The sequence below is a fragment of the Carya illinoinensis genome, chromosome 6 (genome assembly GCF_018687715.1).
Source record: "Carya illinoinensis cultivar Pawnee chromosome 6, C.illinoinensisPawnee_v1, whole genome shotgun sequence".
NCBI lineage: Eukaryota > Viridiplantae > Streptophyta > Magnoliopsida > Fagales > Juglandaceae > Carya > Carya illinoinensis.
The window spans coordinates 3,646,547-3,934,904 of record NC_056757.1 but is presented as its reverse complement, the minus strand read 5'-3'; the positions used below and the strand labels follow the sequence as shown (position 1 = coordinate 3,934,904).

Here is a 288,358-nt window from a genome sequence, read left to right as displayed (position 1 = left end):
AGTATTAGATACTTGGCACAAAGAGAAACTATTAGATGGAATTGTGAAGGAAATCAAGGTGTGAAATCATGACACCTAAGCAAAATCTTTTCATCTGATCAACCAAATTGAGGCCCACTAAGACCCACGAATTTGGCTACCTTGGTAAGGCTTCTTGGAGAAGTTTCCTGCCCCACTTGGCAGATCATTCATTGCCACAAGCTGCACTCAATAGTATGGAGGAACCCACCCCATCAAGCACCATGTCCCATAGCTTTTGTCCTTTGCTCCCTACTATCCTTCACTTCATGTCACACGTATACCTCCACTCAATGATCATTAAGGTCCAAATAATCCCCTTACAGAAGTCTTGAGTCGTGCAAGACACACTTACTTCACTTTAATCATTTCTTCACCCCATTCTTAGAGAGAAACCCAAAAGAGTTCTCTCGGGTAGATTTTTGGATTTTTTTGCGTGGAGATTTTCAACCCTTTTACAATATTTAACATAGTATGTCAGTTGACTAAGCGACGGTGCGACGTGAATAGACAATATATTTAACATGACATACTTGCAACAGTGAATATTACATGAATTGACATACATGTAATAGATGACATATTTAGCATGACATATATGGTGTAGACTATGTCATGTTAAAAATGTTGTCTATTCACGTCACACCGTCACTTAGTCAACTGACATACTATGTTAAATATTGTAAAATGGTTGAAAATCTCCACGCAAAAAGACCCAAAAATCTACTCGAGAGAACTCTTTTGGGTTTCTCTCTAAGAACGGGGTGAATAAATGATTAAAGTGAAGTAAGTGTGTCTTGCACGACTTAAGACTTCTGTAGGGGGATTATTTGGACATTAATGATCATTGAGTGGAGGTATACGTGTGACATGAAGTGAAAGATAGTGGGGGGCAAAGGACAAAAGTTATGAGGCATGGTACTTGATGGGGTGGGTTCCTCCATACTATTGAGTGCAGCTTGTGGCAATGAATGATCTGCCAAGTGGGGGAGGAAACTTCTCCAAGAAGCCTTGCCAAGGTGGCCAAATTCGTGGGTCTTAGTGGGCCTCAATTTGGTTGATCAGATGAAAAGATTTTGCTTAGGTGTCATGATCTCACACCTTAATTTCCTTCACAATTCCATCTAATGGTTTCTCTTTGTGCCAAGTATCTAATACTATTAATTATGTGTGGTTAAGATCTTGCCAAGTATCTAAATAAAATTTCGCTAACCTAATTTGGACATTACACACTGTGATTTTGAAAACATTGCGCTTAGTACATTTACCGAGGTTGCTATTCACTCCAAAAATAAACGTAATAAACTTAGTACTGAAAAATCCTAAATATTCAATTAAACCTAGTGGTGTAGACTATAATGTATTCTGACACTTCTAACTATCTCAAATAATTAAAATCGCATTTCTGGCACCATAGTGAGTGATAAAACTAACTATGTTGACAGGCTAAAACCTATGCGATTAGTCGATTCGTAAAAACTTATGGAGTCTTCACCAGGTTCCTAAAGCTAATAAAAATTTCACAATTAAATTTCTAACGGGCTGTTACAATCTCCCCTCCTAAAAAAAAGATTTCGTCCTGGAAATCGAAGAAAGTAAGAAATAACAAGTTAAGGAATAAATGTTGCTTACCAACCTGGTGTCTATCCCGTATATATTTACCTTTGAGATTATGTCATTCCTTAACTCTCTTACTTTAATCAACAATTATATTATACTTCTTTCCACAATGTTGGCCAAGTTGTATCGACACTCTCTAAACCTAAAACTTCAAGTAAATAATTTTCCGAAACTCTTCTTTAGAAAAACATAGGCGATATACTTTAAGTGTTCTTGTAAATACCAAAGTTAGTAGAGAATTCATCAAAATTAAGGCGTTATCATTTCTCTCTCTCTTTTTTTTTTTTTAAAATCGGTGGCCCTCTGTTTTAGACCAGACAACTCTGATCCGCATGATTTTTATAGGTCTTCTGTAGCTGTCAGGCGCCGCATAGCTATGACACTACTTTGCTCTTCGTAGTTGTCAGGCGCCGCAGTTATGATACTACATTGCTCTTGTCTCTTGTTGAGAAAGGCTTCACGAGAGATGATTCATCATAATTTTCTCTATAAAAGAATTATTCAGTTCATCTTCTTTCGCATCTCATCTTCTTCACTTTTCTGAAATTAGTTTGCATTCTTACTCTGCAATCTCTTTCTGCTTACTCACTTTGCAATGGCTCAGCAATCTTCTCATTACCAATACATGAGGTATTCTGCACCTCGTTCACCAGTTATTTCTGCTTCTTCCGTAGGTGCTATAATGCAATCTAATAATGATTTGACTAATAAGTCAGATAATGAACTTATCTACGAGCTTGTGAGTCTCGGTACCCGATACTCATCAGCCATTGTCGCATATTCTCAGCGACTGCAATCCAGGACTGGTGGGGTTGACAAATTCCATGAGAATATTTCTATCCTTCAGAGGCTTCTTATAGAATCCAACATGAAGATAGAAGCACTAAAGCTAGAGAACAGAGATTTAAAATCTTTGCTCAACTCTTCTTTTCGAGTGGCTACTCCTTTAGATAGGAAAGACATACAGATTTTTGAAGAGCAAGAACGTTTAAAGATTGAGGCAAAAAGTCTCAAATTTCTGTAATTTTGCTTTATGATAATAAAATAATACTTTACAAATATTCATATTTGTGTTTTTATCTTCTGGTAGATGTTTTATGTGCTCCATTTTATTTCTTTCAGGGATTTTCATATATATGACATGATCCAATGACTCATATAAATATGCATTTAATCATGCATATCCAAACTCTCAGTAATCTTCAAGTTAATAAAAATCTCAAGGAGTTCTACTGGTCTAGGACTAGCTTATTTCTTTATAATCGCAACAATCAGTCCTCTTCCTAGGTGGTATTTCGATAACTGACTAGTTAATAACTTAAACTTGAGACTTTCTCTCTTATGATTGTCATAACTCTTTTATCCATCATGAGTTATCAATTATTCTAATTCTAAATGATTTGTTCCTAATGTTCACATAAATCCTCAAGACCAAGATTTTACTCCCCATATAATAGTCTTCAAAAGAAGATCGATCTATGTTTCCATAAAGATAGTGTTTTGCCAGAAATCATTTACTGGCGGCGTGGTAATACTATTATCATAAATGAATCCTACTAAGACTAAAGCTTCTCCTAATCAAATTACTCTTTCAAACACAATTTCTATCATATTCTCAGAATCAAAACAATTATTCAAATATGTAGAATACCATTCATCAACCCTAAATATCTTTTCTCATATTATTAAAAGGTATTCTATATCTACATTGGTATGAACAATAATACTTCTAATGAGAATTGTTACTCTTACCACTTGGGTAACAATTCAGCTTCCAAACTGAATTCTCAAGCACTACTTCAATTAATAGAAACAATGACTCGTTTGAATAAAATAATGTACAATTTACCAACCCCAATGACTTGACATACTCCAAAATAACCATAATGCAATACTACTATCAATTGTAATCAAATCAACTTTAACTATGTTTAACCACGCATAGGTCCTAGTAAAATACCAGTGACGATACCAGCTCCTGCAGTTCCTGGGGCGCCAGCATCTACGTCTCTCTGAGTGACAGCATATACTCTAATGAGTATGTGCATTTGCCGTAGTTGTGGATGTCTAAACACGTTGGTCAGCAAACTTACCACCTCAGCTAATCCTTCATCCATCAGGGAATTCTGATCCTCTTGATTGTTATCTCCCATAGGATTTCGATGTATTCTACCACGAGTCATATGTCCCTTCTTGAAACACACGAATATATGTATTAAAACCACATACTACCTTTCATACCTTAAGAAATTCAAGTCTACTGACGACTAAAATTTCAAGCCTAATGTTTGGTGCATTTCCTAAGGACATGTGGATTTACTGCCCAGAGACGTATTGCTCTGATACCACCCTGTGACACCCCAAATTCCGTTTGGGATCGGACGGACATTTGAAGCGTTGAGACATGCAACACAAGGTTACCTGCCCCCGTTCATGACATATAAGATGCAATGTTCCTAACATGCATATAACATTATGTAATATTCGCATCGGATAATTTTTTTCTTTAACAATACTATGCACCAAATTGAAAATATTCCAAATGCTTAAAACATACTTCATACATAAAGACACATTGAACAGATTACAACACTAGTCCAAAATGGTTATGATCCAAAAAGTACTAGAAATGCAACTCCATCGTACAAGTAGTAATTTACGTTAACTACTATATTAACATTGACGTCGCACCGTCGCTTAGTCAACTGTGTCTAGTTGATCAGTTTCTAATTCTCCTTCAGGTCCTGTAACAAGATTTACCATTCAGAGGGAATGGTAGTTGGGACTACTAAAGTGAGATTTGATTACAAATCTCAGTAAGTTAACAAAAACTTCCACACAAGCTAATGATGCATGGATGACAGTAAAAGTATAAATGCATAATCAAATTCATAAGTAATTAAAGCATAACTTGGCGTACAACATAGCATAATTGACATAACTTAAATTGAAACATGAACTGAACTTGACTTGACATGAACTTAATCTGAAACTTGACTTAGCATGAACTTGCTCTGAAACTTGAATTAACATGAACATGATATGAAAATTAACTTATCATGAACTTGTTCTGAAACTTGACTTAACATGAACGTGATATGAAACTTGACTTATCATAAACCTGTTCTGAAACTTGACTTAACATAAAAATACATACTCCACAGTTGTTGTGGCCCCATGTATTCTACACAAACTTGTCTTAACATGAAAAATACATACTCCACAGTTGTTGTGGTCCCATGTATTCTACGTGTAAATACATACTTCACAGTTGTTGTGGCCCAATGTATTCTACACATCACAATGCAGTTAAATACATACTCCACAGTTCTTGTGGCCCCATGTATTCTATGTGTAAATACATACTCCACAGTTGTTGTGGCTCCATGTATTCTATGTGTAAATACATACTCCACAGTTGTTGTGGCCCTATGTATTCTACACATCACAATACAGTTAAATACATATTCTACAGTTGTTGTGGCCCCATGTATTCTACGTGTAAATACACATTCCACAGTTATTGTTACCCCATGTATTCTACGTGTAAATACATATTCTATAGTTGTTGTGGCCTTATGTATTCTACATGTCATAATTGCTGTGTCTCACGTAGTGTATGCGTTACAATTGTTGTGACCCCATACTTCGTGTGCCACAGATGTTGTGGACCCCACGAAACTGAATGTACTCAAGATGAAATGTGACTGGAATACGAAAGAACTGAAATCCTGAGGTAACATAACGTGAGTTGAACATAACTTGAAATACATGACCAACTTGAGATAGAAACATTTTGTAGCGTGGCATAACATATAATAGACAACATATTTAACATGACATACTTGCAACAGTGAATATTACATGACTTAACATACATGTAATAGATGACATACTTAGCATGACGTAATTGTAAGGTACAGTAATACATGACAGAATATATTATGTAACAGATAAAAATTGATGATAGAATAAATTCTGTATAATAGAAAATTACGTGATAACTTGGCATGACATGACATATATGATAACACACATATATACACTGTAGTTCCTTTACTTAGCACACATACACAGTAGACTGCTAGTAAGTTAAAAGCTAACTTATCTTGATCTCTGCGTTTCTTATAAAACTTCAAGTGTGATCACGAGGAACTGTAATTAGTGATTCTAAAAGTTAGAACTAAATCACTAATAATTTGAAATATGGAAAATACTAACTTAAAGAGTAAAATTTCTATTTTACTCACTACATGTGGGAAAATAACCGTTTTACCCATAATTTAAGGATTTTGCATACTAACTCCAAAAGTTTTCAAAATTTACATTCCTCATATAAATTTTGTCCTAAACTTAAATATCAACTCCGAAAAATTTTAAACAAAACACAATTATAGAAAACACACTATAGCCGAAACATCCATAGGTCATTTCTCTTGATTTTTGTTGCAATTCCTTCCAACTTCAAAACTCATGCTTAAACCAAAATTTTGCAACAAACATCTTCCAATTTTAAGTTCAAAACCATACTTAAAACATCCATTTAGAAAAAGCTAATAATCAACACCAAACTTTTTTGTAAAAAGATCCAAACACTTGAATCATAAGTTTTGACCTTAAATCAAAACATTTCCAAGAATTTCAAAAATCAAATCTTACTTCTAACATATTCATAATATCATCCTAACATCAACCATGCTTTAAATCATCAAATTAAAGTCACCAAAATCATAAAATAACATTTGGAGTTTTTGGTTTTACACTTAGTCCAAAAACAGAAACTTTTTCCTCAACTAGTTTTGATAAATCTCTTGATCAATGGCTTAAGAATATGAGATCTTCGAAATAAAGCATCACATGGTTTAATGATGTGTCTTAATTAGGATCCAACCATTAAACTTAAAATCACATAGCTAGAAAAAAATAAACATGGATCTAATCCAAAAACATCAAATCTTAGCCCTAACCGAAATCCTCTTGCATAAAAAAATCATATATTTGAAACTAATATTAAATATCTCCAAAATAACATTCTAACATGAAAATAAGAGACTTAGGATCATCATATAAAAATATCAAAGCCTTTAAAGTAAGATCAAATCTCGAAATATTCAAACTTTCTCCAAATAAAAACCGTTTTGCCACTTCTAGTTTTCAAGTTTCTAGATCTAAGAAAATCTATCATCAAAAGCTTTAGTCATGCAACAAAACCTCAATGAAAACTCTTAAACACATGCTAAGAACACTCCATAAAATTTTCGGACCAAGATATGTCCATTAGATTGGTCAAAAACTCAAAAACATAACATACTCTCCAGATTCACGCCCAGAATGACCTTTTTATGGTTAAAAATACTTTTTACTAACCAAATGAACATGGAATGATACGAAAAATACATCTACGGAAACTAGACTCAAAGAGGAACAACTTTTATGAAGGAGTCATCGTGTGAAAATACTTACAAATGGTTGAAAATCTCCACGCAAAAAGACCCAAAAATCTACCCGAGAGAGCTCTTTTGGGTTTCTATCTAAGAACGGGGTGAAGAAATGATTAAAGTGAAGTAGGTGTGTCTTGCACGACTCAAGACTTATGTAGGGGGATTATTTGGACCTTAATGATCATTGAGTGGAGGTATACGTATGACATGAAATGAAGGATAGTGGGGGGCAAAGGACAAAAGCTATGGGGCATGATGCTTGATGGGGTGGGTTCCTCCATACTATTGAGTGCAGCTTGTGGCAATGAATGATCTGCCAAGTGGGGGAGGAAACTTCTCCAAGAAGCCTTGCCAAGGTGGCCAAATTCGTGGGTCTTAGTGGGCCTCAATTTGGTTGATTAGATCTGACTTGCACGACTCAAGACTTATGTAGGGGGATTATTTGGACCTTAATGATCATTGAGTGGAGGTATACGTATGACATGAAGTGAAGGATAGTGCGGGGCAAAGGACAAAAGCTATGGGGCATGATGCTTGATGGGGTGGGTTCCTCCATATTATTGAGTGCAGCTTGTGGCAATAAATGATCTGCCAAGTGGGGTAGGAAACTTCTCTAAGAAGTCTTGCCAAGGTGGCCAAATTCGTGGGCCTTAGTGAGCCTCAATTTGGTTGATTAGATGAAAAGATTTTGCTTAGGTGTCATGATCTCACACCTTGATTTCCTTCACAATTCCATCTAATGGTTTCTCTTTGTGCCAAGTATCTAATACTATTAATTATGTGTGGTTAAGATCTTGCCAAGTGTCCAAATAAAATTTCGCTAACCTAATTTGGACATTACACACTGTGATTTTGAAAACACTACGCTTAGTACATTTACCGAGGTTACTATTCACTCTAAAAATAAATGTAATAAACTTAGTACTGAAAAATCATAAATATTCAATTAAGCCTAGTGGTGTAGACTATAATGTATTCTGACACTTCTAACTATATCAAATAATTAAAATCGCATTTCTGGCACCATAGTGAGTGATAACACTAACTATGTTGACGAGCTAAAACCTATGCGATTAGTCGATTCGTGAAAATTTATGGGGTCTTTACGAGGTTCCTAAAACTAATAGAAATTTCACAATTAATTTTCTAGTGGGCTGTTACATCTTATATATCATGAACGGGGGCAGGTAACCTTGTGTTGCATGTCTCGACGCTTCAAATGTCCGTCCGATCCCAAACGGAATTTGGGGGCGTCACAACTTTAATGGTTGCTCGATCATTTGATGAGCAGAAAGATCTATTTCGTCCTTATAAAGACGATGAAAAAATTATTGGTCTTGAAATACCTTATTTCAGTGCAATTGGAGCCTTGATGTATCTTGCAAATTGTATTCGGTCTGATATTGCATTTTCAGTTAATTTACTTGTAAGATATAGTTCCGCATCAACTCGAAAACATTGGAATATCATTAAATATGTCATTCGATACCTCCGAAGTACGGTTGATATGAGATTATTTTATCAACATGGTTCAAGTCCACAATTAGTTGGATATGCAAATGTAGGTTATCTTTCAGATCCACACAGAGATAGATCTCAAACTGGATATGTATTTATTTATAGAAATTCTGCTATATAATGGAGATCTGTCAAGCAAACACTATCTGCTACATTTTCAAATCACTCAGAGATCATTGCAATTCATGAGGTAAGTCGATAATGTGTTTGACTAAAATCAGTGATTCAACATATTCAAGAAAAATGTGATCTTCTAGTGATTAATGATAGTTCAAAATTTTATACAAAAATAATGCTGCTTGTATTACTTAAATTAGAGGATGATATATCAAAGATGATAGAATCAAACATATTTCACATAAATTCTTTTATACCCATGAAGTTCAGGAGAAAGGTGAAATTAATGTCAAGCAGATACGATCAAGTGATAATCTGGCAGATTTATTCACAAAATCATTATCAATTGTAACATTTAAGAAACTTGTGCAGAATATTGGAATGCGAAGAGTTGAAGATCTATTATCATGCACTTTTCAGGAGGAGTAATGTCTTGAAGACTTATACTGATTCTACTCTTTTTCTTTCGCTAAGGTTTTATCCTACTGGATTTTCCTTTACAAGATTTTAATGAGATAATCTTAAAGCACTTAGTGATATACATGAATATTATACTTTTTTTCCTTTGTCATTAATTTTTTTCCACTGAATTTTTCCTTAGCAAGATTTTAATGAGACATATTCTTTATATATAGTCATCCAAAAGAAAATTGTTATAAACTTATTGTATGACCATATATAATTATTAATCAAGTTTTGCACTTGAATAACAACTATTTCTCTTATAATATATATATTTTTAGTTTTATAACACTTAAAACACTAATTATATATATATATATATATATTTGAAATAAAAACACTAATTATATTAAAAAAATTTCAAGAAATGAAAAAGCTCTCTTTTAAAAAAAATTTATGTATATACTTTTCTTGAAGCATCTGCCGTGCGGGCGTGGCCACCCTCGCGACATGACTATGCCAGCCAAGAATGTGCATGTACGGTATCGCTTGAACCTCTCTCGTCCTGACTTTCTTGAGTTTCTTTTTTTTTTTTCTTTTTTTTTTTCATAATATTTTCATCTCATTATATATAATTATTATAAATTTTTTAAATTTTTATCTAAAATAAAATAAAAAATTAAAAATTTTAAAATTTTAAAATAAAAATAATATATTTTAATAATACTTTATTCAAAATTTAATTTTTTTCTTAACTTCTTTTAATACTTTACTGTTTCGGGTTTGGGGTGATGCCACACTCACCAAACGGCAAAAATTTTTTCGTTTTTGTTTTTTCAATATTTTTTAAACACTTTATAAATGTTTTTAAAAAATATACAAAATTTATAAATTTATTAAAAAAATTTATTTAGCAATTAAGTAAAGAAAAATAAACAAGAGAAATACCAAATCTCTTGAATTCGGGAGTTTTTATCTTACCGATTTATTTATTTATTTAGTGATTAAGTAAAATTTTTTAAGTGATGTGGTGATTTTTTTTTTAAAAATATTTAAGAAAATAAAAAAAAAGTGATTAAAAAAAAAAAAAAAGCTGCATTCGGTAGCCTTTTTCGGTAGCTCTAGTGCTATTCAATAAGAATTCAATCGGTAGGTTTTGTCGTGAATTTTGTGAGGGTAGCGTTTTCGTTTGTTCATTTATGGATTGTTTTGGGTGCCTCGAAAGAATGTGAGAAAACTGGGAGCTTGTCAGAATTCGAAAGGGTTGTTCCACTGTAATGGACATGAGACGATAGAACATCAAGAAATGGCGCTCACTGTTCTGAATACCATTCCGTTCTTGCCGCAATCCTCCCGTGAGTAGTCATCCGACTTCTGTTGCAATTTTTACTCTTCTGTACAGATGTTTCTTGGAGATTTGCAGTTGAAATTTTTCATGCCTTTGAATATGACATTGATATCTGCTGAGTGCTGACTAAAATTTCGCATGGAAAACAAAGGAAAATATCGATGATTGGGAAAGTGGCCATATTTTTTTTAGTTAAACTCCATTTGGTTGAGTATTTGGAAGAAAAAATCGCAATGAATTTTTAGGCAGTGTAAAAGAACGTGAATTTTTCAGCGGTAAAAGAACTTGGATTTATCTAATACAATATGGTGTTAGAATTAATCTTGCAATAGCTAATCGTCTTATATATTTTTGATAATTAATAAAATTTGTTGATCCTCATAATTAGGCATAGCCTAAGTACACGGGTAGTATACAAGAGAGAAATACCTAATTACAACCTACAGACGAAAAAAGAAGCATACAAGTCATTAAAACTGTCACCCTCAAATACAATAGCCTTAGCCCAAAGAAACAAATATTGTAAAAATAAATCTCTAATCCTCCCAATGATTGTTCTCTATTTTCAAAACATCTTCCATTCCTCTCATTTCATATACACGGATACACCACATAAGGCATAGCGGCACCATCTTCCAAACATGGAGATTTTCCCGTATTTTACTCCAACAAGCCAAAAGATCCACCACTTTTTTAGGCATCACCCAAGCAATGTCCACCCTCATAAAAATTTCATCCCATAGAGCCTTTGCCATATCATAGTGGAGAAGAAGATGGTCCGTCAATTTGCCATTCCGTTTACACATAAAGCACCATTCCATTATGAAAATCCACGCTTCCTCAACTTGTTTATGGTTATAATTTCCTCATGAGAGGCCAGCCAACCAAAAAGAGCAACTTTTAGAGGCACTTTGCTTTTCCAAATACGCTTCCAAGGGAAGACAATGGGAGGATGAGAAAACATAACATTATATAAGGATCTAACTGCAAAATACTTGTTCCAATTAATGACCTTTTCCTCTGAATAAATGAGTCAGGCTAATAACCTCATTGTTTTCTTACAGTCAGCCACATTGAATGGAATATCATGGTACAATTATCTTCTGTTGAGATTGGCCTCATAGTGAGTTTAGAATTTCTTGTGATCATTTTATTTTGTGGGTGAACACAAGTTGTTTCTTGATCTTTTTTCCTGCTGATGGGAAAACACACACGCAGTCACTTGTTTTGTTTCTGATTTCATGATGCTTCTTTTTGCAGACTAGTGGCTCATTAGATAGTTCCTTGATTGGCTCTGTCTTGGCATTTGGTGGTGCTGACTTCCTAAGTTAGTTTCTATTACAATGTGAGCTATACAATTAATATTTGTGATATTTTCCATGTCTTAATGATTTTTAAATGATGGATTTGAATCAAACGAAGGAGAAGGGAGTTGACTGCAGCCGGAGCCGGTTTATTGTACTTTGTTGGAGCTCTTGTAATGGCATTAGCACTTGACATGGCTATTATGATCATTGGGCGCTATGTGTATGGCATAGGTATTGGACTTGTAATAAATATTATGCATTTTTCATTCTGTACAAATCACAAATGTAGAATTAAACGCTTACAAAAGAAAGACAAATGTCGGCGCACATGCACAGACATATGTATAAGCATACAAGATATAATAAATTTACGCATCATCTGTCCATGTTAATACAACAATACACATATCTCAACCATCCAATATTCACATGCATATTACTCATCTATTTTCCTTGATAACTTTATGTAAACTCATTTTTTTCTTTTTATATTTCTATGACTCATGATTCTTAGTTTCTTCTCTTTTTAGGCAATGCATGCAGCTCCTATGTACATTGCCGAGACAGCTTCTAGTCATATACGAGGTCAACTTATCTCTTTGAAAGAGTCTTCATAGTTCTTGGGATGGTTGTAATTGCTTCAACTTTGAAGGGAGGACTTTGAATTCTTTTTAAGGGTTTGCAGTACAAGAAATAAAGCCTTAGAGCTGTCTTGAATTTACCCTTATTTTTTCTAGCTTTCTCAACATATATATATATATATATATGGTTAGTGTGCCTGCTTATAGTCTGAAAACTAGTAAGGATGCTAGAAAAAATAAGGTAATCAGAATGTGGTGGCTACCAGCATCACCTGGGTGGATGCTTTTATGTGACATGCAGGGAAAAGGCAACATGAAGGAATTAAGAGATTCTGCGGTACGTTGCTTGTGTCAGCTTAGGGGTCCTGCCATTGCTGACGCAGCTCCTGAACAAGTAGATGAGATACTGGCCGAGCTTTCCTATGTTGGTGAATAAAAAGAATGTCTCTCAGGGAAATGTTCCAAGGAAAATTCTTGAAAGCCCTCACAATTGGGGCAGGATTAGTCCTGTTTCAACAGGTATTTCATGAGTTAAGAATGTATAAGAAGAATCCCTACATCCACTGACTATGCATCTTGCACTACAGATCACTTGGCAACTGAGTGTACTATACCACGCTGCATCAATCCTTCGGGTACATATTGATTTAGATATACGGTTCTGATGGTGTAATGACAGTAAGTAACCTTCTTACTGTTTCAAGTGTACTTGCACCCTTAACCCCATAGCCTGGTAGAGTGCAGGATGCTCTGCAGCATCTGATGCAACCTGCATCTCTGTTTACTTGAGGTGACGTCTCTTTTCACCGAGTCATTTGATATCTGCTAGATGCATATTTTTGTAGTTATTTCATTATCTTAGCATGTTTTTTAACATTTGAAATTGGTGACTGCAATATCTTATGTAAATCTGCTGGATTACATAAAACTAAACGGATCTCCCTCCCATTTGATTTATTTGGCATACAATTTAGTCCAATCCATTTCTGATATAGAGAAAGTTGTTATTGGCACTGTTAGAATGATTAGAGATGAGATACCAAAAATACCCCTAGTTTTGTTATTACAAGATTAACATAATTCTTTTCTGTTAGATCCATACCCTCTATCTTTCTCATGTGCAAATTATATTTCAATTTTTTTTCTCAAGATAGAGTGCGTCCTAGTATTTTGTTTAAAGAAAAAGGGCAGAATCATTCATTTTCATCTTTGTACCGATAAAATCCTCTGATATGGATTCAATTATAATTGTAAAATATACAAGGGAGCTCTGATTTTCTGCCAAAATTGGAAGATGTTGGACCATCCATATATTTATTCATACTTCAATCCATATCGAATGGAAGTTGGAGTATCCAGATTTATTTTGTGTTCTATACTGATCAGAAAAATGTATTAATTTGGATTCTGAATTGCTTATACAAGGTAGAAGTGGCTCTAGCTTTGGTGAAACCATAAGTGATTGACTCATGATTGAGGTGTTGTATATGCTTCAAACTACCATAGATTTTCATCATGTCCACTTTTTGTCCCTTATAACTTTGACATTCATCACATGATAAGTGATGACAGTTAATTGTACATTTTTCTTTTATCATATGAAAACAGTAAAAGTTCTCTTGATCTTCTGTTATGAGTAGACATCATGTTAGAGAGAGAGAGGTTATGCTAGAGTTTCTTTACATATCTATGGATACACGATCATATTTCATTCTCCCCCCCCCCCCCCCCCCCCCCCCCCCCCCCCCCCCCCAAAAAAAAAAAATTCTTGAGGTTATTGTTTTTTCTTAATTTTTTTTTTTTTCAAGAAAATGTTTTCTTTTGTTGTGTAGTTGATAATGACTGGGGCAGCTGTTTTTGTTGTTGTTGATAGACTTGGGAGGAGACCTTTATTACTTGGAGGTGTTTCTAGGATGGTAAGTCCTTACTTCTCTACATGAATGTTTGGTTCGTCGATTCTCAATTCCAAACCATTGAGATAAATTGAAGCAGCGTTTGACTTGTATACTGAAAATCACTAGTCTAGTCTGTCACATGCGATCCCCATTTCAAACTACTTGCCTTTAAACCTTCTGATAAAATTAGGTCTCTTTCTTTTCAAAAAGAAAAGAAAAAAGAAAATTCGGGGTGAGTTTAAGGCATGGGACTTGGGAGTTTCAATTGATCAATAAAATCTTATTTACCAATAAGAAAAAGGCATGGGAGTTCCAATTATTTGAAAAATGGACCTCTGAGCGACTTATTAGGAGCATCAATGATGCATAGACTCCTTTACAATTGAAGATAAAGGTCAAGAAACTTGCTATCATCCTAGAGGCGTTATATTCTCTCTACCAAATGACCCAACCATCCTAGCCGCTCTGCCCAGAGGGGGGTGGAGCTTTGGCTCCTTCCTCTCTTCCCTTGTTTGGCCTACGTCGGAACTATCCACTGTTTTTTTTTTTCTCAGTTTTCTTTAGTATTTTGTCCATAGCACCAAGATGTGCCGATCTGCTACATACCAACCTCCTACGACTGCCACGCACCCTACCATTAGATTCTCCAGCCTCCAATCTATTGGGCGGTAGAAGAAAATTGACCAAAAGAGCGCGGTTCACACCGATGCACCATGGGGAGTCTGACACCACCACGCGCGGCATCATTTGGACCAGTGGTTTCGGATCTCTCATATCCGACCTTCACCTTCTTTCCAAGAGTGGCGCGTGAGCTACATGTGCCTCCAGAGCTAGTGACGGCCGTTCACTGGTGAATCGACCCATCTTTTGGTTGTTACTTTCCTATGTTTCCGTTTTCCCTAACCAAGGATCAAGATGAAGTGGCCATGAAAGTCTCCTTCAGCCAGTTCAGACTAGCAAAATGCACCACACACCAATCCACTGCGACTTATAGTCATAGTGTTATAGTCTGTTTATCAGATTGCTAAAACCGCTTCAAGCAGCTGCCCCTTTGTGGGAAATGGGTGGGAGCCAAATTTTTGGCTCCAAATCCCTCTTTTTTATTTTTCTTGTGCTGCTTTTGTTTGTTTTGGGATGATTGTTGGGGGCTTCCACCTGGTTGAATCTAGTATCTTGTAACCACTTAGTTTATTTATGAAATGCTTGCTTTCCTTATTTCTTTTGGGGTCATGTTACCTTTTCCTGGATGATGTACCTATTGAGGCTGTAGTTGCTCTGCTTTTGTATGTTGGGTGTTACCAGGTAAATAGAAATTCTATTCCATTCTTTACTAATATTCTCATCCCAAAATTTTGTGCTTTTCCATGATGAAAAGGTTTTATGCTATTCACAGTGTAAAATATCATTTCGTGTACATGTGCTGGTGAAAATTGAGATACAGATCATGACCTTGTTGATGCCTGGTATTTGTTTGAGGCAGATTCCATTAGTTAACAGTGAAGACTGCTCGTAATGCAGTCCTTACCGCTACTGTTAAGTTATTGGCATATTCCCCTTACTGTTCTCATAGTACAGATCTTTCCTGAATTTCCATCAAAGTTGTGATAAGTCTATTCCTTCAGGATTAGAAATTCCCCTTCCCAGAAAACAGGATCTACATGTTAACCTTATTTATCCAACGTTATGCAAAATTTATTCAATATTATTTAACACTTCAACAACAGTGGAATTTTGGTGTCTTCTCTCTCATGGTCTCCTAGTGCATAAATTCTCAACTGGGAGACCAAACACATAAATAATTATGTAGAAAATTCTATGCAGCCTGCAATATAAACATCATTCCAAACATTAAGATTACCCCAAGCTCAAGGTTCAAAAAGTCTTCTGCCTTTGGAGGTTTGTCCGATTTTCATATTAAAAACAACTTATTTTTAGTTAACAGCTTTGAAGCAGAGATACTAGAAACACAAATATTTTACCTAGGGATGTCCTCATTAGAGTGAAGTGCATCAAAGTATGATCTTTTAGGCCTCTAGCGTACACTATTTATTTCCTAGCGTCTAAATTTCATCTTTCCTCCTTGGATGTTGTGGGTTTAGTATACTTTTGGAAGACAATATGGACAAAATATCAAATTTGATATTTGAGCAAGGCTGTGATCTTTCTGTGGAGTCATAACACATAACCGGGGAGTTGTATATTTGCATTTTCAATATAAATGCAATGTACAAGGGTGTTATTAAAAGGATGGTTATGTTCACAAGCACTTGATGCATCTCTCTGTAACAAGGCAATCCTCATATCTGTCACCTTCTGGTGAATGGTCATGCGAGAGATGTGTGCCCTCCAGTGAAGTAGAACTTTGTGCCATTATTTATTTATTTATTTTTTGATTGGCACTGGGTGTTAGTGCAATTATTAATTAGCTTTATGATCATGAGATGGTCGATAATGGGAGTTCTAGATGAGTTAGGAAGAAGCCATTAACTTTTTGCTCTTGACAACTTGCATGGTTGTCTCCATTGTACATTCTAGAGCCGATTCATGCAATTATAACATAATAGTAGGATTTTTCTTTAATTAGAAAACGATTGAAGATGACTGGGCCAAAAAGAAAACATAACTACTATTTGATAATAAACCCAGAATATCATTTTGTCACATGTATGGTGGAGAATTAACAATTTCTGTGGATCAAGTCAGATTATTGATTTTTTGGCCAAATTTTGAAAGTTTTCATTTTTATTTTATCCAAAAAAAATTTGATTCTTAACTTTTCATGTCCTCGAGCTTTAAGAGTTTCATTTCAAATATGTCTCATTCTTTACCACATAACAATGCAACTCTTGAAATTGGTCTTGCAGTTATCCTTTGGTCCGATTGGTTGGCTAATGATTTCAGAGATCTTCCCTTTACGCCTAAGAGGGCGTGGACTCAGTATTGCAGTGTTCGTCAATCTTGGAGCAAATGCTCTAGTGACATTTGCATTTTCCCCTTTGAATGTGCCTATTTTATTCTATTAACCAAAATGAGCTCTTTTAGATTTATAGGGTTAACACCATCCTTTAATATCTTCATCCTATAAGTAGAAATACAGTTATCAAGATTACCAAAAGATGCTATACCAGGGATTTTACTTTGTCGGCTTGAATGATTATCTATCTGCTTCATGTGATTGAGAGAACGTGACCATGTTTTTGATACTTTAGCTGGTTTAGCCGGTGGCACCAAAGAGAATCTTGTTTTTTGTTGTCTCTGCCTTTCAATGTCCCTTTGTAGCTAACACCTGCTCATTCCTGATGATCTCTTACTTCTATAATGGAAGATTTATGAGCCGACAGGCGTTGAGATGATGCCATAAAATGGGCACCGATGTTCATGCTGTCCAGTCCACCATGCTCACGAAGAGCCTTAGATTTTATTTTTCTTTTTTCGTTTGGAAAGAGTGTTTACAATTGTTCTACAAGGAGGGAAACGTAAGACACGGAAGAGTTATGACAATAGGTGTTTGTTTAGACCACTTAATCAAAAAAAGAAATGGTGTTTGGTTCGACCTGGTAAGAGCATTGGATTGACCATCCTATTCTTCAAAATTTGAAAAATGTCTTAACTTTTTCACTTTTAGCTAATCACTCAAAACTTGAAGTCTACATTAGATTAGCCATTACATTCTCTATAATAATACAATATTATTATTTTTTATTATTTATATTTCTTTAATTAAATTTTTGTAAATACTTTTATTTTTATTTTCATAATCTCCAATAATTCTTCCATAAACGATATTGCTTAAATAAATAGATCAAAGACTCGTATAGTAAATATCACAATTCTTCTAAAACTACATGACAAAGTAAGCATCATATGCAAGGATACATGCTAAAAATCTAACAATTTTGATGCATTTAGTTACACAGCAGCATTCACACCAAAAGTATTTACTGCAGCGGCATTCACACCATAATTATCAAAGTCATGCTTCGGTGCGTAATTCTCTATAAAGTCATACTTCTGTTTCTCTCTTTTTTCTTTTCTTGTTTGTCAAAGCAGTCTTGCTCATTGCTCTAAATTAATCAAACAATCCATTAACATTTTCACAATGAAATCCAAACCGTAAATGTAGAAAATACAATATGAGCCCAACCTCTAACTGTGAAATGTTACAACCGGGTAGAATAGAGTTGCTTTTTGTTATCAATGCAATACAAATTTTGTTTGGCAGGTGAAAGCAATTACTGAAGTCCAGGTTACCTTCCACTCATATTCCCAGCAATTTGATTCTTGCCAAATCGATACCTAAAAAATCAATTGCCAAGAAATTGAACTCGACATTATTCCTAAGTTGATCTCTACAAATGTGAACTATGGGAATTAGCAGGTTTCCTCTCTCCTCCTCCTCCTCCTCCTCCTCCTCATGATCACCCTTCAACTTCATAATTAACTAGGTTTCTTTGTTCTTTTTCTGTGGTTTATGTGGTCACTAATTTCTCAATTTGATTTATGTTAGATGCATGTCATTGAGAATGTTTCAGGCATTCATGTATTAAAATATTCATGTTCATACTTATTTTAGCACTTTTGTGCCATTTTTCTTTTGATCATTGAACTTAATTTTTCTGTATATATATATGAAATATTGCAGAAAAATCATTTTTACCGAGTAGAGACCTAGAATGGTATTTTTTTGGACCCAGAGATAAAAAATACCCAAATGAATTCAGAACAAACAGAGCAACTAAAGCTGGATATTAGAAATCAAACTTAGTTTTTGTTGCTTTGAATTCACAGGACTACAAACAAATTCAAATCGATGGGTATACAGAATGAATATCCTTAAAACCAGAGTAAAATGTCACCAAAAAAATCTCAACAACTTCAATAAAATCAAACCTAAATAACAAAATCAAGAGTAGGAATCAAGCTTAGGTTTCGGATTTTACTGTGTTGTTGGGTGTCGGTGTTGGAGTGAAACCGTGGCGGTGCCGCTCGAGAGAAGGAAGTGAAAGACGAAAGAGAAGAGCTGCAGGAGAGAGAGAGAGAGAGAGAGAGAGAGAGAGAGAGAGAGAGAGAGAGAGAGAGAGAGAGAGAGAGAGAGAGAGAGGGAAGAAGAAGAGAGAGAACGGAAAAAAATAGAAGAAGAGAAAAAAGAAAAAAAAACTGGAAGAAGAAGAGAATGTATGTGATACGCGGAAGGGAAGAGAAAGGAAGAGAACCGCGGGAGAGAGGAGCATAAATGAATAAACAATGTATTTGGACATGCTACAGGACTTTTCATCTTTGAAAAATAAGATGAAAATATTATAGCTTATAATTTATATGAAAGGTGTTTGACTAATCCGATGTAATGTTTTTATTGATAAAATCAGTCAAACATAAAGATGAAAAGTAATTTGAACAAACCAATATCAATGCTCTAACGATAATTGATCAGGTCCTTGTGCGGAGTTGACACTTTTCAAACTAGCCTCATGTGTCAATGAAAATGCCTTATCAATTTTTAAAAAATATTTAGCATTTTCACTTAAATTTGTTTTAGCTTATTCTCCACAATGTCATTATTTATTGTGTTTACACCCTTTGCACTTCGTAATAAAATTAGGAAAAAAAATGTATTTCCTTCCCAATCTAAATTCTAGTACTATTTTTTCTTGAAAATCTCGTTTTCGTGTAACTTATAAGTCTCTATCCAAACCTTCGAGCAGATGCGAGACGGAAAGACACATAATGAATGGATTTGATGATGATGATTATGATGATGAGCTGTCTTTAATAAAACCAGTTTTTAGTCAACTTTGTTGATGATTCCGAGTTTTTTGTCCTGATCAAATGGGACAAATAAAGCACAGTTCTTTGGTCATATTGGAAGAGGTCAATTGTAAGACACCCGGCAGTACACGATGTGAAAATGGCATATAATTCAGACATGGATGCGAGTGCTTTTATCAATGACGGAGGCTGCTTGGAATCAAATGTTAAATCAACTTAACCCAATTCAATTTTCTTGAAATGGGGAAGGAGATCGAGAATAAAAGGCCATTTTCCCATGCATATCATGCTTCCTGAAATACATCCTATATATATCCTCTCAAAATTCCTGACGGTCGATGCCTTGGCCCTTTGCATTGATTTTCAAAGTAGGTTTCCAAGAAAAAGAAAAGTCACGTTAAGGAGAATTTGTCTAATTTCATAAAAAGAAGAGAAAAGTATTCTGTTTTTGCCTTTTTTCATGCACAAAACTCATGAAATACAAGGTATCTTTTATGGGGAATCTCTGAAGGAACACGTGCAGAAGCTAACTTAATTATATAGGTTTTTTTTTTTTCCAAAAAAAGTTAAAAAAGATGACTTAAAACTGACTCCTTCAAGTTTACAAAATGTTCATGTCATTCACAACTGTCTTAGATACAAGATTTTACATAAACTTTATCTAGAACCAATTCTGAGCAATCTAAATCTTTAATGTGCAAAAGAAAAAAGGTTTTGTTTGACGAAGGAAACTCTCCACTTATAGAGCTATTGACTCAGTATGGAATGCTCTATCCTTGTGAGAATCAACTCCCTCACAGGAGTACAGACCCCCTTTGCACCTTCAATAATTGATTCTCATGCCAATCCATCCATAGCTTTAAGCCTCTGAGACCCACCACCGTCACTCACATGCCACATTGAACCCGCATCCATATGCCACATTCAATGATCCCTTCCTAGTGCTTTGTCTAGAGAGAGACATTAGCATTCCTCTACCGTCTATCTCTTCTCAAACATCCTAATATTTTACGAGTTTTATTTACAAGACAGTACGGAGGATGCACTCTCTCTCCACGCCTTCTTTTGTAAATCAAATCATATTATATTAGTGTTATAGAGAGAGTTAACTGTAGCATAGTCAAATTTAGCTGCACTCTTATCTTTGGCCTTTATTTGATTCAATGTGATTAGCTCTGTGATCTTTTGGGGAGTCTTTGTCTTTACTTTGATGGGGATGGAGGAACTAAATCACAGAGAAAACCAGAAGTTTACTGTGTTTGGAGCATTCATCACTCAATCACACTCATCAATTCATACAAATAAATAAAACTTGTAACATGATTCAATGCAGCCCTACAGCATATATACCCTACAATTCCACGTTTAGCTGCTTAGTCTATCGTGGAATATATTTTGTCCAGTCAATCACGTTTCTTGCTTAATAGATATGGAAGCAAGACACAATGCAAGGAATCATACCCCGTATGAAACCTCAGATTTCATTTTCAAGAGAAAGGTCTTATCTTTCTTCCACTTCTCAAGGCTTTTTTCAGTTCCCTCCCTCATTACTCAACTGATATTCGATTATATATATATATATATATATATAAATTGTTTAAAATAGAATATAAAAGACCTTAAGTAAATAAAATAGTATGTGCAATGCATGAAAAATATTCATCTTCATGATGGACCCACTTCAGACACAATGATCAGATGATCATGGCCTTTTGATGTGCTCCATTATTGAATGAGTATTAAAAGCATGCAGCTAGCCCTTGTGTGACTGTGTCCAGCTTCCTTGTTGATTGATGATGGGGAAAAAATTTATAACTTAAAATATGGTCAGTTATCCCTTTGGGTATTTAAATAAAATATTTTAATATTTATTATGAAGTGGCGCTATTGCATTGGTTGTAAAGTGAGTTATAAACTAATTGCATGAATATAAATAGGGTTATGCTACTCATCATCCCATTCCATGCACTATATATTTTTTAATTTTTTTTAAATTTTTTTATATTAAACTAATTAAATTATTCTACTTATCATTCATACGCCAAATACTTGTTATGGAAAAAAGGAAAAAAATTTAAAAAAGATGTATGTGGTATGTAGGATGCCAAGTAGAATTATTTGTATAAATAGGACCAATAGGTCCCATCAGGCAACTCTAGATCTGCCATCTTTGCGATCTAATTATACACTATACGACCATCTCATCTAAAAAAAGTTTCATTTTTTCTTTTTCCTTTTTCTATTTTATATAGAAAGGCAATAGCATGTGGAGAAACTTTAATTTTGGATTACTATTATAGATTTCAAGGTGTAGGTTGAAAATATTGGATTCTATATATATGTGACTTCTTCTGCTACTTGAAATCTTAACTCGAACACAGAAAAAAAAAAAAAAGAAAAAAGAAAGGGAAAAGGAAACCTTTGCACACAACTCCACCCTCCCTCCTTTTCCTCTCTCACACGCACACATATGCGCGCACACAGATACAGAAGGGGACACAGAGAAACTCACACAAGGAGAGCAGCCATGCCTACACATACAAAGAAGAGTCGCAATTCTAATGAGGAAGATATGGAGCTAAGGAAAGGTCCATGGACACTTGAAGAAGACAGTACGCTCATCCACCACATTGCTTGTCATGGGGAAGGTCGTTGGAATCTGTTAGCTAAGTTAGCAGGTAAACAGAACCATTCCATCACTTAAACAAGATATATACTTTGTTCTTTTCTTCATTTGAATTGATTCAACTTTTTTTCCTCTCCACTTTCAGGACTTAAGAGGACTGGAAAAAGTTGTAGATTGAGATGGCTGAATTATTTAAAACCTGATATTAAGCGCGGGAACCTTACTCCACAAGAACAGCTCTTGATTCTTGAACTCCATTCCAAGTGGGGTAATAGGTGAAATTTCTGCTTACCTATACACACACACACACACACACACACACAGGCCCAAAACCCATAGTATTCAGGACTGAAGTTTACTTTGAACTGAGAAGAGTTTTGGGTTGATTTTGCATTGTTTTTACAAATTTTGCTCGTCACGATTAACTTGGAATTCCATAATGGAAACCCAGGTGGTCAAAGATTGCACAACATCTACCCGGAAGAACAGACAATGAAATCAAGAACTATTGGAGAACAAGGGTGCAAAAACAGGCACGCCAACTTAATATTGAGTCTAATAGCAAGAGGTTCCTTGATGCAGTTAAATGTTTCTGGATGCCAAGATTGATACAGAAGATGGAGCAAACTTCTTCCCCTACTTCTAAATCTTCATTGACGTCCATGAATTCCTGGAGTTCTTCGGCTCCTTTGTCACCCAATCCGACAGCTGCTTCTCTTTCATCATCATCTCCCCCGCCAAGAAAGCTGATACACACTTCGAGTTATCCCAATGACAATTCATGTTCATTTACAAGTCCAATTATTCATACTCCAGATCCCATGAAAATCTCAGAAAGCACTCGAGCCAATGAACACCCGGCAGAAGATACCTTGGATGCCTTTGGCAACACGATCTACAGCCATCCAAATTTAGCTAATTCTTACTCTGTAGAAAGCAGAAGCTATGACATGGGGACTCTCATGCTGGAACCCATGTCAGCAATGATCACCTACGAGAACTCTCTGTTGGGTTGCCATATGGAAGGCGTTGATTGGCTTTCTAACGACATGGCAGATTCTTTATGGAACATGAATGAAATGTAACATTTTAAGGGTTTCAGTTGAGAGGAGCATCTTAATTGGGTGATGTTTTGATTATGTGAGGCTTGAGCCACATGTCATCACAATTTAGTTAATATAATAGGATTTGATACCTGATGTACTCAACTACTCCAATATTGAAGTTTGAAGAATGTCTTATGTAGCTCAAAATCTAAAGCAAATATGAATTTTAATGGTGCATGGTTATGTAGTGAGTGATTCCATAATGGGGTTTGTAGGAGTTGGACAAGATTGTATATAGATGAAGCAAATGTATCTTCTTTTCAGTTGGGTTGTTATACTTATCACTGCATTTTCAACAAGTAACTGAAATTATTTGCAACTTGACCACTGTAATACAAGCCATGGTGATATCAACTATGTAGCAGTAGCCAATCAAAGAAAGTAATAAAGGATCAAGAAGAAGTGACGTCAAAAGAGAAGAAAGGTGGAGTCACATCTAGTTATGGGGACACATATCATACGGACATGTTTCTTAGGAAAGGGCGGTGAATTTGGTGAAGGTGCTCTAAAGCAGGCAGGGGCCCAAAAATGCTGCTCTTCTTCAAATTATAACATAATGAACTGGTGCCAAAATTCACAGGAAAATTAGAAGTGGACCAAGTCATCTGCGGCCACTTTCTAAAGGTAGTTTGAAACCTTTTTTTTTTTCTTTTTTCAAGAAGGATGAAAGTAGCAGAGTAATAGAACTATAATGTCTTTTGTGGAGGTGCCTGGAAATTACATGGGTCATATATGCCTACCCTCTCCCCCTATCTCGATCTCAGAAAGGTAGACAACTTGCATCAAGTCTCATGCTTCCTAAAACACCAAGAATGCATCCACCTAAATTGCATATTCTAAATTCTTCAAGAATGCTTTTATCACCATATGCATGCTTCCATGCCGCCATTGAAATCCAATTAATATATACTTGACATGAGATGCTTCAAGTTTCCTATAATTCTGAATTCTGTCCAACCACCGGCATTTCCTCTGTGATGCAGAAGGCATCAATACCCATAAAAAAGGACTGGCTGCTGCATGACTAAATTATTCATAAAACAATTGTTTCCACATCCTTAATTTCTACATATCTGCCACTGTTAGTATACGCTGAGCTAAGTGAGCTCATAACCGTTCTTAATTAGGTTTTCAGAATATAGAACTCCAAAAAGGTTCAAGAAACTATGAATGCTGTTGATCTGCATTATGTGATGTTGATCAGCATTAGATGAGTGACTTCAATCATCAAAGTTCACGTACAAAGATGTGAGGGAAGTACAATAACAATAGAAAAAAGTATGATAAAGTTCGTCAAGTCAATTTCAGCAAAAATTTTCAAACCCCCACTTTGTGTTACTTTTTTTTTCCTCAATATCATATGCTTTTTCACAGGGGCCGCCCTAATAGATAGTTGATATGCACGTAGAAACTAGTCGTGCTAACAGTATTGATGGCTAAATTTGACTAGTCTGGTTAGAATTAAACCATAAAGCTAGCTACTCTGATCATCAGTCTTGGCTTAATTAACGGGATGATCTCGTAAGTCAACTTAACAGAAATCAAGGAAGAAAAGTATTGACATATATTGTAAACTCTGACAAATTATCTCAGGCAGATGAATCTGGGGAAGTACTACTGTGAACTTTGTTCTCTAGCAGTAAAATAAAGGCAATTCAAAAGCTCTCTGATCTGACAACCGAGGGGTTCCTAAGAAAATATCATGTAACATCTTATAATGTTAGGGTTACCCTTCACTTTCTGCTCAATGCTACTTTTATTACTTTTTGCCGTTGCACATAGGCAATACAACTGAGACAATTAGGTCAGCTATTTCACTTACTCTCCGGGCTTAGGGGAGTGAGCCAGACTTCGATTAAACACCTTGCATGTCATCGTCTTAGAGTTTGAAATTTCACTCCCTATCATAATCTCTTGCGTTCATCCTAGGATCCAAACTAATATGATGTGGAAGTGTAAAGACCATTCTTCCATGCTTTTATTAGAAAGTCTTACTTATGGCGGAGGGGTTATCATGGTAATAAATCGAGTCATTTTTCCATTTACAAACATTGCCGAAAAGTCTGAAAACAAGATGTTGAAGAAACCATCAAGTAACTCAAATCTCTGTTGATAATCAAATACACAGAGATTTGAGTTACTTTGATGGTTTCTTCAACATCTTGGTTTTCAGACTTTTCGGCAATGTTTGTAAATGGAAAAATGACTCGATTTATTACCATGATACCCCTCCGCCATAAGTAAGACTTTCTTAATAAAAGCATGGAAGAATGGTCTTTACACTTCCACATCATATTAGTTTGGATCCTAGGATGATCGCAAGAGATTATGATAGGAGTGAAATTTCAAACTCTAAACGAATGACATGCAAGGTGTTAATCGAAGTCTGGCTCACTCCCCTAAGCCCGGAGAGTAAGGAAATAGCTGACCTAATTGTCTCAGTTGTATTGCCTATGTGCAACGGCAAAAAGTAATAAAAGTAGCATTGAGCAGAAAGTGAAGGGTACCCTAACATTATAAGATGTTCATGATATTTTTCTTAGGAACCCCTCGGTTGTCAGATCAGAGAGCTTTTGCATTGTAGAAACTGGCACGGTGGCACCTCCACAGGTGCCAAATTGTACCAAGTTTACGTCAGAATCGAAACTTTGAAAGCGAGATGGATTAGGCACTCAAAAGATTAGATGCCCATCCTTTCACATTTCCATCAAATCAACCTTTCAGTGTCACATATAAGCGTGAAGAGACTAAACTCCCATATAGGCTTTTTACTTTTCTTAATCTTACTCGAGAAGAGTCCTAGGCCTCCCTTGTTGGCCATCCTACCCCATAACTTCCAGCACCCACCCTGAGCCATGAAGCATCCCAAGTCAAAGATTTATAGAATGCGAGGCTCGCTGATGTATACTACAATCAAGTTCAATGTGTGTATGTGCATGCATATTGATATAGAGGACACATAATCCACATCGTTGTCGTGATGAGATTTGATTTACCAGAAAATTTTATTTAAATTTATTTTTTGCAATGTTAATAATGTGAAAGACATGAATCATGATATCAACCATATTGACTTGAAGCGAAATTACTCGTTTAGAGAAATGATTTATACAAAATTTAATATTTATATTATATGAATGCCAACCTAATAGTGTTAATATGACTTGAAAGATAGTGGACAAACATGACTTAACTCCTCATGATTGGAAGTCTAAGAGAATGAAATTATGAATTTATTGATGAAAAAGTGAACCCTTTTTTTACGGGGAGGGTAGGTCCATTGATGTGAGAGGCACTGAAATTCAAGATGAATTTTCTAATGCCAGCACCAGAACTGTAAAGGCTCAAATGGGAGTAAATTAAGGATTGTTTGTTTCTTACTTTTCCACTTGGAGGGTAGATAAACATTGTAAGATCAACTTGTCAAGTGCACTTCGATGCACCACACTATGGTCAAGATTAGCAGGAGACAAACTATCCAGAATTCCATTCCGAAACACAACAATCCTTGAAGAACCCTAGGCACGGATTCCATCACTTTTCCGTTCGAAGACTATGGGATATCAGTATTCTGGTCCCAAAGAAACTTTTTTTAATTTTTTAAAAATCCGGCCCGGATGAACAGTACGTGCGTCGTAAATTCGAGAATAGCTTCCCAACAAATGCCTTAAGAAAAGAAACCTAACAGATTTGAATAGATTGTCCCCATATTAAAACACATGAAATAAAGTCGAGCATACTCGAGTTTATGATGTAGTTGTAGTGACCGTAAAAAAGTAGTGTAGGTATTTGTAGATTGTAATGAATAATTAGTGTTATTCTTTAAAAAAAAAAAAAAAAAAAAAAACTATCATGACCTACACAAAATACTCGCTAGTTCGTAGCTCCAGCTTGCCAAGTTTCATTTTACTTGCAGTTTCCATGGTCAGAAACTCACTTCCCACCCTTGCCATAGCTATCTCTTAGCGTGACTGTTCTATTGAAGACAAGCTTTTCAGGAGTGGAGTCTCTATCAACCACAAAGTAACCTGGAATTGCAAGTAGAAAACACGACGTGCTGAGAGGGTGGTATGGCAAATTCAAAAAATAGAGAAGACAATTGACAGAAAAACTACATGTCATGGATACACACATAAGTGGTGTAAGTCAATAATATGCATAAACCCCAATGGGGAGATATAATCTGCCATCCTAAGACCAACCCACCCTAGCAACAATAAACCCGTTGAAAAATGGCGCTACGTGAACTGCAGGAAACTTTCAAAATGATACAAAAACTAAAAAGGCAGTGAAATGGCTGCAGCAGGCTAGCACTTCATTGATCTGGGTTCTTTAAACAATTTAATGAATGAAAAAATGCCAACTTGGTGAAATGATAACCACAATCCATGACGATGTTTTCCAAAACCAAACTCTGTTGTTTGGCACTTTGAAGTAACCATCCTTGAGTTTTTGTGCAAATAAAAAATGGGATTGGCACTTGTTTAAATAATCAACTAATCAGAGATGAAAAAAGGAGACTTGAGAGGGAGTTCGTGAAATTGCATTGGCACGATTAAACCTGACCCGATTGGCAATATAGAGGACTGATATTGAAAAAAGATATATGAACGGAAAGGAATAACCAGTCAAAGGAACTCAAAACCTTCTGTTTCCAATAGAAATAGAAGAAAGGGTTGTGGCATGCTGTAGGTAAAGTGGTTGGATTTCTCCAGGGGCTATAAAATTTGGATCCATTTTATCAATGTATACTCACAAGCCCTGACATTGAAATCCAAATCGACCTTTCATGCCCATTTGGTATGAATGATCAGGCATTTTTTGTAATGCCCCAATAGAAGGCCCAAACCACATGGCCTATACTCCAAAAAGACTAGTCAATGATACAATTGGAGCCCCATTGGAACCTTATAAAGAGCAAAAACTTCTTATTCCCAAACAATATGGGATCCCATTCCCCACCTACTATCATTCTTATCATATGGGGTATCACATTTTTACCCCGTTGTATTAGGTTAGAACCAGATGCACATATGGATCCTATGAAAAGAGCACCCTAGTTTAAACTTCACAATTAGGCCACATATAAATATAATGGAAGGGTTGTGGAGTCTACCAAGCCTTTCAAACTGAAATCTGTCCCCAATTGCAGCATTCTGCACGAAGGGTACAGCATATGCACTGGGAATCAACACTTTGGACTGAGGGTTCAGATCAGCCAGCCAATCATCAAGTTCCGCTGGATTCTGATTCAATCATTAGAACACAAGTAAGAATACATTATATCTTCAAAAAATAAAGCAAGCACATGCATGTGCACACGCACACAGGAATAAAACAGCCATAGTAGATGTTTTCCAACCTCTGAACGGAACAACTTGTCAAACAATCTGACTTCCACCCTGAGTGGATCAACCCCGGGGGAAGGTTCGGCCACCCAATGAAGAACACCCTGCATTACAATAAATGGACCGAAAATGTAGGTAATAAAATGAGGAAAATATTTACTACCAAGTGCCAATTTTAATTTTGCAGTGCTCAAAGAAATTCAGGACAGTGAACCTTTGGCTTTGTCTTCTTGGAAGGGTCATACTCTGCCCGGATCTCAAGAACAGTTTCTTTATCATCAGCTAGGATAACATCAGTGCACTTTATGGGAAATGCATATCTGCCCAACAATAAGTATTCTCAGCATAAAGCCCAGACCTGCTCAATCTAAGAGACTTAGAAACTTCCAATATATACACATACCTGAGCAGGACAGATTTACCAGGAGCAAGCCCATAGTAATCCTTGGAATCTTTCATACGGAAATCGGAATGTTCAATGTACACAATATTGCAAAATGGGACCTATGGCAGAAGCAGTAAAAAGCACAACCAGAAACAGATTATAAATTAAACGCTCAGAGCAAAATATGGTTTTTAATTAAGATGAACTGAGCAACTGAAATAGAATATATGATACATTTGTGAAGGGAGCAAAGTTGTTCTCATAATTCAAATACGTTGACGGTGTTAGAAGACCCAGAGCATAAAGTATTGTATTAAGATTGATATGGCACCAATCACAATGAAGCATATACTCTCATGCCAAAACAAATTAACAACACATAAAGTTAAGCTCCTTCCTGATTGTTCAAATTTTATAAAGAGGCAGTACTGCTCTCTAGAAACTACTATAAATAAAGTCATAATAGAATCCAATGTCACCTTGTAAAAAGCGGATGCATCATCTGATTGTGCTTCAGGCCATTTCTTTGCATCAAGATCTATTATTGAGCCAGCTTCTAGGTTTGTGATGACAACCTTCAAACACAGAAAGAATCAGTTGTACTGGGAATGAAAACATGTTCTATAAAGAGTGCATAACAAGAAGCAGACCTTCAGCGGATGTAGCACGACCATTGCACGAGGCGCTGTTTTGTTTAGTTCTTCTCTTATGTGATACTCAAGGCGATCCAAATTTATTGTACTATTATCACTGTAGCAAAAGAAAAGGCATACTTATGTTAACAAGTAGTCATAGGTCCGGCACATTTCCATTTTTCCAATGCAAGCCCAAAACACATATATCAAACCTTCTAGTGATCCCAACTCCTCGAACAAAAGCATTGATTGAAGTTGAAGTCACACCCCTACGACGCAAACCGGCTAGTGTCATAAGGCGAGGGTCATCCCAACCATCAACCCACTTATCTGTTACCAACCGATTTAGCTGCAACAGTATACCATAGTCAACAGTTATGCGGAACTCATCAAGCAGGATAAGATAACGTATCTTTAAGCTTTCAATAGAATATGTTCTCACTGACCTTGCGCTTAGACATCACCGTGTTAGTAACATTAAGTCGTGAATATTCCCATACATATGGTTGGTAAAGGCCCAGTGCATGTAATAACCAATAGTATGAAGCACGGCGTGTCTCAAATTCAAGCGTACAAAGCTGCATAAAGCATCAAAAGTTGACAAGAAGAGTAGATCACCTCACATAATAAATAACAGTTCAACTAAAATCAGAAATTATCCCTAACAAGAAATCAAAATAAAATTCTATCTAAGTCACAAACTCAAAACTACAGAGTTGATCAAATACAAAAATATCTTAAAAAATATTTATGCCACTGATTGCCAGGGATTAAAATCAGATGGTGCAGAACACTTATTGCATAAAAAAGAGTGAATCAAAATAGGCAATGGATACGAGCCAAAAAGAGTTTTGACACTTCCAAGAAGCCAATAAGCCCTTTTCTTATGAAGAGACTAGTACATCACAATAAATAAGAGCTCAGAGATGTTCATAAAATGTCTTATTCAAAGCAACCACGGGCCAAATTTTCAAACACAAACTGCTACTAGAAGCCACTGAAGGTGCAAGTTTCCAGAAAATTGTCTGACCATTAGGACTGGAAGGTCAATCAGTGAGGGTGTTGATCTGATTTGTTTTTTTTTTTTTTTGATAAGTGGGTGTTGATCTGAAAATAATATTGATGATAAAGCACGGGTAGAAAGCCAACACAACATCACATAGCCAAACCCATCTTACCAACACATGAAGTAACAAGACAACCTCCATCACATAGAGCAGTTGCATGACATTCATCAAGGCTATGGGACAGCAACAACTACATTTATCTTTAAAAATTAGAAAAAAGGGGGAAGAGGACCCCTCCCTACCTGACTATCAAGTGGTGGCCAAGCTTAGGCTACCATGGTTGGCCAGATTTGGCCACCCATCCGGTGGCAGAGGTCAGACCACTATAGGAATACTGAGAAAAAGGCCACCACCTCGGCCCAGATTTGGCCACCCACGTGGTGGCTAGAGCTAGGTCAGATTGGTGGTCTAGTCTCCCCACCCGTTTTTTCTGTTTTGTAATTTTATAAAATAAAATAAATAAATTATGTTTTCAAAATTTTTTTAAAAGAAAATAATAAGCGGCAGTCATGCTTTTCCGTTAACCAGGGTGAACAAAAGTTGTAATGGAGGGAGCTGATTCAAAGGTTGTCATGGCATGAGGTTATTTAAAAAAAAGAAAAAAGAAAAAAAAAAAGGACAAGTGCTGAATCTCAACCTGGCCAAACCACAATAGGTGATTGACCCAAAATTCTGGGAAAAAAGAAGAAGCAAAAAACAAAGATTAAGTTGAGTTAAATCTAGAACTCTGTGAAAACCGAGAAATAATCTTTTTTTATAAGTGAAAAGCGAGAACTAATTTGGCAATTCTTTTTCCTTTAATTATAATCAGGCAACACCAAAGGAACATAAAATTATATAATTGCCACATGGAAAGACTTGTCTAAAAATCTTTCAATCCTTTGGCATCCATCAAGTGATAAGCAATCCAAGTACAATTATTGAAGCTACAAAAACTGGTGGCTATCACAAGAAATAGTTAAAAAAATACCAACCCATGCATCCATTATTTGATAACCAATACAAAAATTGAACTTATTTGTAAGGTAATCCATCATTTCATACACAATCTCCCCTACGATGAAATATTGAATTTGTTCGAAAAATAATCAGGAAGTAATACTTTAAGGCTGAAAACATACCGAGTGTGTAATATTCTCAAGAGAATCCACAATGCAGTGAGCATAATCATAACTGGGATAGATGCACCACTTATCTCCAGCATGTGGATGAGGACTAAACTGAAGAAAAAGAAATTTGCAGCATTGAATGGGGCCATTGCCATGAGTTTGAGTAACCAAAGAAGTTTAAGTGTGGTCACTTGCCTTGATACGATAAGCAATAAGATCATACATATTATAATTATCACTCTGCATGTCTTGCTTCATCCTCAGTGTTGCTTTCCCTTCTTCAATAAGTCCTTTTCTCATATCATCAAAAAGTTTCAATGATTCTGCAACCGGTCTGTCCCTCCAAGGACTGTTCATCTTTTTCTCCCTGTACTCCTTTATCTCATCAGGGGTCTAACACCAATATTTACAAAATAACTTTATCAACATTGGTTAACAAAGTAATCACATGAAGCAACATAGAAGGGCCAAGGTCTGATTCTATTTTTGTTCTTCTTTTGCTAATCAAATTCCATTAAGGAAAACATGAACAAAAGAACTCAACAGCAGCCACAGCTACAACCATTCATCCACCAAAGCAAGAATAAATATACGAGAATGACACAAAAGGATCATAGTCAAGACCCATGTTAACATACATAACTTCATAACTCGCTAACATCAAGTCATGCTATCTACATTGCCATAAAACCAATAGTGGGGTTGGATAAGTTAAATGGAAACAACAAGCAGCACTAAACCACACCCTTGAGACATAGCTAATTCACAGCAAACAAAATACTTAAATAAGATATTTTTTTAACAGATGATTAATATTTTCTACAATTATTTTTTTGATAAGTAAATATTTTCTACAATTATCAAGCAGCAACCTGATGATCAACGTATGCATGACCACAGCGTATGAGCTCCACAGCTAAATCATACAAATCTTGGAAGTAATCACTGGTGTAAGTGATCTGCAAAACTTTAATGTCAGCATGTTGCAGAAAGTAAGGGCAGAAGATCAAAGGATTTTCCATCAATGTAGAGCAACTGCAATACCTTTAAGGGCTCCCAGCCCATCCACTGGACAATTTCTTCTATATGATCAATATACTCTTTCTTTTCAGCTTGAGGATTTGTGTCATCATACCTAATAATTACAAAAAATCAGGGATCAAGCAAAACTTGGGCTGCAGGAAACTTTTATATATATATATATATATATCTATTTTTTTTTTTTTTATAAATAAACAAATTGTATTGATCAATGGCAAAGCCAGTATTACAACTCTAACGCCCTAACTAGGTAGGCACATTAGAGACGTATGGGATATATATATCTATTTTCAGCAGATAAAAAGCACCAGGAAAAAGAAAAAGGATAACCTACAATATTTTGTAATAAACAATAAGCCCAATTTTTTTTTTTTATTGGTACCGGGCCAAGAACAGTGTCCCGACTAATCCCAAGGGTGCACAAGCCCTCGGCAAGGAGTTTTCCGCAAGTGCATCTTGGATAATTCAAAGGAAAAATCCCCTAGTCCGATAGCCCCTAGAGATTGTTTGCACTCAAGGGATTTGGACCTTAGACTTGGGGGAGCATACCCCCAAACCCAAGGCCTTTACCACTTGAGCCAACTCCTAGGGGTTAATAAGCCCAAAAGTAATCTTCTAGAATATTATCAAGGAATGAACACCAATATTTTAGTTCATTAAGGGAATAAATAGAAGTTCTTTTAGTTTCACAGCATATGTTGTCAGCCATCTGTCAGTATCATGCTCTGCACATGCACAGAGAAAACCCTTCAGGGCAGGAGCCTGTATTTCAACCATGACTACCTTACAAAATCATGTCTTGTCATTCCTATCCTACCACGCATAAGGAGAACCAACCAGATTACAAGTATCAACACCTACCAGCTTTCATAAATGCTGACGTGTAAAAAATAACTTCAATATGTGAAATGGTGGAAAAGTTTTATACACTTTGACAGATGAAAATAGTACTAACTATACCCACACTTGGGGAGTAAACCTTAGATATATGACCCAACTGTCAGAACCATGTATCAAGAATTCCAGGAAAGCACCCAGTGAGGAATCAAAACCTTGGTCTATAAGTGATCACTACGCTGCACTCAGACGGTCATGCCAGGATATGACAATCAATGCCAATACCACGCAATTTCAAGATCCAAAACACATGTTGCAAACCAAGATTATTCTCACAGCTATAAATTATAAACATTTTCTTCATAAGTATGCTATAACAATTATAAATATCTCTAGCAGATTGTGCACTTGAAAAGTCAATCCATGATACTGGATTGAAAACACACTCAGACTCGACCTGAACATTAGATATTCATAACACACTCTACCAATAGAAGAAAGAAACACGGTGACAGCAACTAGATTAAACTTCCTCCATCCCATAATAAAAGTGTGCATTACCTTTTTCTTTTTATGTCCAAAAAAATTTGTCCATGACTTGAAAATGCAGGATATAATTTACATATTTTCCTAAAATAGCCTACTTTTTGTGCAAATTACCCGTGATGCCAATTACTCTTCCACTATTATAAATAATAGCGATAATGATGAAGATGAAGTTGGAAAACAAGTATGAAGCAAGTAGGTGAAAAGCATGTTTTTCTTTAAGATGTGTGCTCTTGACAAATGGACTATTTTGCAGGGCACAGGGAGTAGCAAAGTAGAGATGAGAAATTCTAACCTAAGGTAGCATCCTCCACCTCTCTCTTTTGCTAGTCCAAAGTCAATAAACATTGCCTGAGTAACCATTAAGTAACTAGAATAAGGTACAGCCATGGTCTAGAAAAAGATTAATTCACCTTAAATATAAAATAACATTATTTACCTTAGCATGACCAATATGCAAATACCCATTTGGTTCAGGAGGAAAGCGGGTTAAAACTTTTCCTCCAGTTGCTTTCAAGTGTTTTTCAAGCAGTTCCTTTGTATTACAACACCTCAGGACAGAACCATCACTGAAAAATACTTCAGTGTGCACCTGAAAGGCAGAAGTACTGTGAAACATCTTACAAAATTCTTCTGCAGAGCTGCAGATGTGCTGATGTGTAAAGGGATATCAAAAGTCAAGGAGCACAAACAGCAAGTAGAGACAATCATGAAATTGTCAACTGTTTAGCTTTATAAGCCTGAATCATGACAAGACAAGAATGAGCCTGATCCCAGATTTGAAGAATGGTTTAGAGAATCATGAATCAATGGAAGGTTAGCTAACAGCATCAAATCCCAATTTATTACAAATTATAAGAATCCAATTTCAATCTCTGCAAGTATCAACCTTTAAGTAGTGATGTCACTAAAAATGGTTACAAAAGGCTGTTCTCACATGGATATATAATGAAGTTAATAAATCACTATGTAATCAACCTTTTCTCTCATTTGTTGTCTTATTCTTCTTGGTGATTCACAAATCATATAATCACACCAGATGAAATCAGCCAATATTATGCAGCAGGGCAACTACAAAGCTCAGTTTTTCCTTTTGTGAGGAGCACTACAAAAATTAGTTTTTTAAACACGTATAGATGTTAAGTGACTGAAAAGTTGTACAAAAAAGAAGCTATGTGAAGTAATTATTATTTTTTTATCTATAAACAAAATTTTATTGAGCATAAAATAGTCAAAGGCCCGAGTATACGCGATATATACTATGTGCAGTAATTATGAACGGTGAATAGGGAATCATAAGAGATTAAAACAGGAAGAAACAATCATGTACCTGGAAATTTTCCTCTGGTTGAGGAAATATCAAAAATGGATTAAGCTCCTCTTCAGATGGCTGTTCTGGAGTAACAACAGCAACGGATTTAACCTACAAAAGCATAAAGGAGGCACAAAACTACCAGTCACATTACTTATTAAAAAAAAAAAAAAAAAAAACCAGTCACATTACTTATCAAAAAAGTAATGTGTCTTTTTTTTACTGATAAAAAAAAAAGTTCTTAAAAAGGTGTATGCTTTTGTATACCTCTAGTGTACTTGGGCTATGCCTATCCTTTTATCAATGAAATATCATATTACTTATCAAAAAAAAAAAACTTATAAAAAAAAACAAAAAAAAAACTTATCAAAAAGAATTATCAGTCACATTATAAAAGTGACAAGGAAAATTGGAAAAGAAATCTGCAAATGCATTCACCTCTATTTTATCAGGCTTATCCTTCTTCTTCTTGGAAGTCTTTTCATCATCAGCTGCCGTCCTTTCACCAAGTAGGTCATACAATTTTTTATCAACGAATTGCTGCAAAGAGAAAAAAAGGCAAGCAAAATAGTCTTAGTGAATTTTTTTTTATCATAAAAAAGAAACTTCATTAATGAGAATAGGCAGATTACAAGTACATGGGATATATACAGGAGCAATTAATACTATCGTTTACTTATAAAAAAAATATATATATATACAGGAGCAAATCAGTAGAATTTAAATTAGGTTAACTTCATAGCCTATCAAACTCCAACCATATCTTACAAAAACCCCAAAATATTTAAATGAAAAATACCTTGACAATCTTCAGATCAGCCCATGGGCGCCTCTTCCGAATGTGACCTAATAATTCACCCACTAGAGACCAAAAAAAGACATGAAGGTTACGTACAGAACAGAATGGAATGGTATAGCATAAATGGGGACGTTAAATGCTTGCAAGGAATAGCAGGCATACTCATCGATATCACAATATAGTGTATAAGACATCATGATGATGGGAATTGGATGGCGTGGCCTGAACTGAAGGGCAGGGCAAACATAAAAGGCTCACCAGTAATGCACATGCAAACAAAGAAATGCTGACCAGTAATGCATATGCACACACAATCATACGGGCAGATACACCCCTAATGTAGCCCCATGTACAATAACAAATTCAAACTGATTGTTCAAGCAATGATCCAGAGCAAGTGTAATATTTTTTAAGCATGTTGATAAGAATATTTTCTTTTGATAAGTAATCAAAAGATTTTATTAAAATACACAAAAGGCATAGCCCAGGGACAAGAATATGCCCCCATATTAACAAACTTAAATCAAAGTACATATATAAATTTTTTTTTTGATAAGTAAATCAAAGTACATATATAAATTATTAACAGTTTCCTGAAAATAAATCACTTACCATTTGTTCGATATCGTTGCTCCAAAATCACATTCTTATTCTCTTCAAAAACCTCACTAACAGTTTGTTCAATTTCTTCTACTGAAACCTCAACACCTAGTTGCAAAAACAATGAAGTTATGAAAGACAAAAAATAGAAGAAGGAAGAAAAATTCACAAACATACAAGCACGCAACATGAGAAAAATAACAGTACCTGCTGACAGTTGAATTAGGGCAAACAAAAATGAAAGCAAATGAGACTCAGGTGAGAGCAGAAAAACTAACTCCATGTTTAGACTTGATGCATCAGATTCGATATACAAGAAACATTAAGAACGAGGTAACCTAAACATTATAAACATGTGCAAAAGATGTTCTCTTTCATCATACCAACACCACATGCTTCTTCAAATTCATTCAACTTAAAATCATCCGAAGCAGTAGATGCAAAAAATGAAAGCGCCGAGTCTAACTGGGCTGTGGTTTTAATCTGTGAAACAAGAAGCGTGTAAGAATATTAGTACATCCAGAAACTTTTCTAATTCCATTCAAATTTTGGACGATATCAACCATTAGAATAATCGAATTTGAACGTCATGGTTGATGTTTTAAAGACAATTTAGCTGCAAACCTTCGAGGAAACAATGTATTCCAGCAAGGTTGGGCGATGCACAAGGGCGTTTGCTGGATATTTTGTAGCAACCTGTCACACAGGAGAACAAGGCAATAAGTCATAGATTGGTAGTAACAGTGTTGACACCTGACGGAAAGTTGGTTTAAGGGAAAAATATCATAGTCCAATTTTAGAACTTTAAATAATATATTGAAACAGTTGATAATTCAACGACGAAATTGAAAGACGAAACATAGTTAATCAAGTTTAAAACTGATTTTTTAGCAAAAAATGCAGAGCGAAAATCATTGCTTCAAGCATTTATCCTACCGTGTATAGGAGATTTCCGACGGTCCGATTGCATCCATCGGTGACATCAGCCTGGAAATCACAAAACAAACAAATAAATATTATAGAAACTAGATCATCAAATAGATACTTGACATGCATATGCATAAAGTAAACTGGTAGCTTCCAGAACAGAAAATAATAAAAGAAAACGCAACTGGGAAGGCTCTGTTTGGTCGAGAAGAAACTCAGCGAAATTATAAAAAATTAAAAAATGAGTCCAATTCCAAAAACCATGGTCCGATGGTCGCAGATTTGAGTTGAGTTTTCTCTTTAAGCTATTAAAACAAAAGAAGTCGAAAGCTTCGGTCGTAATTTGGTTTTCAATTCCTCAATTTTATCGGCAACCAAACAGAAGGAGACGGAAACATGAACAAATCAAATGCGTCTGGTCGGACGGGAAGTGAAGAATCCAATACCTCATGAATCACAGAAACCAGATTGGCCGTAACCTTGTTGTTGGCAACAGTGTTTCGCGCAGTTCGCTCGTCCAATCCGATCTTCAGAAACAGCTCCAAGTGCTTCTCCTTGTCGGAGCTGTCCTCCTTCCCCGGCATTTCTCCCGAAAGTAACGGACCTAAGGGCTTCGGAGTTGGGACTGCTAAATTGGTGTCTTTATCTGAAAGGGGGAGCCGGCTAAGAAATTGAGAAAAACCCTAATTAAACCCGAACATAAAAACAGAGAGAGAGAGAGAGAGAATCTGGCAGGGGGCGAAGGGGGTATTGTTGGCATTTCGGATACGAGATTCTATGGATTGGATTCCATAGGCTGCCGAATTATTTCGTCAACTCACTCGAGATATTTATTTAAATTAATTTATTAATTTCAAAAAATGTCTTGGGCCGGTCCGTCCGCAGCAACCGAAGTGAGCCCACCCGACATTTGTCGGGTTATTCGGATCCAACTCTCTTACGGGTTGAGATATGCTAACATTGGTCGAAGCCGATGGATCCGCTGTCTTCGTTTGAACCCTTCCTCTGGTTATACAAACCCTAGCCTCCAGTGCACCACGCCGTTCGTCTTCGCCGGTCGACTTCGCCGTTTGACTTCGCCGTTCGTCTTCGCCGTCCAAACTAGTAAGTCCCTCTATTAAACGCATTTCCCCCGAATTGAATGATGATTTTGTGCCCTGGATCCTTCCTCTCTCTGTTTGCAATTAAAAGATTATCCTCAGGGCTTGTAGAGCTTCGTTTCTGATTATTTTTTTTGGAAAGATTGTTAGTTTTATTTTCCTTTCTGATCAGTGTTGCATGTTTCGTCCATTTGATCATATATCGGGTTTCTTCCAATATTTCAAGCAGTAATTATAGCATGCATCTTAAAAGATTGGTTTTATGATTGCCTATATTTCTATATTCTAGTTTGGCAGACACGAGTAAAAGAGAATAGTATTTCATCAAAAGAAAGGATATACTTGTTCACCTGCATTTGGCAGTATGTATGATGGAACCCATTTACTACAAATTTTAACTTTGATGTTCTTTCTTTCTTAGATACTCAGATGAACAAACTACAAAACACAAATCTACCCTTTCCACCTTCATTTTGCATGGGAAAATATCTTCTTCAACCTTTAATTGATATGCGCTTTACACTTTGCAAGGGTCAGGATTATGTCAAGCAACCTATTTTCACTTATTTTTCATTCATCTTAAGGTCCAAAATTGGATAAAAGTGCAATTTATCAGTTTGTTTTTAATAACAAAAACTAAAAAATTCAGTCATTTTAATGTTTTGTTCCCAGAATCCTAGCCTTTATGAACATAATCTTGAAAGTCAGGGGGCCACGGCTAAATAAATGCTGAAACTATGTAAGATAGCAATGGAAGAAATGGGGATAATTATAATGATAGACCACAGGGAAATGATTGAGTAATCTTCTCATGGATGCCAGAGGAAGGTGGACTCAGCTATCATCGAGGTGACCACATATGGATCCATGTTAGAACCTGACCTTCTGTCCTCAAAATAATCTTTGCCAACTTTCTCTGTCTCTCTACCAACTCTAATGGTGGCTCCATTGCTTGCTACTCCCTGTCAATTAATCAGATAAAATGCATGGAATTAAATTAAGGAAACTGCCCCAAAAGATACCAGCTTTTTAAAATCTATTAGAAGCTGGTTCCATGGCACTGAAATCCTTTCCATACTGTCTCCTCTCCTGTCTTTTCTCACTCAGTGTTCAAAATCTTTTTGTTTCTCTCCTCTCCTCTGTCTTCTCTCAGTCATTATTCATGACTTTCTTGTTACTTCAGAAGAATTTTCTGAATAGAGGTATATGAATCACAAATCAAAACATAGTAAGCCCCTCCTCCTGCTCATCTTTTAATTGTTCCATTAGATACATATGGATTAGAAATCCTTACCCAAATGAAGTTGTTGATGTCTGCAGTCTTGTCCTTTCCAGTGAGACGGTGCTCGTTTCCTTCCTCATAAGTTGCAATGTGTTCCTTTTGCCTCAACCCTAGCTTTTCAATGGCCTTTTTATTGGTGGCTTCGTACCCTCCATCAGTGTCTCATGGACTTGCTGCTGAATTCGCCAGAAGCCAAACAAGAGGAGATGCCATAGCTATGTACAAAACTACAAAGGGAATTTTGCACAACTACGAGGAATTACCTTCAAGCCATACTATACTCAGGAAAATGTTTAAGAAAAATACCTACTAATATATCACATTCACATGATACCTATAGTTAGCGTGAGCACCAGCCCCATTCCAGTCACCCTGGAAATACAATGCTCCAATAAAGTTAATACACAAACAAAATTATAAGAATGAAAAAATAATCCCCACAAAGAGAGACTCAGAAACAATCTAAACTCAATATTGGAAACCTAAACTCAAAACATAACATTCAAAGGAAGCCAATAGATTGGATTAGACCAAAACAGCAGAATCTCATTAAAAACGAAAACAAAACCAGAAAGTATTTTTACTTGGCCTTCTCCATTGGTGCCGCTGATGTTGATGCCAGCATATAGATAGGCTTTGCAATGGGCATCCAAAATAATCATTTTAATAATCATCATGTGTTTTTTTAGAATTTGGTCCAAAATCAAGCTTTGCTTATGATGATGAGATTGAGGAGTAACTCAAGGCTTATAGTATGCATGAATGGTATGATTTTCATTTTCACTCATTTATATGATTTGCATGAATTAAAAATTCTGATTTGATTTTCCCTAATATTAGTTTCTAAACCTTTGATATTGGATTTGTAGATTCACTTGCAAAATGGTGGATTAAAATAGAATGTAAGTAGTAGCTTTGGAAACCCAAGGATGAGTGGAGGTTTTTGAATTATATGTGATGCAAAGAAATTTTGTTCCTGCCTTCTCAACAAATTATGGAAATGGTTTTAATGGTTTTAACAGCAATTGTATAGAAAAAGATTTTTATTTTGCAGTTTTTCTCTTGATAGTTTTGTACTAGTGTTTTGCTCACTCCATAGTAATGAAATTATATTTATTTGTATGGAAAACAAACCAAAGCAGGTGCACAATTGCAGAATTTCGTTAAAACAGAACCAGGGAAAAAAAAAAAAAAAAACCTATCCGTCCGTACAACCCGGCATGTACGGACGGTACGGGTCGGGTTGGCGCGCTTTGGGTAACCGGGTCGGATCCGACATGCAGAGAAATCGGCTTTGCTTCACGGGTTGCAGGCCTAATATAGAGTTCAAAAGAGAGGTAAGGATAATAATACGTAATATGATCTGTTAATTTAATATAAATATATTACAAAATTAGTAAATTTAGATTTGATGTTAACGGATTTAATTTAAAATGAGTTGATTCGTTAATACATGATTTATAAACGAGTCAATAACAGATCAACCTGCTTAATAAGAAATTAATCCGTTTTGATCAGTTTTGAATTTATTTCAAAATTAAAATTTTATTATTATTAAGTTGTAATATTGATATTTCTCAGTATGCTTATATTTTTATTGTTGAAATTATAATTTTAGATCTATGCTTACACAGTGGCGGAGCCACGTTGGGGCAGGAGGGGGCTATGGCCCCCCTCCAAATTTGAAAAATATATATATATGTTAATTTTTTTAATTTAATAAAATAATATTAATTTATTATGTATTGGCCCCTCCTCTAAAAATTATTTTGGCCCATTTATAAAATTTAATCTGATATAAAAATAAAATAAATAAAACACATCTCATATAAAATAAAATATATAATTTTTATTATAAATAAAAAAAAATTCTAACTATAATTACTAGTATTTCTAACATATTTCCATTGTCTATATTGAAAAGAAATAGTTAAGAATTTTGATTTGAATTTAATACTTGATGATTTTATTTGTTTAAAAGAACGCAAATTATAATTTTAGACACTTTATTTTTTTTGTTTAATATATTTGTATGAATGTCTTTCTATTATTTCAATAATATATTGTTCTTGACATATCAAATATTTTTTTAATACATAAGTTGTATTAAACGTATTTTATTTTTATTATAATCTTCCTATCAGATTATTATACATCGTAAAAAAAGTATATAAAAATAGAATAAAAAATATTTTATATATATTGTTCTAATTTTATTTGGCCCCTCCTCAAATAAATTCCTGGCTCCGCCACTGCGCTTACATTTGTTATTGTATGGTTTATAATATTAATTTTATTATATGCTAAAATTTAAAAAATATTGATATATATTTTTAAGATATCGTAGTTATTAATAAATATAAATTGTAATTTTTGTGTTAAATTATGTTAATAAAGTCAAATGAGTTATGTGTTTCAATTCAACTCATTTACATGAAACAACCGAATTTAAATGAGTCATGTTGTGTTAATATATTTCTAACTAATTATTAAACGGGTCAAACTAAGTGACACGACACGATCTATTATTTAAATAAGTTGGGTTAGAATTTAAAAATTTGACATGTTTAACTGAACGAGTTAAGTTCAGATTGACCTAAATAATCAAATGTTCATGATTGACATGATTCGAAAATACGATTTGACGCCCTTTTAAGTAAAAGGTAGTGAGTAAATTTTTTTTTTTTTAAAGGAGTTGTAATTAAATTGGATCTTATAATATTTGACAAATTCATTAAATGAAGTAATTTGGTTTAAAATATAATATTTTTCATCATCTTAAAATATTTCAATACTTTTCTTTTTTTTTTAAAGATATTATCAGTATCTTTCATTGATATTTTGTCAATGTGTAGAATATGAGACGTCATATATACATGGGCAAATTTACATTGGAATAGAAAATGGAGGGCAAATTTATGTACTAAAATTCATACGCCGAGCCATAAATATGCCCGCCATTTTTCCTCCGTTTTCTATTCCCGTGTAAATCCCCCCATTGCCTTCAAAGGATTAAACATTCATTTGATCCTTGTATTTGATATTTGATTAATGTTAAACATACCATGCCATCCCGTTAACAAGATTGAAATTCTCATAATTTGAGTCCTTCACTTTTATATAATTGTTCTCTAAGTATTAAAAATGTTGCAACTCTATCGTTACTCCTTCACGAGGGAGGTAGATATCAATTGCTTCTATCGGAAGAGCTCCATCTCCCACAGGATGGTTATGGATCCACCCCTCATTGGGACAGCTTCCACTCCTCCCAAAACTCGGGGTGGATCTGAATCGCATATCCTTTTATCTATTCATATATATTATTTAAGGTCAAGTATGGGTATCCCTCTTGTTACTGATATGTTTCGCACACTAGTCAAGAGTCTCAATGAACTTGTAGCACAAGAAACATGAAGTTTCGGTGGGTGGCAAAACACCTCGGATGTCTAAATCAAGTTCTCAAGGCGTTTAGAGTGAACTTGTATGTAAGAGTTTGTGAGAGAGTGTTTCTAACCTAGGGTTAGTCTTTTATACTCCATATTGAGGTGGGGCCCCGTTTCTTGTGTCAGGGGTGTCTATCTACTATACTGGATATCATGCCATCATATTTAATATGACGTGGCTTTCTCGGGTTATGTTGTAACAGCCCGCTAGAAATTCAATTGTGAAATTTCTATTAATTTTAGGAACCTCGTGAAAACCCCATAAGTTTTCATGAATCCATTAATTGTATAGGTTTTTGTCTAACTACATAGTTAGTGTTATTATTTACTATGGTATCAGAAGTGTGTTTTTGATTATTGGAGATAGTTAGAAGTGTTAAAATGTATTATGGTTTGTGCCATTAGACTCGGAGGGTTATTTAAAGTCTTATGGCGCAATAACATTTTTTTCATATTTTTTGACAAAACGTCTGTTCAAAACTGTAGATATTATTGGATAAAAAGAAATATCTTGAGGTAATTTTCATGAATATTATTGGGTAAAAATATTTTGAGTTGATTTTTATAGATATTATTAGATAAAAATATCTTAAGTTGATTTTTTGTAGATACTGTTGGATAGAATATTATGAGATAATCTTTTATAGATATTTTGGGTAGGAGAAAACTACACTCAACTCTCAACTACAGCCTCATCTCTTCCATATCTCATCCATAAGTATCTCCAGCCACCTCTCCCCACGAAATTATCTTCATTTACACTTTCCATTGAAAGAATATCAAACACTCTCTCTCGGACAGCTTTTAGGAGGTCTTTTGCACACCCAATTCGAAGCTTTTGTAAATATTTTATCATAAAGTCTCCTTTATATAAGTTGTTCATTTTTTAGTTTAGTTTACGTGGATATCTTATTTGTCCCATTTGAAAATCATTTGATCAGTCAAATATTGTATAAACTATAGAAAGGTCATTATGAGAGATAAATTGGAGAATATGTTATAGTTTGGAGTTTTTGACCAAGCTAATGGATAGATATTGGTCCGAAATTTTTATGGAGTATTGTTAACATGTGTATATGATTATTTGTTGAGGATTTTTGCATGATTAAAGGTTTTGATGAAATATTTTCTTAAATTTAGAAATTTAGAAACTGGAAGAGGAAAAACAGTTTCTGTTTTGAGAAAGTTTAACTCTTTGGTGGTCTAAACCTATTCCAATGACTTTGATAATTTTATTGGAGGATCTTAAGCATCTTATATACATGTTATATTATTATTTTGAAGATATTTTATGTTAGTTTCAAAGATATGAAATTTTATGCAAAGAGATATTCAGATAAGCCAAAGTGTGGATATTCTTGGCTAAATTTATGTTTTGATTAATTTCTAACCATGTGATCTTGAATTAGAAGCTTATATATATTTTAGGACATATTTTTAAACCATGTGATGGTTTGGTTTGAAGATCATATATTTATAAGTCATAGATCAAGAGATTTATCAAAACTAGTTGAGGAAAAAGTTTCTGTTTTTGGACTAAGTGTAAAACCAAAAACTCCAAATGTTATTTTGTGATTTTGGTGACTTTAGTTGATGATTTAAAGCATGGTTGATGTTAGGATGATATTATGAATATGTTAGAAGTAAGATTTGATTTTTGAAATTCTTGGAGATGTTTTGATTTAAGGTCAAAACTTGTGATTCAAGTGCTTGGATCTTTTTACAAAAAATTTTGGTGTTAATTATTAGTTTTTTCTAAATGGATGTTTTAAGTATGGTTTTGAACTTAGGATTGGAAGATGTTTGTTGCAAAATTTTGGTTTAAGCATGAGTTTTGAAGTTGGTAGGAATTGCAACAAAAATCAAGGGAAATAGCCTATGGATGTTTCGGCCATAGTGTGTTCTTCATAGTTGTATTTTGTTTTAAATTTTTCTGAGTTGATATTTAAGTTTAGGACAAAATTTACATGAGGAATGTAAATTTTGGAAACTTTTAGAGTTAGTATGCAAAATCCTTAAGTTATGGGTAAAACGGTCATTTTCCCACATGTAGAGAGTAAAATGAAAATTTTACTCTTTAAGTTAGTATTTTCCATATTTCAAATATTTAATGATTTAGTTCTAACTTTTAGAATCACTAATTACAGTTCCTCGTGGTCGCACTTGAAGTTTTATAAGAAACGCGGAGATCGAGGTAAGTTAGTTTTTAACTTACTAGCAGTCTACTGTGTATGTGTGCTAAGTAAAGGAACTACAGTGTATGTATGTGTGTTATCATACATGTCATGCCATGCCAAGTTATCACGTAATTGTATATTATACAGAATTTATTCTGTCATCAATTTTTATCTGTTACATAGTATATTCTGTCATGTATTACTGTACCTTACAAGTACGTCATACTAAGTATGCCATCTATTACATATATGTCAAGTCATGTAATATTCAATGTTGCAAGTATGTCATGTTAAATATGTTGTCTATTATATGTTATGCAATGTTACGAAATATTTCTATCTCAAGTTAGTCATGTATTTCAAGTTATATTCAAGTCACGTTATGTTACGTCAGGGCTTCAGTCATTTCATATTCCAGTCACGTTTCATCTTGATTACTTATGTATGGGATCACAGCAATTGTGACGCATACACTACGTGAGACACAGCAATTGTGACACGTAGAATACATGGGGCAACAACAACTGTGGAGTATGTATTTAAGTAGTTAAAGAATAAGTTTCCGTAGAATACATGAGACTACAACAACTGTGGAGTATGTATTTACACGTAGAATACATGGGGTCACAACAACTGTGGAGTATGTATTTTTCATGTTAAGTCAAGTTTGTGTAGAATACATGGGGCCACAACAACTGTGGAGTATGTATTTACACGTAGAATACATGGGGCCACAACAACTGTGGAGTATGTATTTTTCATGTTATGTCAAGTTTCAGGTCAAGTTCATGTCAAGTCAAGTTCAGTTCATGTTTCAATTTAAGTTATGTCAATTATGCTATGTTGTACGCCAAGTTATACTTTAATTACTTATGATTTGATTATGCATTTATGCTTTTACTGTCATGCATGCATCATTAGCTTGTGTAAAAGTTTTTTGCTAACTTACTGAGATTTGTAATCAAATCTCACTTTAGTAGTTCCAACTACCATTCCCCCCGAATGGTAGATCTTGTTACAGGACCTGAAGGAGAATCAAGAGCTGATCAACTAGACACAGTTGACTAAGCGATGGTGCGACGTCAATGTTAATATAGTAGTTAACGTAAATTATTACTTGTACAATGGAGTTGCATCTTTAGTACTTTTTGGATCATAACCATTTTGGACTAGTGTTGTGATCTACTCAATGGGTCTTTATGTATGAAGTATGTTTTAACCATTTGAGATATTTTCAATTTGGTGCATAGTATTGCTAAAGAAAAAAATTATCCGCTGCGAATATTGCATAATGTTAGATGCATGTTAGGAACATTGCATCTTATATGTCATGAATGGGGGCAGGTAACCTTGTGTTGCATGTCTCGACGCTTCAAATGTCCGTTTGATTCCAAACGGAATTTGGGGGTGTCACATATATCCCCTGCGACAAGTGGGTAAGTGCGACCACTATCTGGGCACTTTGTTAGGAATAGAGCCTCCCACTGGGATTTCTTGCCTGCACTTTGTATCTGTCTATTTAATGCGGCATGGCTTCCATGCAGATCATCTGAACATGGTTGTGTTAGAGTGAACATTGTCCAATATTCCCACGTTGATCCGTTTACTTGAGTAGGCTATGGGCCATCTTTCTCCTTTATCGCTTGGTGGGCTGGTGACATTCTAACTGTTGGACCTCTTAGAGCTAGTCCAAGCTTGGTTTAGGGGGGGAATGAAAATTAGGGGCGGGCAGCGGGGCTCCGCACCCCGCTACCTTGCCCGCGTTCGCCCCGCCCCGCATCTAGTCCTCCTAGTGGGAGCGGGGAGGGCCCAACCCCGCTCCGCATTTCCCCCGCCCCTCCCTCTACATATATATATTATATATAAAAATATAAATATTTATATATATATATATATATAAAAGCATAAATATTTATATATATTTAAAAGCATAAATATATGTTTATATATATAAATATATTTTTATATTTTACAAATTGTGTATATATAAATATATATATATTACAATTTGTTAGATTTGTTTACAAAGTATGCATTAACAAATTTAAAAATTATATTGTTTAAAACTACTACACTACAACTTACAAAAAATATGCACTAGCAAATTTAAAAATTACATAATTTTTAAATTATAGTCATATTTACAAAATTTAAATTTACAATTTGGATCTAAAAATATATTTTTAACCACTTTTGGATCTAGAAATAATTTTTAAATATAAAAAAAAAAAATAGTAATTTTTTAAAAGAAAAATGAGGCGGGGCGGGGCAGGTATTCGCTCCGCACCCCACCTAGCGGGGCAGGGTACCTCACCCCCGGGATGCTGGGGCGGGGGACGGATGGGAAAACCCCACCCCCGCACCATGCGGGGCGGGGTGCGGGGAGGGGGCTACCTACGGTGCGGGTAGCACCCCTAATGAAAATATCCCTTCCACCTCCAATACCTGCTTTCACTCTAACCCCACATGTAGTTCTGTTGATCAAACTGTTACACAAAGATCTCAATGTAGGCAGGCAAAAAGAGACCATCACCCTCCTCAACCATTCCTTCTTTGGATAGCCCTTGATTGATTGTTCACTTTCTATCAATGAATAGACAGGGTTTTAAAACCCAATACCCACGACCAGTATTCACTTTTTAAAAAATTAAGTTATACCCAACCCAGGTATAATTTAGATATCCCAATTATGACCCAAGTTAACTTGTAAAGTAATTGAGCTATATTACAAGCCTGAGTTTGGGTCTGGATATAGTTGGATACCCAGATTTATACCCGGGTGAACAGTCTTACTGTTAACATATATAAATCCATTAATGGACCCTACATCTCGTGGTCTATAATTGTTAGCCTCTCAATAATCAACCTTGTGCTTCTTATGGTTCCAACTGGTAAACAACAACTTCACCATCCCAATTTGAAATATATAAGTCGATGTGGATAACACAATATTTTATTTATTAAGGTAAAATTTGGAATACATTTGAATTATTCAAATTCAAAATACTCTCCTACACTAAAATCTAAATTCTCTTTTAAGTTTTGATTTGAGTTTTATTTGGCGTGGTTCCTTGAACTGAATTATTAAAAGCTTAAACCTTAGAATTTGGTCCTACATTATTGCTTAAGCTTTCAAATAACCCTTACATCTTGCATGATCACATATTTATGTCTCTATAGTTGTATCTTTGTTTGTCAAACTACTGGTGAGGTTAGAGATAGGTTTCTATAATAAGGTTCCCTTTATTTCTGTAATAATTTATTCGAATTGATATTTTTGTAATAATAACCCTCAAGATTCTATTAATAGTAGTTGCTATGTAATAGAGTATGAAGTTGGTGGTGGTAATAGAAGGCCACAATCTAAAGATCTCAACTTGGTAAAGAATAAAAGGTTGAAAGAATTCAAAGAAATAAACTGAGGTAAGAAATAAGTTTGTTTGGAATGTTTTTGATATCTAGACATTGAAACCCATTTGTGGAATAATTGCATGTTGGATAATATCTTAAATTATTTGAGTGATTTCTTATCATTCTTAAATAACATTTGTTTTTTGTATCATATTGTTTCTTTTCAGAAAGGACCCAAGAGTGATGAAGTACTTTAGTTGTGGGGAGAGATAAAGTAACTCTTGAAAGAAGCTTTTCTGAGTGCCTTATTTATTTTGATATTAGATCAAAACAACATTTCATTGGTTTAACATTTCATGATTCTTTTTTAACCATTAATGGTATGTAATTGCATGCTTTTCTTACACTTTGCTGCCCAATAAGGGATCCTCAACCAGTAGTAGATTTCTGTTTACAAGTTAATCTGCTTTTTTTTTTTTTTTAATATAACTTAATATGCTTTATTTTTTAAAATTTATGTTTATTTAGTTTCTATTCATTGTTGTTGGAAGAGTTTAGATTTATTTTTAAAAGAATACTTTAGCCTTAAATAACAATTTACCTTCATAGAGTAGATATTAAATATGGATAAAATTATAAATCTTTTCTGAAATATCCATATATCTATATGATTTGCTTCTTAATTTATTGATTATAGGCCATTCACATTCACAAATTGTGAGACTATCTGCAGCTCAGCTCATCAACTTACATTTACTCATTTTATGGACATGTTAGCATGTATAATCTTATCAATTTTAATTTCTTAATTGATTGATTTGGGCAGTTTAAAAATTCATCCGTATTATTGTCTTGAACCATTTGTTAGACTCTAGTCAACCCTTTGTAATTGATTCTGTTGGCAGCTTATGGAGACTTAATCCATCAGAAAATTTTTCAAAATGGTCATCATCAAATCAAGGTGAAAGAAATCAAATTTTTTCTGCAATTCAAGATTCAAGATGTGAAGAGTACTGACATTATATTAGTTTAATTAGTTGTGATGTATTATTATTTATTTTATTCTTTGTAAATTTATGTTTTACATTGTGATATAATAACAATATTATCTAGTTTGTATTTTTATTTATTTTGTTCTTCAATTTATTTCTTTATAAAATTCTTTTAAAGTGTTTTAATTATTTTTTTAAAAAAATCTGGGCAATTTAAATATGAGATCAAATTTTTATTTTTTATTTTTAAAAAAGTGCTATAATTTCTTTTTAAAGTTATAAAGATTTTTTTAGATTTTTTTTTTTTACAAAACCTAGATTCAATCCGGGTATAACCCGAATATCCGCGATTTAAGTAAAAAAAAAAAAATTCAAATATCTGGTTACAATCCAATTATCCGCCTGGTTTTTGAAATCTGGATCCGGTTATGGCCGGATATCCAGATCCGTAGGGTTGTTCATCAGGGTTTCGGACCGGGTATCCGGATATACCCGGCCCGGAATATGGATTCTAAACCCGGTCCGATTTTTGGCCTAATAGAGGCGGGTTACAACTTGGGCCGGAACCCGGGTGAATCCAAATTTTTTAAAACCCGGAATCCGGGTTCCGGACTGTACCCGGGTTGGGTTGCTTTTTTTTTTTTTTTTTTAACAAAAATCTATATTATTTAGTTTCTTTCAAGAAGCATTTTTCTTTTAAATCTAAGAGCCTATATTCTATTATAAATTTTTTAAGAAAAAATGTTGCAAAGCATATTCTTTCATATATAAAACTAATTGCCTTTTTAACTAAATGCATCTAAGAAAACATAATACAATCACTACATATTTCATTATTTGGTATTTATACATTACAAAACACAAATTATAATATATGAAATTACATATCAAAAGTGGATTACATAGAGCCACCAATACATAATATGTTTGTTTCATGCAATCAATGCATTCCTCCACAATTGAATTTAGTTTCTGATGAATTTCCTGTCTCAGAATAGCCATTGTTGGTCCAAGCTTATCTGCAAGATGTATTCAACAGAAAGGTTTGTGATTATTTGCATGTATGTAAATGTTGAAACAAAATCAATATATCATCTGAATTATTAAAAATTATTAATTGGCCTACTGATATTTTAAGTAAAGATATCAAACATAATCTTATGACTTAAAGCTACATTAATTAACCAAAAAATAAAGGTGAAAACTGCCACTCTGTGGCATTAGTTGAATCAGAAAGAGAAGAAAATGGTGACCAGAATAATACACTAGCTTTCTTCCGTTCTTAGCCTCTTATGAGCTAATCCAGACTCATCAAGGCAGCTGCCAACTACAGTATGCCCCGTAACTTGATCATTCAAAGACTCTGTCTCATCATCCTGAAGGAACAAAAGTTATTTTTTTATTAACATGTGAACTGATCAAAAAAATAAATATAAGCAGACACATCATCAAGCAGAGGAAAACCAGAAGTTAGCATGTGGACTAAATGACACAATAGAAATGAAAAAGGGGTATCAATACAACAAATATCCCCATAATATTCATTTGGGAATCATTTTCATAGCAACAGTAGCATCAGGGGTAGTAAGAAAGGGCTTCCAATTAAAAACAAACCTTTGAATTAGATGCTACACCATTCAGTCTGCTATTTGCAGGTTTACCAGCATTAATCTGCACTGAGATGCAGGCTTGTGACAAATCAACTCCAGAAGATTGCAGCGCTTGGGTCAGTGAATTCAGAATCCTATTCAACACCAAAACCCTCTCAGCAACGGCAAACACAATACAGTTTTCAGATATAACTAGTTGTTGCCCAAGAATGCCATGAGTATAAAGCTACCGAATGCAGGGGGATCAAATCATTATTTTTTTACAAGTAATGCAATTTTATCAAACAAGCATAGGGGCGCAACCCAACTACACAGGATAGAAGATTCAATATGGCTAGACAAAAATAACAATGTACCATCCTCTTTGTATCAATTCTAACATCTAAGGTAAGTGCCAAGAAGTGCCATTAACATCTAAAAGTTCCAGAAATTAGGGGCAATAAAAATTGATATTCTGAACTAAGAGAGAGAGGATTATCAAAGTGAGAGATAGAGGGTTATCGAAGTGAGAGAGAGAGAGAGAGAGAGAGAGAGAGAGAGAGAGAGAGAGAGAGAGAGAGAGAGAGAGAGAGAGAGAGAGAGAGAGAGACTTACTGATCGAAGTCCGGCTAGCGGTTATGCTTTAACCAATGATCATGAACTGATATCAATGATCATGGTGGTTAGGCTTTCCACAGTTCCACTCCCTTTATCTTTCCATATCTTCACTCTGCTTTAACCAGTTGTTCACAAAAAAATTGCCTCCCTTTATTACACTGCCTTCTAAAGCCTTTCATGCACTGACTAATTAGAAAATGTTGCCATATCTCGAGTTATCCACACTAAAAGAAATAGCTGAAACAGGCAGAAAACTCTTTGATGTTTACAGTTAGAACTGTCTCTCTCTATCTCTCTACACTTAACCCACAAATGACAAGGCTTGAGCACAATGTCATGGTCTTGTAAAGACTACAGATCTTATTTATGGCCTAAAAAGATTGGCTTTAAAACATCATTGATTGTGCAAGGAAAACCTTCACCCTTTCCTCATGTCCAATGGGGGACTAACATCCCCGTCAAATACAGTGCAAGAAATAACTCATTTTTCATCTAAACGTTGTCTGATTATTTGGTACCTAACATTCAAATGCATATTTGTCATCTTAGTATAGTTTATGTATGAATGGTATTACGCATTAGATATTTAATGGCTGCAACACATCCTAACCCAAAAAAGACCAAAAATTGACAAATTAATAAATATTCACACTCACATATAACCAAAATACTCAAGCAGACCAAGTAAACAAAAGCTAATATGCCTTCTGTTCAAGTTTTTATATTTAGCAATAAACAAAAGCTAACTTGCACAGGAAGTCATTAATGCAATAGAAAATCAAGTTTACTCTGATTCCTGATGGATTTAGTACAACTAACAGAAACCCTAGCTCTTTTATGTACATAGCAACAAACCTAGTCTTTAGATCTAAACCCATTACCCACAGCTCTAGCATTTTACAGCTAATAGAATACTCCTCAAAACATTCAAACAAATCAACATAAAAATACTCAAACCATTCAAACATTCTCATAAAAAAAAAAAAAAAAAAAAAAAAAAAACCCAAAATCATTTTCATTAATGATGGTCATATTTCTTTCCATTTGGAGCAGTAGTGTTTGTTTGTTTGTTTTTTTTTTTTTTTTTTTTATAAAGGAAATAAGATAAAAAAATTTTAAATAAAATGAGATGAACAAAACAACACCTTAGCCGTCTCGCATGTGTGATTCGTAGAGACTGGCATCGTGTGAGATACAAGTGCGCGCAGCTTGGTGGCTCGAGTGGGCCACACATTGATCTTTTGACAGCAGTACTTCTGTAACAGCCTGCTAGAAATTCAATTGTAGAATTTATATTGACTTTAGGAACCTCGTGAAAACTCTATAAGATTTCATGAATCCATTAATCATATAGGTTTTTGTCTAACTACATAGTTAGTGTTATTATTTACTATGGTATCAGAAGTGTGTTTTTTATTTTGGAGATAGTTAGAAGTGTCAAAATGTATTGTGGTTTGTGCCATTAGACTCGGATGGTTATTTAAAGTCTTATGGCGCAATAACACTTTTTCATAATTTCGGGCGAAACGTTTGTTCAAAACTGTAGATATTATTAGATAAAAAATATCTTAAGCTAATTTTATGGATATTATTGGATAAAAATATTTTAAGCTAATTTTGTGGATATTATTGGATAAAAATATCTTGAGTTGATTTTTGTAGATATTATTAGGTAAGAGAGTCCTACACTCCACTCTCACTTCGGGTAAGAGAGTCCTACACTTAACTCTCACTCCAGCCTCATCTCTTCCATATCTCATCCATAAGTATCTCCAGTCACCCCTCCTCATGAAATTATCTTCATTTACACTTTCCATTGAAAGAATACCAAACACTCTTTCTCGGACAGCTTTTAGGAGGTCTTTTGCACACCTATTTTGAAGGTTTTGTAAGTGTTTTATCATAAATTCTCCTTCATATAAGTTGTTCCTTTTTTAGTCTAATTTACGTGGATATCTTATTTATCCCATTTGAAGATCATTTGGTCAGTCAAATATTGTGTAAACTATAGAAAGGTCATTCTGGGAGATAAACTGGAAAATATGTTATAATTTGGAGTTTTTGACCAAGCTAATGGATAGATATTGGTCCGAAATTTTTATGGAGTATTGTTAACATGTGTATATGATTATTGGGTGAGGATTTTTGCATGATTAAAGGTTTTGATGAAATATTTTCTTAGATTTAGAAACTTAGAAACTGGAAGAGGAAAAACAGTTTCTGTTTTGAGAAAATTTAACTCTTTGGTGGTCTAAACCTATTCCAATGACTTTGATAATTTTATTGGAGGATCCTAAGCATCTTATATACATGTTATATTATTATTTTGAATATATTTGATATTAGTTTCAAAGATATGAAATTTTATGTAAAGAGATATTCAAATAAGCTAAAGTGTGGATGTTCTTGGCTAAATTTATGTTTTGGTGAATTTCTAACCATGTGATCTTGAATTAGAAGTTTATATATATATTTTAGAACATCTTTTTAAACCATGTGATGGTTTGGTTTGAAGATCACATCTTTATAAGTCATAGATCAAAAGGTTAATCAAAACAAGTTAGAAACAAAAATCAATGGAAAAAGCATATGGGAATTTCGGCCCTATGGAGTTTTTATAGTTGTGATTAGTTTTAAATTTTTCTAAATTGATATTTGAGTTGAGGATAAAATTTACATGAGGCATGTAAATTTTGGTGACTTTTGGAGTTAGTATGCAAAATCCTTAAGTTATGCGTAAAACGGTCATTTTCCTATATGCAGAGAGTAAAATGGAAATTTTATTCTTTAGGTTAGTATTTTCCATATTTCAATTTATTAGTGATTTAGTGCTAACTTTTAAAATCACTAATTACAGTTCCTCGTGATCGCGCTTAAGGTTTTATAAGAAACGCGGAGATCGAGGTAAGTTAGCTTTTAACTTACTAGCAGTCTACTATGTATGTGTGCTAAGTAAATGAACTACAGTGTATGTATGTGTGTTATCATATATGTCATGCCATGCCAAGTTATCACGTAATTGTCTATTATACAGAATTTATTATGTCATCAATTTTTATCTGTTACATAATATATTCTGTCATGTATTACTGTACCTTACAAGTATGTCATGCTAAGTATGCCATCTATTACATGTATGTCAAGTCATGTAATATTCACTGTTGTAAGTATGTCATGTTAAATATATTGTCTATTATATGTTATGCCATGTTACGAAATGTTTCTATCTCAAGTTGGTCATGTATTTCAAGTTATGTTCAAGTCACATTATGTTACGTCAGGGCTTCAGTCATTTCGTATTCCAGTCACGTTTCATCTTGAGTACATTCAGTTTTGTAGGGTCCACAATATCTGTGGCACACGAAGCATGGAGTTACAGCAATTGTGACGTATACACTATGTGAGACACAACAATTATGACGTGTAGAATACATGAGGCCACAACAACTGTGGAGTATGTATTTACACGTAGAATTAATGAGGGCACAACAACTGTGGAGTATGTATTTACACATAGAATACATGGGGCCACAACAACTGTGGAGTATGTATTTAACTGCATTGTGATGTGTAGAATACATGGGGCCACAACAACTGTGGAGTATGTATTTACATGTAGAATATATGGGGCCACAACAACTGTGGAATATGTATTTTTCATATTAAGTCAAGTTTGTGTAGAATACATGGGGCTACAACAACTGTGGAGTATGTATTTACACGTAGAATACATGGGGCCACAACAACTGTGAAATATGTATTTTTCATGTTAAGTCAAGTTTGTGTAGAATACATGGGGTCACAATAACTGTGGAGTATGTATTTACACGTAGAATACATGGGGTCACAACAACTGTGGAGTATGTATTTTTCATGTTAAGTCAAGTTTCAGAACAAGTTCATGCTAAGTCAAGTTTCAGATCAAGTTCATGTCAAGTCAAGTTCAGTTCATATTTCAATTTAAGTTATGTCAATTATGCTATGTTGTACGCCAAGTTATGCTTTAATTACTTATGAATTTGATTATGCATTTATATTTTTACTGTCATCCATGTATCATTAGCCTGTGTGGAAGTTTTTTTGTTAACTTGCTGAGATTTGTAATCAAATCTCACTGTAGTAGTCACAACTACCATTCCTCCCGAATGGTAGATCTTGTTACAGGACCTGAAGGAGAATTAGGACCTGACCAACTAGACATAGTTGACTGAGCGACAATGCAACGTCAATGTTAATATAGTAGTTAACGTAAATTACTACTTGTACTATGGAGTTGCATCTCCAGTACTTTTTGGATCATAAGCATTTTGGACTAGTGTTGTGATCTTAGTTGTTCAATGGATCTATATATATGAAGTATGTTTTAAGCATTTGGGATATTTTCAGTTTAGTGCATAGTATTGCTAAAGAAAATAATTTATCCGCTGCGAATATTGCATAATGTTAGATACATGTTAGAAACATTGCATCTTATATGTCATGAACGGGAACAGGTAACCTTGTGTTGCATGTCTCGACGCTTCAAATGTCCGTCCGATCCCAAACGGAATTTGGGGGCGTTACAACTTCCACTTGGCTTTCAAGATCGACGACCAATTAGCATGAGGACGATTTGGTGGCCAAAATGCGGTAGCTCATGCTTATTGTCGCACGATCAAATTCGGGTTCCGGACAAGACAAAAGCGCTAGCTCTTGAAGGGATGAGAGAGAGAGAGAGAGAGAGAGAGAGAGAGAGAGAGAGAGAGAGAGAGAGAGAGAGAGAGAGAGAGAGGATGGAGTTTGCATCGCAGAGGGGGAAATCTGAATGTGGGTTGGGGGGGTGGCGCGGCTAGAATTAGCTTTCGGGTTATGTTGCTTTAGTTTATAGAACTTGGGTACCGGGTTTTAAATCTGAGTCCCGGATTTAAAATCCGGTACCCGGACCGGATTAATTTGGTTTTCAAATCCGGATGCCGGCCCGGATTTGACCCGGGCCGAAAACCGGAACCAGAATCTGGCCCGGCTGAACAGCCTTACAGATCCGGATGAACACCCCTAAAGATGAGTTCCTGCCCCAACCCTTGAATAGCATAACATATTTTAGAACAAGATAATACATAATGGGTAATTGAGATTCTTTGTAATTTTTTGATTGAACCGAATGGTTCAATTGTGAACAGATATAAATACAATATTAACTAATAATGTGAGGTGCACACTCACAAAATCCTATATGAGCAATACTAATGTCTACATGATATACAATCACGTCTATATCTCTCTACATTGGAGCATCTAATTTACAGACAATTTAAAAAAGCTTCTTAATTAGTCAATTTCAACCGAAAAATCACATGTAAAACAGTAACTGAGCAGGTGAAGCCGTCCATATATCTCACTTTCATTCTGGATGTTTCCCATTCATAAGTAAAAAGTGTCTTTGGAAACCACTCAGAGAGGGATCCTTTTGTAGCCTTTCGGTGCTTCAGTCCAACTGCTTTCATCCTCTTTACTCTTTCTTTCTTTCTTTTTCCTGATGAAGACTTTGAACAATGGAATCAAACTCAATTGCCACACTGCTTAAACATCCATAATATATGGCACTCCTGATTTCTGAGTGTTTGAAAAGATGCTTATAGCTCAGACCAAAAAGAAAAGTCAAGGCTGCGATTCCTGACTTGTGCTTCTCATTTGCTTCCTTTTGACTCCAAATCTAACGACATTCTCTGCAGCTTCATTTTGAAACTTCTAGCGGCTCTTCTGAAATGAAACCCAACATTTAAACCAGCTTTCACTTCCTCATTATAGCTTTGGTTGTTGGGTTTGGGGGGCACTCGTAGTATAGCCATGGCAATCGATGTCTGCTCGGAGATTTCAAGTGCGGGAATCAGCCCCAGAATCTCGTTTTCATATGATCTGAACCGGCCAGATGTTCTGTCAAACGAAGATCACCGCCGGCGGTCGGACTTGACCCTCTTGGATTCCAGCTCCGACTTCGTCTTCTGCATTGGTAATAGATTTGCGCAAGAACTGGCTCCAGCTGACGAGCTTTTCTCCAACGGCAAGATCCGTGCCAAAGAAATCAAGCGAAAGGTCACTTCCCCAGATGAAACGTCAATCCAATCGGAGTCTGTCTCTTCTCGTCCTCGGCCTTCCTGTTCCGGGAACACAGAAAAGAAGCAGCTCAAAGAGTTCTTGTCCAACAATTTTGACGCGGAAGAAAAGCCTCCACCAAAATCTTTCTGGCAATTCAAGCGAAGCAGCAGCCTCAACTTTGACAGTGTGAGAAGCCGAAGCTTAATCCGCTCATTACAGTTCTTATCGAGAAGCAACTCAACAGGTTCAGTACCGAATAATTCCAAACAACCAACGACTTCGAAGGGAACCCAGAAGCCGCATTTGCAGAAACAACCGTCAGTGTCAAGAAGAAAGTCATCCGCATCATGTCCGACGACATACTATTCCTATAGTTCTTCACAGAGGCCTTGCACCAAGATCAAGAATTGTGGAGCTTATGGCGATGGGGTTCGAATCAGCCCCGTTCTAAACCTTCCACCACCATGCATTTCTAGAGTAACTGTAAGTTTTTTCGGTTTTGGTTCTCTCTTCTGTAATGGTAAGGCTAAAAAGAAGAAGAAATGATGCGTGTTTAATTCCGACTTCTTTCATGGCTGGTGTTCAAGTACATTTTGTTTCATGAATCTGCATGTGTGATCAGGCCCTGTAAATTGATTATAATTTTTTTGGCTGAAGGAAAAACAAAACAAATAGTAATAGTGTTTCAGAATTTACCTGGGTTATCATTCTTTTTTCCTTTTCTTTTTCATCGCATCATGTTGTTGGCTAGGGAAACAGATAAACAAGGTTCCCTTCTTTTGTGGCTGTCTCCAATCCCATGCTTTATCTCTTTTTTATCTTTTGAATTCTTTCTTAAATGATACAACACCAACTACCATATTCCAATTCAATTACTACTACATAATAAAATATTAACATTTTTTACTTTAATTCAAAATTTCTGTCTTTTTTTATTGAGTTCTTATTTTGGGGTTTTCCTAGTATGATTAATATAAGTAATGCAACTTTTGATCTTATATTTTATAGTTTCAAACGTGCAATTTCTTAAGTGATTTCATATATCAATCAATTAAATAGATAGTCATTAAAAATGAATCGCATTAACATATATTGTTAAAAATAATAAAATTTAACGGAACTCCACCCCACTCTACACAGAGACGAGGAGATTTTTTAAGTTTCGGTTAAGAGGATTTTCACGTGAAGAGGGAGGAGATTATTTTAAGAGTAATACTATATATAGTCATTTTTACGTATTCTTTGTACACTCTACTGATGTGATTGGCTATATCATTTTTTTAATATACAATCAATTACATCAATATAGTGCACAAAAGAGTATGATTGTATATAGAATTTTTGTTATTTTAATAATAAAATTTAAGATGAAAAACACAACTCATGAAGCGATTGCAAATATATCCGTTAATTTTGGAATCCTTAAATTTTGGTCTTTTTGTTTTTATTGTGAATTATTGGGACAAAAAACAGTTGCTACAAAGGGATTGGGATTTTCAAAAGGAGATCATTGAGTAAGTGGGAGGACTCCCCTTTTAACTTTAGCTTGCTAATATAAATGATTCCTCTAGTCTATGAGACACTTTGTGTTTCTTTGTTTGTATTAGCTTAGTTGTCACCACTCACCACCACCCTAAGCTTGGCCCCTTTCCTTTGTACCATCCAAAAATCTTCTCTAAGATGTTTTTTTTTTATCTCCTCCTCCTCTAAAGCTTTAGAGCAAACAGTAATAGAACAGTCAAAACATGTCTACTCCATAATACAAGTGGGTTGGGAATCACAACTTTATTTCAACCAGTCAATCATGCAAGGTCCCTAGAAAAACCAAGCCACTAATCATTAATTATTGGCATGAATTATATGGTTAGAGCTATTGAGTTTGATTAGATGTCACTAATTTTCAAACCCAAAACAGGTGATCTTCATAACCATTTAAGTCAGTAAAAAAAAATATATATATATTGAATATATCTTTTTTTTTTAAAAAGAAAAAGTGCACTTTCTGTTTTGGCTCATAATATTCAATATTATTTCTGATACCAATATGGGTATTTATTTTTTATTTTTTTTATAATATTATCTTTATTTTATAATGAGAATGTTTTTAATGTTTAAAGATATTAGATGAAACCTAACAATAAGATCTATTTAAATATAATAATTGATATATGTATATATAAATTTTATAAAGATATTAGCAAAAAGTCAAAGTTTATATATGAAGTTATAAGTTCAATACAAATAATATATTTTATCAATATGAAGCAACTTGTGAACACATTTGAGGAACATAAAATTTAACTCGATGAAAGTTATAGGAATAAAGCTTGACCACTTACTCCTCACTCGAAAATTGACTCGTTTGCATCTTAGGCTGTATTTGGGTAATCTCATGTTATCTTACTATTATTTAATATTTTATTATTATTTTTTACATACTTTTTATTACTATGCACCACTATTTAATATTTAGCATTATTTTTTTTTACAACTTTTCACAAATTATCTGATATCACTTCACTGCTCAAACGAAGACCATGAATAGTTCTTACGTGCAGAGCATACCCACAAACACAATCAGCTCAAATGTTCTTAAAAACAACGGAAACAATGCAAATTAAGCCAAAACATGGACCAATCTACTTAGAATAAGAAACAAAACAAGTAAAATAGGGTGGTAGTTGGAGGGAAGGAGAGGAAATGGTTATTGTTTCCGATTGTTTTCTTGGGATTAGTTCATTTTTTTTTTTTTTGATACAGGGGCTGGGAGTGATCCTGAAGTAGACCTTATGATCTGGTCTAAAGGACTTTGGAAAAATTAATTTAATGTTATTGAGACTAAGTTGTGTTTGGTTGGTATATATTGAGATGATTTCAAATGATTTGAATTAATTTGAAAATAATAGTATTTTCAAATAGATTGAGATCACTCAACCACCCAAAACAGTCTTTATCTCAATTTCCATAATAAACAGTAATCAAAATAACTTTCACCAAACTATATAAACTCTCAAAATATTTTGTTCTTTCAAATCCCAATAAAAAATTTGTAAAAACTAAAAACCTCTCCCAGTCTAACCATATTTTTAATAGATTCTACATCTTTCACAAAACCGCATAAAACCGATATTAATTTTTTTTTTTTAAAGTTTAAAATTTTTTAAAAATGATATTGTATTTAAACATTCAGCGAGACACCAAAAATTTGGAGGCGAAGACATGGTCAAACTTCTGGCCCATAAGAAAGCCAAGACAATGATGAATTAACAGCCTGCCAGCAATGGGTTGTTGTTGTTGAAGTTGCACCAAGTTAAGCGCGGGTCACCCCAACCCACCACCAAAAGGCTACGAACTTACGAGGCTAACTGCTCAAATTTATAGGTTCTACTCACGACCGTGAAGTTTCAAAGGAAGAAATCCCGTATTGACGGCAAGAACAGTACCCCATACATCCATGCATCCTCAGATTACTTCTGCCCGAAGTTGACGTAGAGGGAGGCAATAAGAAGAGGAGGAAGGATGTAATTACAAAAGATCTGTAGTAAACGAAAGAATAAATAGGTTTTTTCACTACTTAATGATATGTGTGAAGGGGAAAAGGGAAAGAATCCCAAGGATGCGTTCATGGATTGCAGTGAGTTAGAACAAAGAAAAATTGTCCCCAAAAAAGGGATTCTTTAGTTGATCAGGACTCTGCATAAAGAATCTCTATCCCCTCAAATTCAACTATAACCAATCAACTACTTATTCCTCTCAATTGTATATAGAAGATCATGAACATATGGTAAAAAAAAAAAGGCTTTGTAAATGTGTTATCCTCCAAACTCAAATAACTAAAGCAAGAATCCAACATAAGGTGGAGTTTGGTCTCTTAACTCCAAAGCTACACCACCAAGAGATAGGGACCTGGACTGGTATATAGAAGACACAGAACTATGCATTGTCTCTGATCAGTAGATGTCTTTATTCACCCTAATTCCGCACGACATGATAGTCCTCTAAAACTAGTATATATAGATTAGGAGAAAATAAAACAAACAGCAGAATTTTTCAAAAACTGGTACACAATAGTACCAATAGCTCTGCGTGCATTCCTCAGTTGATGTCATGTCAAGCCTCTTAAGTCAAAATAATAACCCATAAAAGTTGGGTTGCCTGACCAAAATGCAACTTGATTTAAGTGTGCTCAGAAAATCAAACTTGTACAAGGAGAAAAAAAAAGGTTCTCTTCCATCTAATAACAGCTACCAAAGCTTTCCTTTACACAAGATTATTATGATAAGAAAGAAAGAAAAACAAATCATAATTAAAGAAAAAAAAATTAGCATTTAAAAGAAACTATAGAAGAACCACAAGGAACTGGGAAATCTACACTTTGATCAAGTTCCCAATTCAGATAGAAGGTGTGGTATAGCACTAGTCAGGGTCACGAAGTCACCAGTACTCAGAAAGCAGAATCCTCGGAACTTTCCACCCAGGCCGCCATTCCCATTACTACCTCTGCAATTAAGAATGGAAGGAGTTAAGCTCACAAAAATTCAATGAAGCCAATCGAAAAAGGGTAGATGAATACAAAATCCACCGCTGAATAGACTCCCCAGACGGCTGAAATTAGCTCATAAGAGATGAAAATTGTTTCCCAGAATCGAAAACACGTAAGAGATGAAATGGAAAAACTTGATTAGCAATTACCTTGCCGTTCTCGACGGATTCAGGAACTTTGTATGAGTCAACTGTAATATCCGACAACCACAACCCCGGAAATAGCGACTGCGCAGAAAGCAAACATTAAGAAGAGAACACCCAATGAAATTACACCTCACAGACTCAGCGACACAATTTCATCAAAGAAAGCGAACAAATGAAGTTTTTTGAATTCTCGAACTTACATCCAATTGCTTCTGAACGGTCCTTGGCCGTTTCTTGGGCCTCCTTGGCGGCCTCTGACCAAGAATCTTCTTGAAATCGTCCTCGATCTCTTTCCTCGACAGGGACACCGTTAACTCGGTCCTCTCCTTCTCCTTCTTCTCCGACGTTCCTCCTCCGCACCCACCTCTCAACCTCGCGCCATTGTTCTCGCACCTCAACGGCAAGGAATTCACGTTCTTCTTCTCCTCAATCCCCACTATCTTTCCTCCGGCAATCGGAGCTTTACACGCGGCTCTTCTCGTCCTCAGATTCCACGGCCTCGCAGACTCCTCCACCGGAGGCGATTGGCCGACCTCCTCGATCTCCCCCTCATCTTCCTCTTCTCCCACCTCCATCCTAAAAAACGCGTCTTTAATCTTGTTAGCCTCTGTTTTCAGATCAAACAAGACCTTCTTTCTCAACGCCTGGATTCCCTCGCCGCCTCCTACTCCTCCGCTCTCGATTCCCGATTTCCAATCCCTCTTCCTCTTCCTATCCAATTCCCGACGCCGAGTGACTGGCGAGCTGTCCAGTGTCGGAGGAGGAGATCGCTGATCGACGTCTTGTGGACTCTCTTTCATGCACCGCAGGTACCTCTGGTTCCCCCACTTCAAAGGCAGCGTGAAATTATGCAGAGCCTTGGATCTCTCCGGTCCCATCGCCATAGTCGTGTTCTTAGGTCGTCGCACTGTCTCTCTCTCCCCTCCCACACCGGCACACACCATCTATCGGAAACACAGGCCAAATAGACTCCACAAAGAGAGCACTGAGATCAGAGCTCTCTATCTCTCTCTCCCCCTTCACCCCGGTTGCTTTCCAATAATTCTTAGGAACTTCTATCACTTCTTTTTTCTCGGAAAATCATGTTCTTTCTTGGTGTTTGTTGCCTCTCTCTATCTCTCTCTTTCTATTCACAATATCGCCGGGAAGCCCAAGTTTATATAGGAGGGAGAGAGAGAGAGAGGGGTCGGTTTTAACGTTCGGGTTAACACTCTGGAGTCTGGTCCCTAATGTGGTCGATGCTAAAATGCACCGCGGGTGCTTTTTATGCGCGCCGCTGGCCTTTTCCCGGGCGAGGCGTCGTTTTTGAGTGACGGTGGCAGTCTTTACCATTGGATTTAAACACTTTTTTTTTTTTAATGACGTCTTCTTATAGACGTAGGATTCTTTATTTTTTCAGTTTGATTTAAACTTTGAAGAAAAATTCCACAACTATTTTATAATTCCATTTAAAATAAAGAATAGTTATGTAAAATTGAAATTATTTTTCAAAGAAGTGGCACAGCTATAAATTTTAAGTAAATAGTACAATAATTATAAAATAATCATAAATTTACTATTAAATGACAAGAGTGCTTCTACTCAGTTTTTTTCGTTAACCCTTCCATTTAGTTTCCTTAAAGTTACCGTTGGTTCAATTTAATTTTTATGTGTTTTTTAAATATTAAAAAATTATAAAATAATCATAAATTTACGAGGCTAAGTAGCATTATTGATCAAATGGCAAAGGAAACAACAATTCGAATAGGACATCACATGGTGTTTTGAAACCAGAAAATATTAATAACTATTTACAATATTAATCAAAGAAATTCCCATGTTTTCGCTATAGGAAAAAAAATAGAAATTGCAATAGATGTAAAATTTGATAATTTTTATGTGTAATCATTTTTGTATATTTTTTAAATATTATACTGATATGATTGATTGCGTCATTCTTTTTAATATAAAATAAATATGTAAAAAAATATATAAAAATAATTATACGTAGCAGAATTATCAATTTAAATAATATTTAAAAAATTAAAAGTAATGGCACAATCGTCCATGATAAAGGGCGTGAGAGCCCCCATGGTCTAACACTCTAACCACTTGAGAGGGGCCAAGATTTGGCCAAGCCACCTCGGTGTGGCTAGGTGACAAGGTAATGGGAAGGGAGACTCTCGTTCAGTTGCATCTCTTATAGAGATGGTCGCGTGTGTATAAGAATTTTCTATCCTAATGTTCTGATTTAAATATTTTTTACAATTTTAAGAGAGATTACCATAACATGTGAAACTCATATCATGCAGCATAAGATAGTGGAGTTTATATACCGTATTAATGTCTATTTGAATTGTAAGATGTATTTGGGTTTGAGAGATCTCAATCATAATTGATGAGTCGATGACAACCTTTAGCTAAGCGACGACGGCAATGCAACAAAATACCGTTATACTAATTTTATTCAAAATAAGAACTTTATTTTCTTTATTTTTAGTTTTTAAAGTATTTTTAAGACGTATACTTCTTTTGTCATGTTCTATGCCTCCTTAGCATAGAAATGGAACTTTCATAAAATGATCAATTAGACATCTTTAGGGAATAACAAATTCAAATTATTCAATTAATTTCAACTCAAAATCTCTTTACACGTAAGATTCGTAATTTTTTTTTCAATTCAACACATTTTTACAAATGGGACCCACAATTTTTTTTCATTAAATTCATCTTAGGTGACTTATAAAACTCACTCCACTATCTCAACTCACTATTATTTATAAAATATTCAAACTCATCTAAACATCCAAACGGGATTAGTTTCCGCTGAGTTGGCTGGCCCATGCAAAACAATTAAAATAATTTCGACGTTATAATTAGATATGTCGATTAAAAATTAAATAAAAAGAGAGTTGGTGTTTGTTTTAATTAATATATAAGGAGAGGAACCAGCAAGATAAATTTATTAATTATTTTTTTTTTGTGGCTGAAAGAAATTATATGCCCGAAATGATCAAACAAGTGGCAAACATTAATTTAGTAATTAATAATATAGTCCTCCTAGTCCTTGTACTTATAGGAGCTAGTTAGAGCCAAAATGGGCAACCTTTTTTGTTTAAATAATCCAAACCATACATCGATAAAAAGCGAAAGGGTCCTCCCAAAATATTCTGAAAGGGTATCCATATTGGCTTGGTTAAATAAAAAGTTTAATAAAATTTTATATAATTTAACTCAAAAATTATTCACATTAGATTGGATAAATTTAAAATAATTTAGACTTTTGTTATAATAGTTGGCTAAAGATGAAATACTACTATTCATTCATCAAATATTAAAATATTAATTTCTCATTCCAAACAATTAAATTAAATTAATTAGAATATAATTAACATTTAACATTTAGAATATAATTATTATTAACATTTAACAATACTTTTTTTAATATTAATTTAATTAGAATATAATTATTATTAACATTTAATAATATTTTTTTAATATTAATTTAATTATAATATAATAATATTAATGTAATATAATATAATTATTATTATTAACATTTAATAATATTTTTTTATATTAATCTAATTAAAATATAATTATTATTAACATTTAATTGGTAGAATTAAAAAATGTAAGAAAATAAATTAAATAAAAAATTTATTAATTTAATAATATTTTATTATTATATACAAAATGAATGGTTAATCCAACATGGAGATTAAATTTTGATAAAATAAAAAAATATAAAAAAGTATTAATATTGATCAAATTTAAAGATAAATTTCATCAAACCAATGCCAATACTTTGAAATGGTCAAAGGAAACATAACTATTCATTTTCTGTACATAGTAAGGTCTGTACTATTCAAATAAGCCCTCCTACCCTTCTCTTTAATGAAAAAAGATATTTATAATTTATATTATATAATCGTTGCGTAATTATTTAAAAAAAATAAAATATGAAATTTGCATAAAAAATAAATTAACTAATTACCCTATTTCCTGTTTATCAATAAAAAATAAAAAACGTTGAAAAGCATGAAAAAAAATGGGGTCTGCTGGTTATAGAGGACTATACTAAACTAAAAGATAAAAAATAAATAATTAAATATAATAAATATAAAAAATGAAAAATTGCTATCAAAGTATCAATCCCTACTATTCATGAACAAGTATTAGAAGAGGAACTTCTTTTTAATAGAAGTTTTTAAATTTAAAAAAATGATACTTACAGTCATGAGTAATGATCGAAAACATTACTTTTGGCTATAATAGTATGTCAAGAGTGGCTGAGGTGGGATGGGCTAAATTTGAAAGATGGAATATGTAATTTATACATATTATATTTTAAAAAATAAATTGATAAAATAAATCTTATACATGAAATTTTAAATATATGTAGCACTATTTTTGAAAGCATTGAATGCATTAGTATGGTGCATGCCATCCGAAAGAAAGATGGAGAGGCTGAGGCCTATGATGCGTTAAGCGCAAACTAGGCAACGTGTGAGCATCATGTGCCGATTGTTTTATGAAACAGAGAAAATGGCATAAAAAGGCATGCATGAAAACAAGATCACCAAAAGGCAAAAGGCATTGGTCCAATTTGATTTGAGGACGGGTGCATGAGACTTGAATTACCATACATATTAAGATTTATAATAGACCTCAAATTACCGATCAAAATAATTAATATTCAAATCATCAATTAAATCGTTTCAACTTTCGAATATTAATTTATATATATCCAACATTTTAATAATAAATATATTCTGACACTCGTAGAACATGTTTGGGCTTGCGGTATAAGTCTTAAAAAGTATTTAAATAGTTTTAAAAACTTTTTAATGAAAAAATTAAATTATTTATGTGTTACATATTACTTTTACTCTTAAATAAGTTAAAAAGTATGTTTGAAGAAAATATGTATGTTTTGGATAATGTGGAATATAATTTGAGTTTTAAAAAGTTGTCGATGGATGAAAATATCTATATTATTTTAAGATAATTACAACTTTCAAATTTTCAAGAATATGGTCGAGTAGCCCTTAAGTGGAGGTTGGGGAGTTTAAGTGTGAAAATGTTGCTGTTGTGTGGCCCTTCACCATCTCTCATGATTGCTTGAAACTTTTATTCTCTTCTCTTGTCCACTGAGTTGGGACTGTCAAATTTGCTGTCAAATACAAACATGTTTTTTCTCAACCATACTCTTTTCAATATGCATGCAATTTCCTCTAAATCACTTTTCAGTAGTTGCTTAGCTATACTGTCCTAGATGTTATAAAAGCCAATGTCTATAGATTCCCACTTCTGCAAACACCTCAATGAATTTGCCCAAACATTTTGAGCAGCAGCACAACTCCACACTACATGACATATCGACTCCTCTTTTAGCTCCATATAGGACAAGAGCTTTGCTATTCATAAGTCTCATACACCACACACCACACAATTTTTTTAATTTAATTTTTTTTACTTTTATTCTTCTTTAAATAATTAAATTTTTCTACTCATTATCCATATACTACACATTTGGTAAGAGAAAAAAAAATTAAAAAAATAATAAAATGTGTGGTGTGTGGTGTATGAAGCTTATGAATAGAATTTTTCATAGGACAAAGTGCATTTTTTATAATTTTTCTTCTAAACAGATTCTTCTTTGTGGGAAGAGCTTCACTAGCTGCTTTCCAAAGAAATGCCTTGTCAGAATTTTGAACCTCTAACTCCCATATTTTCTTTCGACCTGAAGAAGAGTTATTGGACTACTCTCCCTTCCCATTCCTTTTAAACTGGATAGCCAAATGGTAAGCAGACTTCACAAAAAATACCCTACACTTAGTATGGCCCCAAATGAGCTTGTCTTATGCACCTCTACAACTAATTGGTAAGCATTTGATTACAAATGCCTCTTCAACACACATTACTTCATCAATCAAACTAGTATTCCAACCTTTATGATCATGAAGTAACTCTCTGACAGTTGCATCTCTTGGAAGGACTTTTGTTTGTGATTGCACTATGTGACTTATGGGAGTTGGTAACCATTTGTTACCCCATATCTTTATTTTTTTCTCTATTCCCTACTCTCGATCTCAAGCCTGCCATTACAAAGTAACTTGAGCCCAGAATACTCCTCCACACTTGTGATGGATCACTTCCAAGTTTAGCATCTAGTAAGTTCCTATTCTTATAGTTATTTTCTTTCATTACCTTAGCCACTGAAGAATTGGGATTTAGTAATGATCTCTAAAATTTCTTAGCCAATATTGCTTGATTAAAACAATTCACATCTCTAAAGCCTACCCTTCATGACATCTAGACAAACCAATTTTATGCCACTTCTTCCATTGAATTTTTCTGTTGTTATTCATATGGCCCTACCAAAATCGAGCTAGCATATTTGATATCTCTTTAGACAGCTGTTTTGGTAATTTAAAAATACCCATTGTATTTGTGGGTATTGCCTGAAGCACAACTTTTATAAGTACTTCTTTGCCAACTTGTGTTAAAAACTCTATCTTTGATGCCTTTAAATGCATTATACCTGGATTTCCCTATCATCGTGGACAAACCCAAGTACTTCTCAACATCCCCATAAACCCTTGCACCTATATCCTAAGCTAACTCATCTACTGTCTCCGCCTTAGTATTAGTACTAAAGTAAACTGAAGTTTTATGCATATTTAATTTCTGTCCTGATGCCCTATCTTACCTTTCTAGTAATTGTTTTATGGCCCTCCATTGTTGCAGGCTAGCCTTGCAAAATGGTAAGCAATCATTTGCAAAAAGCAGATGATTAATTTTGGTTCCACCCTTACTCAAAGCCACATCCCTTATGGCTTCTATTGCTTCTGCATGCTGAACGAAAGAAGTTAATCCTTTTGCACATAACAAAAAGAGATATGGTGACAGATGGTCACCTTGCCTATGTCCCCTTATAGGCTTAATCACCTCTCCAGATTGACCATTTACAAGCACTAAGTATTGTACAGTTGATATTGCACTTGTTTCCAAAACCTAGCTTATCCATTACAACCCTCAAATAATTCCACTCTACTCTATCATATGCCTTAGACATATATAACTTCAAAACCATACTTCAATGTTTCCCTTTTTGCCTTATTTTCATAATATGCAAAGTTTCATAAGCTAACATTATATTGTCTGAAATAAGTCTACCAAATATAAATACAAAGAAATAACTTTAGGTAATACCTTTTTCAATCTATAACTTCAGGCCTATTATTTTCCACACGCATGGAGGTTATTGAGGTACGTACAAGCTAGAAAACTCATCTTTGCTGATGAAAATGAAAGGAAAACCTGCTCATGTACATGTTCTCCAAGCACCATGATTTTTGTAAAGAAATCATGTTCCTATACAGTGCAGTAAAGTTGGGATTGGTTGTGTTTGGTCATGAAAAGTGATAGCCTTTCTTTCTTTCTGTAAATGAAAAAAACCATGAATAGAACAGCATGTACGTCTTAATTGTGGGGATAATCTTGTTTGGTGCTTGCGTAGTCATACTGACCGGCCAAAGCTTGAACAATTATGTATATATCTTTGCAGCCAAACAAGCCCGATCGATCGAGCTCCTAATTCTTCATTAGTGTTAGGTGGCACGCATAAAGTGACATGCTAACAATAACATTCCACTTGTGTTGAAAAAAGAAAACAAGACTTTAGACAAGAGAACGGTGAGGTATTAACGTAGAAACTTGTCTTGGAATATTGTCTAGTTAATGACTGTTGAGCTATCATTTTCGAAGATTAATTCATTAAGGGGTAGTCAATCAATTAATTAAGCGGATTCAGTACGTACCAAGATTTCATCATTTGGGTTTTTCTTGGTAATAATTATTATAGAACCATAATTTCCTCATTTGGACATGTTATATAATATATATGACATGGGATGAAATGACGTGACATGTAATTTTATGAATAATATTGAAATAATTTGTGAATAATAGTGAAATTATTTAAATTAAGATATTTTATTAGGTTTTGAGAAATATGAGAGAAAAATTTGAATACAAACATTATAAAGTGAAATACTATTTAAATATTATTTTTATTTTAAAATTTGAAAAAATTGTATTGTTTTTTGTATTTTATTTGGAAGTTTAGAAAAATTGTAATGATTAGGTGAAAATGTTAACGATTTGAAATTGAAAAATATTTTATATTTAAGTAATGTTTAGAAATGAAATTATGATCATGAATTTTATATTTAAGTAATGTTTAGATTTTGAGATTAGATCATCATGATTAAGTATGTTTACCATAAAGAAAATGTTCAAGTAGTGTTCCTAACAGAAGTAGGTAAAATCACAAAAAAAGAAAAATGGAGACAAGCTACTCATACTCATACTATAATTAGGAAACGATTATTTCAGATTTTTATTCGAGTTTAAGGGTTTTAAGTGGAAAAAAGAAGAAGATGGATACGTAGACATATAAAGTGAATCTTACTATATTTATTGAACATCATTTAATGTTATTTGAAGAAATACGAAAATTCATAAAGTTTTGTAAGATCTATATATTTTATGTCTAGATATCTTAATTATCTTATGCTTTGATCAGTACTTCAGACTAACACTTAAGAGATATTTTATCCAAAACTTATTATGATTAATAAAGATTAGTCAAATCCGTGTATAACGTCCTTTAACGGCTTCTTTATTTTCCAAATTATAAACAGTACTGATGAAATATTGGTACCTCTATTAATCAAGTTGGAAAATTATTACAAATCAAGTATTAACATTTAAATAATGTAAAAGATCTACTCTATACATGATCTTGAGAATAAAATAATTCATTTCAAAATACATATGACATGGTATTATTATTCAATTACACTATGTTATATAATTAAAATTACTTATATAAGTATTAATACATAGTGTTCTTATTCTAAGAATATCTAATAATTACTCCTGATCTTATACCAACCAAAAACAAGATATTTGAAATTATGAAATTATCACTTATTTTAAATTGAAAAAATCTAGTTACAAGAATAATTGTGCACTAATACGTGCACTAATATATTGTGATTAGATAAAAAGTAGATTTTATTGAAAACAATACTAATTTAAAATTTAATTATGAAAGAATCAATATTAATACGTAGATTAGTACGCGACTTTGCTTGTATGTAACAAAACTCTTTTAAATTTAAGATCATAACTCAAACTTAACCATGAGGTAGTGTCTACTACTTTTTGCAGCACATGACCTTAATCTTATGTTCGATTTACGTACTAAAAGCACGTAGAATATTAGATGAATGATATTTGTATTGATATAGTATGTAAATACTGTGTATTTTTTTTTAAAAAAAAAAGTGATTATATAACTCACATAAACAAATTAACTTTTTAATAATAAACTCAACTTTTTATTTAAAAGAAATGTGCAACCTTTCATAATCCATAATTATATCTAGTCATATTTAAAAAATAAAATAAATAATAATAAAAGAAGAAGAAAGAAGTTCAAACTTCAAAACTCATAAAACGGCTAGCTAGCTACAAGTTGGTTTGTGTTAACATGCCAAGTTGCGTCCACGTCATTTTACACCTTGGCTCTCCATTCCCCACCTCAGATCATTTCCTCCTAGATCATTCCCCTTTCTGTATCCTTAAAAACCTAATTCCCTACCCATGCCTCAACCTCTGAAGCCTTAACAATTCCAAGCCAACCTCTTTGTTTCCAGAAAGAGCGTGTCTCCGATTCTCATAACTCTCTTCCTTCACAATGCCCAGAAAAGACTACTGCTTGATCACCAAAAGGTCTCAAATCTTCTGAAGTTCTCCATTTTCATTGCCAAAATGAGATAACCCATAATCTCAAAACTAATCTTTCTTAAGAAAGCATGAAGGGGCAAGAGGTATTTCAAGCTTCTCAAGCTTTACATTTATGAGCTTCTTGAGGAGTACTGTCAGTTTTCTGCTTCAACCAACCCCACCATTCATTACCGCAGAAACCATTTCAAGAACAAAAGGTCTCGAGATATTTCTTCGATTTTCTTTCTATATAGATGCTGGTTCAGTTTGAGAGCTCAAGGAGTGGATGCAAACTACACATTCGAATCTCTGCCTGCTTTTCCTGCCATGGAAGATGACACTGCGGGGCAGTTTTTGGAGCGATCGAGTTCAGGGGCACTACTGAATTTGGTTTGAAAAATGAACTTCATAAAAATCCAAAATAAACTAAGTGTTGAGTTGAATTTTTTTATAAATAATAATGAATCATGTGGGATTCATCTCAGATAAATTTAGATGTTAATACGATTTTAGAAATATTTATGAGAAATTAATTTTGAGTTGAAATGAGTTTAATATTAATTTAAAATTTAAATATTTAAATATTAAATTCGATTTAAAAAATATAAAATTTGCAAACAGCCTTGCAAATACGTGGGTGATGGAAACAAGTAGTGGAGAGCACAGGGCACTGAATGGACCTAGTTTTCCATTTTATATCGATGGCTTTTAGCCTTTTGTGCTATATATAATAGATGGGTGTATCTATAGTCAAATAGTTTCATAAAAAGCTAGGACGACTTTCAAATTCACAAAAAAAAATAAAAATAAAAAATAAAAAAAAAATACAAAAACAAAAACAAAAACCCACTTAGATATATTTCGTGTTGGGTTGCTCGAAAATTTTATTAATAACTCCCATTTTTAATAGAAGTAAGTCTCTGTATTAGCAGCATATATAGCCTATGAATCGCACTAGCTTGAGATGGTACCCATTCAACTAGGGTATAAATGTACATGACTCTAAACTTCATTAGGTAGAGGAGAGGAACACAAATGTTCTCAAACTATTTTATTCACAAACAGTTTAGTACTACTATTCACTAATATTCATAAATTATTTTAATACTATTAATAAATGATCCAATATACTTTTAATATCCAAACAGAGTCTATTTAAAACCAATTACATATATACAAGTTTAGACATATATCGATATTGATCAAAATACATTGGTACGGTTGGTATTTGACCTAATACAAAACACATACTTCTCCTATACCTGTCACTGCTCCTGTAGAGTAAACACCGGCCATATCGGCCAGTGCGGCACAGTATTCAAAAGCTTGGTTGGGAGAGTATCAGAAGGCAAAGAACAAATCGGCCTAATATCTTGGTTTGTTATGCTTTGATTGCCTACATCATACGCACACGTGAACCATTTTCAGAATTTGGGTATACCTTTCACTTGCGGGTACCTGAAACTGAAAGTATTTACTTGCTAGAGGTTAGGATTATTGTATGTATAGATCTAATATCTCATGTTTTGCTCATTTATCAACTGAAGTACTTCTCAAGGAGGTTATATATAGTGACAACATTGCTTGGGAATACTTTCGATTGTTGTTTATGCATAACCGATTTGAACAAGGTATACTTCAATTATTATTATTTTTGTGTTGGTACTGAAAGCTCGGTATAAAGTCTCGGCTAATTTCAAGATCCTCGACATTTGGTAAGGGATTCTAAGAAGCACACTTCAGATAAATTCAAAAGAAAACGATATCTCAAAAGAATGAATGTGGAATTTCAAATTAAGAACATCCGATTTATATAACTCGTCGTAATAGCATTACGTCATCTCTTGGCCTTATGTATACTTTAATTAATTCACGAGTAGTGACATATTTCTGATTTTTCTAAAACTTATATTTTAAATGGAGAATGGTTACTATGTAGTGACACTATAACGTCGATTAAATGGTTAATAGAATTATTAAAAAAAAAAAAAAATCTATAAGTGTCATTGTTGTTATTATAGGTAAGGATAATATTTAAAAAAAAAATAAAATAAAGGTTAGGATGATATTTTGTAAGATCCAAAGTTATTATCTAAATAAAATAAAGAAAAATTATATCCATAAGCTTCTGCACACTATTCTTTCTATTATTTTTTAATTTTTTTCTCTTATCAAATGTGCGGTATATGGATGATAAATAGAAGAATTCAATTATTTTAAGAAGAATAAAACAAAAAAAACAAAAATAAAAGAAAGTGTAGTGTGTGAGACTTATGAATAGAAAAATTCTAAAATAAATACATAATTCTCAATTTTTTATGTCACAGATGTCTTAATAAATAGAAAAATTCTATTCATAAGCCTCATATATCACACGCCCACTTTTTTTTTCTCTTATCAAATATGTGATATATGGATGAAGAGTAAAGAATTTAATTATTTAAAGAAGAATAAAACTAAAAAAAATAAAAAAAATAAAAAATATAGTAAATAGTGTGTGGAGATTATGAATAACAAAACTCTCAAAAAAAAAAAAAAAAAAAAACAAAAAAAAAAAAAACAAAACTCCAATAAACGTGGCACATGCTTCATTCACCATCTTCATCCTCCTTTATTTCTGGGCTATTTTCGGTCATTGGAGCATTGGAACACAGAAAATGGGCAAAAACCAACAAGGCCCAAAACATCTAACTTGGCTTGTTTAAACTCAACGGCGATCTGATAGGCGTTCAGTTGCAACGGTCATAAGAAACGCCGTTTGTTTTTTTAAATTTTATGAAACGCCCATTTTGTGCGGCTTCATTATCATAAATTACTACATTTATTTACAATTACCATTAAATTACCCAACAACACGTTGTTATTTGCACCCAATAACTTAAGATATATAAAAGAAAAATTATATCACATGATCAAACGAATGCTAAAATCTTAACATTAATATGATTAGATGTTAAGTGACAATGCAATTATATGTTAAAATAACAGCTTTGATAGTTTAAATAATTAAAGTATTTTTTTTCTCCTTACCATTAGAAAGAATTTTTCTTACAAAGAAATTTTACATAACTTAATGTAATACGTTGATTTGTAAAATTACTTTTCTTGTAATTTATTTTAACATATCACATAAAATTATACCAATTTATGATTTTATTTTTATAAAATTTATTTGTGATTGTAGTAGTTTTTTTAATAATAATGATCAAAATTAATATTAATTTATTTTTTTAATTAGAAAATATTTACACAATTGTATAAAATATTTAATTAAGAATTTGAGTTTCATTAAGAAAATATTTAATGAAGGAAAGAGATAAGAAAGTGAGAATATTATAATATTTATTTTCATTAAAAAAAAGAGAAAATTATATTTACTCCCGGAGTTACTAGGAACTAATTAATTACTTGGTATAATGATCGTAGATGAAACACCAAGAATTAAATTGTATATAAAATAAAGAGTTTTGCTATATACAAGCAAAGTCACGTACTAATTTACATATTAATACTGATTCTTTTATATTTAAAAGTTAAATTAACACTATTTTTAATAAAATTTACTTATTGACTAATCATAATAAATTAATACACATATTAATACATAAGTATGCTTAGACTTTTTCATAAAATAAAGCAGGAATTTTAATTCGCGCACTGACAAATCGTAGATAAAATAAAACAGGAAACATGTAAAGGCCACGGCCTTGTACAACTGGACTGTAAAATAAAGACAACTGGACTATGAGAATTAAAGGGCCTGAGCCCACTTAAGCTTCTACAGACCATACTTAAATAAAGCTAACACGGGCCTAACTGCAGCCCGTCAATCCTGATGAAGCCCAGCCCCACGTCAACGACGAATTGGTACTTCTCACTTCAGAAGCCCCTCCTTCCCGTGTAACTTTCCGTCTGCATCTCCTCGGACCGAACCCTAACATCTCACTCCAGTTCACATCTCCTCTCCATAGCTGTGCCGCCGTCTGTTACAGTAAGCCCTATTTCTCTCTTCTCCGTTCCGACTCCGATCCGGTCGGTGACTTTTAGATTGTGTTGCATCGTTTGGCTGCAGACGCAGAGGGACGGACAGAGGGAGAGGGAGAAGGAGAAGGAAAGCGAGCTGTGTGTGGGAGCACTGGTAGGAATGGCGAAGGAGGAGGAATTTCGAGTGTACAATTCGTTGACTCAGCAGAAGGAGATCTTCAAGCCGCACGAGCCGGGGCGTGTTGGCATGTACGTCTGCGGCGTCACCGCCTACGATCTCAGCCACCTAGGCCACGCTCGCGCCGCTGTCAATTTCGACGTCCTCTTCAGGTTGTTATCCTTCAGTTTCGATTCTACCTGATTGCCCACTTATCTGATAGCTAATAGGATATGAACTAGAATATAATTGCGAACATGGATATTTGTCATTGCTAATTTTGCTACTGATCCGACAACTTCAAGCAATTTATTGCCAAGCAGTAAAAAATTTCTTGGTTAGCCCATCGTGTGCCTTAAAAAAAGGAACCTTAGTGGACCTTAATTTGAACCTGAAATTCCTTGGCCCATATGTGCTAATTTGAAGCTGAAAGTGACGTTAACCTTAAGGTTCTCACTGCAAAACTCATCCCATTGTTTAGCTCTTGCCTTATTTTACAATGTGGCTACTGTGCCCTTCGTTTTCGTACATGAATTAGGTATAAAGCAATGATAATTAATATGTGGATGGTAGTCATGGTTTTTCTTGGAATTGAACCTTGCAGATATCTTCAACACTTGGGCTATCAAGTTACTTATGTGCGGAATTTCACCGATGTTGATGACAAGGTGAGAATAATCAACTTTTGGATTGAAGAATTTTTTATTTGAAATGCTGTATCAAGACATGTTTGAAGCCATATAAGATGTAAAATGAAAACAGAAATTCCAACCATCCATTGCGGATAATGGAAATTCAATTTTGATATGAGCAGTCACTTTACTCTCTAAAATGTGGGAATAATAATTGACTTGATTGAGATGCATCCATTTGCTTGGCTACCTAACTGTTATTTCTTAAAATCTTCTTCAAAAGCCATCAAAACCCTATTGTTTAGGAGGAAATAATGATAAGACAGAACGTATGTTTCCCTTGCAAGTGTAATACTTTATTGATATGGAAGAACCCCTTCTTAGAAGGACCACTGCCCCAGTCAATATATGCTGAGAATCTATCTTTCAATAGCAGAGTTAGAACTTACAGAGGATTTTCAAATCTCGTGCTTTCCTTGTGCCCGAGAAGTAGAAACCCCTCTATTCTCAGAGCTGGCAGTATTCTATCTTTACCATTAGAAATAGTGGTTATTAGAATGGTTAACGTTTTTAAAACTTGTCTCAGATGTTTGGAAGAGAGAATCCTAGTGCCTTACCTGGAGGTCTGAGAGGCAAATTAACAAAACTGAATCTTAAAGAATCTTCTCCTTATGCCAATTTTTTTAAACAAAGATCCTCTTCTCTTATTAGGCTCCCAAATATTTTTTCTTTACATTTTCCACTATGTGATGCTACATGGATAGTTAGCCAAGAAACAATGTTTCCTGATTAATGGTAAATAACCCCTTCTGAGGTAAATAGGAAGTTATTTTCAGGAACGAGCTCAAGACTTCAAACACAGCTGTTCAACTTAGTCCATCTGCCAATCCCACCAAGATCATCCTTTACATCTGGCTAGTTGTTCATGGCCTCTGATTGGCAGCCTCTTGCAGGTTGCTTGTGATTCTGTGAACTTGAAAATTCCTGGTTCCATGGCAATCAGCACCCGTTCTGGAACTGTTTTGAGTCATTCACTAATGCTTAGTTGTTGGTCGACGTCCATGCCTCGTGATCCATCCTATTTGCTGGGCTTTGTCCACTAATTTCATTGGATAATTTAGATGTTATACTATGGTGGAGTTGATTTTTTTGTTTTTGTAGCAGTGTCAAGAAATTGCATGGAAATTTCCTTTTCCCGGGGGGGGGGGGGGGGGGGGGGGCAGCGATCGAGGATTTTTTTCTTTAGAACCCTTTTCTTTTGGAATTTTTGCCGTTATCAGAGATCTTCAGAGCCCTTTTTCTTTCTGATGTCTGCCCAGTGATGTTTTCTTTTCCTATTCATCAGGATTTTTTTTTCTACTATTGTTCTGTTGGGTGTATAGGCCCAGATAACATCTTTTTTTATTGGCACCGGGTGTCCAGGAACAATGTCCCGACTAATCCTTGGGCATAGGCCCTCGGCAAGGAGTTCTTTTATTTATTTATTTATTATCAATAAGGTTTTTTCTATGAAAACACTGCGTGAAAATAAAACAGTTTCCTTGAGAGAGAGAGAGGGGGTAGGGAGGTGGTCTTTTCATATATTCTTCATTTCTCATTCATCTAACTCCAAACCATAGAGATCGATAAAAAAATTAACTGATTAAAAGAACTAAATCATAGAGATTAGGGCCTTGTTTGGATACACAGTTCAGATGAGATGAGATGAGATATTTTAAATGGTAATGAAATTTTTTAGTTAAGATGAAATGAAATAGTTAGTAAAAAAAAATGTGTATTTGGATAGTGAGATGATATGAGATAGTTTTTAATTTTTAGGATTTGAAAAAGGTATGGGTCCCACTATTTTATAGAGAGCCGAATGGTGCACTATTCACTACTGTTTATTTAAGTGAATGTTTTTAAAATTTAGAGATGAAATAAAGTGTGTTTGGATAGGGAAAACTATTGTATGGTACAGTTGAGATGAATCTGTACCGTGCAATCCAAACTGGGCCTAGGATTCCACATTATATCAAAATCAAATTTTTAATAGTCACTTTTTGGACTGAAATTTGAATCCAGAAGTTCTTATGATTACCTTAAAAAAATACAAAAGTAAAAATGAAAAGATATGTCATACCCTATATAATGTGTAAGGGTAGGTGGTGTATGAGATTCCATATTGTTTGGGAATGAGAGTTTTTGCTCTTTATAATGGTTCCAATAGAGCTCTAATTGTATCATTAACTAGTTCTTTTAGAATATAGGCTATGTGGTTTGGGCCTTCCATTAGAACGTTTCAAATGGTATAAGAGCCTATCCCAACCAGAAATGTAGGACTTGAGCTAGGCCACCTATGATGGATTGGCCCGACGAGGACGTCGGGAATTTAAGGAGGGGGGTGATACCCTATATGATAAGGATAATGATAAGTAGTATATGAGATCTTATATTACTTGGAAATGAGAAGTTCTTGCTCTTTATAATGTTTCAATAGGGTCCAATTGTATTATTGACAAGTTCTTTTGGAGTATATGCTATGGGTTTGGGCCTTCCATTTGGGCGTTACAAATGGTATAAGAGCTTATCCCAACCAGAAATGTGGAATTAAGCCTTGCCACCTACGAAGGACGGGCTTGACGAGGACGTCGGGAATTTAATGGAGGGAGATTGTGATACCCCATATGATAAGGATAAGGGTAGGTGATGTGTGGGATCTCACATTGCTTGAGAATGAGAAGTTCTTACTCTTTATAATGTTTTAGTAGGGCTCAAATTGTATAATTGACTAGTCTTTTTGGTGTAGAGGCCATGTGGTTTGGGCCTTCCATTGGGGCGTTACAAGGGGGAGATTGTGATATCTCATATGATGTGTAAGGGTAAAAGGTGTATGAGATCCTACTATGTTTGGGAATGAGAAGTTCTTGCTCTTTATAATGGTTCTAATGAGACTCAAATTGTATCATTGATGAGTTCTTTTGAAGTATAGTCCACGTGGTTTGGGCTTTTCATTGGGGAGTTACAGGATAAGATCCATATGCTTTTTGGTTTTGGCAACAAGTAAGATTCCTATGTCGAAGGTAAACTGAGACGACCTTTAAAAACAATCTAATCGAAAAGCTTCCCACAACATGTGCAAGATGGATTAAGTGGACTTCAAATAGCTATGGTTAAATAAAAACCAGTCATGGAAGCTGCTGAAAATGTGTCTGGCTGAGAGTTGGGTTTATAGGATTCTACAATCTGGTTGGGTTTTAGTCTAATGGGAAATCTTCACCTAAATAGAAAAACTCTGCAACTATGCTTTGTTCTCCAGCTATGAAGACATATATCAATTTAAGAATCTTTCTTAATGATTCTTCCAGGATGCACTCTGTTTCTCGTGTAAACCTACAGTTCACTTTAATCATTCTTCCAAATTGCAAGTTTAGTACTGGAGTTTAGTTCCAGAATGCCCTTGTTGACTGAATATTTGTCTGATATGAAGGCCTTGTATTATTTTCATTGCCCCAATTTGCTTAAAAGCTCACTTGAAGATTTATGTTGGAATGAACCATAAAACGAATAAAGAAGATTTTTATGTTGAAACCTGTGATACCTCAGTTAACTCTTCATTCCTTGGGTTCTTAATGCTTATCTAGGCACTGCTAACATTTTTACATTTTTTATGCAGATAATTCGTAGAGCGAATGAGCTTGGGGAGGATCCGCTAAGTTTGAGTGACCGTTTTTGCCAAGAGTATGTTGTCGACATGGCCGATCTTCTGTGCCTCCCTCCTACCCATGAGCCACGCGTTTCTGATCATATGGAACAGATAAAGGATATGATAACGCAGGTTGGATTCCTACTATATAGTGCTCACATTATCTGATGATGTTGAGAAATTCTGATCTCTCTAACAGACATGCATATGCACAAAGGAAGGAAATTACTGCAAAATGGAGATTTTCTATTGAAAGTACATAACAGAGTGGTGTGCCTTTTGTTTATAATTTTAGTTATATATATATATATATATATTTTCTGTTGGCATGCACTCAGTGTTTGTCAAAATGAACTGTGTCCACGTTAATGTGCAGTAAGTATATCTACTTAGAAAAAATGTGTAGTGCAGTGTATTTATATGGTAATATTAGGGTAATTTGCTTTTCAGATGTAATATGCGAAGATCTAATTTCTTTAAAAATCATGAAACTGGTATTCTTCATGAATTTCTTTAAACATCATGAACCTTGCATATGATGATACACAATGGGCATGCGGAGTTCCTAATTTCTAATCATGAGTTTCCTAAAACATCATGAAACTCGTATATGATGATACAAAATGGGCATGAAACCGGAGTTCCTAAATTGAGTAGTAATTTACAATCTTCGTCATGTTATGGTGTATGTGGTTTTCTAATTTTTTTTTTATTTTTATTTTTTATTTCTAATTTTATCGTTGATATTACTTTCCTATCTCAAATATTGAGTTGGGCTTGACTTGCTAAAGCAGCTTGTCACAATATTTGACTAAGGATTAAATATGAGACTTCTTCGAATTCCCATTGTAGCAGAAATATACACATCAGAACTTATTTCTGATGCATTCTTTCCCCCTCTCCTTCTTGAGCCCTATATGTGGTCATGGCAAAGGCATCCAGTTCCATCTGGCTTTCTCACTAGGGATCCTGACTTCCTGGATTTAAGCTAATTTATTTTGGCCTTGATGGGATTTGTTCTTTGATGTTGATAAAAGGGAAATTGCTGTTTACTTGGGATAGTGGCTTCTTCACGATGAGGAATTCTTTATTTGTTTTTTAATATATGGCTTGCATATTTTGTAGATTATCAACAATGACTGTGCGTACACAGTTGAGGGAGATGTGTTCTTTGCTGTCGACAAATCCCTAAATTATGGCCAGTTATCTGGGCAGAAATTGGAAAACAACAGGGCTGGTGAACGAGTTGCTGTTGACTCAAGAAAGCGTAATCCAGCTGACTTCGCGTTGTGGAAGGTGTAAAAACCTTTGCAAATGACAAGTTTAAGTCTTCTTAATATCATTCAGTATCTGATATCCTCTAATAATTACAGGCTGCAAAGCCTGGTGAGCCAAGTTGGGACAGCCCATGGGGTCCTGGAAGACCAGGTTGGCACATAGAATGCAGTGCAATGAGTGCTCAATACCTGTCCTTCCAATTTGATATTCATGGTGGTGGAATTGATTTAATCTTCCCACATCATGAAAATGAGATTGCACAGAGCTGTGCCGCTTGCCAAGAGAGCTGCGTGAGTTACTGGATGCATAATGGGCATGTCACTAATAACAACGAGAAAATGTCAAAGTCATTGGGTAACTTTTTTACAATTCGTGAGGTAAAGTGGGGCTACACATTTGTCAATGCTTCTAAGAACTTGTCTTGTACGAGTATTTGCGTTTAAAATAATATGGTATCTTCTTGTAGATTACTCGATTGTATCATCCGCTGGCTCTGAGACATTTCTTGATAAGCGCGCACTATAGGTCTCCTCTCAATTACACAGTCTTACAGCTGGAAAGTGCATCAGATGCTGTTTATTACATATATCAGGTTTAAAGCTTGTCTTGGATTCCTCACTTTTTAGTTTTTATAGGGAATTCTACTATCTCAGTCCTTAGCAAATCAATGTGCATGCGCCTATGGGAGTTGGGTTATCTTGAATTTTTCATCCATTCAAGGTTTCATGTATGTGCATGCATGTGAATATGTATGTGTCGTTTGTAGCTTGGATTTTTTACTGCACCGGATTTTGAATGGATGCAACCCCTTGTAGAGTTGATAGAAAACTGTTGTTATGGCAGTGTTATCCTTGTTTTTCTTCCTGATAAGTAGACTTTGATTCCTTGTTTTTCTGAGTTGATATGCTGCAATATCATTTGATTTTATTAATTATTATTTGAATTTATTGTCACAAAAGGCAGATAAACTGTAAGAACACCCTTGAAAGGGTCCCAAGGTCCCATTTACCTTCAGAAAAATTGATACCTTACCTTGTGATTGTTAGACTTTGGAAGATTGTAGAGATGCTTTATCCCCATCACAAGAAGGAAGCCTCAAGGATGGCTCAGAACAAAAAGGAAAAACGGTCCGTGTCTCACCTGTTGCTCAAGAGTGCATCGGTAAGCTGCGCAGTGAGTTCAAGACTAAAATGTCAGATGACTTGAACACTGCACAGATATTGACCGGTGCTTTTCAAGAAGCCTTGAAGTTCATAAACAGTTCTTTGACCATGCTCAAGGTACATGTTAGAAACCAGTTCCAACTATGACGTGCTCTCTTTCTCTCTTTGTTATCTGTCTTTATTTCTATTTGTTCTTTTCCCTTTGTTAAATGTGATGTGATTTTTTTAATATTTTTCAGAAGAAGCAGCAGAAACAACAACAATTATCGATGATTCAGTCTCTTATTGAGGTGGAGAAAGAAGTCAAAGAAGTTCTTAGTATTCTGGGGTTGCTATCCTCTTCCACTTACGTGGAGGTGATTTAATTCGTGGCCTTTTTGTAATAAATTTAAAGATGCATGATTTATTAGAGTATGTAACATAGAAATTGCTTGCCATCTTATAGGTTTTGCAGCAATTAAAAGACAAGGCTCTAAAGAGAGCAGGGTTGGAGGAAAATGATGTGCTGCATCTGATTGAAGAAAGAGCCCTAGCAAGGAAAAACAAGGATTTCTCAAAGAGTGACCAGATCAGGGCTGATTTAACTGTGAAGGGCATTGCGCTGATGGATGTGGGTAAGGAAACTATTTGGAGACCATGTGTCCCTGTTGAACTAGAGCAGCCGGCACCTCCAGTTGAACAGGAGCACAAGGCCTTGCCAGTTTAACAGAGAACCGCTATCAGCATTGTTTGAATAAGAACGAACTCGCATCCATTCAAACAATTGCAGATGTTATCACCAATTGAACAAGAACAAAGTGGACTACCTGTTCACGCGAGATGGTGGAAAGCCTTGTTCCTACCCCGAGTCCCTGACCATCGCCTGCATGACTTACGAGTGATATGGTTTAAATTATTGTCAGGATCATGGTAGTAATTTTTGACTCTATTGATTAATGTTGTACCATTTGGGGCGCTATATATCTCAAGTTACTACATCCCTATTAGGCTGTGACCATGATCCATGTGTGTTAAAGCAATATTGTGCTCTTATTATGACCCGATTCATACTTAAAACACAGCTATTAAGGAAATAAAGCTAGCGTGATTAACAACGGCATGCAGTTAGGCTTAGAGAGATCAAGTTGCATGCAGTCTTAATATATAAATGATATTAGGGTGTAAATTAATAGTGATAAGATTGTTGGATCTTGAGGAAATTAATGGTAAACGTTGAGTAATCCCACGTACGTACCATGCATACATGCATGCAAAATGTTAGATCATTTTCTCAATCATCATCTGCACTAACCAGTTTATAAACAAAACAAAAGCCTATTTATTTTTTGGGCATGAAAAATTAACAAAAATTAATCGTGTATTTATAGATCAAAGTCATATATATATATATATATATATATATATATATATATATATCTGTTACGTACGTACAGCCAAGGATCAGGAAGGGAGGAAGAGGGTCGAGAGGCCATGGCCAAACAAACTCATGACCATTAGGACCAGATGACCCTATTCCCCTAAAAAAAGTTATACGTAGGAATTAAAATGATTCTAATTTTAGCTTTTAAAAAAATTTAGAACTTCCGAAGCTTTGAAAAAACTCCAATTTTGAAGGTTAAGATTCAAGAGATCGGGCATGTATATATGCATGCATACTAGTTTGTATTCGAAAACTTTCTTGACTCATCTTATATCATCATTATAACTTTTTAAAATTTTTATACAAAATATAATAAATAATTCAACTTTTTAAAATTCTAATTTAACTTTTTCAAATATCAAAATAATAATAACAATATTTTATTCCACTCATCTAAAATCATTTGATCTCTTCTTATTTCATCTAAATCCTAAAACAATTGTGATAAATGTGTCAACTATTTTTTTATCTTCAATCTGTTACTAACTCATCTTCATGCAGACTTTAATTCATGTGATAAGCAGCAACACTTATATGATCAATGAAGTAATGAGAACCTGCAGTGCTTTAAATGACATCCCAGCAGTTTAATAAACGGCACCCTATGCAGTGCTTTAAACGGTGCCGTCTCACTTAAAGCATGGGATTAATGAGAGCCGTTCGATTGATCTTTACTTCATGTATATATATGTGCTTATCGTGTTAGGGTTAAGTGTGTGATTCATTTTGTATAGAGGCCGTCTGAGAGTTTGGGTGAGTCCGAGTGAAAGAAAGAACTAGGGTTTGAGAGCGAAAAAGAAAAGCCAAAATCTTGTGGCTTTTCTTGACTCCATTGTAGTTCTATCTTGTACAATGGCATTTTGGCCTTGAAGATTCATCAATAAAGTGATCTCTGAGGCTGCTCCTGCCGTGGATGTAGGCCATTAGGGTCGAACCACGTAATCTCTGTTTGTATCTTCTTCTTTATTATTTTCGTGCATAATTTCTTGCTTATTTATAGATTTATTTGCTTATCTTGTCATCCTGTCATCCTGTTATCATTATCCTATCATTTGTATATCTCAACTGAGTTTCGGCTTTAATCAGTATCATATCATATTGAGTTTCCTGAGTTAAGTTCTGTTTTGAATCTGTATATATATATATATATATATTATATATATATATATATATAAATTGTCATATTGAAACATTGGATTGGATTTCTGTATTGGGAATCTTTAGATATTATTGTATATTCGGGTTTTAAACACAACAAGTGGTATCAAGAGCTTAGGTTCAATGGGGACCACGAAATTGATGTTGAGAAGTTCACGGGGGAAAATGATTTTGGTTTGTGGAGGATTAAGATGAGGGCTCTGCTAGTCCAACAGGGCTTGCAGGATGCCCTCACCAGTGATAAAATGGGCCCTTCCTCGAAAGAGGAAGGGAAGGTGAATGTCCAGAGGGACATTCTCCAAAAGGCCCATAGTGCTCTGATCCTTTCTCTAGGAGACAAGGTATTAAGGGAAGTAGCTAGTGAAGAAACTGCTACTGGTATCTGGTTAAAGCTTGAACATCTCTATATGACAAAATCCCTAGCAAACAGATTATATAAAAAGACTAGGTTATATACTCTTAAGATGTCTTCTGGAACTTCAATAGGAGAACATCTGGATACCTTTAATAAGATTATATTAAACCTAGCTAATATAGATATTAAGGTGGAGGATGAGGATCAAGCAATCCTCTTATTGAGTTCTTTGGACTCCTCATACCAGAACCTTAAGGAGACCATGATGTATGGTAGAGATGCAATATCTCTAGATGAAGTGCAATTTGTACTTCATGCTAGAGAATTACAAAATCAAGAAAATACCAAACAAGAACATGGAGAGGGTTTGTCTGTTAGGGGAAGACCAGAAAAGAGAGGCAAGAAAGGCAAAACAGAAAACAAGAAATATAGGTCTAAGTCTAAAGGAAAACAGTTAAAATGTTTTCTATGTCATAAAGAAGGACATTTCAAGAGAGATTGTCCTGATAAAAAAACAAAGATAGGATACAAGAACAAAGATAAAGGGGATGCAGCAGTGGTGTTAGATGGGTATGATAGTACTGAGGTACTAAATATATCTGATATAGGCCATGAAGGTGAGTGGATATTAGATTCAGGTTGTTCTTTTCACATGTGTCTTAATAGGGACTGGTTTGAAAAATTTTCTGAATTGGATGGTGGGCAAGTAATTCTAGGGAATAATAAATCCTGTAAAATCATGGGTATTGGGTGTGTAAGACTAAAACTACATGATGGTATGGAGAGACTTTTGAGGGAGGTCAGGTTTATACCTGACCTAAAGAGAAATTTAATTTCTCTTGGTATGCTTAATAACTCAGGTTATTCTTTTAAGTCTAAATCAGGGGTCCTTAGAATCACTAAAGGTTCACTTACAATTATGAAAGGGGTTATAAAGAATGGCCTTTACACCTTAGTTGGGAAAACAACTGTAGGGGAAGCATCCCCTGTACATAATGAAGTTGAGAAAAAATCTGTGCTATGGCACAGGAGGTTAGGGCATGTTAGTCAAAGAGGGCTTTTAGAACTTAAGAAACAGGGTCTGCTGAAAGAGGCAGACCTGGACAATCTACATTTCTGTGAAGACTGTGTCTATGGAAAGGCTAAAATGGTTAGTTTTAAAAGGGCAACTCATCTGACTACTCAGACTTTAGATTATGTACATGCTGACCTTTGGGGACCTTCTAGAGTAAGTTCTCATGGTGGAGGGAATTATTTTCTCTCCATCATTGATGATTACTCTAGAAATGTGTGGATTTACATACTTAAACATAAGAGTGACACTTTTGGAAAGTTTAAGGAATGGAAATCCTTAGTTGAGAAACAGGTAGACAGAAAATTAAAAACCTTAAGAACTGATAATGGGTTAGAGTTTCTGTCAACAGAGTTTAATAATTTCTGTCAAAAGGAAGGGATTCTAAGACACAAAACTATTAGAGAAACACCTCAACAGAATGGTCTAGCTGAAAGGATGAACAGGACCATTCTAGAGAGGGTAAGATGCATGTTGTCAAATGCTGGGTTACCTAAAACATTCTGGGCTGAAGCTGCTGCTACAGCTGTCCATTTAATTAATAGGTGTCCATCTTCTGCCATAGACTTTAAAACACCACAAGAAATGTGGACTGGGAAACCTCCTAGGTATGATTACCTTAGAATTTTTGGGTGTACAGCTTATGCACATTCAAAAACTGATAAGTTAGACCCTAGGGCAAATGCATTTTTGTGGGATATCCTGAGGGAGTGAAGGGGTATAAGCTATGGATAGACAAACCTGGTAGAAATAAATGTATAATTAGCAGGGATGTGATCTTTAATTAATCCCAAATGGCTCGGGTACAGAATACAGAAATAGTACAAAGACCTGGAAACACAGAGGGAAATGTACAGGTTGAGGTGGAGAGAGGAAACACCTCAACTGGTAGTAATACTGGGGAAGTCAGTAACTCTGAAGACCCAATTTCAAAGGACTTAGATAAATCAGGTCCTGACTCTTACATGTTAGTAAGAGACAGGAAGAAAAGGACTATAAAACCTCCCATTAGGTATGGTCATGCAAAGCTTACTGCTTTTGCTTTGACTATTACTGATGAGGTCATTTATCAAGAACCAAGGACTTATAAAGAGGCCATTGCAAGCCAGGATGCCACTAAGTAGATACTTGCTATGCAAGAAGAAATGGAGTCTTTAAATAAAAATAAAACTTGGGATTTAATTACAAAGCCTGCTGGGGTTAAGTTGGTTGGATCCAAGTGGATCTTTAAAAGGAAAGAAGGCATACCAGGGGTAGAAGGGACTAGGTTTAAGGCAAGACTAGTGGCCAAAGGTTTCACTCAAAGAGAGGGAATAGATTTTAATGAGATATTCTCTCCTGTGGTTAAACATAGTTCCATTAGATTGCTTTTATCCTTTATAGCATATAATGATTTGCACTTAGAACAATTGGATGTAAAAACTGCTTTTTTACATGGAGAATTGGAAGAGATAATTTACATGCAACCCCCTGAGGGGTTTACAAAAGAAATTAACTCTGATCAAGTGTGTTTACTTAAAAAATCTCTATATGGCTTAAAACAATCACCTAGACAATGATATAAGAGATTTGATACTTACATGCTTGAAAATGACTTTAAAAGAAGCAGCTATGACAGCTGTGTTTATTATAAGGATGTTAATGGAATATTAATATATTTGTTACTGTATGTAGATGATATGTTGGTAGCATGTAAAGATCCTGATTTGATTAAACAGTCTAAGTGCATGTTAAAATCTGAGTTTGATATGAAGGAACTAGGACCAGCTAGTAGAATTTTAGGAATGGATATTATAAGAAATAGACCAGAGAGATGTCTGTTTCTATCTCAAAGAAATTATCTATCTAAAATTCTTAAAAGATTTGGTATGGACCAAATTAAACCTGTAAGCACACCTCTTGGTCAACATTTCAAGCTGTCCACTACTCAAGCCCCTCAAACTGAATCTGAAATGGAGTTTATGCACCAAATACCTTATGCTAGTATCGTAGGAAGTGTGATGTATGCAACGGTCTGTACAAGACCTGATCTTATCTATGCTGTCAGTGTTGTGAGTAGGTTTATGAGTAACCCTGTTAAGGCACACTGGCAGGCTATTAAGTGGCTATTAAGATACATTTCAGGAACTACTGTTTTGGGCTTGAAATATGGGAATAATGTTAAAGAAGGTTGTGAATTGGAAGGGTTTGTAGATGCTGATTATGCTGGCAGTGTGGATACTAGAAAGTCTCTAACAGGATATGTTTTTACTGCTTTTGGGGGGGCTATTAGTTGGAAGTCAAATTTGCAATCTGTTGTAGCCTTATCTACAACAGAGGTTGAGTATATAGCTTTGACAGAAGCTATAAAGGAAGCTATATGGTTGAATGGGATATCACATGAATTGGGTATATTTAAAGGAAATATAACTATACATTGTGATAATCAAAGTTCTATACACTTGGCTAAAAACCAAGTATTTCATGAAAGGTCTAAGCATATAGATGTTAGGCTTCATTTTGTAAGGGATGTAATTGAGTCTAGAGAAGTTAGAGTGGAGAAAATTCCAAAAGAGGAAAATCCCTCAGATATGATGACTAAGTCCTTGCCATTAGCAAAGTTCAAACACTGTTTGAACTTAATTAATATGAAAACTGTTGGGGTCCTTTAGTAGAGGGACAAAGCAGGAACAACCAAGATGAGAAGTAGAATAGGAATGATGAATAAAATATTGTCAAGGTGGAGAATTGTGATAAATGTGTCAACTATTTTTTTTATCTTCAATCTGTTACTAACTCATCTTCATGCAGACTTTAATTCACGTGATAAGCAGCAGCACTTATATGATCAATGAAGTAATGAGAACCTGCAGTGCTTTAAACGACATCCCAGCAGTTCAATAAACGGCACCCTATGCAGTGCTTTAAACGGTGCCGTCTCACTTAAAGCATGGGATTAATGAGAGCCGTCCGATTGATCTTTACTTCATGTATATATATGTGCTTATCGTGTTAGGGTTAAGTGTGTGATTCATTTTGTACAGAGGCCGTTTGAGAGTATGGGTGAGTCCGAGTGAAAGAAAGAACTAGGGTTTGAGAGGGAAAAAGAAAAGCCAAAATCTTGTGGCTTTTCTTGACTCCATTGTAGTTCTATCTTGTACAATGACATTTTGGCCTTGAAGATTCATCAATAAAGTGATCTCTGAGGCTATTCTTGCCGTGGATGTAGGCCATTAGGGTCGAACCACGTAATCTCTATTTGTATCTTCTTCTTTATTATTTTCGTGCATATTTTCTTGCTTATTTACAGATTTATTTGCTTATCTTGTCATCCTGTCATCCTATTATCATTATCTTATCATTTGTATATCTCAACTGAGTTTGGGCTTTAATCAGTATCATATCATATTGAGTTTCCTGAGTTAAGTTCTGTTTTGAATCTGTATATATATATATATATATATATATATATATATAAATTGTCATATTGAAACATTGGATTGGATTTCTGTATTGGGAATCTTTGGATATTATTGTATATTCGGGTTTTAAACACAACAACAATAATAAGAATATTTTATTTCTTTGTTACCCTTGTGAGAGCTCTCAAAAGATAGGTAGGATTTAAGGTTGTAATTTCTTCAAATCTACATATACATGCATTGGGCGCTACAAAATCCCAAAATAAAAATCAGACAACAAATTAATCATCTTTGCGGTTACGGCCCCGAAAACATCATGTGGAATATTGATAACATATCATTATAAAATTCGATATATATATTTATATATATATATATAAAGTAAATCTGGAAAGCACTCATGCACGTACGTACAGGCTTTTAATTTTATGATCATGCATATTGTGGGTGGCTGGACGTGTTGGGCACAAAACATTTTAGCCTGAAATTAAGATGCATGGTAGCTAGCTTCAGAAGGAATCGAATTAAGAGTGGCTATGAAGGAATATATGCACTTTGTACCAATCAAAACAGGAGAATTAAATAATATTGTAGGAATAATGTACGTACAAGCTGCTGCTACTGCGAGTGTGAGTGCGCGCTACTTATAAAATTAGTTTTCTAATCATCAGGTTTATATATATGTATATAGTGACAAGATCTAGTGATCAGTGATTGATATAACATAATTAGGTCTAAGCCCAACAAGATCATCAAGCCTTTGGATCTACATCTCAATATTATATTTATATACAGATATATATACAAAACCAATTCACAGATATAAAAACAGATTAAAAAGAAAAAGAATGAAAAGGAAAGAAAAAGGAACTCACTGTTTTGACAACACTAATTATTTATGGTCCCGACAACTACCTGCAGGCATTTGAGATTGCTTGCTAGCTAGCTAGCTCCTCAATCATGTTTGAAGACACGTACAACTACTGATTATATGTGTGTGTGTGTATATATATATATATATATATATATAGAGAGAGAGAGAGAGAGAGAGAGAGAGAGAGAGAGAGAGAGAGAGAGAGAGAGAGAGAGAGAGAGTGGTACTACGGGATGTAGCCTGAGAACCCTCCAAAAGAGGTAAAAAAATAAAATAAAATTTTTATTTATGCTACAGATATAGATTAAGCTTATAATTCCCACTACAGCTAACTCGAGTTTAAAATAAAGATCATTTGATTGGATTTGGGAAGTAGTGGATGTCCATTTCGGTTAATTGATAAAATTGATGGGTCCATGTCCAACCCACAGCTATTATTATTATTATGGAAAGTTGTGGGAATTATTAGTTTTATTTAATTCTTAGATCCGCCTTATGGTCGAAGATTAGTTATATACTTTTCCAATGTCTGTACCCCATAAGTCAAAAGGTGATCCTAATTAGAAAAAGAAATTAACTTTTTTCAAGGCCACATGTTTTCAAATCTACGATTAATGATTATGCTTGCTCTTATACTTGTATCCATTGATGAATCATGCATGCATGATCTGATCTTCGATCTCAAACCGAACCAAAATTATTACCAAATCTTCAAGGAGAAGAAAAGAAATAATTAAAAAAAAAGGAGCAATTATTTAATTATTACTATAAAAAATACTTATTAATTTATGATCAGTTATTTGCTACGTATAAAAAATAAATAAATTTCTGTCCTAGTCTTTGTACGTGTTTAATTCCTAATTGAATCTAACTGATCCTGCAGTCAACCTCTAAGCTAGCTTGCTAAAAATGATCAGTTTTTAGACATGTTTGTGTTGGGGCAATGAAACAGCCAAAAGCTTTCTTTTTTATGATGGTTTCAATTCCATGATCACATAAGGTGCTATAGGTGCATGCATGCATGCTTGAAAGCAGTAGTACCGATCGACTCGATCTAGCTAGCACTTCTTCTAAACTTCACTTTCCACCGAAAGAAAGAACTAATGTTTTTGGAGTACCGACCTGCACTAGTTTTGACTGTTTTCATCATGATGATCTATCTATCTATCTATCTGTTATATATAAACTCGTGAATAATTCTAGAATTATTCATTAATTGGTGTGTGCTTGCGTGGCATGCATTATTATGATCTTGTTTTCATGCTTACACTTACTAGACTCCCTTAGTTTATTGAGTTGCTGATTAATTAATAAACATTAACACATTTAATTATTAGAATCTAGCCATTGCTCCCGATAATATAATCAAACTCTTATATATATATATATATATATAAACAACAAATTAAAGATTTTTGCGTTTCAATATATGACTCAACATGCACGATCCATGCTACATTAATCTTCTTTTTTTTTTTTTTTAAGAAAGAGACAAATGTCACCTGTTTATAAGTAAACCCTCTCTCAATTTTATTAAAAACCATCACTTATAGTAAAAGAATACCGTCATGCTGCATTAATCAATTACCTATATACTGAACTTAAACTGTTGGGCATGCAACAGTACAATAGGGTGGAAAGATTTTAGGCACCAAAAAACTATGTAACATGTACATCTATATATATATATATATATGTGTGTGTGTAGGTGTGTGTGTGTGTGTAATATATGTTATTTGGAATTCGTGCAGACAGACCAGATCAAACACTGCAATGTCGGACCATTTGGACGTTGATACGTACATTCAATGTACAATAGTGCGATCATAATAGTAATATTAATGCATCGAATCTATAAAAAATTTTCATGTTAGTCGTGCTTGGACGGTAATACTATTAGGATGGATGACCTTTTAGGAAGTGCTCATGTTGCATCTCTCATTATTTCAACCTATATATGAAAAATACTCATGGTACAAAGCATATTCCTCCCTTTAAAAACACGCAATTTTAGAAAAAAGAAAAGAAAAGAAATGATACTAAACTTTTCTTTCCTTTCTCTGTACTTTATAGGTCCAAAAGGAAGCTAAGATTTCACTCAGAAATCATCTCCTTGCTTTGATCTTTTCGTTCTATTCTCTTTTAGAACAATCAAATGGATTAATGGAGCATTAGAATGAAAATTGTTCAAATGTCCCAAACTGATCTCAGTCTCTCTAAAGCAAATGACATCTTTTATAGAACAAAAAAGTGCAAAAATTCCAAGCTCTCACTCTCCAAATCACTTTTTAAAAAAAAAAAAAAAATTAAATAAATAAATAGGGAAAATATACACAATATCTGGCTTGGGGAGATAAACATGGCTGAGATGAAGCGACCCCCATAAGCCACTATCTAATTAAACTCGAGTCGAAATCACGATGCGGCCGGGGCAAGGCTAAGATGCAAGTCCAAGTCCATTACGTGGTCAAAAGTGGGCCCACCATCCACTTTGGACAACCTATTCAATAACGGCCCATCAGGACTCCCATGGCCTTCCGTCTGTTCCACCTGCAAGCCCATATTGAATGAGGACGAATCGCCTACGGTACCAGCGCACAATAACATCCCTGCACCTCTCCCTCGCGTACTACTCGCCCTACTACTACCAGTACTCGTTGTGAACATGCTCCCGTGCGAGACGTGGAACGGCGGCGCCGCTCGTGGCACGTAGAACCAAGATGGCTGAGCCCCCGCAGCAGCTCCAGCCGGGACCACAACGGTCCCAGCTTGGGCCAAGAGGTGCGGTGGCTGCGCAAAGGCTGATATGATCGGGTTCCGGACGTACGAATCGTACGATACGGCTGCGTTTCGCGTGGCTTGCAACTGGGCCCGCTTGAGCTGTTGTCTCTCTTTCTTGTGAGCGTTCTGGTGGCCGCCGAGGGCTTGGGAGTTTGTAAACTCTCGGCAGCAGTACTGACACTCGTATTTCCGGTCGCCGGAGGTAGAAAAAGCACCCGAATCCGGTGGGGTACTCTTAGAGGAGTCCAAAGGTTCTTCATCTTCTGGGACGTTGAAGCCAAAGAGTTTCAAGCTTAAGCCTGTGCTGCTACTAGTGTTGGTGGGAACATTATTGCTTGGTTTGGTTGGGCGGTCGAGCTCTGCCATATGCATTTGTACGTGCTTTGTAGAGAGAGAGGGAGAGAGATGGGAAATGAGGATGAGGATACAAGGGAGTTGTTGCATGTGCAGGGGGGTATATATACAGATCAGTAAAAAGGACTTTCTATAATGTGTAAAGAAAGGAGTGAGACCAGAGAGAGAGAGTTGGTTGCAGACATACAAAGGAGAAAGTATGCAACTTTGGGAACACGACCAAGAACAGTACTTCCGGGACCCGAGAAAGGAATATTTTACCATCCCACCGATTCTCTCGTTCCATATTTTTTTCCTCTTTTATTTATGGTTAAATCGTCAGTTTGCCCTGATATGAGACCCTTGATTTGAAATAGGGGACCCATTTTGGTCTGTTTCTTTTAAATTTCAACTGATAACCAGTAATTTGATGGTCAATAATTATGCATCGGAAAACGTACTGTTTAATGAAGTAGTAATGGGCATGGAATATTGTGAGAGAGTAGGGTATATATATATATACACACACATTAAAATGACAATGATTGGCTTTGTCTACTGTTGAAATTAACAAAAAATTCGATCTCCCATCCCTTTTTTCTTATCATTTTGTTTAATGAGATTGGCGTCATATTTTTTAAGATAAATATTTATTTTGACCAATCACATGACTATAATATATAAAATATATGTTATATAAATCGAGAATTAAAGTCTCAATGGTTGCTGTTTTGCACCTATCTATCCTTATCATACCTGTGCATGCATATATAACAGTCATTGTTAGTTCAAAAGTTAGGGCACTTTAACAGGTTGGTGGAAACATCAACAACTCGGTGAATTAGCTGTTGATGACTAGTACTTATAAGCATACCTAATCAATAAACATGGGTGAAATAACTCACATCATGATATCATCTAATGCTACCATAACATTCATCCACTCCAAAGTCTCATCATTTTTCCTACACTAACAGTACTAGACTCTAGAGAGAGAGAGAGAGAGAGAGAGAGAGAGATCCAGATGTAATTTAATCAGTGTTTTTTTTTCCCTTGTTCACTAAGTTGGGGATCAACTTATTACAATTAGGTGAAAAGATAATGGATGTTATGGACCACTCCCTTTGATGTTTTAAATAAATAAAAAAGAAAGAAAAGAAAAAGAAAAAAAAAACTCAGTTGATCATGACAATTCATGGCCACTACATGCAGGACACATTTCCCAGCTAGCTTCTATAATATTAGATGAATTAGAAAGTAGAGATATTATTGGAAAGAGGAATGCTACACATCATCTCAAATACTTTATATATTAAAATATTATTTTTTATTTTTTTATTTTTTTATTTTATTTTATTTTATTCTTATTAAACTAATTAAATTATTCTATTTATCATCCACACACTATATATTTATTATAGAAAAAAAAATATAATGTGTGAAGTGTGAGAATGACAAGAAAATTTTTCCTATTAAAAAACTCAAACGTATATGTAAACGTAGCAGTGGAGTGTGGACCAAATCCCACGTTAATGAGCAACCGTGAAGCCCACACTCCTTTTCCTGACTGCAACTGCTATAACAATTCCCAAAATTAACCAATTCCATTTATTTTTCTCTGTTACTACTCCTTAGCTCTTTCCCAATTTGATTTTCTAATTTTAGTCCCCGGCCCCTTCTCTCTCTCTCTGACATAGAGTCAGAGCATCCATGCATGCAACAGTTTCACTGTCTGTAGGGCCCTAAATTGAGAGATCATGCAAAGAATTCATGAGATCTAACATTGTCAGTCCCGGCCACTAGTCACTTCCGCATGCATGGCCCACGTGTCACCATCGCATATCTAATAACAGATACGCATGTCTCAAATTCCAAACCCTCTCTCTCTCTCTCTCTCTCTCTCTCTCTCTCTCTCTCTCTCTCTCTCTCATGATGGCAGTTCTGTGTATAAATTAGTCAACAAGGGAATTAGCTGGGCTAGAAAAGAAACAGAGTTAGCTTGTCTGAAAGTGCATCGAATGAGATCAAAAGGGCATCATATGGATGAATGTTCAGGTGTGTTTACAACTTAGGGTTCAGACCCACCATCACGCACGTGTTCATGATGATGAATAATTGTTTAGGATGTTTGCGTGATTCACGTTGAGTTTCAATCTTATTGGTTTTCTGTGATCTTTGGGAGAGATTTCTCCGAATCTTGTAAACTACTAGTGCTTTGGTTTTGTAATCTCCCACTTAAAGAGCATAATAATTGTATGTTTCAATTGACATTGTTATTTCGAAAGCTCTTTCCAATGCATTCATCACAACCCCAAACATGACCCACTTTGTTCTTTCTCATGTTTGTTCCATTAATTAAAAGCCTTCAATTCTCACCTAGTCAATTTTTCCAATGTACGAAAATCCCATCATTTTTCATGAATTGTATGGATGGTGGTTGGAGGTGAAAGATTTTATTCTTTTGGATCGTTAGATTGCACAACTTATCATGATGAATGCCACTATATATATATATATATGAACTAACAGGGGTTCGTATATATATACACATACATGCAGAAAAAAATGTGTACGTGTTGATCGATGCGTACAACCATGCACATATATATAGATGAATCAGACATACTCAAATTGTCACGTGAACAGATAGCCATTTATTAGCAGTCCGTTAAAAGACTGGATCTACTTATAATTAGTTTCATTTTTCAATCTTTTATTTGTTCTAGTTTTTCCTGTAATTCATGAACTGCATGGGGAGTTTATATATCAGGGTCCTCAACCTTACTTTTCTAACTCTAGCTGTTTATGTGCCCAAACAGGGGATAAAAGAATATGAGAAATGATATATATTACTCAAGCTTAATTGTTAACAATGGCGGCCAGCCACTGCGTACAAGAAATACTTGTTTTACCCAGGGAGGATTTTGGTGGCGAAACGCATGGCATCCGTGGGAAAAAACCTTTTCCCACCAACTCACGTCGTGGAGACCTCATGGAATATAATTGGTGAGATAAGTTATCAATTTCCACGAAAACTTCAACTCATGGAAAAAAAGCAGGTATTTCCCATGAGAACAACCGAGGGAAAAATATATGCAGCTCGCCGCAATGCTTCGTGAAGTCTGAAACTTACGTGATATTTACTACTATTTGCCATGAATTTAGGTTGTGGGTCATTGGGAAACCCATGGAATCTGTTGGAGGAAATCCCACAAAATTTTTTCATGGGAAATGCTCAATGCCATCATAAATGCATGTGGGTTTTTCATTTCTTACACCTTAGCTAGGAAGTTGATCAGGAATAATGAAGAGTGGCATGCATGCGTGGGACCAGATGGATCAGTTAACTAGGTATCTACGTACTCTTATATATATATATATATATATTTGGTTTAGGGGATATATAAAAGAAGAAACAGTACAAGTACACCAAGGTAATGAATATTGAGGGGTTAAATATATAATATATAAGGCTTTGGGGTTTTATTGCAAGTTGGAGCTAATTAATTTGGAAAGTCCCAATTTTGGAGAATCTTGGCTTTTTTACCAATATAGGCTACCTAGGTTGTACCAAATCCGTAGCATGCATGCATATGCATATAGGGTTGGTACGTGCTAAGCCCTAAGAGCTAGATCCAGTACTTGTCTGACCTAGAATAAAAAAAATTGATATTTGTAATTTTAGGATAAAGTTTAGTATTTTTTTTTATAAAGTATTTAAATACGATACCTATTTAAAAAAAAATAGTTTTTAATAAGAAATTATAATTTTTTTTTTAAATGTAAAAAATTTGCATACTTTAAAATTATATAAATGTAACATTCCTTTTAAATAAAAATAAATAATATTTACAATTGATAAACATTACACAATTTTTTTAAAAAAATTAAATAAATACGAGATACATATAAAAATATTAATTTTTTTTAATAATAAACTATATATTTTTTTAAAACTATTTATATTATAAGACGTTTATATATTTCATAATCATACATAACATTACTATTAATAAATTACGGTAGGCGCCTGTGACCATATATTCGTGGTTGCTAGCTAGGTTTGAGACAAAATGGTCCCACATGAACACCTAACGTCCTATATATCTCTATCAATCAAATATCGAAGAATCTAATTAAGTAGAGTGTTGAGAGAATTGTCCAATCTCATGACTTTCCCAACAAGCTGCTAACAACTGTCTCCTGTCTTAACAATGGATTTTTTTTTTTTTAGCTTTTCGGTAAATATAAATGTTTCCACCATGCATCTTCATTTCTTTGTTGTTGATTGAAGTGATCCCGATCGATGTTATCCCTTTAAGATAGACCGAATCGTGATTAATTATGACCAACCAAGTTGTGGTAGCTAGCTCGTCCTTCGAGGGAAGTTAACCACTCGTCATCATCAAATATAATAAATTATTACTTTACCTTAATTTAGATTTACAAAACGTTTCCTTTAATCTTATAATTATAATTTTTTTAATTTTTTATATAAAATATAATAAACAATTCAACTTTTTAAAATATTAAAATAATCATAATATTTAAAAATAATATTTTATTCAAAACCATCTCATGTATAGCTACTAAGATTACATTAATATTCAAGAATATATATATTGTCCACATTTAAGTAATTAAACCATGATGATGGCGATGAATTCCATCAAATTCTAAAATTAAAAAAAGTAAATATGTTCATGAAATGAATCATGATGTGCTCCGACTTTGGAGTCATGGAAACTCAATTTGGTAAATCAGTGAGACAAACTAAATGTGCTATTTAATTAATTGGCTTGTTAATAAAGTGAGATCAAACACTCGATCGGATGTTTCCATTATCAAATGTTTTCCCTTTTCTTCTAATCTTTCCCACATCATGGCTTGTGATCATGATCATGTGTTTGGATTGTAGAAATTAATAAACAATGAGTAATGATGAACAAGGAGGAACAAAAGTAGTCATACGTATGTTCAAGATCTGAAATATTGCTTTCGAATTTTCGTGATCAAAATATTATTTTTGTGAAAATTTCTTCTTTAATAATCCAACCCACCCAGGATTCTGGAGGAAATTGTCACTTGGAAAAGTCCAAGCAACTCATGCAATATATATGGCCCTAATTATAAAGACATTGATCGAGATCAAGAAAACTAATGACTCCAGCACGTGCGACTTGCATGAACATTACTCTATCAATGGAGTAAATAGCCTCGATCGGTCTTAATTCATTTGGCAATGATAGTGTTGGAACAGCTTGTTGAAGCTGACTCATGATGAAGATCAAAACCAATTATCAGTTCCTGCAAAAAAGGAGAAAATAAGCAAATGAGCTTGCGGCCTGTGATTTCATGAATGGCTGGGGAAAACTCCTACGCCTTGTAAGTCAAAATCTTCGAGACAAGGTAAAAGTGATATTTCTAACTTGGACTTTACAGGCACATTTAATTATGTCTGGAAGTGGCTTAGCTTGGAGGGAGTCGTTTTTGTGGAATTAGTCGGCCCTAATCTTCTTGCCCTCCTTTCCTGGCACTACATCATGTCGTATGCCTCTAAGATACTTTCCATTCGATCTTCTTGTATTTGGACAGTCCACTTCAACTCGACTCGACTCTGTTAAAACTTTGATACTATCCTAAGAATCCATGAACTATTCAATCTTGTCCATGAATTCTTATAGGGTTACTGCCCGCCATGAAATTACTCCTTGCCCGTATACCTCACACTAATCATGTTGCCAATACTCCTCTTGGTCGTCAGTGGTGAGCCACTCGTGGAAGAAAAGTTGATACTCTTGAACAAACTGTCCATCAGTGACATGCTTGCCTTTATTATGTGCTCCATCTACTCGTACCTGTTTTGCAAATCTTTGAGATACAATCTCAACTAAATTTGTTTCCTCCCTATGGGTCAGGACTCGTATTTCCCATCGCCCCATGGTCTCATTTGTTTCTCCATCTTCCCCCAAATTTCAGCCCACTTTTCACATACTCCAGATTCCTTAAGGTAACAAGTTAGAAAACGATATATTGAAGAGAGAACTGATTTCTTCGTGCACATTATCATTAGCAGAGGATACTTCAAATCTTCGTGCACATTCATTAGAAGAAGATGCTTCAAGGAGTGAAGATTTCATTTTTACAAATAAAAACCAAAGAGGAATGAATCTACTAAGTGTCTTCCTTAGTAGCATCATGAATAAAACGGCATTAATACACATACCTTTAAAATCTCAAATGTTTTTACAACCAAATTGTAAAACCAGTAAGGGAAAACCTGTTGTGGGAGCTCGGAGAAAAATCGAACATGGAATTCAATGCAAGCCTTTGTAAGCAGCAACCTAGACGCCCAAACATATAAACTAAAGGATGGATATTCAAGCACTTGAATAATACAGAATAAGACGAACACCTTCTCAACCAAACTTTTTATTGAACCATTTCTTTTTGGCTGATTTATCCTTGCCATCTGAGCTTCCATCTTCCCCAGGACTCTCTGCCTTTGAATCTTCCCCAGTAATTTTGCTACTACTGCCATTACTTAAATTACTGCCACTCCAACTACCATTGGCTACTCTTGCTACAGAGAATGAAGAATGGATATTGTCTCGCTGTTTCAGAAGCTCATCCACCTGATTAAAAACCAAAATGGGGATATTAGAAGACGGGTCAGCTTATTTAATTATTCGAACAAAATTATTTAAAGTTTACACATGAAAAGAAAATAAAGATTCCATGTGTATCTGAAAGTACGAACTTTTTAGGTGCTAGGGTGCAGCACAGGTTGTTACTGAGAAACACAAAAAAAAAAAAAAAAAAAAGAGAGAGAGAGAGAGAATGACATCAAATATGAAGTCATGCTATGGCCTCCCCAGTTAACCCCAAAAAGAATAAAGATGGTCCCATTAGCTTCCTATCATACTAAAATTTGCATGTGTGTCGTGTGTAAGTTTTAAGGACCAGTGGGCAAGAAACCGGAGACAACAGTGTATATTAAAATGCAATTATGAAAAAGAGGAATATATAAAACTTACAGACAGCTTTTCCTGGTTGTATCTATTGGTCACTTCTTGAAAGCGTGCCAATGCCTATAAAAACATCAGAAGAAAATTGTATGAACAGGCTATTACCAAATACCAATTACAAACCATAACTAAAAGGCGGGATCTCCACCTTTCTGTATTCCGTCTCAAATTGACGTAGCTCATTTCTCTTTCTTAAAATCTGAGCCTCGATATCCTTCAGCTTCTCTGTTGTGTCCTCAAATGACTTTGTACAAAGCGCCTCAATCGTATAGCTAGCAGTCTTAAAAAAATTGTCTCCTGAACAAAATTCAGTGTAGGTCAGCATAATAGAATATATGAACAACTCAAATAGACATGTAGTAATAAAGCAATATGATGAAGGGAAAAAATAATAAGTTCACACCGTAAACAGCAAATATGTGAGTTCCGGCTTTTAGCTGTGAGACCTCACAAGGTTGAAGGCCTTCCAACCTTTTAAAGAAAGCGGCTTCAGGGTCCTTAGCCATTGCTAACTGCACCAACAGGATTAACTCATCACCTTTTCAGAAATGACAAGGAAAAATTTACCCACGTCCCTGCCCAACCAATTTGATGATGATGATGAGGTTGCAAAGCTTGCATACCGCATTCACAGTTGAATCCATTCTGTACACTTGAAAATGCAAAAAGTACATCCCTGCAGATGTCACCTTACCAGTCTTCTCACTATCTTCCTGTGCAAAGAGATACAGTATCTCAGGTTAACTGAAGTAACCAACCTTGAGAATCAATAAATGTCTGAAAAAATGGATGTAGTTCAATTGCGCAGATTTTCAAGTATTGGATTGGTATTGATAAAACAAAACCTGAAAAAAACAATCGCTTGGACGCCATTCTAGGTTGTTTAAAGGCAACTCTAATGAATTCAAATATTGAAATAGTTTGCATTTCTTTAAAATCGAACCGATTATAGGTGCATTCCTCGATTTTGATTTGAATTATGGAATTCTCTCCTAGAACGGCAGAAACAATTACTATTAGAAATTTGAATTACCAACTTTTGCACAAACGTGCAAGTGGATGAGGTCGAATGAGCAGTCTTAGTTGGACACAGGATTGCATGTGTTTACAGGTTGAACCAAATTCAAGCTTGGGAAATGTTTGAACTTTCCAGTGGTGTGAAGGGAATGGCACTGAATAATAAACCGATAAAAATACTCTGAAAGCCTTTTTCTTTTCTTTTTTTTTGATAAGTAAAAAAAAAACTTACTCTGAAAGCTGAAATCAGATGTTATGAGAAATATTTTCACGTGACAATTATCAAATGGAGAAAATGAATATAAATTTACAGGATGCTGCTTTTCAATGAATTGGCTGAGAGACATGCTCTAGGAGGCTCATAGTTCTACGGTGCACTGGGAACACTGAAGCTGGGTGAGTAAATGTTTCTGTTTGTTTCATCAAAACCATACTAAATTTCTGTTTGTTTCATCAGCACCCTACTAAATTGACACATAATAAGTATGTGTATTTTATAGACCACAGACTCGCATATCATATGATCGGGGGATATGCTTCTTTAGATCAATTCTCAAATGTGGAACAATGTAACAGGTGAATAAGAAGTGATACAAAATATAACACTTCACTCTCAAATAACAAATTGCATATCAACTTTCCAAACCAGTTAGATATAAATTATGACATATGAAGGGCACTAGTTTTTGTATTGAGACATAGAAATACTATTGCCTTGCCTTTGGGCACTAGTTTTTGTATTGAGACATAGAAATACTATTGCCTTGCCTTTGCTCCAGCAAGTGATACAACTGGGAAAGATGACTAAACACTTCTCTCTAGGTCACTAGAAAAGGTCAATTCATCAAAGGAAGAATAAGAACAGACACCATACACCAGCACTCCACAGGGAGTACGCTTGGGGCAACCTTATTTAAGAATGAGTACATTTCGCTCCAAGAAACTACCAAAGCCAATTCTAGACACAGAAATAATCTCTCCAATCCTAATGTAACACCATACAACCAATGAGAAATTCAGTGATATATTACTTGGGTTATTCTTCAGTTCTGGTCTCACATAAACAGGATCATGGAAAGGGAAACATGCATAATGGGTGAGCTCATTACTTGGGACATTTTTTAAATTCGGCAATCTCTCTCTCCCTCTCTCTCAAAAACACATACACATGTACAGAAACTTCACATTCATTCATGATCTCCCCTTTCACTCCAAAATTAGAATGAGAGAAGTATGGTGAACACAATTTGCTTTGTTTCTTCAAACATCAATTCCAAACACCAGTGATCATCTTAATTTGTTGCAATCCACAGTTAATCAAGCTAAACCTGCCCATTAAAACAAGAACATTTGGATGTCTCCCTTTGGAGAAGAATGCTGAATCTTGGAGACTTATTAAATACCATGGCTCTACAACAGCCATTTAACAAACTTGCTTCACTTTACCTCTTCAAATTCTCAAAGTTATTTCAAACACGTATTGCGAAAACCACAACATATAATTTCATACTCTTGGCCTATGTGCCAAAGAAACAAGCACCAATTTAGCATATATTCACAGCTCTACAAGCTTCAATTCTATTTAGCAAATTTTCCACTTACACAAAAAAATAACAAGAAACATAAGAAAAATATAAGAGGAGAAGATTCAGTATCGTGTCAAACACTATTGTTTTTTGGCAACTTGTATACCAAAATAACATGAGTTGAATGCAGGCATTTAAGGTTATATGACTGAACTCAAGTTCCAGAAAACTCAAAATTGCAGGAAATGCCACAGAAAACCAGGTAGTGTCAAGCGAGTATTGAGAATGCCTCTATACTATAAACTTCTGTATTAAACTAGCGGGATATCATATAACAACAGAAATCCAAACACTACATCAACATGAGATAAATTGAATGTGTCTTCTTTCTCAATTTAGAACAAACACAGTAAATAAAACAAGTAATGGGATAAATGATAGAAAACTGGGTTGAAAAAGCACCAAATAAAAATATATATACCTGTAATGCCAAGCCATAACCAGCATTTGCATCTTGTTCAAAATAAAGCAACTGGAAAATCAATTTCTTATGTTACAACTTGAAAGAATAGTACAGAGAAAGTAGATCCAAAGACAGACAGACAGGCACACAGACACATAGTGACAGATTGAGGGCCAAAGTCCCACAGTCATGCAAAAGTCTACATGATCTTATTGACAAATTCTTTCAAACCTTGAATTTGCTCTGTGAAGATGAGGTAACTCTTACTACAATCCCAGCCTCAGCTTGTTGCTCATTGATTGTTACACCAAAGAAGTGGGCACATTGCTTTTCTACCTGCAGCAGCATTCAAAAATCAGCAAAGGAATTACACCTGAGAGTACGGCCCCATATAGTATAAACTGTGTAGGCACCTTTCCACTAACTGCTGTTCCAATTGGGAGGGGTCTGACTGTAACAGTGCCATTTAGGGCTTCTTCAAGAACGTTTGCAGAAATTGTAGTCTTAATAGGGACACCCAGCTTGCTATAGACAAAATGAGAGGTTATTAAATCCCAATGACCCTGACAGCTCCTAGTTTAACAAGTAAGATATTACCTGAATAAAGCTGCAAACATTGTATTGACAGTACCAAGATTAGACAAGTCAATTTCCATATCCATGCCATCAGCGTCAAGAGCCTGAATAATTTAATGACTAAAATGTGATAAAAGATTAAAAAAGAATTCTAGTGGAAAAAATAAATGAGGAAATAAAAAGAAAACTCGCAAGAACAGAACCAACTGGCCCATATGCATCATTAGATCCATAAGGGCCTAGAAACATTAAGGGAAATCATATAGTCAAATGAAAACTATATATGGAATTAGTGAATCCTAATAAAATGTTGTTGATATACATGCTCTAAAATACTCAAAGAAAATAGAAAAATTGAAAGTGGTTACTTTTATCAGCAAACATGACATTAGGATTAATTTGAGATGGTTTGTGTGTATTTTTGCAATTATTGAGTGCTTCTTTATGGCCCTTTGGTGTTGTTTGAAGGTAGGTGGATTCAGACCAGAGCTGGATATGGTTTTTACGGTCCTTTTCTAACCATATTAAAGCTAGGGTATAAGGGGGGACATAGTCTTGGCCATGGTGGTAGCCAATGTGTACAGGTTGTGGCTGTGTGAGATTTTGGAGATGGTCCTGGCCTTGTGGTTAAATGGCATCGTAACAATTTTCAGTATAAGTGAAACAGCTAAAAACACTTCTTACATCATTTTTCAGAACAAATTTCTATCCTTCGTATTCATGTCAATGTGTGATACCCATGTTGTTATCCGCATATTATAATAATTTACATAAATTTGTGGTTATTTTCTATGTATTCATTCTTTCCTTTTTATAAGTAAAATGAAAATTCATTAATATGAATGAAGTAGACGAAGCCCATGTACACAGGAAAATTTTATTATGTATTCATTCTTAACCCTTCAATACTACAATTTTTTTTTTTTAATAATTAGGTAAAGTATTCACTACACAGCATTGTATTCATTCCACACCAATGTGAAGGCTATCCTACTAGTTCGGCAACTGTCAATTTCTATACTTTCAGGGCCCAGCACAGAAATTTTCAATCTTTATCCACATGGCCTTTTTTTTTTTTTTTTTTTGGATTGTAATCAAGAAATTTTATTCATAATAATAGGCAAAGCTCAAGTACATGGAGTATAAATGAGAAGTACCTAGAGTACTGAAAGTAGAAAGTCATGGACATTTAGTCCGTTACAAATAATAGCCCCCACCCAATAAAACAATGTTTTAAAGAAAAAAACTTTCAGCTCCTCCATTGTTCTCTCCTGATAGCTTTAACATATAATCTTTTATAAAATACTTTTATTAATGACCAAAAGGCACTGTAAGGTACACAAGATATGCTTTAGAGACTTGGTACTTTTTGGTTATTAATAAAATGATCTTCTATCTAATGTATAACCTTCGTGTACTTTACAACGCCTTTTGGTCATTAATAAAATATCTTCTTCTTTTTTCTTTATATAAAATATCTTATAAAAAAGAAAAATGTTTGGTCTACACCGAGATCTTTTTTTTTTTTTTTTGGATAGGTTGGTCTACACCGAGATCTTACAAAAGCAAACTTACAAACTAACATGTCTTGATGTGATACATTAGATTGTAAGACACTTTTTATCGTAAAGTATGTCTAACTAATCACATCAAACCACATCATTATGTAAGTTTACTTTTGTAAAACCTCTGTGTAAATCTAATAGTTCTCAAAAATTTATGAATTAAAGCTACCTAGGTAGAAAGAGAGACCTGACCAGGAAAAAATACATTAGCCACACCTACGTAGAAAGATTAAAAAGATTAAAAACAAATCCAAACAACTAAAGATTACGGCCATCAAATTATACAGAGATCTAAAGAAGACATCCTTTAGTTCCTCCATTTTCTTCTCAAAATTCTTTAAAGTATTCCTCTCCCTCCAAGTGCACGATGTGGCTACCAAACCGACTTTCCAGCAAAGAACACCAATTTGTCCAGTACAATTGGACAAAAACATGGAGGAATGACCGTACTTTCGAGAACACCAGTTGTCAATACCTTGCGAACACCAACTTTATAAAGAGTACTAGCTACTCCACAAGTGATCAGTTTCCCATCTCTCTTGTACATGCAACACCAATTTATCACTATTATTTGTCACTTCCTCGAGGTTTTCCATTGGGAGGATTTTCCATGGAGCAGCGTCCCAAGCAAAGACCTTCTCAGAGGAGCTCTACTCCTCCAAATGCTTTTCCATGGAAAAGAAGCCTGTTCATTGGGATACAACGCACAGTAAAACAATTTCAATTCAAACATCACCCTTTTGGATAGGACCCAATGCATTTTGTCTTCTATCCCATGTCTTATTCACACCGAGTACGATTGGACAAAAAAATAGGCCAACAAGTCCAACTCCTCATCGCACGCTACTTTCATAAAATCCACTTCTCAATGATTATTCCATCCAAATTCCACAATGTTTTTCCCACCGATGCATCTTTTCCCTAGAAATATTGACTAAGACAGGGAAGGCCTGAGGCTCCACATCACACATGGTGCAAAGGACTTATGTTATAAATCATCATTTCCTTCTAATTAACTAGGTACAAAATTTGCTTAGGGGAGACAAACTAAGCACAAAATTTCCATCAGTTTTTTAATAAGTAGCACTACATTTCCATCAGTTAACAAACAGAAATTTTGAATGGAAATATAAGAAGTCATTATAGTCACGACTAAACTTTAAAATTATTCCATAATTTACTGTAGTTAATGTTACTACTTCCTGCCAACACTTGTACAGGCACACATGCACTTAGAACACTCACATGCATGAACGCCACTGTCGCCACATTACTTCCCAGGAAGAAGTATATAATAGAAAGAGAAGAAAGAAAGCACCTCAAACCCTGAACTGTCATATTGCCTTTTCTTCTCAGGGTCAGATAAGATGCTATAAGAATATGCAACCTCCTTGAAAAGTTCAGAAGCCTCAGGATTGGCGGCATTCTTGTCAGGATGATACCTGTCCAATATTGGAATTCACGTTCACATTTTATGCAAAAGCTCAATTGGATAAGCATCTTCATCACCGGTGAAAAAGTTATTGAACGAACTCAACTGAGCAGTGAAGTCATAACACCACATTTAGGAGAGAGGTAGCATTTTTTTTTTTTAATAAGTTGGAGAGAGGTAGCATTTTAAAATTGATGTTCAATACATTTTATCAAATGGGTTTTGTTTTTCTAACCTATCCGAGAACAACAGAGTGACAAGGGTAGCATTTTTCGTTTGAATCAAATGATGAATCTATCAACTTGAACAATGACTTTCATCAAAAAAGGAAGTAATAAAACATCAACATCTTAGCAGCAGAATCGATGGTATAGGACTGGTTGCTCCCCAAAACCATCTGCCACAAACCTCCCAAAATTTATTTTGGGAGCTCAGTTGGTTAGGCTTTGGATTTGCTCTTCAATGGTCACCAGTTCCGAGTCCCCGCAGGGCCACTAGAGATTTACCTAGCCGTTAATTTTAGGGTTTGTGGGAGTAGTCAACGTGAGCGCAAGCTGATCCGGACACCCATGGATATCATAAAAAAATAAGCAAGAAGATATTTTATTGATATAAAAAATAGAATTCATTTACGAAATTCTAATCGTGATATCGTGTTCTTCAGAATAATACCCTCATTGAGCTAGAAACTAAGGTTGTAACCGAACTTAATAGCGCATATTATCAAACTACAATCATAAGTTCCTATACAATACCGTACTGGGCCAAACAGTATTTCCAGCACCGGAAACATATTCAAGAAAAAGAATCAAGAATTAACCATAAAAAAGAACAAATAAATAAATAAATCAAAAAAATATTGAAAGAAGCGAATTTTACTTGAGAGCAAGCTTCCGATACGCCGTTTTGATTTCCTGATCGGTGGAATCCCTCGAAACGCACAGTACCTCATAGGGGTCTCTCCGATTAGCTGGGGCCGAAGGTCCTTCCATCTTCGAACCCGTCCCCATTCCCTCTCTCATTCACTCTCCGTTTCTCGCTAATCAGAAAGTCCTATCTTTTCCCGTCGGGTGCTCCAATCGTAGAATATTTCCTATAAAGAAAATACGAATTCACCACCGAGAAAACCAAGGCCAATTTTTTCCAACAAAATACACGCAATTCAAAGCATCATTGGATCGCTGAATTTTCTCGGGAGTTTGAAAAGACGGAAACTGAGATTATGTAACATCGAGTAGCAAAGATCTAATCGAAGCGAGATCTAATTGCACATATTTAAAAAGGTAGATATAAAAAACAGAGATAGCTCTAGGGTTTAGGAATTCACGGAAATATATAAATGGAGGGAGCAGATATGAATATTTTCTTTTCCCATAACTTCTTCTTCTTTTTCTTTTTCTTTTTCTTTTTCTTTTATCCTTTTTCGTTCTTTTTTCTTTATTATTATTATTTTTTTTTTCCTCGGCTTATTATATTCCTTTCCTTGTTTGTTATTTCGTCCTTTGTTTTACAATCTCCTTTATCTATATACACGAGTAATGTTATTGGCTGTTATAAAATGTATAAATATCATATAATTATTTTTTAAAAAAATAAAATTTATTATTAAAAAGATAATTTCCTTTCACGTAGGTTTTGTTTTTATTTAATTTTTCTAAAAATAATTATACAATATTTACACTTTCACAACTACAACTATAAAAGATTATCCTTTCAAACTCTTTAGTGATATTACTAATTTCAGCTAATATATTAATTTTATTTATAATAAGTATAAATTAGTCTAATAAATTGGGGTTTGAAAATACCCAATTGTCATTATATACATCACTCAGCTCTATCTTCTTCTTATTTTTATTTACTTTTTATTTTTTATTTTATCTTATGAATATGAATTTTTGTTTTTGTTTTTACTGAAAATTATATAGTTTTCTAAAAGTGAAAATGAAGAGGATCTCTTAATTATTTGATATTATTAATATTAATGTTTGACAAAAGAGAAGATGTTATTACTTTAAGAATGCTGCAATTTACACTCTAAAAACATGAAAATTACATATAAAAAATTAATTTTGAAATTCATACAAAAAAAAAAGGTTGATTATGACCTGTTCTGGCAAGTAACTTCCTTATTAAGGTTACAAATTATAACAGACAAAACACATCTTTGAAACAAAATAATAATGGTGGGTGTTGAGCTTGCTTTCTAAGGAGGATTCAATCTTGATTAATGTACTATTCCATACAATCTCACCTACCATTCCTTTCTTCTTTTCTTTAGTGAAAAACTCTATACCATTGGGTGGGTCAAGATTTACATATACATACAAGCAATTTTTTAATTCATGAGTTGAACATTGTTGGAGAAAAGCTTTTGACTTAGGAAATGGTTAGTCATAATTGGAATATGGCTATCTTGAGAGTTGTTGGAAAGTTTATATATATATATATATGGAAATGATTTATACAGTCTTGAGATTTGTAATTATGTGCACGCTCTTTAAAATAAATAAATAAATATGAGATCCATATAAAAATAATAATTTATTATTAATAAGCCCATTCTTTTTCTAAGAAAATATGCACAACTTACACATCTTAAAACTATATCTAATATTACTCTTTTTTATAAGAGACCTACACTATATTATATGATAATTATAATTTAATTAGTTCTACCATTTACGAGTTGAGTTGGTGCATAAACATATAATTTATTGATAGGCTCAGAATTATAATTATAAAAAACTCAAATATATAAGAGAAATGATATTTATAGTCGTGAGTGTGTAAGTGCGGTGCAATCACTTTAAAAAAAGTAAATAAATACGGGATTTATATAAAAAATAATAATAATAATAATGTACTTCACTTTTTTTTCAAAGTGACTATACGACACTTGAACACTCTATAACTGTATATAACATTACTCAATATATAAATGGCTTTTTAACTAATTGATGTGACAAGATTCTATATTAATGGTGTATTTAGTATATAAATAAACAGATTTGTTTTGTATTTTATAGTTTATTAACCCAAAACAAAAATGTTTTGAATCGCATTTCACACGTCTGGAATCTGTGCATGCAGAGATTGTCGATCCTAAATCAAAGTCGACAAAGAAAATCAAATCATCTAGATAAAATTAGCAAGAAGTGCTTGTGATGAGAGAGAGAGAGAGAGAGAGAGAGAGAGAGAGAGAGAGAGAGTATTTAATATTTAACATTCCCCTCAAGACAATACATTTTCAATTTCTATATGATAAAGAAGAAAGCTGAAAATAAATATAAGGAACAAAAATCCACCAACCTTCAAATATTGGGGGGATCAAACCAGCCGACCTTATAATGTTGGGAATGCTCACCAGTTTTGGGGTACAAGTGTAACAAGTAAAATTCACCATTTTATGCATGTTGCTTTAAAAAACCATGTATAAGTGGCATCGCCTCCGAAAGTATTTACTTACATGCGGAGATAAAACCATGGGGAAAGACAGATGCCCTCACTCGTTTGAAGCTGAACAGTAAGAACTGGAATCAATCTTAATTACTCTGGTATTATAGGATCCACAAGACCCACACTTGTGGTGTAGCCAGTGGAAGGGTGCTGTCCCCTTCTTATCACAGTCATTGCACAGAATATCCTGTAATACCAAGATTGGTCGCCATAACATTCAGTAAACAATGATATCTTGATAAGGTTACCAAAGAATTTGAAGGAAAAAAGAAGTCTGAATGTTTTACCTGGCAGTGATCCCTATATTCGACAGGGAGTTCCTCGGAAGCCAATAAAGCATCAAGCATGCCGAAGTAAACCTGATGACACAAAAATAAAAATGAAAACACATGTAGCTGCGCATACACATGTAATTAGAATCACATAAATTTTAGTATATATTCTTTCTAATCTTCTATCTGCAGATGATATGGTTACCGTCAATCCACCATACAATCCTAACAAATTAGTCTTGACTCAAATTTATAATGTGCCCAGCCCAGAAAGCAGAAGTCTTAAGTTTTTTATGTTTAGCTGAATGTTGCGTTATAACTACCAAAGTGAAACACGCGCACACACTTCGATGCAAAACCCTGCATTCTTCACTTCTAACGAAGTACGAATATTGATGGTACTTGCTAATCAATCAGCTTCACTCCTACGCCCATCATATGTGTATCATCCAGACATTAGCATATAAAGTCAACACCAAGCATAGATCTTTTTTAATACTTTCTTTTTTATATAGGTAATCAAGAATTTTATTCATAAGAACAGGCGGCAAGCCCAAGTATCTTTTTGAAAGGTTAAAGCATCCCCCTTAAGCTTTTGTTCTTATCCTGATGTCCATTTACAAGCACTTGAACACTGGTTGGAAGTTAGCCCATAAGCAAAAGTCATACAGTTGTGAGAGACATAAAATCCCAAAATACCAATAAGATGAGGACTTTTTATTAAATTCTATAACAAAAACTCCAAGCCTGTACACCATTAAGATCAAATCATTCTAATTTTAAGTACAAAAATAAAAAAAGGAAATAGCAAGTTGATAATGCGTTGCCCAAAAGGTATCATCAATGAATCTTCCATTATTGGAACAATAGACTATTAGTGTTAAAAATAGTTCACTTACCGCCAGATCTCCCAAAGATTTGCTACAAATTGGGCAAACATAGTGGCTGCAAGTGTATGCCTAGCATAATGAATGAGGAAGTGGAATATAACATTAAGCACTGACAAAATTGTTTTCCTTATATAGACACCAAAAGTTGGTGCAAAATTTCAGTACAGGAACCAAAGCTGAGAATGGAATAAAATATAGACCTGGAAGCAAGCTGAATGCATAAAATGGCCACATGGGAGTGCTCTGACGCTTGCACTTGATGTGAACATAAAATCACAGCAAATAGGACAGTTGGTTTCCAAACCTTTCTCCCAGCACTTGTGATCCACTAAATTTCTTCCCAGGCAACAATTGCATGTCATGCAATGAAAGATGTCAATACCAAGCCCCTTCCCAAGACGGCATAAATTGCAGAAAGGGCAATGATATACTGTCCTAAAATAACAATATAGGGAAAAATAAGAAATTCACTTCAGAAAATCTTCTTTTTTGATTAAAAACAATTGAATCTGAGCACTAGACTTTTTTTATGAGTTAAGTTTACTACTTAGGCTCATAAAAAAAAATTGAGTGCTTACATTCAGTGCTGAACTGAACTGAACCAACATTTATCATATTCATACGGCCTAAATGGTAGTCTGTTACCATATTTATCGAAAAAGTAGTTCTGTTACCGTGGAAACTATAACACCAAAACTTATCAAAAAGTAAATGGACTGCATTCAGTTGTAACACGTATCCACACATATTTATCAAAAAAAAACCCTCAAATCTGCAATCAATCAAAATTACGCATACACAAAGACAATGATTTAACAAGAAGGAAAAAAATGATAAAGATGCACTCTATATTTGGACAATATATAATTTCAACTCAAAACCCACAGGTCTGCCCTACCCCACCTGCAAAAAATAATAAATGAAAACAGAATCCCTCAAAGACCTCAATTCCACTCCAAAAAATTAGCATTCTGCCAAAGCATCTAACCAACTCAAAAACTGATTTCATTAATGATAATTAGGGAGGAAAAAGTTGCAACAAAAAATGACCTTTCATCATCAAAAAATTTGCAAATACTGCAATAGTACTTTGCCATTGAGAGTCCACCACAGGAAGGAGTTGAGCAAACTGGTCCAACATCCTGAATTTTCAAGCACTGCATACACATCATTTCAGCTGTAGCCTTCCTGCAAATGAATTCATATTAAAAAAAATAAAACATCACATATAGGATTCCAGTGATAACCAATCAGAATAAATAGGTGCAAACTTACCGATCCATCGAATGGTCACTGACTTTGTCATGGCAGAACCTGCAGGTAAATAACTTGCCACAGCAAGCAGCACGAAGTTTGCAATTTCTTTTGTAATGCTCACACCCATATAACTGTTTCTCTGGATCGCAATATGACGGAGCACAATCAAGTATATCTCTTGAATTTGAGCTTTCACCTTCTGCTTCCTGAAGTAACTTCTGCTGAGATGCTATCCACCGACTACCATAACCCAGTAATATATATTAGAACATGAAAAAGCATATTAATATAAATAGTTGGATGTAAGTTTGGGTCACAGCATAAACTGACCTGGTCATAAGATTTTGAGTAAGATATGCTTTTCTTCTCGGATCAAGAGTTGGATCCCGAGAAACTCTTCTTATTTCAGATTCAAGCTCATTTTGATTCATCCTAAATATATCTTTCCATCCAGGCTTGAAAGTGAGATCACTGTGATCCAAGCTTTCATATGCATCAGTGCCTAATATAGTAAATTTTGAACTCATAAGAAGGAATTCTAACAAAGTGAAACCTAAAGCACACTTAGATTTTATAATGGCACCTCTAGAGATGATAAGACCATAAAATAAAATCACAAAAGCATAACTAACAAAAACACTGCACAAACCTAGTGAAATGCTACTCCTGGATGTTGTTGTATGTGGAAATGCAGCAGAAGTTTCTTCCCACCATTCGTTAAGCCACTCACTGAACATTGTATTTTTAGTTGCATGCTTCCACGTGTCCATCATTTTACTTTGCTCCTCCTGAGTAAGAGCAGATGTAACCCACGGCAACATTGACTGAAGGACCTCTGCACCTGTAGTACCGATTATTCTACCCACAATTTTGTCCTGTTCTTCAACTGAAAAATGTCTGTCAAACAGTGGCCACAATTCAAGTTCTTCACGGAAAACATGTTGATCCAATGTCACTCTGATGGATTTGCACATGCCCTGAAGCTTAGTGGAGAGCTCATCATACTTTCTCATAATATTATTGTGATCAGAAGGGATAAAGTTATTTCCAGCTAAATGATCCTCTAAGTTTTTACCATTCACGTGCTCATGTAGTTGAGTAAGCTCAGAAAGCGCAGAAGAAATATCCTCAAATAGTTTCTCTTCCTGTTTGTGGTCAAGAGTATATGAGTGGCTCACATTATGAAGAGCCTCTTTAGATTCTAGTGCTGGAAATACTATATCATCCTCTGCATTACTATGAGCTCTATATAAACCCCATAAAAAAAGAAATCTGCCAGTGAACTGCCTGAGAAAGGTCTCATTACAATCATTAAGCTTTCCAGATTCAACATCCAAATACTCCAAGTCTTTGCGAATGGCTTTATGAAATTTAAATATGTTATCAATGGGTCGCATTGCAGATCCAGCATTGGCAGAGGCTACATCTGTTTCCCATTTAAAAAGACTTGAGTTTAGAGAAGGAGCAGGACTAAAAGAAAGGGAGCGTAGAGACTTTCCTACAGCTAAAGAGATCACTCCTAGATTTTTGTCATTCACTCCTAACCCAGGGACACAGAAAGACTGATTGCTACAAGATAATTCATTGCTTGCAGTTCCTGAAAAGTGACAAGCATCACTGCCTTCCCCTGGTATTGTTTTTACATATTTGACTGACCCTATATTTTCATCTTCTTCTTGAATGATTGGAGATTTTTGCTCGGCAGAAGACAAAGAGGCACATGCACAAAGTGGTTCCTTAACATATTCTTCTATTCCTGTCACTAACCCAGCTGAGCCACAACCAATTGTACTTGAAGACAAGCACATATTTCTTGAACGACCTTTACATGCCCAGCCTGAGAAAAGTGTGACCAGCGCAGAATTGGATGCTGGAGCTGCATCAGACAACAACTCTACGAGTTAGGAACCAGTAACAAGGAGACTACATAATTTGTCCAGAACCCATCCATATCATCGAAAAAGAAAATTTTGAGAATGGCTATTGAACCTGCTATATACATGTTATGAAGAAGAGACCTAGCTGCTTCATCACCAACTGATCCTACCAGCCATGGTAGGACGCACTCAATCAATTTCAAGGGCATCACACATAAGCTCTTATACAGAAGTTCTCGCTGTTTTTTGTCACTAAAATGCTTTCGAGCGAGTGGAAGAACCTGCAAAGTACTTGTTAGATGACTTTTAACACAGCTAGGACGCTTGACCAAGTATTTTAAGCTTTCAATGCTGATAAAAGTGCATCAAATCGTAGGCACAATGCGCATAAATATTTCAGAACACGGTTTAACTGAATGTACCCTTCCCATGGGCTCAGCTCATAGCCATTCATGGAACAGAACTCACCTGAACTTCCTCTTCATGGAAGTGCTTCTGTATGGTGTCCATTATTTGATCAGCATGTGAGCACAGCTTTGTGCAAAATTCAGCAGAAGTTGAATTGGCTTCTGCACTTTGGATGCTTTCAATCAGCCCCCTAAGCTTGTCAAATTGAACTTTTTGTTCTGCATGCTCCTCAGCAAAAGAGAGTTTTGCATCTACAGCAGGGAATATAACTTTGTCCTCAGCAATGCTACAGACAGAGAGCAAGAGAAGCACATTTAATGAAATGCACGCACTCATTACATATCCAACAAGAAAGCGTATGTAATTGTTATGTGACCCTCCACTACAAATTAGTATTGCTTTCTTTATCCAAGGTTTGATGAGAAAAAAAAAAAAAAAAAAAAACTTCAAAAGAACCCAAGAATCCATGAAGGCAGAAAGTTAAAACATAAAACCTCATCATATTCAGAAACTCTTGAGTACTAAATCAAGCACCTTGAGGGAGTTCTGCCCCTGAATGGTGAAAAGTAACCCAAAAGAGCTCATTTCTTAGTCTCTAACAATGTCATGTATTTATGAATCATTCATTCTAATCTTTCTTTCTTTTTTCTTTTTTCTTTTTTCTTCTTCTCCTTTTTTTTTTTTTTTTTTTTTTTGGCATTTCCAGTTGCCGTTTTGGTGGCAACTGGTGTCCCTCACTGCTTGAAGTCTTCCATACTTGGAAAAGATCTTTGAAGAATAAAAACAGGTTTAAGACTTCCACTAGGCCATGCTACCAAGGACTGCCACATCGAAATTCCTAGTCCTTGTCCATAAGGGCTCATTAAATACAGCACTATTGAAAGTTTATATTCAGGCCTTGGGGACTCATATGTTCCAGTAATTAAAAATAAGAGCACCGCATAAAACCAAACCTGTGAAAGATGCAGACTTCTGCAATGAATTGCAGCCTCTTGTTGAATGCAAGCAGATCAGAAAATTTTCCAGATATTTGGATCGTCCTAGCCACCTTAGCTATATCATTCAACTCTCTTTTTATTGCATTATGCCAAAGCAATATTTCATCTATAGGATGAGACATACTGGGTTTTGTATGATCAAGATTTAGCTGCATATACTTCCTTTTACTGGTGTTTAAAGATTTACATGCACCGTGCCCTTGTTCAGTTTGACTGATAAAGGTGCTAGTCCTGGAATCTTGACATCTGACCTTAAGATCATCTTTGCAACTTTTACGCATTTCAGAGACAGTTTCCCCTTCAATCCAGGCAAATACAACCTTCACTTTAGACAAGATAAAGTTAGCATACTATTTTCATAAAAACCATTCAAAATGAAATACCACCAATAGGAGCCCTCACCTGCTGAAGAAGCTTCTCTTCTGGGATTATCTCACACAAACACTTGCGCATATCCTGACGTTCATCAGATGATATAGAGGAAGAAAGCCATGGCAGAAATTCTGCCATCATGTTCACAGGAATGCTACAAAGAAACTGCCACACCAAATTGGCCTGCTCTTCAATTGAAAAGTTCTCAATGAGCAAGGGGAAAACCTGCCAAACAAAACAAATGGTGATGTCCAAACTTATTTATGACTCAGCATGCAAAACTCTACATAAATGACTGGAAAAGTTTGAAGGTTGTATACGAACAGACTCAGTAGCATGTGTTGTGCAATAAAGAGCAACACACCATCCCAAAGACTTTTTGTAATATGCAGAGAGCTCATTATCATCGACTGTCAAGTCCATCGAGAGCAATACATAATCATCACATGCAGAGAAGTTGGAAGGAGTTAACCACCACTAATTTTGAATTTTCTTCAACTTACATTGCATTTAGAGATAAGAGGAAAAGAAAGGGGAAAGACTTCACTCTAGGTGATTTGGATGGACATGGAATGAAACATGGAAAGGAGAAGGGATCCTTTAACAACTCTCTTCCCCACCATACTTTTTCATCCAAATGTAGACAGAAGTAGATGGAAACAAATGATGTTAAGATAGATTCCAAAAACAAGTGCAAAATTCTGTCTTAGCATGCAAGTAGTGATGAGTACTAACCTTGGGCAAGAAGCCTTAAGAAAAAAAGTAGGCCATAGTTCAATAGCTTATTGTTAGGTTCCAGAATCATTCATATGTTGTAAAAGAAAAAATTGCAGCAGGCATCTGCGCATGAAAATCACAGGTGCCTGATACACATTATAGACATGTTTGGGATATATTACATCATGTTCAGAAGAAAGAAACTGTTGAAACAAGAGAAGAAGAGGACTCTCTCTTTATATATATATTTTTTTATTAAGTAAGAAGATATTTTATTGATATTGAAATAGGCATAGCCCAAGTACATAGGAAGTAAGATATTTTATTGATATTTAAATAGGCATAGCCCAAGTACATAGGAAGTATACAAAGCCTCTATCTTTATATATGTGATGAATCCAGTACGCATGATTGATTGTATATTTTCAAATTTATAGTTTAACATTCATCAAATCCAACAGAGCACATCCTAGACTACAATGATAATGAAGCAAAGCTGTCATTAGAAAAATGAGATAATAAATACCTGCGCCTCTTCCTTGGACATATGCTGGTTAATTGATGTTTGAAGAGCTCCAGTACAAGAGGCTAACTCCCTTCTATAGCTTTCTTCACTTTGCATATTTGACTCCAGTAGAGAAAACAACTGATCAAAAAGAACAATTTCTCCCTCATGTTCTAGGGAATAAGTTCGGGCAATATTCTTCACACGGTTATCTAGAGCTGGAAAGATGACCTACAATTTCAGATCTATAAAAGATATAATAATATCTTAAGAGATGTAAGGCATCTGAAAATAAAAAACATTGCAAAGGTGAACCAAGAGCTGCCCAATACAATCACATGTAAGGTGCGTCAACATGCATACAACAAAATGGAATTATCCAATTACAAAGCCTTAAACCATGTGAAAAAATAATCTATTGAGGTGACTGCAATTCTTAAAGCTTGGACATTCATTCCATGGTCAACAGTTAGGCCAAGATTGGGAAATTTTTTATTATAGATGTTTATTGGGAGACCTATGGATAAATTATATAATAGAATTATATAAAACTAAGACCAGAATCTGTTTGCCAAAACACTACGAATACCAAGACTTGGGTTCAGTGTCCACCTACATGAAGCTGTTCTCAAAACACCTCATACAATGGGTAAAAAAAGCACATTTACTAAATTAAAGAAAAATTAGGAATGTGATTCCAGAAAAAAGTATCAAACCTCATTGGTGTAACCCATAATGCAAACCAAATGGCCAGAGTCAAATAAACTCCATGCAAAATGAGAAAAAGTGTAAATTTATTGTTGAACACCCGTTCTCTCAAACCTTTGTTGAACCAAATTGGTGGGAGCAACATGTAATTTGTTCAAAGGCAACACCTTTCTTTACTTGTACTTGCAACTTGTTCTAAAGGAGCAAAATGAACCAACAAACTTTGGTAGACATGTACACCGTTAGAAATGAGGGACAACTGATGGTCCCAAATATAAAAAGAAAGTCGAATTTAAAACCAAACATATTTTCTTCCAAGCAAAACCCTGTAGCACGGTTTGAAATTAGTGATATCAATGGTCCTAAATATAACAAGAAAGTTGAATCTTCCATGCGATTATATGTTAATAAATGAGAGAAATATAAGCAAACATATTTTCTTCCAATCAAAGCTTACTTTCTTATCCAGCAGATTGCATACCAAGAGGCATAGCTTACAATTAGATAGTAGTTATTACCAAGACCATCTTTGGAAATCCAAAGATAGTAATTTATTGACCCAGCCACGTAGTAGTCTGGTATCCTCTCCCTTCTTAGTGAGGATGCTACACCCACAAATTTATATGGAGACACGAATGAACATAAATGAACGCAACTTCTATCCTTTTACATGCACAGCTCACATTCCACAAAAACGAATTAAGAAAATGAGAAGAGAATGGAGCCGCCAACAAGATCAATCAAAGCCTTCAGTTCGATGATAATTTTACCACTACGAAACAAGTAAATTTTTGATACCATAGCTTTGATACTCATCAAATTTGTAAATTAACTGAATAAATTATGCACGTAGAAAACCATAAATGAAATAAAATTGGATAATCGCAACGCCTAAACCCTCAAAACTGAGCAAACGTGAAAACAAAAATAAGCAAAGATACGGGGGAGAACATGTATCTGAAAGACTTCCAATCTGAAACAATAGCAACATGCAGACCTCGTCCTCCGCATTGCAGTGGTGCTTGTAAATGCCTCGGAGAAAATGGTACCGCTCCGACAACGGCTTGATATCGCCGCCGCCGGTAGCGAAAACCACGGCAGCACGATGGAGCCCCTCGAGCTCAGAGCGGATGGCCTTGTGGAAGAACAAGAATATTAGGATCGGGGGCTTGAGTTCCGGGTTGTTCTTCACCCATGCCTTGGACGTTGAAGGGTCGATGGGGTTCACTGGGCCCGACATTACAGCCACGGCTCCACCTCCGTCTCGGTGCTGGAGACCTGGAAATGGCGTCGCCATTTTTTGTTTCGTTACAGATATCGGATTCAGGTTCTCAAAATCCTAAAGTTCTTTCCGACTTAGCTAGATTTCTCGCCCCTCTCCCTCTCCCTCTTTAGCCATGAACCTATTGTAGTCTCCCCCGCTTCGTTTCTTCGTATTATCAATTATGTACTGCTCAAGCCTCAAGTTCAACGAGAACGGGGAAGCCACAAACGGAAGTTTCCACATATTGTAATATCGGGGCAGGTAAAAGTTGAAACTTTTACTTTAATATTGTTGGCCCACGTGGCATTGATGCCACGGTTTCAATACTGCTTTCACATTGATTTTAATTAAGAAGTCATTTTTATTTTACTAATCATCTTTTCAAAACACTATATTTCACAAAAATAATTTTTTTTTTTAATTTACTGAAGTGATTGAATAAAATAATTATTTTATTTTAAAAAATAATATAATTAATTATATTAATAGAATACATAAAAGTAAATGTAAATGTACATCAATTTTTTTTTTATTAAAATGTGTGTGAAGGTCAAAATGTAATTGTATACGTGAAACGGCGACGTGCATAAAAGTCATTAAGGTAAATAATTAAATACTATTATTCTCTCCTAAAAGACTGGACTTTCTCGGATGGTGACACGTAAGGATGAAAACCAAGACGTTGGACCGGCAGCAAGAACGTGACACGTGTGTGTTTGGCACGTGCCGCATGAACTGAACTTCGCTACGATCGTTTTGGGAGTCGCTTTGTCCACGTAAGTATCCACTGCATGAGGTAGATAAGATTCTAAAGCTATGGCATGTAGTATGTACTTACTTCGTCCGACTTTGATGAAAGCGACTGGAGAGAGTGTCTTTTTCGGTCATTTTAAATTAAAATTTTATTATAAAATATGAAATTAGGATCTCGGATGGTAAAATACCGACAATGATTTATATAATTTTAAAATATATAAATCAAACACATCTTTATAAAAATAAATTAAATAAATTTAAAATTAACATAAAAAAATATACCTTTGGTCCAATTATTTCACGCACATTAACAATATATTTAGCATTATTAAAAAAATTATTCGGATTTATTTTACGCTGACATGGCACGAATTAGAGTTAGGATATAGATTTGATATTAAAATTAACGCTGCTGAGTAGAGTATAGGACTTAGGAGACGCAAGGAAACACGCGAAATGCAGGTGCAGAGTGCGTGGGAAACGTTGGGTGGCAAGTGAGGGGCTCGTGGCATGACAAGTGGGAATCTGTCTCCTCGGCTAGAATGAAGATCCCAATGCTTTAAGGCTTTTGTTTAACTGTCATTATCAGCTCATTGCATCCTGATATTAAGGTGGACGGGTTTGTCCCAACGTTAAAGGGTCACGTTTCTTGACTTTGCATGCATACTCTTGTATTATTATTGGAATTAAAATTCTATATTAAGTATCTCACTTTTATCCTTTAATAAATATAATGTGTGACATATTTATTATTAAATAATTTTTTTATTATTTAATGACGATAAATATATTACATCTTATATAATGAGTTGAAAATAAAATAAATGTGTAGTGTATATGAAAAAAGTTACAGATTAACCATATCAAATCCTAAAATACACACCTGAAATGGATTTCCCTTAATGTTGATCGTTTCTTTTTTTTCCCGAGAGTTCTCTCTCTGTACTCTATTACCATCTCTCAAAAGCCAGCTTTCTTTATTAACAAGTTGCCTTCTTATTCTGTATATAGTTTAACATTGTATATCTCTCTCTTTGAATCAAAAGCCATGCTTATGAGGAGCTCCTCCACACTGACCTTAAACTCATGGATACCTCACACCAAGGATTCTTCCCAAGAGCTTGAACCAATTCTCCATCTTTGAAGAATCAGATCAATTTACTTGACAACATCTTTTCATCATTTCCCCATCGAGGACTCGACCAAAAAACTAACCCAAGCCTTGATAGAAAACCGACTTTCAATCCCCACTGAAGCCTAGAAAGGGGAACTCCATATCTCACTCCCATAAAAAACAACCAAAAATCACCATTAAAGAAAGTGAAGAAGAGGAACAAGAGTTAAAGTCAAACACTTTAGCCAAGTGAAGAAGAGAAGTTACCCCTATCAAGCTAAGTGACTCTTCTGGTAATTTTCACAAACAAGTGAAGGATACTCTGGACAATACCGAAGTAACGTAATGGTTGAAAGGTCCTTATTCTCACTTGTACATCAGCATCACAGAGTCTTCTAGAATACAATAGCAGAGAAAATTGTTAACCACTTTCTCTCAAGTTATTTGTAATAATTCTTCATTTCTTTATTAGTCATTTTTCGTGTATAAATAGCACTCAGTATCAATCAATGAAATCAGGAAAGTTTTTCATATCCTTCTATTCCATTCTGTTATCATGGTATCATGAGCCGTGTAAGGACTCACGTCCAAACTTCATCCATGGCTTCTCCTGCACATTCCTCTTCCTCACGCACCCGTTCCTCATTTTCCCACATCATAACCACAAAATTAACCAATGATAATTTCCTTCTTTGGAAAGTGCAAATTTTCGCCTATCTCCGTAGTCAAGGTCTTTTTGGTCATGTTGATGGTTCTCTCCCCTCCCCTCCTCAATTTCTCATTGACTCTTCAACCTCTCAGCCAAAAACTAACCCTGACTTTCTCACCTGGCAGCGCACCGATCAACTTGTTCTTAGCCTCCTATTTTCCTCTGTCTTAGACTCTATTCTTGGTCATGTGCTTTCTTCGACTACTGCATATTCTCTTTGGGCATCACTTTCCTCTATGTTTGATTCTCAATCTCACGCTAAAGAGTTCCAAATTCGTTTTCAACTCACAAATCTTTCAAAAGGTGATCAAACGATTTCGGATTATTTTGGGAAGGTACGTTCCCTTGTTGATTCACTGGTCTCGACTGGTAATACTCTTCCTGATAAGGAAATTGTCACTTACCTTTTAAATGGGTTAGGACGCACTTATGAGACTTTTATCACCTCAGTTACTACATGGAATGTTCCTCTTTCCTCCCATGAATTATTTCAACTCTTATTTATTCATGAAAGTCGAGCTTCTCACCAAAATAGGAGTACTATCTCCTCTGAGCATTATGTTAACTTCAGTGTTTCGGGACAACAAGATCACCGTGGCCGTGGTCATGGCTGTCAAGGCAGAGGACGTGGTCGTTCCTGGAATAATTTTCGTGGTGGACATTCTAATCCTTCCCAATCCAGCTACAACAACCAGCGGCCTACTTGTCAAGTTTGCAACAAGACGGGCCATATTGCTCTCCAATGCAGATGTCGTTTTGATCACGCATACCAGTACGAGGCCCCTTCATCCTTCTCGCACTTTACACTGCTCCAAGCTCCACCTCTGACGCTTCTTGGTACCCTGACTTTGGTGCTACACATCATCTTACAAATGAGCTGAGTAATCTGAACATCTCTTCAGCACCTTATACTGGTAGTGACTCAATACGCGTGGGTGATGGAACTAGTATCCCGATTCAAAATTTTGGTGACTCCTATCTCTCAACTCATAATTCTTCTTTTCATCTTAAGAATCTCTTACATGTTCCTGCTATCACCAAGAATCTTGTGTCAGTTCTTCGATTTTGTATCGATAATTGCTATTATTTTGAATTTCATTCCACTCACTTTTATGTGAAGGACAAACAGACGGGGAAGGTGCTCCTCACGGGGCCCACGCATAATGGACTTTACATTTTTCCTTCCATCTCTCGGCCTGCTTCCATTCCATCTAGTTACCTTGGTAAAAGAACAACTCCGGGCCAATGGCATAAGAGACTTGGCTATCCTTCCTTGCAACTTGTTTCTCGTATCTTACAATAATATTGTCTACCTACTTTATCTAATGATTATGCTTTCTTTTGCAATGAATGTCCATTAGCAAAAGCTCACCAATTACCCTTTAGTGCTTCACGAACGGTTTATACCAAGCCCCTTCAACTGTTATGTGCTGATGTTTGGGGCCCTGTGCCTCATACATCTAGACTTGGTTTCAAATATTATGCGTTGAACAACTTACCAGATATATATGGATATTCCCTATCAAATTAAAATCTGATGTTGCTCAAATTTTCACTACATTTCTACCTTATCTTGAATGATTGTTTAATACTAAACTTTTAACACTTCAAACTGATGGAGGTGGGGAATTCAAACCCGTCACTCAAATCTGTAACAAGTTTGGTATAACACATCGTCTCTCTTGCCCTCATACGCATCAACAAAATGGAATGATTGAATGTAAGCATCATCACATAGTTGAAACTGGGCTAGCTCTTCTAGCCCATTCCTCACTCCCTTTCTCTTTTTAGGCCGACGCTTTTGAGACTGCAGTTTATTTAATTAATCTTCTTCCCTCTCCAGTTACAAAAAATAAATCATCTTATTCTCTTGTTCACCAAAAAGAACCTGACTATAATTTTCTCAAAATCTTTGGGTGTGAATGCTAGCCCAATCTTTGGCCTTATCTTTCAAATAAATTAAATTTTCGATCAGTTTCTTGCTTATTTTTAGGCTACAGTTCATCTCACAAGGGTTACAAATATTTAGACCTCACCAAAAATCGCCTCTATATTTCACGTGATGTTATTTTTAATGAGGCATCTTTTCCATACAATAAATTTCGGCCCATTTCCAATTCACCACATCAGTCTGTCACCGTCCCTTTACCTATTATATAGCCTTCTCTCCTTGGGGCTGGCCCAAGCCCAATCATTTCTTCTAACCCCTCATCGTCTTCATCCTCCCGCACCCCTTCTCTAACAAATACTTCTCCCAATTCCTCAACTCCCTTAGCTCTTCCTTTCGACTCCTTAACATCCTCACGTCCCTTTTCTTTAATCTCTCCACCAAATCCCACCATTCAAATTCCTCCTCGATCACCCATAATTACAAGGGCTCACACCAACTCATCACGTCCTCGTGTGTTCACCGACGGAACAGTTCCTTATCATTCTCGGTCTTGTTTCACTACTACTATATTTGTGCTTGATGAGCCGTCCAGTTTTTCTGCAGCTTTAAAATTTCCTGAATGGTGGTCTGCTATGTGACAGGAGTTCATTGCACTTCAACAGAACCAAACATGGAGCCTTGTTTCTCCACCTCCCTCAACCAACATACTTGGTTGTCGATGGGTGTTCTGCACCAAAACCAAAGTTGATGGCTCGTTTGAAAGAAGGAAGGCCCGCCTAGTAGCTAAGGGGTACCATCAGCTTCATGGTTTAGACTACACGGAGACCTTCAGTCCCGTGGTCAAACCTTCCACAATCCATTTAATTCTCTCCATTGCAGTAACCCATGCCTGGCCCCTTCGACAACTCGATATTCAAAATGCTTTCTTGCATGGGTCGTTAACTGAAGATGTTTTCATGCAACAACCTCAAGGCTTCATAGATCCTGCCCATCCTGATTACATCTGCAAGCTTCACAAAGCGATCTACGGCCTTAAACAGGCCCCTCGGGCATGGTTTGCTCAATTAAGCACCTGGCTTCTTGATTTCAGGTTTACAGCATCCAAAGTAGATCCTTCTCTGTTCACTTTAATACATGGCACGGTACAAATGTATTTTCTCGTGTATGTAGATGACATTGTCATCACAGCTTCACACTCCTCTGCCATTGATGATTTAATCTCAGCCATGGGCCGTAGCTTTCTAGTGAAAGACCTTGGTCCTCTCTCTTTTTTTTCTGGACATTGAAGTTGACTACATGGCAACTGGTTTGATTCTTTCACATCGCAAGTATATCAAACAATTACTCATCAGAAGCAAGATGCTATTAGCTAAACCCATCACCTCACCCATGGCTGCAAATCTGAAGCTCTCCAAATTTGATTATCCTGATTTTGAAGATCCTACGCTTTATCGAAGCATAGTTGGGGGACTGCAATATCTGTCACTCACAAGACCCGATCTCTCATTCGCAGTTAATAAAATGTGCCAATTTATGCACACTCCAAAAATTGCTCACTGGACTGCTGTAAAATGCATCCTGAGGTATCTAAAAGAAACAATTAATCATGGTCTCATCTTCAAGCCTCAGAAAACGTTTAATCTTCAAGCATATTCGGACGCCGATTGGGGGGTCTGTCCCGATGATCGTCGTTCAACAGCCGGCTTCTGCGTATACCTGGGTCAACATCTAATTTCATGGAGCTCGAAGAAACAGAGCACGGTGGCTTGATCCTCTACAGAAGCAGAGTATAAGTCCCTTGCATCAGTGGCAGTAGAAGTCATTTGGTTACAAACTGTCCTTCGTGAATTGGGTGATTTTCTTCCCACTGCTCCAACACTATGGTGCGATAACATAGGGGCGACATACCTCACTGTGAATGCTGTGTATCACTCCAAAACCAAACACATGGATATTGATTTCCACTTTGTGAGAGATCGAGTTGCAGCCCAAACTTTGCAAGTAAAATTCTGCAGTTCTCAAGATCAATTAGCTGACCTTCTTACAAAACCAATTGTTGCGGATCGTTTTCTTCACTTTAGAACGAGTCTAAACGTGGTAGAAACCCCGTTCAACTCGAGGGGGCGTATCAAGCTAAGTGACTCTTCTGGTAATTTTTACAAACAAGTGAAGGACACTCTGGACAATATCAAAGTAACATAATGGCTGAAAGGTCCTTATTCTCACTTGTACATCAGCATCACAGAGTCTTCTAGAATACAACAGCGGAGAAAATTGTTAACCACTTTCTCTCAAGTTATTTGTAATGATTCTTCACTTCTTTATTAGTCATTTTTCATGTATAAATAGCACTCAATATCAATCAATGAAATCAGGAAAGTTTTTCATATCCTTCTATTCCATTCTGTTATCAACCCCAACAACTAGCAGGTAATTTCTCGTTCTCTCCATCTTGTCATTTTTGGAACTGAAAATAACCATATGGTAAGTCAGTTGCTTCACTGATGGTGTCGACCTTCGCAGAGGAGATGTGATTACTTGGCTTTACAGAAGAGAGGAAAAAAGGGAGGACACAAGGGCTCAAGTTTCATTGGAGAGATAGAGTTGCTTGGCTTCACAGAAAAGAGTGGTGTCAAGCTACACGAGAGAGGAGTTTGGGACAGAGTTGATTCATTTCTCAATGAATCCAGTCTACCATGTCAGGTGTAAGGTGTGAAATTATTGAACTAGCTGAAATGCACGAATTTTATTTATTTTTCACTTTTTTATATTAAAATTAACTCTGTAACAGCCCACTAGAAATTCAATTGTGGAATTTCTATTGACTTTAGGAATTTCGTGAAGACTCTATAAGCTTTCACGAATTCAGTAATCGCATAGGTTTTAGCCTGTCAACATAGTTAGTGTTATCACTCACTATGGTGCCAGAAATGCGATTTTAATTATTTGAGATAGTTAGAAGTGTCAGAATACATTACAGTCTACACCACTAGGCTTAATTGAATATTTAGGATTTTTCAGTACTAAGTTTATTACGTTTATTTTTGGAGTGAATAGTAACTTTGGTAAACAACTAAGTGCAGTGTTTTCAAAATCACAGTGTGAAATGTCCAAATTAGGTTAGCGAAATTTTATTTGGATACTTGGCAAGATCTTAACCACACATAATGAATAGTATTAGATACTTGGCACAAAAAGAAACCATTAGATGGAATTGTGAAGGAAATCAAGGTGTGAGATCATGACACCTAAGCAAAATACACATTTAGAAAATATCTTAAGAATAGAGATTTAAAATACACATGGAAAGATTTTAGCCACCTTACTCTTCCAAGTCTACTCCACATTTGGAAAATATCTAAAACTGATTTTTGTAGATATTATTGGATAGAATATTTTGAGATAATCTTTTATAGATATTTTGAGTAGGAGAAAACTACACTCAACTCTCAACTCCAGTCTTATCATCTTCCTTATCTCGTCCATAAGCATCTCCAGTCATCACCCACGAACTTATCTTCATTTACACGTTCATTTAAAAGAATATCAAACACTTTCTCTCGGACAGTTTTTAGGAGTTCTTTTGCACGCCCATTTCGAAACTTTTGTAAGTGTTTTATCATAAAATCTCATTCATATAAGTTGTTCCTTTTTTAGTCTAGTTTACATGGATATCTTATTTGCCCCATTTAAAAATCATTTGATCAGTCAAATATTATGTAAACTATAGAAAGGTCATTCTGGGAGATAAACTGGAGAATATGTTATAGTTTGGAGTTTTTGACCAAGCTAATGGATAGATATTGGTCTGAAATTTTTATGGAGTATTGTTAACATGTATATATGACTATTGGTTGAGGATTTTTGCATGATTAAATGTTTTGATGAAATATTTTCTTAGATTTAGAAACTTAGAAACTGGAAAAGGAAAAACAGTTTCTGTTTTGAGAAAGTTTAACTCTTTAGTGGTCTAAACCTATTCCAATGACTTTGATAATTTTATTGGAGGATTCTAAGCATCTTATATACATGTTATATTATTATTTTGAATATATTTGATGTTAGTTTCAAAGATATGAAATTTTATGTAAAGAGATATTCAAATAAGCCAAAGTGTGGATGTTCTTGGCTAAATTTATGTTTTGGTTAATTTTTAACCATGTGATCTTGAATTAGAAGCTTATATATGTTTTAGGACATCTTTTTAAACCATGTGATGGTTTGGTTTGAAGATCACATATTTATAAGTCATAGATCAAAAGGTTGATAAAAACAAGTTGGAAACAAAAAATCAATAGAAATAGCATATGAGAATTTCGGCCCTATGGAGTTTTAATAGTTGTGATTAGTTTTAAATTTTTCTAAATTGATATATGAATTGAGGATAAAATTTACATGCCTCATGTAAAGTTTGGTGACTTTTGGAGTTAGTATACAAAATCCTTAAGTTATGGGTAAAACGGTCATTTTCCTACATGCAGAGAATAAAATAGAAATTTTACTCTTTAAGTTAGTATTTTCCATATTTCAATTTATTAGTGATTTAGTGCTAACTTTTAAAATCACTAATTACAGTTCCTCATGATCGCGCTTAAGGTTTTATAAGAAACGCGGATATCGAAGTAAGTTAGCTTTTAACTTACTAGCAGTCTATTGTGTATATGTGCTAAGTAAAGGAACTACAGTGTATGTATGTGTGTTATCATATATGTCATGCCATGCCAAGTTATTACGTAATTATCTATTATACAGAATTTATTCTGTCATCAATTTTTATCTGTTACATAATATATTCTATTATGTATTACTGTACATTAAAAGTACGTCATGCTAAGTATGCCATCTATTACATGTATGTCAAGTCATGTAATATTCATTGTACATTGCAAGTATGTCATGTTAAATATGTTGTCTACTATATGTTATGCCATGTTACGAAATATTTCTATCTCAAGTTGGTCATGTATTTCAAGTTATGTTCAAGTCACGTTATGTTACGTCAGGGCTTCAATCCTTTCGTATTCTAGTCACGTTTCATCTTGATTACTTATGTATGGGGTCACAACAATTGTGACGCATACACTACGTGAGACACAGCAATTGTGACACGTAGAATACATGGGGCCACAACAACTATGGAGTATATATTTAAGCAGTTAAAGAATAAGTTTCCGTATAATACATGGGGCCACAACAACTATGGAGTATGTATTTACATGTAGAATACATGGGGCCACAACAACTGTGGAGTATGTATTTTTCATGTTAAGTCAAGTTTGTGTAAAATACATGGGGCCACAACAACTGTGGAGTATGTATTTTTCATGTTAAGTCAAGTTTGTGTAAAATACATGGGGCCACAACAACTGTGGAGTATGTATTTTTCATGTTAAGTCAAGTTTGTGTAAAATACATGGGGCCACAACAACTGTGGAGTATGTATTTACACGTAGAATATATGGGGCCACAACAACTGTGGAGTATGTATTTTTCATGTTAAGTCAAGTTTGTGTAGAATACATGGGGCCACAACAACTGTGGAGTATGTATTTACACGTAGAATACATGGGGCCACAACAATTGTGGAGTATGTATTTTTCATGTTAAGTCAAGTTTCAGAACAAGTTCATGATAAGTCAAGTTTCAGATCAAGTTCATGTTAAGTCAAGTTCAGTTCATGTTTCAATTTAAGTTATGTCAATTATGCTATGTTGTATGCCAAGTTATGCTTTAATTACTTATGAATTTGATTATGCATTTATGCTTTTACTGTCATCCATGCATTATTAGCCTGTGTGGAAGTTTTTTTGTTAACTTGCTGAGATTTGTAATCAAATCTCACTGTGGTAGTCCCAACTACCATTCCCCCCGAATGGTAGATCTTGTTACAGGATCTGAAGGAGAATTAGGAGCTGACCAACTAGATACAGTTGACTGAGCGACGATGCGACGTCAATGTTAATATAGTAGTTAACGTAAATTACTACTTGTACGATGGAGTTGCATTTCTAATACTTTTTGAATCATAATCATTTTGGACTAGTGTTATGATCTTAGTTGTTCAATGAGTCTTTATATATCAAGTATGTTTTAAGCATTTGAGATATTTTTAATTTGGTGCATAGTATTGCTAAAGAAATAATTTATCCGCTGTGAATATTGCATAATATTAAATGCATGTTAGGAATATTGCATCTTATATGTCATGAACGGGGGCAGGTAACCTTGTGTTACATGTCTCGACGCTTCAAATGTCTGTCCAATCCCAAACGGAATTTGGGGGCGTCACAAACTCTTCCTTTTTTTTTTTTTTGGGGAATAAAATCTCGACTTATACATTTATTTATTTATATATATAATTATTTATTTTTGAATATGCTAAGACACTCACCCTTCACGGAATGTTTCAACATTTGAGATTATCACAAAGTTGGTCAATTTAAGACGCATCAATTGATATGTGCTACAGTAATACCTTTTTTTTCTTTCTAAAAAATTCTTAATCGTTTATCGATTGATGAAATTTAATCAGTAACTTTTTCAATTGAAAGCTCAATTAAAACACGTTGTATTATTGAAAGTCGTCAAAGACAATAGCTTCAAGATATTGGACAATAAATTATAATAATATTATTGCTCTACGTAATATTATAAATAATTGAGAAATATTATTAATTATTAGTCTTTGTTGTCTAATTATAAACCTACTGATATGATCATATATATATATTAAATAATTTTAAATATAAACTATTTAAATAAATAATTATTTAAAATAAATGTATCACATTAATCCATATATAGCTAAACATGTTAAAATTTAAAATATTTTTTTTTTTTAAATAGTTTTGAAGTTAACTTAAAATGGACACATCAATCATTATTTATAATTCTTTTTTATCATTTTCACTTACTTTATCATTATATAGTTTTATTAACTATTCGTACTTTTACGTATGTTTGCATTCTACATAATTAGTTACGTACGTCGTCAAGCGTGACATCTACACGATTCAAATGCCTGTTCGGATTAAAATAAGATTGTCCAATAGTACTTCTTGTGTTCTGGCCTCTGGTTGCTCGACAATCAACATTTAGGTTACGTTTAGATATAGTAATAAGTTAGATGTTAATTTTTCAATTATAAATAGTAATAAGTTAAGATGATAGAGTAAATTTTATGAGACTCATCTAATATAAGTTTAGATATATTTAGATGTTAAGATTAGTTTAAAACTAGTTATGGGAAGTTAAAAAATATTATAGGTCCCACGTGTAAATATATGTTGAGTTGAAAAAAGGTTATGGGTCCTACATATACGGAAATTTTGAATTAAGAAGAGTTTAATATATAATTTAATAATTGTGTGTTTGAATGTTAAACTCAACTTAGAGCATTATTAATGGATTATGCATATGTAAAAAATAATTTTGATGAATGTAAGATGAATTTAGATTTTGACAATTTCATTTATATAAGTCTCCACATTGGAATAGTTTTTTTTTTATTATATAATAATAAAATAATATAAGATAAATTTAATTTTAGCTATTTTCATCAAATATTCTTCATATTGGATATCTATTTATTTATTATATAGTAATGAGTAATTAATAATTTAAAAAACATTTAATTTTTTAAATTATTAATTTATTTAATTTTATCATATTTTAATTATTAATTATTAGTTTATTTTATTTTATCACATTTTGCTATTTAATTTAGAGAAACTTATGGAAGTTTGTAAATTAGATAGAAAGAAGAGAGAATGTTATAAAAGTATAATAAATTAAGATTTACTCTTTATACAGTGTAGACCAAATTTAATCTTTTCTTTATCGATATTGTAACTAAAAGCTACAAATTTTGTTAATAGATAATTTATTGCAAGTGTGTTTTATATCTAATAGTTAAAAAGTACAATCTATTATGAGAATGCATAACCCGGTGAGAATATTCTTAAAAGTAGATTGAATTAAGTTAATTTTAGTATATTCGAATAACTAAACAATTTCGTATAAACGTAACGCGTGGATGGATATACGCGCCGCCGAATAATACATACATGCATGCTACGTACATAATTATAAGTATTTATTTATTTGTTCTAATTTATATTTATGGAGCTTATATATATATATATAAGGTAGCTGTTCTTAGTATATTATTATATCTTAATTAAATATCCTTGATCTTCGTCTTGAATTCAATGCGTCCACCTACTCTGCTCAGATTAATTAGTCACGCTATCCCAACGTACATGCCTGGAGTATGAGTTGCATCTCCAACACTTTTTATTATTAATTTATTATTATTATTATTATTATCATTATTGTTATATATTATTAGTATTATTAAAAGTTAGTTACGACCTATGTTTATATATATATATATATATATTTTGAGTATTGCCACATATAAGACTATACACCACACACCATGTATTTTTTTTATTTATTTTAAAATTTATTTTTTTAAACTAATTAAATTTTTTTACTCATTATCTATATATCAAACATTTGATAAAAGAAAAATATTTAAAAAAATATGATGTATAGTGTATAAGCTTATGTTTAAAATTTTTCATATATTTTATTCCACGAAATGAATCAAAGCATAAGCTTTTTCTTATTATCATGCATTAGATAATTTATTTTATAATAAAAGAGTTTTATAATCTGACATACAAATTCATCGATTTGTAATTATATTTTAAATATAATAGTTATTTTTTCTTAATAAAAAAGTGGGAAAAAGTTCTATTATCAAATTGGTACATAGAGTATATTATTTATATTATTTAAATAATAAGATTTAATTTATAAAATTTAAAATTTATTTTTTAAATCTAATTATTTCGTATAAATCCTTTAATTAATCTAAGACGTGTCATACCCACTTGCTTAATTGAAAAAATCACATCATGAATTGTGGTGGATGAGTCATCGGTCAATAATGATATCCATATCACCGATGAACATCATCATGATCTTGTTGTTAGCCCATTGGCGTACGGTTTACGTTCCTATCCTATCTTTTGGAGTAATGATTTCTTTAATGTGGACAGTGCTACCGGACTCATACATAACTGATGTCAGACTAATTAACCGATAAGGGTAAATGTATTTTTTTTAAAATTATTTTTATACAGTTTTAAATATTTTTTTCAAAAAATTATTAATTTATTAATATTTCCTTTCTTAGTTATTAAATAAAAGAATTAAAAAATAATAATTTGATCAGTCACTTTTATCAATTCAATTAACATATTTTTTAATATATATTTCTTATAATCTCTTTATAAAAAGTGAATTAATTCTACTATAAAAAAGCTTAAAATTTTTTTTTAGTGAAACATTCTATTTTACAAAAGCCTTTCACAAAATGTACACTTTAAACTTGTATCTAGCACTATTCTATCTTTTGTCATAAAATTTATTATTTATAATCACAAATTAATGCATGTTATATAGTATAATCCAATTAAATATAAAATTATATATCACATCAAAATATTATATGACAATTTAAAATGATATATATACGGATTAGTAATAATGTTTTTTTTTTTTTTATTTAGAAAGAGTATAGTCTGATTACACAAAAGTAATATTACAAATTGATGTAATTAATTGATATGATACCGAATTCATTAAATTGTAAAGTTTGACATTATTATTGCTATTGCTTGAGTGGTGCCGGTTTTGCAAGAATATCGGTCGACCAAGGATTACGATAAGTGATTCAGCGGTCATATGTATAGATGAAGGTCGATAGAATATATATGGACCAATGTTATCCGTTTTGGGTGGGAGCATTGCATGCATGCAGGTGCTTTTAGCCAGCTGTTAACGTTTTCCGAAAATGGGCTACTATAAATATATATATATATATTGGCATTTGATGATCATCTAAAGGAAGGAATCGATAAGGTGGAATTTTGGAGAAAATGACCGTTGCTAGCAGCTTGCTTATCCAATCCTATATGCATTAAATGGTTCCAACACTTGGAGCACAAGCACTGTCATGATCAACTAACTAGCACAAAAAAAGAAAGAAGACAAGAAAATATTAAGACAAGAAAAAAATTCCATTAATTTGTGTAGGGAGGCATTAACCATGCAATAATAAGTGGGTGCGTGTCCAAAAACCAACACCAGACATGGATATGATGGGATTCGAACCCAATATATATTTGCTTTGATATAATATAAAATTATTATTTATTTTAAAATTTAAAATTGATAAAAAAATGTAAGTTTAATTATTTATATTATGTTAGCATGATTCATACAAGTTATAACTCTTTCTCAATTAAGAAATAAATAATTATTAATGTATGAACCGGCCCCATGCAATATTAATGGATGATCATGATCTACCTCATTTGTCGCAAGTTATTGCCACCAATTTTACTAAAATATTAGAATATAGGTCCTAGATGTCATTTTAATAACAGCACGCATTGTGGGGAAAGCATGCATCTTTTTTCATCCGCATGTTATTCCATTTTTGATATTAGAGAATTTGAGAAGGGATTGATGAACTTAAGACCTCACTTATGGAGGTTGGGTCTCATGTCATCTAAGCCTAAGCTTTTGGCTTCACATGGTATTCCTAACTAATTAACAAAGAGTATATATATATTATATGTTGTCTTAGTACAATTATTGTGCGTATAATTTCGTATCTGTTGACTGCAGCATGCAATCGTCTGAATTTGCCTAATTGGTACTTACACTGTCTTTAAACATTTTACATAAAAAGAAAAAAAATGATAATCACGGGTGAGGTTGATCCAATATCCATTGTCTATATGAAAAAAGAAAATAAGTAATTTATTCATAAAAAGATTACGTACATATAAAAATAGACTCATAAAGTGATGTAAGTACTTGATGCAGTACGTTAAATTATAAAATTATTTTTATTATAAAATAAATCTAATAAATAATATAAAATCCCATCACTTTATAAATTTATTTAGTATCGACATCGAATCTATGGAAAATATTGGCTGCGATATTGTGGATATATAGGACGACGTACGCATTCACCAACAGCTAGCTTTCTGGCTGTCAAGGATTCTTTAAAATCTGTATTAATACAGATTTGGACGTACGTGCTTAAACCTGATAAAAGAATCATGATCCATGCACTATCACCGATTAATGCATGAATCGTTTCATGGTAATTGCAGTACCACTACTCCAAATACTCGTTTAATTAAGATCATGAGCATATAATATAATGCCATTAATTAATTAGTTGGGTCGTCCTGATCATCTCAGACGCTATCTAAAGTAGTTGTATACTTGTATTTCATGCGCAGATCATCTAGTACTGCAGTAGTCGTTCGTGCTAGCTAATTGTTTTAATGGCGGACCAGTGGAGGATTTTAATGGAACACGTCCGTACGCGTGGTCTTCTAATATTTGTTGGCCACGCAGCATAATGCACATCCCCCGGCCCTCCTCTTCAGAGCACCGGGGAGGGGTAGTGACTTTAGCTTTTATATCAATGCATGCAGTCCTAATATTTTTCTTATGCCTTTTCAATATATATATATATATATATATATTTGTATATAACTTTTTTCATCAAACAAGGGCCCCGAGTCCCTTGAGCGTCGTTCATCAGGAGTCTACGTACGTACCTTTAGTCCCATGTTACTAAACAAATTGAACTTATATATATATATATATATATATATATATAATATAGAATATAGAATTTGGGAAAACAACTCGTGAAAATATTAATGACCTTACTTTCTAACTTTAGGCACGAAGGATTTTTAGTTGAGTGGAACCGAAGATCGGTGCAAGACTTATAGTTGAAGCCCAGCCCAAAGCATTTTAAACGAGAAATGTCAGAAAGTTTAGAAGAGTTTATGGATTTACGATTATCGTCAAAAGTTAGCAGGGGTTTAACCATCTGAATGTGAGGCATCATGCGGAGCATCTGGCCCAGCAAGATAATTTACCGAAGGTAACTTTTGCTTTCTCAAACACCTGCATTTTCCATGAAGGGCTACACAAGTATAACATAATATATTAGTTGGTTAGTTTCCTTGTATTACGTTTCAAAGGGGTAGAGTTCTTGAGTTTCTCTTGATCCATGCAGTTGAAGTTTTACCTATTGTGTTAGACCTTTCTTTTTCCCAAAGGTCCGCCCCTGAATTATGGACATTTCTTTTGGATGAACCATTAAGGAGGACATTGCTTAACTAGAAGTTGGCAATTAAGTTTGTTCCTCTGTAATCTGCTTTTCCATATCCTAACATACACATGATAAATGTGATCTCTCCTGGCCCCCATATTCTCGTGTATATGAGCCCGTGAACCCCAAGGCTCATCACCCATGCATCCGTCCATGACAGAACGTTATTAGCCTTGCTATCCACACTACTCCTGGCACTTCCCATGTGCCCTTGCATTATTATAACCTTTGTTTGATTCAAAAGTTTTTAGATCCTGCCCGACTACCTTGGGTCATAGGTTAAAAACATGAACGTATCGAGAACTTGATCTTACATTAATGGATCAGATAAAGCTAGATAAAGATATGTAGAAGTGTAAGATCACTGTTTTGTTTGGAAAAGAACTCTGCCTTCGTATTATGAACGTTATAAGGGGAAGTAGTTTCCATGTAACCACCACCATCTTCTTTTGTCTGTCACTGACATTTTTAGTGATGACATTAGGAATTTTCATCAACAATGGTGTTAAAAAATTCCCGTCTTCAGATGAGTCTTACTTCCTAATGCCACCATTGCAGCCTTCATCACGTTCTTGCTGTCTCTGCAATAATTCTTCATCTGCTACTTCCTTGCAGCCCAACCTGTTCAAATATTCAAGTGGAAGTAGAGCTTTAAAGGATTGGAAGATAGGTCCCGAGGAGCTAATGTGGAGAGCATCAATGGTGCTGCGAATCAGTAAGTACCCTAAGAATCGGACTCGGAAGGTTGCGTTCATGTTCTTGAGCAGGGGAAGCTTGCCATTGGGACCATTATGGGAAACGTTCTTCAAGGGGCATGCAGGGCTTTATTCGGTTTACCTCCATACTGTTGAATAAACCCCCCAAGTGTGAAATGAGTTTGGGTTTGCAGTCACCAACTCATGCTCACCCACCACCACCAACCACCACCTACCATTCTTAGGCCACCCACCCTCTCTCAAGTCAGAAGAAACTGCAAATGGTGGGCTGCTCTCTTCTATAAATAGGAGAGAGCTCAGATGCAAAGAGAGCAGTGGGTGAGGAGAGAAAGAGGGACGTGAGAGAGAGAAATAGAATTTTGTAGAGTGTTTTGTAAATCTCGTACAAATTCTATAAAAGAGGCTCTAGTGGACGTAAGCAATTTGTTGAACCACTTTAAAATTGTTTTGTATGATTTTTGGACAGGCCGGATGCACAACACATACTTCACCTGAATTCACCAGAGAGCCACTAGAATCCTCGGTGTTTTATATGGGGAAGAAACAAGCAAGGTTATAAATTTATGATACGCTCTTCCATTAAAAAATGAAAGAGTTTTGAGATTTTTTTTTTTTTTGGGTTTCATCAGCAAAAAGGGTAGGAGAGATCGACCAAAAGTTGGTATTTTCTGTATGGTTGTTACCATGGTAGCACTGCACTCGCTCAAAAATTGAACATTAGAGCCTAGCTAAATGGTGCAATTCATATAGGGACGGCTTCTAGTACTCCCTCAAGTAGGGAACCAGAAATGCTTTTTTTAAGTCCTAAATTTTATTATTCCATTCATACTTGCTTTTGTGTCACATGTTATGTGATTGACACATGAAACCACTTAAAATGTATTACATCAATAAATATGACAAAAAATGACAAGATTTAAGATGCAAAATAGCATCATACACAACCAATTGGCTAAGTTTTTGTTAAATTTAATTTGGATTGTATTATGTTTTGCAGCACATGGAATGGGGACAAGCCACAATGATGGATGCAGAGAGGCGCCTATTAGCTAATGCCCTACTTGATTTCTCCAATGAAAGATTTGTGTTGCTCTCTGAAATATGCATTCCTCTATTCAACTTTACAACAATTTACAACTACCTCATCAACTCTAACCATAGTTTTGTTGGCTCATTCGATGATCCACGACCCATGGGTCGAGGGCGGTATAATAAGCACATGTGGTCGACAATATCATTATCTGACTAGCGTAAAGGCAACCAATGGTTTGAATTTCACAGGAAGCTAGCCGTAGAGATAGTATCAGATGTCACATACTACCCCATTTTTGAGGATCATTGCAATCCTCCATGTTACATGGATGAGCACTACTTGGCAACCCTTGTGACCAAAACTCACTCGGACTTCAACTCAAATAGAAGCATCACTTGCGTTGATTGGTCCAAAGGTGGGTCTCACCCAACAAGGTTTGTTAAGAAGGATGTGTCCGAATGATTTTTTAATTAGGTGAGACATGGATTTAATTGTACTTAAAATGGTAGCTTGACCACAGTTTGCTTTCTTTTCACGAGGAAGTTTCAACCAAACACCCTAGAGGCTTTGCTAAAAATAGCTCCAACATTGCTTGGGTTTAATCCTTAAGATAAATTTTAGCCCTGTAAAAATTGTATGGCCAAATTACTTATTAGCAATATCTATTTTTCAAGTAATATAATCCTTTTGCAAACAGATAAACTCAAATCAACCAAACATCATAGCGCCTTTGCTAAAAATAGCTCCAACATTGCTTGGGTTTAATCCTTAATATAAATTTTAGCTTTGTAAAAATTGTTTGGCCAAATTACTTATTAGCATTATCAGTTTTCCAAGTAATCTAATCCTTATGCAAATAAATCAACTCAAATCAAGGTTTTGTCCATCCTTGTGATAATACATAAACAGACCAAAATCAGCGAAAGCTTCCAAAAAAGGGTGAGGAAAATAATTCTAGTAATTATAAAACATATCATTTCTAGTCTCGATCAGCCCAAATAATATGATGGGACCGAGCTATCAAGCCAAATAATACTGCATATTTTAAGCAATCAAAGTTAGGCAAGTCTTCAACTGAAGGTGCATCAGCTGGCTAATATTTGATAAAACTAAAAAACATACACCATTGCTTTTGAGAATTAAGATTTTGTATTCAAGAAAAAGATTCTTTTTAGGGCACTATAGAACTAGAGTGAGATAGAACCATTGTAGTCGAAGAATCAGCTTCTAATCTTGACGGGGAAGACAAGAAAGGCTTAGGAGGGATTTGTAAGAAGTTAAGGCTCATTTCCAACATTTCGACAACTCTACTCATTCCAGGCCGGTTTGATGGGTTAGTCTGTATGCTCCAACATTGCTTGGGTTTAATCCTTAATATAAATTTTAGCTTTGTAAAAATTGTTTGGCCAAATTACTTATTAGCATTATCAGTTTTCCAAGTAATCTAATCCTTATGCAAATAAATCAACTCAAATCAAGGTTTTGTCCATCCTTGTGATAATACATAAACAGACCAAAATCAGCGAAAGCTTCCAAAAAAGGGTGAGGAAAATAATTCTAGTAATTATAAAACATATCATTTCTAGTCTCGATCAGCCCAAATAATATGATGGGACCGAGCTATCAAGCCAAATAATACTGCATATTTTAAGCAATCAAAGTTAGGCAAGTCTTCAACTGAAGGTGCATCAGCTGGCTAATATTTGATAAAACTAAAAAACATACACCATTGCTTTTGAGAATTAAGATTTTGTATTCAAGAAAAAGATTCTTTTTAGGGCACTATAGAACTAGAGTGAGATAGAACCATTGTAGTCGAAGAATCAGCTTCTAATCTTGACGGGGAAGACAAGAAAGGCTTAGGAGGGATTTGTAAGAAGTTAAGGCTCATTTCCAACATTTCGACAACTCTACTCATTCCAGGCCGGTTTGATGGGTTAGTCTGTATGCACCACAAGCTCACTATTGTCATCTTTTTTGCATTTTGTCGATCCTCTTCAGTCATGAGACCATTCAATGTTAGTTCTTCATCGAGTTCAAGGCGCCTATAAACCCAATATGGAAAGAATATTTCACTGGTACGATCAACCTCAGTGTCTATATTCTTTCTACCTCCAACCATTTCCAAAATCATCATTCCATAGCTATAAACATCTGATTTGTGTGAGACCCCTCCAAAGTTTCTACAAAATACTTCTGGAGCTATATATCCTGCAGTTCCTCTTGCACCCAACATTGATATGATACTTTGTTCTCTAGGGCATACTTTCCCGAGGCCAAAATCCGAAATCTTTGGGCAAAAGTTCTCATCTAAAAGAATATTGTGAGGCTTTATGTCAAAATGCAAGATTCGATTGTTACAACCTCTATGCAAGTACTCCAATCCTCGAGCTATGCCAACTGCAATCTTATACAATGTTTCCCATTGCAATTGATGATCAGATGGTGAATCTTTTTTAAATATGAACTTCTCTAGAGATCCATTAGGCATAAATTCATAAACAAGAGCTCTTTTGGAACCCTAAAAACAAAAGCCCCTAAGAGTAACAATGTTGACATGTGAGGTCCTACTAATGCTGGCAACCTCGTTTATGAATTCCTCTCCATTTCCTATTGATCCTTTCAAAACTTTTACTGCCACCAAAGACCCATCTTGTAACTTCCCCTTGTAGACACTACCATAACCTCCTTGGCCTAATTTATCTTTGAGGAAGTTGGTCATTTTCTTTATATCTGAGTAACTGTATCTTCTTATACCAAAGGGTCCATTATTCCTTAGAAAGGCTTCAACATTTTGATGTGTTAGACTTTCATTGTTTAAAATGGATCTAAACTTTCGCCTGAATCTGAGGCCAATAACTATTAGAACTCCAATGACAACAGATAAAGTGGCTGTAATAAAAGAAAAAAGTATTATGAACTAGCTCATAAATCAGAGTAACTCAAACAATGTATTTAGGGAGTCATGGAACTAAGCAAAATAGGCTTTCTTTAGGTAATTCCAGAGGAAAAATGAAGCAACAAAAATTACAAAGATGCCCTGATTCTACTATCTTAACGGGTAAATGGGTTAACTTTTGATTAACAAGTAGACGAGAAGCCTCTGAAGAATATCATGGAACTGGAATAAGTTATGAATGTAAGTAGGAAGTCTCTCACTAGATTCCTTATATAATAAATGCCCTATAATTATAGAAATGGAGAAAATTGAGCGATTGACCAAAGTTCATGACAAAATTAGGACTTGCAATTAATTTATATACCACGAAGACACAATAAACCAAGCATTTCTGTATTAATCTCAAGAAATGGGAAGGTGTGGCCGGATTTGGATCTCAGGGGCAGAATTATTTGTATTGTTGGTGCCCCCAAAGTTTAAGGAACTAGGGTTTTATTTTTATAGCCTCACACTCCCCCCTTAAAAAAAAAATAAATAAATACAACAAATACAAAATGAACATTCTTTCTTGTTGGGACTCTGCTTCTATAGGAGACAGGTGGGTGGGGGTCGATGACATATTATGATGGAATATTATGATTTCCATAAGCAATCAAATGGCACGTGTGAATATCAATTTAACAGAAACAAAAATTAGATTGAAGAGGCAGCTTACCCAAGGCTATCTCCAACACTTTACTCTTCTTCCCTGCAAAGGAGATACAACAAAATGGTGTTAGTTTGAGAAGAATTGGGCATCGATCCCTTGAAATCTTAAAAGGGTTAGTAACAAAGCAACGTCAGCCAGCTCATGTCGATCCCATACAGATTTCTTTCATTGCGACAAAGTTATTTCTAATATTTGATGATCTCATCATCTAAATTCAAAACTAATCCGAATATATAAAGCTTAGTGCTCATAAATATATATCATTGTACAAACACAGTACTCGCTAGCACCTGTATTAGTAATAACTAGAATATAAAAATTAATAAAAAAAGAAACTTTCTTTGTGGCCGTCTCATGAATGGATTTGTGTATCCCATACCTTTCTTTGGACAATTAAATTTTCTGTCGAGGTTAACCGGGCATTGACCTTCTCTCTCATCGCACTGGTAACAATCTTCCCGCACATGCACTAGAAGTTCGAACTCAGCGGGTACTATTGGTGGTCCTGGTTGATACGGGTCACTTCCCTCTGTCTTATTATATGGGAGATGAATAATGGAACATCCAGAAGGAATACTCTCTCTTGGAAGACGATCGTAGACTTTATAATTGTCGTTGCACTTAATATCGTTCGATTCTGTCTGGTCAATACTAGATTCGACAGTGTGGTTGCATTTGAACAGGGTCCGAATGGGTGAATCGAGTTGAAAAGAGATGGATGGAGAATTGGGGGGGATGGTCGGATTGGTTATGAATTCGCATCTACCGGAAGACACGTTCTCGGAAAGCTTCTGGTCCCAGACACCCAGGACATAAGCATTAGGCTGTTCATGACTACTTCTAATGCTTGTAAGTTCGTACTGTCTTCCACCGATCACCAGTTCGATCGTCTTGGTTTCATTTCTACAACTTACGATGCCAACACCACATTTCGAGGCTTCGATATTATTGATGAATGGGAAGCCGATCCTCTCCAGATCTCCACAACGAAATGGACAGAAGTTATGGGGGTATGTTTCTACATGTCCGGCCGAAAGAAGCAACCCGAGGTATGAAAGAAGAAAGAAAACAACAAGGGAGACATAAGCCATTTCCCAATTAAACTCCCAATTCCCCAGCAACAACCTATTACTCTACGGATCGATAAAACAGACAAGTGTTTGGATAATTATTTTTGTTGTTCCTGCTGGCTTCAGATATATTATGGAGTTTCTCAGTTTAACACGGCAGTAGACTCGGGAACTGGAGAAGGGGAGACTTGTAAAAGCAGGTCGTGGTCTGTGCATTTGGAAAATCCCTTCAAACTTACCACACGGCCGAAGAGTCCGAGGAGGTGAGGAAGTATCCTCCTCATTTTCTGCATTGACTCGGACGAGAAAGACTCGACTCCTTGACTCTGTCAAAAGCTGTGAACTTTTAAAGATTTCTATTTTAAATACAAAATTTTCATTTTATTATTATAATTTTCACAAATCTTTTTATAAAATATAATAAATAATTTAATTTTTTTTTTAATTTTTTTAAATCTTAAAAAATAATAATTTAAAATTTAAAATTCTTATATAAAAATTTTCAGTAGCCAAACCGAAACCATTTCTCATGAAAACCAAGGCGGTTGGTATCAAATTTTTCACCCTCGAAATGATCAAAATCAATCAAACAACCCGTAAAGCAGATATCATGAGCCACGTTCTGGTCTCTACTTCTTGTGCAAACATTGATTAGTTGTGAGCCGATCCTGACCAGATCTCCACAAGGTAAAGGATGATAGTTCTGAGTGTATGATTCTTCTTGTCTGGCCGACAGAAGCAACCCGAGGTATGAGACAAGAAAGAAAGAAAACAAAGAGGGAGATAGAAGCCATATCCCAATTAACGGAAATTCTTGTAACAGTCCACGGGCATGGCCTGCAAAAGCAGTCCTAAATGAAACGCTTCGTTTCATCAATAGATTAAACGGAGCGTTTCACAAGGAAGTGAAATTCCTTCCTTCCTAAGTGAAATCTAGAGCAAAGCAAAGGAACTCGCCGTCACCCTCGCCTTCACTTGAGCAGATCCCTTGGCCCATTGACGATGCCGTCCCCTTCTCTTCATTGGCATACATGCGTGTTTGCTTAGCACATCTGTTGCTGTCAGTGGCTCTTTCGAATTTGGATTGTGTGTAGCTTAGGAAATGGTTTATAAATTATGGTTTGAGGTTTAAGAAAGGTTATGGGTTTACTCAATATACTTCTTTTTGGTGTTTTTCTTTTGGTTAGGACCCAAAAACAATGAAGAAAAAGAAGGATGGCTTTGTTTTTATTTTGGCAAGTGGGCAATTCAGCACCCACTCAATCTACTATCAGGGAAGATCTTAAACTCTCTCTAGCCAAGGTTCGATGAAAAAAAAAAACTTCAAAAGAACCCAAGAATCCATGAAGGCAGAAAGCTAAAACATAAAACCTCATCATATTCAGAAACTCTTGAGGTACCAAATCAAGCACTTTGAGGTAGTTCTGCCCCTGAATGGTGAAAAGTAACCCAAAAGAGCTCATTTTTTAGTCTCTAACAATGTCATGTATTTATGAATCATTCATTCTAATCGTTCTTTCTTTTTTCTACCTTATTTTTTTTTTTCTTTTTTTTTTGCATTTCCTGTTCCCGTTTGGGTGGCAACTGGTGTCCCTCACTATTTGAAGTCTTCCATACTTGGAAAAGATCTTTGAAGAATAAAAACAGGTTCAAGACTTCCACTAGGCCATGCAAAGAAGGACTGCTATATGGAAATTCCTAGTCCTTGTCCATAGGGGCTCATTAAATACAGCACAATTGAAAGTTTATATTCAGGCCTTGGGGACTCATATGTTCCAGTAATTAAAAATAGGAGCACCGCATAAAACCAAACCTGTGAAAGATGCAGACTTCTGCAATGAATTGCAGCCTCTTGTTGAATGCAACAAGATCAGAAAATTTTCCAGATATTTGGATCGTCCTAGCCACCTTAGCTATATCATTCAACTCTCTTTTTATTGCATTATGCCAAAGCAATATTTCATCTATAGGATAAGACATACTGGGTTTTGTATGATCAAGATTTAGCTGCATATACTTCCTTTTACTGGTTTTTAAAGATTTACATGCACCGTGCCCTTGTTCAGTTTGACTGATAAAGGTGCTAGTCCTGGAATCTTGACATCTGACCTTAAGATCATCTTTACAACTTTTACGCATTGCAGAGACAGTTTCCCCTTCAATCCAGGCAAATACAACCTTCACTTTAGACAAGATAAAGTTAGCATACCCTTTTCATAAAAACCATTCAAAATGAAATACCACCAATAGGAGCCCTCACCTGCTGAAGAAGCTTCTCTTCTGGGATTATCTCGCACAAACACTTGCGCATATCCTGACGTTCATCAGATGATATAGAGGAAGAAAGCCATGGCAGAAATTCTGCCATCATGTTCACAGGAATGCTACAAAGAAACTGCCACACCAAATTGGCCTGCTCTTCAATTGAAAACTTCTCAATGAGCAAGGGGAAAACCTGCCAAACAAAACAAATGGTGATGTCCAAACTTATTTATGACTCAGCATGCAAAACTCTACATAAATGACTGGAAAAGTTTGAAGGTTGTATAAGAACAGACTCAGTAGCATGTGTTGTGCAATAAAGAGCAACACACCATCCCAAAGACTTTTTGAGTAATATGCAGAGAGCTCATTATCGACTGTCAAGTCGATCGAGAGCAATACATAATCTTAACATGCAGAGAAGTTGGAAGGAGTTAACCACCACTAATTTTGAATTTTCTTCAACTTACATTGCGTTTAGAGATAAGAGGAAAAGAAAGGGGAAACACTTAACTCTAGGTGATTTGGATGGACATGGAAAGGAGAAGGGATCCTTTAACAACTCTCTTCCCCACCATACTTTTTCATCCAAATGTAGACAGAAGTAGATGGAAACAAATGATGTTAAGATAGATTCCAAAAATAAGTGCAAAATTCTGTCTTAGCATGCAAGTAGTGATGAGTACTAACCTTGGGCAAGAAGCCTTAAGAAAAAAGTAGGCCATAGTTCAATAGCTTATTGTTAGGTTCCAGAATCATTCATATGTTGTAAAAGAAAAAATTGCAGCAGGAATCTGCGCGTGAAAATCACAGGTGCCTGATACACATTATAGACATGTTTGGGATATATTACATCATGTTCAGAAGAAAGAAACTGTTGAAACAAGAGAAGAAGAGGATTCTCTCTTTATATATATATATATATATATAGATTTTATTAAGTAAGAAGATATTTTATTGATATTGAAATAGGCATAGCTCAAGTACACAGGAAGTATACAAAGCCTCTCTCTTTATATATGTGATGAATCCAGTACGCATGATTGATTGTATATTTTCAAATTTATAGTTTAACATTCATCAAATCCAACAGAGCACATCCTAGACTACAATGATAATGAAGCAAAGCTATCATTAGAAAAATGAGATAACAAATACCTGCGCCTCTTCCTTGGACATATGCTGGTTAATTGATGTTTGAAGAGTTCCAGTACAAGAGGCTAACTCCCTTATATAGCTTTCTTCATTTTGCATATTTGACTCCAGTAGAGAAAACAACTGATCAAAAGAACAATTTCTCCCTCATGTTCTAGGGAATAAGTTCGGGCAATATTCTTCACACGGTTATCTAGAGCTGGAAAGATGACCTACAATTTCAGATCTATAAAAGATATAATAATATCTTAAGAGATGTAAGGCATCTGAAAATAAAAAACATTGCAAAGGTGAACCAAGAGCTGCCCAATACAATCACATGTAAGGTGCCTCAACGTGTATACAACAAAATGGAATTATCCAATTACAAAGCCTTAAACCATGAGAAAAAATAATCTATTGAGGTAACTGCAATTCTTAAAGCTTGGACATTCATTCCATGGTCAATAGTTAGGCCAAAATTGGGAAATCTTTTATTATAGATGTTTATTGAGAGACCTATGGATAAATTATATAATAGAATTATATAAAACTAAGACCAGAATCTGTCAAATGGATTCAATGATCCTTTCAGAGGATTTCCTCCCATTTTATAGAACGAATTTACATGGCTATGTACTGTCTATTTTGAGCGGGAATATCATCTAACATGTGATTCCTTCAATTACGTCTAATACTTGACAGCACTGTGTGTAGCACCACCTAACATGTGAGGCCCTAAATTACGCCTGATATTTAGCAGTCATGTGTAGCCTACAATCTACAATACTACAACTATACAATATTAAAAATAATGAGAGGATTGCTGTACGTTGATAGCCCCCCTCAAATGGATGCGGGTTGATCAACAAGCATCAATTTGCTACTTAGGAAGCAATGTCGATGACGAGTGAGAGGCTTGGTGAAGATACCAGTAATCTGTAGTTCAGTGGAAATATGTAGAAGAGTGATAACACGAGCTTCAAATGCTTCACGAATAGAGTGACAATCTACTTCAATATGCTTCGTGCGCTCATGATGGACAGGATTGGCTGTGATCTGAATAGCACTCGTATTGTTGGCATGTAGAGGCGTCGTATCGTTCTCAGAAAAATCTAACTCAGCAAGCATACCTCGAAGCCAAATAATTTCAGAACAAGCTAAAGACATGCTCGGTATTCAGATTCTGTAGATGACTTAAAACTCTGTCTTGCTTCTTACTTTTCCAAGAGATTAATGCATCACCTAAGAACACACACCAACTAGTGATGGAGCGACGTGTATCTGCACAACCAGCCCAATCAGCATCACTATAAGCAGTAAGACGAGTCGAATTGCCAGCCGGGAAGAATAAACCACAGGCAGAAGTATCCTGAACATAGCGTATGATCCTACGGACAACAGCGAAATGAAGGTGACGAGGAGTCTGAAGAAATTGACTGACTTGTTGTACAACAAAAGAAATGTCCGGTCTAGTAATGGTGAGATAAACAAGGCTACCCACCAACTTCCGATATAAACTGGGATCAGCAAGTAAGTCACCCTCCTCTTTGCGAAGCTTGACATTTAATTCCATGGGAGTATCAACAGAAGTAGCTTCCTGTAATCCAGCTGTAGCCACCAAGTCACTAGCATACTTATGTTGATTGAGTGAAATACCAGAGGAACTACGATGCACCTCAAGACCAAGAAAATATGTGAGAGATCCAAGATCTTTCATATGAAAGGACTCTGAGAGATGACTCTTGAGCTAGCCAAGTAAAACAGAATCGGAACCAGTAATCACAATATTATCAACATAAACCAATAGCACAACAATACCCATATCTGATTTCCAAAGAAACAAGGAAGTGTCATACTTGCTCTGCTTGAATGAGAATTCTAATAAATTAGTTCGAAATTTATCAAACCAGGCCCTTGGAGCTTGTTTGAGACCATAAAGAGAGCGACGGAGCTTACACACATGTGAGTTTGGAGAGGGTTCTAATCCCGGGGGTGGCTTCATATAAATACATTCTTTAAGATCCCCGTGAAGAAAAACATTCTTGACATCCATCTGATATAGTGACCAATCATTGGAAGCAGCAAGAGCTAAAATTGTACGAACAGTGGTCATCTTAGCCATAGGAGCAAAGGTTTCTTCATAATTGACACCATATTCTTGATTATTTCCAAGTGCAACAAGTCAAGCTTTATAACGATCCAAACTCCCATCAGATTTAACCTTAATGGAGTAAACCTATTTACAACCCAGAGGAACTATGGTGGAAGGACAAGGTGCAATGTCCCAAGTGTGATTGGCCTCTAGAGCAGTAATTTCTTCCTGCATAGCTTGTAACCAACAATCATGCTTGACAGCATGTGAGTAGCATGTGAGAATATTAAAATTGGACAATGTAGCAGTAAGAGCAGAAGCAAACCACTCATACCTATCTGGAGGTACAGATACTCGAGAGGAGCGACGTGCCGGGTGCTCTGAAGCTACTGTAATGGACTGATTGGATTAGATATTGGTTGAGCCACTGGAAGAGACTGTGGGCGGGAGCGTCTTGTATACACAAGACCTGGTTTAAAGCAAGAGTTGATTTGATGAAGATCTGAAAACTGTTGCTCAAAAGATGGGAGGACCACAGTAGAAGAAGATAGCACAGATGACACAAGAAAGAAATGTTGATTTTCAAAGAAAATAACATTTCTAAAAATGCGTGTACGATGTAAAGTAGGGTCATAGCAAACAAATCCCTTTTGACACACATTATATCTCAAAAATGCATATCTAACAGATTGAACAGATAATTTATGTCGCTCATGAGAAGGTAAATGAACAAAACATATACATCCAAAAATACGAAAATTCTCATAACTAGGTTGTGTAGCAAATAAGCGAAAATAGGGAGACTCCATGTGTAAAACTTGGGACGGTAACCGATTAATCAAGTGAGTAGTAATTTTCAAAGCCTCAACCCAGAACATGGATGGAACAGAGGATTCTAATAAAAGAGTACGTACCACATCAAGAAGATGACGATTTTTACGTTTGGCTACTCCATTCTGTTGGAGAGTAGCAGGACATGTACGTTGATGAATAATACCTTTAGAAGCCAAGAATGCCTGAAACTCAGTAGACAAATATCCACCACCAGAATCTGTGCGTAATGTCTTAATATTTTCAAAAAATTGATTTTCAACATACGCTAAAAACTTAGTGAAAGTTTGAAAAACTTCAGATTTAGCGCAAAGAAAATAAACCCAAGTGAATATGCTATAATCATCAATGAAAGTCATATAATATTTAAATTTTTCATGTGAACTAACAGGGGAAGGTCCTCAAACATCACTGTGGATGAGATCAAAGCAGTGAGAGGCTCTACTAGCATTCAAAGGAAATGGAAGAATTTTACTTTTACCAAGTTTACAAGAATCACACTCAAGAGATAAAGAGGGATGTATTTTATTATCAAGAAAATCCGAGTGCAAGACATGAGAGAAGATTTGAGTGATAGGATGACCTAAACAACGATGCCACACCATACTCAGATCAGGAACATTATTACAAGCAAAAGACTTAATTAACGAGACTGAAGAAAGTGCTGGAACAGGTAAAAACAATGGAAACAAGCGCCTCACTTTAGGTTCCTTCGCGATCGGCTTCCCCGTTACCTGGTCCTACATAACACAAGCATTACCAGAAAAATTAACAGCACAATTATTATCAACTAATTGACCACCAGAAATAAGATTTTTGGAAAGTTGAAGGGCAAGAAACACATCAGTAAATTTGGAAGAGACATCTCCGACAGCAGCGATGGGCAAAGAACTGCCATTGGCAGTCTAAATGGCAGATTGACCAGCATAGGGCCACACATGACATAGAGCACTGGCAGTATTCGTCATGTGATTATAAGCACCCGAGTCTACATACCAGAGTTTAGTATAATTTTTACCTTGAAACCCCATGGTAGATAATGCTGAAATTAGCATCTGTTGCACCATTTCTGGTGTGCAGTAATTTGTTGCGGGAGGTGCAGGATAAGAGGAAGCACCTGAGGAAGAGCCATGTGCTACAGAAGTCCCGACGGGAGGAACAATAACAGAAGTTTGAAATGCTTGGGCCTGACGATTTTGGGGGCGAATACGACAGTCTTTGATAATGTGACCCTTCTTCTTGCAATAAGAACAATATTTCTTAGGACAATTAGCAGCAATATGCCCATGATCCTTATAGTAGAAACACTATAAGGTGCTAGAATATGCAAGTGGTCCTCGTCGTTGAGCAGCATAAGCTACAGGAGCGGACCCTATCAGAGAAGCTTGAGTACTAAGCCTTTGTTCTTCACGAAGTAACTCACCAAAACAAACATCAAGAGAAGGAACAGGAGAGAGATTCAGAAGAAAAGAGCGAACAGATTTGTTGAACCCAAGGTTTCAAGTTTCATGTGATTATAAATCTACACATGGATTTTGATGATAACAAATGAATTCAAAGAATAAAGGAGTTTCAAACTCAAGTTGTTCACACAATGAAATCAAGCACATCAAAGAACCAAGTATGAGCAAGAAGGAAACAAGTTCACATTAAAGTTATAGAGTAATATTGTAAATCTTTTAAAATTCGAAATTAGGATTAATGCTCAAAATTAATATTTTATCATAAAGCATTAAAATACATTTTCCACATGTGCATGAATATTTTTGAAAGATGATTGATTGTCATCTTTTGCATGTGTATGCCTTGATTAAAGGGTTGAACTTTGAAAATATTAAAAATGATTGATTGTCATTTTTCACATGTGCATGTTTTATTTGAATATTTTCAAAAGGGATTGATGCTTTTTTAGACTTATACAAAAGATAGATGATTTTGTTTGAAAAATTTGAAAAGTAAAGTGTGCTCATTTTGTCATATACAAAAAATAAAAGATTAGGTTTGGATTTTTTGAAAAGGAAAGTGTGCTCATTTTGTCATATGCCAAAAGTAAAATATTAGGTTTGATTTTTTTGAAAAAGTGAATGATGTTGTCTTTGATAATTGAAAAAGAAGAACCTTTTATTTGAATTTTTTGAAAAAGTGAATGATATTGTCTTTGACATATGAATCTTTTTAAATTTGAATATGAAGTATCATATGCCTATAAATAGATCATTTGAGAACTTCACATTCACAACACCAAGAGCATACAATATTCATTCAGAGCTTTCATTCTCTCTTCTCTAAGCATTGAGCCTTAATTCTTGTTCATTTTGAGAGATATAGTTTGCGCTGTATTGTTCTTATTTCACTCATTGAGGAGTGTTTTCTGATAACCTACCCACTATCAGCTCTTGTATCAGAAAAAGGGTGTGTATAACCCTTGTGTGTGTAGAAAGTATTCTACACGGGGAATAATTGAATCACCACGTGTAAGGTGATTGCAAGTGTAGAGGGTGTTCTACACGGATCCTTTGTAGCGGTGTTGTTCAAAGGTGTAATAGGTTTCTATCTCCACCTGAAGGAGATTGAATAGTGAATTTGGGAATCCTCAAGGGGTAGCTTGAGGCGAGGACGTAGGCAGTGGGGCCGAACCTCGTTAACATACTGAGTTTGCTTCCCTCTTACCCTTACTCTTTATATTTATTGTTATTTCATATTTTGTTTATATTTTATATTATATATTTGATTTATAATTGTTATTTTTTTAATACAACTCAATTCACCCCCCTCTTGTGTTATTCATCTGGGCAATAATTGGTATCAGAGCTAAGAGCTCTATTATAAGACTAACTATCTTTTGAGTTAAGATCTTATGGCTAACATTTCAGTTTCGTTTAGTGAAGGTCAATCTAACAGCCGGCCTCCACTCTTTTGTGGAGATAATTACTCATTCTGGAAAGTTAGAATGAGAATATTCCTTCAGGTTCAAGGTCGAGAAATCTGGAAATGTATTGTAAATGTACCTTATATTCCAACAAAAGTGGTTGATGGAGTAAAGGTCAAAAAGGAAGAAGAAGAGTTTGATCGTGAAAACGATAGACTTTATACTTTGAATTTAACTGCTATGAATTTATTATTTAATGCTCTCAATGGAAATGAGTTTAATAGAATAATGACTTGTGCTACGGCAAAAGAAATTTGGGATAACTTGGAAGTTACTTATGAAGGAACTTCGCAAGTCAAGGAATCAAAAATTTATATTCTTACTCATGAATATGAAATGTTTAAGATGAATGATGATGAATCTATTTCTAGTATGCACACTCGTTTTACTAACATCATAAACAGCTTGACAGCTCTTGGCAAAGTTTATTTCAAGGTGGAGATAGTAAGAAAAATTCTCAACTCTCTACCAAAACGCTGGGAATCAAAAGTGACAGTGATTCTTGAAGCTAGAGACCTCAAGAAGTTCAAAGTCAATGAACTCATCGGGTCACTTATCACCCATGAGTACACATTGAAAAGAGGAGAAGAAGAAGGAAAGCCAAAGAAGAGCTTAGCACTTAAAGCTGTTTCTCATGAAAGTGAAAGTGATGAAGATGAGGAAAATGAAGATAAAGATGAAGAAGTTGCGATGATAACAAGAAGAATTCAGAGGTTCTTGAAGAAAAATAGAACTCCTCCAAGGAAATCTTTCAAAAAGTTTTCCAAGAAAGATTCAGGTAAAAATGACACTTTAATTTGTTATAAATGCAATAAACCTGGTCATATCAAACCAGATTGTCCTCTGCTAAAGAAAGATCGAAATAAGGGCAAGAAAGCAATGAAAGCTACATGGGATGATGATTCAAGTAGTTCAGATAGTGAAACAAGCAATGGAGAATCAACAAATCTTTGTCTTATAGCTAAAGATGACATTGACGTAACAAATCTTGATAATATTGAAGATCCTTCATATGAAGAATTGCAAAATGTTTTAGAAGAGGTATATGAGGAATTTGACAAGTTGGGTATCAAGTATACTGCTTTGAAAAAGAAAAATTCTTCTTTAACAAACGAAATTGAAATTTTAAGAAAAGAACGTATCATTTTGAAAGATGAAAATCTTGAATTGAATAAGAAGAAAACCGATTTAGAAAATATTGTTGAAAACTTTACGAATGGAAAAAGAAATTTTGAAAAACTTCTTGTTAGTCAAAGATGTGTTTTTGACAAGGCAGGTTTGGGATATATGTCAAAACAAAAATACAAACTTTATAAAAATTTCTTTGATAATCATTCTACATCAAAGACTAATATTCAAAATTCTTTTCATAAAAATAATTTTGTCAAAAAAGGATATTATTATAATCATTCAAGTTTTTCATATATGTCACATACTATTTACAATTTTTGTAATAGAAATGGTCATAATTATCATACTTGTCCTATTAGAAGAAATCATACAATGACTATTAGGGCCATATGGGTACCTAAAAATCTTGTTTCTTCTAATACTAATAAATAAAGGACCCAAAGAACTTGGGTACAAAAAAAAAATCATTTTAATTGTTTTTATAGGTATGCATGAAGTCTTCCACAAGCAAAAACAAATGATTTTTAGATAGTGGATGTTCAAGACACATGACGGAAGACAAGATTAAGTTCTTTGATCTTAGATCTAAAGAAGAAGGACACGTGACATTTGGAGACAATTCGAAAGGGAAGATCGTGGGAATAGGTAAAATTGGTAATGAATCTTCTCTTATAATTGAAGATGTTCTACTTGTTGAAAGTCTAAAATGTAATCTTTTGAGCATAAGTCAATTATGTGATAAAGGATTTACAGTTACTTTCAAAATGGATAAGTGCATTATTTTGAATGATCATGATTGTAATATTTGTTTTATTGCTTTTAGAAACAATAATGTTTATACAATTGATTTTGAAGAAATTACCTCACAAGATGCTATTTGCTTTTCAGCTCAAAATGAAACTAATTGGTTATGGCATAGAAGATTAGGTCATGCCAACATGGAACTTATTTCCAAATTTTCAAAAACTGATCTTGTGAGAGGTTTACCAAAAATATATTTTTTTAAAGATAAAATTTGTGATGCATGTCAATTTGGTAAACAAACAAAAACTTCTTTTAAAACTAAGAAACATATTTCCACTACTAGACCATTGCAACTGATACACATGGATCTTTTTGGACCAAATAGAGTTGCAAGTCTAGGAGGAAAATATTATGCATTTGTTATTATTGATGATTTCTCTAGATATACTTGGGTCATCTTTCTTGCTCATAAAGATGAGGCATATAATGCCTTTACCAAGTTATGCAAGAGAATTCAAAATGAAAAGGGCTATACTATTTCAAGTATCCGAAGTGATAGGGGAAAAGAGTTTGTTAATAAAAATATTGAAATATTTTGTGATGAAAATGGTTTTGTGCATAATTTTTCTGCTCCTCGAACTCCTCAACAAAATGGGGTAGTAGAGAGAAAAAATAGATCTCTTCAAGAGATGGCAAGAACAATGCTCAATGAGAACAACTTGCCTAGTTATTTTTGGGCCGAAGCGGTAAGTACTGCATGTTATATTATAAATAGAGTTATGCTAAGGTCTAAGTTAGATAAAACCCCCTATGAGCTTTGAAATGAGAAAAAGCCCAACATTGGTTACTTTCATGTATTTGGATGCAAATATTTTATTTTGAATGACAGGGATAATTTAGGCAAATTTGATGCAAAATCTGATGAAGGTATCTTTCTCGGGTATTCTACTAATAGTAAAGCTTATAAAGTATTCAATAAAAAGACTTTGACTGTACAAGAATCTATGCATGTAGTATTTGATGAATCTAATTCTTCACTCTCCAAGAAATCTATTGATGAAGAAACAGGAGGTATAAATAATACGAAAAGTCTCAATCTCAACAAAGAGAAAACAATAGAGGAAGTTCAACATGGAGCCATCAGGAAAGATCATCAAAATTTAATACAAGATGCAACCAAACAGTGAAAATTTATGAAAGATCATCCAGTAGAACAAATTTTGGGAGAACCTTCACAAGGTGTAAGTACTCGATCATCTCTTAGAAATATTTGCAATCATACTGCTTTTCTATCTCAAATTGAACCCAAAAATATTGATGACGCACTTCTTGATGAATCTTGGATTCTAGCTATGTAAGAAGAGTTGAATCAATTTGAAAGAAATGATGTTGGACACTTGTTCCTAGACCCAAAAATCATACTATTATTGGAACAAAATGGGTTTTTAGAAACAAGAAAGATGAGTCCGGAGTCATTACTAGAAATAAGGCTCGACTTGTATTCCAAGGTTTTAATCAAGAAGAAAGAATTGATTATGATGAGACATATGCACCTGTCGCAAGATTAGAAGCTATTCGAATGCTACTTGCATATGCTTGTTATAAAGATTTCAAACTTTTTCAAATGGATGTTAAAAGTGTTTTCTTAAATGGTTTTATAAATGAAGAGGTATATGTTGAGCAACCTCCAGGTTTTGAAAATCACATTTCCCCAAATCATCTTTTCAAACTCACAAAAGCACTATATGGACTTAAACAAGCTCCTAGAGTTTGGTACGAAAGACTTAGTGGTTTCTTGATTGAAAAAGGTTTTTCAAGAGGAAAAATCGACATAACTCTTTTCATTAAATATGAAAATGATGATATTCTTTTGATTCAGATTTATGTTGATGATATAATATTCGGTGCTACTAATGAAAATATGTGTCAAGTTTTTACTAAGACTATGCAGGAAGAATTTGAGATGAGCATGATGGGAGAACTTACATTCTTTCTCGGATTGCAAATTAAGCAAGCAAAAAGTGGGACATTCATCAATCGATCAAAATATATTAAGGAATTAATGAATAAGTTTGGGATGGAAAATGCTAAGGAAATTGGAACACCAATGAGCCCATCAACTAAACTTGATAAAGATGAATCCGGTAAGCCAGTTGACTCGAAGATATATCGAGGTATGATTGGTAGCTTATTATATTTAACAGCCAGTAGACCAGATATTATGTTTAGTGTGTGCTTATGTGCAAGCTTTCAATCATCTCCAAAAGAATCACATTTAATTACAGTTAAGTGCATTCTTAAATATCTTAGTGGTACAATTAACCTAGGGTTATGGTACCCTAAGCACACATCTTTCGATCTAATCAGCTACACAGATGCAGATTATGCTGGCTGTAAAATAGATCGAAAAAGCACTGGTGGAGCATGCCATTTCTTAGGTCATGCATTAGTTTCCTGGTTTAGTAAAAAATAAAATTCTGTTGCACTATCTACTGCTGAGGCAGAATATGTTGCTGCAGGTAGTTGTTGTGCTCAAGTTCTCTACATGAAGCAACAACTTGAAAATTTTAAACTCAAGTATAATCACATTCCAATCAAATGTGATAATACAAGTGCTATAAATCTTTCAAAGAACCCAATACAACATTCTAGAACTAAGCATATTGAAATAAAATATCATTTTCTTCGAGATCATGTGCAGAAATGCGATATAGTACTAGAATTCACAAACACATACGATCAGTTAACAGATATTTTCACAAAGCCTTTACCAGAAGATAGATTATGTATGATCAGAAGAGAACTAGGTATGATGCATGCTATGAATATCTCTTAAAAGATAGACTAGAGTCAATAAAAATAGAGATAGATTTTTTAATACTTTTACATAAACTTGAGATTCTTAGCCTCATGTTTGAGACGCTCATTCTCTTCATACAATATCATGTCATTCTTATCCATGGGAACCGACAAGCGGAATGAAGAATCTAATAAAGATTTAAACTGTTTATTCTTCTGCCGAATGATTCCTTCCCTTGTGTGAGACTCTTGAACAATTTGTTGAAGTAAAACAATTTGTTCTTTGAGCTTTTCAACTTCGTGATTTTTGGCTTGTAGCCGCTGAGAAAAAGCAACAATAGAGGAAGAGTAGCGAGTCCCAAGACTCACCAAGTCATAAATAGCATCAGAATCTGATTTATTAGTCAGATTATTATTTTCTTACTGCAACATGGCACCAATGACAGCTGCAGAAAGGACAGGAGGTTGAGGTGCAGAATGCCTCATGTATAGATCTAGAGAAATGTTAGAAGAATGAGTCATTGAGAAAAGAATAGAAGGCTTAAAACGAGAATGCTGAAGGAATGCAGATGAGTTATAGAGATGAGATGAAAACTTGATGCTGATTGGATAAACTTTAGGACTGATTTTATAGAGATAGCATAAAGAATAAGACAAACTATTGTCTCTTCAAATCTTATTTAGTTAAAAGAAATACAAGATATGCTGGATACACATTGTCAAAAGTTTTCTTACTAAGCCAGCGAGATTAACAGTAGATTGTCCCTATTTTTCTAGTAAACGATGAACCTCTGCTGTTATCTGCCGGACCTTGTATCTGAACCCTTTCTCGTTCCAGCTCCTCTATTCGTGGTTGCAGATTATGAGCATACCAATCTGCAATTTTTTTCAACTCTTGGTTTTCTTGCTTTAGCCTTTTATTCTCACTATCCTTATTAGCAAGCTTCTTCGTAACTCAAATATTTGCATGTTAAGATGATCAATTTCACTCACCCTCGCCATTAACCTCCGAGACATGATCGTAACAGAGGCAGCATATTGACTACTGAGCATTCTTGATTCTGCAATAATCTCAGAATCAGCCTTACTAGAAAAACGGTTCACTGCTCCTATCATGGTATTGACGGCCTCAGGAGAGAAGATTGATGATTGATGCGTCAAGGGTTCCTGATTCAAGTCTAGAACATTAGTGGAAGAGAATTGCTCAGCCATTCTATCGTTGTGGAAAAACAGAACTCAGGTCAAGAAGCGATTATTTTTTTGGCATCCGATAGATGAAAATGATCATTTTTTTATAGCAACTCAGAGCCTTCAATCACGTTTATCAACAACATCAGGTGATTGTTTAAATCTCCAGCCGCACTAAATTCATAGAGTTAGGCCTAAAGACTTTGCAGCATTTGTCGGGTCACGGACGGCTCCTTTTTCAACTATCTACAGTGACTATTAAACGCATCGTTTTCTTCAGTCCATTTACTTGCTGCCGATCCTTTTTAATGATGCCAAAAGGGGGAGAAGTTTTAGATTAGAACATTAACATTGTTTAAATTACTAAACTTGTTATATATGCTTGGAATTATATTTATATTTTTGCTTGAAAAACTAACGCATATTTTCAGGGGGAGCTTAAGTATTAATACAGGTTTCAAGTTCTATTAAGTATTTGTCATCATCAAAAAGGGGGAGATTGTTGAACCCAAGGTTTCAAGTTTCATGTGATTATAAATCTGCACATGGATTTTGATGATAACAAATGAATTCAAAGAATAAAGGAGTTTCAAGCTCAAGTTGTTCACACAATGAAATCAAGCACATCAAAGAACCAAGCATGAGCAAGAAGGAAACAAGTTCACATTAAAGTCATAGAGTAATATTGTAAATCTCTTAAAATTCGAAATTAGGATTAATGCTCAAAATTAATATTTTATCATAAAGCATTAAAATACATTTTCCACATGTGCATGAATATTTTTGAAAATTAAATTTGAAAATTTTGAAAGATGATTGATTGTCATCTTTTGCATGTGCATGCTTTGATTAAAGGGTTGAACTTTGAAAATATTAAAGATGATTGATTGTCATCTTTCACATGTGCATGTTTTATTTGAATATTTTCAAAAGTGATTGATGCTTTTTTAGACTTATACAAAAGGTAGATGATTTTGTTTGAAAAATTTGAAAAGTAAAGTGTGCTCATTTTGTCATATACAAAAAGTAAAAGACTATGTTTGAATTTTTTGAAAAGGAAAGTGTGCTCATTTTGTCATATGCCAAAAGTAAAATATTAGGTTTGATTTTTTTGAAAAAGTGAATGATGTTGTCTTTGACAATTGAAAAAGAAGAACCTTTTATTTGAATTTTTTGAAAAAGTGAATGATGTTGTCTTTGACATGTGAATCTTTTTAAATTTGAATATGAAGTCTCATATGGCTATAAATAGATCATTTGAGAGCTTCACATTCACAACACCAAGAGCATACAATATTCATTCAAAACTTTCATTCTCTCTTCTCTAAGCATTGAACCTTAATCCTTGTTTATTTTGAGAGATATAGTTTGCGCTGTATTGTTCTTATTTCACTCATTGAGGAGTGTTTTCTGATAACCTACCCACTATCAGCTCTTGTATCAGAAAAAGAGTGTGTATAACCCTTGTGTGTGTAGAAAGTATTCTACACGGGGAATAGTTGAATCACCACGTGTAAGGTGATTGCAAGTGTAGAGGGTGTTCTACACGGATCCTTTGTAGCAGTGTTGTTCAAAGGTGTAATAGGTTTCTATCTCCACCTGAAGGAGATTGAATAGTGAATTTGGGAATCCTCAAGGGGTAGCTTGAGGTGAGGACGTAGGCAGTGGGGCCGAACCTCGTTAACATACTGAGTTTGCTTCCCTCTTACCCTTACTCTTTATATTTATTGTTATTTCATATTTTGTTTATATTTTATATTATATATTTGATTTATAATTGTTATTTTTTTAATACAGCTCAATTCACCCCCCTCTTGTGTCAGTCATCTGGGCAACAAGATTCATACTCGGGACGAAGTTTCATAAGGAACTGATCACGACGACGAGTCTCGTGAATATTTTGAATAGTGGACAGAGAGGCAACAGGAACATCTGTGGTAACCAAATCAAAATATTCATTCCAAAGAGTTAGGAACGCGAAATAATAGTCTTGGATGGAACAATTGTCATGTTGAGACATGGCAATCGTATGCTCTAACTGAAAATGACGAGCACCGTTATCTTGATGATATACTTTTTTTTAAGTAAATCCACATTAATTGAGCGGTGCGATGAAGTCGTAAGTGTGTGATAATATGTGGCTCAACCGAGCCGAAAAGCCAAGACATAATCCTAGCATCAAGCATAGCCCAATCCTTGGATTTATCAGGGTTGGATGCACAATCAGTACCGTCAATATGACCCCAAAGATCTTTTCCCTTAAGAAAAAATTCAAATTGAAATGTCCACATAGAATAATTATTACCTGTAAACTTGGTACACAAATGTGTGAAGTCCATACTAATTAAATGGTACACACAAAGGCCAAAAATATCACAAAGGGCGAGACAAAAAGAATGGACTAAATGAATTATAATTATAAATATCACAAAGACCACGTGGAAGACTAATGGAATCCAAGACAAGACAAAAGAAAAGGATTATAATTATCAAACTATAATTATCACAAAGGCCACGTGGAAGACTAATGGAATCCAAGACAAGGCAAAAGAAAAGGATACAATTATCAAGACTCAATGGCCCACGGCAGAAAACAAAAAAGAATTATAGTCAATGTGTTTGACTATGCTTAACAGCCTGTACTCAAGCTGTATTCCATGGCAAAAGAAATGAGCAAATGGCCAAAAAATAGTATTGCCGACAGCAGGAAACATATTTGCAAGAAAAAGATAATCGGCTAGCAGAGTTGCTGAAAAAACAGAGAAATAGAGTTGCTGAAAAACAGAGAAAGAGTTGCTGAAAAACAGGAAACCAAGCTCAAGAGACGCCGAAATCAAGCACAGAACCAAGAAAATAAAGAAACAGCACAGATCCAGCCGAGACACAAGACCAAAGGTACCGAGGATACCAAATCACAAGAGAAATATATGAGACACAAGAGAGAAATCTAAAAATTCGAGAGAGACAATCTTAGGCTCTGATACCATGTCAAATGGATTCAATGATCCTTTCAGAGGATTTCCTCCCATTTTATAGAACGAATTTACATGACTATGTACTGTCTATTTTGAGCAGGAATACCACCTAACATGTGATTCCTTCAATTACGTCTAATGCTTGACAGCACTGTGTGTAGCACCACCTAACATGTGAGGCCCTAAATTACGCCTGATATTTAGCAGTCATGTGTAGCTTACAATCTAAAATACTACAACTATACAATATTACAAATAATGAGAGGATTGCTGTACGTTGACAGAATCTGTTTGCCAAAACACTACGAATACCAAGACTTGGGTTCAGTGTCCACCTACATGAACCTGTTCTCAAAACACCTCATACAATTGGTAAAAAAAGCACATTTACTAAATTAAAGAAAAATTAGGAATGTGATTCCAGAAAAAAGTATCAAACCTCATTGGTGTAACCCATAATGCAAACCAAATGGCCCAGAGTCAAATAAACTCTATGCAAAATGAGAAAAAGTGTAAATTTATTGTTGAACACCCGTTCTCTCAAACCTTTGTTGAACCAAATTTGTGGGAGCAACATGTAATTTGTTCAAAGGCAACACCTTTCTTTACTTGTACTTGCAACTTGTTCTAAAGGAGCAAAATGAACCAACAAACTTTGGTAGACATGTACACCGTTAGAAATGAGGGACAACTGATGGTCCCAAATATAAAAAGAAAGTCGAATTTAAAACCAAAAATATTTTCTTCCAAGCAAAACCCTGTAGCACGGTTTGAAATTAGTGATATCAATGGTCCTAAATATAACAAGAAAGTTGAATCTTCCATGCGATTATATGTTAATAAATGAGAGAAATACAAGCAAACATATTTTCTTCCAATCAAAGCTTTCTTTCTTATCCAGCAGATTGCATACCAAGAGGCATAGATTACAATTAGATAGTAGTTATTACCAAGACCATCTTTGGAAATCCAAAGATAGTAATTTTTTGACCCAACCACGTAGTATGTCTGGTTCCTCTCCCTTCTTAGTGAGGAAGCTACACCCACAAATTTATTTGGAGACATGAATGAACATAAATGAACGCAACTCCTATCCTTTTACATGCACAGCTCACATTCCACAAAAACGAATTAAGAAAATGAGAAGAGAATGGAGCCGCCAACAATATCAATCAAATATTACTAATTATTAGTCTTTGTTGTCTACTTATAAACCTACTGATATGATCATATATATATATATATATATATATTAAATAATTTTAAATATAAAATATTTAAATAAATAATTACTCAAAATGTCTCACATTAATCCATATATAACTAAACATGTTAAAATTTAAAATATTTTTTTTAAAATAGTTTTGAAGTTAACTTAAAATGGACACATCAATCATTATTTATAATTTTTTTTTTTATCATTTTCATTACTTTATCATTATATAATTTTATTACCTATTCGTACTTTTACGTATGTCATTCTACATAATTATAAGTTACGTACGTCGTCAAGCGTGACATCTACATGATTGAATGATTCAAATGCCAACTCGGATTAAAATAAGATTGTCCAGTAGTCCTTCTTGTGTTCTGGCCTGGCCTCTGGAACGTTCCTCAACAGTTAATATTTAGGTTGTGTTTAGATGTTGAGTTAAATTAAATTAAATTTTTTAATTATAAATAATAGTAAATTGAGATAGTGAAGTGAATTATGTAAAACCCATCGAAAATGAGTTTAAATATATTTAAATATGAATATGGATTTAAAACTATTTATAAGAAGTTAAAAAATATTATGGATCTCAAGTGTAAAGAAGTGTTGAGTTGAAAATTGAGATGAGTTTTTTTTTTTTTTTTTTTATTTTATTATTATTATATTTGAAATAGACTTTAATTCATTCTTGAATGAACGAAGTTACAGTTGTGACCAATAATAATAGATAACAAGCTCCGATTACAAGCCAACTACCCATCGGTTATACGCTCCCCCGCACACAACTTTTATTGCGTCGGACAATGTCTAAAATTTCTAAGCTCTCCAATGACAAAACCGTACTGAGATGCGAGACTCTATAAAACAAAAGTGTCCATCTCGACTCGTCTGCGAAAAAACAACATAATACATCTCCACCCTCCATGGGAGGAGAGGAACTACCCAACCTTCACCCTCCATAGGAGGATAGGACTCACAACCCTCATCCCGAAAAAAATAGAGGTACTTGCCTGTTTCAAAAATATATTTATTTAAACCTAAAATAAAAACAACCCTAACAGACCATTGAAAAAACAAACTATTTATTTAAACCTAAAATAAAAACAACCCTAATAGACCACTGAAAAAACAAACTAAACACGCACTATGCTCTCCATAGGCGCTGTATGCCCACTAGCCTTTCGCCTAACCACTTTCTGCACATGAGTTTTCTGACAGCACCCCACGATCTTCACGCGTAACCTGCAGAGCACTCCTCCACGAAGCACAGCAACCAACAGAAACATAACCACTACGTAGAGCAGCAAGCTTCTCACCGTCGCCAGCTCCAGCTCCGTCACCGTCAGCCCCAACCCATAACCACCAAGACAAGCCATCCTCCACTTCGGCTAGAAGAGAGACAGAAACCAGAGATGAAAAATCAGAGACCAAGCACCTAACCACTGAAAACTTATTTCTAGAGACGAAAACCATAAACGAGACCAAGAAAACCTCAAAAAACTGCGTCACCCTCACTTCGGCCACCACCCACGAGAATCTCAACCCTGAGCTATGCATGAACTCCACCCCAGAAGATCACCTTATCCCCCCATGCACCTCAGCATGAATCTTAAAAAAAACAAAACTCTGTTTTTCATGGATAAAACAGAGCACCTTAAACCCCACGGGATTACACCCAAGCCTACAAGCAATCCAAACACTTCTGACGGCAAAACACTCGGACTCTGCCCACACCAGAGACCCTTTGATTTCCACCATGCCCAGCTACGTAGTTTAGTTATGGTGGTCAACTTAGAAATAATCTTCAGACCACACCATTCCACGACCAAAAAATGAAGTCGAGGCCCTTCTCCTCCATCGCGCAAACATCACTCCGCCAACCGCAAGATTTATAATGGAGGATGACTTCGGGCTCTTTGGTCGGGAGGTGGAACTTTCAACCACCATATCACCGCCAAATAGATGCTTTATTTGTAAACAGAAGAAACTAAAGCAAAAAAACAGAGAGATGGAGGGAGGGGAAGCCTAGGCTCCCATCTCCCTCAGACGGAATCGATGCCTTGTTTTCTAGAGAGATGGAGGAGCTTCTCTCACTAGGGTTTTTTTTAGTGCAGATTTTTTTGAGATGAGTTTAATATATAATTTGATAATTGTGTGTTTAGATATTAGACTTCGTTTAAAATTAGAATAAATTGAGTTAATCTCAATATATTTCAATAATTAAACAATTTGGTATAAACATAACGTGTGGATGGATATACGTGCCTTCGAAGAATATGTACATGCATGCTACGTACATAATTATAAGTATTTATTTGTTCTAATTTATATTTATGGAGCTTATATATATATTTATATTATAAGTTAGCTGTTTTTAAGATATTATTATCTCCCTATTAAATATCTTTAATCTTCGTCTAGAATTCAATGCGTCCAACTACTCTTCTCAAATTAGTCCCACTATCCCAACAGCCTGGAGTATGACTGCTTGATCATTGACCCGCCCAATCAGTATTTTGGTCCGACCCGACGTGGCCCGCAACCAAGAACCATAAGAAATAATCCGATCTGACCCGAATGGTTTGGGTTGGGTAAACCAGCGGTTTTTGTTTTTTTTTTTTTTTGCCTGCTTCCTGCTCTATTTCTCCTCAACCCCGTAAAGCACCAAATCACCGCTTCCTTTGCATCTCTTCTCCAAAAGAAAGTCTGTAATCACTCAAAACATTCTTAACAAAAAATCCAATTCAGTGCCTTTGAAATCTCTCTCATCCCAAGCCACCTTAGCTGCCTTTATCTTCTCTACTATTTCCCCACAAGCTATCCTAGCCCTTGACAAGCCCGCACCCCCTCAACCCCCACCAGTAATTGAGGTCAAACTCACCAAATCTAGCCCCTCAAATCCCTCGCCTTTCTCACAAAACCTCCTCCTCACAATCCCAAATCCCCAATCCCAGAACAACTCTGACCTCCCAGAACGTGGCCAATGGTGATACAACGAATTCTTGAACGCAGTGAAGATGGGCAAAGTAGAGAGAGTTAGATTCAGCAAAGACGACTCTGCTCTTCAGCTCATCGCCATCAATGGCCGCCAAGCCACCGTAATTGTACCCAAACTTATTTTTTCCGAGGAGTATTAACTATAAAGCCCATATTTTCATCGTTTCGTGTATCCCAATAGAACCATAGGGTTTCTTATAAAGAAGTGAGACCAAACAGAGACATGGTGACAAAGCCCTCATCTTCTTGTAAGAGAAAAGGAACATACCTCCGTTGGAAACCCACGCCAAAGCTATTCTTGGAGCTACGGCCAAAGAGAGAGAGTGAGAGTGAGAGAGAGAGACCCACACCACCGTCTATGAGAGAGAGAGAGAGAGAGAGAGACATGCTAGGGTTGAAGACGAACGGAGATACTCAGATCAGAACTGCTATATACCCCCGGGGAGTATCCCCGCCGCGGCATCTCGGCTGACGTGGCAGTTGCCACGTCAGCCGGTAATTTAAAAAAAAAAAAAAAAAAAAAAGAAAAAAGTTCACGCGGGATTTTGGGTGGGGGGGGGGGAAAGCATTTCACGTGAAACAGAACTGTTTGAACTCCAGTTCTCCCACCTCGCCGACGAGCTGCATTTCACATTTTTGCAGCTGATTTGAGCTGCCCTGAGCGTGGGAAAGAGAAGAAGCCGAGCGACGAAAGCTGCGCAACAGCCCAAATCGGAACCAGAGACCGGAACCGACGAGCTTCAACTGGGTAGGCAGCTTGTTCTTTCATCTACATTTTTTTTGTTCTTTCATCTACATTTTCTTTGATCTGCATTTGTGGGTTAAGATTAGAACGGTTTGATAATGTGAAGTTGCTCTGCCGTTGTCGTTCTCTGTTAATATATATATATATATATATAAATATATATATATTTTTTTTGACAGAAATTTAAGGCCGATTGCTTAGTATTCATTTATATGACAAAACAAACCATGAAATGTGGTTTTTTTTTTTTTTTTTTTATAAGTACAGAATAAAAATTTACAGAATAAAAATATTTGCAATGGATACGAGAATCGGGAGTTATAAAGAGGAAGCAAATATTAATTTACCAACCAAACGAAGCCAAGAAACAAAGATTAATTTACAGATAACAATATTTCTTGAGTGAATTCAAAACCAAATTGTTCTTTTGATAGTAATAAATTGATGACATTACAACGCATATTAAAATAGGAATAGATGGGAAAATCTATTTATAAATTAAAATGGATTTAGAGAATAGATGAATTGTTTTTTTTTTTGAACAATTAGTTGATTGTTTATTTCATTATTTCATTAACAATAGTTGATTATAAATGGTTTCTATGTTTATTAGCATGCACAATCTGTTGTTAATATATAAATGTGGCACCAGTTAATGAAGATACAATCTGGCACCAGTTGATGAATATAAATGTTAATATATTCATGTGGTAAGAGACTTGAGGTTGCAATTAATACTATGTGGTCATATGATTAAATGGAATTTATCAAGTATTTATGATGATAGATTTATTTGTTTGACTTAATTGTTGACAGTTGTGGAATATTTTCCCAGCATGGAAAAGGAGAAAGAACAACCAACTACGCAGACATCCAATAGCTCAAATCCCCCATCTAAGGTATGTATGTTATATAATTGGAAAAATATTTAACATTTGTGCTGTTGATATTTTGTTTTGCAAAATACATTTTGAACTTTATCTAATAACATGTTAGGCCATACCATCAACTAGTCAGAACATTCCAAATTATATGTCTGGTTACTTTGGACCAGTGCCTACGTGGTCACCAACTTTTCTACCATATCCGGCTGCTAACCAATATCCAATCAACATACAGGTAGTGATAACTTATCCTAATTTAGTAGCCATAAGTAGGCTTTGTTGCAACTATGAAAAGAATCAGGTGGCTTAATTGCAATAGTTTAATTGATGATCTTTTATAATTTATTGCAGAATGGTGGTTACTCATTTCAACATAACATGGAACCGCCGAGTCACCTCAGCAATACAAGCTCTGCCACGAGTAAAATAGTTGGTTCAGGGCTGGATAATACTACTGATGGTGGGGAATCTGAAGCGCCATGTGGATCTCCTATAGTTGATGACTCGAATAATGGCAGTGGCGAGAAATCCCAGAATGTCCAAATGGTTAATGATGATACGATTGATGAGCCAAAGTCGGGAATGGAGTTTAATTCCGTTGAAGAGCTATTAAGTTATTATAAGGAATATGGTAAAAAATGCGGGTTTGGGGTGATGATAAAACGGACTGAGAGGGAAGAAGATGACTCTGTTAGATACGTCACTCTTTCTTGTGCCCGTGGTGGGAAGGCTCGGAATAGGACGCTGAATGTCGCCAACCCACGTCCGACAGGAAAGACGGAATGTAAGGCAAAGATTAATGCCTTAAGGCAAGATGGAGTGCTTCGGTTGACGACAGTACATAATATCCATAACCATGGTCTAAGTCCAAAGAAATCTCGCTTCTTTCGATGTAATAGAGAAGTTAGTGATGCCGTAAAAAGGGTCTTAGATACAAATGACTTGGCTGGCATCCGAGCTAGTAAGAGTTACGGATCTCTCGTTGTTGGTGCGGGTGGATTTGAGAATCTCCCATTCTTGGAAAAGGATTGCCGTAATTATATTGATAAGGCAAGACATCTGCGACTTGGGGCGGGTGGTGCTGGAGCGCTCCAACAGTATTTTTTACGGATGCAATACAAAAATCCTGGGTTTTTTTATATGATGGATATAGATGATGATGGGAGGTTAAAGAACGTCTTCTGGGCAGACCCTCGTAGTAGAGCAGCATACCAGTATTTTGGCGATGTGGTCACATTCGACACCACGTACCTAACGAATCGATACGGTATGCCGTTTGCACCATTTGTTGGTGTAAACCACCATGGGCAGTCAATTCTGTTAGGAGCAGGCTTGATTTCTAGTGAAGATACAGAGACATTTGTGTGGTTATTCAAGACATGGTTGCAATGCATGGATGGTAACGCTCCGAAGGCTATTATCACTGATCAAGATAGAGCGATGAAAAATGCAATCGCAATTGTCTTCCCAAATAGCCGGCATAGATTTTGTCTTTGGCATATACTGAAGAAAGTTCCTGAGAAGCTTGGCTCTTATGGTACGTACAAAACTGGGATGAAGAGTGCATTGATGAAATGTGTATATGACTCCCAATGTGTTGATGAGTTTGAGAAATGTTGGGATCAGTTGCTTACCACTTACAACTTGGGAGATAATGCGTGGTTGCAGAGCCTATACCTTGAGCGTGAGCATTGGGTACCGGCATTTTTGAAAAACTGTTTTTGGGCTGGAATGAGTACAACGCAGCGAAGCGAGAGCATGAATGCATTCTTTGACGGTTATGTACATTCTAGGACAAACTTAAAGGAGTTTGTAGACCAATTTGATAATGCATTGAAGAAAAAGATTGAGAATGAAAATCTTGCTGACTTCCAATCATTTAATGTGACAATCCCCTGTATATCTAGATCTCCGATTGAGAAGAGGTTCCAAGAGTTGTACACGATAGCTAAGTTCAAAGAAGTTCAACATCAAGTCAACGGTATCATTGACTTGAATCCAAAGTTACATAATTCTGTTGGTGCAATAAAGACATATATGGTTGAGGATGAAGTTTGTTTGGAAGAGTTCACTAAGTTGGTTAATCATTCTGTGGACTTTAGTGAGGAAGACGCAGTCGCAAAGTGCTCATGTGGCTTATTTGAGATGAGGGGGATATTGTGTCGTCACATTTTGGCCGTATTCAGGTGTAATGATATTAAATTTTTGCCTGATATTTATATTTTAGATCGATGGAGGAAGGATATTAGAAGGCGATACACATTAATCCACAGTAGCTACGATGCAGGGGAACAACACGCAGATTCGAGCAGATATACCAGTCTCTTACATATCTGTTATCAGATGATTACTTATGCATCGAGTACGAGAGAGAATACTGAGGATGCGAGAAATAAGTTAAATGCAATGATTGAGTTGTATCGTGCTAATCAAGAAGGCCCATCGATGACTCAAATTGGTTCCAATGTTGAGAGTAAGGCGAATGACACTATAGTTGGTGCTTCTGGGGAAGTACGTAGTCCACGTGTTGTACGAGGCAAAGGCAGACCTCCATCTTTAAGGAGAGCATCCAGGATGGAGATAGACATGCGGAAAGCTAAAGCAAAGGCGAAGAAAGCACCAGCAAAGGGGAAGCGTAAAGAGGTGACGGATTTTATTTTAGGCCGCATTTTATTTATATGATATTAATGAGGTGACGGATATTTAATGTATATTTGTTTGTTAATTAATTCTTAGCGGGATGGAGGAGATACCCATGTCGTGGATAAAGGAGATACACCTGTGACGGAAGTATACAGAAATTTATTTGGCCCTTCTGAGATGGTTGTCTCTAATGTTGGACACATGCAGGTATAGTAATAAGATTAATTTTATTAAACTTTGTTACAATGTATGGCTGTATAACTTAACTTGGTGAATCCAGCAGGCTATTCCCGAAAGAGGTGACGTGGCTATCGACATTACTGGAGCCCAGTCTCGAGAAATAGCTATTCAGAGTCAAGAAAGCGTAAGTAGTATCAAAGTTTTTCTATGAGTTTAATACAAATTTTCCATAAAGTACCAACAGAAATTTATTTTGTGTTTTATCTCCAACAGATGGAAATTGGGTTGGAAAATTCACAATTTGTGCACTTCCGATTGGACGGATCACAACCTTTGGAATGATGTGACGGACGTGTTTTTGATGGTTGGATAATGTGTGTAGGATGAAATATGTGTGTAATGAGAGATTTAGGGACAATCTTGTGCACTTGGATAATGTGAAGTGATTTTATATGTCGTCACAGTTTGATTTACTGATGGAGTGACATTTGTTGTGCACTTGGCTAAGATGCTGGGTTTTTTTTGTGTAGTTGATGAATTTGGATGGATTTAGGTAATTTTTGTATATTAAGTGCACTTGGATTTGGAAAAACTTCGGTTGAATTTTTTGTGTAGTTGATGAATTTGGATGGATTTAGGTAATTTTTGTCTATTAAGTGCACTTGGATTTGGAAAAACTGTATTTGAATTTTTTGTGTAGTTGATGAATTTGGATGGATTTATTTAGGTAATTTTTGTCTATTAAGTGCACTTGGATTTGGATTTTTTTTACTTTTTCTGTATTTGTCAAAGGAGATTTGGATGGATTGTGCACTTGGAACACATTCTAATTATTATTGATTGTATTTGAGGCTTGGTAGGAATTTATAGCTTGATTTCCGTACAAAACTGGTACATGTGGTTGTGCACTTAGTGTGTACATTTATTGGTTCCACTCGGCTTTCTACCAACTTTATATGCTGGTCTGGTATTTGATGTATATTACTTAGTGACTGGTGACAGTATCCTATTGATTGTTCCGAGCATGCATGGATGTATACGTTGATTTGTCAAATTGGTTCCCAATTGAGGCTGTCATTATTAGCCTAATCTGCACACTATGTCAAGATTATAATTTGACATCCAACTGCCGTAAAATTCAAATGCTATATGATTGCTAAAAGGCAATTCATATAGCATTCTGGAGACATCCATATATATTACCAAAAAATTCCATTTTGTAACCAAAATTATAATAGCAGATTAACCATATTAATGATTAAAAAAGTTCCTTCAACCTATCTTTCACATCCATACATATAAAACAGTAAATAAAGTGCAACCAGGGGCATATTTAACACATTGATCAACAACTACCACAAATCCACTTGGCATAAACACATGTAATAATTCCCAATATACCTAAACACATGACTACTAACAACAATCCCAAATTACTTATAAAAAACTAAGTAAAATGCATGTAAAAATACTGCACAACAATAAAGAGAAAGTAGCGTGCATAAACGCCTTCTTTTAGCTTCTTGTGCGTTAAGCACCAACTCCTTTTGCATAACCTCGTCGCTTTTATTGGACAGCACCATCTGCACCCTCTCGAGGCGCTCCACTATCTTACGGAGCTCAATCTCCCGCTTTCCGAGCAGCTCAAGTAGCTTCTCCACATCTCTCTCTTTCTTTAACAGTTCATCAATCCTTTCTCTATATTGTAACTCAATCACTTCATTACCATCCAACCACTTGAAAAACTTACAGTATGGTAAGCCCTGCTCAATTCATTTAATGCATATATTAGACATCTTTGAACTGTACAATATATTAATCATTAGATAAGAAAAATGTTTTACACAACAACCAAAGGCTATTACCTGCGTATTATACTTTGAACACCCTAAGAAGGGCCGTCTAGGATTTTTTGTAGTAGTTGACCATTTCAATGTGGCTTCCAGCTCGCAGAAGCACAATTCTTTTCCCAACGTACGTTTGGGATAAGATGATGAAGATATTGATGAAGATGATTTTGACATTCTAAGATGAACCCCCATAAAAAAATTGAATAACAGTACATAATGATGCTGTTATTAATGAAGATAGCAACTTTTACCAAATGTCTATAGTTGGTACAATATTGTGGAACCTTGAGCTCTTAATCAACACATTTTATCAAGCAATAGAGGAAATTTTTTAGAGGTGCTGGCCGGCCTCCAAGATTTGAGGAATTAGCTAGCTACCAATTAGGCCATCATGTGGCCCATGCACCAATTAAAAGATGACAACACGCAGCTGACAATTTGTGTAGTATATATTATAGCAGCTGACATTTTGAACATATATATATATATATATATATATGTCCAAGAAAATGACTAGCTAGATAAGTGGATATGGACCCTTATATTGAGAATGAAATGTATATGGTTAAAAGTGCATATCGATTCTTTAGAGAGAGACAGATCAGAAGCCCAAATAAAAGCACAAATGCAAGCAAAATAACAGCTCTTTGACATGCTTTATGGAAGCTAAAATTCCTAACAAAGCTTCTCAACAATTCAACTAAAATCACCAAAATCAACTAAGGGCCTTTCATCCGAACAGTGAATCCTGTATTCAAAAGACAATTAATTTTACAAACTAGACAATTAATTTCATGCCATTTATTATTATTATTTTTGTTTCTGATCTGTCAAGTCCTGTTACATGGCTACTCTCATTTGCCTTTCCCCCATCAACATTAGATTACTTCAGAAAGAACAGACTAAGCTTCTCAACTATATACACTTAAACAAATAAAGTCACACATCTTAATCCTTAAAAGAAATAAAATAAATACACGTCTTAATCCTAACTCAGAGAAGGGCAGACGATATGTCCAATAATGACTGATCAATCCCCAGCAATTTGGTGTTATAATGGCAAATCATAATGTTTTCCTAATCATAATACCAACTTGCATTCATAAAGAAAAATTCCAAATTTCAAAATATGGGAATAAACTGAATGGCCGATGATCCAAAATCAACTACTCAACTAATTAACACTTTCAAAATCAGAATCAAAATCACAATTTCTAGTTTCATTCATAAAACTAAAATCAACCAAAAAAAAAAAAAAAATTAAACCTGGGTTCTCCGAAGAAGATTCCAGCTTCTCGGGTTCGTGTCCCGACGGGGAGAGGGAGGCCGAGTGGCTTCACGTTCCTGGGTTAGGCTTGGTGTCGCCTTCAAATGGGTTCTCTGGGTTAGGGTTCCTCAAGGCTAGCGTCGGATTAGAGGGATGATGAGAAAGGAGAGATGAGAGGGATCTGAGAGGGAGCCGAGAGGGTTAGGGTTAGGGTTGGAAGGGTTCTCTGGGTTAGGGTTCCTCAAGGCTAGCGTCGGATGAGAGGGATGATTTTCCTGAAGAGAAAGGAGAGATGAGAGGGATCTGAGAGGGAGCCGAGAGGGAGCCGAGAGGGTTAGGGTTAGGGTTCGTGGGGATGGGGGATTGAGAGGGAAGAGAGAGATGAGAGGGGGGACGAGAGAGGAGTAAAACAAGTCTGGGGTGGGGGGGAGGGGGGAAGCAGACCCGAGCCAAAGTCATAATGTAAACGGCGTCGTTTACATTATGACGCCACGTAGGACTCGAGGCCGCACCGGGGATATACCCCGGTTGCATATAGAGTTTTCCTACTCAGATACGGGACCTACGGGTTGGTTTTTTGCTACAGTTTCGCTCGCAAATTTCTTTAGATGACCCGCTTATAATTTTAATCTGATAAAATCGGGTGGATCTGATCGGATCAATCGGGTCAATCGGTTTATATGTATTTTTGCATAGGCCTAAGTATGAGTTGCATCTCCAACACTTTTTATTATTAATTTATTATTATTATTATTAAAAGTTAGTTACGACCTATGTTTTTACATATATATTTTATCCCACCAAATAAATCAAAGCATAAGTTTTTTCTTATTATTATACATTAGATAATTTATTTCATACTAAAAAGAGTTTTATAATTTGACATACAATTACGTCGATTTGTAATTATATTTTAAAATTAATTTTTTATAGACCAATTGTTTTTTAACGTGAAATCACAAGAAGAAAAATAACATCATGAGTCAAATACGTACAATAGTTATTTTTTCTTAATAACTATTGGTATTAAATTAGTACGTAGAATATATTATTTATATTATTTAAATAATAATATTTAATTTATAAAATTTAAAATCTATTTTTTAAATCCAATTATTTCGTATAAATCCTTTAATTCTAAGACGTCTCCTACCCACTTGCTTAATCGAAAAAATCACATCATGAATTGTGGTGGATGAGTCATCGGTCAATAATGATATCCTTGTCACTGATGAACATCATCATGATCTTGTTGTTTATCCCATTGGCGTACGGTTTACTTTCCTATCATAACTGATGTAATACTTAACCGATAAGGGTAAATGTAGGGGTGTTCAACCTGGTATCGGACCGGGTATTCGGATATATTCGGTCCGGAACCCGGAGTTTAAATCCAGACCGGGTTCCAGCCCGGATATATCTGGGTTAAGATAATGTCCGAAACCCGGATTCATCCGGGTTTTTACAACCCGGAAATCCAGGTTCCGGACTATACCCGATTTTTTTTTTTTTAAAAGCCTCTTTTTTTTTATTTTATTTAAATGCCTATATTTATATTAGAGACTTTTCAACAAACATCCATGTTGAAGGACATAAATTCCTTTATGTAAAAGCCAATATTTATTAAAAATAATGTTGAAAATCATACTTTTTTGTAAAAGCCTATATTTTATAAAAACTTTTTCTAAGTCATATTAAAAAGCATATATCTTAACATTCTTCAGAATAATAAAAATATATAAAAATAAAAAACTAAAATGCATGCAATCCACTACATATTACATTATTTTTTTATTTATACATTACATTACAAAATTACAATATATGAATTACAAAATCATTAGGATGATCTTCCATCAATGATTTAATCTAACACCAAGAAGCAACTTCCAGTGATATGACTGAAAAAGGATCCTGCAAACAAAAAAAAATTGAATACTTAGAAAAGCTATCTAGTCTTTAATCTCACACCAAAATTGTAATGCCAAAATTGTTGATGAGAACAAAACTCACTTTAAGATAAATTACAATTCTTCTCTTTATGGAACAGCAAGATAAATTACATTTCCAAGTTATGTTCCTCACAGTTCATAACAATAAGAATGACAAGTCAACAACAGGTCCCAACAGTACTTCATGATCAGAAACACCAGGTAACAAAAGGAAGATACTCAAATAATAAATCATAGATGTCAACTGCAAAGCTTTTGGAAAGAAAAATGCTACCACCAAACAATACATTTGATCTCTCACAGTATGCTTAAAAAGGAAATAAAAGAAGTATTCACTTGATTGGTTTCCTTATGGGTCTTCTTATATTTGCGTAGAGGTTAAGATGGTCCCTCAAATTATTTCTAAAAATTGTTTCATGATGTACCTGTTAAATGGAATGGCACGTACCTATTAAGTCCATTTTATTATTTGAAATAATGGGCATAAGCATATTTTGAGTAACTACAAGTATGTATATTAGTCTACTGTTTGTACTTTTTTCAAAACATTTTGAATGATATTGACTGAAACCATTCATAAACCAGCAAATACATTGAAGAATTAAGACTGACACCCCTGCTTTTTCTACACAAGCACCTTATGCTTCAACACTATCCTACCCATGACATGCAACTACAAGTATGTATATTAAAATTGATGCTACTGCTCGTCTATTAGAACTAAATTATGTCTATTAGTACCTGTTAAATGGAATGGCACGTACCTATCCATTTTATTATTTGAAATAATGGGCATAAATATATTTTGAGTAACTACAAGTATGTATATTAGTCTGTTGTTTGTCCTTTGGTCAAAACATTTTGCATCATATTGACTGAAACCTGGGTAAAAAGAAGTTAATGACATAAAATAAACCTGGGTAAACTCATGTAGAATATCTCTATACCTTGCAAGCTTCTGAGTTACAGAAGTTGCTGGTGCAGCAGATGCAGCACATCGACTCGTTGCATCATTTATATCCAGTAGCTGACAAAAAAAAAGGGAAGATATTAAATTTCCATAAACATTTGTCCCTTAACAAGACCACAATCAGGGAGTAAAATCCAAGAAGACTTCCCCAGTCCCAAACTAAAAATAGCAATAAAAAAGAAAAAAATAAACAAAAATCATAGCTTTCCAGCCGTTAGGTCCCAAACCTGTTTGGTAGTAAGAGGAAGTTTCTGTTTAGACATGAAAGAAAAAACAGGTAGCTAGATCATCAGGTACTCGATCATCAGGTACTCGATCGATCCTGTTAATTACCTATTACCAATTTCTATCATCTGGGTTTTGCTCAAATAACAGCTTACACATTATACCCATGTTTAACAAAGTAACAAAAAATACACAGATCTTTCAAAATAATAGAATATACATACCCGTATATACAACCCCACTGAGGAATCATGTCTACGAATTTGTAGCAGACTTTTTCCTCCAATTTATTTAGTAAATAATAAAGCACGTACGAGATAATCGATCGAGAAACATATACATCCAAGAAATCATAGTAGAGAGCAAAAGCTAAACAAGCCCTAGTAGAGAACAAAAGCTAAACATATCCAAATCGACAAAAGGACCCAAATCGCAGAAAACAAACCTTTGGGTCACGAGGATGACGGCGATGGCAAGGGATTCGGCGCTCAAAACAGATGGATCATCTTCTTCCCATATATGCTTTCCTTTCCATCAAGAAATCAACGAGATAGTGAAAAACCCAGGGGGGACACGGCGATGGATAGGGTTCCAAAGCTAGATTTCATGTGAGAGAGAGAGAGAGGGAGGGAGAGAGAGAGAAAGGGGTGGTCGGGACTCGAGGGGGGGAGACGGGCTGCTTGTGACACTGCGGCGGCTAGGGTTTCTAAGCTCCTTTCGCTTGAGAGAAAGACAGAGAGAGAGAATTAGGCTGGGACGCTCGATCGGGGACCGGGGGGAGAGTTTTCCCTCTTTTATACAAACCCGGTTGTACCGGGTATTAAATACGGAACCCGGGTTTCATACCCGGGTCCAGACTGGATGTACCGGTTATTATCATTGCGGGTTTCGGTCCGGATTTGACCCGGGCCGAAAACCGGAACCGGAATCCGGTTATCCGGATTTCCGGGCCGGGCCGGATAAAATCCGGCCCGTATGAACAGCCCTAGGTAAATGTATTTTTTTTAATTATTTTTATACAATTTTAAATATATTTTTTTTAAAATTATTAATTTATTAATATTTCCTTTCTTAGTTATTAAAATATTAAGACAAGAAAAAAATTCCATTAATTTGTGTAGGGAGGCATTAACCATGCAATAATAAGTGGGTGCGTGTCCAATATATATCTGCTTCGATATAATATAAAATTATTATTTATTTTAAAAATTTAAATTGATAAAAAATGTAAGTTTAATTATTTATATTATGTTAGCATGATTCATACAAGTTATAACTCTTTCTCAATTAAGAAATAAATAATTATTAATGTATGAACCGGCCCCATGCAATATTAATGGATGATCATGATCTACCTCATTTGTCGCAAGTTGTTGCCACCAATTTTACTAAAATATTAGAATATAGGTCCTAGATGTAATTTTAATAACAGCACACATTTTGGGGAAAGCATGCAACTTTTTTTATCCACATGGTATTCCATTTTTGATATTGGAGAATTTGAGAAGAGGATTGATGAATCCAAGACCTTATTTATGAAGATTGGGTCTCATGCCATGATTGCCATCTAAGCCCTTAGGCTTTTGGCTTTGCATGGTATTCCTAACTAATTAACAAAGTGTGTATATATATATATATATTATATGTTGTCTGAGCACAAGGAATGATCAATAGATAATGGTTCTCCAACTCGATCAGTTATTGCACGTATAATTTTATATCTGCTGATTGCAGCATGCAATCGTCTGAGTTTGCCTAATTGGTACTTACACTGTCTTTAAACATTTTACATAAAAACAAAAAATGATAATCACGGGCAAGGTTGATCCGATATCCATTGTTATAATCTATATGAAAAAAGAAAATAAGTAATTTATTCATAAAAAGATTACGTACATATAAAAATAGATTCATAAAGTGATGTAAGCACTTGATGCAGTACGTTAAATTATAAAATTATTTTTATCGTAAAATAAATCTAATAGATAATATAAAATCTAATCACTTTATAGATTTATTTAGTATCGACATCGAATCTATGGCATATATTGGCTGCAATATTGTGGATATATATACATAGGACGACGTACGCATTCGCCAATAGCTAGCTTTCTGGCTGTCAAGGATTCTTTAAAATCTGTATTAATGCAGATTTGGACGTACTTGCTTAAACCTGATAAAAGAGTCATGATCCATGCACTATCACCGATTAATGCATGAATCGTTTCATGGTAATTGCAGTACCACTATTCCAAATACTCGTTTAATTAAGATCATGAGCATATAATATAATGCCATTAATTAATTAGTTGGGTCGTCCTGATCATCTCAGACGCTATCAAAAGTACACTACAACATTTTGTGGCTTTTTCCAGAATGGAGAATGGTCGGAAAAACGGAAATTAAGTGGCAAACAAATTTTTCCCACCAAAATTTTTCATGGGACGTTGGTGGTATATAATAAGTGGCGAATATTATTTTGCCACCAATTTTTTTTTTTTTTCATGGGAAAAGATACATTTTTTCCACGAATACAATTTGTGATAAAAACTAATTTGGTTCGTGGCAAAAGCAGTTTGGATTTAAGCCTTTTTGGTCCTTTAAATTTATTTACCCACTAATCCTTTTAGTCAGAAATAATACAATTCTCACGATAATATTCGTGAAAAGTATGGTAGCATAAAAGTTTTTGTGATGCATCTTGTTATGCCAAAAACATGTTTGTAATAGACTTCGTGGTGCCAATTATAACACAAACTGAATTATAGTTGTCAAACTCCATCTTTTTCCACCATCTTGTATGATTGCTAATCTTCAGTTGTCATGAAAGTCTACAGTTTGGTGGCAAATACGTATTAGTTGCCAAACATATAGTGGTAAAAAGTATTTGCCACAAGTTACATTCATGGCAAATGCTAAGATATTTTAGAAAAAAAAAATGAAAAAAAAAAGAGAAGAAGAAGAAGAAAAAAAAGATTTAACCAAAAATAATCATAACATATAGTCTAATATAAGTTTAAATAAATATATTCCAACATTAGAGAACAAAATTGACACGTATAATAATTTAAAAAGAAAATATTATAAAAAATTATATTTGTTTTTACAAACTTATCCATTCCCAATACATTCAAATTTTAGAAACCAATACCAAATCATGTCATACAAACTCAAAACTGCTCCATCACTTAATCCCAACACTTCAAAATATCTTAGCATTATCCAACTCCATTCCATGCTCAAGCATCAACACAAATGAAGCCAAATTACCTGTAAAATATTAGCTGCCTAATCAGCTTGAACTACAAACATACTAAAGTTCAACATTTATCAATCAAAAAGAAACTAGCAAAAAATGAACACTATTAACTTATCATTCTCAATGAACACTACTGCAATGAACACATTCTAATGAACACTACTACAATGAACACATATTCTAATGAACACTACTGCAATGAACACAAATGGATTGAGAATAGGTAAGAATACAAAAAGATACTGAAGTGAGCATTTAAAAAAAAAAAAAAAAACTTCAAGTGGACAACCCTGAATCAAGAGCTACTTTGGAAGAAACATCAATGCCTATCAGTTCAATATCAACTTCTAACTTATATCCTGCTCTGGTACAAACAATGGAACTTCTAAATTAATATAACATGCTCAACTAAGCTACTGCATCAATGATATTTTCTAAGGGTGCATGATAAGTTGCTTCAAAAGAGTAAATAAATAGGATTGATATTTCTTTATACAAATCACCAAGCTAGTCATCATTGATCCCATAAACATAAGTACTACAATAAGATGCTAACCTTGAGATGCCCTCTTTCATGGACCACGACTTTGCTAAGTTCAGTAAAAAAACTGCTCATTACTCGTCTGTTACAACTGCAGCTACATCATTAATCTGAAAATTAATGCCAGTATTCTTTAAAAAAAAAAAGAAAAACTAAGTTGCCAGCCTAGTACCAACATGACAGTTAGAACCTACTAGTTTGAACAAAATTGTTGGTTGCTTACTTAGACTATTAATCTTGAAGAAAAGTGTTAAAAAAATAAATTCTCATCTCCACTAGTTTAACACATAGTCATAAAGGTTAAACATAATCTGGGTTTGATTCAAACTCAATATTAAAAATAGAAGATCTTCTCAATATTAAAAAGAGTAGAAATAAGTATAAATATTCAAGGAGCCTACTACATATGTATCAAATACATATACAAAGTCTGATATTAGTTGAGATAAACTACTCCATGTGAAATCTAAAGCAAACCTAATTGTTTTCAGCCTTGCATATGGAAAGCAAAGCTTGTAGAACTCAAATAATAAATCAAGCATAATAAAACAATTGAGAAAAGAAAAATATTAAGTCTTTTTTGGGAAGGGACATTAAAACAATATTACGAGCTTCCACAGCACTTGAAAGAAAGTTGTAGATCGATGACTTTTTATAGTGGTAAAATGGTCAATCCATCTGAGCCCATCAGATTCAGTATTGCCTTTGGGGTTGCCCCTATTGTCAATCATTAAAGAAATCATTAGAATCATGTAATTTTTTTCACATTTTAATGATGCTTTTCCCTTAGTGTACTGGGCTACAGAGTGGACAATGAAGCATGCATACATTTGGCCTACTCTGCATTATTTTGTCTGTTGTAGTTCTTGGCAGGCAATTAAATATCAATTATATAACAGTGGAACCTTTTTTTTTTTGATAAATTATATAACAGTGGAACCTTAAAGCGTAAAAGTTACATGAATATTTAACTTTGCAATGGATTTGATAAAAAAGAACTTACCTCTCCAGACCTACAGTGCCCTTCTTGCATAGGAGCAATATGGCATACAAATAAGTAATCTGGGTGCCCCTGAAATGTTAGCCTAACACACACACAGAGCTCACCTAACAGTTTTCTGCCATTAGACACCCAAACCACATCCAATAAAGTTAACTCACCTAACAGTTTTATGCCATTAGACACCCAAACCACATCCAATAAAGTTAAGATATTAGCTTTAGAATCCGAAATCCTTAAATCTTATTAAAGCACAAAAAAAATCCATCATTTTTGTCACATTTCAATGCAACAGACTACAAAAAGAAGTAACAAATACTTATACCTTCATGCTGGTCACACGAAACAATAGAAAGAAGATGTAGAGTCAAACACCCAATCATGTACCAATCAGAAAAATTGAAATCCCTATAAGCCTCATTACTCTGTAAATGCAAAACTAGGGTGTTAGATACAACCTCTTTGTATGATATAGAAAGCAAAACAAATTGTCTATTTAAATATGAACTTTCAATGTTTGCAAAGATGGTAAAGCATAGGAGAGCATCACAGACACAAGACCTTGATTCTCGTTGTGTTCATTTCAACAAGCAAAATTGCAATAATAACACGGAAATTAGAAACAGAATAAATGTTCTTCGAAGAGCAAGAAACCAAAGTCCTTAATAATAGGCATTTGGGAAATATGTAAAGAAGCAATAGAGATTAGGGCTTCTTCCCCAAGTACCCATTTCTGCATCTGGGAGCTTCCTTGCGGCTGAGCTTTGTCTCTTGGAATGAAACCCTAGAAAAATGATGATCTACTGGTGTGCTTGCAAAGAGAAGGAAAAAGGAAATGGGTGAGGGTGGGGCGGCGTTGAAGGAGAATAAGTAAATGCGTTTTGTTTTAGGGCTTGGGTATGCGGGTTGCGACAGCGACGTGGAGAAGTCGAGAGGGAACTTGGCTCGTCTCGAGGAAGAGGAGATCAGGGAGAGAGAGGCGTCATGGGAGGCTGGGCTCGGCGAGGGGTAGCCGTCTGTGAGGTGATGGTGGCACGGTGCTGCAGTGATGGTGGCGGCTGGATTGTGGCCTGAGGAGAACAGAGGGAACACGGGAGAGAAGTATCGAGAGATAGAAAAGTTTTAAGTCTGATTTCAAATTGGGGAAAAAGTATTTCAGTTGCACTCAAACGGCGTAGCTTTGGGCGATGTTAATTTATTTAAAAATATGTAGAGCTTTTTTACTATGAGTAATATTTGTGGGAATTACGTATTTAGTAGTGGAAAAAAGTAGATAAGCCACGTAGATGAGGGTATAAATTAAATAATTTTTTGTGACGACTTTATTCCGTGGTAAAAAGACAATTTAAGTCGTCACAATAACTATTTTTCCATTAAAAGTTCATATGCTGCCCATGTTTATTATCCAGGAAACAAGTTGATCACAAAAACTTCGGAAGTGGTAGGAAAAAATTTTTTGCCATCAAACATTATCGACCACGACAATCTCATGGAAAAATGCCTATATTTATTCTCTCCAATAATTTTGATGGCAAAAGGCCACTTTTTCCCACGATAGTAAATTGTGAAAAAAAAAGTCATGGCAAAAGCCAGTATTTGTTGTAGTGGTAGTTGTATACTTGTATTTCATGCGCAGATCATCTAGTACTGCAGTAGTCGTTCGTGCCAGCTAACTGTTTTAATGGCGGACCAGTGGAGGATTTTAATGGAACACGCCCGTACGCGTGGTCTTCTAATATTTGTTGGCCACGCAGCATAATGCACATCCCCCGGCCCTCCTCTTTAGAGCACCGGGGAGGGGTAGTGACTTTAGCTTATATATCAATGCATGCAGTCCTAATATTTTTCTTTTGCCTTTTTAATATATATACATATATACACTAGTAGTGATTAGTGAAGCAAACGTCCATGGAACGTTTGCTCTAGTTGTGACAAAATAACCTAATAATAAAATAATCTACATGCCAAAATAAAGTAGCATACATATCATAATAACATACATGCGAAAATAAAATTATTTTCATTTGGTTGTATTTTTGTGTATTTTAATTAAATAATTATTTTATTTAATATAATTAGTGGTTCTGTTGTTTTAATTTTAACGTATTTTTCATTGTATTATTTTATAATTTATAAGTTATAAAATTTATTTTAATGTTCTTTCTTGATATTAATTATTATTTTGTATTTAAATTACTCTTTACTTTAAATTATTTTATTATTGGGTTTAATTATTTTATTTTATTAATATTGAGCTGTAGTGTTTTTATTTAATTTTTATTGTACTTTTTTACCTTGTTAGACTTATATTTTCAGATGGGCTTTGCTTTAGTGGATTTTTCCTTTATTTTTGGGTCAAGCCTTTTTAGTTTTCAGGCCCAGCCCGTGTACCTTAAGTCCAGGCCCCTTATTCCCTTAAACGGCGCCGTTTTGGTCCATGCCCCTTAGGGTTTAATTCTTTCTTCTTCCTCCTACTGGCGCCGACTATTTCTCCTCCATTTTTATTTTTTCTTCCTCTGTTTTCTGTGTGCTGCTGCTGCTGCTTCTCCCTGGTTCTTCTTGCTCTCATTTTCGAGCAACCAGCTGTGCACGCCTAGCTACCCAACCTCCACCAAAAGCCACAGCAGCCCAGCAACGCCGCACAGCTCTTCCCCACACGGCAACAAACAGAGCAAATGCTCCACTGCAGCTACCCAACCTCCACCGAAAGCCTCGTTTTGCTTCCTAAAAACAGAGCAAATGCTCCACCGCGGCTAACCAACAAGGGCACAAAGCTGTGGAGCCAAAGGGACCTTCCCCCTTAGGACGCTGTCCTAGTTAACGCTCACCCATTTTCCGTCGTTTCCAGCTGTCCTGGTTAATCCTCCCTCACGTTGATCTCTAAGGATGCAACGTTTGCGCTGTCGCGTGCACCACCGCATCTCTCTTTCCCTCAGGTCGTTGTGTTTTGTACAGACTGTATAAAAACTAAACATACAAATACACGGAAATGTAAATGGAATGAGAAAATACTGTTTATTCCTGTAGCAATGGGATAGACACTTATTATTATATTATAGATAGATGTATATAACTTTTTTTTATCAAACAAATGCCCCAACTCACTTGAGCGTCGTTCATCAGGAGTCTACATACGTACCTTTAGTTTCATGTTACTAAACAAATTGAACTTAAAATATATATATATATATAATATAGAGTATAGAATTTGGGAAAACGTACATGAACTCATGACAATATTAATGACCTTACTTTCTAACTTTCGGCACGAAGGATTTTTAATTGAGTGCATGGAACCGAAGATCAGTGCAAGACTTATAGTTGAAGCCCAGCCCAAAGCATTTTAAACGAGAAATGTCAGAAAGTTTAAAAGGGTTTATGGATTTACGATTGATCGTCAAAAGTGAGCAGGGGTGGAACCACTTGAATGTGAGGCATCATGTGAAGCATCTGGCCCAGCAAGATAATTTACCAAAGGTAACTTTTGCCTTCTCAAATACCTGCATTTTCCATGAAGGGCCACACAAGCATAACATAATATATTAGCTTTGCATCCACAGGTTTTAGTTGGTTAGTTTCCTTGAATTACATTTCAAAGGGGTAGAGTTCTTGAGTTTTTCTCTGATCCATGCAGTTGAAGTTTTACCTTGTGCGTTAGACCTTTCTTTTTTCCAAAGGTCCGCCCCTGAACCATGGACATTTCTTTTGGATGAACCATTAAGGAGGACATTGCTTAACTGGAAGTTGGCAAGTTTGTTCCTCTGTAATATGCTTTTCCATATCCTAACGTACACATGATAAATGTGATCTCCCCCCATCCCTATATTCTCGTGTATATGAGCATGAGCCCGTGAACCATCCATCCATGACAGAAAGTTATTAGCCTTGCTATCCACACTACTCCTGGCACTTTCCATGTGCCCTTGCATTATTTTAACCTTTGTTCGATTCAAAAGTTTTTAGACCCTGCCCCACTATCTTGGGGCATAGGTTAAAAACATGAACGTATCGAGGACTTGATCTTACATTAATGGATCAGATAAAGCTAGATAAAGATATCCAGAAGTGTAAGATCACTGTTTTGTTTGGGAAATGTTACGCCGAAAGCTACGGCCACGACCATGGTTAGCAGAGGAAAACTGATTTGGAGGACGTGTAGTTGTGGAGTGAGCAGAAAAGGACGCAGCAGAGAGAAGAGAATTTGTTTGATGATTAAGACGTGACTCATGATTGACGAGGAAGCTGTAAACCTGTGAAGTGGTAAGAGGTTCTGGTCGAGTGGTAATAGAGGATACCACCGACTCAAAATCTGTCCCTAAACCAGTCAAAAGGTAAATAAGAAATTCAGATTCTTGGAGGGGATGGCCTGCGGCATTCAAAGTAGCCGAAAGAGCCTTAGCTTTGTGAAAATACACAGAGATAGAGTCGGACCCTTTTTTAAGTGTGGCCAACTGAAATTTCGTGTGCATAATGTGAGCTGTTGATTGAGCCGAATAGAGACAATGGAGAGTTTGCCATATTTGACGAGAGGTAGAGCACTCTAAGACATGGGAGAGCACTGTATCAGTGAGAGAGGAGTTAATGGCTGATATGATTAATTGATCTTGAAGGATCCAGGAAGTATATTCTGGGTTGGGGGCGTCATTAATGGTGGAGGGAGGCATGGGTATAGTTCCATCAACATACCCAAAGAGCTGATTTCCTTTTAGAAATGGAAGAATTTGAGCTTGCCAAAGGAGATAGTTGTCGGTGGAGAGTTTAATAGTGATGATTTGAGCTGCAGAATTAGTGATAGAAGGATTGGGAGAAGTGTGTTTGGGTGCCATGATGAATCGGAGAAGAAAAGATGATGAAAACGGAGAAGAACGGATGGACGTTAGTCCTTGCGGGCTGCTGATACCATGTTGAAGTAAGTTAAAAATAGAGTGCACATGCTGTATTTGATTAAATTCATCAAATAGAATTCATCAACACAAGAGTGTATACAGAAAGGTATTACAACCGAAAATGGAAAGGATTTTTCTGCCTTCTGCTATGAGTACTATTCAGTATTTATAGACAAGTAAAACATTTTCTAGAATGTGCTAAAGGAATCTTATTTGTCAGAGTTGGTGCTGGCATTCCGTTGGGATTTTATTCTGGAAGCTTCTGATGAGGTGCTATTCTCTGAGGCAGGTGCACAGGCTCTAATAGGAAAGAACTCTGCCTTCGTATTACGAACGTTATAAGGGGAAGTAGTTTCCATGTAACCACCACCATCTTCTTTTGTCTGTCACTGACATTTTTCGTAATGACATTAGGAATTTTCATCAACAACAGTGCTAAAAATTTTCTGTTTTCAGATGAGTCCTACTTCTTAATGCCACCATTGCAACCATCATCATGCATGTTCTTGCTGTCTCTGCAATAATTCTTCATCTGCTACTTCCTAGTAGCCCTCCCTGTTCAAATCTTCAAGTGGGAGTCGAGGTTTAGAGGATTGGATGATATAGGTCCCGAGGAGCTATGGCATGATATGAGCAACGAGGAGCTAATGTGGAGAGCATCAATGGTGCCGCGAATCAGTAAGTACCCTAAGAATCAGACTCGGAAGGTTGCGTTCATGTTCTTGAGCAAGGGAAGCTTGCCGTTGGGACCATTATGGGAAATGTTCTTCAAGGGGTATGCAGGGCTCTATTCGGTTTACCTCCATACTTCACTTGAATTCACTAAAGAGCCATCAGAATCCTGAGTGTTTTATAAGCGGAAGATACCAAGCAAGGTTATAAATTTATAAATTTATGAATTCACTCTTCCATTCTGAAAGAGTTTTGAGATATTTTTGTTTGTTTTCTTTGGCAAAAAGTGTAGGATAGATAGACCAAAGGTTGGCATTTTTTGCATGGGTCTTACCATGGTAGCATCGTACTCGCTTTGAACGTTAGAGCCTAGCTAAACGGTGCAACGTGCATAGGGACCACGGCTACTCCCTCAAGTAGGAAACAACAAGCATTCTTTTTTAGTCCTAAATTCTATTATTTCATTCACACTTACTTTGTGGCACATGTTAGAGTGATTGACACATAAAACCACTTAAAATGTGTTACATCAATAAGTAGGACAAAAAATGACAAGATTTAAGACAAAAAATAACATTATACATGAACCAAATGGCTAAGTTTTTGGCTATTGCAAATTTAATTTGGATTGTATTTTGTTTTGTAGCCCGTGGAGTGGGGACAAGCCACAATGATGGATGGGGAGAGGCGCCTATTAGCTAAAGCCCTACTCGATTTCTCCAATGAAAGATTTGTGTTGCTTTCCGAAACATGCATTCCCTCTATTCAATTTTACAACAATTTACAACTACGTCATCAACTCTAACCATAGTTTTGTTGGCTCATTTGATGATCCACGACCCATGGGATGAGAGAGTTATAATAAGCGCATGTGGCCGATGGCGTAAAGGCAACTAATGGTTCGAAGTTTACCGGAAGCTAGTCGTACAGAGTATCAGATGTCAAACACTACCCCATTTTTTAGGATCATTGCAAGCCTCCATGTTACATGGATGAGCATTACTTGGCAACCATTGTGACCAAAACTCACTCGAACATCAACTCAAATAGAAGCATCACTTGGGTTGATTGGTCCAAAGGTGGGTCACGCGCAACAAGGTTTGTAAAGAAGGATGTGTCCAAAGCATTTTTTAATCGGGTGAGACATGGATTTAATTGTACTTATAATGGTAGTATGACCTTGGTTTGCTTTCTTTTCGTGAGGAAGTTTCAACCAAACACCCTAGAGCCTTTACTAAAACAGCTCCAACATTGCTTGGGTTTAATCCTTAAGATAAATTTTAGTATTGTAAAAATTGTTTGGCCAAATTACTTATTAGCAATATCTATTTTCCAACTAATATAATCCTTATGCAAACAGATAAACTCAAGTCAAGGTTTTGCCCTCCTTATGAAAATGCGTAAACAAACCAAAGTCAACAAAAGCTTCCAAAAAAGGGTGAGGAAAATAATTCTAGTGATAATTCTAGTGATTATGAAACATATATGTTTAGTTCTTGATCAGCCCTTAGATGGGCTTGATAATCCTGACATGGGATGAAGCCAGATAATACCAGATAATATGATGAGACCAAGACATCAAGCTAGATAATAATGCATATTTTATACAAGCAAAGTTAGGCAAGTCTTCAACTAAAGGTGCATCAACAAGCTAATATTTGATAAAACTAAAAAACATACACCATTGCTTTCAAGAATTAAGATTTTGTATTCAAGAAAAAGATTCTTTTTAGGGCACTATAGAACTAGAATGAGATAGAACCACTATAGTCGAAGAATCAGCTTCTGATCTTGAGGGGGAAGACAAGAAAGGCTTAGGAGGGATTTGCAAGAAGTTATGGCTCATTTCCAACATTTCGACAACTCTACTCATTGTTGGCCGGTTTGATGGGTCAGCCTGTATGCACCACAAGCTCACTATTGTCATCTTCTTTGCATTTTGTCGATCCTCTTCAGTCCTGAGACCATGCAATGTTAGTTCTTCATCGAGTTCAAGGCGCCTGTAAACCCAATGTGGAAAGAATATTTCACTGGTACGATCAACCTCAGCGTCTATATTCTTTCTACCTCCAACCATTTCCAAAACCATCATTCCATAGCTGTAAACATCTGATTTGTGAGAGACCCTTCCGAAATTTCTACAAAATACTTCTGGAGCTATATATCCTGCAGTTCCTCTTGCACCCAACATTGATATGATACTTTGTTCTCTAGGGCATACTTTTGCAAGGCCAAAATCCGAGATCTTTGGACAAAAGTTCTCATCTAAAAGAATGTTGTGAGGCTTTATGTCAAAATGCAAGATTCGATTGTTACAACCTCTATGCAAGTACTCTAATCCTCGAGCTATGCCAACTGCAATCTTATACAATGTTTCCCACTGCAATTGATGATCAGATGGTGAATCTTTTTTATATATGAACTTCTCTAGAGATCCATTAGGCATAAATTCATAAACAAGAGCTCTTTTGGAACCCTCAAAACAAAAGCCCCTAAGGGTAACAATGTTGACATGTGAGGTCCTACTAATGCTGGCAACCTCGTTTATGAATTCCTCTCCATTTCCTATTGAGGCTTTCAAAACTTTTACTGCTACCAAAGACCCATCTTGTAACTTCCCCTTGTAGACGCTACCATAACCTCCTTGGCCTAATTTATCTTTGAGGAAGTTGGTCATTTTCTTTATATCTGAGTAACTGTATCTTCTTATACCAAAGGGTCCATTATTCCTTAGAAAGGTTTCGACATTCTGATGTGTTAGACTTTCATTCTTCAAAATGGATCTAAACTTTCGCCTGAAGCTGAGGCCAATGACTATCAGAACTCCAATGGCAACAGATAAAGTCGCTGTAATAAAAGAAAAAAGTATTATGAACTAGCGCATAAATCAGAGTAACTCAAACAAAATATTTAGGGAGTCATGAAACTAAGCAAAATTGGCTTTCTTTAGGTAATTCCAGAGTAAAAATGAAGCAGCAAAAATTATAAAGATGCCCTGATTTTACTATCTTAACCCTTGAATGAGTTAACTTTTGATTAACAGGTAGACAAGAAGCCTTTAAAGAATATAATGGAACTGAAATAGGTTATGTATGTAAGTCGGAAGTCTCTCACTAGATTCCTTATATAATAAATGCCCTAGAATTATAGAAATGGAGAAAATTGAGCGTTGATCAAAGCTCATGACAAAATTAGGAGTTGCAATTAATTTATATGCCACGAACGCACAATAGACTAAGCATTTTTGTAATCTCAAGAAATGGGGGGAGGTGTGGCCTGATTTGGCTCTCGGACAGGGGCAGAATTGGTGTATTGTTGGTGCTCCCAAAATTTCAGGAACTCATTTTTTACAAGGGTAAAAAGGAAGAAGAGAAATACTATAGAAATTAACGTTGAACCCCACAATTTGGTTTTTTTTTTTTTTTTTTTTTTGCCTCACCCCTCCCTCCTCAAAAAAATAAAAAAATAAATAAAACGAAAACAAAATGAGCTTTCTTTCTGGTTGGGCCCCACAATTTTTTGAAAGGTTTTTTTTTTTTTTTTAAAGACCAAATTGACGGGGTCAAATGTAATTGCCATAGTATTTCTCTAATTTGTTTATTTTATTTTATTTTTATAGCCTCACCACTCCCCCCTCAAAAAAATAAAAAATAAATACAACAAACAGAAAATGAGCATTCTTTCTTGTTGGGACTCTGCTTCTCCGGGAGACAGGTGGGTGGGGGTCGATGACATATTATGATGGAATATTATGATTTCCATAAGCAATCAAATGGCACGTGTGAATATCAATTAAACAGAAAAATTAGATTGAAGAGGCAGTTTAAAAAAAAATAATAATAAATACAACAAATACAAAATGAGCATTCTTTCTAGTTGCGACTCTGCTTCTCCGGGAGACAGGTGGGTGGGGGTCGATGACATATTATGATGGAATATTATGATTTCCATAAGCAATCAAATGGCACGTGTGAATATCAATTAAACAGAAAAATTAGATTGAAGAGGCAGCTTACCCAAGGCTATCGCCAACACTTTACTCTTCTTCCCTGCAAAGAAGATACAACAAAATGGTGTTAGTTTGAGAAGAATTGGGCATCGATCCATTGGAATCTTAAAAGGGTTAGTAACAAAGCACCATCAGCCAGCTCATGTCGATCCCATACAAATTTCTTTCATTGCGACAAAGTTATTTCTAATATTTGATGATCTCATCATCTAAATTCAAAACTAATCCGAATATATAAAGCTTACCGCTCATATATATAGAGGAGTACTGAACTATATATATCTATATATATATGGCATGGTACAAACACGAGTACTAGCACCTGTATTAGGAATAACTACAATCTAAAAATTAATAAAAAAGAAAATTTCTTTTAGGCCTTATCATGAATGGATTTGTGTATCCCATACCTTTCTTTGGACAATCTATGTTTCTTTCGATCTGGCATTGTCCTTCTTTCTCATCGCACTGGAAACAATCATCAGACACATTCACATTCACTTGAAGTTCGAACTCAGCGGTTACGATTGGTGGATACCATTCACGGTCACTTGGCGGCGGCTTTATTGGGAGCTGAATAATGGAACATCCAGAAGGAATGCCATAGGTTGTTTGACGATCGTAGAAATAATAGTCTCCGCAGTTAAATTTCATCGAGCCAAGATGCTGCTGGACAGCGTCGCATTTGAACAGGGTCATCTGGGGTGAATTGAATTGAAAGGGGATGGATGAAGATCCGGGGTGTATGGTCATTTGGAATTCGCATCTATCGGACGAAAAGTTCCCCGAAACCTTCTGGCCCCGCATACGCAGGAAATAAACTTTACGCTGAGGATCAATTCTAATCCTAATCCTTGTAAGTTCGTACTGTCTTTCACCAATCACCAGTTGGATCCTCTCAGTTTCATTGCTACAAGTTACGATGCCAATACCACAGTTTCGGTGTGTGATATTATTGATGAATCCGATGCTGTCCAGATCTCCACAATGAAGGGGACGACAGTTCTTGGTGTATGATTCTTCTTGTCCGGCCGACAGAAGCAACCCGAGGTATGAGACAAGAAAGAAAACAAAGAGGGAGACAGAAGCCATATCCCAATTAAACTCCCAATTCACCAGCAACAACCTATTACTTTAACACAAAAAAAAAAAAAAAAAAAAAAAAAAAAAAAAAAAAAAAAAAAAAAAAAAAAAAAGAAAGAGAAGGAGAAGAAGACAGAAAAACCGCTTCGGATACTTCTTTGCTTCTGCCTTCAAAATACAATGTGAGATTTCTCAGAAAGCATGCCAAGGGTACCCATGGTCTTAGCATTAGGGAATCCCTTCATAATACTACGGCCCAAGTAAGGATGTTTCCTACCACGTTCCGCATTTATCTGCACTAGGAACTAGCTAGGAAGAGTCAGTGGAAGACTCCGACGACTCTTCAAAACCTTTTAAAATTCCAAAATTTTTGAAGGAATTATTTCCTGGAGGTTTCGCTCTTCCCACATATATGTAGTTGATACTGACGGAAACCAACCAAAAATTGAGTAAAGGAAAATAAAATAGACAGATAAAGAGGCAAGTCTTGGTTGTCTATTTTCCTTTCAACGTATTATTGGGGGTGGAAGAAAGATTAGAGGATGATGATAATAGAAATATCATCACGCGTCGGTTCGCTGGTGGTTGACGTCAGCACCAGAGACAGGGGCCCGCTCAATAATTCTAGTGCCTGGCGAAAATTCTGAGTGAAGCTCCTTTTTATATTTAAAAATTAACTAAATAAATTTTATCTTTACATTATGTTTTATTTAAAAATAATGATGTCTATTGTTTTTACAAATAAAAGTAATAATTACAATATTGTGGACCTATCACATTCAAACTCCTCCTTTCTCTCTCCGAAACCCTACATCCACTTTGTTCTTCGACTGGGGGGGGGGGAGCCTAACCCTTCTCTTCCCTCCCCCTCCCCATTTTTCTCTTTTCTTAGCTCAGTTCTCTGTTTCCCGTTTGATTTTGTTTTTAGTTTTTATTGTGTAGTTTGTGTTTTCAGGCAAATAAGGAGGAGTGCCGACCGGGTTGCCTTCTAGCCACCGTTCGCCAACAAGCGCCCCGCCAAGAGGTTTGCCAGTCGCCGATCTTCAAGTCCACCGAACGCGGAGCCAAACGGAGTGGCGCGTAACTCGCACGCTCGGGACGAAGCCTCGGACGCTCCAGAGCGTGGCCACCACGCGCCACCAGGGAACTACCAACCGTTTCAAATCTGGGCTTTTCTGGGACCCCAGACTTCGGGAAAGCACATTCCGACCGTCGGCTCTCCTCCAGCTACTCTCGCACCACAACCTCTGGTTTTTGTGTCTTCCGCCTCCGTTTCAGTGGGTCTGTTTGGTGTAATGTTCGTTAGTTGTATTTTCACTACCTGTGTTGCAGTGTTTTGTGTTGGTTTTGTGTTTTGTACGTTTGTTTTTTTGTAGTCCACGGTGAGGTGATGAGCTGTTGGGTGGCCTCAATCTGAGGCAAAGAGCTGAGAGCGGCAGGAGGTGTTACGGCCGACCTTCATTGAGGAGGTTTATGTGGTCCGTACGCAAGCCGGGTGCTCGTGCCGTTAGGGCTCGTAATGCCGATTGCCTGTGGAGGGTGTGCCGTCAGGGCTCACGCCGTGCTCGTGGTTGGTTTGTTTTGTTGGTTTTGTCGTATAGGTTGTCTGTGTTTTTTAGTTTTAGTTTAGGTATATGCTATTGGACTATTTGTTCATAGTAGTTGTTTCCGTATTCAGCCTCATTGGAGGTTGGAGGGGCCATCCAGTCTCTGGTCATACAGAGCGTTAACTCTCTCTTTTGAGAGTTTTAGAAGTTTTAGACAATGTCCGTCACTTTATGTGCAGGGAAGCTCCTGAGCAGTTGCGTTAGTTGATTTTATAGTCTGGTTCTCTTGACTTATAAGTCACAGTTGTAACTTCGTTTATTGAATGAATGCAATCAAGCATTTTTTCTATAAAAATAAAAAATAAAAAAATAAAAGTAATAATTAAGGTTTTATACACTATCTCATTTGAGACAATATTGTCAATCTAAGGTAGGATTTTATCAAATATAGTTTTACAGATTATTTTTTTAGAAGCAATTATAACTACTAGTGTCAATGAAATTCTAAATTATTTTGCTATTTATATTTTTTATATTGTGTTTTAAGCTGACAATGATAGAAAAAAGATGTACCCTTAGAATGATAGAATGATAGTACTTAAAATAATTATTATGTGGAGAAACGATGAAGTTGAAATCATACTTCTTGTCTCATTACCAAAAATAGAAATGAAAAGAAAGATGAACAAGAGAAAAAGTTTCATTGTCCTCAAGAAAATCCAAACATAATATAATTATGTAAAAGAATTCTAGCAATAACATATTTATTTGGAAACATCATCATAAAAGCTATTCACAAAGAAATAAAAATAAAAACCTCAACATCCTAGCGCAGCCTAAATTGCCTAGTGAAAGAGAAGGCAAGATTTCAATAAACCGGTTAGCTTTCCATTTTCTATCCTCTGGTGGGAAAGGTTTTTGAAGTCTTGAAATGGTTTACTTGTTCAAGCAAATATAATTTTATGAGTGTGTTTGGCATCCAACTACAACCATCACATTTAGTGTCTTTCAATTTCAATAACGCATCCCAAACCCAGTCCAGTTGCTTCTTAAACCTTCTATTACTTTAATGCTAAAACTATCTTACAATATTTTTGGATATCACATGTACATTTTATGCAAAATGTAGGAAGATTCAATCAATTGCCAGACTAAGAAAATAGAGATTTGAGTCTAAGTTCACAAGAAACTGAAATGATTAACACATATATCCCAACCTTGTAATAGGATGTTTCAACAAAAGTTTTATATCATAAATACTTAGAACCAGGTTGACTTTATATTTTAAATTTAACAATATGGAGTCATAGATGATTAACCAGTAGGAGAATTAACAAGGAATGTCTCACATCTAGATCCAGTATGCTATTATAGGTGGGATTGAGGATTCAAGATCATGTAAAGCAATTTGCGTCCCAAAAAGGAACAGTTCCTCTTCGGGCCGGTGTCACCTATAAACAACAGTTATTAGAGACCAATTGGGAGCTATCACGTAGGTGTTCTTCAGTTAACCATGTAACACGCACAGCAGGGGATCATTCTGCTTCTCCCCTTCCCGCTCGAGCTCCAGACCAAAAATCCCTCTCCTTCCCTCATCTCTCTCTCTCTCTCTCTCTCTCTCTCTCTCTCTCTCTCTCATGAACACCATAACTCAATCTCTTTATGTACTCAATTAAGAGACCCACCAACTAAGACCAGTGATCAAAGACAAACCCAGTAACCAAATATATTTCAATGATCTCCCATGGAAAATAAATCCAATTCTTAGATAATATAAAATCTAATCAAAGATAGGTTGGAAAAATGGGAAAGAGTAAAAATGAAAGGGGTGTTGAATGTCCCGATGAAATTTTCTTCTTTCTGGGTCTAGAAGGAGGAGATGGAAGATAAAGTGTTAGCAAGGGAAGTGAAGGTGAAGACAAGGGTTTGGTATGGCTTTGTAAGATTGATAGGCAGACCCATCTCTCTTTCCCATATTTCTAATCCCAAAACAAAACACCATCGTCATCATGTTCATAATTCCCCCGACCCATTCCCACAAACTATTTATTTTCTGAGATTATGAGAGTGAGAGAGCAGAGAGAGAGGGAGGGTTTTCGCCTTTCGGGATCAATAGAGAGAGTGGGATCGAGAGTGAGAGAGCAAAGAGAGAGGGAGTCTTTTGGCTTCAGAGAGGGAGGGAGGGAGAGCAGAGAGAGTGGGATCGAGAGTGAGAGAGCGGAGAGAGAGGGAGTCTTTTGGCTTCAGAGAGAGAGGGAGGGAGAGCAGAGAGAGTGGGATCGAGAGTGAGAGAGCAGAGAGAGAGGGAGTCTCAAGAGCCACAAGACTAATCATCTCTCTGATCCATGGCTGCATCATCTTCTTCTCCCTCTCCCATTCTCTCATCCTTTTCCCATATTCTCACCACCAAACTTTCAAATGAAAATTACCTTCTATGGAAGGTTCAAATCTCAGCTTACTTACGCAGTCAAGACCTCTATTCCTACATCAATGGGTCCCTTCCTTGTCCCTCTGCCTTTTTATCCGACTCCACAGATAGTGTTCCTAAAGCTAATCCCACCTTTTCCTCGTGGAAACGAACTGACCAACTTGTTTTTAGCATCCTCTTCTCTTCTCTCAGTGACTCGATCCTTGGTCATGTTCTTTTGGCTACAACTCATCAACTTTGGGCCTCCTTGGCATCCATATTCTCATCCCACTCTCAAGCCAAAGAATTTCAAATTCGCTTCCAGCTCACAAATCTCTCAAAAGGTGATCAATCCATTTCTAATTATTTTGAGAAGGTACACTCTCTCGTGGACTCCTTGTCCACCATTGGTAATACTCTTCCTGATAAAGAGATAATCACCTACCTTCTAAATGGATTAGGTCCCTCTTTTGAATCTTTTACCACCTCTATTACAACTCGGGCAGAGCCTCTTTTTTCTCATGAATTATTTCAACTTTTGCATATTCATGAGAGTCATACGTCTCACCAAACCGGGAGTATTATTTCCTTGGTTGAGCCTTATGTGAATTTCAGCACCTCTGGTTCGCGAGATAAAAGTGGCCGTGGTAATTTTCGCTCTGGTCGCCAGGGCCATTGCAGGGGTTGCTACTTCAACAATAGTAGTCGTGGAGGACGTAACTCCTCTAACTCCTTTTCCCAGCAACAGTCTCCTTCAAATCGACCTACATGTCAAGTTTGCAACAAGTTCGGACATGTTACTCTCTAGTGCTACCATAGGTTTGATCATTCCTATTAGTATGATGCACCGAAGTCATTTTCTGCTCACTATACTGCTCCTGATTATATGACTGATTGTGCTTGGTATCCAGACTCGACCGCTACTCACCATATTATTAATGACTTGTCTAATTTGAATGTTTCGTCTGAACAATACTCTGGTAGTGATACAATATGAGTTGGGAATGGTCCTGCTTCTCCACTAATTCTTCCACTTTTACTCTTTGTAATTTACTTCATGTTCCTGCTATAACAAAAAATCTTGTTTCAGTTTTACATTTCTACATTGATAATTCATGTTACTTTGAGTTTCACTCTTCTCATTTTTCTGTGAAGGACAACAAGACCTGAAAAGTGCTCTTCATAGGGCCAACCCATAATGGGCTTTATGTTTTTCCTTCTCATCCATTGCCTTCCTTCAGTCCATCAGTTCATCTTGGTGAACATACAAGTCTAGCCCAATGGCACCGTAGGCTCGAGCATCCTTCTTTGGAGCTGGTCTCTTATGTTTTGCACTCCAAGTGTCTTCCAGTTTCTTCAAATAATTCTGTCTTTTATTGTCCTAAATGCGCACTTGCTAAAAGTCATCAATTACCTTGTTGTAATAGTTGGACCCCTCTTACTGGGCCTTTACAATTGCTTTGTGCTGATGTTTGGGGTTCGGCTTCCTATGTTTCTAGACTTGATTATAAATATTACATTTCCTTTGTAGATCAATTCACACGTTATACTTGGTTTTTCCCACTTAAACTCAAATTTGATGTTGCAAATATATTTACCTCTTTCTTAACTTATATTGAAAGATTATTCAATACCAAATTACTTACACTTCAAATCGATGTTGGAGGAGAGTTTAAACCTCTCACTTCCATTTGTCAAAAATTTGGTATGACACACCGGTTCTCATGTCCTTACACGCATCAACAGAATAGCCTTGTTGAGAGGAAACATCGACATATTGTCAAAATTGGGCTAGCCCTTTTGGCCCATTCCTCTGTACCTTTCACATATTGGGCAGACGCTTTTGAAACTTTGGTCTATTTAATTAATCTTCTTCCCTCACACGTCACCCAAATTAAATCTCCTCATTTTCTTGTGCATCATTTTGAGTTTGATTATAAATTTTTAAAGGTTTTTGGGTGGGCCCAATCTTAGGCCTTATCTCTCTCATAAACTCAACTTCCGATCGGTTTCCTGCGTTTTCTTGGGTTATAGTCATTCTCATAAGGGCTATAAGTGCTTAGATGTGAAAAACAATCGGATGTATATTTCTCGGGATGTGATTTTTAATAACGCTTCTTTTCCACTTTCTAAATCTAAGCCCTATACAACTACTCATTCCCCTCATTCCGAAATGGTCCCCTTACCAATTCTACCTTCATCCATACTTGGCCTAGGCCTAAGCCCAATCACTCATACTCCTTCTTCGACCCCTCTATCATCTTCAACCTCCCAATCGTCTCTACCTTTTGCGATTAATTCCTCACCCATTCTAGCTCGACCAACTCTAATACCCCCACGTTCTCTTATCATCACACGTGCGCAAACCAACTCTTCTAGACCCAGAACCTTCACTGACTCATCTTGTTAATGTTTCACTACCACTGTTTCAGTTCCTAATGATCCATCAAGTTATTCAGTTACTTCAAAATTTGCTGACTGGCAAGCTGCTATGCATTAGGAATTTTCTGCACTACAGCAAAACAAAACTTGGAGCCTTGTTCCTTCTTTCTCCACAACTAATGTACTTGGATGCTGTTGGGTTTATTGTACTAAAACCAAAGCTGATGGCTCATTTGATCGAAGGAAAGCATGTTTAGTAGCTAAGGGATTTTACCAACAACATGGTCTAGATTATCACGAGACCTTCAGTCCCGTGGTCAAACCATCTACAATCAGATTAATCCTCTCAATTGCAGTTACTCGTGCCTGGCCATTGAGACAGCTTGACATCCAAAATGCTTTTCGGTACGATTCCTTATCTGATGAGGTATACATGCAGCAGTCTCAGGGATTTGTGGATCCAGCTCATCCAAACTACATTTGTAAATTGCACAAGGTAATCTATGGCCTCAAGCATGCCCCAAGAGCATGGTTTGCTCAACTAAGCAGTTGGTTGCTTATGGCTTCGTTTCCTTCAAGGCAAATCCTCTCTTTTTATACTCAATAACAATGGGGTTCATATTTATTTTCTCATCTATGTTGATGACATAGTGCTCACTTCATCCCATCAGTCTACCATCAACACTCTTATTCAAGATTTAAGTCGTGCCTTCCTAGTTAAAGATCTCGGCACTCTCTCTTATTTTCTTGGTCTTGAAGTTGACCACTTATCCACTGGTTTGCTACTGTCTTAGAGGAAGTACATTAAGTCACTTCTTTTTCAAAGCAGGATGCTTCTTGCCAAACCCATTCCTTCTCCTATGGCTACCTCTCTAAAGTTGTCCGAGTATGATTCACTAGATTTTGATGACCGCAATTTATATTGTAGCATTGTTGGAGGGCTTCAATACTTGTCTCTCATTTGGCCAGAAATCACTTGCCACTTCTGCCGCTGAAACCATTTGGTTACAGACTATCCTCTATGACTTAGGTGTCTCTCTGTCCAAAGCTCCTAATCTGTGGTGCGATAACATCGGCGCCACATTTGTCTCGGTGAATCCAGTCTATCACGACAAGACCAAGTATATGGATATTGACTTCCACTTCATTAGAGACCGTGTTGCCTCCAAAGCCTTACAAGTTAACTTCTGCAGTTCCAAAGATCAAATAGCAAACGTGCTTACTAAACCAGTTGTTGTAGAGCAATTTAATCATTTTCGAACGAGCCTCAATGTGGTTGACACCCCATTGAACTCGAAGGGGCGTATTAGCATAAATGAATCAGCACTTGAACCTTTCGACAAACACCAGGAGAGCATGCACTGCACATCTACTACAACAGAGAAGTTGAGTGGTGAATTACGCCAAGTATAGCAGGCACACAATAATCTTCTAGATAGTACAGTAGACAATTCTGTTATTAATTCTCTCAAGTTATCGTAACAGTAATATTCTTTTACTCTATCCTATTCTATGTATAAATACCACAATTGCTTAATGAGAAATTCAAGGAAGTTTATCCACATGTTCCTTTTTTGTTGACACGGGTAACTGCCATTTGGCTTATTATTTGGGAACTTAATAATGGTACATCCAGAAGGAATACCACTATTACCATCGCTCGGAAGAGGTTTGTAGACTCTATAATTGTCTATGCACTTAAAATCGCTTAAGTCAATATTACTGACAGTGCTGTCACATTTGACAAAGTTTCGATTGGGTGAAATGATTTGAAAAGAGATTAATCGAGATTGGGGGATAGTTGAATTCATTATGAATTCGCATCTACGGGAAGACAAGTTATCCAAAAGCGTCTGGTCCCGAATACCCAGGACATAAGCATTAGGACGAGGACAACTTAAGCTTATAAGTTCGTACCATCTTTCATTGGTCACCAGTTGAATCATTGCAGGTATGTTACTACAAGCTATGATGGCAACACCACAATTTGGGTGTGTGATATTGGCGAATGGGAAGCCGATCATGCCGAGATCATCTCCACAATGAAAGGGAGGACAGTTATGGCATGGGAGTTGTACGTTTTTTCTTGTTCGGCCGAAAGAAGCAACATGAGGTATGAGAGAAGAAAGAAAACAAAGAACTCCCAATTCACCAACAACAACATATTACTCTCAACACACAAATTTTAAAAAAAAAAAAAATCTTCATATATTCTGCTTCTCATGTCTTCAAAATACGATGTGAGATTTCTCAAAAAGAATGCCAAGGGTACTCATGGTTTGCATTGGGGAATTCCTTCATAATACTACGGCCTAAGTAAGAGTATCTTCATCAGCATACTAGGGCCCAAGTAAATGAATCCCTTCATAATACTTGGCCAAATGAGAATATTGATCAAAATTTGAATTATTTGTGTAAAAATGATCCAGATTAGACTGAGCAAATTTAAAATATTTTACATTTTTTCTATAGTAGTTAGCTAAATATGGAAGACTACATTCATTCACTATAGATTAAAATATTACTTTCTCATCATTATAATATAATTTATTACTTTAATTATAATATAAAATATAATTTTATATTATAATTATATGACATTTGAAAATATGATTTTTAATATTAATTTAATTATAATATAATTATTATTAATATTAAATTGATAGAATTATAAATTGTTTAAAAAAAATATTAATTTAATAATATTTTATTATTATATAGATAACGAATAGTTAATTTAATTTAGAAATTGAATTTAGATGAAATAGACAAATAAAAAGAAATATAATATTAACTCAATTTTAAAGATAAATTTGTTTAAGGGTAGGTTTGAGTGCTGATAAGTGTTAAGAATAATTGTGAATAATAATAAAAAGTAAGTAAAAAATAATAATAAAATAATAAATAGTAATATAAATAAATAATAAATAATAAATAATAATTAAAAATATTGAGAATACGAGGTGCACTCAATACCCAAACTCAGCGTAAGCGAACAAGTATACTCTCTATGTTTTCTACCCATCTTCCGCATTTATCTGCACTGGGAACTAGGAAAGACTTTGACGACTTTGACTCTTCAAAACCTTTGAAAATTCCAAAAACTTTTCGAAGGAATTATTTCTTGGATTTCGCTCTTCCACCCTTGATATATAGCTGATACTGACGGAAACCAATCAAAAATTAATGTAAAAAGGAAATTAAAATAGACAGATAAAGATGTCTATTTTCCTTTCAACGTATATTGGGGGTGGAAGAAAGATTAGAGGATGATGATAATAGAAATAGCATCACGAGTCGGTTCGCTGGTGGTTGACGTCGTGGTGGTCCAAGCACCAGAGACAGGGCCCGCTCAATTGTAAAAATTTCAGTATTGTAAAAATTGTTTGATCAATTTACTTATTAGTGGTATCTATTTTCCAAGTAATATCACACTTATGCAAACAGATCAACTCAAATCAAGGGATTTGTCCCGTGTTGTGAAAATACATAAACAAACCAAAGTCAATGAAAGCTTCCAAAAAAGGGTAAGGAAAATAATTCTAGTGATAATTCTAGCCAGGGATTATGAGACATATCTCTTTTGTTCTCAATCAACCCTTAGATAGATTTGATAACCCAGACAAGGGATGAAGTCAGATAATGCCAGAGAATATGATGTGATCGAGCCATCAAGCCAAATAATGCTGCATATTTTAGGCAATTAAAGTTGGGCAAGTCTTCAACTGAAGGTGAATCGACAAGCTAATATTTGATAAAACTGAAAAATATACACAATTGCTTTCGAGGATTAAGATTTCCCGTTCAAGAAAAATATTTTTTTTAGGGAACCTTAGAACCAAAATGAGATAGAACCACTATAGTCGAAGAATCAGCTTCTAATCTTGACGGGGAAGACAAGAAAGGTTTAGGAGGAATTTGCAAGGCATTGAGGCTCATTTCCAACATTTCGATAACTCTACTCATTGCTGGCCGGTTTGATGGGTCAGTCTGTATGCACCACAAGCTCACTATTGTCATCTTCTTTGCATTTTGTCGATCCTCTTCAGTATCGAGACCATGCAATGTTAGTTCTTCATCGAGTTCAAGGCGCTTGTAAATCCAATGTGGAAAGAATATTTCAATAGTATGATCAACCTCAGCATCTATATTCTTTCTACCTCCAACCATTTCCAAAACCATCATTCCATAGCTGTAAACATCTGATTTGTGAGAGACCCCTCCGAAGTTTCTACAAAATACTTCTGGAGCTATATATCCTGCAGTTCCTCTTGCACCCAACATTGATATGATACTTTGTTCTCTAGGGCATACTTTTGCTAGGCCAAAATCCGAGATCTTTGGACAAAAGTTCTCATCTAAAAGAATGTTGTGAGGCTTTATGTCAAAATGCAAGATTCGATTGTTACAACCTCTATGCAAGTACTCTAATCCTCGAGCTATGCCAACTGCAATTTTATACAATGTTTTCCACTGCAATTGATGATCAGATGGTGAATCTTTTTAATATATGAACTTGTCTAGAGATCCATTAGGCATAAATTCATAAACAAGAGTTCTTTTGGAACCCTCAAAACAAAAGCCCTTAAGAGTAACAATGTTGACATGTGAGGTCCTACTAATGCTTGCAACCTCGTTTATGAATTCCTCTCCATTTCCTATTGATCCTTTCAAAACTTTTACTGCCACCAAAGACCCATCTTGTAACTTCCCCTTGTAGACACTACCATAACCTCCTTGGCCTAATTTATCTTTGAGGAAGTTGGTTATTTTCTTTATATCTGAGTAACTATATCTTCTTATACCAAATGGTCCATTATTCCTTAGAAAGGTCTCAACATTTTGATGTGTTAGACTTTCCTTCTTCAAAATGGATCTAAACTTTCGCCTGAAGTTGAAGCCAATGACTATCAGAACTCCAATGGCAACAGATAAAGTGGTTGTATTTAAAGAAAAAGTATTATGAACTAGCTCATAAACCAGAGTAACTCAAACAAAATATTTAGGGAGTCATGAAACTAAGCAAAATTGGTTTTCTTTAGGTAATTCCAAAGTAAAAATGAAGCAGCAAAAATTATAAAGATGCCTTGATTCTACTATCTTAACCGGTGAATGAATTAACTTTTGATTAACAGGTAGACAAGAAGCCTCTAAAGAATATCATGGAACTGGAATAAGTTATGTATGTAAGTAGGAAGTCTCTCATTAGATTCCTTATATATAATAAATGCCCTAGAATTATAGAAATGGAGAAAATTGAGCGTTGACCAAAGCTCATGAAAAATTAGGAGTTGAAATTAATTTATATGCCACGAACACACAATAGACTAAGCATTTATGTATTAATCTCAAGAAATGGGGGGGATGTGTGGCCGGATTTGGCTCTCGAACAGGGGCAGAATTAGGTGTATTGTTGGTGCCCCCAAAATTTCAGGAACTCGGTTTTTTAATCATATAAGAAGAAATTAACTTTGACCCTCTCAGTTTGTTTTTTATAGCACCCCCTTTATTTAAAAATAAATAAAAATAAATAAATAAATAAAATAAGAGCTTTCCTTCCGGTTGCACCTCTGCTCTCCTGGAGATAGGGGCTGGGGGGTCAATCATCAATGCCATATTTTGATGGAATATTATAATTTCTAAAAGCAATCAAATGGCACGTGTGAATATCAATCCAACATAAACAAAAATTGCATAGCAGCTTAATTACCCATGGCTATCACCAACACTTTTTTCTTGTGCTTCCCGCCTGCAAACAAGATACAACCAAATGGTGTTAGTTTGCGCAGAATTGGACATCCTTTTGACATCCTAAATGGGTTCGTAACAAAGCACCGGCAGCCAGCTCGTATCGACCATCTAAATTCAAAACTAATCCGAATCAATCAGCTATATAGCTCATATATATATAGAGGAGTACTGAACTATATATATAGCCTGTATTAGGAATAACTAATACATGAGTACTAGCACGCACGTGTATTAGGAATAACTACAATATTAAAAATTAATTAAAAAGAAAAAAGAAATTTTCTTTGGGGCCGTATCATGAATTATTTGTGTATCCCATACCTTTCTTTGCACAATTAAATTTTCCCTCGTGGTCAAGCTGGCATTGACCTCCTCCGTCATGGCACTGGGAACAATCTTCAGACACATTCACTATAAGTTCCAACTCAGCGGTTACGATTGGTGAATACGGGTCACTGTCAGGCTTTATTGGGAGCTGAATAATGGAACATCCAGAAGGAATACTATCGCTTGGAAGAGGATCGCTTGATTCGCTTGGAAGAGGACCGTAGACTTTATAATTGCCTCTGCACTTATTATTGCTCCATTACTTCCAGCCAAGATAATTGACAGTGCGGTTGCATTTGACAAAGGTCCGACTGGGTGAAATGATTTGATAAGAGATTAATGGAGATGGGGGGGGGGGGGGGGGGGGGGGGGGGGGTGAATAGTCGAATTCGTTATGAATTCGCATCTACCCGAATCCAAGTTCTCCGAAAGCGTCTGGTTCCGGATAACCAGGACATAAGCATTAGGCCCATGACTAATGATGCGTATAAGTTTGTACTGTCTTGATTCATTGGTCCCCAGTTGAATCATCGGGGCTTCTTCGGTACAATTTACGAAGACAAAACCACAGTTTGGGTGTGTGATACTGGCGAATGGGAACTCGATCGGGCCTGGAAGATCTCCACAAGAAGAGGGACGACAGTTATCTTCTTGTTCGGCCGAAATAAGCAACACGAGGTATGACAGAAGAAAGAAAACAAAGAGGGAGACAGAAGCCATATCCCAATTAAACTCCCAATTCACCAGCAACAACCTATCACTCTATGGATCGATAAAACAAACAAACGTGTTCGGATAATTATTCTTATTGCTCCTGCTGGCTTCACAATATAATATGGAGTTTCTCAGTTTAACACGGCAGTAGACTCGGGAACTGGAGAAGGGGAGACTTGTAAAAGCAGGTCGAGGTCTGTGCATTTGGGAAATCCCTTCATACTTACTACACGGCCGAAGAGCCCGAGGAGGTGAGGAAGTATCCTACTCATTTTCTGCATTGACTCGGACTAGAACTCCTTGACTCCTTGACTCTGTCAAAAGCTTTGAACTTTAAACCATTTCTCATGGAAACCAAGGCGGCTGGGATCAAAATTTCCTCTCTTGAAACGATAGACATCAACCAAAAAACCCAAAAAACAGATATCATGAGCCACGTTCCGGTCTACACTTCTCGTGTAAGAGGATTGCTATGCATCAGCCCCTGTAGCAGCGCACTCTTCACACACCTTACGTGGCATCTGTTTTTTATTTTTTATTTTTAAAAATCCAAAGCTTGCGTTTTGTTGGTCTGTTTGTATTTCTTCCCCGATTCAAATTTGCCTCCCGCGTCCTTACCTCTCGATTTCTGCCTGCGTCGATTTTGCTCTGCCCACCACCACCGGCTACGCCGTCTCTCTTTCCAGCAACATCGACGCCATCTGCACAGCATTACCACTCCACTCGTCGCCCAGCTCTCCTCCCTCCCCGTCGCCAGCTCATCTCCTTTTCTTCCTCTCCCCACCCCCCGCGTCAGCCCCCACCCCCACCACTCGCGTCTTCCATCCTCTCCCCCACCCCCTTGTCGCCCAAACAATGCCCTAGTTGGCCTGCACCCCCTCTGCCTAGCACCCTTCGACCCTCCCATCCTCTGCCCATGCCTCTGTCCATTCTCTGTCGTAGTTTGAAAATGTGTTACTTCTACTGAAGAGATCTACGGCCACGGGCTACTAAGGTATTTATTGAGATAGCCTACCTTTTTTTCTGATTGCTATAGAGTTTCTTTTTCTGTCTCAAGTGTTTGCTATTATTAACCATTGGATGTGGTCATCCGATAAATGCCTTTATAATGATTTCATGAAGCTCAAATGTAAGCTTGACTAGTCCTTAATAAATAATCATCCTAATTAAGTGTTAACAAGATCATTGTAGAAAGGGTTGTATTGAAAAAAAAAAGATCACCGTAGAAAAGGGAATAAAATCAAGAACTCATTTTGACAAAATGATCAGTAGTTTTGGGATGTCCCAGATTTTGGTTCCCTGTAAGTTAAAAAATCCCAGATTTTAAAATCATTTTAACAAAATGATTGGAATGCATGGACATGCATCAATTATGATGCGGTTAAAGGTCTTGCTCAAGTAGTTGTATCAAAACACTTGGCCTGAATGCCAAGTATGTGATGGATTAATATTTGTCTCAGTTGATGCTATATAAGATTTGAGTAAGTTGCAAAGTGTTCTTGTAGTGTACTGATGCTATATAAGATTTGAGTAAGTTGCAAATTGATGGATTAATGTTTGTCTCAGATTAATAGCTGTAAAAAAGCCACAAAAAAAAAAAAAAAAAACAAAACAAAAACAAAAGTTTCAAGGGTGAAGAAGATTGTTGTGTGAAAAGATGAAATAAAGTTATTCCATCCAATTTCACTAAATAAAGTTACTTTCTTTAATACATTTTGTTCTAGTTGAAGCATCAACTTCAATTCTTGTTTCCATCGATTTCCATTTTTATTTGGTATAAAAGCTTTCGATTATAGTGCTTATCTGTGACTGTGAGACATGTGGATGATAGTGTGGTGTGCATACTGTATCTTTCATTTTGTTAGTAATTTGATATTGTTGTGAATAATTTATTTTGAATCTAACAAATTTACTGATCTTTAGTAATTTTTTGGAGTACTTTGCAGTATTTTAATCATGGGAGTTGTCTCTAGAGCAATTAAGGATGTTAGTTATGTGCAGATTGGTTTAATGATGGTGTTCTTGTTAGTTCAATCCATTTTCCTGCTTTATTGTTGGAATGAACTTATTTTTCTAGTTTATGAGCAATTGTTTCTGGTTTATTGTTTGTAGCTTGTATTTGGGTAAACTTGTTTTGAGCTATAACTCTCAAAATGGTTTTTGGTTGGAATGGGCAGGATAGCATTGTTGATATAGGCTACGATGAAATGTATGGTGTTTATGGTGGAGTTGCATCCAAAGGATTGTCAGAGGATTCACTGAAGATGCTACTATTGTTGCAAAGATTTGGATTGGATTTCACAATATTCATTCATTTTATGTGATTGGCATTGTACGGAAACAGAGATGCTATGTATTTAGAAAACACATATATTTAGTTCTTGTATAACTGGATATGGTATGTGGTTGCTAAGCATGCCTTGATCTTTGTATATATTGAGAGAGACAAGTCCGCTACGTTTGAATGATTTTAAGTTGGATATATACCATGTTCATGTGATCTTTCTTTCACTCAATGATTTTAAGGCCAAAAAAAATAATATCTATTCTTGACTTGAGATAATGTATCATTACAAGGGCTCCTAAAATAGCAAAAAATGTGAGATCAAACCATATGCACAAGTTGTTTTCATTACACAAGTTAATTTAATGAAATACAATTTACATACATAGGTTTCATCAAATTATGTGCACAAGCTGTTTCCATTCAAAAACCATATACTCTATACAACGTGCTATTTACATACAAATTATCCAAACCAAGCAAATGCTATTACAAATGTGATAACTCAATACAAACAAAATAATTTTCACTTTTTCTTTTGAATATTTGTCTCCATCTCTCTCACTCTATTTTCTCTCTTTTGAACTGTATATTTGTGCTGTAATATGTCATCCCACGTCTTCCAAGCCTTATATCTGCCCATACGAAGAATTTACATCTCGCATTTCCCTGCACACAATACAAAACAATGAAACAAGAAATATGTGGGCCATTTGAAAGACAAGCTTGGAATGGCACTTCAAACACATGATATAAGGTACTGTTAGTATCAACCAAAACACCAACTTCATGATCCTACTACCACCATTAAAAACAGGACAGCTTATTCTATCATAGAAACTTAAAAAAGATTATAGCGAAAATTATTTGTCTTAATGAAACTTAAGGTAGTGATTTTACAGATCACATAAAGTGGAACACCTCAATGACATTTTTTGAAATAGTCAATCTGCCATACCTTCTCAATGGCATGTTATTAATAATCAAATAATAAAGAGAAAATTCAAAAATAAAAAAGATAAACATTACTCATAATAGGGTGCTTGAGCATAATTATTACCAAGTTAGCTGCTTCTGGGATTTGCATAAGGCTGTAAAGACAACGACTTCACAACCCCCCATATCTTCTTATTCTTGATGAACTGTAACATTGCAACCAAAAAAATCATAATTTATTATTGTTGTTGTTATTATTATTGTTATTCTTATTTTTATAGTAACCAAAACAATCATAATGGAAACAACACAAATCAGAACTGGAAGAATTAAGTAGCTTTGGTCAACAAATCCTTGTCTGTGACATGTTATTAATTCAAGGAAGCTCTATCATCCCAGAGAAAAGTAAAATTTAATAATTTTAAAATTAAGAAGAAAAAAAAGCTGGTTATAAAGCAAAACACTCAACCAAACTTCCATTTTAGAAGCAACCAGAGGAGAAATTTTTTTTTTTTTGATGAATAACAACCAGAGGAGAAATTAGATTCAATATTTTGGCTAATTGGGATATCAAGTAGCTCGATCACTCAGAGACAAGAATACCTAATCATAAGAACTAGAGTTAAGGCAAACCAAACCCCAGCCATTGCATTGTACTGCACTAAATCAGCAGTTGAAAACTTTGTGGCAGAAACGTGGATTAGCAGAGATAACAAAGATAAGATGAGGAGGGAAAGTTTAACCCATTTCATCTTAGTGGCAGAAAGTTTAACCCCTCATCAAGCAGGGGAACGCATTCCAGAAACCATATATCCAATTCCAATTTCCAATTGGAAATCAAATTCAAAACTACCTCTACATTTAGAAGCGCAAGAGACTGGTACTAAAGTCGAAGTGCAATTAGAACAACAAATTAAATTTAAAGAACAAGTAAAATACGGAACTCCTCTTAACTACGCCATGTTAGGTTGCCCAAATTAACCTTATAACATTTGCCCAGATCACAAACCCTAGAATTTCATAGAATCTTTTTGAAGAAGATTATTTACACGAAAAAATACCTTAACTGCGTGGCCGCAAATCTCTGGATGCGGGTTCTCTTTTGCAGATCTGTGGGTGCACATCGTGGGGGCTGAGAGGAGATGAAGGATTTGGAGGAAATTTAATTCACAGAGAAGAGGGGGAAAATGAAGCACGCTGCAGAAGAGGGAGGGTGGTCATATGGTTTCGTGACAGGGAAGTCACAGATATTCAGATCAGATGAAGCACAAGATCAGGGGAGATAAAACCCAAGGCATGGAGGTGGAGCTGTAGATTTCGAGAGGGAGATGAAGGTTATCGTCGCCGAAGAGAAGAGGGGGAGATGACATTCTGAAGAGAAGAGGGGGAGGATCGGGGCGAGAGTGGGGTTTGAGGCAAAACCGGTTCAATTGTTAGTGAACCCGGTCTAACACGTCATGTGTGCAACGGCTGCTCCCAAATAGTGGCTGACGCGAAGATTAATTCATGAGGAAATACATAATGTGGCCCACCAATTTGCTATTAAGAGCATCCACATTGATTTATGCATATGCATATGCAAAATCACATCTTTTAGAGATTCAATTTGCCATACAAGCAAAACTCCCACATTGACTTATACAAATTTGAGACAAAATATTAATAAAATATTATCATTTTATTATTTTTTTTGCTTTTTTTTTTAAGAGTTTGCAATTTCCATGTATTGGGTTAATACATGTAATTAGCACCTAAAGAAATTCCATTAACACCCAATACATGTATTCAAAACCTGTGAGAGAGAGGTGCACGGGTTTGATATTCAAATATGTAAAATATTTGAGTAAAATATGTAGAAAGAGAGTGGGAGGAGAGAGAAAGAATAAGTAAAATATGTTTTAGAGAGTGAATAGTAGATCTTCAAATATGTAAATATACTATTCATAGCTATGCAAATATTTGAAGATGTATAATCCAATATAGATGGATTTAGGCTCATATTATGCAAATATGACTTTGCATATGCATATGCATAGATCAATGTAGATGCTCTTACAAAAGGCTAAAATGGAAAATTTGGTGAAGGGGCCGAGTGTTTGTAATAAAACTCCACGGGTAAGCCATTTATTCTTTGCTGAGTACGGCATCATCTTTTGTTGCGCTTCTATTATTGAGAATATGCATATTCAAAATATCTTGTCTATTTATAGTGCTGCCTTGGGACAACAATTGAATCGGGTGAAAAAAAAAAAAAAAAAAAAAACTTTTTTTCAATCGAAACACGAACGAGCAGTTATGAATGATATCAAGCAATTATGGGGTGCTCAAGCTATTCACCAATATATTAAGTATCTTGGATTTCCTTCTTTTGTTAGTAGATCAAAGGTTCATACCATTTGAGATATTAAGGACAAGATTTGGAAAAAACTGTAAGGATGGAAAGAGAAGCTATCATCTCAAGCCGGTCGTGAAGTCTTGATTAAGGTTGTTGTGCATGCTCTTCCCAACTATGCCATGAGTTGTTTCAAATTACCAAAAGGATTCTGTAGAGGAATTGAGGGATTAATTGTAAGGTTTTGGTGGGGCAACGAGATAATGAAAGAAATATCCATGTTGTAAGTTGGTGGGAGTTGTGCCATTCAACGTTTTTTGGTTGTATGAGATTTCAAGATCTAGAGGCATTTAATTTGGCTTTATTGTCCAAGCAAGGATGGCGACTGCAATTTTATCAGAATTCTCTTTTTTTATGATGTCTTTAAGGCTAAATATTTCTCACACTCTGACTTTGTATCTTCTCATTTGGGTTCTAAGCCGTCTTATGTGTGGTGTAGCATTTGTGAAGCCAAATTTGTGGTACAATCTGGATGCTTATGGTGCATAGGGAGAGGTGACCAGATTTATATATGAGTCGATAATTGGTTGCTAAACTCCCCAACCATGAAAGGTATTACTTGGTTCAATTTATTACCAATGGATGCGTGTGTCTCTGAATTGTTGGATCAGTCACAACCAGGCAGGTGGAACATAGTGAAGAAGGTATTTATCCCTCTTGAGGCCTCGAAAATCCTTGCTATTCCTTTATTCTCCCTTTTGAATGCTGATAAATTAGTATGGAATGTACACGTAATAGCAATTTCAGTGTGAAGTTAGCATATCATTTAGTAATGCAATCTAGAAAGGGGCATGAGGTTGGTACTAGTCTGTCTAATTCCTCACAAAGATTATTATGGAAGGCTTAATGCAAGATGCAAGTTCCAAATGAAGTTAAGAATTTTTTCTAGAGGGTTTGCAATGATAGCTTATCCACAAAGAGCAATCTTTCCCATCGTCATGTCATAGATTACAGTATGTGTGATTTTTGTCATAAGGTTGTTGTAGATACTCTCCATATCTTGTGTCATTGCAAAGGTATTTATCAAATTTGGGCAACATATTTTGATTAGAGATATGATTAAATGGGGATTACATGCTTGGTTTGATTACATGGTATAGGCTGTAATGTAACTCAAGGATCTCGACATTCTGAATCAGTTTGTGATTCTTGCTAGGAGCGCATGGAAGTTCAGGAATTTGAAAATTTTTCAGCAAAGTGATTTCTCTCCTCTTGATATAGTTGATAACTGTTTTTCTTATTTAGAAAATTATCAAATGATTTGTAGTCATCAACAAGTTAATAAGCAGCCATTTACATTTGCCTGGAATCCTCCACGAGTTGGAAAATGGAAGTTGAATTTTGATGGGACTGTCTTCACTCTACAAAACTTGTCAAGGATAGGAGCTATCTTGAGGGATGATTCTCTAAGTATGATTATGGCAATTTTGAGAATGGAAGCAGGTACTTATATGGTGGAGGAGATAGAGGCTCTTGCTGCTTTAAGGGGATTACAAATGATTATCCACATGGGAATATCTCATGTGATCCTTGAAGGAGATTCACTCACTGTTGTGGAAGCTGTTAGATCAAGTTGTGAAGAAGAATGCAATTATAGCCCTGATAAGAGATATTCAAGCTTTGTTATTGTACTTCCATTCATTTGATATTTTTCATGTTGCTAGACTGGGAAATGAGGCAGCGCATCAATTAGCCAGAAATATTGCACGATGGGTAGATGATACTATTCAATGGTGGCACAATCCGCCAAATTTATTCTAAGTAGTTTGGAAATTGACGTTAAAGGCCTTTCTATGTAAATTATTTAGTCATGTATGATTCAACTGGACAAGTTTGTTCTATGTATTTGGTTACTGCTATTGGATGAAGCAATCTTTATTCCTAAAAAAAAAAAAAAAAGACAACTAATTTAGATAAAAAAAAAAAAATACTCACAAACTAATGTAATCTCAAATTCATAGAAGTAATTAAACTCACAAACTAATATAACTTGAAGTTGTATGTCAGATTGTAAAATTATTTTTGTTGTAAAGTAGATATAATATATCACATAAAATCACATCAATTTATAAATTTATTTTTATAAAATCTATTTATAGTTTTTTCTTTTTTTGAAGAGTTGGTAGCCACCCACATAGCAGCTCCATCTCTAAACCCTCACTTATGGTGGATGATCATGAATACCGTAAAAATAATAGGACACTTGGAGTTTACACAATTATCAAATAAAAACCTCATGCATCAAACCAAGCAAAAAACTGAAAAACCAACTTATTCCAAGACCAACAAAGAATCCAACTATACAATCCTAAGAGTTAGAAGCCCCACTTTATCAAGTCTGGTAATGCCTTTCAAAAGCCGTGGTAAACTATGGGGGCCTTCATATCGAACATTCATTCTCATCTAAGCTTGTCGTGCTAGAAAGTCCGCCGCTTGATTTCCTTTGCGATATTGATGTACCACCATAAACGATAGCCCCTCAAGTGCAACCATGAAATCTTTCCAAAAATCCCATAAATACCACAATGTGCATCTCCCTTTAATAAGCCAATCCACTACCAAACTAGAGTCACTTTCAATAATAACATTAAAACAATTTAGTCTTCTGCATAAAAGAATCCCTTCTAAAATAGGTCTTAATTCAACTTCATTGTTAGTGCCAACACCGAAATGAGTTGAAAAAGCCCCCTTCACATTACTAGCTGTATCTCGTACCACACCCCCTCCTCCCAAACTCCCCAGATTACCACGACAGGTCCCATCACAATTCAGCTTGACCCAACCTGCAGAAGGTTTCTTCTGTTTCTGCCGTCTCACACCATTACTCGGACAATCTACTTGAAGCTCAGTCAAAATACGCAACTCATTCGAAGATAAAGGTCTAGATGAATTCATCACGAACCCAGTATTTCACGGACCACCACACTTGATCGACACTTTCTTGCACCCCCTCCATTCGTGCCTTGCATCGTCTCGTCCAAAGGCACCAAGTAATTAAACACGATAATAAACCCAATAACGTACCTGTTATGGACGAGTTTTTTGCACATTGTAATCACGCCGAGACCCTCGCCTTCCATGTAGTATGTCTTGAACAGGGAAAATCTATTTATAGTTGTAGCACTTTTCTTAAATAAAACTGGTGGTGGTTTACGTACGAGAGAGTGGGTCGACTCAATAGATTGTACATGTAGTCTTAGGTGAAAATTCTGAGCAGGCCCCTTTTTATATTTAAAAACTAATTAACTAAATTTAATCTTTATATTATATTTTTATTTAAAAATTATTTCTATCGTTTTTGCAAAGCAAAAATAATAATTAAGGTTTTATACACCAGCTCAATAGAGACATTGTCTATCCAGGTAGGATTTTATCTAATTTAATTTTCCTAGATTGTTTTTTAGAAGCAATTATAAGTATTAGTGTCAATAAAATTCTATAAACGATCATCTATTTGGATAAAAATGTGAGTTCCTGCCTTTTCAAAGAATTATACGAAAAGCTTTCTATGGATAGTTGTAAGAACAATCTCACCGGATTATTTATATCTAAAATAAACTGTACTTTATAACTGTTAGACAGAAAATTTTCTTGCAATGGATTAGCCAATATCAAATTTTGTAACTTTTAACTACAGTAATTATAAAGAGAATACCAAATTTGATATCTACTATTTACAGACCAAATATTTATTTTATTATTTTTTTATAACACTCTCTCTTCTCTTCATCTACATCTCCAAACTTTCATCAGTTTTTTAAATTAAATTGTACAATATGATAAAATAAAATAAATTAAATATTTTTTAAATTATTAATTACTCATTACTATATAATAAATAAATAGATAATTCAATGTGAAGATTTGATGTGAATAGTTAAAGTCAAATTCATTTGATATTATTTTATTGTTATATAATAAAAAATAGCTATTCTAATGTGGAGACTTATGTAAATGAAATAGCCAAAACCTAAATTCATCTTACATTTATTAAAATTGTCCTTTACATATACATAATCCATTAACAATGCTCTAAAATACATTTAAGGCTAGTTTGGATAATCAAGTATTCCAAAGCACTCCATGATTTTCCCTTTCCCAACATAATTTAAACACAAAACACTTTTTAATTTTAAATATTTAATTTTTTCATCTAATAATTACCTAATCATTACAAATTTTTCAATTATTAAACAAAACACAAAAAACAATACAACTTTTTTAATTTTTATAATAACAAAACTATATTAAAAATTTATATTCAAATAATTTTTATATTTTATAATATTTTCAACTTTTTCTATTTTCTTTAAAAAATTTAATAAAATATCTTAACTCAAATCATTTCACTACTATTTAAAAATCATTTCACTACTTTTTATAGATATTTTAAGATATTTTAAATATCCAAACAACCCCTCGGCGTCTTTCAATTTCAAGAACACATCCCAAACCCAGTCCAGTTGCTTCTTAAAGCTTAATGTTGATGGAGCTATTTTCTCATACTTAGAAAAGACTGGGATTGGGATGATTTTAAGATATAGTAATAGAGAGACAGTGATGGCAGCTACTGTTTCAGAAACTAAAGTGAATAACCTTCCTACAATCAAGTTACTTGCAGTCCTTGAGGGTATTTGCATTTGTCTGGGTATTCCTAAACTGATTATTGAATTCGATTGTTTACTTATGGTATCGGAACTACAAGATGCACATAGTCTCTTTCAGCTAACAGCAACTTAATTATGGAAGCTAAAAGATTAATGTGTCATTTCCAGGAAGTTACCTTTCAGCATGTGAACCGAATGGGTAATGGAGTTGCACACACATTGACTAGATATGCATGGAATGCATTTGATGTTCAAATGTAGTGGGTAAGTGTCCCTGTTTTTGTTGATCACGCTATTTGGTTTGATCAAGCTACCATGTAATTTGATTTGATTTGAATGAATTTCTGTTTATATATATATATATATATATATATAATTAAAAAAAAGCCTATCTTACATTATTTCTGGATATTACATATACATTTTATGCAAAAACGTAGAAATATTCAATCAATTTTCAGACTAAGAAAATGGAGATCTGAAACAATGAATCAAAAGGAAAAGAATCGGGTAAAACAATATAAAGAGTTATGCCCACCCACTTTAACTCCACTAGGGTGTTTTCCTTCCATTGCATCCTTTTTATTGCGACAATCAGTACAGAGGAAAGGACCTTGCCAGGGCTTTGAACTGGTGAAGAAAATAGCACCAGCATGAACAGAGATGCCCTCACTTGGAGCAAGGTCAACTTGGCATGCATACAGCACAGACGAAAAGGCCAGATGTCAATCGGCCTGCCCAATTCATTCTTGAGAGATACCTGTCTCTTCTTTGGAAATCATTTTCTTCTCAAGGTTTCTTGTCTTTACACATTTTCTTCTCAAGCTCAAATTGAATACCAATTTAGGGTGCAATTCTACTTAAAGTAGGTTTGGTTTGACATCAATCCCTTACCTGATTTAAGGATGTTGCTTATCACACTTCTAACCTAAGACCTTGTATTTGGGCCAGACTGTCATGATGGTGGAGTCTAAGTTCACAAGAAACTGAAATGATTTAAACATCCCAACCTCGTAACAAGATGTTTCAACAGAAGTTCTATATCATAAATACTCAGAAGCATGCTGACTTTATATTTTAAATTTAACAATACGGAGTCACAAATGATTAACCAGTAGGAGAATTAAATGGGAATGGATTCAGGTCTCCCACATCTAGATCCAGTACGCTATTGTAGTTGGTATTGAGGATGCAAGATCATGTAAAGCAATTTGCGGCCAAAAAAGGAAACATGTTCCTGTTGTTGGCAGGGATCAAATGAAACAGGTCAGACCTGAAAATATCCTATACAGCATCATGGCCCCATGGTTCAAGGACCAGGGCAGCATTTCCTTTATACCTACTTCATTTGAGACGCAGAATATGCTATGAGCAGTTTCCGATTCTATTCAAGTTTGCTCCTAGAATTGCTAGCTTACTAGATACGGGCAGATTTTTAAAATTTTGAAGCCTCTCCTAAGAGGGTTCTTCACCATGGGCATGCCCCCAAATAGTTGTAGATTTAGAGGCTTGTATCAATGCAAATCAGGTTAATCAAGTGCTCACCTGAACCTCATGGCAAAGGTCTTCCCCAAGAGAAGAGGGGCAGGGGGAGGGCGGGGTGCACGCCATTCTCTGTGAAGGTGGGGAATCTGATTTCAGGATTCTGGTTCCTTATAATAAGTTAGCTTGCAATTTCAAATTTTGATACCCGACTGAACGCCAAATACAATTTGGAGTAGCAAAACTATGCAAAAAATCACAAGCAGTAATTGACCGCTCATATAAAATCGAATCGAAATTTTAGAGAAAAAGGTCTAGAAGCAAAAATGCAGCAATGAGCATGGGTTATGACCAAAACATATTTTTAGACTGACTTCTGCTCAATTGCAAAACCTCACTTCTAAAATTAGTATAAATACAAAACCAAATTTGACACCCCAGTAAAGAATCAATCACTAGTTTCACTCCAAGAGTATTGTCAGTATATTTCAAGAGATGCAAGTGTAATGTATTCTTCTACTTAAGCCTTTTGAGCATGTCCTATGTTCTTATGACAAACGTAAATTTATTTTATGAAAATTATGTCTTGCCCAAATGTTAGAATTCAAGAAATAGTTGTTTGAAGCCGCAAAAAAATTTTAGTAGACGTCTTAAAAAAGGCTTTTTAAGCCAAATGAGTAAGAACCAAGGACCCCATTCACAAATTCAATCATGTTTTGTTTGTGGTAAAAGTGGACAATTTGCTCGAACTTGCAAGTTTTTGAAGTAATAAAATAATTCTCAAGTTAACGTAACTGAGGAACTATTTGTAGCAATGATTACAGATTTTAACTTACTTCATAAATTTGTTGAAGGGTGGTGGGCAGATTCCGGTGCCAATAGGCATGTCTGCTATAAATTGATTAAAAAAGAAGAGAAAATAAATATGCTTGGTGATTTAAGTAAAATCAAAGTTGTTGGGAGTAATGAGGTTGAGCTAAAATTAACATATGGACGTATATTGATGTTCAAAGATGTACGCTATACACAGTCTATGAGGAAGAATTTGAAATCAAGTTTTTTACTCAATAAAGCGGGATTCAAACAAACTATAGAATCTGATCAATATGTAATTACAAAAAATGAAGTTTTTGTAGGCAAGGGCTATGCTTGTAATGGAATATTTAAATTGAATATCGAGAATAAAGTATAGGATGTTTATCTTTATATGTATTTTTCTTTTTCGGCGTGCATGTTTATGTCATATTAGCTATTGATATGTTACATCTCAGGTAGTTTATGATTAATTCCCAAATTGACAAAGTTTTTTAAAAAAATGTGAAGCTTGTAGTCAAGCATATAAAAGTGTTGATGAGAAAAATACTAAATTGTTAGATTAAATTCACACCGATCCTTGTGAACTTGAAAGTTTTTTAACTCGTAGAGGAAATAGATATTTTATCAATATTTTATTTTTTAAAACAAACGTATGTTAATTTATTAAAATAATAAATTTGATGATTTTGGAAAAATCAAAGAATTCCTCTATGGAGTTGAAAAATCAATTTGGTATAAATGAGTTTAATTCATTTATTCAGTTATTGAGAATTATTCATGAAACTACCGCTTATGTCTTTTTTAGAGATGAAAGAAAAAATAGCAGTCCATAGTTTTATATATATATATATATATTGGAACAAAGTGATTTTTCTAAGAGGTGATTTTTTTTTTTAATGAAAAGGAGATTTATTTTTAAATCCAAAAATGAGTGGGGGTGAAGCTTTTGAAAAATAATTTTTTTTTTATCCAAAGATTTTACCCCAATGTTTTCTTCAAGTTTATTTTCTTTGAGTTTTGGGAGTAAAGTCAAAGTGGTTGAAATTTTGGTGTTTAGCGAACCTTTGTGTATGTTTAGTGCAGCAGGTTTAGAAGTAAGATGAGAATTTTGAGTTTGAGATAAAAATTTAAAATATTATTTTTTACTATTAATATTATTTTAAATTAATAAAAAATTAAATTGAGATTTAAAAAAGTTAAATTATTTATTATATTTTATGTAAAAAATTAAAAAATCCAGATCTTTTAGAAGAAAAACACATACAATGTTGTGAGATTTTTTTTAATTGATGGTGTTATTGATGTGAATTATGTTAATTAAGTCATGTGATAATCTTCCAGATCCATTAACCAAGGCCTTGACAAGATAATGGGTCTAGAATATATCAAGGGGAATGAAATTAAAACCCATAATTCAAGAGTCATGTATGAATATACCCAACCTAGGGACAAGAGATCCTGAGAATCGGATTTAATGGAAAAAAATGAATCATATAATGATTGTAAGAAATACACTATTTATTTTATTTCTCACTCCTATGATGTGAGTGCATTTATCCTGTAATGTTGTAGAGAATGAGTTTTTGAATAAACTCTTAATAAAATTCTATAATTCTTATGATAGGGTGTAAGAATTATAGGAGCATCATTGACAGATTTCACCTATGTAAGTGTGGGAGTGGGGCTGCTCTCTATAAAAATTGGGTTTATTCTCAAATACACATGAAACCGGGATTAACACAAGGCTGAAATGTGCTGGCTAATAAAGTTCATGTCAACACCTGGATTGCTATGTGTGAGTTATTATTCTTTATTTTCCTTAAACAGTCATAGTTCAAATTTGAGACCACTACTGACTATAGAGTACTAAATGTTGTTATTTTACTTATAAGTGAGGGTTCAATGTAAATCACACCATTATGATGCAAAATAATTCTTATTTGTCTGAAAGTATATCTCTTTATTTATATTTTTTATTTTCAAAAAATAGTGGGAGAATGTTGGTATTTCTTAATTAATAATATTTTTCTTACCATCGCTTATACGTTCTTGATTTATCTATTAACTTCTTACCGGCCTGTTAATTGTAAGTTCAATTGGCTTTGAGTTAATTGGTGGCAGAACTGAGTAACATTGATGGCCAACGTCTCTCTTCATGTTAAGTCTTTTTCATTGAATGCCCAGAGGCCATATGATAAAAACGGCTAGTAATTCTTTACTTTACTTGCTTGGTGAACTTTTCTGATAAAAGGGGGGCGTCTAGTGTCTCTTAAGAGGTTTTGAGGGTAGTGTTGTCTTAATATACAATAAAATAAAAAAGAGAGTTGTAGTAGATATTTTTTTAGATTTCTTTTCAGATAAAAAAAATGGGTTCTTTTGGTTGAATTCAGGTAAAAGAAATGTGTTCTTTTGATAGAGTTTTAAACTCAATCACTTATGCAGAATTAGTTTAGACAATAGAACGATCAGTTAGACTGTTGTATTTTGAAGGAGTCAAGTCAAGAGAAGGTAAACTGTATCGATTAATTTGAAACTTTGTACACTACAGAGAAATTAAATCACCTTAAAAAAAACGAGATTTTCGTGTTTTAATTCAAACTGATTTTGTTTAAATGTTAATTTTATTATAATTTTTATTATATCTATTTTATTATAATAAGCTGCTAGGTATCTGCTACATTAATAAACAGTAAAATTTTTTTTTTGTGAGTTTACTTTTTTATCCTTCTAATTTATTATCTTGTATGAGTTTATACGAGGGTTTATTTGTCTTTTAATCATATAAATGGTTCAGATGTGGGGTTGGCTGAAGGATAAGATGTCCGCCCTATGTTCTACATATTCTCATTCGCTTCTCCCTCCAAAACCAAACTCCTTTCCTTCTCCATCTCTTCGTCTTCTCTCTTCTTTGATTATTCTCTCTTCTCTTCGTCTTCGTGTTTGCATCTTCAGATTTGTTTTCGGCAGCGTTGGTTTTTTTTTTTTTTTTGTATGTGGTGGTAGATGTCGTCGAACGAAGGCCATCGCCTCCCGTAAGTTCCCCGTTGCAAACTCTATCCTTCTGCTCCTTGATCCTCAGTTTGTCAGCACTCAATGGTTTCTCTCTCTCTCTCTCTCTCTCTCTCTCTCTCTCTCTCTCACACACACACACACACACACATAACTTCCTTTCTCAGTGTTCAGTCGCGCCACCATAAGCTGGAGCCACCGTCGTCTGGCCACCATCGGGCAGCCCAACTCCTTCGCGTCACTTCCCCCACTGTGCCTCTGTTTTTCCTGGGGTAAGCCTCTGCCGCACACCTCTTCTTCGTCTCTGTAGCGCAGATGCACCAGCCTCTAAATCTAGAATTTGTTTCTTGTTTGCTGCGTTATAATTGCTTAGGGCTTCAGCCTTCTGTTTTCAGAATGCTTGTTTTATTGGCTTTAATCACAAGAATGCCCTTATACATTTAATCACAACTGTTTGTTTTCTGCAGTGTTGGTTTTTTTTTCCATGTCATTGAAGCTGGTTTGTGGTAGATGATCCAGGATTTGATTTTTCTTTTTTATTTTTCCTTTAAAGGATCCGATTTTTATGTTTGTGAAAAAAAATAATTGGGTGTATGTTGTGATAAATGGGTTTCTTTTATTTTACTTCAGATTCATATCTCTCCCTTTCTGTGGTTTTTTGGGGTTAGATGCTAGCATTACAAAAGGAGATGCAAGATTCGGGCTCCCTGGTGTAAAGGGATGTTAGGTTGTTAAGTAAGTTTTAATCAAGCAATGTTGTTTTCTTTTCAAGTTGGTTTAAGCATGGTAGTTCTTTTTTTTTTTTCAAGTTTTGATCTTAGTTTGAGGATTGTAGCTTTTGTTTTCATCTTGTGGTAGATGATCCAAGATCTAGTTTTTATTTTTTATTTTCCTTTAAAGGATCCGATTTCTTTGTTTTTGAAAAAAAAATATGTCGTGATAGATGGGTTTCTTTTATTTTACCTCAGGTTCGGATCTCTCACTTTCTGTGGTTTTTTTGGGTTAGATTCATGCATTACAAAAGGAGATGCAAGATTCGAGCTCCCTGCAGTAAAGGGATGTCAGGTTTGTTGAGTAAGTTTTAATCAAGCAACAAAACTATGAATATTAACAGGTTTGTTGGCAACAAACTTGTTATGCTCAATTTTTATATAAATAATATGTTTGAACTTGCGAAAGGTTCAATACATTTCACTGTTTTTGACCTGCTTACATGTTGCTACAGCTCAGGAGATGCCGGTTGCCCTAATGTGTTCAGGTCTGCCTGTTGTTCTCTGCTCTTTACTTTATCTGTTTTTCAATCTAAAAGTAACTTTTAAAGCTATTTGCATGTTGCATTATTTTGCTTGTCATGAGTATGATGAAGTCTTACACAAGGATGCATCCATTATGTTGTAATTAGACAAATTGATGATATGCAAGCAAGCAAGCTCGTGATTTAGTTTGGATTTGGTGAAATTCAGAGGTGCATCTGCACCAAATACAATATAATAATATTTTATATTCCTTGACGCCAAAGTTTGAGTTGGAACCTCTATTCCATCAAGACCCTTGTCAGACCATATTCAATGTGTTTCGTTTGATCATCTAAATTCATAGCTCTATAGTAATAATTTAAGAAAGAAAGCATCTTATTGATTTCCCAGGTAAATAAAATTACAGTCCAGACTAAAAGCACCTAATCTTTATGAACCAAAATTTAATTTTCCTGACAATTTGGAACCCATTATTAATAAAATTTGATAAGAATATTAAAGCAAATTTGAATTTCCCTTATGTTGGTGTCAACTTCTTGTTATTTTATACATATTGGATTGAATTATTTTTTACATTTTTTTTATTTTGGAGGAAGGAATGCAGTGTGGTGGTGGCGGCGGCTTAGATCATCATATATGGTGGAAGGGGCAGAGATAGTATTAGAACCACATAAAATGGGGTCATGATGCTGGTTGGAAATCAACTTCTTCTTCTCTTATTCTCTCTTTTTACACAAAAGAGAGTACCAAAGTTCCTTTTAGTAATGGAGTCTGCCACAAGAAACAGGTTTGCTTATTTTCTATTATCACCCATATTCAATTCAATTGGACAGGATGGGTACCTGTACCCAATAAATCATTTAGAGTTCGTGCAGACTACCAAACATCAAGAGAAAAAGGACCAGTAACATCAGAATGTCCCATCCCTCTCTTAGTGGCCATAAACTTTTTGAGCTGTCAACAGTTTGTGTGCAATTCTGGGCTTATTGATCCAGCCCCCACTTAAATTATTATTATTTTGTGTTTAATAAATGATGCATACTTCATGATATCATGTTCATGTTGATGTTTATTTGCTTAACTTACATTTTTGTTAAATGAGTGGATACAGAGATTCAAACTTCCCCATTTATGTTCATATTCTCTTGCGTCAGAACTTGTTGTTATTGAATGTTTCAAGTTTTCTGTTTTTTTTTTTTTTTTTTTTTTTGGCAATGGTTTTAGGGGGTTTCAACCCCTGAATTTTCTACTGTGTCCCAATGGGACAGGTGGAGGTGCATCGGATCAGAGGGCCATAACTCAGTGCTGGGTTGTTAGATGAATCATGCCAGATATATAATCTTGTGCAGTGTGTATTCTATATATTTTCTTTTGTTAGGTCAAAATATTTATTTTTATCTGATCTTCTCATTTCGTTTGAAGTATATGGTTTGAGTTTGAATATATTCTTCTCTATCAATCAGCTCCAGCTGAGAAGGGTTCTTCTAAAAAAGGTTACAATCTTTGATATGTAGTTATTGAAGAAGAATTGAAGACAGCCAAATTTGAGCATAGGAGTAATAAAGGATGTAATTATGGACCACTGTATGAGTGGGAAGTTTTGCAAGTGAGGGCCCTATCAATGCCTATATTCTATTTTTTGGTGCATTGCTTTCTCACTTGAACTTCTTACTATATTGAACTTCTTACTATATGTATGGTTTCAGCTGACACTTTTAACTAATAGCGTGCAGTGCACTTGGTGGCAGTCATGATGTTGGATAATTTTCTAGATTTAAGGTAGGGGTGGGCAGCGGGGCCCCGCACCCCGCCCCCGTTCGCCCCGCCCCCGCACGACGGGGTGGGGTACACCGCCCCGCATGGGCCGGGGCGGGGGCCCCCGCCCCGCATCTAGTCCCCCTAGCGGGGGCGGGGGGCGGGGAGGGCCCAACCCCGTCCCGCATTTCCCCCGCCCCGCCCTCACCTATATATATATATTATATATATATAAACATAAATATTTATATATACAAAAACATAAATATATGTTTATATATATAAATATATATTTATATTTTACAAATTGTGTATATATAAATATATATTATAATTTGTTAGACTTGTTCACAAATTATGCATTAGCAAATTCAAAAACTATATAGTTTAAAAACTACTATACTACAACTTATACAAAATATGCATTAGTAAATTTAAAAATTACATAATTTTTAAATTATAGTCATATTTACAAAATTTAAATTTACAATTTAGATCTAAAAATATATTTTTTATTACTTTTAGATCTAGAAATAATTTTTTAAAATAATAAAATATAGTTAATATTTGAAGTGAAAATAAGGCGGGGCGGGGTACCCCGCCCCGGGGATGCGGGGGCGGGTGGTGGGGAGGAAAACTCCACCCCCGCATAGTGCGGGGCGGGGTGCGGGGAGGGGGCTACCCCGCACCGTAAGGTGCGGGTAGCACCCCTAATTTAAGGTATGGAAGCAGGGCATATCATTGTTACAACTTGCTTTGAATATGTTAGCGTCACTCGTGGAACTTCCATTTTTTTTTTTTTTTTGTAGACAACAACTTGCCCATGAAGCGTTGCAATGGTACATATGTAGAATGGGAGCTTGGTTTGCAGCAGATGCTTTCGTTTTTGTTCATTCTTTGCTCCTTGATTGTGTTCCCATTTTATTTTCCTTTTGCCTTTTTATTAGGAAAATATATTCTTTTGATCATATGAGGAACAAAATAACATGTAGTTGCAGAGATGTGAATTTTATTAGATAAAGGAGTTCTTGGCTGGCTTGTTTTCATGTCAGTCTATGTTTCTCTCCCTCTCCTAAGACCCATGGATTGTACTGAAAAGTTACTAACATGATAAAATCAAAGGGTAAAATATCTACTTGTGATTGCTACAAAACTTGTGGATTGGAGTTATTTTTTATCTACTAAATGAAAAATTAATAATTAGAAAGAAAAGAAAAAAATGATGGGCAGGCTAGGTTTTGAGGATTTTAGAGGATATGAAGAAGATTTGCTGAAAGTGCAATTAGTGATTTTGAAAGCTAGATGCCAATGGAGAGGTTGCTTTTACCCTTAAAATTGAAAAATAAAAATCAGAATATTAAGATAAGAAGATTTTGACAAAAAGATAAATTATTATACTTCACTAATTTATTATTATCTAAATATATTTGTTAATTTTTTTGAAATTTTTATGTATTAAATTATTGATTAATCATTTGCTAGAATTTACATCTTTTTTCCTATGCATTAAATTATTAATTAAGATCATTTTTTATGAAAAATATATATTATTTTTTTAAAATAACTATTTTACCCAAGTAAACAACCGTGCTTTGACGTTGCTTTGTCCTAGTTATTAAGTATTTAACTAACGGATATTCTTTTACATTTTCCTCGAGTCTATGATCAACGGTTAAGGTGGGAACAGTGCCACCCAGAGCATCTAAAATACATCGGCAGTCTCCTACAGATGCAACTGTCACGGTCCAACCATCAACTATTACAAATGTAGCTGTGGTTCCAGATGTTTCTCCTAGAGAAAATGGGGTGAGGATAAGTGAATTAGTTCATCATTATGCCTAATAAATATGACTCGACTTGAAATAAATAGGAAAACAAAGTAGAGTCTCTTCAAAAGGTAAAAGCAAAAAAGAAAAGAAAGAGGCCAATTTCCATGCATCTGCTCTGGAATTCTTGTCAGTCTTCACAAACCAAGTAACCAACGCACACAGCAAAGCTAGAAGCCACTCCTCCCGACCAAGTTATAACATATTATTATTATTATTTTCATTAGATATGTTTTGAGGTAGTAATTTGTTTTGAATAGGATTTCTATACTGTTAAACTGGTTTATTTTATATTTCTGTTTGAGTTTCAGAGTGAGTAGTTTATTTGAACTAATTTTCAACTCAAAACACTTCAAAACTCTTATCCTCTCAGAATTTCTTTCCTCATGGTAGTAGTTTCCCAAAGTCTAGTTGAACTCAAACCTCTCGAGATTACTCACGATATCTCCCTCCCCCTCATCTATAAAACTCACCTGAGACCTTTAGAAATAAACCCAAGAAATCTCTTTTACACAGTGAAAGAAACCACTTCACAACAAGCCCCTCGTTGCAAACAGCACCGTCGAACCTTTCTCTTCATACTAGCCAAACCAAACTACCATCTCGCTAAAAACCACCACAAAGCATGCCAACGAGGACATCGAATCAACTCCCAGGCAAATCAGGAATTGTCGACCCGGCCAGTCGTTTTCCGTTAAACCCACACTTTTTAGCTTGTGTCACCGTGACTAGTTCTCAAATCCATCGCCACCCACAGTCTTCTTCTCCCTTGGTGAGTCCATCGCATGACCTTCCTCTCAAATGAACTCTTCGTATTTCATAGGTTAAATTCTTTAGCTTACTTTTGGTTTCTGCCTAGTGATTTAAATAATTTCAAAAAGACCCATCAACCCATGCACATGGCAATTTGCAGCCCATTATCCTTTGTCAAACTTTTGATGGCAAGTGTGAGCAAAATATCTTGTACATGTTTGACATCAAACCTTGGTAATTACAAATTTATCTTAATGCCCTTTTCCCTTAATGCCCTTGAAGACTTTTGTAAATCCTCCAGAAGGAATTTTTGGAGAAGTTACTTCTTTACCCTTAATTTACAACGTTGACTTATGTTTTAAGAATAAGAACAAATCTTCACAGCAGCCAATATTTCAGTGCAGCCATTGCACACATGACGTGTAGACCAGGTTCATTAACGCCACTGAATTAGTGACGTCGCGTTTCGTCTCTCATTCACCCATTGCCTCCTGTTAAGGACAGCACAGTCACTGCACCACTACAGCACCAGACGTCCAGTGCAATTACGTAAATCAGCAAACACGTCTTCACGCGTCCTCTGTACTGCATTTTTGTATAACAAACTCTTGTAACAAATTGCACCTTTCTCACATTAGAAGATTCTAGACTTTGTATAGCATACGCCTATAAATAGGCACTGTTTTATAATGCAAGAAATATACAGAAAAATACAAGGAAGATATTAATCTTCAACTTGGTATCAGAGAACCATAGGACCAACGTCCATGGCTGCTTCTCCTTCCTCCTCTCCTGTTCTTCCCTATCCAAATGTGTCCCATGTTATCTCAGTAAAGCTCACCCCAGAAAACTACCTCTTATGGAAGGCACAACTAGTCCCGTATCTTCGTGGGTAGCATCTCTACAAATATGTAGATGGTTCCTGCCCTCCTCCAAAACCCATACTCTCCGATTCTACCCCAAACACAGCCTATGACTCATGGCTTGAATATGACCAAATGGTCATGTCTGTTCTCATTTCGTCCCTCTCAGAAACTCTTATTGCCCAAGTAGTTGGTTGCAACACTGCTCGAGTCGTGTGGCTCTCGCTGGAGTCCTCTTTTTCATTTGTTTCTCAAGCTTGGGTCCTACAAACTCAGTATCAGCTAGCCTCCCTCAAAAAGGGTTCTGATTCCATTTCCACTTATTTTCGCAGAGCCAAAACTCTAGCTGATACCTTGGCAGCTGCAGGCCGACCACTACAGCCCTCTGATTTCGTACCATACCTGCTTGCTGGTCTTGGAAGTGACTATGATTCCATGGTATCATCAATCACTACCCGCATTGACCCTATATCACCTGAAGAACTACTCGGCCATCTCTTAGCTCATGAAGCTCGCATGCTTCGCCACTCGGACACTCAAGTTTTTCAAGGAGAAACTTCAGCCAATTTCACTGCAAAATCCCAAAATGCTCCAAGAGGCCGAGGTTACCGTGGAAATAGAAGTAATTCTCGTGGAAGAGGGACTGGCCGTTTCTACTCTCAACAAGGACGAGGTAACACTGGGAGCACTTTTTCTGCGTCCACTAATAATTCTGTGATCTGTCAGGTGTGCAACCGACATGGTCACTCTGCACTCAGCTGTTTTCAACGACTCATTCAAGCTTGCACAGCCTCACAACCAGCTGCAGCACATTTTTCTTCCAGCTATTCTCCCGATACAAACTGGTATTCGGATACTGCAGCTACAAATCACATCACCAGTGATTTAGCAAACTTGAATTTACATGCTTCTGAGTATCATGGTGATGAACAGCTGCGTGTTGGCGATGGGTCTCCTATACCCATATCTCACACTGGTTCTGCATCCCTTTCTTCCTCTACTTCTCAATTCCTTCTCAACAAAATACTCTGTGTTCCTTCATTTCAGAAAAATTTAATTTCAGTTCGGCAACTCTGTCTAGATAATAATGTCTCACTTGAATTTTTCTCTGATTCTTTTCTCATTAAGGACTGCAACTCGGGGACAATCCTCCTTCAAGGAACAACAAGTAACGGTCTCTACTCCTTTCCGTTCTCGCCTCCATCAGCTCAGACCAGTTCACTTTCAGTTCCTCTTTGGCATTCTCGACTTGGCCATACATCCATCAAGCTCGTTAAATCAATACTCAGTCAACATCACCTCCCATATGATCCTTCTCTAGTACCTGCGTTCTGTGATGCATGTGCAATGGCGAAATCTCATCGAGTCCCAGCTCACACACGGATACATCGCTCCACAGCACCGTTTCAGCTTATTTTCTCAGATTTATGGGGTCCTTCCCCACATGTATCCCATGATGGCTTTAAGTTTTACATTAGCTTTGTTGATGACTTTTCCCGATACACATGGTTGTTTCCTCTTAAAACTAAGTCTCAAGCTTTTGATACGTTTGTCAAATTTAAAGCTCATGTCGAACTTCAATTTCACACCAAAATAAAACAATTTCAGTCGGACTGGGGGGGCGAGTTTAGACCATTTTCTGAGTTTTTAGCTTCATGCGGCATTAAACATCGAGTTACATGCCCACATACACACACTCAAAACGGTGTTGTTGAGAGAAAATATCGTCACATCGTCGACACCGGATTAGCGCTTCTAGCTCATGCCTTCCTTCCACTCACGTTTTGGAATCATGCCTTCACCCATGCCGTGTATCTAATTAATCTATTACCTTCATCCTCTCTCAATAATTCCTCTCCTCACTTTCTTTTATATAAAACTCAACCTGATTACACTGGTCTACGTGTCTTTGGTGCTGAATGTTGGCCTTTAACCTTGGCATACAATGCAAATAAATTTGCTTTTCGATCAGTCCCATGTGTTTTCCTTGGTCTTAGTTCCTGTCACAAAGGCTTTATATGCTATAATCTTAAGTTGGGCCGAGTATATATCTCCAAGGATGTTAAGTTTAATGAGTCAAGGTTTCCCTTTGCCCATAATCAAAAACCAAACTCTACTCCTTTTACCACGCATGTTGCTCTACCAATTTTTCCAAAATCCATTTCCCCGCCACCACTGCCTACCTCTATTCTGGGCTCGCCACCATCTTCCTCGCCCATTTCTAATTCTCCATCTCCGTTGCCACCGTCGCCAACTCCTTCGTCTTCCTCTCCCTCTCCAGTGCAATCGTTACCGAGCTCCTCTTTGCTTGATACTCAGCAGCATGCACACTCAATGTTAACTAGATCACGTACCAATACATCCCGACCTCGACAGTTCACAGATGGCACTATCAAATGGCCTCCTCCCCGTGCACATGTCTCTGCCATGAACTATGTTCCTGAAACTCCATTTTGCTTTACAGTTGCACAGAAACACCAAGAATGGCGTGAAGCAATGGCAAGTGAATTTAACGCACTTCTAGCAAACTAGACGTGGTCTCTCATCCCTGCTTCTCATGCCACCAATACAGTAACCTGCAAATGGGTTTTCCGAACCAAACGGTTCGCTGACGGCTCCATTGAACGGCGAAAGGCTTGACTGGTTGCAAAAGGATATCTTCAACAACCCGGCATCAATTTTGAAGAAACCTTCAGCCCAGTCGTTAAAGCCACGACAGTTCGTCTAGTACTTGCTTTGGCAGTCTCAAAACACTGGCCTATACGGCAATTCGACGTGCAGAATGCGTTTCTGCATGGACCACTTCAAGAAACTGTTTTCATGTCTCAGCCCCCTGGATTCACTAATCCACAATTTCCATCTCATGTATGCAGGTTACACAAAGCCATTTATGGCCTTCGACAATCCCCACGAGCCTGGTACTCAAAATTAAGCAGTCGCCTCGTGGACCTCGGTTTTACAATTTCTGCAGCCGATCCTTCTTTATTTGTCCGAGAGGATGCTTCTTCTACACTGTTTGTCTTGGTCTATGTAGATGACCTCCTGATCACAGGGTCCTCTACCAAGTGTATCTCTGATCTTGTTGCAGCACTACGAATTGATTTCCCAATCACCGACCTCGGCAACTTGAAATTCTTTCTAGGAATTGAAGCAACGTTCAACTCTGAAGGCCTACTTCTCACCCAGCAGAAGTATATCAATGACTTGCTTTACAAGACCAACATGCACTTAGCAAAACCTGTAAAAACGCCAATGGCCACCTCTGATAAATTGAGTGCATTTACAGGAAATTTATTTGAAGATCCCACTTTATACCAAAGCACCGTTGGCTCCTTGCAGTACTTATCTTTCACACGGCCCGATCTCGCTTTCGCTGTTAGCAAGGTCTGCCAATTCATGCATGCCCCTCGCCTACCTCACTGGGCAGCAGTTAAGCGTATCCTCCGATACCTTAAACACATGTCCACTCTTGGTCTTCACCTCTCTCCTTCCTCCTCGTTCAACATCACTACCTTTTCTGATGTCGATTGGGCAGGTTGCCCGGACGATAGAAAATCTACCAGTGGGTTTTGCATTTTCCTCGGCAACAATTTGGTCAGTTGGTCTTCAAAGAAGCAGCCCACTATCGCCAAATCATCCACAGAGGCCGAGTTTAAAGCAGTTGCCAATGCTACTGCAGAAGTCATCTGGTTGCAGCACCTGTGCAGAGACATTGGCGTAAAACATACCAGCGTTCCTCTACTCTATTGTGACAATTTGGGTGCCACCTACCTTTCCTCTAACCCGGTCTTTCATGCACGGACAAAGCACGTCGAAATCGATTTTCACTTTGTCCGAAATCGAGTCCTCAACAAGTCATTGCAAGTGGCCTTTATTTCTGGTAAGGACCAACTTGCCGACGTACTTACCAAACCCCTCTCAGCAGCACGCTTCCAGCAGCTATCTTCAAGTCTACGTTTACATAATGTGCAGCTTGACTTGAGGGGAGATGTTAAGGATAGCACAGTCACCGCACCACTACAGCACCAGACGTCCAGTGCAATTACGTAAATCAGCAAACACGTCTTCACGCGTCCTCTGTACTGCATCTTTGTATAACAAACTCTTGTAACAAATTGCACCTTTCTCACATTAGAAGATTCTAGACTTTGTATAGCATACGCCTATAAATAGGCACTGTTTTATAATGCAAGAAATATACAGAAAAATACAAGGAAGATATTAATCTTCAACTCCTCCCCAACCCCAAGCCATCCCGTTCTGTCTCTCAGAGCTCGCGCGCCTCATTCAGCCATCGCCCCCCCCCCCCCCCCCCCCAAAAAAAAAAAAAAAACCCCAAGCCCTCAAAGCCCTAACCTCAACCATCGAAGCCAAGCACAACCCTCCCAAGGAGATTAGACCCTAAGCCCTCGGTTCATCAATTCACCAAGGAAGCCCTCAGTCCACCAACACGAAGCTGCCCTTAGTCCACCAAAGCAGTTAGATCTACGGGAGGGTAATGTATTGTTTCTTCTAAATAATTTTTTATTCTAGGGTTTAGCATTACTTTTTTCCTCTCCGTTTACTCCATCTCTTTTTTCTCTCTGTATTTGCTAGAAACTAATGGTACCCTTATCCAAATGTTGCCTCTCATGGCCTTGTGCAAACCTCTCTCTCGGCAGCTCTAAACTAACCCCACCAGTTTCTTACTTGTACATGCTTAAAGACTAAGCCCTCCCTGTCAGGAAGTATAAGTATAAGGTATCGAGTGCTTAACATTTGCATTTTTTTTCAAATCAGAGTGATTTTTTTTAATTGACGAAAGTGGAGTGAGACTCTGAAGTTTTTTGTCACATATGAATATAGTATCATTTGCTTGCATTTGCTTTTCCATTTTTTGAAAATGAGAAGAATAATCGAGTTCGTGATCTTTTGATTTTTTTCATAACCTGCTTATTTGATTTACCAGATTTGAGTATAATGGTTGCTTATGATTTTTTCCCACCTTCCCTTCACATCACATCAATACTCTCATTCTCTTTATTCGTTTAGAATAGAAGAATGACTGTGAACCTTAAATTGGAAGATTGTTTACTCCATAGTATAATTTCCTTCCTAGTAGTCTATTTTCTCAATCTTAATAGTAAGTAGGTTGAAATTCAAAAAAATGATTGCAATGGACCACACTGTTGCCCAGAACTCCTTTCATTTTGAAGAGACTCTTCCTCTGAAATTCTTGCCCAATCATGAGTTAAATGCATTGGAATCCTTCTACAGCTATCGATATCATGTTAATAAGGGTACTGTAATGTTGAAAATCATCTCAGAGATTGAAGGCAATTGATTTACAAAACGCTTGCCTCACATCTAGTGGTTTTTACTATCATTCTCATAAACATTTTTAAGTCTATAATATAGAGAATAGAGAAGGCTTCCCTCCAGCAATTGAATCTTCCCAAGGCAGCAATTGATCTTGTGTGGAAGCTAGGTAAAAATTATTGCTTCTTGTTTGTTTAGGCTACTTATTTTTTGCTTCCTTGTGCGCTGGTTTTTGCTCCTTGTTGTATGAATTTTTGAGTAATTTATGGGTTGTTCAAATGATTTTGTAGTTGGGTTCAAATGATTTAGGCTAGAAAACTATATATTCTTATTATATACACATCATGCTTAAATGTATACCACATTTTCTTTTAAAAAATAAAATTGTGAAAGATATGGAGTTAAATGGTAAAAGACAAGTTTTGATAGAAGGTGAAGTTCTTGTGTAGGCCTTAGATTTTTGTCTATTTTCTATGTTTAATTTATGTGAATACAGACACAAAATATGATTTTAGATTTTGAATATGTATAGCCACACTCTCTTGCTTGAGTTGCTAATCATGGGCTAGAGAAGTTAAAATATAAAACTTTACATTGTTGTGAAGGCTAACTTCACTGCATTGGATTTGTGTCTATTCTCTAAGTTGATTGATTTGAATGGTTCCAAAATATGAAGTTGAGTTTGAATATATATTTTCTCTTTCTTTTCCTTCAACACATAGAAAATAGAGAACTGAGAAGGGAGATTTCTCACCCCAGTTTTGAAATTATTATTGAAAGTGAAATCAGGTTCAAAAAGAGAAAGGGGGTTACCTTTTACAGCACTCTCTCATAGCACCTTCTCATCCTTTTTATTGAAGCTTTTCTTCTCTACCAACATTGAAAATTTTAAAATATAATGCCCACAAAGTAGAGAGATCTATTGAATGACCAATGGGCAGTTGGCATTGAGTGTAGAGTTCTCCTTACCTTTTTGATGTCAGTAAAAATACACTATAAACTTAAATTGAGTCTAGTCTTGGTTGGAGTCGAGGAATGGAGCAGATTTTCTCAATGAGTGCTTCTCATGCCTCAGATTTGCATAATTTTTCTAAGGGCTGATATAATTTGTCTTTGAATTAGTCTTTGGTTTTTCAGAATCATGCATGTGAATGGAATTTTTCTAAGGGCTGATATAATTTGTCTTTGAATATAGCTGGTGGAGGCATTTTTGAGCTTGCCTCTTTAATTAGCTTTTTTTGGACCTTTTAGACACTTGTGAATGGGATATGAGATACGGGTGACCCTTGATTGCTTTTTTTATTTCTTTATTTTCCCCATAAAGTCGGTTTTCAGTTCCAAAAGCATAATTGTCATATTTGAGTCGTCGGGGTTGGGTTTGGGAGACCCTGTTTTTTTTTTTCACACAAAAGGATGGCTTTTTTGCGATTTTTTCTTTAAGGGTTGCTGATCATCAGAGACTTGTGTGGGTGGGCTCAACCTTTTTGTTGTTTTTGATTTTGTCATTTGTTAAGATTGGGTGGCAGGACCCTATCACTCCTGTTGGGCTATCTAAGCTGGTGGAGGTCTCGGTAATGGGTGTTGTATTAATCAGCATATTTATGATTTATGGGCCACTTGATTTAGTACTTAAGGCTAACTGGGCTTGATCACTTCTAAATATACCTTGCAATATAAAATGAGAGAAATGGTAGTTGGGCACACTCTGAAGGGTTAAGTATTGGCGGGCCCTGTGTTTGATCTATTGTGCATTAAAGCCTTGCATTGTCGATTGGAGTTGTCTCCACTGAGAGCGATAAGGGGCCTTCTTCGTCTAACTCTCAGCTATTGAAGAGAGGGATCCCTCCAAATGCGACGCTTTTGTCAGAGCCTCGAGGGTATAATTTCCCCTAATGATAGGAGTTGCAATCTTGTCTTAGCTGATGATGGGATTGCATTAATAGTGAAATAATTTATTCACTCTGTTTTGTTTGGGTGGGGTTTATACCAACTGGATAATGCTTGGAGGGTTGAGGCTGTGTTACTATAGCTCTTTGCCTCGGATTGTCGAAAATGTGTTGTTATCCCTCTATGCTATGGGCTTCCGGCTTCATTGAGGTCTCCACGGGGATGTTTGGGGTATGCCCGAAAATTCATAGGCTCTTTTCATGGGTAAATTCTAACATTTGATGTTCTGGGTTACTCTACCTCTAGGTTTCAATTACCTCTTCCCCCAGTATCCCTGTCCACTTTTCATTTCGAGTAGAGTGTTGTTGATTCATCAATTGCAAAGTTTTTTTTATAGGAGTTGTACTTTGTGGTTTGTGGATGATTCAAATAGGTTTGAACTGTGACGTTGGTGGGTGCCAAGGGATGGTGGGGCATGGGTGTATTTCTACTTCTTAGCTCGGGATTAAATGGGTTGTAGGTAGGATTATCGGAGAATGATTCAAGTTGGAATTTTCAGCTCGCATCCATGGTCTGTATGATAGATCCATCGAGATTGATTTGTGGAATGTGCAAAATATTTGAGAGTGACCCAATCTGCCAAAAGCATAGCAGAAATCCGACAATCTTTCATATTGAAAGCCACCCACGTGTCAATGTTATAGAATCTGGAAAGAGTGAAACCTTACTGCAATGGATAGGTGATATCAATTTCCACTTTGATCCAGAAGAATTTCCTACATGTAATTCCAAATTCAGAGTCTTTTTCAATGTCAATTAGGTTACCTAGGGTCTTCCTAATTTGTGTAGCATTATCTTGTGTCATGTGGTCTAGTGAGAGGCTGTGGACTTGTATAGCTTGGTGGTTCAACTGAATCTCTTGCAGAGAGGAGCCAGGTGGCCATTGTTTGAGAATTAACAAGTGTCCTTTGAAATTCCGTAGGTGTGAGGATTGAAAGGTGAATAGAAAATAAAATTAGCTTCCAGGTCTTCAATTAGGAATCTTTGTAGGAAATTTCATGCAACTTTGATGCTTGCATAGATAGTAAATTTATTCAATGGGTGTACAACAACTAGACGCCCTACCAATGCAAGCTTTGATTTTTATTTTTTATTTTTTCACTTTTTCCATTACAGGTTCGAGCTTGAGGTCTTTTCAAGAGAGTACTTTGGTTTGCAAGATCAGAGAATCTATATTCATCATTGTAGTGGGTTTTAATGTTTGGTTAATTTTTTTGGAGGGTGAAAGGACAAACTCCGTTGAGGAGTGGGTTATCACTAGGCTATGTGGAGAGACTCTAGAGAGAGAGTGGAATCTACTATCTAACATTATTGGTGATAGATTTTGACGTTAACTTGGGTTGGAGGTTTATTTTTGACGAAGGATTATGGGGGAGAATTGGATGTCATTTGAAGAGAGATTCATGCCATCTTAATTGTAAGGACGCCATATATAATAAATAATAAATTAGTTTAACTTCAACACCGTTCATGGTTCACGAAGTCCTATATATAGTTTAACTTCAAAAACTAAATAACCCAAGTACTGTGAATATAAAATAAAAATATATATTTTTCCTTATAATTGTTTTTTTTTTTTTAAATTTTCAACTATACTTATTAATATGATATATTTTAAATGGTTATTATTTAAATAATAAATAAAATCATTTAAAATTTGTAACATTAATATATATTCGAGAACGGCATGCATCTTGTTGTACTTAAAATTTTTAGTAAAACGCTTTGGAACAGCCCAACTAGTAATGGGAGAAAAACAACCCTCCAATAACACAAAAACATGTTAGAAAGTGGGGAAAATACACAATACACAGACCCACACATGATTAAAACCCACAAATGAAAAAGGGAAAAGTTCCCCCCACTTCAGAAAGAGAAAATCTTTACATTGATATGTCTGATTTTTCTCAAAAAATAGCCTCCAATGATAATTTGCCACGTATATGATATGTCTGATTTTTCTCAAAAAATAGCCTCCAATGATAATATGCCATGTATACCTCATATTCAAACCATGGTGCGGTGCGGTTCATAGGAAAAAAAATTTCGAGCTTCTCCCCAAGCCTCAGCTGTCTCCACTTCTCTCTCTCTCTCTCTCTCTCTGTGAAACATTTTTGTATTTTTGACCTGGTCTGAGTTCTAAACTCTACTCTACTTCAACATGTGAAGTTCTTAACGGCCTTTTACTCCCCCTATTTTCAAAAAATTCCCTCCCAATCGACTCAAATTGGACGAAGCCCACAAAGAACTAGAAGTTCACCCAGTATAATCTCAAAGGTCTATCTCTCTCTCTCTCTCACACACACACACACACAATTTTCCTATTTTGTGGTGATTGTACACCTTCGTGTTGTTCTGATGGGTAATTCTTCTCTATTTCTATCTCTTATTGAGAGAGTGTATTATTTTCTCGTACGTAGATTCTGCTTTCAAATCGGTTTGTATAAGCTTTTTGCTTATTTTCTTCCATGGCGAAGTGGGTTGCGCTGGTTGAAGGGATTTTCTGGTCGAAGTGGGTTCGTCTGTCGTGAAGGCAATATCTTTTCTTTTTTGTTGGTGGGTCTGATCTGGAGCTTCTTCAATAGTGCCGGAGGTCATGCGGCTAAGTGGGTTGCACCAGTTTGAAGGAATTTTCTGGTCACAGTGGCTTTTCTATAGGTGGGTCCCCAAGGTTTCATCTCTTCCACTATGGTGTGATGTGGATCAAAATATTTCTATGTGCTTAGCTAAAGTGTCATTTGTTGGCACAAGTCATGTAATTAGCCAGCTATGGAAATCTCAGATTTAGGAATCCCTTCAATCAAGGGTCAAACATGATTATAGCCGTAGATATTGTATAGACGAAGAATAGCTTCCTAAAATAGTTTCTTGTATCTCTATATCTTGTACTCTATTTTATGGAATAAACACAAAAAAATTACGTTTGACATGGTATCAGAGCATGATCTTGGGTTCCCTGTTTCTTGATCAGGCAAGGGTCCAAATTGCTTGGCATCCATGGCTGACTCCACCGAAACGATCCTTGATAATCTAACATTGAAAATGACGGAGGTCTTGAGAAGGGCCCAGAGCTCTTCATCACCCATCACTGATTCCCCGATGGTTCCAATAAGCATCAGGTTGGATGGTTCCAACAATGGATTATGGTCCCAGGTTGTTGAGATGTACATCTCTAGAAAAGACAAACTGGGATATATCAACGAAGACTACCACCCATCACCAGAAACCGACCCATCATTTTGTAAGTGGCACACTGAGAATGCCATGGTGAAAATATGGTTGATCAACTCAATGGACTATTCCTTGGTCGTGAACTTTATTCACTACCCAACGGCTAAGCAGGTATGGGACCTGCTGCCACAACATACTTTGATGGAACTAACACATCGCAGGTATATGATCTCAGACATCATGTATCTTAGATGAAACAAGCAGGCAGATCTATAGAAAAATACTATAACGATCTACAAGGTTTGTGACGAGAGATCAATTTTCATCGTCTGAATCCAATGGAATGTGCAAAAGACATACAAAGCTACAACACAATTCTATAGGAGAAGCGAGTGTACATTTTTCTCGATGGACTAGATGACCGACTGGATCATGTCAAAGTGATGTTCAACAACTGAAACCTTTCCCTTCAATTGAGCAAACATATGCTCACGTTTGAATGGAAGATCTTCGGAAATCTGTGATGGTATCGGGAGTGGAGGTAGTGGCTAGTGGTGCTGTTATGGCCATCAAAGGTGGGAAATCAAGGTGCTGAAGTCTAGGACATTCTGACAATCCAAGGGTCATTCTGGTGGGAATAAGTACACTCACTGTGGGAGTATAAAAATACCCGGCACACCTGCTTCAAACTACATGGCTACCCAGACTGGTGGCATGAATGACAAGCCTGAAAGAAGCGAGATGCTCCTGCGATTGAAGACGTCATGGGTTGAGTAGCGGTGGCCATTGCTAACTCTCAACTGTCCCTTATTCCCAGGGCAGAACTTTCCACCTCAATCCTGGATCAAGGTAATTGTGGTCAACTTTTTTGTAGCTCTACTACTCAGAATCATGGCGCCTAGATTATCGACTTCGCGGCGATGAACCATATGACATTTGATCCAAATGACTTCTCTAACACAACTCAACCAAGGAAGACCTGCATTGCCAATGCCAATTGGGCAACTTACCTAGTCATAGGGGCTGGAACCGTGCCCCTGTCTCCCTCCCTATCTTTAGCTCACACGCTTCTTGTTCCATCTCTCTCCAATAAGTTGATGTATGTGAGTCAAGTTACTGAAGAGCTTAATTGTGTCGTAGTGATAGATATACTTTACTTTTTGTCTTCTTTAGGATGTTCTCCGCAAGGAGATTATTGGGCATGGTACTAAGAGGGGAGGACTGTATTACTTGGATGACTTCAGCCCAAGCAGAGCAAATCACATGCACCATCAAACAAGTTGCCAAGAACGACAGATTTGGCTATGGCATAGGTGCTTGGGCACCCATCATTTGGCTATCTCCGACATCTACTCCCAGCCTTATTTTCACATTTGCAGAATGTAGACTTTAAATGTGATACATGTATCAAGGCTAAAAGCCAACGAGTTTGTTATCCAGATAGCTTGAATAAAACTAATACTCCATTTGCTTTGATACACTCTGATGTGTGGGGACCATCCCTGATAACTACTTCCTCTGATTACCGTTGGTTTGTAATTTTTGTCGTCAATTGCACTCGAATGACATGGCTCTACCAGCTAAAAACCAAAGACAGAGTTTTCACCATTTTTCAAGCATTTCATGCCATGATTCAGACTCAATTCTCCTCCAAGATAAAAATTCTTCATTCCGATAATGGTGGCAAATTCATCAACCAAAGATTTCAGGCCTCTTTCCAACAACATGGTCTCCTCCATGAGACCTCATGTGCTCAGACAACACAACAAAATGGTGTCACCGAGAGAAAAAAATCGGCACATTCTGGAAACATTCCATGCTTTACTCGTTGGAGCAATGGTGCCGAGTTGCCATTGGGGGGATACTGTGGCTACTGCCGTGTACTTAATCAACCGTATGCCATCTAAAATTCTACACTTTAAAACCCCCTTACAAATCCTCTCTACTCATGTATCCCTACCTTCCATATTGATGCTTCCTCCTAGAATTTTCGGATGTGTTGCCTTTGTCCATCTCCACAAGAATCAACGTACCAAACTGGATCCATGTGCAGTTAGGTGCTTATTTTTGGGATATGGTTTACATAAAAAGGCTTCCGGTGCTATGATCCCACTACCAACCGAACCTAAATCACCATGGATGTTACTTTCCTTGAGTCCGAGAATTGTTATTCTTCACTGGTACCCAATTCTTCACTTTAGGGGGAGACTCAAGTGGAAGAGCCAAATTGGTTGATGGCTCCCACGGGTGAGCATGGAACTGGGAATATAGCAGTTGAACCGCACGATGTATCACTAGAAAATGAACATGCAGAATTGAGAAATGAAGAACCTGGAAATGAAGAGGCCGAAAATGGAGAACCAGAAAATACAAAGTCCCCTCACTCCTTAGTACCCGAAGACCCTCCTCCTCTTGAGAATGTCCCTGAGGTAAGTACTTCAACTGCACCTTTACATGCTAATGTCCTAGATTCTTCTACTGGTTATGTGTTCCCTTTCAGACATAATAATGGGAAACCACCGAATAGATACTCTCCAGATGAGGAAGAAAGAAAGTCCAAGTACCCAATTGCAAATTATGTGTCTACTCAAGGTCTGTCCAAGCCTCTCAAGACTTTCACTCAAACCCTATCCTCCTACCATATTCCCAGTAGTGTTAAGGAGGCGTTATCCGATCCAAAGTGGGCACAAGCAATGCAAGACAAACTAGAAGCCTTAAAGAAAAATAATACCTAGAAGTTGGTCCCATTACCGGATGGAAAAAAGATAGTGGGATGCAAATGGGTGTTCTCTATAAAATACAAGGCTGATGGATCAATCGACCGATACAAGGCAAGACTTGTGGTGAAGGGTTTTACTCAAACATATGGCGTAAACTATTTAGAAACCTTCTCACCAGTAGCCAAACTGAATACTTTTAGAGTCTTATTGTCTCTTGCAGCAAATTTGGACTGGCCACTACATCAACTCGACATGAAGAATGTTTTCCTTCATGATGACCTTGACGAGGAGGTGTACATGGATATTCCGTCAGGATATACAGAATCTGTTAAGACCAAAATTGTTTGTAAATTGGAGAGGGTATTGTATGGACAACAGTCATCGCGAGCTAGTTTGGCCTATTTAGTTTAGCTATGAGGAAGTATGGCTATCGCCAAAGTAACTCTGACCATAGTCTCTTCTTGAAACACCGACAAAGCAAGGTGACAGCATTAATAGTCTATGTGGATGATATGATAATTACATGGGATGATGCTGAGGAGATCTCGAGACTAAAAGAACAATTGTCTACTGAGTTTGAAATGAAGAACTTGGGAGGGCTTAAGTATTTTCTGGGGATAGAGGTGGCAAGGTTAGAAAGGGGCAATTTCTCTCTCAACAGAAATATGTACTAGACTTATTGACGGAAGTGGGATTACTAGAGTGCAAACTCGTGGATACGCCGATTGTGCATAACCATAGGCTTGGGGAATATTCAGACCAGGTGCCAACCAATAAGGTGAGGTATCAAAGACTAGTGGGGAAGCTCATTCACTTATCTCACACTCGCCTAGACATTGCTTACGCCATAAGTGTAGTAAGCAAATTTATGCATGGTCCGAGTGAAGACCATATGGGTGTCGTAATTCGAATCCTCCACTATCTAAAGTCATCACCAGGAAAAGGACTAATGTTCTCCAAGAATGAACTTTTGAATATTGAAGGGTACACGGTTGCAGAATGGGCAAGAAATGTCTTGGATAGAAAGTCTAGCTCAGGCTACTTTACATTCGTGGGAGGAAACTTAGTTACATGGAGGAGTAAAAAGCAGAAGGTAGTGGCATTGTCCAGCCTGAAGCTAAGTTTGAGGCATGGCAAAAGGATTGTGAGAACTTCTTTGGCTTAGAAGTTTGCTAACAGAGGTCGGTTTTCCTCCTAGTTCTGCAATGAATTTATTCTGTGATAATAAGGCTGCCATCGACATATCTCACAACACAATTCAACACGATCGCACCAAGCATGTGGAGGTGGATCGACATTTCATCAAATAGAACCTAGAAGAGAAGATCATTCAATTTCCTTTCGTTAAGTCTAAAGATCAATTGGCTGACATCCTTACCAAGGCAGTTTCCAGTAGAAGCTTCTATGACTCACTTGACAAGTTAAGCGTAGAGATATCTACACACCAACTTGAGGGGGAGTGTTGGCGCGAGTCATGTAATTCGCCAGCTATAGAAATCTTAGATTTAGGAGTCCCTTCAATCAAGGGTTAAACATGATTATAGTTGTAGATATTGTATAGATGAAGAATAGCTTCCTAAAATAGTTTCTTGTATCTCAACATCTTGTACTCTGTTTTATGGAATAAACACAAAGAAAAATTACTTTTGACATCATCTCTTTATTAGCTTCCGAGAAACCCATTATATAGGATCCACCGTTTCAAAGAGGAACTCAATTTGGACCCTCTCTTGCTTGTCCCTTCACCTTCTTTCTTCTCCACCAACCTCCCTACATAGGCCTCCTCGTTGGCCTGCTACACCTTCTATCTTACTTCTCACTCGCATCAGTCAAACCCGAGACATCATACTGAGCAAATATGGGAGAAGCAACATCGGGTGGTAAAGGATCTTCATTCTCATAAGCAAGTGAAATTTTAAAATTTTTGTTGTGGATAATAGACCTGAACATCTGTTATACGGGCCACCCCAATTATAATAGCAAAATTAGAGGAACATGTGTTGTTGAACTATCTTTCAATTTTCAACATCTGTTACAGCATAGATAAAATTGCTTTGCAATTTACCTTACTGTGGAGTTTCTTCATTCGTTGAACAATTAAATTGCTTACTGCTCTCATCATTAAAAAAATCAGGTCCATCTAACACAAAAACAAAATTGTAGGAAGAACCATCAACCAATGCTTATGATTTAGTTTGATTCCATCACTTAGATTCACAGCATGCAGTGTCGTACAAATTGAAGGGAGTCACTTGGCCTGTGTGACCGAAATATGATATTAGGTAATACCCACAACCAACGAAATCAAAACATAACAGCGAAAGTGTTGTGAAAAACGATGACAATGAATTGAAAAATAACACCGAATGAGAAAACGATCACACACGCAATCACACACGACACAAGATGTACGTGGTTCGGCAAATTGCCTACGTCCACGGGAGCTGCAGAGGATTTTTATTATTGAGGAATCACACTACAAGATGGGTCACAACACTGTTCATCCACAGTGTTTTCGTGGCTGCTCTGTTACAGACTTAAGAGGCAAAAATCATATTTATAGTTCAAACGGCGGAATCCCTAAATCGTATGTTCGCTCGAGCGGCGTGTCGAGCGCGCGTCGAGCGAACTTCCCTTCCGCATCCCGCTCGAGCCCACTGTCGAGCTGACGTCGAGGGTTCGACTCTGCCTGATTTCGCTCGAGCGGCCAATGCCTCCGCTCGAGCGAACTCCTCCTGCTCGAGCTCACTGTCGAGCCAACATCGAGCGTTCGACTCTACCTGACTTCGCTCGAGCGGCCAATGCCTCCGCTCGAGCGGTGTGAACCAGACTCCACATTACTCAACAATTCTCCCACTTGGAGACTGGTACACTCGCTGTATCACCGTCTTTCTCAAACATGATATCCTCCACCTCTGCAACTCACTGCTCCTGTCTTCATTCTAGAAGACCAACTGAAGTTGCGCACAACTTCAGTTTCTCAAGCGTAACACCCTTTGTCAACATATCAGCAGGGTTCTTGCTTCCACATATCTTCTCAAGTAACAACTGTCCGTCATCTAACAATGACCGTATGAAGTGATACCTGATCTGAATGTGCTTGGTCCTGGAATGGAATGCTGGATTCTTGGCAAGGAATATGGCACTCTGACTGTTACTGTAGAGAGTGCCTTTCTGATTCTTCTTACCCAATTCTTCCAAGAAGCCTTGTAGCCATACCATCTCCTTTGCAGCCTCTGACACTGCAATATACTCAGCTTCTGTTGTAGACAAAGAAACTGTTTTCTGTAAATTAGAACCCCATGACACTGCAGTACCACCAAGTGTATAAACAAAGCCCGTGGTACTCTTTATGCTGTCAATATCTCCAGCTAAATCAGCGTCAACATAGCCCTGCACCTCCAAGCTCTCTCCAGAGAAACATAAACAGGTTTCTGAGGAACCCTTTAGGTACCTCAAAATCCACTTCACTGCTTCCCAATGTTGCTTTCCTGGGTTACTCATGTATCTACTCACAACTCCCACTGCATGGGCAATATCCGGTCTTGTACAAACCATAGCATACATAAGTGAACCAATGGCTGAGGCATAAGGAACCTTACTCATGTAATCTCGTTCCTCCTCTGACTCTGGTGACTGATTCTTGCTGAGTCTGAAGTGACTTCCCAAGGGTGTGCCAACTGGTTTGGCCTTGTCCATATTGAACCTGCTGAGTACCTTTTTCACATACTCAGCCTGTGAGAGTCTCAACGTACCTCTGACTCTGTCTCTGACAATTCTCATGCCAAGGATTTGCTTTGCAGCTCCCAAATCCTTCATTGCAAAGTGCTCTGACATCTGCTTCTTCAGATTATTGATCTCATCAATACTAGCCCCTGCAATAAGCATGTCATCCACATACAACAGTAAAATAATGTAATAATTGCCAAAATGCCTGACATAGCAACAGTGATCTGCCTGACATCTAATATACCCTGCACTGTGCATAAAGCTGTCAAATTTCTTGTACCACTGTCTAGGAGCTTGCTTCAGGCCATACAAGCTCTTCTTCAGTCTGCAAACTGAACCTTCCTTTCCCTGTACCACAAACCCCTCAGGCTGGTGCATGTAGATGTCTTCTTCAAGGTCTCCATGAAGAAAAGCTGTCTTCACATCTAACTGCTCAAGAAATAGATCTTCAGTGGCAACCATAGCCAGTACTATCCTGATAGTTGTGATCTTTACCACAGGAGAAAAGATCTCAGAGTAGTCAATACCCTGCTTCTGCTGAAAGCCTTTTACAACAAGTCTAGCCTTGTACCTCTTACTGCCATCATGCTCAGTTTTCACCCGGTACACCCACTTGTTGTGTAATGCCTTCTTCCCTGATGGAAGTTCTGTCAACTCCCATGTCTGATTCCCTAGCAAGGAATCCATCTCGTCTTTCATGGCCAGCTCCCACTTGCTAGAATTCTCATCTTGCAAGGTTTCTTCATAACTCTGCGGTTCTCCACCATCTGTCAACAGAATATAATTCAAAGTAGGTGAGAAACGCTGTGGGGGACGTATAGTCCTAACTGACCTGCGAACTGCAACTGTAGGAGTAGACGGTTCTGAAACTGCCTGCGGAATAATAGGAATGGGTGTACTGGACCCACTCTCCCCGTCACTCTCATCTCTACACTGCACTGTGACCTCTGGTAGGTCATCCAATCCTACAAACTCGGACTCCTGAGGAGCTACTGCAGGAACTGTACTCGACTTATCCTTGTACATCATTTTCTCATTGAAAATCACATTCCTGCTTCTTATGATTTTCTGACCCTGATCATCCCAGAAACGATAGCCAAATGCCTCGTCTTCATAGCCAATGAAATAGCATTTCTTTGACTTAGCCTCAAGCTTACTGCGAGCATCAGAATCAACAAGCACATAAGAAAGACAACCAAAGGTTTTAAGGTGAGAAAACTTAACCTCTTTCCCGCTCCCAACCTCCTCAGGCAATCCACAATCCAGTGGAACTGATGGCCCTCTGTTTATCAAATAAACGGCAGTGCTGACTGCATCTGCCCAAAAAGTGGGTGGTAGTCCAGCGTGCAACCTCATGCTTCTAGCACGCTCATTAATGGTCCTGTTCATACGCTCAGCAACTCCATTTTGTTGTGGTGTCCCAGGAATGGTCTTCTCCATTCTGATACCCTGAGCTGCACAGTACTCCTTGAACCCGCCATCAACATACTCACCACCATTGTCAGACCTCAAACACTTCAGTTTCAAGCCTGTCTCTGTCTCAACCATGGCTTTCCAAATTTTGAAAACATCAAATACTTCAGATTTATGTTTCAAAAAATAAATCCATACCTTTCTACTATGGTCATCAATGAACGTAACATAGTAGCGAGAACCTCCAAGAGATGCAACTGGAGAAGGACCCCACACATCTGTGTGCACAAGATCAAGTCTTCCTGTCTTTGGCGTCCTGCCACTTTTCAAGAAGCTGACCTTCTTTTGCTTCCCCATAACACAACTCTCACACATACCGAGATCAACTGTCTTCAGTTCTGGTAGCTTGCCTCTAGACAGAAGTTCTGTCATGCCCTTCTGACTCATATGGCCAAGCCTACAATGCCACAAATCTGCTGTGCTCTCTGCAACGGTAGTAGCAATAGTGTCAATTAAACCAGTAGTCATATAAAGTGTACCAGTTTTCTTACCCCGAGCTAGTACCAATGCCCCTTTTGTGACCTTCCAGGTGCTATCTGAGAACACCACTGAATGACCACACTCATCAAGCTGCCCAACAGAAATGAGGTTCTTCTTCAACTCAGGAATGTGCCTGACCTTTTGCAAGGTCCATTTGTTCTTGCCAGGGAGTGCAATGTCAATGTCTCCCATCCCCACTACGTTCAAAGCCTCACCATCAGCCAAATATACCTTCCCAAAATCACCTGCAACATAATTCCTCATTAGTTCCCGGTGGGAAGATGTATGGAAGGAAGCCCCTGAATCCAGTATCCAGTCATCAACTGGACTATGAACTGCAAGCAATAGTGCATCCTGTACTTCTTCAGTTACCACATTAGCACTATCATTCTCCGTCTTCTTGGGGTTTTTGCAGTTTTTCTTTATGTGGCCAGCTTTGCCACAATTCCAGCAAGTTGCCTGCTGACCAGGTCTCGACTTGCTCTTGCCCCTATACTTTGATTTTGATCTTCCTCTGTTTGAATTCCTGTCATGTGATCTCCCTCGAGATTCAACATTCAGGGCTGAACTCAAACCCGAGGTCTCGCCTGAATCTTTCCTGCGCACCTCCTCAGCCAAAATCAAATCACGTATATCATCATATTTCAGTTTATTTTTACCAGCAGAATTACTAACAGCCATTCTCATGGCTTCCCAACTATTTGGCAATGAAGCCAATAGTATCAGTGCACGTATCTCATCATCAAATTCAATTTCAACAGACGACAATTGATTTGTGATAGTATTAAAATCATTCAGATGTTGTGCAACAGACGTACTATCTGCCATTTTCAAATTGAATAACTTTTTCATCAGATGTACCTTGTTATTCGCTGACGGCTTTTCATATATACCTGACAAAGCCGCCATGAGATCCGCCGTCGTCTTCTCCTTGATGACGTTGTGTGCAATGGATCTCGACAGGGTTAATCGAATAACCCCCAGAACCTGTCGATCCAACAGATTCCAACTAGCATCATCCATCTTTTTCGGTTGCTGCCCCAATAGTGGAAGATGGAGTTTCTTCCCATAGAGGTAGTCCTCTATCTGCATCCTCCAGTATCCAAAATCCGTGCCATCAAACTTCTCGATCCCCGATACCTTCAATTCATCTCCAGCCATCGTTTCTCCTCAGACCCGAACCTTGGCTCTTGATACCAATTGTTGTGAAAAACGATGACAATGAATTGAAAAATAACACCGAATGAGAAAACGATCACACACGCAATCACACATGACACAAGATGTACGTGGTTCGGCAAATTGCCTACGTCCACGGGAGCTGCAGAGGATTTTTATTATTGAGGAATCACACTACAAGATGGGTCACAACACTGTTCATCCACAGTGTTTTCGTGGCTGCTCTGTTACAGACTTAAGAGGCAAAAATCATATTTATAGTTCAAACGGCGGAATCCCTAAATCGTATGTTCGCTCGAGCGGCGTGTCGAGCGCGCGTCGAGCGAACTTCCCTTCCGCATCCCGCTCGAGCCCACTGTCGAGCTGACGTCGAGCGTTCGACTCTGCCTGATTTCGCTCGAGCAGCCAATGCCTCCGCTCGAGCGAACTCCTCCTGCTCGAGCTCACTGTCGAGCCAACATCGAGCGTTCGACTCTGCCTGACTTCGCTCGAGCGGCCAATGCCTCCGCTCGAGTGGTGTGAACCAGACTCCACATTACTCAACACGAAAGTTCTATATGCAGCGAAATTATTAATCGCGATAGTGAGAGAACGGGAGGGCTGTGAAAAACTCTCTTGGAGTCGAGCTTCGTTTGGGCCGGCTTGGGGGTTGAGCTCCGTCCAACACCTGGTTCAGGGGGTCGAGTCGTCGTCGAGGATGAGTGTGGGATCGAGATCTGAGTTTGAGTTAGGATGGAGTGGAAGAAGAAGAAAGTGATGGAGGCACGGGAAGGCTGTATGAGATGTTGATCGGGTGTAGGCAAATACAGAATATGTAAAATAGAAGTTTTACGTGGAGGACTTCTATTAGAGGGATGTTTATTGACGAAGAATAGTCGGACCGGCCTCCATGTTTTCTCAAATTTTTAACAGTTCTTCTACGGACAAGGAAGTTGGCGCACGAAATGCGCAGGAACTAGTTATTCTGCCACGTCATGTGAACTAAAAAAAAAAAAAGGAAAGATGAAATTGCCCGTGAATTGAACTGGGAGCAGATGTGTTTGTCGTTCCCTACCTGTAGAAGACCTGCAACGATTTCCTTCCCAATAACAATGAGGTCTATATCTGTAGTCTTGCGAAGGCTATCTAGCGTATCTTGTTTGAATGAAAAAGCTCCCATGACTGGTTGTTAGCCGCAAGGTAAAACTTCCACACAGCCTGAGGGTCGGTGAAGTTAACGAGTATCCTTTGTTACACCCAGTGATGTATAAGTTATTTTTGTTTCTCAATATATACTCAAAGAGCACAAATATTGCATATAGAACTAATTGGAAGTGGGTGTGGGGAATCAGCTCGAGTTGAGGGTCGCATATGCACTAGAGAAGGAAATTAAGCTGAATGAACAATAAATTCCTGAAGTCTATAGGCAAATATACGAAATTAAAAGCGGACACACTTTGTTCTTCAGTCTCCACTTTTTCATTCTTCAACTTGCAATACTCGTCTAGAAATTCCACCAACATCTTACGTCTGACAGATCATGTAACATGTACACAAGAAGAAATAAGGAAAATAATGAAGCTAATCACAGAAGGCAAACATGAAGAGAGAAAATAAAGATAATGGACAACCCAACCAACACAGATCAAAGGATTGAACCAATTTGTCAAAAAAAATGGCTGAGATCCACACCTATTCGTAAATAAATTGAACTAAATTGTAAAAGGGGGGATCAAGAAAATCTTTAATCAACCAAATACATCATTCCGGAAACGTCAAGCCCAAAAACTCATAGTTAGGTTTCCAAAAATTCAACTTATATGCAAAGAAGAGTCAACAAACAATAAACAAAGTCTCTCCCGTGTGTGTATATACGTGTATCGATAGAGGATGAATGGAATATTGTACGTGTATTTGCTTGGTATATTTCTTATCATAATGGTGGTTTTTCCTACACCATAATGCACAGGCAGCATCGGAGAAGACTTTTTTCTTCTCATCTCGAGAACGAGAACGACCCCGAGTATTTAGAGGGTCGCGACGCAGAGGAGGGAGGGAGCTGGCTCTCGATTTCTCGGTTAGAGTTTCTGGGTTCATAAACCCATCTTGGGTGGACAGTGAGAATGGAGGAAGGGAATGCAGAGGCTAGGTTTCAGATTCCCATATCGGTGGGGAATAACCAGAGATGGAGGAGGGAGATGGAGGAGAGTGAGTTGCGCGTTGAATGGAGGAGGGACTTCGAATGGATGGGTTCGTGGGAAACGCACCGTTTCATTTCCACATAGACGTTCCTGCGCGATCCCTGCGCGAAGTCTCCTGCAGATAGCGTTTTCCAATTTCAGTTTTAATGGTCAGTCTTTTGAGTTCAGCGAGTCACTCAATTCAATGCCGAGGTTATGCATACCAACTTAGGTGACCTCTTACGTATTTTCCTCTCATTCTTTCGTTTTCTTTAATTTCATGGAAAACAAATAGTCAATGTAAAACATTCCTGTTTGACTAGTTCTTACAAATTAATCATGTCCCTGCATGCATGGAATCAAAGACAAATCAGAGAATTGAAGAGAATATATATCTACAGTGGACCATTAATTTCGAAATTAACACCATTAATGCAGCTTTGGACGACCACATACCCAAACACTATTTACTATTCAAGCAACATTTAATGGTATTTTACAATGTCATATCTGGCTTTTGAGGAACAACATTTGTCCAAAGCAAATTCCACATGGTGGCTTGCCATTAGCTAGCCATAACTCCAATGACACCCCTCTGTATGCTTGGACAGCAAGAATTTCACCGAACGAGCCATGCATATGTTGGTGAAGCAAAAGTGGCCTTGATTACTATTATGGAGGCAGAAACTAGGGGTTGGTAAAATATCATTTTGGAAGAAGAAGTCATTTGACAATAGATTGGAAGACCGCTTTCCTTTGCTTATCCAACGCATCATAATGGGCCTCAGAAACTTCATTCATGCATTAATTTTAAAACACCACTCACCAGTAAAACACGGTGAAGCTTCCTCCTCTCCTATCTCTAGTTCAACTACACTCCCTAGTTCTCATCTTCTACCTTCTCCTTGTCCTTTCTCTATCTTTTTTTCTAGCTTTTCTCCATTTTTCTTTGACACTTGGGGATAGATCTAGTGCTTTTTAGGGATAAAAACTGAACACCTCGATGTGGTTTTGGTCCAAAACCAAAACCGCACCGATATGCTAAAAATATGTTTATCTTAATCAAAATTGACTGATGAAGGGGAAGAAAACGGTTGGTGGCGCGATGAGAGAGAGAGAGAGAGAGAGAGAGAGATGAGAAACACTGAAACAGAGATTCTGTAATAATCGGCTGTAGAGAAGACTTCACTTTCCCATTCTACATATTCTTCCCGAGCTTCTCCTTCATCTTCAACCTTCAACTCTTCTCTATAGGCGATTGTTATAGATTCACATTTCACAAATTCACTCGAGTCTCGAATGCAATTATCACACAAAAAACAAGAAAATGGATCCGTACCCTCTCTAGAAAATCTTACAACAAATATCACAAGATTGATTCAGAACAAAAATCAACAAAATGGATTGGCACAGAGAATCTGAGAGAGAAGAGAGATAGGGAGAGAGAACGGCGCAGAGAATCAGAGGAAGAGAGAATGACGCTGTTTCTCGGAACTAGGAATGGTCGAAAGGGATGGCTAGAGGTTGGGCTTCCTGCCGCTGAAGGCTGGACTTGTAGACTGAAAGTCTGAAAGAAGAAGAGGGCTTGAGAAGAAGAGGACTGAAGGCAAGGGGCTTTATTTTCAAACCTAGGTCGAAACAGTGCCATTCCATTTACTACTTTTTTGAGAAACTAAAGAACTAAAAAGACTATTTTCATTTGTTTAAGTGAAACGGCGTCATTTTCAATAGATATAATTAAAAAAAAAAAAAAAAAGGAGCAACTAACGTCGGCTGGTTCAACGGTTTGAATTGGGCTCAAACTAAGACTAAAACTGACCGACATCGGTTTTGTTGAAGTCCTACCGTCGGCCGACTAGTTCCCTACTGGTTTTGCACTCCGGCAGTCGGTTTGCATCGATCACGGCTGGTTTGACTGGTTTTTCTACACCCCTACGGCTTTCTGCGAGTCAAAATACCTCCCATCCACTACCATAGTCCATCGATCAGAATTGTCATTCTCTCCTCCATTGACCCAAAAACACTTAAGCTCTGCCGTAATGTGCTGCTACCTTGCGATAATTTTTGGACTCCATTTGATCGGTTGTTTTGTCTTACCAACTTTATCAACAAAAATCATCAAATGTACGTACTTCTACTATTATACTCAGGTGACAATTCTAGTAGCACTTCTCTTGAGAGAAAATGACTTTCATTGAAGCCTGTTTCGTTAAAGTTGTAGTAGATAATGATGCACCAAACTTATTGGTTCCATAAATTTAATGGAGCTTTCCAAACTGTAGTCCTTCGTAACTTTAGAAAAGAAAGTAAGAATGAACTCTTGCATTTTGCAAAGAGGAGAATAGTGAACTATCCTTTGAAAGAAGATGCAAAACCGCTAAGATATTGCTCGAGGTGGAGGCGCATGGAACCAACCTTAATGTTGAACAATTTGGCAATGGAGGTTGATGGATTGGCAACTGTTAGATCGAAGGAGGGACGCATGGCAGCAATGAGCCGGATGGATGGACGATGGTAGATCTTAGGTTTTAGCATCCTTACAAAGAGTGGGAGAAAAATAAAAGAAAAGGGAAAAAATGAAATAAAAAAGACTAGAAAATGGGCTAGAGACTAGCCCATTGGACACTACCACAAGCATTAAACCAGTGAAGAATAGTAAGACGTCAAGCACACAATCCACTACTTATTTAGTACTTGGTAGAACACAGATTAAAAATATTAACATTACTCGATCATTCCATTCAATATATACATTCCCCAAATTTTAAATTATCCACAGATGCCTTTTATGAAGAACAAATTAACAATTAAGTAGATGTGATGATAATGAAATCTCAACACATTATCTTATCATCTACTTGAAAAACTTAACAGAATGGAGAAGAAATTTAACCACTGATATTGGGTGTAGAGGATCTAGTACTAGTCCAGTTATCAGTCACAGCATTTGGTGAAGGTGGCAGCTCATGTATTTTGTCCGATAATACAACGTCATCACAATCCGGTGAAGTTGGTGGGTGTACATTTAAAGGTCCAGTATCCTTACCACTTTGAATACCCTTTAATGCCTCCAAAACCTCTACCATGGAAGGCCTAAGTTCCTGGCCCCCCTGTATACATTGGAAAGCCAAGCTTGCGACTGAAATGGTCATCCTTTTAACTTCGCCGTCTGACTGAAAGCCAAGATATGGGTCGATCAACTCATGGAGTGCGCGCTGTTCAATCTTGTTTAAGGCTAAGTCAGCCAAGTTTATTTCATGCCGATGCCTAGTTATATCAACAGCTGGGAGAGATGATATGAGCTCAATGAGGACAACCCCAAAGCTGTAGACATCGCTCTTTTTCGTAAGCTGGTAACACTGATGATATTGGGGGTCAACATAGCCCGGAGTCCCTTGAGGTCCTGTTGAGACATGGGTGACATCATTGGGGAAGAGTCGAGAAAGCCCAAAATCTGCAACTTTGACGCTAAAGTTCATGTCAAGGAGAATATTATTGGTTTTCACATCACGATGTATGATCTCAGAAGCATGGAGGAAAGCCAATGCACTGGCTGTTTCTATGGCGATGCCCATACGAGTAGGCCATGAGAGTGACCCAGGTGCTGCTCGATCTCCATGGATGTGATCTGCAACAGTGCCATTGGGAATGTATTCATACACGAGTAGTAGTTCACGGCTGCGGCGTGAAGTACACCCATAAAGGGACACTAGATTTTTGTGGCGCATGCGCGTGAGAATTTCAACTTCATTGATGAACTGTTGTACTTGTCTGCAGTTGTGCTCGTATAGGCGCTTGACTGCAACTTCCCGCCCATCACGGAGTTTCCCTAGTTGAGAAAAATAGCCATTGTAAGTCTGTAAATTGCTAGATGCATGTCAAGTCCTTTTGTTTTTTTATGCATTTGTTCTACACTTCTGCTTGGAAAGTTTATGCCGTGATTTAGTGATTGAAGCAACGGTTTATCTTACCATAATACACAGTCCCAAATCCACCATCTCCAAGTTCTTTTTCATCATCAAAGTTATTGGTTGCTTCTTGAAGTTCACTGTATGGGAAAATATGCACTCCAAAGTAGACACTCCCCACTTCCAGGTCTGATCTTGAGGATTGAACAGCATAAGTATTCCTCGCCAAAGAGTTTGAGGAAGCTTTTTTTTTCTTGTAAGAACGCCACAAGCAAATAATTATAATGACGATCGCTGGGCATCCAACACCTAAATGTGAGGAAAGGAAGAAGTTAAGTTTTAACTGAAGGGCAGCAATGGAGGAAATTAACAGAGTCGATGAATAAATTTGTAGTGTAGGCCAGTCAAAAGGGAAATTGTGCGCGACAGAAATTTGAACAGTTGACTCTCTTTTCTCTGTTGTATTTGAAAGGAGAGGTCATCTTCCAGAATCACGGCAGTGGCAATTTTCCTTTTAAGCAATGGGGAGGGAGGTCGGATTTGGCTTCCAGACTGGCAGAATTAGGTGTATTGTTGGTGCCCTCAAAATTTCAGGAACTCATTTTTAACACGGGGTTTTTTTTTTATTAAAAAAAAAAAAAAAAAAAAAAAAGAAGAGAGAGAATTACTATAGAAATTGACTTTGACCCCCTCAACCCTCCCCCTCAAAAAAATAAAAAATAAATACAACAAACAGAAAATGAGCATTCTTTCTTGTTGGGACTCTGCTTCTCCGGGAGGCAGGTGGGTGGGGGTCGATGACATATTATGATGGAATATTATGATTTCCATAAGCAATCAAATGGCACGTGTGAATATCAATTAAACAGAAAAATTAGATTGAAGAGGCAGTTTAAAAAAAAATAATAATAAATACAACAAATACAAAATGAGCATTCTTTCTAGTTGCGACTCTGCTTCTCCGGGAGACAGGTGGGTGGGGGTCGATGACATATTATGATGGAATATTATGATTTCCATAAGCAATCAAATGGCACGTGTGAATATCAATTAAACAGAAAAATTAGATTGAAGAGGCAGCTTACCCAAGGCTATCGCCAACACTTTACTCTTCTTCCCTGCAAAGAAGATACAACAAAATGGTGTTAGTTTGAGAAGAATTGGGCATCGATCCATTGGAATCTTAAAAGGGTTAGTAACAAAGCACCATCAGCCAGCTCATGTCGATCCCATACAGATTTCTTTCATTGCGACAAAGTTATTTCTAATATTTGATGATCTCATCATCTAAATTCAAAACTAATCCGAATATATAAAGCTTACCGCTCATATATATAGAGGAGTACTGAACTATATATATCTATATATATATGGCATGGTACAAACACGAGTACTAGCACCTGTATTAGGAATAACTACAATCTAAAAATTAATAAAAAAGAAAATTTCTTTTAGGCCTTATCATGAATGGATTTGTGTATCCCATACCTTTCTTTGGACAATCTATGTTTCTTTCGATCTGGCATTGTCCTTCTTTCTCATCGCACTGGAAACAATCATCAGACACATTCACATTCACTTGAAGTTCGAACTCAGCGGTTACGATTGGTGGATACCATTCACGGTCACTTGGCGGCGGCTTTATTGGGAGCTGAATAATGGAACATCCAGAAGGAATGCCATAGGTTGTTTGACGATCGTAGAAATAATAGTCTCCGCAGTTAAATTTCATCGAGCCAAGATGCTGCTGGACAGCGTCGCATTTGAACAGGGTCATCTGGGGTGAATTGAATTGAAAGGGGATGGATGAAGATCCGGGGTGTATGGTCATTTGGAATTCGCATCTATCGGACGAAAAGTTCCCCGAAACCTTCTGGCCCCGCATACGCAGGAAATAAACTTTACGCTGAGGATCAATTCTAATCCTAATCCTTGTAAGTTCGTACTGTCTTTCACCAATCACCAGTTGGATCCTCTCAGTTTCATTGCTACAAGTTACGATGCCAATACCACAGTTTCGGTGTGTGATATTATTGATGAATCCGATGCTGTCCAGATCTCCACAATGAAGGGGACGACAGTTCTTGGTGTATGATTCTTCTTGTCCGGCCGACAGAAGCAACCCGAGGTATGAGACAAGAAAGAAAACAAAGAGGGAGACAGAAGCCATATCCCAATTAAACTCCCAATTCACCAGCAACAACCTATCGCTCTATGGATCGATAAAGCAAACAACGTGTTCGGGTACTTATTTTTGTTGCTCCTGCTGGCTTCACAATATATTATGGAGTTTCTCAGTTTAACACGGCAGTAGACTCGGGAACTGGAGAAGGGAGACTTGTAAAAGCAGGCCGAGGTCTGTGCATTTGGGAAATCCCTTCATACTCACTACACGGCCGAAGAGTCCGAGGAGGTGAGGAAGTATCCTACTCATTTTCTGCATTGACTCGCATTAGAACGACTCGACTCCTTGACTCTGTCAAAAGCTTTGAACTTTAAACCATTTCTCATGGAAACCAAGGCGGCTGGTATCAAATTTTCCACTCTTGAAACGATTAAAATCAACCAAAAAACCCGTAAAGCAGATATCATGAGCCACGTTCCGGTCTCTACTTCTCGTGTAAACATTGATTAATTGTGGGCCGATCTCATAAAAAGACGAATGAGGAAAAACATCGCGTGGCCCACAAATGGCATCTTTGAAAAATCTTGACGTGTTGGCCAGGCCCGGGGGATAAGTTTTCTCGAAAGTTGGTAACTGGTACAAGTAAAGTTGATCAAACAATGAGCTTTTCATTTTCTTAGCCGTGTTGTGAGGGAAGTAGGAGACGGGGGGGCTAACGAGAGAACGTATTGACTGGGGAAAACGAATATGGAAAAGTCATGGATGGATGAGGAGTTGCAGGTCAAGAATCAAGATTACTTCCATAAAATTCTTTTCTGGGCTCTCTCACATGCTTCGTGAGAGGGAGGAAGGGCTGCCTTTTTCTTTCCTTAAACGTATGGGTGGGGGACTGGGGAGTTTGTACATGACATTTGTACTGGAGCTGGAGTGCAGGCTGCTGTTATGAGCTGTTTCCAAACAATCAAAATTTCAACCTTCGGCCTGCGGTTATTTGCTCTAATTGATTGGGCTTTCTCAGTTAATGTTAAGTCTCTACTAATTAAAGTTAGATAAATAATTAAAATCTTGTTATTTTTAATCATTTTAAATAATTTCACACCTCATTAAGCTTGACTGGAAGATAGCATTTTAAATGAAGAGTTTTGCTACATACAAGCGCAGTTGCGCACTAATCTGTATACCAACACTGATTTATTCATACTTAAAATTTAAATTAACACTGTTATCAATAAAATCTACTTTTTGACCAATCACATCATATTGATGTATAGATTAGTGCACAATTGTGCTTGCAACTATATTTTTCCTTAAATGAAAAGTAGCATTCTGTTGAAAGCTAGCTATAAGAAAAAAGAATGAAATAGGAAAGTTCGATGTATCTCTCGTATGCATAATGCAAAAAAGTTCCGCTACCATTAAGAACCTGATGCAACTCGTACTTAATATCATTGACGTGGGGAGTCCACGCTCTCAATAAAAAAAAAAAAATGTTAATGTGAATTCATCCAGGGTCAAGAGAAAAACTTTCTGTACGTCAAAGTTTTTCTAACCAATAATAATTTTTATGTACTCAAATGGATCACTAATATGGCCCATTATCATCGATGATGCTAACAGGCCACCCAACATTTATTATTGGCCTTATTGCGAGTTATAAATTTTTTTTGTTCTTTTTTTATAAATTTTTAGAGTATTTTTTTAAAATTTTTAATTTTTAAGAAAAAAATAAAAAATACATAAACCAGCTCCCACACCGCACGGGTTATTATTCAAAGTGACCAACATAAAAGAAAATCAACCTAAAAAAAACAGAGCAACATCGAATATACCTGACCCCAAAAGGTCAAGAGACTAAAGAGCATCAATAATGCAACACATAGACATTGTACTCAACTACGGCATCCAATGTCTTGAGATCAAATACGTGAGTCCTGATCTCGACATAACCTCTTGCAAACCGGAAAAGGCCAGTGTCGCCAATCACCAACAACTCCCTCACGTGGTGCAAGACTGGGTTCCTCCCTAGGATGGTGATGGTGCTACCATTGTACTTTCCTTCGGTGAATACAAAGTTCATAACCATTAACAGCTCCGACGGCCACCAATATGTCCATTACCTCAAATTGTATCATCTACATTTTCTTTTTCCCCTATTCTTTGATTTTTATCACTGGTTGTGGATAATGAGTAGCTGTTGCTTTGGTAGTAAAGCTCACGGCGGTACAATTTTAGTCATTTTGTATGTATATGTTTCATTAAACACACAATCATCTGGCTATATTTGTCTAACGGTTTTTAGGATGTCACATTGACATGCATATGGGGTTGTATACATGTAATTTACAAGGAGGGGAAAAATCGAACTAAGCAACACATTTAGCATTTAAAGTGAAACTCATATATCCACATAAATAATAGAAATTGTTGGTGCAAAAGAGCTAAAAAAAGAATAAAAATTTATAAAAGAAAGAGTTTGCTTCAAGAAACCTCTCCTAAAAGGATTCTTCACCTTGGGCATGCCCCCAAAATAGTTATAGAGGATTGTATCATTGCAAACCACGTTAATCATATGTTGACTTGAACCTCATGGCAAAGGTCTTCCCCAGGAGAAGAGGGGCAGGGGGAAGGGAAGGGTGCATCCCATTCTCGGTGAAGGTGGGAATCCAATTTCAGGGTTCTGGTTCCTTATAATAAGCTAACTTGCAATTTCAAATTGATACCTGATTGAATGTGCCAAATACAATTTGGAGTAGAAAAAGAAAGCACAAAATCACAAACTGTAACTGATCACTCATATAAAATTGAGTTAAAATTTTAGAAAAAGGTCTGGAAGCAAAAATGCAGCAATGGGCACCGGTCATTAAACTATTCGGCCAAAAACTTCAATATGGCATACCGCATTAAGGCATCTTACTGCAAATTTAATTTGGATTGTATCTTGTTTTGCAGTGGCATGTGGAATGGGAACAAGCCACAATGATCGATGCAGAGAGGCGCCTATTAGCTAATGCCCTACTCAATTTCTCCAATGAAAGATTTGTGTTGCTCTCCGAAACAAGCATTCCTCTATTCAACTTCACAACAATTTACAACTACCTCATCAACTCTAACCAAAGTTTTGTTGGCTCATTTGATGATCCACAACCCATGGATTGAGGGCGGTATAATAAGTGCATGTGGCCGATGATATCATTGTCCGATTGACATAAAGGCAACCAATAGTTCGAAGTTCATTGGAAGCTAGCCATACAGATAGTATTAGATGTCGCATACTACCCCATTTTTGAGAATCAAGGCAAGCCTCCATGTTACATGGATGCGCACTACTTGGCAACCCTCGAGACCAAAACTCACCCGGACATTAACTCAAATAGGAGCATCATTTGGGTTGATTGGTCCAAAGGTGGTCACACCCAACAAGGTTTGCGAGGAAGGATGTGTATACAGCATTTTGAATCGGGTGAGAAATGGATTTAATTGTACTTATAATGGTAGCATGACCGCGGTTTGCTTTCTTTTCATGAGGAAGTTTCAACCAAACACCCTAAAGCCTTTGCTAAAACTAGCTCCAACATTGCTTGGGTTTAATCCATAAGATAAATTTCAGTATTGTAAAAATTGTTTAGCCAATTTACTTATTAGTAGTATCTATTTTCCAAGTAAGATCACACTTATGCAAACAGATCAACTCAAATCAAGGGATTTTCCCCTTGTTGTGAAAATAAATGAACAGACCAAAGTCAGTGAAAGCTTCCAGAAAAGGGTAAGGAAAATAATTCTAGTGATAATTCTAGCCAGGGATTATTAGACATATCTCTTCTGTTCTCAATCAACCCTTAGATAGATTTGATAACCCAGACAAGGGATGAAGTTAGATAATGCCAGAGAATATGATGTGATCGAGCCATCAAGCCAGATAATACTGCATATTTTAGGCAGTTAAAGTTGGGCAGCGCTTCAATTGAAGGTGCATCGACAAGCTAATATTTGATAAAGTTGAAAAATATACAAACTTGCTTTCGAGAATTAAGATTTCCTATTCAAGAAAAATATTTTTTTAGGGAACCTTAGAACCAGAATGAGATAGAACCACTATAGTCGAAGAATCAGCTTCTGATCTTGATGGGGAAGACAAGAAAGGTTTAGGAGGAATTTGCAAGGCATTGAGGCTCATTTCCAACATTTCGACAACTCTACTCATTGTTGGCCGGTTTGATGGGTCAGCCTGTATGCACCACAAGCTCACTATTGTCATCTTCTTTGCATTTTGTCGATCCTCTTCAGTCCTGAGACCATGCAATGTTAGTTCTTCATCGAGTTCAAGGCGCCTGTAAACCCAATGTGGAAAGAATATTTCACTAGTACGATCAACCTCAGCGTCTATATTCTTTCTACCTCCAACCATTTCCAAAACCATCATTCCATAGCTGTAAACATCTGATTTGTGAGAGACCCTTCCGAAATTTCTACAAAATACTTTTGGAGCTATATATCCTGCAGTTCCTCTTGCACCCAACATTGATATGATACTTTGTTCTCTAGGGCATACTTTTGCAAGGCCAAAATCCGAGATCTTTGGACAAAAGTTCTCATCTAAAAGAATGTTGTGAGGCTTTATGTCAAAATGCAAGATTCGATTGTTACAACCTCTATGCAAGTACTCTAATCCTCGAGCTATGCCAACTGCAATCTTATACAATGTTTCCCACTGCAATTGATGATCAGATGGTGAATCTTTTTTATATATGAACTTCTCTAGAGATCCATTAGGCATAAATTCATAAACAAGAGCTCTTTTGGAACCCTCAAAACAAAAGCCCCTAAAGGTAACAATGTTGACATGTGAGGTCCTACTAATGCTGGCAACCTCGTTTATGAATTCCTCTCCATTTCCTATTGAGGCTTTCAAAACTTTTACTGCTACCAAAGACCCATCTTGTAACTTCCCCTTGTAGACGCTACCATAACCTCCTTGGCCTAATTTATCTTTGAGGAAGTTGGTCATTTTCTTTATATCTGAGTAACTGTATCTTCTTATACCAAAGGGTCCATTATTCCTTAGAAAGGTTTCGACATTCTGATGTGTTAGACTTTCATTCTTCAAAATGGATCTAAACTTTCGCCTGAAGCTGAGGCCAATGACTATCAGAACTCCAATGGCAACAGATAAAGTCGCTGTAATAAAAGAAAAAAGTATTATGAACTAGCGCATAAATCAGAGTAACTCAAACAAAATATTTAGGGAGTCATGAAACTAAGCAAAATTGGCTTTCTTTAGGTAATTCCAGAGTAAAAATGAAGCAGCAAAAATTATAAAGATGCCCTGATTTTACTATCTTAACCCTTGAATGAGTTAACTTTTGATTAACAGGTAGACAAGAAGCCTTTAAAGAATATAATGGAACTGAAATAGGTTATGTATGTAAGTCGGAAGTCTCTCACTAGATTCCTTATATAATAAATGCCCTAGAATTATAGAAATGGAGAAAATTGAGCGTTGATCAAAGCTCATGACAAAATTAGGAGTTGCAATTAATTTATATGCCACGAACGCACAATAGACTAAGCATTTTTGTAATCTCAAGAAATGGGGGGAGGTGTGGCCTGATTTGGCTCTCGGACAGGGGCAGAATTGGTGTATTGTTGGTGCTCCCAAAATTTCAGGAACTCATTTTTTACAAGGGTAAAAAGGAAGAAGAGAAATACTATAGAAATTAACGTTGAACCCCACAATTTGGTTTTTTTTTTTTTTTTTTTTTTGCCTCACCCCTCCCTCCTCAAAAAAATAAAAAAATAAATAAAACAAAAACAAAATGAGCTTTCTTTCTGGTTGGGCCCCACAATTTTTTGAAAGGTTTTTTTTTTTTTTTAAAGACCAAATTGACGGGGTCAAATGTAATTGCCATAGTATTTCTCTAATTTGTTTATTTTATTTTATTTTTATAGCCTCACCACTCCCCCCTCAAAAAAATAAAAAAATAAATACAACAAACAGAAAATGAGCATTCTTTCTTGTTGGGACTCTGCTTCTCCGGGAGACAGGTGGGTGGGGGTCGATGACATATTATGATGGAATATTATGATTTCCATAAGCAATCAAATGGCACGTGTGAATATCAATTAAACAGAAAAATTAGATTGAAGAGGCAGTTTAAAAAAAAAAAATAATAAATACAACAAATACAAAATGAGCATTCTTTCTAGTTGCGACTCTGCTTCTCCGGGAGACAGGTGGGTGGGGGTCGATGACATATTATGATGGAATATTATGATTTCCATAAGCAATCAAATGGCACGTGTGAATATCAATTAAACAGAAAAATTAGATTGAAGAGGCAGCTTACCCAAGGCTATCGCCAACACTTTACTCTTCTTCCCTGCAAAGAAGATACAACAAAATGGTGTTAGTTTGAGAAGAATTGGGCATCGATCCATTGGAATCTTAAAAGGGTTAGTAACAAAGCACCATCAGCCAGCTCATGTCGATCCCATACAGATTTCTTTCATTGCGACAAAGTTATTTCTAATATTTGATGATCTCATCATCTAAATTCAAAACTAATCCGAATCAATCACCTATATATATATATATATATATATATATATGAGTACTGAACTATATTTATATATATGGCATGGAACAAACTACAGAGTACTAGCATGCACGTGTATTAGGAATAACTACAATATTAAAAATTAATAAAAAAAAAAAAAAGGTTCTTTGGGGCCGTATCATGAATGGATTTGTGTATCCCACACCTTTCTTTGCACAATTAAATTTTCTCTTGCGGTCAAGCTGGCATTGACCACCTCCGTCATGGCACTGGGAACAATCTTCAGACACATTCACTATAAGTTCCAACTCAGCGGTTACGACTGGTGAATTCTGGTCACTGTCACTTGGCGGCGGCTTTATTGGAAGCTGAATAATGGAACATCCAGGAATACTATCGCTTGGAAGAGGATCGCTTGATTCGCTTGAAAGAGGATCGTAGAGTTTATATTTGTCTCTGCACTCAAAATCGCTCCATTGCTTCCAGCCAGGATTATTGACAGTGCTTTTGCATTTGACAAAGGTCCGATTGTTTGAAATGATTTTATAAGAGATGAATGGAGTTGGGGGGGGGGGGGGGGGGGGGGGGGGGGGGGGGGGGGGGGGGGGGGATAGTCGAATTCGTTATGAATTCGCATTTACCCGAATGCAAGTTCTTCAAAAGCGTCTGGTTCTGGATAAGCAGGACATAAGCATTAGGCCGATGCTTATTGATGCTTATAAGTTCGTACTGTCTTGATTCATCGGTCACCAGCTGAATCATCGCGGCTTCTTCGGTACAATTTACGATGACAACACCACACTTTGGGTGTGTGATATTGGCGAATGGGAAGGGGATCGGGCCCAGAAGGCCCAGACGATCTCCACAAGAAAAGGGATGGCAGTTATCTTCTTGTTCGGCCGAAATAAGCAACACGAGGTATGACAGGAGGAAGAAAACAAAGAGGGAGACAGAAGCCATATCCTAATTCACCAGCAACAACCTATCACTCTATGGATCGATAAAACAAACGACGTGTTCAGATAATTATTTTTGTTGCTCCTGCTGGCTTCACAATATAATATGGAGTTTCGCAGTTTAACACGGCAGTAGACTCGGGAACTGGAGAAGAGAAGACTTGTAAAAGCAGGTCGAGGTCTGTGCATTTGGGAAATCCCTTCATGCATACTACACGGCTGAAGAGTCCGAGGAGGTGAGGAAGTATCCTACTCATTTTCTGCATTGACTCGGAGTAGGACGACTTGACTCCCTGACGTATTGACTGGGGAAAACGATTATGGAAAAGTCATGGATGGATGAGGAGTTGCAGGTCAAGAATCAAGATTACTTCCATAAAATTCTTTTCTGGGCTGTCTCACATGCTTCGTGAGAGGGAGGAAGGGTTGCCTTTTTCTTTCCTTAAACGTATTGGGGTGGGGGGGCGCGGGACTGGGGAGTTTGTACATGACATTTGAACTGGAGCTGGAGTGCAGGCTGCTGTTATGAGCTGTTTCCAAACAATCAAAATTTCAACCTTCTGCCTGCGGTTGTTTGCTCAAATTGATTGGGCTTTCTCAGCTAATGTTAGTCTCTAATTGATTTCAACAAAAAAAAAAAAGGTGTTAAGTCTCTACTAATTAAAGTTAGATAAATAATTAAAATCTTGTTATTTTTAATCATTTTAAATAATTTCAATCCTAACTAAGCTTGACTGGAAGATAAGATTGTAAATGAAAAGCAGCATTCTAAAGCTAGCTATAAGAAAAAAGAATGAAATAGGAAAGTTCGATGTATCTCTCGTATGCATAATGCAAAAAAGTTCCGCTACCATTAAGAACCTGATGCAACTCGTACCTAATATCATTGACGTGGGGAGTCCACGCTCTCAATAAAAAAAAATGTTAATGTCAATTCATCCAGGGTCAAGAGAAAAACTTTCTATACGTCAAAGTTTCTCTAACCAATAATCATTTTTATGTGCTCTAATGGATCACTAATATGGCTCACTATAATCAATGATGTTAATGGGCCACCCAACATTTATCAATGGACGTATTGCTAGTTATAATTTTTTTTTTATAATTTTTTTAAAGTATTTTTTTAACATTTTTAATTATTAAGAAAAAAATTAAAAAAAATACCTAATTTATTTTATTAATAGTCACTTCCTTAACTATTAAGTAAAAAATAAATTTAAAAAAAAAAAACTTAAATATATAAGTAGTAAGTTTGAAAGGCTCCTCTAACATTTTTCATAAATAATATGAATCACAAATCATTTCATTATTATTTCTAAAATTAACAGGAGCAGTTAATAGTTAATAGGTATAAAATTAATATTTATATAATTCCTACAGAGTAAACTCCGATCCCGTGTACTACATCCTCTAAAGTTTCCCTCTACGGAATTGATTAAATTGCTAGCTTTTCATTAAGAAATGAGGCACGCTCCAATAAATTGTTTGCATCCATGTGGTGTTAAATCTTGAATATTGAACCTTGAATATTGAAGGGAGTGATAATCAAAGACCAATGCCTTCACCTCTTAGGCCAACCCATGGATTTCATTTTTGGATTTATTTAAAATCAAGATCACTTTTCAAGTTTTGTTTTGACAATTAGAGATCTTAGTTTTTAACTTTTTAACAATTGATAACTAAAAATTAACACGATTGACACGTGGCATATTGATGCATCACTTCAATCTTTCATTGGCTAACATTGATATTGATATTGCGTGTTGCATCACGTTAAATTAAAATTTAACAAAGATAACTAATTGAAAGCTTTTTTAAAATTTATTTATCAATTTTGCAAAAATGGAAAACTCGGGTCTTTGAATTGCAAAAACTTGATAACTTAGCTACTGACTCCTTTAATATATTTTTTAAATAATTTTTTCTATATGGTTTTATTCATGAAAAATTCCAGTTTTCGTTTTGAAATTTTCTATTAAAACAATGCTTTCGTTTTCAAAAATATAAATGGGAATTTATAAGACAATAATTGGATTTACTCGATTTTTTTTTCTTTAACTAGCCAATGTGTTGACATATAATTCAGAGTATGTAAAGACCTACTAGATACTTATTGAAATTGCTTTTCATAAGAAATTGTGTGACAATATGTACATCTCACAAACATGAAGACTATTTGGGAGAAAAATTTTGCAAGTTGGCTGATTTTGAAGAAAAGGCTTTTCAATGCTTCTTGACGTTTTCCTGCGAATTCTGTTCTTCTAACAAGAACGATTTTAAGGAGTAAATGCTACAGAAACACAGAATTAAAGAAAGAAAAGTTAAGGATCTAAGGTACATGCTACAGAAACCCAGAAGTAAAGAAAGAAAAGTTAAGGATCTAAATCATAAATCTACCTCTTTCCTATTGCTTGTTGTATTCATTCCTACACAAACCTACCTTGTCTACAATTTTCAAACATCTCCTGACCCCTCTCCCACTTGGGAGTACTTTTGCTAAGCTCACTTCCATTTCTGTGGAACTTTCCTCAAGAAAACGTCATCCCCGAATACTATCCTTAACATTACCCAACTCGTACCTGCGTGATTTTATAATGATTGTACTTATCCCTGGGTGATTCTCGTTTACGCCATCTCTCTGGAATGAACACTCATTTTTCAATCTCATCTTTTGCGCCTCTCCACGACCCAAAATCCACTCTCTCTGCTTCTCCTCTCCTAGTCTTCTATGGCACTATCTCACCAATATAATAAATATTTGTTGGGATTGAACCGAATAAACAAAGGCTAAGTTGAAGTAAATAATAGCAGAAGCAACAAAATAAACAACAAGCACACAAAGAACACCAAGATTTAAGTGGTTCGGCTCAATGTGAGCCTACGTCCATTGTCGAGGTCGGTTTCAATGAATTCACTAAGAACAAAGATAGAGTACAAGAGTATTGATCACAAAATCTTCAATCCCAAAGCCTCAATACACCCAATGGACTCTTAGGATTCAATACAAAAGAATTCTCAAAACTCTCTCTAACTTGGCTGCTCATCTATCTCTGAAATGAAGAGAAAATGATGCATTTATAGCACACGGAGCTAATTCAGAACATTCGCTCGAGCGGACAGTCAATCGAAGTGTCGAGCGCACGTTAGGGTTGCATTCCTGCTCGAGCGGAGACTCGAACGAGTGTCAAGCGAAACTCTCTTGATGCATATCGCTCGAGCGGAGACTTGAGCAGGTGTCGAGCAAAGCTCTTTGGATGCATACCACTCGAGTGGAGCCTCGAGTGAGAGTCGAGTGAAACTCTCTGTTTCCACTTCACTTGAGCGGAGTGTCGAGCGAAGTGTCAAGCTTAGCTTGCTTGAGCCATGGTCGAGCCACAGTCAAGCCAGGGTCAAGCAACAGTCAAGCCAAGCTCCAAAAAATATATTTTCAGCAGGAAATCAAGCCAAACTCAACAAATCTCCACCTTGGCTTGAATTCCGTCAAGCCTGAACAAAAAACCATTGAACAAGGAACCGACCCCCTCCACCAAATCCCCTAAGGGAATCACATACCCTGAACACCAATCAAGTCCAAGCAAAGTTTGAACTTGTATACTGGAACTGGTTTTGTCATCATATCTGTTGGATTCTCACTAGTAGCAATCTTCTGAATTTCTAACACGCCCTCTGTAACAATTTCTTGAAGGAAATGATACCTGACATCAATATGCTTTGTCCTCTCATGATACATTTGATTTTTGGTCAAATATATTGCACTCTGGCTATAACAAAACACTGAAATTGCATCTTGATGTAATCCCAAATCACTTATCAAACCTTTCAACCAAATGGCCTCCTTAACAGCCTCGGCTGCTGTCATATACTTTACTTCTGTAGTTGATAAAGCAACAGTAGATTGTAGTGTTGCTTTCCAACTAATAGCAGAGCCACTCAAAGTGAAAACATACCCTGTCAATGATCTTCTCTTATTCAAGTGAAAACATACTATATCAATGATCTTCTCTTATTCAAGTCCCCAACATAATTAGAATCAACATAACCAACCACCCTTGAATTGTACTTAGTTTCTCTATCAAATATTAAAGTAAGGTTCGAAGTACCTCTCAAATACCTGGGTATCCATTTCACAGCCTGCCAATGAGCTCTACCCGGGTTAGCCATGTACCTGCTAACAACACTCACTGCCTGTGAAATATTGGACGAGTACAAACCATTGCATACATAATACTACCAACTGCACTGGAATAAGGAACACTAACCATGAGCCATTCCTCCTCATCTGTCTAAAGAGATAGGGATGCTGAAAGTTTAAAATGTGTAGCAAGTGGTGTACTTACTGGTTTGGAATCAAACATTCCAAACCTTTGAAGAACTTTCTCAATGTACTTTCCCTGGGACAAAATCTACTTTCCAGCTTTCTTATCTCTGTGGATCTCCATCCCCAAAATCTTCTTTACAGTACCTAAGTCTTTCATTTCAAACTCATTTCTAAGTTGGGTTTTCAACAAACTAATGTCATATAGGCTTTTAGCAGCAATAAGCATATCATCAACATAAAGTAGAAAATAGATGAAAGACCCATCAGATAACTGCCTATAATAAACGCAACAATTATAGCTACTCCTCACATAACCATGATCTATCATAAATGAGTCAAAGCGTTTATACCATTGTCTCGGAGATTGTTTCAAACCATACAATGATTTCTTCAATCTGTACACATGATCTTCTTTTCCTTGAACAATGAACCCCTCCAGCTGATGCATGTAAATGGTCTCCTCCAGGTCACCATGCAGGAATGCTGTTTTAACGTCACGTTGCTGAAGCTCTAAGTCATGTGCTGCCACTATGGCAAGCAACACCCTGATCGAACTATGTTTCACAACTGGAGAGAAAACTTCATTGAAGTCGATGCCTTCTCTCTGACTGTAGCCTTTTGCAACCAAGCGTGCCTTGTTCCTTGCATCTGCAACACCTTAGATTCCCTCTTTCCTTTTGAAGACCCATTTGCAACCAACATTCTTTGTCTTCTTAGGCAACTTAACCAAATGCCAAGTTTGGTTCTTATGAAGAGACTCAATCTCCTCAGTTATTGATGCGTACCATTGTGTACACTCCTTACTTTTGACAGCTTTTGAATAACTGGAAGGCTCCTGACCATCTATGTCCTTTGCTGTAGTAAGTGCATACATCACCATATCTGCATGAGCATATCTTTGAGGTGGCCTGATCTGCCTCCTCTGCCTACTAGTAGCAATGCTGTAATCTTGCTCACCCTGTGCGCCATCATCAAAATCATGATCATGCTCATTTGAAATAACGTGATCTTGGGTGTCGTCTGCCACCCCTTGTAAAGCCTCAACTTGTAACTCCACCTTCTTGCCATTACTCTACTCTTCACCTGTAGACACAGTAAACTCCTTTCTCGGATTAAGCATGATTGTTCATCAAATACTACATCCCTACTAGTTACAAGCTTAGGTGATTTGGGATCAGTAAACCATAACCTAAATCCTTTCACCCCACTAGCATATCCAATGAATATGCCCTTCTTTGCCCTTGGCTCAAGTTTTCTATAATTAATATGGAAATGTGTAGGACAACCAAAAATTTTCAAATTTGAATAATCAGAGGGAGTACCAGCCCATACCTCATTTGGAGTTTTTAAGCCAATAGCTGTGGCTGGAGAACGGTTAACCTGATAGCAAGCTGTGTTGACTGTTTCAACCCAAAAATCTTTAGACAAGCCGACATTTGAAAGTATACTACGGGCTCTCTCCAATAGAGTCCTATTCATCCGCTCAGCTACTTCATTTTGTTGTGGAGTATGTCTCACTGTGCGGTGCCTCACTATGCCTTCACCTTTGCAGAATTCATCAAAATAACCTCTGCAGAATTCCATATTGTTGTCAGTTCAGAGTTGCTTAACAGTCTTGCTTGTCTAATTTTCAATCAAAACCTTCCACTGTTTAAAGTTAGCAAATACATCGCTCTTATGTTTCAGAAAATAAGCCCAAACCTTCATTGAGTAATCATCAATAAAGATAAGCAAATACAGGGCTCCACCTTTGGATGGAATTGAAGATGGACCCCAAAGATTAGAATGAATATAGTTCACAGTACTTTCAGTTCTGTGAACTCCTGTAGGAAACTGAACTCTGCACTATTTTCCAAACACACAATATTCACAGAATTTAAGTTTTTCTATCTTCTGATTGCACAACAAACCCTGCTTACTCAAGATAAACATCCCCTTTTCACTCATGTGACCCAAACGCATGTGCCATAGATGGGTATTGTTTGAGTCTGGATTATCTGAAACAGACACTGTAGCTGCGCCTGTCACTGTACTGCCCTGAAGGAAATAAAGACCATCTGTCTTATCTCCTCTCATTACAATCATGGAACCCTTACTGACTTTAATAGCTCCACCTTCACCGGTGTACCGGAAACCTAAAGAATCAAGAGTGCCCAAGGAAATAAGATTTTTCTTCAAATTTGGGATGTGTCGGACATTAGACAATGTCCTGACAATCCCATCAAACATCTTAATCCTAACTGAACCAATCTCAACAATGCTACATGCCATATCATTTCCCATCAAAACGGAGCAACTGTTGACTAACTCATAGGTAGTGAACCAGTCCCTCTTGGGATAGAGGAACTAGTGCCTTCCTCTTTGTTTTTCAGTTCAGGACACTCATTTTTGTAATGGCCAAATTTATGGCAATAATGACATTTAACATTTTTCTTATTAAATTTCGATTGTGAACTGCCCATGGATTTACCCCTATTCTTATATGAACTTCTCTCATTTGATCTTCCCCTGCTAGAGGAACCCTTAACAAACAAACCACTGGCTTGATTATTTGTCCCCTTCAAATTCAATTTAGTTCTCAATTCCTTAGAGTTTAAAGCAAATTTCACATCCGCTAAAGAAATAGTATCTCCACCATACAACATCGAATTCACAAAATTATCAAACAACATAGGCAACGAACACAAAACGATTAGAGCTTGATCCTCTTCCTCAAGCTTAATATCGATATTCCTCAAATCCATGATAATCTTATTAAATTCATCTAAGTGTTTAGAGATAGGAGTACCTTCCTTCATTTTGAGTATGTATAAACGTTGCTTCAAATACAAACAGTTGGTGATAGATTTCTTCATATACAAACTCTCAAGCTTAGACCAAAGACCAACGGTGGTCTCCTCATCAGCAACCTCCCTCAAAACTCCGTCCGATAATGACAACAAAATGGCACTATGTGCCTTGTCTTCATCTTCTTTTGCCGGTGCAGGAGAATCATCGGATACCTTCCCTTCCAATACTTTCGACAAGCCTTGTTGTCGTAACAAAGCCTTCATCTTGATGCGCCATAAGCTAAAGCTGTTTTAACCGTTGAATTTCTCCACTTCAAACTTTGCCATAGCCATTCCTCACGACTTTGCACAGAGCCTGGCGCTCTGATACCAGTTTGTTGGGAATGAACTGAATAAACAAAGGTTAAGTTGAAGTAAATAATAGCGGAAGCAACAAAATAAACAACAAGCACACAAAGAACACCAAGATTTAAGTGGTTCGGCTCAATGTGAGCCTACGTCCACTGTCGGGGTCGGTTTCAACAAATTCACTATGAACAAAGATGGAGTACAAGAGTATTGGTCACAAAATCCTCAATCCCAAAGCCCCAATACACCCAATGGACTCTTAGGATTCAATACAAAAGAATTCTCAAAACTCTCTCTAACTTGGCTGCTCATCTTTCTCTGAAATGAAGAGAAAATTATGCATTTGCATTTATAGCACATGGCGCTAATTCAGAACATTCGCTTGAGCGAACATTCGAGCGAAGTGTTGAGTGCATGTTAAGGTTGCATTCCCGCTCGAGCAGAGACTCGAGTGAGTGTCAAGCCAAACTCTCTGGATGCATACCGTCGAGCGGAGCCTTGAGTGGGCGTCCAGCGAAACTCTCTGTTTTCACTTCACTCAAGCGGAGTGTCGAGCGAAGTGTCAATCTCAGCTTGCTTGAGCGAGGGTCAAGCAACAGTCAAGCCAAGCTCCAAAAAATACAATTTCAGCAGGAAATCAAGCCAAACTCAACAATATTGATAAAAATAAGTGTAGGATTGGTTTTATAAGTTTCTCGCGAGGGAATATGGTCTCATGGTTTGGTGCAAAATGGAGGGATAAAGCGGGTTTGAAACAAGTGCAAAATGGTCCTATTTATATAGGCAAACACACTAGACACGTTTTGAGGCTTTCACTCGAATGGAGGAGCCTAGAAGGTGTCACTTTGTTCATGTCAAAGCGGCACCCCTAGGGGAAACCATCACCATGGTGGAGTTGCAAATGGAACGGGGTGACTGTTGTTGTGTGGTCACCCCATGCATCCATAAATATAGCTATGATTAACCTTTTGGACTTTAACTTCTGATTTGTGATATATCAGTTAATAAAACTTGTACTACAAGTCTATATCTAATGTCACTCTTAGTATATACACGTAAAGTTATCACATTAAAATTATAAGCCCCTAGTCTGACTTTCTCTGTTCTTTACCAATTTGTAAATAGAAATGAAAACTGGTACCCGGTTATCGACTTTGAAAGCCTACTCTTCACGCATCAATATACTTAGAATTAAGCCTGGCAATATGCTTTCAACTTCGTACGGTAGGAAAATATGTATATACAAGCAATAAAGAGATAATCATGAAGTGGTATAAGTTTTTCTCAGGTTTCAAATCTTAAGATAATGTTACCTGCATAATTTATGTATATATCTCTTAAGCACGCCTCAAGTTTATGCCTCTTTTTATCACTCTCTATATTATAATAATTTCCTTGCTTGTTACAAAATTGAGTCAGTGTTAATTAATATTAGCCCAAGTGCTTGTGCTCATTCATTATATATCCACTGTACTACTGTGGTAATGAAATAGTAGATGTAACAGCCCGCTAGAAATTCAATTGTGGAATTTCTATTGACTTTAGGAATCTCGTGAAAACTCTATAAGCTTTCACGAATCTACTAATCGCATAGGTTTTAGCCTGTCAATATAGTTAGTGTTATCACTCACTATGGTGCCAGAAATGCGATTTTAATTATTTGAGATAGTTAGAAGTGTCAGAATACATTATGGTCTACACCACTAGGCTTAATTGAATATTTAGGATTTTTCAGTACTAAGTTTATTACGTTTATTTTTGGAGTGAATAGTAACCTCGGTAAACGTACTAAGCACAGTGTTTTCAAAATCACAGTGTGAAATGTCCAAATTAGGTTAGCGAAATTTTATTTGGACACATGGAAATATTTTAGCCATCTTAATCTTCCAAGTCTACTCCACATTTGGAAAATATATTGAGCTGATTTTTGTAGACATTATTGGATAGAATATTTTGAGATAATCTTTTATAGATATTTTGGGTAGGAGAAAACCACACTCAACTCTCAACTCCAGCCTTATCACCTCCCTTATCTCTTCCATAAGTATGTCCAGCCAGCACCCACGAACTTATCTTCAATTACACCTTCCAATAAAAGATTATCAAACACTCTCTCTCGGATAGCTTTTAGGAGTTCTTTTGCACGCCCATTTCGAAGCTGTTGTAAGTATTTTATCATACAGTCTCCTTCATATAAGTTGTTCCTTTTTTAGTCTAGTTTACATGGATATCTTATTTGCCCCATTTGAAGATCATTTGGTCAGTCAAATATTATGTAAACTATAGAAAGGTCATTCTGGGAGATAAACTGGAGAATATGTTATAGTTTGGAGTTTTTGACCAAGTTAATGGATAGATATTGGTCCGAAATTTTTATGGAGTATTTTTAACATGTATATATGACTATTGGTTGAGGAGTTTTTCATGATTAAAGGTTTTGATGAAATATTTTCTTAGATTTAGAAACTTAGAAACTGGAAGAGGAAAAACAGTTTCTGTTTTGAGAAATTTTAACTTTTTGGTGGTCTAAACCTATTCTAATGACTTTGATAATTTTATTGGAGGATCCTAAGCATCTTATATACATGTTATATTATTATTTTGAAGATATTTGATGTTAGTTTCAAAGATATGAAATTTTATGTAAAGAGATATTTAGATAAGTCAAAGTGTGGATGTTCTTGGCTAAATTTATGTTTTGGTTAATTTTTAACCATGTGATCTTGAATTAGAAGCTTATATATGTTTTAGGACATCTTTTTAAACCATGTGATGGTTTGGTTTGAAGATCACATATTTATAAGTCATAGATCAAAAGGTTGATCAAAACAAGTTGGAAACAAAAATCAATAGAAATAGCATATGAGAATTTCGACCCTATGGAGTTTTAATAGTTGTGATTAGTTTTAAATTTTTCTAAATTGATATTTGAATTGAGGATAAAATTTACATGAGGCATGTAAATTTTGGTGACTTTTGGAGTTAGTATGCAAAATTCTTAAGTTATGGGTAAAACGGTCATTTTCCTACATGCAGAGAGTAAAATAGAAATTTTACTCTTTAAGTTAGTATTTTCCATATTTTAATTTATTAGTGATTTAGTGCTAACTTTTAGAATCACTAATTACAGTTCCTTATGATCGCGCTTAAGGTTTTGTAAGAAACGCGAAAATCGAGGTAAGTTAGCTTTTAACTTACTAGCAGTCTACTGTGTATGTGTGCTAAGTAAAGGAACTACAGTGTATGTATGCGTGTTATCATATATGTCATGCCATGCCAAGTTAGCATGTAATTGTCTATTATACAGAATTTATTCTGTCATCAATTTTTATCTGTTACATAATATATTCTGTCATGTATTACTGTACATTACAAGTATATCATGTTAAATATGTTGTCTATTATATGTTATGCCATGTTACGAAATGTTTTTATCTCAAGTTGGTCATGTATTTCAAGTTATGTTCAAGTCAAGTTTGTGTAGAATACATGGGGCCACAACAACTGTGGATTATGTATTTACACGTAGAATACATGGGGCCACAACAACTGTGGAGTATGTATTTTTCATGTTAAGTCAAGATTATGTAGAATATATGGGGCCACAACAACTGTGGAGTATGTATTTAACTGCATTGTAATGTGTAGAATACATGGGGCCACAACAACTGTGGAGTATGTATTTTTCATGTTAAGTCAAGATTATGTAGAATATATGGGGCCACAACAACTGTGGAGTATGTATTTAACTGCATTGTGATGTGTAGAATACATGGGGCCACAACAACTGTGGAGTATGTATTTTTCATGTTAAGTCAAGTTTATGTAGAATACATGGGGCCACAACAACTGTTGAGTATGTATTTAACTGCATTGTGATGTGTAGAATACATGAGGCCACAACAACTGTGGAGTATGTATTTACATGTAAAATACATGGGGCCACAACAACTGTTGAGTATGTATTTACACGTAAAATACATGGGGCCACAACAACTGTGGAGTATGTATTTTTCATGTTAAGTCAAGTTTGTATAAAATACATGGGGCCACAACAACTGTGGAGTATGTATTTACACGTAGAATACATGGGGCTACAACAACTGTGGAGTATGTATTTTTCATGTTAAGTCAAGTTTCAGAACAAGTTCATGATAAGTCAAGTTTCAGATCAAGTTCATGTCAAGTCAAGTTCAGTTCATGTTTCATTTTAAGTTATGTCAATTATGCTATGTTGTATGCCAAGTTATGCTTTAATTACTTATGAATTTGATTATACATTTATGCTTTTACTGTCATCCATGCATCATTAGCCTGTGTGGAAGTTTTTTGTTAATTTGCTGAGATTTGTAATCAAATCTCACTGTGGTAGTCCCAACTACCATTCCCCCCGAATGGTAGATCTTGTTACAGGACCTGAAGGAGAATCAGGAACTGACCAACTAGACACAGTCGATTGAGCGACGATGCGATGTCAATGTTAATATAATAGTTAATGTAAATTACTACTTGTACGATGAAGTTGCATTTCCAGTACTTTTTGGATCATAATCATTTTGGACTAGTGTTATGATCTTAGTTGTTCAATGAGTCTTTATATATCAAGTATGTTTTAAACATTTGGGATATTTTCAATTTGGTGCATAGTATTGCTAAAGAAATAATTTATCCGCTGCGAATATTGCATAATGTTATATGCATGTTAGGAACATTGCATCTTATATGTCATGAACGGGGGCAAGTAACCTTGTGTTACATGTCTCGACGCTTCAAATGTCCGTCCAATCCCAAACGGAATTTGGGGGCGTCACAGTAGATGAGGAGGATATTTTGTTCATTCAAGTCATCATCTACTGTGAATTAACTTTGAGTGGGATCTACCTAAATTAATGCATGGTTAATAATGAAACGCAGAGAAAGCATCTACTATGGGCACTAGAGTATCCTCATACCACTTCGTAGACAAGTGGAAATGCTTCTCCTATAATGCAGTGATGCACCCAACGCATTATCAAGTTCCATTGTACTTTTCTAAATTTGTGGAAGAGAAGATAAAGGAAGAATTCTTGGAGAGAGAGATAGAGAGAGAGTGACCATGGTGCACTCGCTCGCCTTCTATTTCACCAAGAACCCACTTCTGAGTGACTCTCTAATGTTACCCCCATGAGCTTCAACGGGTGCTACCACCCTAGTCGTGCATCCCTCTGATACGTACCTCTGCTTTAGGTCCTGTTCATGCAGAGCTAGAATTGAAATGTTCTTGTTTCTACCATCACAACCAGGATAAAAATCTAAAGCACCCCTCCCAAGTTGCAACCATAAAGCAGACATACATGGGATTGGTGCTAGCTCGAAACGGATACCATGAAGGGATATATTTTCTGCTCAAGGAATACAATCGTTGGTGGAATTGGAAAATGCGGCATTTGAAATGTGAAGGATACGACTTTCATAGGAAATAGGAAATATTGTGGAAGATATAGTTGTTATTAGATATGTTGATGGTGGGTTGTCCATTGTTGTTGCAAGAGAGCTCCAATGTTTAGTAACTAAATATCTAAAAATATTTCCAATCATGTTATATTTGTTTGGAAACAATTCATACATATATATATATATATATATATATTTTATAAGTGATTTTTGAGGTAGAAAATGACATAAAAGGTTATTTGAGATAGTCCTAGGCCTATGATAAGATCAAAAGGTAAATATGTAATTATATAAAAATTATATGAGTATTTTAGTTTATTGACAGTCTTTTTTAAAATTGGAACTTTCCACATTATTCAAAAAACATGTTTGAGAAAATTTTTTTTTTTTTTTATCTTTTTTGAAATTAAAAAATATTTTAATATGTAACAATCAAATAACTTAATTTTATCATTAGAGGGCTTTTGAATCTTTTTAAACAATTTTTATGACTTCTACCGTAATCCCAAATATATCCTTAATTATCTGACTTATATAGCTCAAGTTAATATTAGCCGGTGTTCATATTGGTTGCATATTTGATTCTTAGGTTGTGTTTAGTAAGTATAGATTATTTTATTATTATTTACAAGTGATTTTATTCATTGATCTTCTGAGCTTATACATACTACATACAAATGACACTAACACCCTCATATATACTAATTACAACCATACCCTCTAACAGCCCTAAAAACTTAAACTGAAAGGAAGACATGTGCTTAATAATTTAATTTAAATTTTAATACTCTTGCTCATGTGTGGGCAGGCTTCTACTAAATAAGTGGATCCAAGAAGTGAGATATCTATTTGAAATGAGGTGAAGTGTGAATTTAAAGTTTGAAGTTGAGAACTTTGTTACGATATTTTATTAGATCACTGTTTATTCCAAAAGCTTAAATAGATAAGAATGTTATTTTAATCATATAATCTCTCTTCTACAAGAGTGAACAGATTGATCCAAACTGGTTTTCAAAACTTCTGATGTCAAAGACATGTCCCTTTGGAAAGAGGCTATGAAATGACATCAGGTCAAATGTGTTGAAGTTGTCATGTAGATTGGCTTATGTGTTCTAAGCTCTAGGAACTGTTTCTTTTTAATCTTTTTTTTTTTTTTTTTAATAAGAAAAGTGTTTATAGTATATATAGTAATTAAAGATTTAGAAAAATGGGATAGGAAGTTGTTGCTGAATCTGTCTTCTTCAACTTATCACTAATATGTTATGACAAAGATTTTAGGGCTGGACATCTGTGTTGACACATTGGTGGGGGATTAAAAGCTCAAGGGTATTTCTGGGGGACAAAAGAAGCAGCTTACAACAGGTCTTTACCATGTATTTCTCTGCTAATGATATAGTAGTCAATGGTGTGTTGATTTATGCTTATTGGACAGATATATGATTTCCAGGTGAATTGCTGGTTGGTCCAGCAGGAGTGCTATACATGGATGAAATATCAACTGGGCTTGATAGTTCTACTACCTATCAGATCATCAAATATCTCAAGCATTCAACTTGTGCACTTGAAGCCACCACTGTAATTTCTCTGCTTCAACCAGCTCCTGAGACCTACGAGTTGTTTGATGATGTCATACTTTTATGTGAGGGCCATATTGTATACCAAGGACCTTGTGATGCTGCTCTTGAGTTCTTTGCATTTATGGGTTTTGGTTGCCCAGAGCGAAAGAATGTGGCAGACTTCTTGCAAGAAGTAGTGGAGAACTTTAGTCTAGTGGTCATCAAATGAGTAGTCAAGCATATTGAAGTCTATTTTTTATGAGTATGTGTGCTTTGGCGGGTGCTACAGGTACTTTTTTTTTTTTCAAACTTGATGGAGTTCAGTGAACTTCATAATCTTAGCAAGTAATCTGAGTGTTCCAACTTCCCCAGTTGATAACTCCTTTATAACTCCTCTTATGCCTTTTGGTTGTGTTTCTCTGGTATTTTCTCTATAAGTATCCTACGTTAACCAATAAAAAAAGGTATACTTGTGACCATCCGCTCTTTTTTCTCTCGATTGGTCATGATTCTTGTGTTTACGTTTTAAATGTCGAATCCTTGTTTTTAAATTTAGCGGATAATTTTATAATCGAGCCAAGTGTTTTAAAATCTTCTAAATATTTTTATGAGTCCAAAACTTATTTTAATGGGATATTTTAGTGCTATTGAACCAAACCTAATTTTTAAAATAAGCCACCAAAGTAGTAGGTAAGATCCCTCTTTTAATTCTGTCCAAAACTGTAGCATAGCGCCAAACTCTTTCTGCAATGCGTTTTCTCCTCTAAATTTATGCAATTGATTCCTTCCTACTAGTTTCTGTTTGGTTGACTCTCTAGCTTGTTTATCTCCATTTGATCACTTCTAAATCCTTGCTTGTGTAATTAGGACTGTATTAGAAAGAGGGAAGGTTTGAAAACAAGAAAATACACAAGCTCTTGGCTGTCCTAGTGCAGAAAAATTTCAGAAACTTCAACCCTTGATTCCTGTTAAGTTTCGGCACCTTAGTTTGCTTTTATTTCATCTCTTCAACTCAGCCTCAATATGTGATATTAGGACTACCAAATGACCTTAAAATGTCAGACCAAAACCAACTCTAAGTAGCTGAAACTGAGGGGAGCAGCAACACACACAACAACAGAATGTTGTAACGGACAACAGCGGTAACAGTTTCTCATTTTGTTTTCCCTCTCCTTCTCACATGTAATCTGTTCTCACTCCAAGAACCCTCATCTATTCAATATATTCTAGTCCAGTGGATGAATATTCGAGCTTAGAATGAAGCAAAACAGAAAACAAAAACATCCTATCTGTGGCAGCAGTTTTTTGTGGTTGTGTGGTTGTCTATCAATGGGGTTACGTGACCACTAAATAATTTTGTGGGTGTTTGGAGTTGTCTGAAAATTGCATGATCACAGTAAACATTGGTAACATATACTGCAAACCAGAAGCTGAGGTCGGATTAAATGCCTTGTAAGTAATGATTATAATGCACTCTATTAAACCCTGAGGGGTAGTTCAATTGGTCAGGCCTTGGGTTTGCTCCCCAATGGTCATTAGTTTGAGTCCCCTCAGGGCCACTGGAGATTTACCTGGCCGTTAACTTCAGGGCCTTATGAGATTAGTCGAGGTGCGCGCAAGCTGGCCTGGACACCCAAGGATTTCCAAAAAAAAAAAAAATGCACTATTAATTTCTTTGATTAGAAATATATTCACCTCTTATTTACTAACACTCATTGTGTCCATGTTTGGTATCCACCTTTCAGGTTGAAGCAGCTAAATAGTGTTTATATGGACAAGCTCCAGAATAGGCACTTGCTGGACACAAGACAATGCAGTTTGGGATGGGCCTCGAGACAAGGTTTTGGTTTTAGCTTACTTAAGTAGTTGTCAGTTTTTTTAGTTTAGTACTAAAAAGTGCACCCTATTTTCCTTTAGTCCTTTCTCCAAAATTCATTTGATGTTTGCTTATTTTTGGACTTTTAGCTATTGCAAGATCATTAAAATTTCTATTATATAGGAGAAAGTATGGGTGGCAGAGAATGAGATTTGGTTTTTGATTTTGATGTACGTGTAGCTAAATTAATTGATGAAAACTACATGTATGTTTAGATAGGGTTTAAGTTGGCTCTACGTCATTATGGGTTGCAATGCTGATATTTGTGATGCTACATAATTCATGTGTATGTCGAATGGGTTTTCCCTCTGGCATTTTAGTACAAGTCTATGGCAGTGTGTTAGTTATAGTATAAGGCGTATGGTCGTATGTTTATTCCTTAGGACTGGTATATAAAGGATTCACAAAGGGCAATAATAGTTTGGAGTTTAATGTTGTCAGGTTTATTGCACCAACTCATGAGCACACATCCTACTAGGTGGTTGTTTATCAAGCTACTATATATATTGGTTGCTGCCTTTTGGTTGATGCATGGCTGGACCAAAATGTATGTGTGAGGATGTGTTGTACTGGATGAAGGTTCAGGGATATTGAACCTGGATGCATGTTAGAGATGACTCTGTTTCACTGGGCAGTTTTTTGTTGGGGTACAATTCAACATGAACAATTTCATGGTGGTAGATAAACTCTGAAGTGGATCACTGCCGTGTGTGTGAAATTACTTGATCCTGTCTCACCTGGCCCTGCCAAGGCAGTGGATGTTGTTGCCTATAAGTGTTATGGACCATTTTGGATTCAGTTGATTATGTTAATATTGTATTACATTTAGAATTTGCTAAAACCTGAGATTTAAGTTTGTAAGGTTCAAGGATTTGGAATGTAAAAGTTAAAAATCTTTGATCAATTCCTGGAAAACTGATCAATGATTTTTAACAGTTTATGAATGAATGTTCACATGGTTCTCACTTGGAATTAATTATCTACTTTTTGTTTAGCTCAAAAGAATCTTATTTGGGATAATTTAGTAATATTGCTTATCAGATGAGATCAATAATATATAAACGTTTATATTCAAGATTTTATGGCCATGACAGCCATATAGTTTCATTAGTATTTTTTTTTTTTAAATTTTGTAATGGACTATTTGCAGTGAATTTTAGTAGCCGCAAAATAAGAATTTTTGTCGCACATACTTATTTAGGATGATTAACGTACTTTGCAAATAAACTTTTAGCATTGAAAATCTTCGATGAAAAGGGCTATAGATATTTGCGACGAATTCGTGATGGATGGAAATATATCATCACAGCGAATAATGTTCGTCGCAAAACGTCTTTATGGTTCTCGTAAGCTTTTAGTGGCGAAACACATATTTGTTGGAAATTGCTTATTTGTGGCGATTTTTTTTAGCATTTGCGATGATTTCCATTGACTAAGGAATGCACATTTGCAGCAAATTTTGAACCATTTGCGACCACCAGAATCGTCAGAAATAATAAGCTATTTGCGACGAATTCTGGCTATCGCTGAAATTGATCAGAAGTGAAAACTTAATTTCGTCGACGATGCAGCGAATTAAAAATCGCTGAAAAATGGGCAATTGCAGTGATTATGTAGGGTTTTTGCAACGATTTTGAGCATTGAAAAATGCCTGATTTCTTGCAGTGGTTTTTGTTTAGGCTAGTCTGCAATCAATCCACCACTTATTGTAGCACATTTTTTTTTCAACTTTTTTTGTTTTTATAAAAAAAGTAAGTAAATTGAAAAACTAAAATTAAAATTAAATTAAAAAAAAAAAAACACAAAACAATCCCTTTCCACCATGGGGCCATATTTGGCCACCCCCATTATTAATTTCGTGTTTCACATACCTTTAGGCCGGGTTCTCAGCAACTCGGGTCTTTAGTTTTGGGCTTGTGAATATAAAGAAAACACTACGAGACAGTAGCCATGATGGTGGCTGGAGAGTCTCCAATACCAAAGTTAGTATCATTTTAGAGTTTCGTATAAGTGAATATAGAGTTCAAATAGAGTTCTTCGTATTTGAGAATTGCCTTTTGTACCTCGTTCTTGAAGGCCCATGCCCTATGTCAAGGATATACGTCACCTTAGATGTCCCCTTGATTAGAGCCTTTTAATGCGGCGTGGCCTTCTTAGGTGGCACAATAAATGCAGCGTGCCTTCTTCCTCTGTTCACTTGCAGGCGCTCTCCGTCAGCTTCCGTGCACTTGCTTTTCAGAGGATCAAGGGTTCCCTGTGTTTAGGCTTGGCCGTATAGGTCCTCAGAAGCTAGGCGTCATAAGGTGAGGCTGGGCTGGGGGACGTGTCCCACGTTTTCCTATCTTTAGGGACTTCCAACATGATCGTGGCCAGTGGAACTTAATAGGCCAATGGGTCATTTGATTGGCTTGGGCTCCCTATGTTTGGACTTGCATTCTGGGCCTTAGGCCTGGGGGGAAAATCCCTTTACAATTATCCCACTAATTCCTATTGACTGGTTCGATGGGAATTTCTTATTGCTTTCATCTTCACATCTTCCCGTGTTTTCAGCCATTAGCTATCCTCTTTGTTGGAGTGGGAGGGCGTTTTCACTTCCCGACCCTTCCCTATGTCAGGCCGTGGGTTGTTCCCACTTGGTCTTTTTGTCTCCCAGTGCATGGGGCAACTGTTCCTATTCCAACTTTATTGGCATGTCTCGAATGGTTGGTTTCAGGCACTTGATTAAGTGCGTTATGTCCCTTTTGCATTGATGGTGTCAGGCGGCTCCTGCACATTTCTTTATGTAGTTCGTGCAACCTCCATGGGGCGCGTGTGTTCTCACGACTTTGGGATACAAACTATCACTTGGGCCTATATAAACTCATTCCCTTGGCTGTACATAGTCTCTTTGCTTCCTCCTTTACTCCCCAAGTGCCTTTTGCCCTTGTCTTTCTACCTAGAACCCTTTTGTGCCCCCTTTACTTTTTTTCATCATACACTCATGGCTTCGAAGAGCTCTTCTCGTATTTCCCCGAAAGGCACAAAAAACCCTAAGCCTGACAAACCTGTAGGTTCCCCTTGAGGCTTCAAGAATGCAGAACTGACAGGGGCCCCCATAAAAGCCCGAAGGTTCGACGGCTTCTCATGGCGATTGGTGGTGACCCCTAGCGAGTTGGAATCGCTAAACATCATGTATTGTGGTGGATGAGTCATCGGCCAATAATGATATCCTGATCATTGAACCTCATCATGATCTTGTTGTTTAGCCCATTAGCGTATGATCAAAACTAATGTAGTTTGATGTGATTTGTTAGATTGTAAAGTTATTTTTATTGTAAAGTAGACGTGAAATCATGTTTTGTAAGTATGGAAGAAAGCCTTTATTAATGCTAGTGCTTGAGTGGTGCCAGTTTTGCAAGAATATCGGTCGACCAAGGATTATGATCAGTGATTCAATCAGTGGTCATATGTCTAGATTTAGGTCACAAGAATATATATGGACCAGTATTATCCGTTTTGGGTGGGAGCATGCATGCAGTTTTGGCTGGGAGCATGCATGTAGGTGCTTTTAGCCAGCCATTAACGTTTTCCGAAAATGGCCTATGTTGGCATTTGATGATCATCTTAAGGCAGAAATCGATAAGGTGGAATTTTGGAGAAAATGGCCGTTGCTAGCAGCTTGCTTATCCAATCCTATATGCATTAAATGATTCCAACACTCGAAGCACAAGCACTGTCATCAACTAGCTAGCACCAAAAAAAAAAAAAAAAAACGGACAAGAAAAAATTACTCAGCTAAATCAGACGTGAAGAATTAGGTAGAACAGGATAAAATAGATTATGCACCATTAATTTGTGAAGTAATTCTACATACAATTGTGAAATGTGTAAACGTCGCGTAATTTTTTTTTTAAATTTTTTTAATGTGGATCCTATATTTTATTTATTTATTTTTAAATTGATTACACGATGGTTATATAATTCACGGTTGCAAATTTCTTTTCTCTAATTTATGTAAGGATCAAGGCACTAACCATGCAATAATAAATGGGTGGGTGTCCAAAAACCAACACCAAATGGATATGATGGGATTCGAACTCAATAAATATATATATATCTGCTTTGACCTAATGTAAAATTACTATTTATGTAAAAAGTTTAAGTTGATTGAAAAATGTAGGTTTAATTATTTATATTATGTTAGCATGATTGGCACAAGTTAAATCTTTCTCAATCATGAAATAAATAATTATTAATGTATGACCCCATGCAATAATGGATGATCATCTACCTCATTTGCCGCGAGTTGTTGCCACCAATTTTACTCAAATATTACAATATAGGTCCTATATGTCATTTTAATAACAGCATTTTGGGGAAAGCATGCATCTTTTTTCATCGGCATGGTATTGCAAACTAATTAACAAAGTGTATATATATATATATATATATATGTTGTCTGACGCCATGATGTTAGACAATGAATGATCAATAAATTATGGTTCTCCAAATCGATAAGTTGGTGCGCGTATAATTTCGTGTTTGCAGATTGCAGCATGCAGATCGATCATCTGAGTCTGCCTAATTGGTACTTATACTGACTTTTGACATTTGATATAAAAAAAATGTTAAGAAAAAAAGGTGTTTGATCAAATAGAAACGACTATTAAATTGATAATAACAGGCGAGGTTGATCTAAAATCCATTGTTATAATCTATATTAAAAAAGAAAAATAAATATTCTAGTCATAAAAAAACTACATATAAAAATAGACTCACAAAATGATGTAAGCTCTAACTTGATGTAGCGTACCTTAGATTATAAAATATTTTATCGTAAAAATGTAGCACCTTAGATTATTTTTTCTTTTTTTTTTCGTAACACTTCTAATTGAAAAATATTGGGCCACTTGAGTACTGGCTGGGTGGATTGGGATTCTTTTACTCATCATTCCCTGTACCAACGTTTTAACTTTGGCCAACCTATGATCACTTAGATCCACATCGAATCTATGGCAATTGGCTGCAATATTGTGGATTGGACGACGTACGCATTCACCAACAGCTAGCTTTCTGGTTGTGAAGGATTAATGCAGATTTGGACGTACATGCTTAAACCTGTCAAAAGAATCATGATGATCCAGTACTATCACCGATTAATGCATGAATCGTTTTATGGTAATTGCAGTACTACTACTCCAAATACTCGATTAAGATCATCAGCATATAATATAATGCCATTTATAATTAATTAGTTGGGTCGTCCTGATCATCTCAGCTATCAAAAGTAGTTGTATATGTGCAGATCTAGTACTGCAGTAGTCGTGCTAGCTAATTGTTTTAATGGCGGACCAGTGGAAGATTTAGAATTAATGGAACACGTACGTACGTACGCGTGGTCTTGTAATATTTGTTGGCCACGCAGCATAATGTACATCCCCCACCCCTCAAGGGCAGGCGTGCCTCTTTAGAGCACCGGGTAACAGATGATAACGGAAATCATGCACAACAATTCCTCCGTGATCAAGGATGAGCACTATTCTTCGACTCAACTCTGTTTTTACTTGCCTATTTTGGTTCTTGTGATATTCTGTACAGCAAAGCAACATTAATATATTCTTTCCGTTTATGTTAGCATTAGCTATGTATATATTTTCATTACGTATGCAATAAAAGGTGGGACAGTTCTTCACAATATACACAATTGTGTTCAATACTCTTATATAGTATCACGACACTACAAAGAATATGGCTTTTTGCATCGATTTTTTTATACGTGGCAAAAGAATTAGATGCAAATAAAGAGTAATTGCTTCCAAATTATGGATGGATGCACATTAATAGCGTGAGATTTCTAAAACCGCACAGATGTTTTCGCTTGACCCTTGCTCAACAGGGTGCTCGAGCGAATTCAGACAGAGTTGAATGCTCGACCCTCGCTTGATAGGGCGCTCGAGCGAATTCAGACAGAGTTGAACGCTTGACCCTCGCTCGACATAGCGCTCGAGCGATCTTAGACAGACTTGAACGCTCGACGTTCGCTCGACATTGCGCTCGAACTAACTCAGGTAGATTGGAATGCTTGACGTTCGCTCGACACTGAGCTCGAGCGAACTCAGGCAGAATGTGCTGTTCAACCCTCGCTCGACACTTCGCTCAAGCCAATGTTCCAGATCATTTAAAATTTAGGATTTTGAAGCGCCTCATTTGACTGGAACTATAAATAGAACAACAACTTCCAACAGTTCTGTTTTTATAAGTTATTTGCAGCGATATATTACTCTACTACGTCGAAATTGTTTGTCACAATTAAAAAATAGGTCATTTGCATCGACTTTTAACTATTGCAGCGTAATTAAATCAATGTTGAAAGTGTTCATGCGTGTTTTTAATATTCATCAACGAAATGAAACTCGTTGCAATAAGTTCAAAATTCCCCCTCATATTTCTTCTCCCCCCCATCCCAATACTGTGTTTTGTATCCGTGCATTCATATCTCTCTCTCTCTCTCTCTCTCTCTGCATTGCCACCCCTTCCTACACTATGCCCTACCTCATTGTCGCTGCCTCGCCTAGCAGGTGAGTCTCTCTCTCTCTCCATTCGTCTCTCTGTCTCAGTCTCTATTCAATTTGACTTAAACCCTCTCGTTCCGTCACATAGAGAAGCCTCCCTCCTCAATTCCTTCCAAAGAATCCATCTTCTACTCCTGCTATAGCCTTCACACTGTCTGTCCAAAAATTTTGAGTGCAAAGACAGAGGCTAGCTTGCAAGAAGTAGAAAGTGGCTAACACTTGATTGGAAATTGGCAACTGGCTAAGTCTCTGGGTGGTTGTTGCCCATCACATGTAACATGTTATAATATATATATATATATATATATATAAATTAATGTAGATGTGGAGTTTGACTTGGCTAAATGAAAGAGCAAAACATCTAAATATGTGTAAGCAACTTGTAGATACTTGTTAATAATAGTTGGATTTGTCTTGATGATTTTTATGCTCTCTTGATTTAATGGAATGCTTGCAGTTTATATTTTTGTCATGACTATACTTAAAAAATACAGGGAATACAGTGTACATGGTGATCATGTGGCTGCAGAATGAGGTTAATCAAAAAATTTTCACATTAAATTTAGTTGTTATTTCTATGGTGCTTTGGTTTTTTTTGGTTGGACATGGAGTTATTGTGTATGCAAATGTCCATTCGCATCCAATTTTTTTTTTTTTTTTTTGCATCAAATTATTATGGATGCAAATAGACAAACATGATAAACTATTTGCACCAATTGCATCCAAATAAAGTTATTTTGCATCGAGTTATTATGGATGCGCATCCAAACTTTTTTTTTTGTATCGAGTTATTATGGATGCGAATGGACAAATATGATAGACTGTTTGCACCAATTGCATCCAAATAAAGTTATTTTGCATCGAGTTATTATGGATGCAAATGTCCATTCGCATCCAAACACATCAGTGGTTGGGACTTGGGATGACTAATTCCAACCAATTTTGAGTTTTTTGCAGTAGATAAAAATCGATATAAAAGGTAAGGTATTAGCAACCATTTCATCAGATGGATGCTGAAACTCA

General features: G+C 36.0%; 18 protein-coding genes, 4 long non-coding RNA genes and 6 pseudogenes across 36 annotated transcripts; 14 read left to right on the top strand and 14 right to left on the bottom strand.

Moving 5' to 3' along the window:
• The first annotated feature begins 10,224 nt into the window (after positions 1 to 10,224).
• On the top strand, positions 10,225 to 17,501 carry LOC122313704 (annotated as a pseudogene).
• A 4,865-nt stretch (positions 17,502 to 22,366) lies between these two features.
• LOC122313703 (transcription factor MYB62-like) lies at positions 22,367 to 24,008 on the top strand. The gene is made up of 3 exons (XM_043128888.1): positions 22,367 to 22,691; positions 22,785 to 22,914; positions 23,091 to 24,008. Exons 1-3 carry the CDS (start codon positions 22,484 to 22,486, stop codon positions 23,722 to 23,724), a joined length of 972 nt encoding a protein of 323 aa, XP_042984822.1. The 5' UTR covers positions 22,367 to 22,483; the 3' UTR covers positions 23,725 to 24,008.
• A 3,404-nt stretch (positions 24,009 to 27,412) lies between these two features.
• LOC122313701 (glutamine--tRNA ligase-like) lies at positions 27,413 to 39,119 on the bottom strand. Its single transcript, XM_043128886.1, has 23 exons — positions 38,798 to 39,119; positions 38,361 to 38,411; positions 38,049 to 38,120; positions 37,808 to 37,907; positions 37,437 to 37,532; positions 36,825 to 36,886; positions 36,464 to 36,565; positions 36,044 to 36,136; positions 35,153 to 35,305; positions 35,009 to 35,064; positions 33,334 to 33,424; positions 33,162 to 33,248; positions 32,485 to 32,682; positions 32,302 to 32,400; positions 30,560 to 30,691; positions 30,326 to 30,462; positions 30,129 to 30,228; positions 29,958 to 30,053; positions 29,497 to 29,597; positions 29,308 to 29,413; positions 29,108 to 29,197; positions 28,862 to 28,991; positions 27,413 to 27,773 (listed from the first exon to the last, which is right to left on the bottom strand). The coding sequence occupies exons 1-23, from the start codon at positions 38,933 to 38,935 to the stop codon at positions 27,679 to 27,681; spliced, it is 2,385 nt and encodes a 794-aa protein (XP_042984820.1). The 5' UTR covers positions 38,936 to 39,119; the 3' UTR covers positions 27,413 to 27,678.
• A 161-nt stretch (positions 39,120 to 39,280) lies between these two features.
• On the top strand, positions 39,281 to 47,376 carry LOC122313702. 4 transcript variants are annotated; one of them, XR_006243471.1, is made up of 6 exons: positions 39,281 to 39,455; positions 41,423 to 41,498; positions 41,603 to 41,635; positions 41,876 to 42,070; positions 46,324 to 46,370; positions 47,363 to 47,376. It is a non-coding gene; the product is annotated as an uncharacterized LOC122313702 (long non-coding RNA). The 4 variants fall into 4 exon arrangements; XR_006243470.1 differs by lacking the exon at positions 41,423 to 41,498 and having other exon boundaries at positions 39,285 to 39,455; XR_006243469.1 differs by lacking the exons at positions 41,423 to 41,498; positions 41,603 to 41,635 and having other exon boundaries at positions 39,288 to 39,455; positions 41,873 to 42,070.
• Positions 47,377 to 58,303: 10,927 nt separating this feature from the next.
• On the top strand, positions 58,304 to 61,887 carry LOC122314475. Its single transcript, XM_043130098.1, has 2 exons — positions 58,304 to 59,461; positions 61,739 to 61,887. The coding sequence occupies exons 1-2, from the start codon at positions 58,730 to 58,732 to the stop codon at positions 61,760 to 61,762; spliced, it is 756 nt and encodes a 251-aa protein (XP_042986032.1). The 5' UTR covers positions 58,304 to 58,729; the 3' UTR covers positions 61,763 to 61,887.
• Positions 61,888 to 63,024: 1,137 nt separating this feature from the next.
• On the bottom strand, positions 63,025 to 64,932 carry LOC122314474. Its single transcript, XM_043130096.1, has 3 exons — positions 63,868 to 64,932; positions 63,671 to 63,748; positions 63,025 to 63,478 (listed from the first exon to the last, which is right to left on the bottom strand). The coding sequence occupies exons 1-3, from the start codon at positions 64,609 to 64,611 to the stop codon at positions 63,473 to 63,475; spliced, it is 828 nt and encodes a 275-aa protein (XP_042986030.1). The 5' UTR covers positions 64,612 to 64,932; the 3' UTR covers positions 63,025 to 63,472.
• Positions 64,933 to 77,285: 12,353 nt separating this feature from the next.
• LOC122313776 (cysteine--tRNA ligase 2, cytoplasmic-like) lies at positions 77,286 to 85,440 on the top strand. Its single transcript, XM_043128998.1, has 10 exons — positions 77,286 to 77,438; positions 77,520 to 77,761; positions 78,193 to 78,256; positions 81,876 to 82,037; positions 83,031 to 83,201; positions 83,279 to 83,560; positions 83,650 to 83,775; positions 84,230 to 84,463; positions 84,586 to 84,702; positions 84,792 to 85,440. Exons 2-10 carry the CDS (start codon positions 77,592 to 77,594, stop codon positions 85,050 to 85,052), a joined length of 1,587 nt encoding a protein of 528 aa, XP_042984932.1. The 5' UTR covers positions 77,286 to 77,438; positions 77,520 to 77,591; the 3' UTR covers positions 85,053 to 85,440.
• Positions 85,441 to 90,219: 4,779 nt separating this feature from the next.
• Positions 90,220 to 91,002, top strand: LOC122312558 (secreted RxLR effector protein 161-like). The gene has a single exon (XM_043127200.1). It carries the CDS (start codon positions 90,220 to 90,222, stop codon positions 91,000 to 91,002), a length of 783 nt encoding a protein of 260 aa, XP_042983134.1.
• A 3,658-nt stretch (positions 91,003 to 94,660) lies between these two features.
• On the bottom strand, positions 94,661 to 96,017 carry LOC122313926 (zinc finger protein GIS3). Its single transcript, XM_043129250.1, has one exon. The coding sequence runs from the start codon at positions 95,849 to 95,851 to the stop codon at positions 95,042 to 95,044; it is 810 nt and encodes a 269-aa protein (XP_042985184.1). The 5' UTR covers positions 95,852 to 96,017; the 3' UTR covers positions 94,661 to 95,041.
• Positions 96,018 to 101,820: 5,803 nt separating this feature from the next.
• Positions 101,821 to 110,728, bottom strand: LOC122313422 (chaperone protein dnaJ 15). Its single transcript, XM_043128402.1, has 11 exons — positions 110,227 to 110,728; positions 109,234 to 109,357; positions 106,372 to 106,454; positions 106,188 to 106,299; positions 106,006 to 106,110; positions 105,793 to 105,843; positions 103,392 to 103,481; positions 103,172 to 103,280; positions 102,917 to 103,065; positions 102,778 to 102,831; positions 101,821 to 102,375 (listed from the first exon to the last, which is right to left on the bottom strand). Exons 1-11 carry the CDS (start codon positions 110,367 to 110,369, stop codon positions 102,160 to 102,162), a joined length of 1,236 nt encoding a protein of 411 aa, XP_042984336.1. The 5' UTR covers positions 110,370 to 110,728; the 3' UTR covers positions 101,821 to 102,159.
• Positions 110,729 to 112,561: 1,833 nt separating this feature from the next.
• Positions 112,562 to 122,304, bottom strand: LOC122313447 (zinc finger protein BRUTUS-like). 4 transcript variants are annotated; one of them, XM_043128463.1, is made up of 14 exons: positions 121,808 to 122,302; positions 120,124 to 120,333; positions 118,911 to 119,105; positions 118,464 to 118,828; positions 117,571 to 117,796; positions 117,215 to 117,383; positions 115,875 to 117,101; positions 115,556 to 115,727; positions 115,244 to 115,465; positions 115,019 to 115,156; positions 114,169 to 114,403; positions 113,978 to 114,037; positions 113,094 to 113,165; positions 112,562 to 112,993 (listed from the first exon to the last, which is right to left on the bottom strand). In XM_043128463.1, the coding sequence occupies exons 1-14, from the start codon at positions 122,105 to 122,107 to the stop codon at positions 112,853 to 112,855; spliced, it is 3,732 nt and encodes a 1,243-aa protein (XP_042984397.1). In that variant the 5' UTR covers positions 122,108 to 122,302; the 3' UTR covers positions 112,562 to 112,852. The 4 variants fall into 4 exon arrangements, with proteins under 4 accessions (XP_042984397.1, XP_042984398.1, XP_042984400.1 ...); XM_043128464.1 differs by having other exon boundaries at positions 120,124 to 120,347; positions 121,808 to 121,918; XM_043128466.1 differs by lacking the exons at positions 120,124 to 120,333; positions 121,808 to 122,302 and having other exon boundaries at positions 118,464 to 118,833; positions 118,911 to 119,050.
• A 16,808-nt stretch (positions 122,305 to 139,112) lies between these two features.
• On the top strand, positions 139,113 to 139,834 carry LOC122312850 (annotated as a pseudogene).
• A 544-nt stretch (positions 139,835 to 140,378) lies between these two features.
• On the top strand, positions 140,379 to 141,167 carry LOC122312849 (annotated as a pseudogene).
• Positions 141,168 to 142,137: 970 nt separating this feature from the next.
• Positions 142,138 to 145,505, bottom strand: LOC122312847 (LEAF RUST 10 DISEASE-RESISTANCE LOCUS RECEPTOR-LIKE PROTEIN KINASE-like 2.2). Its single transcript, XM_043127492.1, has 3 exons — positions 144,504 to 145,505; positions 144,131 to 144,163; positions 142,138 to 143,408 (listed from the first exon to the last, which is right to left on the bottom strand). Exons 1-3 carry the CDS (start codon positions 145,213 to 145,215, stop codon positions 143,038 to 143,040), a joined length of 1,116 nt encoding a protein of 371 aa, XP_042983426.1. The 5' UTR covers positions 145,216 to 145,505; the 3' UTR covers positions 142,138 to 143,037.
• Positions 142,291 to 143,007, bottom strand: LOC122312557 (rust resistance kinase Lr10-like). The gene has a single exon (XM_043127199.1). The coding sequence runs from the start codon at positions 143,005 to 143,007 to the stop codon at positions 142,291 to 142,293; it is 717 nt and encodes a 238-aa protein (XP_042983133.1).
• Positions 145,506 to 146,491: 986 nt separating the features above from the next.
• LOC122314274 (zinc finger protein BRUTUS-like) lies at positions 146,492 to 149,223 on the bottom strand. The gene is made up of 3 exons (XM_043129759.1): positions 148,615 to 149,223; positions 147,455 to 147,649; positions 146,492 to 147,372 (listed from the first exon to the last, which is right to left on the bottom strand). The coding sequence occupies exons 1-3, from the start codon at positions 148,708 to 148,710 to the stop codon at positions 146,977 to 146,979; spliced, it is 687 nt and encodes a 228-aa protein (XP_042985693.1). The 5' UTR covers positions 148,711 to 149,223; the 3' UTR covers positions 146,492 to 146,976.
• A 17,914-nt stretch (positions 149,224 to 167,137) lies between these two features.
• LOC122313016 (protein FAR1-RELATED SEQUENCE 5-like) lies at positions 167,138 to 172,594 on the top strand. 2 transcript variants are annotated; one of them, XM_043127710.1, is made up of 7 exons: positions 167,138 to 168,240; positions 169,054 to 169,136; positions 169,234 to 169,356; positions 169,473 to 171,764; positions 171,858 to 171,971; positions 172,048 to 172,128; positions 172,218 to 172,594. In XM_043127710.1, the coding sequence occupies exons 2-7, from the start codon at positions 169,074 to 169,076 to the stop codon at positions 172,284 to 172,286; spliced, it is 2,742 nt and encodes a 913-aa protein (XP_042983644.1). In that variant the 5' UTR covers positions 167,138 to 168,240; positions 169,054 to 169,073; the 3' UTR covers positions 172,287 to 172,594. The 2 variants fall into 2 exon arrangements, with proteins under 2 accessions (XP_042983644.1, XP_042983643.1); XM_043127709.1 differs by having other exon boundaries at positions 172,045 to 172,128.
• Positions 172,595 to 173,274: 680 nt separating this feature from the next.
• Positions 173,275 to 175,447, bottom strand: LOC122314429. The gene is made up of 2 exons (XM_043130035.1): positions 173,810 to 175,447; positions 173,275 to 173,707 (listed from the first exon to the last, which is right to left on the bottom strand). Exons 1-2 carry the CDS (start codon positions 173,984 to 173,986, stop codon positions 173,378 to 173,380), a joined length of 507 nt encoding a protein of 168 aa, XP_042985969.1. The 5' UTR covers positions 173,987 to 175,447; the 3' UTR covers positions 173,275 to 173,377.
• Positions 175,448 to 187,038: 11,591 nt separating this feature from the next.
• Positions 187,039 to 190,094, top strand: LOC122312556 (annotated as a pseudogene).
• A 99-nt stretch (positions 190,095 to 190,193) lies between these two features.
• LOC122314184 (PR5-like receptor kinase) lies at positions 190,194 to 207,133 on the bottom strand. Its single transcript, XM_043129605.1, has 4 exons — positions 206,827 to 207,133; positions 192,986 to 193,701; positions 192,583 to 192,615; positions 190,194 to 191,413 (listed from the first exon to the last, which is right to left on the bottom strand). Exons 2-4 carry the CDS (start codon positions 193,665 to 193,667, stop codon positions 190,296 to 190,298), a joined length of 1,833 nt encoding a protein of 610 aa, XP_042985539.1. The 5' UTR covers positions 193,668 to 193,701; positions 206,827 to 207,133; the 3' UTR covers positions 190,194 to 190,295.
• LOC122312555 lies at positions 203,517 to 206,792 on the bottom strand (annotated as a pseudogene).
• Positions 207,134 to 222,116: 14,983 nt separating the features above from the next.
• LOC122314186 lies at positions 222,117 to 226,389 on the top strand. 8 transcript variants are annotated; one of them, XR_006243637.1, is made up of 8 exons: positions 222,117 to 222,335; positions 222,480 to 222,584; positions 222,981 to 223,047; positions 223,319 to 223,426; positions 223,538 to 223,570; positions 224,165 to 224,355; positions 225,083 to 225,174; positions 226,133 to 226,389. It is a non-coding gene; the product is annotated as an uncharacterized LOC122314186 (long non-coding RNA). The 8 variants fall into 8 exon arrangements; XR_006243636.1 differs by lacking the exon at positions 226,133 to 226,389 and adding an exon at positions 225,302 to 225,367 and having other exon boundaries at positions 222,118 to 222,335; positions 223,319 to 223,377; XR_006243635.1 differs by lacking the exon at positions 226,133 to 226,389 and adding an exon at positions 225,302 to 225,367 and having other exon boundaries at positions 222,118 to 222,335; positions 223,319 to 223,386; positions 224,173 to 224,355.
• Positions 226,390 to 238,040: 11,651 nt separating this feature from the next.
• Positions 238,041 to 238,939, top strand: LOC122314189. Its single transcript, XR_006243639.1, has 2 exons — positions 238,041 to 238,287; positions 238,431 to 238,939. It is a non-coding gene; the product is annotated as an uncharacterized LOC122314189 (long non-coding RNA).
• Positions 238,940 to 253,607: 14,668 nt separating this feature from the next.
• LOC122314183 (LEAF RUST 10 DISEASE-RESISTANCE LOCUS RECEPTOR-LIKE PROTEIN KINASE-like 1.1) lies at positions 253,608 to 257,535 on the bottom strand. The gene is made up of 4 exons (XM_043129604.1): positions 256,318 to 257,535; positions 255,915 to 255,947; positions 254,893 to 255,138; positions 253,608 to 254,750 (listed from the first exon to the last, which is right to left on the bottom strand). The coding sequence occupies exons 1-4, from the start codon at positions 256,997 to 256,999 to the stop codon at positions 253,810 to 253,812; spliced, it is 1,902 nt and encodes a 633-aa protein (XP_042985538.1). The 5' UTR covers positions 257,000 to 257,535; the 3' UTR covers positions 253,608 to 253,809.
• Positions 257,536 to 258,815: 1,280 nt separating this feature from the next.
• On the bottom strand, positions 258,816 to 259,037 carry LOC122314185 (dirigent protein 22-like). The gene has a single exon (XM_043129606.1). It carries the CDS (start codon positions 259,035 to 259,037, stop codon positions 258,816 to 258,818), a length of 222 nt encoding a protein of 73 aa, XP_042985540.1.
• An 842-nt stretch (positions 259,038 to 259,879) lies between these two features.
• LOC122312554 lies at positions 259,880 to 260,549 on the top strand (annotated as a pseudogene).
• Positions 260,550 to 260,774: 225 nt separating this feature from the next.
• Positions 260,775 to 264,468, bottom strand: LOC122312553 (rust resistance kinase Lr10-like). The gene is made up of 4 exons (XM_043127197.1): positions 264,150 to 264,468; positions 263,714 to 264,067; positions 263,299 to 263,331; positions 260,775 to 262,129 (listed from the first exon to the last, which is right to left on the bottom strand). The coding sequence occupies exons 1-4, from the start codon at positions 264,466 to 264,468 to the stop codon at positions 261,012 to 261,014; spliced, it is 1,824 nt and encodes a 607-aa protein (XP_042983131.1). The 3' UTR covers positions 260,775 to 261,011.
• A 13,513-nt stretch (positions 264,469 to 277,981) lies between these two features.
• On the top strand, positions 277,982 to 279,285 carry LOC122314188. Its single transcript, XR_006243638.1, has 2 exons — positions 277,982 to 278,714; positions 278,800 to 279,285. It is a non-coding gene; the product is annotated as an uncharacterized LOC122314188 (long non-coding RNA).
• Positions 279,286 to 288,358: the final 9,073 nt, after the last annotated feature.

Bases quoted from the DNA above. Each gene is read 5' to 3' on its own strand.
- LOC122313776 (XM_043128998.1), top strand. From the start codon at position 77,592: ATGGCGAAGGAGGAGGAATTTCGAGTGTACAATTCGTTGACTCAGCAG. The intron at 82,038-83,030 runs GTTGGATTCCTA...CATATTTTGTAG, and splicing joins TAAAGGATATGATAACGCAG to ATTATCAACAATGACTGTGC. The intron at 83,561-83,649 runs GTAAAGTGGGGC...ATCTTCTTGTAG, and splicing joins ACTTTTTTACAATTCGTGAG to ATTACTCGATTGTATCATCC.
- LOC122314474 (XM_043130096.1), bottom strand. From the start codon at position 64,611: ATGGTGTGTGCCGGTGTGGGAGGGGAGAGAGAGACAGTGCGACGACCT. The intron at 63,749-63,867 runs GTAAGTTCGAGA...CTTTCTGCGCAG, and splicing joins CCGTTCAGAAGCAATTGGAT to TCGCTATTTCCGGGGTTGTG.
- LOC122314183 (XM_043129604.1), bottom strand. From the start codon at position 256,999: ATGGCTTCTGTCTCCCTCTTTGTTTTCTTTCTTGTCTCATACCTCGGG. The intron at 255,948-256,317 runs GTATGGGATACA...TCTTCTTTGCAG, and splicing joins CATAGATTGTCCAAAGAAAG to GGAAGAAGAGTAAAGTGTTG. The intron at 254,751-254,892 runs GTAAGATAAACC...TTTCTCAACTAG, and splicing joins ATTTGGGACTGTGTATTATG to GGAAACTCCGTGATGGGCGG.
- LOC122312557 (XM_043127199.1), bottom strand. From the start codon at position 143,007: ATGCCTAATGGATCTCTAGAGAAGTTCATATTTAAAAAAGATTCACCA.
- LOC122313422 (XM_043128402.1), bottom strand. From the start codon at position 110,369: ATGAGAGAGGGAATGGGGACGGGTTCGAAGATGGAAGGACCTTCGGCC. The intron at 109,358-110,226 runs GTAAAATTCGCT...AATATTGGACAG, and splicing joins TATCGGAAGCTTGCTCTCAA to GTATCATCCTGACAAGAATG. The intron at 106,455-109,233 runs GTGCTTTCTTTC...TAAATTATTCAG, and splicing joins ATGACAGTTCAGGGTTTGAG to GCTCTTGACGCTGATGGCAT.
- LOC122312553 (XM_043127197.1), bottom strand. From the start codon at position 264,468: ATGGCTTCTGTCTCCCTCTTTGTTTTCTTCCTCCTGTCATACCTCGTG. The intron at 264,068-264,149 runs GTAAATGCGAAT...CCCCCCCAACTC, and splicing joins TTTGAAGAACTTGCATTCGG to CATTCATCTCTTATAAAATC. The intron at 262,130-263,298 runs GTAAGCTGCCTC...CTTTTATTACAG, and splicing joins AGTGTTGGCGATAGCCTTGG to CGACTTTATCTGTTGCCATT.
- LOC122313926 (XM_043129250.1), bottom strand. From the start codon at position 95,851: ATGCAACAACTCCCTTGTATCCTCATCCTCATTTCCCATCTCTCTCCC.
- LOC122314185 (XM_043129606.1), bottom strand. From the start codon at position 259,037: ATGGTTATGAACTTTGTATTCACCGAAGGAAAGTACAATGGTAGCACC.
- LOC122312847 (XM_043127492.1), bottom strand. From the start codon at position 145,215: ATGGCTTATGTCTCCCTTGTTGTTTTCTTTCTTCTTTCATACCTCGGG. The intron at 144,164-144,503 runs GTATGGGATACA...TCTCCTTTGCAG, and splicing joins ATTTAATTGTCCAAAGAAAG to GGAAGAAGAGTAAAGTGTTG. The intron at 143,409-144,130 runs GTAAGCTGCCTC...CTTTTATTACAG, and splicing joins AGTGTTGGAGATAGCCTTGG to CCACTTTATCTGTTGTCATT.
- LOC122314274 (XM_043129759.1), bottom strand. From the start codon at position 148,710: ATGCAAAATGAAGAAAGCTATATAAGGGAGTTAGCCTCTTGTACTGGA. The intron at 147,650-148,614 runs GTATTTGTTATC...TTTGTTTGGCAG, and splicing joins TGTCCAAGGAAGAGGCGCAG to GTTTTCCCCTTGCTCATTGA. The intron at 147,373-147,454 runs GTGAGGGCTCCT...TCTAAAGTGAAG, and splicing joins AAGAGAAGCTTCTTCAGCAG to GTTGTATTTGCCTGGATTGA.
- LOC122314429 (XM_043130035.1), bottom strand. From the start codon at position 173,986: ATGGGGGTTCATCTTAGAATGTCAAAATCATCTTCATCAATATCTTCA. The intron at 173,708-173,809 runs GTAATAGCCTTT...TGAATTGAGCAG, and splicing joins GTTCAAAGTATAATACGCAG to GGCTTACCATACTGTAAGTT.
- LOC122313016 (XM_043127709.1), top strand. From the start codon at position 169,074: ATGGAAAAGGAGAAAGAACAACCAACTACGCAGACATCCAATAGCTCA. The intron at 171,972-172,044 runs GTATAGTAATAA...TGGTGAATCCAG, and splicing joins CTAATGTTGGACACATGCAG to CAGGCTATTCCCGAAAGAGG. The intron at 172,129-172,217 runs GTAAGTAGTATC...TATCTCCAACAG, and splicing joins CTATTCAGAGTCAAGAAAGC to ATGGAAATTGGGTTGGAAAA.
- LOC122314184 (XM_043129605.1), bottom strand. From the start codon at position 193,667: ATGGCTTCTGTCTCCCTCTTTGTTTTCTTTCTTGTCTCATACCTCGGG. The intron at 192,616-192,985 runs GTATGGGATACA...TCTTCTTTGCAG, and splicing joins CATAGATTGTCCAAAGAAAG to GGAAGAAGAGTAAAGTGTTG. The intron at 191,414-192,582 runs GTAAGCTGCCTC...CTTTTATTACAG, and splicing joins AGTGTTGGCGATAGCCTTGG to CGACTTTATCTGTTGCCATT.
- LOC122313447 (XM_043128463.1), bottom strand. From the start codon at position 122,107: ATGGCGACGCCATTTCCAGGTCTCCAGCACCGAGACGGAGGTGGAGCC. The intron at 120,334-121,807 runs GTCTGCATGTTG...CTGAAATTGTAG, and splicing joins ACTGCAATGCGGAGGACGAG to GTCATCTTTCCAGCTCTAGA. The intron at 119,106-120,123 runs GTATTTATTATC...TTTGTTTGGCAG, and splicing joins TGTCCAAGGAAGAGGCGCAG to GTTTTCCCCTTGCTCATTGA.
- LOC122313701 (XM_043128886.1), bottom strand. From the start codon at position 38,935: ATGCCGGGGAAGGAGGACAGCTCCGACAAGGAGAAGCACTTGGAGCTG. The intron at 36,887-37,436 runs GTAAGTGATTTA...TTTGGTCTCTAG, and splicing joins GCAACGATATCGAACAAATG to TGGGTGAATTATTAGGTCAC. The intron at 33,425-35,008 runs GTTAGAATTTCT...TGTAATTATTAG, and splicing joins GGTGGAGGATGCTACCTTAG to GTATGATGACACAAATCCTC.
- LOC122314475 (XM_043130098.1), top strand. From the start codon at position 58,730: ATGGCAATCGATGTCTGCTCGGAGATTTCAAGTGCGGGAATCAGCCCC. The intron at 59,462-61,738 runs GTAAGTTTTTTC...TTTTTGATACAG, and splicing joins CATGCATTTCTAGAGTAACT to GGGCTGGGAGTGATCCTGAA.
- LOC122313703 (XM_043128888.1), top strand. From the start codon at position 22,484: ATGCGCGCACACAGATACAGAAGGGGACACAGAGAAACTCACACAAGG. The intron at 22,692-22,784 runs GTAAACAGAACC...CTCCACTTTCAG, and splicing joins TCTGTTAGCTAAGTTAGCAG to GACTTAAGAGGACTGGAAAA. The intron at 22,915-23,090 runs GTGAAATTTCTG...ATGGAAACCCAG, and splicing joins CATTCCAAGTGGGGTAATAG to GTGGTCAAAGATTGCACAAC.
- LOC122312558 (XM_043127200.1), top strand. From the start codon at position 90,220: ATGGACCAAATTAAACCTGTAAGCACACCTCTTGGTCAACATTTCAAG.